Source organism: Pelodiscus sinensis, chromosome 2, assembly GCF_052426305.1.
Source record: "Pelodiscus sinensis isolate ZL-2025 chromosome 2, ASM5242630v1, whole genome shotgun sequence".
NCBI lineage: Eukaryota > Metazoa > Chordata > Testudines > Trionychidae > Pelodiscus > Pelodiscus sinensis.
The window spans coordinates 16,926,614-17,214,971 of record NC_143053.1 but is presented as its reverse complement, the minus strand read 5'-3'; the positions used below and the strand labels follow the sequence as shown (position 1 = coordinate 17,214,971).

Here is a 288,358-nt window from a genome sequence, read left to right as displayed (position 1 = left end):
ATACTTAGTTCTTATAAAGCACTTTTTATCTCTGGGTCTGACAGCACTTTGCAGAAGATGGTGAGTGTTATTAAACACATTTTACTGATGGGGAAGCGAAGGCACCAAACGGTGAAGTGACTTGCTGAGGGTCATGTAGCAGTTTTGTGGCAGAACCAGGAAGCTCAGGCTGTAGAGCAAACTCATTCTCTCTCTTTGTATGTGGTCTAAGTACCACTGCATGGGTAATGAGCCACACCCAATAGGTGTGTGGGTTACAATAGCAGCGTTGCCTTGGGCTGCGTTGTGCAGGCTGGTTAAGCATGATTCCATTCCCCTGGCTGTGTCCATGCATTTTGTGTTTTTTATGTTTTAAGCAGCCTTGACTAACAAAGATATGAAATTTTTTCCCACCACAGAGCAGGTAAATGCTCTAGGGTTGCTCACAGATGAAGGAAGATGGGTATGGATGTCCTACACCAAGGTGGAAGGGCAGGAGACCTTTGGCTGCTTCAATAATTTGAGAACGTTACTTCATTCTCTGCCTATTGTGCCTGTGTTTAATTTTCAGGCATGCAGTAGGGTCTCTTTAATCAGGGGGTGTCTTCTGCAGTAATGTGTGTGTGAACATGTTCATCAAGCAGCATCTCCCATGTTGCAACTGAACTCAGTGATGCACTGGGCTCCAATGGGCTTCCAGTGGGTAGGGAGGGTACATCTACACTGCAACGCTATTTCGCAGAGTATTCCGGAGTATCCCGAAATAGCTATCCCACATCTTCATAGCAAGCCTATTGTTTCAGGCTCACTATTCCAATGTTCCTGTAAACCTCATTCTACAAGGAGTAAGGGACGTATCAGAATAGCGCTTTATTTAAAAAATTGGCGCTGTTTAGACAGTGCCAATGACAAAATAAGCTATTTCGAAATAGCACTGAAATCAGATATGCAATTTGTGTGGCTCAAATTGCCTGTCTTATTTCGAGTGATGGTGAGCTAAGTGAGCTAAGACATTAGTTTGGAGCTATAAAAATCTCAAGAGGTTAAGACCTGGCCCCCAGATTAGCTCTCTCCCTGTGTGAGGATACAGCATTTGTGATCATCAAAGGCACTTTAGCTCCCAGGCCTTTGGTATAGAGAGAGAGGAGCTGTGGCTGTCATCACCAAAGGGCCTTCTGCTCTGGAAATGGCTGCTCCGAAGACCAGACAAAGCTTGGCATTGATGGTGTAACAGGGCATCTCTTCTCTCAAGACCAGGTTCATGGCTCTGCTAGGGTGAGGTTCCAACTGAAATATGCAACTGGGGCAACTCTCTGGGTGCATTGGGACTTCCCAGCAGACAGTGAGTCATTGCCATTGGCTCAATCCCATCCTCCGGGACAGCTTGCAGAACAGGAGGCAAGTCAAGGACATTGCTGGGCCTGGGGGTACGGGACATGACTGGGATGTTCTTTGTACTTTAGCTTTCTCAGATGCCTCAGTGTCCCTTTAGTCATTGACTGCTAAGCTAACGGTGTTCAGAGCTTCTGAAAGTCAGGCCATAAATAAATTATCTCTTCTACCCCTCTGCATGCCAGTGAGATCTGGGGAACAAATTGTGGATGATTTGAATTCTGCATCCCAGTGGTAGGCTTACAGTCCAGGAGCTCAGGGTTCTGTAATGGGCAAAACCTGGCGCATCCAGTCAGTGGTTCATTTGAGATTAGAAGACCAGGCTCCCATTGCCCCAGCACTTTACTAACAACTCTTGGTGGATACAGGATTTAATTTCTCTTTTAAGCCCTATTTATTATTAATTATTATTATTATAGAAACTAAGAATGCCAGCCGGAATCAGACCTGAAAGCCAACTGTAGTCTATTATCCAGTCTCCCAATACTGGCTACATACCCTGCAAAGAAAGGGGGCAAGACTGTCTACAGTAGACATCTGTGGGATAATCTTTTCCCCACATTACATCCCACTAGATATTCTTGATAACCATATCAATTCCTTTATGAATTTTGCTGAATTCCGGAGCATAACAACTTCATACGGTAAGGAGTTCCACAATCTAATTATTATTTGTGTTTTGAATTTACCACCTTCAACTTCATTCAGTGTTCCCATGTTCTTGTGTTATGAGACAGGGAGAACAGAAGTTCTTAGTCCAGCTTTTCCAGACTATTCATTATTTTCTATGCTTTTTATCATGTTTCCTGTATTTTATCTCCCTTCTAATGCAAACAATCCCTGCCTTTTCAATCTCTCTATTCTTATGAGGGTTTCTTCATTTCCTTGATCATTTTTCATCTCTCTGAAGCCAAACAGCGAGTGTGGTATATGGATATATTTTATTTTCAAAAGAACAGAAAGGATTTGTCAAAATACAGCTGCTGGCTAAGAATTGTAGCCGATGATGGGAGAATTCATGGAGGCATATTTTTTCTCCATGTACATCTTTGTGTTGGTCTTTTCATTTTGCTCAACTGCATTGGTTCTGTGCTGAAATTAATGATGCTTTCCAAGGGGCTGCATGTGTACAGCAGCCCTGAGAAAGCAGCAGTGATTTACTTAGAAAAACCCTTTCAAGAAACAGGGGAAAGAAAAAGGTGAACCTCCGGTTCAGAATGTCCTTCTCTTTTCTGAGGGGAAGAGAAAAAAATCTTTTATAACAAGAGATTCTGGTGGCCTGAGCCAATTCTGTATTTAAAAAACAACAAATGTGTTTGTCTCTCTGCAATTCTTGAGAATGCAGGCCAGTTGTCACCAGAGATGTTCTAAAAATATCAGATCAGATCTTCAGGCTACTTTGAGAGCCAGCAAGCTTCTCTGCAGGAGGCAAGAGAATAAAGTCAGATCATAGGAGAGTCCAGCTTAAAGCTACAGAGTGTTACCTTTCTGTATACCTTGCTGAATGTAAGCAGTTTAGACATGGAAACAAATAAAAAACATGAAGCAGTAAGCTGTCTTTTTGGTAGGTGAGTGTAAATGAAAGGAACAAACAAGAGTCACAGACTCCATTTCCTCTCTCATTTATGCAAACTTTGATCTCACAACCCTCTTTCAAAAACTGCCCGAGTGAACAGTAACACACAGTCCCTGTTTTTCTTTCCCTTTTCTTGGCTTTTTCTAGAAGCTTGTTTTAATGCACACCATAGATGTAAAAAATGAGCCGGTACTTAAAGGAACACACTGTCAGCTTGTGTCTCCAGGTTTGGGGTCCACTGATTTTGTATTGACTTACACAGGCTGAAGATCTGGCCTATTGTTGTACCAATTAACATTAGCAATGAAAGCAATTTATTAAAACTCACGTTTTCCTCCATTGTTTTTATATGGTTTGTTTCTTTTGTGCATTTCATGTTGATTTGCATATAGTTGATTTATGCAACTATATGCATGATTTATATAAAAGACCTGGGGATTACAGCAGATGAGAAGCTGGATGTGAGTCAACAGTGTGCTCTTGTAGCCAAGAAGGCAAATAGCATATTAGGGTGCATTAGGAAGAGCATTGCCAGCGGATCTAGAGAAGTGATTATTCCCTTTTATTCAGCACTGGTGAGGCCACATCTGGAGTACTGTGCTCAATTCTGCCCCCCCCCCCCATTATAAAAAGGATGTGGAAGCACTGGAGAAGGTCCAGCAGAGGGCAACAAAAATGATTAGGGGGCTGGAGCACATGCCTAACAAGGAGAGGCTGAGGAAATTATACATATTTAGTCTGCAGAAGAGAAGAGTGAGGGGGGATTTGATAGCAGCCTTTAATTATCTGAAGGGGAGTTCCAAAGAGGATGGAGAGAGGCTGTTCTCAGTGGTGACAGATGACAGAATGAGGAGCAATGGTCTCAAGTTGCAGTGGGGGAGGTCTAGGTTGGATATTAGGAAAAGCTACTTTACTAGGAGGGTGGTGAAGCACTGGAATGGGTTACCTAGGGAGGTGGTGGAATCTCCATCCCTAGAGGTTAAGTCCTGGCTTTACAAAGCCCTGGCTGGGATGATTTAGTTGGAGTTGGTCTTCCTTTGGGCAGGGTGTTGGACTCAGTGGCCTCCTGAGGTCTCTTCCAAACCTATGATTCTATAATTTCACTGTTTTCCCTCTAATCATCACACATAGCTGCCATTTTTATGTATGTTTTTGAACAAAGGATGGAAGAAAAAACATTTGAAATAGCAAGGGAAATGACCAGAGAAACAGGGGACAACGGAAATTACTTAAAAATCACTAAAAATCGATTATTTTTAAGTGGAGACATCTCTTTAATACCTTTTAACCATTTACTTCAGTACCTTCAATGAAAGGTATCAAGTTATAAGTACGAGTGTGACTGTTTTAATACCCATGTTAAACCTCGGAGCGTGTCCAGTGTGAAGTTAGAAGCCTCAGCAGACTGAGACTGACCAAAATCATTGAACAAATTAATGGAGCCTTTGTTCCATCCAATATGACTCCTTGTATAACAACCTCCTGCATGGGTAGGCAGTAGAGTTTGAAACTAGAACCTTCAGAACTGCAGCACAAGCTGCTCCCTGTGGGCTAAAGGACTAACCCTCTGTGGAGTGTGCAGTGATAGGCTGTTCTCCTCTCAGTGACCAGCTACAAGGTGGTGATGTAACACACACTTTGCCTGCAGGTGACAGTAACCAAATGTTATCACCCCCCACATCCAGCAATCATATCAGTGCTCAATTATTCCCGTAGACAGAGTTCAAGGATCAGAAATGGCCTTGGAGAAGCAGTGCATTCTTCATTTGGGCGTATGACTTGCTTTTGTGTCATATAGGTTATGTTCTCTTCTGTGTATGAATGACTACCTTGTCACTGTGCAGCAGCTTAGAAAATGGGAGCTTCCGCTGTAGAAAGAGCAGTACTTGTATATTTAGTGAGGGCAGCATGATATATGGTCCTACCTCAATGCTATTAACATATTCCATTAATGGAAGGGGAGATTTTTGCACCAGCGGTTATCTAAGCCCTGCAGTTCCCAGAGCTGTGCTGACAGCAATGAATGTTGCTGCAGCTGCTGCAGTCAGCAATGTAAACAAAAAGGTGGCATGTTAATTTCACCTCCATTAAAAACAGAGGGCAGGGAACAGAAAGCAATGTTTGGCAAATGTACAGGAATATAATCCGCAGAGAAGAGATGTGCAACTGCCAAGATTCTAGGAGAGGATGACAAACAGCGCAGAGCATTGAAATAAAAGTGACACTGTACCTAGAAAGGGTGCCTTTAATAGAAGGATTTCCAAGCACTTTGTAAATCATAGTGACAGCCCCCACCATGAAACTGGAAATTGTTATCACACTCACTTTATGAACGGGGACAGCAACAAGGGTCTATGCCTCCTTGTGTCCATTAACTGACTACAGATCACTCGATCTGCTTGGAACTTGGTGTGTGGTCAGGTCTCTTGGAATGAGGCATGCCTTTGCGGTGCTTTCTTCCATAGCTCCTTATGATGGAGCCATGCGGCCTGGAGCTTCCCTGAGGGTATGTGTACACCACAGGGTTATTTCGAAATATTTAATTTTGAAATAGTTATTTCGAAATATCTTATTTCAAAATAACGCGTCTACACACAAAATGCATTTAGAAATAACTTGTTGCTATTTTGAAATAGCGCGTCCACACTGACTGGACACTGAATTGCATTTAAGGTCAGCCAGAACTGGTTCTGGCAGGGCATCAGGTCAGAAGTTACCTTGTGGCCAGGGATCCAATATGTTTGGATCAGACCTACATTATGTTATTCTTTGTCACATTATCATATCTGTGGAACTCTCTGCCAGAGGATGTTATGAAGGCCAAGACATTAACAGGGTTCAAAAAAGAACAAGATAAGGTCATGGAGGGCAGATCCATCAATGGCTATTCGCCAGGATGGGCAGGGATGGTGTCTCTAGCCTCAGTTTGTCAGGGCTGGGAATGGGTGAAAGGGGCTGGATCACTTGATGATTACCTGTGGGGAGCCTGGCATTGGTCACTGTCAGAAGACCAACGTTGCTTTGTATATAGTTGATTTGGGCCTCATGGACCTTTGGTCTGACCCAGTATGGCTATTCTTATGTTCTGGTGATGTTCTTATGTAGTGTTTTAGAGAGATCTGGACTCAGATACTATTCCAGGGCCCATCAGCTAGCATGATAAAAAGCCTCACTTATTGGGACCAAGATTCCCTCTAAGCTGTGTGGCAGCACGGCCCTGCAGCTGCTTAATCAGCCCTGCTCAGTCAGGCAGCTCCATGCACAGAGCCCTGAGCCCCTGACTGGGTGGGACTCATTAAGCAGCTGTGGGGCTGTGCTGCTGCTCACCTAAGAGGGAACCTTGATTGGGACTTAATTTCAAAGATGCCAAGCACTTCCTTTAATCCCTGCACTTCATCTGGAGGAGCAAGGGAGGAAGAAGGTAAAGGTCAGAGCTTCCTCCCATCCTCTCCTCACAGGACATTGAGATCACCTCTTCCTCTTTAGTTGGTGCTGTGATAACTCCTCCTCCTGATTCAACCTACCATACCCCCTGAAGGAAATGAAAACTGCAAGGATCTCTGCAAATCAGGCCAGCTATATCTCAAAGTTCTGCAGCAACTAATTCTGTCAAAGAGCTGCCTGGGAGCAAGCACAAATTTTGCAGTAGGAAGAGACTTTTGTGTCACCATGATTTCATCAAGTCAGCTATACCCTGCAGAAACATCACAGGCACACACAATTATGAACATGCTTCCAAACTGCAGGCAGTAGCATTGCCCTCCCCAGCGGCATTCAACAAGGAAACAAGATTAAGAGTCTGGGGATAAGACAGGGTAAAACTCCAGACCTGGAGCCAAAGGTTTATTCAGACAAATCAAAAATTGGTGCAATCAGCTAAGGCAGGAGAAGATGCACAATTCAGTAGGTAATGCTCGTCAGTAAATTTACTGTTGAAATGGGTTTGCTTTGATGTTACAGCACCACAGCTGTCAAGATATGATTTTTTTCACATGCACAAAATTGGAATTCAGCTAAAAAGCTATTTGTCTGGTAGGCAGTATGAAGCCTCGCATCACAATGCAGGCAGAATGCAGAGAGGGAGGGAGGCGAGCAGCTGGGGTTAACATAGGCTCAAATCTCACTTTAGCAGAGTACCTTGCAGCAGCCCGTTGGCTCGATCTGAGTCTGGCTCCTTTTCATGCTCAGCCACCTTAAGCCTCCATTGAGCTCTCTTAGTGAGAGCTATAAGCATCTCTGCTGTGTAGCAAGCTGCCTTCTGAGACTTTTTTAATCAGGATATTACAGTTAGCTGCATTATAGCCAGGGAAAGGCCACGAACTGAGGTCAGCAAAGCAGTGCACAGTTCAGCAATGTGCTGAACAGACTTGAGCAGCTCTCTGGCCCCCCCTAGTGGAGATGAATGGAACTACACTGTGACTATATCCAATTGCTTCATGGGTCCTCTGAAGAAGTGGGCTGTGCCCCACGAAAGCTCATGATACCATCTACATGTTTCATTAGTCTATAAAGTGCTACCAGACTATTTGTTGTTTTTTAAGTATATCGAATTGCACAGAAATGGACACGTGATTGGATTTACGCAGGCAGCCCCTGAATATTTTTTAATAGCTTCAGAGGGGCAATTTTAAGAACAAGTAGTCCTGTGGCACCTTAGAGACTTAAAAAAAATAGAGAGAGAGTGATGAAGTAGGTTTTGCTCATCAAAGGATCAAAGGTCATAATATATATATATATGTGTCTCTAAGGTGCCACAGGACTACTCTCATTATTTTTAACTAGCCAATTAGCCCATCATAAGACGGGATTTTCAGGTCTCTCCTCCATGTCAATCTTTTCTCCTGATCCTCCAGTCTCTTGCTCCATGTCTCTTTCTCTCTCTCTCCTCCTCCTCCTGCTTCCCCTCTCTCTCTTAGCTCTCCTCTGCCTTCTGCCTATCTCTCTGTCTCTCTCTTTCTCTTCTCCCCCTCCTGCCTCTCACTCTCTCTCCGCTCTGCTCTGACTCCGTCGGGAATGCACGCTCATCCAGGCCCCGCCTCCTGGCCGTGTACGTCACCTCCCCGTCCCCCTTTGCCTCCTGCCTTTGCACTCGGCTGACTTCTGCGCCACTCAGCCAGGGTTTTGCAGAGGAGCAAGCGGCCGTTTGGGCTCCCCCACGGTGGCCCGGCTGGGAGGCACAGAAGTCAGCCAAACGCCATGGCAGGAGGCGAAGGAGGATGTGAAGTGGGGTGGGGCGGTGACATACACAGCCATGCCCTGCCCCCTTCCCCTCCTGCCATGGCGCTCGGCTGACTTCTGCACCGCTCAGCCGGGCCGCTGCGAGGGAGCGCCATGGCGCCCAAATGGCCACTTGAACTACTTGCTCCCCTGCGGCTGCCCGTCTGAGCAGCACAGAAATCAGCCAAGCGCAAAGGTGGGAGGCGAAGAACATGACAGCGCCGCCCACAGGGAACAGCCAGCATTTCAGGCAACAGCGCCCCCCCACAGGGAACAGCCAGCATTTCAGGCAACAGCGCCCCCCCCCCCCACAGGGAACAGCCAGCATTTCAGCTTTACAGACTCTCAGACACTGGGCTACTATATTTATTTTAATAACCAGCATTCAACAGGAGTGAAAGATAAATGTCCCACACTATCATCTTTTAGGTAGCCGTATCTTAATTAAAACAAAGTAAGATCCTCTTTCCTACTGAGTAACTTTTCACCCAAATCATCCAAGATCTGATCCAACTTCCATATAGGTCAATGGAAAAAAATCCCATTGACTGAATATCAGCTGGATTGGGCCCCAAGAGAAAAAGAAAAAAAGGAGAGAGTAAGAAAGCTACTTTAAAACAAACAAAAAAAGTTTCCAGTATATTTCTTCATTTCTTCTTCCATCCAAGATCACATGAAATTTGAGTTAGTGTTAAAGTGTGTCAAAGAACCTGGAGATAGAGCACACGAGCCCTGATGCAGCAAAGCACTTAAGCATGCACTTAAGTCCCATTGGGAAAAGCCCTATTGAATAAGGAGACACTTAAGCACATGCTAAAATGTTTTTCTGAACAGGGGCTGTGACTCTCAGCCATACCTCTAAGCTACGTCTACACTGGCAGCTTCTTGAGCAAGAACTCTTGTGGAACAATTCTTGTGCAAAAACTCTTCCACAAGAGAGTGTCTACACTGGCATGTGCTTTTACAAAAGAGATGTGCTTTTGCGCAAGAGCATCCATGGCAGTGTAGACGCTCTCATTCTCAAGAAAGCTCTGATGGCCATTTTAACCATAGGGGCTTCTTGCACAAGAAATTCATGTAGCCTGTCTACACTGGCCTCTTCTGGAAGAGCTCTTGCACCAGAGGGCTTCTTCCTGAGAGGGAGCATCAGAGTTCTTGCACAAGAAGCCCTGATTTTCTACAGTACATCGTCAGTTTACTTGCGCAAGAACGTGTGGCCAGTGTAGACAGGCAGCATGTTTTTGCGCAAAAGCGGCCATTTTCACGCAAGAACATGCCAGTGTAGACACAACCCTAGGGGTGTGTCTAGACTACATGCCTCCTTCGACGGAGGCATGTAGATTAGCCAGATCGGAAGAGGGAAATGAAGCCGCGATTAAAATAATCGCGGCTTCATTTAAATTTAAATGGCTGCCCCGATCTGCCGATCAGCTGTTTGTCGGCAGATCGGGGGAGTCTGGACGCGATGCCCCGACAAAGAAGCCTTTCTTCATCGACACAGGTAAGCCTCGTGAAACCAGGTTTACCTGTGTCGATGAAGAAAGGCTTCTTTGTCGGGGCATCGCGTCCAGACTCCCCCGATCTGCCGAAAAACAGCTGATCGGCAGATCGGGGCAGCCATTTAAATTTAAATGAAGCCGCGATTATTTTAATCGCGGCTTCATTTCCCTCTTCCGATCTGGCTAATCTACATGCCTCCGTCGAAGGAGGCATGTAGTCTAGACACACCCCTAGTTTCCTCAAATGTACCTTGGAACACAAAAAGCCCCACATTCATGCAGTTGTTATTGTACAGGAGACCTTTGACACCTACCTTTCTATTATGTATTCACCACAGTATTCCTGAAATTGGGCCAGTACGTTTCAACACACATGCAGGTTTCTGTCCCAGCTGGAGCTCTTATCTCAGCAGTTTCCCTTCACTGACAAATTGAGACCCAAATGTCCAGTGCCTTGTTTAAATTCATCAGGTGAACTGTTAAGCAGAGGGGGGTTTGTAAATGTGTCCCCGGGCTCAGCACTCATCTAATTTAGCGCTGCATGTCAATCGCGGAATTCTTTGTGAAACCTCAAAGCCAGAACTACCAAACGGTTGGGTGATAGAGCCAGGGTTGTGAAATAATCTCCTCAAGAAAAACCCTTCAGCTTGTTCTCTTAGAATGCATCTAAGTTCCAGCTAAATCATCTCAAAACCCATTTGATACCATCGCTTCAAATTCAGCACCTGTCTCACCCCAGATGAAGTGATGAGAGCTGGCAGTAGGCTGCTAAGGAGGTAGCCTTTGTTGATGGGTTCTTTTTTGACATCTGATGAAGGCAAATTACATGTGTCTGATTCGTATTTTATCATATGCTCGTGTAACTTACTTGGCTTAGAGATATTTATTCTAGTGTAACAGCAGCAACCAGTCCCAGGTTTCTGAAAGAATTTATGTGCAAGTGCTGGTATCTGTTCATCCTAGTTATTTTGAATCTCTCTCTTTCACTTTGATGGCACAAGATTGATGTTTTTAAAATGTAAATTTGCAAGCAATGGGCTAGATTCTGATCTCACATATACCATGTTATGTCATTGGGACTACTCCAAATTTACATGGATGTAACCAAGAGCAGAATTTGGCAAAAGTTGTACTACAGAAATAAGAAGGAGCGGATCATGCTGTCACTGAAATGAAGGGCATATTTCTTATTTAGTAGGACTGGCGTCCAGTATTGATTTTAGGCCAAATATGATGTAGGAAAATATAATTTGCTTTACATTTCTTCTCTATAATCTCTTCAAGAGGGAAAGTGCTGATGTGAAATATAAAGTTATTTAAAACAACCACAGAACATTGTCAGGGAAAACACTGTGTACTGTTTATAAGTTGGTTTGATGCAAGAGGTTTACTGTAAAAGGTTTTAAACCCAAGGCACTGCATAGCTGAGGCACTGTTGTGTAGTGGATAGAGCAAGGTAGGATCCATTCATTTTACTGCTGGCTCTGTCGCTGAACAAGCCACTTAATTTCCTTGGGCCTCAGTTTCCTTATCCGTAGCATGGGCATAATACTTACCTCACATTAATGTTTAAGTTATGATGCCTAATTAATTAATAAAACATGCTTTGAGATCCTCAGCTGAAAGGTGTTGCAGTAACACAAAGTAATGTAACATATCTGTGGCTATTTAGAAAATTGTTGGTTGTCACTATGGTGTTAGCAATTGCCACCTAGAATGCCAAAGTAAAATCAAGGATGGGCCTTAGATTTATCTTGCTCCAAAAACACATGCTCTTGTCATTTGAACTAAAGGAGACAATTCTCATTCCATCTCAGAGAAGGCAGTGGCACACACACACCATCTAGTTCATAACAACAGTTGTCAAGTATCTAAAAGGGTGTCACAAGGAGGAAGGAGAAAAATTGTTCTCCTTGGCCTCTGATGATAGGACAAGAAGCAATGGGCTTCAACTGCAGCAAGGGAAGTTTAGGTTGGACATTAGGAAAAACTTCCTAACTATCAGAGTGGGTTAAACACTGGACTAAATTGTCAAGGGAGGTTGAGGAATCTCCATCTCTGGAGATATTTAAGAGTAGATTGGATATACATCTATCAAGGATGGTTTAGATGGTGCTTGATCCTGCTGTGAGGGCAGGGGACTGGACTTGATGACCTCTCAAGGTCCCGTCTAGTTCTAGTGTTCTATGATTTTATGATTCTATAAAATCCCGCCTCATAGCTCACTAAACTATTCACATTTTAGTCTTGAAGACAAGTCCAGTTTTCTTTACTTGAAGTCCTGAGAAGCATATTATAAGATCATAGTAGGTAGATCGTTTTTGTTGCTCTTCTCTGGACCCTCTCCAATTTCTCCACATCTTTCTTGAAATTGGCCTAATCACCTGGAATTGGCTTAATTCTGCCCTACAGAAGTCAAAGGGAAGTTTTATTTGATTTCAATGGGAGTAAAGTTAGATTAACATTGAATGCTTTTGAAAATCTCACCCAACAGGAGGAAATAGATCCAAATGCCAACGTTCTCATGCATTGGAGTGGCCTCATTTTAGTTCCATTGTACAGGACTGTGACAATGCAATGCTAGACTCAATGTGCATCTTCTAGCTATGGATTTTAAAGCATTTTTCAGGCAATAATTAAGGTTCCCAGCCCCTCTTTGTGGGAGTGGGATGTTACAGCTGGGAAAAACTGAGGCACACTGTGGTTATGCAAGTCCTCAAAGCTACTCACCTAGTCAGTAAAAATGTTGGGAAGAGAATCCAATCCCTTTCTCTAAGTGCTAGAGCCCACAAAGGGACTTAATATTTAAATCCCACATTGAGGTGCCTAAATCCCAGATGTATACATTCCTGAGATCCACAAATCCTGCTCCACTGCTAAGTAGCGCTGTAGGTGCCTAAACTCACTCAGTGCCTAAATGCATGCTGTAAAAGTTCCCTCGGTGCCTACGTTGCTGACTTAAAATCAAGTGTCTAGCACGTTGCTGCTACAGAATGCATCCAAATGCCTACATGCCATTGCATTCCTCAAGCCAGGGGAAATAGGCATTCTCTCTCCTAACTCACCTGGGGTCCGAAGCCAGTGGATATGTTCTGTATATGCCTTGCTCCAAACTGACCTGCCGCATATAGCCCCATGGTTAGGACACTCACCCCATGTGTGGGAAACTCCCATTCAATTTCCTTCTCTAACCACTGAGAAGGAGGAATTTAAGCAGCAGGTTTCCATCTCTCTGGTGAGAGCCCCAAGCACTAGACAAGGGCTATTCTGATGTGAATTCTGCCTATTCCCCTGCTCCCCGACCTGCAATTGTCCCAAAGTCACTGTCTGGATTCGGTGGCATGAAGGGTGTCTTCTCACCCCAAAGTAACATCTGGGGGCTATGTGTAGCACAGCAGCTTCCTCTCCTTTGGGCAGCAACTGCCTCTTCCTGTAGTATGGCCCAGCCTCCTTGGCCAGCTCAGTCGCAGGGCTTTTCCCTGCTGGGGTAGTCTAAACAAAGTAAAGGAGAATTAACAAAATTCAGAGTCCATATGAGAGGGAGAGGGGAATGCTTCCTTTTCAAGCTGTCTCTGTAGCAGGTCCCCACTTCCCTCAGGGAGGGTCCCTTGGGTAGTTGTTGTGGGGAAAGATTCTGCCTTTTCCTGCACTCAGCGCTCCTCAGCTGGAGCTGCAGATGGCAGATCTGCTCTCTTCCCTGGTCTGCCACAAAACAAGCCCCTCTCCTTCCCTTTAACTCTTCCTTCAGTTGGAACATTTCCTGCAGGCGTGGCAGGGTGTGGTGGGCTGAGCCCACAGCAGTTCCTTAACCTATGTTTGCCCAGTGTGGTGTTTGCATGCACTACCACAAAGCCTAACAGCTAACATTTTCAAAAGTGGACACTAATTTTGGGTGCCCTAAAACACACACAGCCCCCAAAGTAAGTGACTACTTTTGGAAAGGAGTCTGTAAGTCTGGAGGCAACAAGTACCGTGTATACTTGAACATAAATCCGTTCGTTTATAAGCCAACCGTCCAAATTTACAGAAAAAAATGGTAAACAGTCACTGACCTATTTAAAAGCCGACTCCAGAGTACAGTCTTTCAGTCCCAGTGCATCAGCTTCTGCATGGGCTGTGGGATATGCAGGCTGCAGGCCCGGAGTCTCTCAGCTCCCATTGGCTGCTTTTTGTTCTTCCCAGCCAATGGGAGCTGAGAGGCTCCATGCCTGCAGGTCCCTCAGTCCTTGCTGCTTCCCACGGCTCCCATTGGCTAATGGGCCCCTGCCCACTGGTCTTCTGCTTTGGCTGCATGTAGCTTAGCCATACCATTTGTTCTGCCTGCCTGCCACTGCAATTCCAGTAGTGGCTGCAGGCACCGAGCCTCTCAGCTCCCTGCCAATGGCTCCCAATGGGTAGCTGGGAGCTGAGAGGATCCGTGCCTGCAGCCACCACTAGGATCACAGTGACAGGTGGGCAGGGCAGAACCCGTTCATAAGCCAACCCCCGCTCTGCACAGCAGGATTTTTTTCCAGAAAAAGTCAGTTTATGAACGAGTATATATGGTATGGGCAGTGAATGTCAGGGCACTTTACAATGCTTGTTACCATAGCAAGGGTACATCTGTATAATGAGGTTCATTGCAGGTTTAAGGTTAAAGAGGCAGGAAACATGAGATAAGGAAAGGAGGGATCTAGGATGTGAGGTTTGGTATCAGGAGAGCTATTGCCATCTTGCTCTGGTTAAAACGCTTTTATTAAATGCTGCACAGAACAGGATGGAAACTGCTCATCTGATACTCAACCGCATTTAGAACCCAGCCAAAGCCCCTGAAGTGTAAATAATGATACAGATAATATTTGGCACTTGCATAGTGGTTTAATGCACTTTCCTAACATCCATTCATTAATCTCATCCATAAGTATTTCACAGATGAGAAAGCTCAAGCAAAGAAGGTGCAGAGGGTTTTGTAGCTAAGCTTGTAAGGAGCCTTCTGGCTCTTTAAATGGAACATTCAAAGTGTGTTGTAGCAAGCACTTGGATTATACCATAGGCTACGTCTACATTGGCAAGATTTTGCGCAAAAGCAAGCGCTTTTGTGCAAAAAACTTGCTGCCTGTCTACACTGGCCGCGAGTTCTTGCGCAAGAACACTGATGTTCTAATGTATGAAATCAGTGCTTCTTGCACAAATACTCTGATGCTCCCGCTCAGGAAGAAGCCGTCTTGCACAACTGTTTTTGTGCAAGAGGCCAGTGTAGACAGGCAGCCAAGACATTTTGCGCAAAAGCAGTCTCAATGGAAAAAAGCTCTTGTGGCCGCTTGGATGATCCATACCTGCAGGCAGCTTAAAGGCAGACGCAGCCTGCAGAGGCCACAAGGCAGAAGCAGCTTTGCCACCCAGCTCTGCCGCGTGGCTCTGCTCCCTGCGTCAGCCACCAGACCACCCAGGATGGCCACTCCAGGGGGGGAACAACTGCACCCCCAGCACAAGAGGCCCCAAGGGGCACAAAGCAGCGCCCCCCTTCCTGGTCCGCAGGGGAGCTCAAGGCCCTCCTGGACCTGTGGGCCAATGTGGAGGCCCTCTATGACATCCACTCCCATCAGCACAACGCGGACATTTTCCACCGTATGGCCCAGGCACTCTCTGACCAGGGTCAGAGTTCCGGAGCCATTGCTGGTCATCCTATTGCCCCAGGACCAGCCAGTCGGTACTGGTGTCCAGTCTCCGCAAGGGGCTCTCCACGATGGGGTGGGGATGCCACAGGGATGCCATGGCCTCCCTGGTGAGGGAGTCCAGAGCGACCTGCGCCTCAAGGTCCTGGAGGAGTGTAGCAGCAGCTGCAAGCACTCCAAAATGTCCAGAAAGGGCCAGAGCAGGCACAAGGCCACCCTGGCTCCATGGCACAAAAAGAGAGCTGAGGTCCAAAAATCAGCTAATGGCACTAAGACACAAGGCAGTGGTGTCCAACAAGGCAGAGGGCAACCACAAGTAGAACTGCTACGGCTGTCAGTCCCTGCAAGAGGTCCTAAAGCTCTCAGCAGGAGAGAAACGGCTGTCTGGGGAGATCCCTTTAAGCACGTGTCTCAAAGGAGCTCCAGCCCCCGCTCTCACTCCAGCTGGTGTCCTTTTGCTCTCTTCAAAATGGTTCTGGGCTTCTGCTTTTGTGCAAAAACATCCCGCCAATGTAGACGCTCTTTTGCGCAAAAGTGCATCGTTCTTACAATGAGTCCTGGACCAATATAGATGCTCTCTTGCACAAATACTCTAACGCAAAAACTCTTGCATTAAAGAGTATTTGCGCAAAATCATGCCAATGAAGACGTAGCCATAGTGTACTTAAATATCTCTGTGTGTGCATGTGGGCTCATACATGCATGTACTGATATAAGCTCTCACACACAGAAAACAGCATAGAATTTAGCACTACTTAACTCTCCCAGCTGCTGTCAAATGTGTGACTTATTTTAAGATATGAACTGCAAATGCACGTGCTGCTTCCATATTGCTCTACACAGACCCCTGTGGCCTCTTATCATACTGTGAAATATAACAATAAAATGGCGATCAGCAGGGGGAAAGCATATACTGGTAAATGCCTATGAGAAGAAACCCAGTAGGTAGTTTAAAATGCACTCACTCATGAATTAACGTACGGGCTGACATAAACAATGTGTGTCTGGGTGGTAATAGTCTCACCTGGTTAATTGCTATTTGATGTAACAGTCTTCATTTTTGTTTGAAGATGTGAAACAGTGAGTCACTTTGTATTTTCTACATGGGCATGAGATAGTTGGTAGTTGTGCAGCTTTCCAGCCTGGGCAGATGACAAAGGGTGTGAGAGAGCATTTGCGGGAGGTGGTGGGTTGTTTCTTTGAGCAGTGGGGCAAGACCATCACCACATACAAGCAGGGTGGGCTGGAAAGGGAGCAGGCAGGAAGGACTCTGCCAAGTCTAAAATTTTGACAAACCCTGGATATACTGAAGGGGTGAGATCGGAGTAGGGGCAGGGTGGTGCACCCTGTCCTCAGGGAACTTTTGTTATTTGTCAAAGATCTGCAACTCTCTAGTGCTGTTAAGACTAAAGTGATTGTGATTAAGACATTCCTGTGCTAAGCCTATGGTTCCTTACTTTCCTGTCCCATGATCCCTGAGGGGATGAGCAAGAAGCCCAGAGTGATTACACTCTGAGGAAGCATGAGCTAGCAATTGCTGGATGTTGTAAGTCCGGTCTGAGGCACCAGCTTCAGGGTCTAGGGGCTGGACTTGGGAGTCCCAAGGGAAGTGCAGCCTAAAAACCCAGAGCTAGAAGCAGTGACTAGGCCCTTCCCAGACCCAGTGGGCTTGGAAGCGCATGGAACCCAGTGCTTGTGTCCACTTGCCGCAGACTGGTGCCCATAGAGTGCAGTACTGGGCCAGGCAGTGGCGACATGCATTAAATTCCTTCTTCTGTCAGAGCCTTAATGCTGACTGCTTTATGAACTGATGGCATCCCTTTCATACGATAATGCAGATCTTCCCTGCAGCCTGCTTAAAATCTAAAGAATCAGGCTACACCCCCAAACAGTAATGAACACCCTTTTGTGGGCAATGACAGCCTCTGTTGAACATTGGCTCAGATTAGCAGACTGCCAGCTATGCTGCAGGTTCTCCTTCCTTGGATGTGCTTAGCATATTGTTTTCAATGACATGTGTTGCAATGTAACAATTAAAGTGCTGTCCCTCTGGGAGCAACATCCTATTGTGCGCTTGCAAAGTAAATTTTCCTCACTTTCAGTTCTGCTGTCACTTAGCAACCAGGAAGAGAACTGGTGAAAATTCCAAGTATTAACTTGTCAGAGAGATCAAAACAGAAAACACACACTGAAAATATTGGGGAAACAACTTCATTCTTTTTTTCCCTCTGATTTCAGCTTCTTTGAGTGGCAGATGTGCAGGAAGCGGCTAACGCTAGTGCAGCGACAGTGCCGTGTGAGGATCCACAGGAGTTCAGCACAGGTAGATCTCTACACCACATGGACTCCATTCCGAGCCAGTGGGGCTCATCATAGACTCTGGAGACTGTCTATGCAAGGCTCATTGCAGGAGTAGGGTCTAATTTGCTCAACGCAGTACCAGCAACAAGGCCAACTAAGGTCCTGAGACTACAGTTTGATCTGCACAAGCAGACCATTTTGCTCACATGTAACCACTCATAAGTCAAAGGGGGCTCCAGCTGGGTGCAGGCATCTGGCCACATAGATCAGATTGCAGAATCAGGGCCTAAAATGGGTCTGTGGTGAGGCAGTAGGGCCCCTGGAGTAGAATGCAGGGATATTGGAATTTCAAGGCCTGAAAGGACCATTATCAGAATTTATTTTGACCACCTATATAACACAGGCCATGGGATTTTCAAGTAGTTTCTGTATCAAGCCTTCTGGTTTAGACAGAACATATATCTTAGAGCAGGGGTGGGGAACCTAAGGCCCAGGGGGTCACATGCAGCCTCTGGGTTGCCTGGATCTGGCACCTGAAGCTTAGGGATTCCCTCAGCATTGGGGAGCCCAAGTTGGCACTCCAGCCCTCCCACCCCCAACTGATTTTTATGTGGGTCAGCAGCCTCCAACCCGAAAAAGATCTTAGAGAGACCGTTAATCCATTTAAAGACTTCTAGTGATTGAGAATCCACCATTTCTGACAGCAAAGTATTCCAATGACTTACTATCCCCACTAAAAATTCATGTCTTATTTCTAGTCTGAATACGTCTAACTTCAAATTAGGTCATAGTACACCTCTGTCTGCATTATTAAAGAATCCTTTCCTCCCAGAAAGCTTTTCCTCATGGGGGGAGGTAGGTATCCACAAGGAGCAAGTCCTTCTTAACCTTTTATTTGTTAAGCCAAATATATTGAGCTTCTTCAAAGTCTCACTGTAACATGTTTTCCAGACTTCACATCATTCATGTAACTCTTTTCTGAACCTTTCCAACTTGGGGAACCCATTATTTGTGTCAACACTCGATATGGAGTTGGTCTTCCAGGAATAGTCTAATTAATGCCATACACAGGGGTAATGCCAGTTCTCTCCTTCAACTTTTGCATTTGCTGTGACCCAGTTGCAAAATGGTCATTTCCTCTGTCAAGCAAATCTTTTCTGTGTGAAATTCCACTGTCCAATCCACAGTCCAGGAGGAAATGTGAATTTGTGACAATGCACCACAATTCAGGACAGGAAATGAAGCAACATAACACGATCACTTGAAACTGCAGGCTGAATTCAAATAGGCGTTTAACTACTCTAGATTTATGCCAGGAACCTAGTGTTAAACATCACGCTCATGTAAGAAATCCCAACTGCAGCAATGGCAAAAGAGGGGGCCTGTGTAAAAGGATATTAGAAGGACACATTATTGCTGCCTGTAGAGCTGACACCATTTCCAATTGCTGTTTGAGACTAGATAGTGTTTGCTGGGCTTGTTCAGGGTACCAGAGTTGAGAAGGAAGGTAGAAAAGTTTGTACGGAACACCAGACTGATAATAAGTGTACCTACCTGAAATTCTGTTTCATTTTCTCAGCATTTGACAACAGTCAAGTGGCCTTGCCTGCTATATGAATTACTAAGTATTATACATACTCTGGGGTCATTTTGGTGTTATTCTAGGTACAACATCTTGTGTGCTTTTCAGTTTGCAGGTTTTACAATCTCAACTTACAAGTGGTCCCCAGTAGATTTGGAGGTATGCCACAGACTCATCAATGCAATATATGTGACCAGTTAAAACTGCAAATGCAAAAGCCTTAATGCACTGATGTGGAATTTCTATCATTGGAATAGGTTTAAGAACACTTGAATCAAACACCAGTAAGGGAAGGTCTAGATCCTGCCTCAACACAAGGGGCTGACCTAGATGACCTCTTAAAAAGCCTTTGAGTCCTACATTTTTATGATTTTATAGGATGATTTAGTTCAAAATTAATCTTTGATTTTCTTGAGATTTCATTGGCAAATAAGGTGACATTTGTGAACACAGGGAACCTTAATTAATACAATAGGGGTATGTCTACACTACCCCGCTAGTTCGAACTAGCGGGGTAATGTAGGCATACTGCACTTGCAAATGAAGCCCAGGATTTGAATTTCCCGGGCTTCATTTGCATAAGTGGAACGAGGTGTACCGGTAGTTCGGAATAAGAAGCCTAGTTCGAACTACCTAGTTCGAGCCCCGTGTAGCCACGCTGCACGGGGTTCGAACCAGTGGGGTTTTAAAAATGGCGGCTCCCCGCTTATGCAAATGAAGCCCGGGAAATTCAAATCCCGGGCTTCATTTGCAAGTGCGGTATGCCTACATTACCCCCCTAGTTCGAACTAGGAGGGTAGTGTAGACATACCCTAGGAAACTATTAATATCAATTAAAAATAAATCATATCAGTTGGTACATAGCTCATTTGAGAGCATGTGGCAATAATCTATTAACTTGAGAGTCTCTTTTCATGCCTTATGCCACAGGGTTGACTTGGAGAGAGGTAACATTTAGGCCAGGCAATAGATACCTTCAAATGGTGGCTGTTGGTTATCAGTAACCCACCTCCTGTCTACACACTAACTCAGGGCTCAGACCCAGAGTCCTACAGCCCCAGAGGGTGGAGGGTCTAAGCATGAATCAAGCTTGGACCTAGGGTTCAAGGCCCATTACTTCGCAGTATAATCATAGCCCCACTGGATTTATGTCCTAGGAGTCCATTAAAAGTATCCCAGAATCCTATGGGCCAACTTTCTTTTATCGTCTGGAAAGTCAGGTTTGGAGGACAATCAAGTTTACTCACGTTGCATCATAGAGCAGCCACATTTTGTGAAGAAGCTAGAAAGTCTGGAGTATGGATGGTTGGACTTAGGCCTCATACAGCAACATAGACAATGGAGCCCAAGTTGAGACCCCGGGGTTCAACAATTCCGAACCTGAGGTTATAAACAAATGTAGCCTTAGGTTAAGCAACCCAGCCTCTCTTAATTTGAGTTGTTCTAATCCTAGGCTTACATGGATGCGTAGACATACTCTTAGGAGGCCAAGGAACATGGCAAGAAAAGTTATAATATTGTCAAGGTGTTCCAGAGGAGCTGCAGCACAGATTCCTGACCTTGGAGCTGGTTGAGAATAGGGATGTTAAATTTGGTTAATCAGTTAATCCAGTAGTCGATGGAAATTCCATCGACTACTCGATATGGGAGGTGCTCGCTATAGCACTGTGCCTCTCCCTTTGAAATGTACAAGAGTCATCCGCAGCTCTTGTATATTTCAAAGGAAGAGATGCAACCCTTCCTTCTGCCTCTCTCCCTCTGAAATGTACACAAAGCAGTCCCCACTGGCATGGGTTCCCCTCCGTGTCTCTTCCTTTGAAATGTACAAGAGCCGGAGGCCCCCTGCCCTCTGAAGAGATGCTGCTAGGTGGGAGGGAGAGGAGGGGAGAAGGGAGACTGGCTTTTAAGCTGGCTCCCCCTAGTGCCAGTTCATGCTCACCTCCTTACTACCTCTCTCTGATAGAGGAAGCAAGGGAGTGTGTGGAAGTGACTCATTAAGTTCATACTTAACTACCTGATAAGCAAATGTTGACTAGTCACTTACATCCCTAGTTGAGAGTTCAAAACCAGAAACGTGGCGATACAGTGATAACAACTGTTTCCCTGGAGACTGACCTGACAGAGGAAAGGCGCCCTCTAGAGGGCAATCTCCACAAGTTCTAGGAAGGGCTGAGGCTGCCCAACTGTTGTGAACATTCACTACTGAAGTCGGTGAATCTTGCACAAGTTGACTACAGAGTCAGGGCAAGATTCCTCAACTTCAAACAGTGGCTAGCTTGTCTTGCTAAAGAATGGGGAGGGGTTCTTGGCTGTGGGGGCCAAAATAGGCCATGTCACCATAAAACAAACAAAAAAGACTAAAAATGACCTACTGCATCCCATGGCCAAATATATATCCAAAGTCAGGGGAGTTGTCAGAGCACCATTAGAATCCCCCACCTACTTCCTTTTGAGGTAAATATTATTACCTCCATTTTGCAGACAGGTAATGGTCATGCAAAGTGCCCGTGGCAAAGTTTGAAATGAAGCTCCGCTCTCCTGATTCCTAATTCTGTGTTCTAATTACTCAATCACATGCAGGAAATATGCTGTCCATGCAAGAAATATGCTGGCTCACTTGCTATCCAGGAACCTGATGAACTTCACCTTTCAAACCATTGCATCAGAGGTGACAAAAAGAATATAGCTCTCCTGTCTATGGCTGATTTTTATTCAATGGACAAAAGGAAAGAGACTACTGAGTACATGAGGGACCACAATGACACGTGAAGTAGTCAAAGAATGATCAATTTACAAAGGAAAATAGGTCCACCATCAATTTGCTTGATTAAGAGACCAGAACGAGCTGCATGTGCTTGAACTGTACTGATTAGATCAAACACTTTTGGCAGGGCAGAGCACCATGTTGATAACTTTCTTGGGGCCCCAACTTGCACATATGTTCTTAGAGGTTTGCATTAAGTTTGGGGTCAATTTGTATTCTCCCCATAATGCAATTTGCATAAAGGAGACATATAGCAATAAAGCACAGCTCACTGCACTGCCTCGGAGCTGAGTCTTGCTTGCTTTTTCCTCTATCATCCTCTTCCTAATTTTCATAATTAAGGTTAAGATTTTGTCATGGTTATTTTTAGTAAATGTCACAGGCAGGTTGATGGCAACAAACAAAAATTCAAGGAAACCATGACCTGTGACTTTTATTAAAAATAATGGGAGGGGGGAGATTGCTGGGGGATGACTGAAGTCCAAGCTGTGGGGGGAGGGGGAAGAGAACCAGAGTCCCAAAGTGAGGGTGAGGGGCGTCCAGCACCCACATCCATTGCGATAGACAGCTCAGGACCATCACCTCTGTCCCAGACTGTGTCTGACTGACCCATAGCATCTGTACAGTCTGAAGAGAGACCAGGCTCCCTTCTCCGCCTATGGCTGCTGACCAGTGCTGTGCTCTGTTTCTGTGCATTCCAGCTGTGCAGGAAAGAGCGGAACCCAAACCTGTTTCCCGGAGATCCGTGACGGTGTCAGGCAAGGTACAAATGACCAACCAGGGTGTAGAGGCTGAGAGGCAGCAGCTGGGGGAGGGGCACTGCACATATTAAAACAGCTGCTGCAGACAACAGTCACCTGTTTATTTGTTTGAAGCAAATGACTACAGGGATCCACATACCAAAAAAACAAAAAAACAAACAGTCCTCCAGTTGTGTATTTGACGTTTTCCAGAGTGTTCCAGATTCTTGACAATTAGTGATCACTGGGCCTGGGAAGAACATAGAGCAGGGGTTCTCAAACTTCACTGGACTATGACCCACTTTCTGTCAACAAAAATTACTGCAATACCCTAGGAGGCGGGAGAGATCCTGATCCCTGCAACCCCAGGAGGGTAGAACAAAGCCAAAGCCTGAGCCATGCTGCCCTGGATGGGGGATGGAAGGCAAAGCGAAAGTTCAACGGCGTCAGCCCTTAGCAAAGGGCATGTAGCATGAGCCAAAGCCATTGGGATCTGGCCCCCAATGGTGAGGGTCTGGCTTCAGCTTTGGATCCAATTAATGAGTCTAGGCTTTGGTTCCTCCCTGGGACCAGGGAAGTCTAATACCAGCCCAGGTGACCCCATTAAAATGGGGTCATGACCCACTTGCGGTCCCAACCCAGTCTGAGAACTGCTGATATAGAAGTTTCCTCCATAAGCTGCTACTTTGATTTGAGCTGCAAGCACAAGGAATTTAGAAGTGTCTTTGTCTTGCTCGCTCTCTGAACACCTGTGATGCTGGAAGCTGGCCAGTTAATTTTAGTATTTCCTGGCTGGGATGATTTAGTTGGGTTGTTCCTGCTTTGAGTAGGGGGCTGGACTTGATGACCTCTGAGGTCTCTTCCAGCCCTAGGATTCTATGATTCTATGGCTGTAAAGTAATTAAACAGGCATTTCTGAGACCTTTGCTGGGGGCTGCCCTTTGGTTGGATAGGGGTTTCATCTGTAACCCCATCAGTCGGAGAACCCAATGTAAGAGCTTGGAAATATGCTCTTTCCTGCTTTCATGCTGCTTTAATTTGAAAGGAAGAATGTCTAATACTCACTAAACTTTCTGTTTAAACATCAAGGGCTAAATTTCTAACATGATCCTCTAAGTTTTAGCTGTATGACTGCCATTAAAGTTAATTGGAGTGGTGGAGCTAAATCCCAGAACACCTTGCTCAACATTTACCCCTCAAGGCCTTCTTCCTCTGCTGAAAAGATCTGAACATGTTGCACTCAGTAAGGCTCTAGTGGGCATTCCAATATCCCAGACCAGATCATTGACTGTGCCTTTTGCAATTTGCATATGAACTTTATGTTGTGCAGTGCATATGAAAAAAGACAATTGTGCTGACCTGCAGGCACTGAGAGGCAGTTGTAGAAATGAAAAGATAGGTTTTTTAGTTAATTAATCCAACATAATTAACAGAATATGCTAATCCAATATAATTAATGAGAAAAATTAAGTGATCTGATATTCTGAAGTGCTAATATTTTCAGATCTTTAGTACAGTGCATGTTTTATATGTATTTTACAGAGTTGTTGACTCAAGTCTCAACACTTGAACTCAAGTCCAACGTAAGTCGCCTAGGTGACTCAACTTGAGACTCAACTCAGGTTCATTGTTTGTGACTTGAGACTCGACTTGAGACTTGAAAATTTTGTTAAATCAACTTGGTGAAAAAATTGTCTGAAAATGCCGATATTGATGGCTTGTACAAAAGTGACTTGCCATTTTTAAAATGAAGACTTGAGACTCAACTTGGGACTTGACTCGAAAGTGATTTTGGGGACGCGAGACTCAACTTGAGACTTGAACTGTAGTGACTTGAGACTCGACTTGGACTTGACAATGATGACTTGAAGACAACACTGGTATTTTATCTAGGATAGAGGACTGGATCTGCTTTTCTTTATAGCTGAATAATTTAAGGGATCAATTGTGACCTTGCCACAAATCCTGAGTAAAAGGCAGTGCATAGTTCTCCCATCCCAGGAACTATATTGCATGACCCAGGATAACAATCTGGTTCTGCTTATTCTTAGTGTGATGCAGTTCTTTGGCTGTTGAACATATTACCACTGGATTCTGTTGCCACAGCCTGAGGCTTTGGGCTGAAAAATCTTTTCTTCAGTCTTCTGCCTGTGGTTTATACTGATTCAAGCACATCCAACCAAACCATTATTAAGGTTCTGAATTTTCTTTATTTCACACACAGGAAATCCCATGAGAGTCAGATATATCATGTGTTCTTGGCCAGTTTAGCAAATTCAATGTTTGGAAAGTTTGGCAGAAATTACTAAGGAAGTAATTTCTCCTTACTTAGCTGAACCCAACCCAAATGTTTAACCTTCAGCAACTTTCCAGCCATTTCTAGTCTCAGGAGTATTGTCCTTGTGCAGTGAATTCTTTCATTTTTAGTGACTTTCTATAGGAGAAAGATTTCCTTCTATAGGAGCTGGATTAGAAGAATGATCGGCTACTGCTTGAGATACGCTATGGATTATTTTCTGACATCTGGTAGCTAATTGAGCCACTGATTTATGATTTAATAGACTGCAGCAGTTGTGATATTATATTACCTGGTTAGGGTTGTCTCATTAGGATTATATTAATATGAACCATACTATGGGGCTGTGCCCCTGGCTCGCTATGCTCACCAGCCTCCTTCGCTCTAGGGGTAGGCAGCCCTGGCTCTTCCCACTTACCCTCACCGTCTGTGCCAGCCTTGGCTCTCCCCCACCCCCTTCCCCGGCCTCCAGGGAGGATCAAGGCCTGGTTCTATCCCCTTCTCCCCTCCCAGCTGTGCCAGTCCCAGCTGTCCTCCCCACCACCCCAGCCACTGGGCAGGGCCGAGGCTACACAACCCTCAGCTCTTCAACCCACCCCAGCTGCTGGGAAGGGTGGAGACTGCACCAGCCCTGGCTCTCTCCCTCCCCCTCCCAGCCGCTGGGGAGGGCCAAGGCTGCACCAGCCCCTGCTCTGCCCACTTTCCTTCCCCAGCGGTACCAGCCTGAGCTCTCTCCCACCCCCTCTGGCCACTGAAGAGGGCAGAGGCTGCGCCAGCCCCAGCTTTCTTCCCCTGGCCACCTGAGGGAGGCTGAGGCCATGGCATGGCAGCCCCAGCTTCCTCCCAAGCACCAGGGAGAAGGGAGGGAGGGAAGGAGGAGGCAGGTGGGATGCAGAGTGATGTGATGACCTCACTTTGTCATCCAGCAGGAATTTTTTTCATACATAGAGAGGGAAAAGGAAATGAATCTGACTGAACCTGAAGCAAATAGATATGTAGCATTGGCTACTAGCCACTTTAATTCCAACTAAAAATGGTTCAGAAATGATGGATGTGCGGAGGTGTGCTATAAAGCGTTTGTCTGACATACCACACCTCTACTCATAGAGGGGGGCACTGAATATACCTATTTGCTTTACTTATGCAACGGGTCCCATTGGCATTGATGGGATACAGTGTCCAATCCTGCCACTGGCAAGATGGGTGACCTTGGGAAAGTCACTTCTCTTCTATGTGAGAGAACCAAAACCACTCGCCTGATCCCCTGTTGCTCTGGGTAGGAAGTAACTTACCTCATCCCCCTACAATGTGCATCTTCTTTCCTTCTATCGGCCCAGTTCTGATGTCTGTGGTGCCTGCCCCTCCTCCCACTTGCCAATGGTTGAATGTGCAGTAGCAACACAAGGGAGCCTGAATTACAATCCAAGTTGTTCTAGAAAGGTTGCATATGAATTCATAGGTGCTAAGAGCAGAGGGAACCATCATGGCCATTTAGCCTGACTCCCTGCTTAACACAGGCTATAGAACTTCCCCCAAATAATTACCTAGAGTGCATCGTTTAGAACCCTCCCCACCCAATCTTGATTTAAAAATTGCCACTGATGGAGATTTCCCCATGACCTTTGGTAAATTGTGTGAAAGGTAACGGAAATTTCCTTGGAAGACCTCACTGAATTAAGTGTAAGTACTTTTGGAATCCAGTGTATTAAATGCACGGTTTATGTATTATTGTGGGCTGGGATTGTATGTAACCTCTTGCGATGGGAGATATGGGGACAGATGTGAGATCAGGAGGTTCAAAGGACTATATTGGAAGTGTGCTGGCAAGGAAGAACTTTTTAGATAATATATGTGCAGCTGTTTGCCTAGGAATACCTGAGGAGCGGTAACTGCAAATCCCCCACCTCTTGTGATGCAAAAACTTAGGTGATTGCTTGTCTGGGGACAGGGTGATTGCTGATCACCTGTTATGTGAGGCCAAGGTCAAAGGAAAGTCTCTACTATTCATGATTATTCTGGTTCTGAATCTGAGGCAGTTATGAACTTGCAACCATGGGGAAAAACCCAACTGTGGGCTTTGCAGGAATGACACCTAGGAGAGTCTGCGATTGGCATGGGGGTGACTTCTGGTAAGCCTTTTGGCACATGCACAAGCTCTTTAATAATTTTGAGTATGTTTTCTTGGCAATGCTTTCACTGTTAGAATAAATGTGCTTGCTTATCAAGAGCTATGGTGATCAATGTAAGTGCTGGCAATTACAGTTGTTCATAGCCTCTGGAGAGAAAGCAAAGCACAGATGCTGGGCAGTTGAGGCAGTCTGACTTGCTGGGAATATCAGACTGTGCAGCCTGAAAACCCCCAACCAGGAGAATGAAAGACACAGAATGTCTGGCCAAGAGCAGCGACAGCTGAGGAGCTCAGAGCATCAATAGGGTGCATTTTGTGCATGAGTGGGAAATACAGGTGTAATTGTCCTGAATTGTGACAAATCCCAGCCATTATTGTATCTTTCTGGGTACACTGACGAGCCCATTATAAAATATTTGCCCTTGCTACTTATTGACTGTAATCAAGTCACCCCCCTTAACCTCCTCTTTGTTACGGCAAATAGAGTGAGCTACATGAGTCTATCAGGATAAGACATGTTTTCTAACCCTTTAAATATTCTTATGGCTTCTCTCTGAACGCTCTCCAATTTATCAACATCCCTCTTTAATTGTGGATACTAAATATGAACACAGTATTCCAACAGTGGGAGGACCAATGCCACATCCAAAGGTAAAATAACCTAGTTCGACTTGAGAGTCCCTCGTTCGTGCATCCAAGGACCACATTAGTCCCTTTGGCCACAGCAACACACTGTGAGTTTATGTTCTGCTCATAAAACCCAAACCTTTTTCAGAGTGATTGCTTCTAGGATACAGGCCCCATCCTGTAAGAGTGGCAACATAAGTTCTTTGTTTGCCTCAGTTTACCAAGTGATCCAGATCACTCTGTAACAGCGACCTTCCTCTTTGTTCTTTACCCTTCCTCCATGTCTTATGTAATCTGCAAACTTTATCAGGGATGATTTTGTGTGTTCTTCCATAGCATCGATAAAATGTTAAATAGCATAGAGCCAAGATCAGATCACTGTAGGACCCTATTAGAAATTCACCTGCTTGATGATGATTCCCTATTTGCAGTTATATTTTGAGACCTATCGCTCAGCAGCTGTTAATCCATTTCATGTATGCCATGTTAATTTTATATGCCATTCTAGTTTTTATAATCTAAATGTTATGTTTCAAGTCAAATGCTTTATAACTGTAAATATATTACATTGACACTATTACCTTTATCAAACTTGTAATCTCATTTAAAAAGAAAGTTAGTTTGAGAGGATCTATTTTCCATAAATCCATGGTGGGCATCTTACTCTTTTCCATTCCTTTGTGCAACTATATAAGGGCTTGTCACATTGAGGCTGTGACTCACATCTATATAGCGATGGTCCCTTATATATACACAAAATAGGTTAGATTAGATGAATACATGGATAAACAGCTAGATTAGAAAAATGCACTATTGTAGCATTGTGGTAGCCTTGTTGGTCCTAGAATACGAGAGACAAGACAGGTGCAGTAATATTTTTAGTGGACCAACATCTGTTGCTGGAAATGCCAGGAACTAGACTAGCTAGGAACTGCTCCTGTACTTGCTGTGCTATTAGGCAGCCAATGAACCAGCTGCATTGCCTTAGAACTCAGAGTGACCTCTGGCATTTTGCTTCTGCCCTTCTTTTACTGTCCCTCAGCTCATTTCCTGGTTCCCACCCATCCTGAACCCAGCTCTCACCCACAGGCTGAACTCTTGTCTTCATCAGACTGCTCATGGCCTGGGTGGCAATAGGAAGGTATAAGTTTCTGAGCTGCATAGCACTCTACTTTAGATTTCATTTCCCACTCCTGAAAAAGAGCTCAGGGTACCTCAAAATCTTATATCTTCCACCAATAGAAGATGGCCCAGTAAAATATACTACCTCAGCCACCTTCACTCCCTCACACTGTGGTCTGTTATTTTTAATATTATAATATTAGACAGCTCCTGTTTGAAGAAACTCAGAAGCTCCATAGCATTGACTAGGCCACTGGTCAGAGCAACTTATCTTGAAAAACAAACTCTTTTCCCATTTTAATTAGAATTTCCCATTCTGTCCTGTTGCTCAGGCTTTGCTAATTGTTTGGCTCAGTGATTGTACTAATTGTACTAGCGCTTTTCTCAAATTACAGACATTATGCATCAGCCCCTCCACAGTGAGTAAAATTGTTTCCAGAATTGGTCCTTCCAATTCTCCACTGTCCTCTGCCTAAAGTTTTATGTTCCATTGGACTTTTAAGGTGCTCATTTCAAACCAACCTTTCTTTTTCAAGGAAATGTATGACACTTTCCTGTCTGTGATGTGTGTGTGTGTGAAGGGGTGCGGGGAGGGGTGCGTGTGTCCTGCAGTGAGGCTGAGTAAGGCATTACATCTTCAGCAATTAACATGAGAGGGAAACTGAATCTGTTCCATCTTACAAAGCAGCAATGTCAATCCAACTTGATTAGCTAGGAAGGAGGATAATTGCCCTTCAAGTGAGAGAGCTCCACTGATTGCAGACTGACTACACAAATGTTGATGGTGGAGGTAACCACCTGGAGTTTAACGCCTTGTGATACTTGTGCACTTTAAGGGAGATACGGATGTTCAGCTGATAAATAATGACATCATTTGCTAATTCTTTTTATACTGTACCTCTAATATCTTGTGTAATGCAATTAAACAGCATTGTTATGCCTGACCTTGTGTTGACCTTCAGGAGAGCCAGAGTTCCCAAACACTGGCTGGCAATAGCCAAATACTCGGTATGTCTACACTGCAGTGCTATTTTGGGACACTGGAGTATCCCAAAATAGCTATCTCGCATCTTCACAGCAAGCCTGTTATTTCGGGCTTGCTATTCCAACATCCCTGTAAACCTCATTCTAGAAGGAGTAGGGAATGTTTTGGAATAGTGCTTTATTTCAAAATTAATGATGAAATAAGCTATTTCAAAATAGCTTCAAAATAAAATAAGCAATTTGCATAGCTCAAATTGTGACTCTTATTTCGAGTTATGGTGCAGTGTAGATGCACCCCTGCTGAGCTAGAAGAGAGTAGAGGACTCCCCAGCTCTCCTGGACCAAGTCTAGACTGTGGTAGTAGGAAATCAGTGGGGGTATGGCTACACTAGCCACCCTAGTTCGAACTGTGGTGGCTAATGTAGTCATTCAAACTTGCAAATGAAGCCCAGGATTTAAATATCCTGGGCTTCATTTGCATGTTCCCGGGCACTGCCGTTTTTAAATGCCCGGTAGCTCGAACTACCTGCCTGCGGCTACACATGGCACGAGCTAGGTTGTTCAAATTAACACTCTTGAACTATCATTACTCCTCCAGCAAGGAGTGTTAATTCGAACTACCTAGCCCGTGCCGCGTGTAGCTGCGGGCAGGTAGTTCGAGCTACCGGGCATTTAAAAATGGCGGCGACCGGGAACATGCAAATTATATTTGCAAGTTCGAATGACTACATTAGCCACCCTAGTTCAAACTTCTCCTCAGGCCTTATTTAAGGAAAACTCCCAGGGTATGGCTACACTAGCCACCCTAGTTCAAACTAGGGTGGCTAGTGTAGCCATACCCTGGGAGTTTTCCTTAAATAAGGCCTGAGGAGAAGAAGAATGGTTTTGTGGTTAAAGCTCTAGCCTAGGATTCAGGAGACTGAGTTTAATCCTTGCTTCTGCCAAAGCCAGCCAGTGTGATCTTGCCTGGGTCACTGAACTTTTCTGTGTCTTAGATCACCAACTGTAACCTGGGGATGTAACTCTCCTTCTTGTCTATTTCAAACATAAGCTCTTTGGGACCATCTCTAAACTCTGACCTTGGGCAAGGGGGATGTGGAGGTGAGGGGGTGGAGGAGTCTGGGATGGACTTAAGATGTGGGAGGGGGTTCTGATCTGGACAAGGTAGGTGCAAGTACTGGGAGGGAGTAAAGGTGCGTGAGGAGGTTCTGACCTTGGGCAGGATTTCAGGGAGGGAGTTCGAACTTTGGTAGAGGGCTCAGGGTTGGAGTTGGGGGTTTGTGTACAGGGGAGAGGAAAGGGGTAAGGGATGCCAGCTCTGGCTAGTGCCACTTACCTCAGGCAACTCGCAGTCGGTGGCGCAGTGGGACTAAAAGCAGGCTCAACCCCTTGTCCTAATCCCTACCACTCCTGGAAGTTGCCACAGTAGCACTGCATACTTGCTGCTCATGCCATCCCCACTCCCTGCAACTCCCATTGGTCTGAAGTTCCAGGCCAATGAGAGCTGAAGGAACAAGGCAGCTTACATGACTTCGGAGCTTCTTTGTCCCCTCCCTGATTATCCATCCACATCCCTGTGCCTAGGTGGTCTCAGGAAGCAAACCTAGCTTCCCCAAAGAGTGGGGAGAACCAACGATCATAGTTCTAGCTCTGCAGGGAATGGGGGAGGTTCATGCTCAGGAATTCTGGCCCACAGCAAGACTCTGCACCACAGGCTGGATCAAATTAAGCAGGGGGCTGGATCCAGCTTGCAGGCGGAGGTTCCCCACCCCTGTAGTATATTCATAAAGGTTCACTCTTTATAGGAGGTTTGTTGGATAAAAAGAAACTCAAATACATCCTCCTCTAGGGAAAACAGCAATTTTAGTCTGCAGAACATTTTTAAACCTGATTTTACACCTCTTCTTATCAAAGGTGGTAAATTATGATGTTAATGTAGGATAATGGGAGATGAACTTTTTGCAAGAGCCAGAATTCAATTTACTGCATAGCATTCTGCTGAAAGGTCCATGTAACTGGCTCTCGTTTGACTCAAAAACAGAGTGTTAATAAGAGAACAAGAGGTGATAATTTTAATAAAGGAAATGCATTAACATTAGCTCTGAAATTAGACAGATATTGCAGGAGGGAAAAGGGAAAGCAGGAAGATACTCTGACTATAACCTATAGACAGTTATAATTTGGGACTCACTAAGGTCAATGCAGAACTGCCCTGGTTCTGGGGAGAAGAATGCCTCCTGGATCCCGTGGGTGAGGATGGACACCGTGCATCCAATGCCACACCCCTTTGGGGTGTGCAATCTGTTCTCCTCTCTGTGTGCACTAGATCTGCTAGCAAGTGTGCAGGGAGAGGGAACCAGGCCTCTGCTGGGCCTTGCAAAAGAAACAGGAAGGCAGCAGCTGGTGCACTCTCCAGAGCCCAGGAGTTTTAATGGTTTGTCTTTTGGGGTATGTCTAAACGACATGGCTCCGTCGACAGAGCCATGTAGATTTGTTTGTTCGGCAAAGGGAAATGAAGCCATGATTTAAATAATCGCGGCTTCATTTAAATTTAAATGGCTGCCACGCTGAGCCGACAAACAGCTGATCAGCTGTTTGTCGGCTCAGCGTGCTAGTCTGGACGCTCCCGCGCCGACATGAGAGCCCTTTATCAACCTCCCCAGTAAACCTCATCCTACGAGGCGGTTGATACCGGGGTGGTTGATAACAGGGTGGTTGATAAAGGGCTTTCAGGTCGGCGCGGGAGCGTCCATACTAGCGCGCTGAGCCGACAAACAGCTGATCAGCTCAGCGCGGCAGCCATTTAAATTTAAATGAAGCCGCGATTATTTAAATTGCGGCTTCATTTCCCTTTGCCGATCAGCCTAATCTACATGGCTCCATCGATGGAGCCATGTAGTTTAGACACACCCTTGCAGGCCATGATTGGGTTTTGGGAAGGCTTCGGGTGCACCTGAGAAGGTACCAGCAAGGTTTTTAGACCATTTGGAAGCAAATTAATTTCTGTTTTCACTTATGCCAGTGGGAACGAGTGTAACTCCATTGAAACAAATGGCACTTCACTAGTGTAAAGCAGAGTAGCACAAAGTACAGAATCAGGTCTATAGAACTGAAAGTAGGATTTGGTATTCTTTTTAACTATGTATGCATGTGGCTTCATATGAGATGTTTAGACATAATAACTACAAATGTTAAGCCTTAATCTCAATTGTTTATAGCTATTCATCTAGCTCAGGACACAATCAGTCTGTGGAAAGAATCAGTTTTGATGATAGTGGGATTGGAATTGGGCACTTACTTAGTCTGTAAGGGTATGTCTACACTACAAAGTTAGTTCGAACTAACGGACGTTAGTTCGAACTAACTTTCATAGGCGCTACACTAGCACTCCGTTAGTTCGAATTTAATTCGAACTAACGGAGCGCTTAGTTCGAACTAGGTAATCCTCATTCCACGAGGATTAAGCCTAGTTTGAATTTACTAGTTCGAATTAAGGGCTATGTAGACCCTTAATTCGAACTAGTGGGAGGCTAGCCCTCCCCAGGTTTCCCTGGTGGCCACTCTGGCCAACACCAGGGAAACTCGTCTGCCCCCCTCCCGGCCCCGGAGCCCTTAAAGGGGCACGGGCTGGCTACGGTGCCTGTGCCAGGTGCAAGCCTGCCAGCACCCAGCCAGCAGACCCTGCACCTGGCACGGCTCGAGCCGCCCACCCGATGCCCCCTAGCCCTCCCCCTCTTCCCGGGACCAGGCTGGCGGCTCCCGGGAGCTTGCCCAGGACCGCAAGAGGCGGGCACCTTCCTGGGCTAGTGCAGACATCGTGGACTTCGTCCACGACCTCCGCACTAGGCACAGGAAAGTGGCCGTCTAGGGCAGGAGAGCTGCCAGCCTGGCCACCCAGGAGCAGGTCTGCATGAAAATCAAGGGGGTCCACTGAGACCCCCGACCCTGAGCCCTGAGCTTACAATGGCTGTCCTGGATCAGACCAACGGTCCATCTAGCCCAGTAGCCTGTCTGCCAACAGCGGCCAACCCTAGGGACCCTGGAGGGGATGGATCGAAGACAGTGACCAAGCCATTTGTCTCGTGCCATCCCTCTCCAGCCTTCCACAAACTGTGGGCAGGGACACCACTCCTACCCCCTGGCTAATAGCACTCCATGGACCCAGCCTCCATGACTTGATCTCACGTCCCTTTAAACTCTGTTCTAGTTCTAGTCTTCACAGCCTCCTGCAGCAAGGAGTTCCACAGGTTGACTCTTTGCTTTGTGAAGAACAACTTTCTCTTACTAGTTTGAAGCCTGCTATCCATTCCTTTCCTTTGGTGTCCTCTAGTCCTTCTTTATGGGAACTAATGAAGAACTTTTCTGTATGCACTGTCTCCACCCAACTCCTGCTTTTAGAGACCTCTATCCTGTCCCCCCTCCATCTCCTCTTTTCTAAGCTGAAAAGTCCCAGTCTCTTTAGCCTCTCTTCATATGGGACCTGTTCCAAACCCCTCATCATTGCAGTTGCTCTCCCCTCTCCCAGCCTCTCTCTTCCCCTCTCCCACCTCCTTTTCCCAGTCTCCCCCAGTTTTGTTCAATAAAGACAGATTCCATTTTTGAACACAATTGTCCTTTATTTTGTACATCAAGAAGAGGGGCTAGGGAAGGTTAAGTGGAAGGAGGTGAGGGAGGAATGGGGTACGCGCCCCTGATGGGGAGGACTGGGCTGGCTCTGCGGACTTTTGGGGTGGAAGCTCTCCTGCAGCCCCCCAATTGCCCCTCTCCCCAGATGGCAGCCTGTGGCAAGTGCAGCCGGGCTGATGGCTGAGTGCTGTGATGTGCCCAGTGTGGGTACTCCGGGCACTCCAAGCCAGGACTGGTTTGCAAGCGGGGCACCCCTGAGAACTGTCTGTCCGGGGTGGGGGTCGGGACCTTTTAAGCACAGCCCTCGGCTAGCCTGACACAGCATCTCCATGCTCTAAGTCCTCCTCTGATGCCCTGCCGGCACTGCTTCCGGCCATCCTTAAGCCTGGTTCAGGGTCCACTTAATGTGGACATGCTAGTTCGAATTAGCAAAACGCTAATTCGAACTAGTTTTTTAGTCTGGATCCATTAGTTCGAATTAGCTTAGTTTGAATTAACTAATTCAAACTAAGTTAGTTCGAATTAACGTTGTAGTGTAGACGTACCTTAAGTGAAAGATTGTTATTTACTGAGTGCTGGCAGTGTATGCAGGGCTGTACAAACTGGGAGCAAATCATGATCCCTACTCTGGAGTGCTTGTGCTTTCTATCTCAATACTGAGAGGTCTTCAGGGATAGGCTCTTGATGCTGCATCTCAGTTATTGCTGCTCTTCCTATCTGTTGGCTTTGTAATACAAAATGCACATCCTTAACAGTGCTGCTCTTGGGTCTGATCCAGCGGGGTGGGTTCACATGGTCAGTTTTGGATGGGAACCGCCATCTTATTCAGTATCGTCATTGCCTTTGGCTCAGGATCACTAACAAAAGACTCTCCTGGTGCACCCTCAGTGCCCACAGCACATGCTGGGGGATGTGATCTGCTGAGCATCTCAGTGATGGCTTCACCCGTGGTTCAAGAGCCCTCTTGCCTGGTACCAACGGACACACGTGTGAACTGGTTGGTGAACAGAGTTCAGCCCGGAGGCATCTCTGGACTCTGTGATACCCCCTTGTACTGTGCTAGCTAGAACCAAGGGGACTATGACTTCAATGCCATTGTCTTCAGTCTCCATTCATTGCTCTCTGGCACTGAGAGGCCCTGCATTTCCCTGGCAGGATGGCTCACATTTGTTATCCAAGTCAGAAGTAGGATATTATGTGTCACAGCCGCCTGATATAAGCCATCACTTTCCTCAGAGGGATTTTCAACTCTGCTATTCAGTGGAGCCTCGGTATTGGTCAGCTAGCAGGGAGCCACTTCTGGGAAGAAATGAGGGCTTCTGTTCCTTATCAATGGCTGAGCTGGAACCTGTGAAGGTTTCCACTTGCCTCTAGATCCCCTCCACACCCTTCCCACTCTCATCCTCCAGTCGATGTTTTGAAGCTGCACAGCAAGAGCTGCAAGAAACTGCCCCCCGCACTGAGTTCAATGAATATCTCATGGCACCCTTTCCAAGTCAAATGTCCACACCAGACATCTTTAAAGCTGTAACTTGGTCTTCAGTTCATATTTTTGCTTCTCCATTATGCAAGGTCTCAGTCTAGATATGCTGCCAGATTTGGATGTACCATCTTTAGATATTATTCAGGTAGGCTCTGATATTACCTGGTGCGTCACCTAATGTAGAATGGGCATGTGCAATCACTCAAAGGAAACAAAATGGCTACTAACCAGTTGTGTTATTCAAGATACGTTGCATATATCCATTCTATGGCCTACCCTCCTTACCAGACAGGCTCTGAAATACATGGAAAGAAGGAATTGAGGGTGGGCTTGGGGCGGCTCTGCTCTTTATTTCATGCCAGTTGTGCAGCCCCATAAAGCTGCAGAGAGTGCACGCACCATCCTGATAGGTAATGCTAAGGGAAACATTTTCAGTGCCAGTGCACTGGGCCCACACACGTCAGAAGTGGAATGAACATGTGCAACTCAAATTGAAGAACAACAGTTACAGAACAGCTTAGTTAATGGTTTTATGTAGCTAAAACCTTATATCTTCACAGCAACTTCTCAGCAGATGGCACTGTCTGGCTGAAATATTTTAAAGGATTTCTTTTGCTAATGTTTTCTGTTCATTACAGCAAGCAACAAAATCAACTATACTAGGTTATGGGGCACAGCAGGGAATTGGGAGCAATTCAGAAACTATTTCCTGGCCTTTTATATACCAGTTTAAGCATGTTTTACTTTTTCCTTTGAAAAGTGGGCAAAGAATCTGATTTCTGGATCATTCTTCCCATAAACCTGTATCCCAGGGCAGTGTTTGTGTTGTTAATTATGCACTCTTCTAATTATAGGAGGTGCTGAATTAGGCATCTTTTCTTCTGGATGGTTATTACACAGATCATTTCCTCTTCTGAAAGTGTTTAATTGTGTAGCGTTTCTTCAGGGTATGGAATGATTTCTCATCAAAGAGCAGGAATATAATTCCATACAACTTTCTGTGTGAGTAGTGATTGTATACAAATGATCTTTCTCTCATTGACAACTAATCCTCCACCCCCACCTTAGTTTCCTAAAGTATGAAATTAGCTACTCCCCAGTAGAAGAGAATCCCAGAGTAATAGCTGTTATATCGGGATTGAACTTTTAAATTAGCATGGTTGAGGCTGGCGATTCACACACCATAAAAAAGGCGCCCACACGGCAGTCACCGGAAAGTATCTCTGAAGATCTTAACTTTATGACCTTGACAGCTCAGATACCAACCAAAGAGGAAACCATCCTGCTTCAGCTTCTCACTGTAAGAAAAGCTTATGCTCCTACACTTCAGTTAGTCTATAAGGTGCCACACGACTCCTCGTCGCTTTTGCAGATTCAGACTAACACGGCTACCCCTCTGATACTTGACACTGTAAGAAAAGAATGGATTGTAAAGGTGGCAATAATACAGAACCTTATATAATCACATCCCTATGTTGTGTTTTTTAGGAGTGCTGTGCTGCACCGAACGCCAGCAGTACACAAGCCGTAGGCAAGTGTTCCAGGGGCTTCATTGGTCATTAAGACTCGATAGTCTGTAACACCTAGTGGATCCCCATCTTTAACTGCCTTCATTGACATTCTCCAGCCTCTGTGATCCAACCAATCTCCCAGATGCTGTGTAATTTTCTCCAGTTGGCCATCCATGACCCTTGCCAACTGGAGGCAGAGAACAACAGATTTAACCCCCCACATCAGATTTACCATACTGCCTTCTAATGGCTACTACTGCTCAGGAGATTTATCGCACTTTAGAGCCAGCACTGCTGAGCCACCATTAATGCACTTGCTTCAGAGAGGGAGCAAACCAAGAGTAACTGCACTCAGCCCCATGTGCCTGGATGCAAGGTCCAAGTACCCATCTATGTATCTTTTATTCCCCTATGCCAGGCATGTCCAAAGTCCGGCCCGCGGGCCAATTGCGGCCCGTGTTCCAGTTTAATACGGCCCCCCAGGTAATTTGGCAATATCTATCTTTTATGGCCCCCAACGAATCCATATGTATTGAGAGGAATACATTGTAAAATCTCAGTTAATGTCAGTTGGTCTAAATCAGTTATAAATATATTTGGACACAATATGTATACTTGGTGTTATGTTCCTGTTCATATTTTTTGAACTTAAAAGTTGACAGACAACCTTTATTACCAATAATATGTAATGTACTTTACAATGTTCCTGACATATATTTCAGCTTCCTGGATTTTTTTTTCATCTGGCCTTCAGATATGAAAGGCAGAGTGATTTAACACCTGTTTAGATTTGTCATCCATGTGACGAAATGAAAAGTATGCCGTTTGCAATAAACTTTGCATAAAATAGTTAATTTGCATTTAATTTTAATGGTTCAAAGAATGTCAGGCAAAATGGTTGGCCCTTACGCATGTTCACTTCATCAAATCTGGCCCTCGTTGAAAAAAGTTTGGACACCCCTGCCCTATGCTGAAACATGCTCTGTGTAGCAGTTCACAACTCACTGCTGTGGTGCCACCTGCTGGTCACTCCGGGAATTAGCTCAGTCCTGCCTCACAGCACCCTCTCCTGGTGGTGTCTTGCCCTTTATCACCGTTTTTGTCTGTTCTCCACCACTCATCCAGACCAGGGATAGGCAAAAGGCCTCCGTGGGCCAGCCCCAGCCTGCCAAGTGGATTAATCTGCCTTGTGGAGGCCCTGACGCTCCCTTGCCCCCAGGCCAATTAGGGCCTGGGGGTGGTGGGAAGCGCAAGAAGTTTCCTATGCCCTGCCAGGAGCACACGGCTCTTTGAAGTGCTGTGTGCTCCTGGCAGGGCAGGAGGAGACTTTGCGCACTCCCCCGCTCCCAAGCCCTGATTGGCCTGGGGGTGGGAGAGCATGGGAAGTCTCCTCCCACCACCAGAGGCATGGGTGCTTAATGGGAAGGAGGGTCAAAGGGGCTCCCTCACCCCAAGACCAATCATGGTCTGTGGGTGGGGAAGCATGGAAGCATCCTGGCCACGCCCCTTCTGTTTGAGGCCACGCCCCTTCCGGAGCAGCCCGGGGCCACTTCAAAAATTTTTGAAGTGGCCCTTGGCAAAAAATTATTGCACACCCCAGATTCAGACCCATGTCCCTCTCAGACCACAGTGCCCTTCTCTTGGGGTACTGCACCACAGTGAAGCCCCCCACCTCTGGTGTCCTCCTCTCCCAGGAAACCCCAGCCATTTATAATCACCTTGTCTCAGTGGCCCACTGCCAGTCGTCATCTAAACCCTGCTGCAGGGGCAAACTGCAGTCTGAAATGGCCACTCATCATTGGGAAGGGGTTGTGGACCTGCTGCCTTCTCCTGCCCTGCCTGTTCCTCTGCAGCCCTCGTATCTCCCTGAGCCCTTGTAGCTGGGCCTCAATCTGGGGTTTATTCAGGCCTGAGTTCTCCTGGCTCATCCTGCCTTCCCCCCACACTGCTCTATCCAAGGCACCCTGCTAACAGGCAACTAGGTGCTGCCCCCTCCCGAGCTGGAGCAAGAATGAGCTCCTCCTGGCCAGCCCTCCTTTTTCATACAGCCCTGGTGGGCTCTGTTTGGCTGCCACAAGCCCTCTCCCAATTGGCTCCTGGGATCAGCCCTCTTCCAGAGCAGCTTTAACCCTTTACACTCCAGTGTGGGGGCATCTGCTCCATCATACTCTGATTTAGAGTCTAGCCCTAAGAGAATCAGCTAAAGGACTAATCAGACCAAAGATAGCTTCTTCTGAAAAAGGGTCGATCTGAAAAGAGAAATGCTGTCAAACAAGGAAAGAAGAATAATCCTGGCAATGAGCATCCCTTCCATTTAACTTCTGTTGCTAATACAATAATGAAACAGGACTACAGGAAAGAGAAAAGAGCATCAGGGTAATCAGTAACCCAGTCCATTTTGTTGACCATTTTTTATTAGAATGACAAAGGTCTACCACCAGCCACTGGTACCCACTGAAGTCTAATATGACTCAGGATGCACGTGGATGAAGGGAACACAGTCACAGTACTGGATTTGGATTTTAGGGAAGTATTTGGTGCTGTCTCCCGAAATCTTACTCAAAAAGTTAATTCAAAATGTCTTAATGGGACCACTGGCATGTGGATTGAGAATTGGCTAGACGTAATAAAACAGTAGTGTTTTGAGGTTGGCTAATGGGGTACCATTACAATCAATCTTGTTTAACACCCTCATTAAGGATCTGGGAGAGTGATTAGGCAGCATATTAATGGAATTTTCAGAGGCTATTAAAGTGGAAGGAAATGTGAATGCTAGCCAAGAGAAAGAACAAACACAATAGGACAAGGAGGCTGGGTGGGCAGAAAATAACATAAGATTCAATTTGGAGAAGAGCAAACTAACTGATCCTGAGGGAAATAATCTGAAGCACACACTGATCTACTCAATGAGCAGAGGACACTTGGGAAGCATTAAAGCTGAGAGAGACCTAGATGAAACTGGACAGCAAATGAAATACAGCTTTGCAATACATACAAGATAATTGGATCACAAAGCAAGGAGGTGCTAGTGTCTGGTGTTACCATCACTGGGATGTTGTGTTCAGTTGAAGGTACCACCTTACTAGAAATAGGTTTCCAAATTGAGGAGGGTCAGAGGAAAGAAGCTAAAATGGGCAGGAGGCTGCAGGAATTGCTGTATGAGAATAGTTTAAAAAAGCTATCCTGGCTAAGTAATGACTGAAGGGATACATAAAATGGCTACTCTAGCACTCTATTTAGTTCCCTAAATAGAAGAACTAGAGGACACCAAATGAAATTAATGGGTAGCAGGTTTAAAACTAATAAAAGAAATTTCTTCTTCACACAGCGCACAGTCAACCTGTGGAACTCCTTGCCAGAGGAGGCTGTGAAGGCTAGGACTATAATAGAGTTTAAAGAGAAGCTAGATAATTTCATGGAGGTTAGGTCCATAAAAGGCTATTAGCCAGGGGATAAAATGGTGTCCTTGGCCTCTGTTTGTCAGAGGCTGGAGAGAGATGGCAGGAGACAAATCGCTTGATCATTGTCTTCAGTCCACCCTCTCTGGGGCACTTGGTGCTGGCCACTGTCGGCAGACAGAATACTGGGCTAGAAGGACCTTCGGTCTGACCCAGAACAGCCGTTCTTATGTTCTTATGTTCTTATGCTACAAAGAGCAGAAAATTGTAAGACCTTTGGACCTACCCTCTTTGTCTTTCTTGTCTATTTAGACTATGAGCTCCTTAGAGCAGAATAAATGGATTTTTGCTGTGTGTCTGTACATTTCTTAAACCCAACTGAAATTTGGGCCTTTAGGTGCTGCCGTGCTAGCAATAATTCATTATAATCGCCACGACCATCACAACCCCAAACGAATACCTACTTTCCCATTGGGCATGCATTACTGACACTTCACTGTAAAATTGTAATGGCCTACTAATACACTGGTAGCCAATTCACAAAGTATGAATAAAAATGGTAGTTGGTACATTTTGGTAACCCAGGACCTATTCACCCATATCTGGATGACTAGAGAACTGAATGCTGTAGCTGCACACATTCTCTTTCAAAATCTTTTTATTTAATTAAACTGCATGCCAGCAGAGGCAGTCATAAAAACAGCCTCCACAGGTTCTGCAGCATTAGGTGGGGGGTAGGAAAACTGGGGTCCAGATGTGGCCAGCCCAGCACCCTAGCACTCAGAAGCATCAGCAGTACCTTCTGTTCCTTTAGGGGCATTAGGACACATGCATTTCCATCTTTTTTCCTAAGTCATATGGGTTTAATGGATCAAAACTCTACAGAGGAGCCAGCCCAGGCAGTGAGAAAGAGACTTTCACCAGCTGACAGCTGGATATCATGAGATCGCTTTCTATAGTTTTCACTCTGGACATTCTCTCCTCTCCTCTGTTTGGCTTCTGTGCTCTCCCCCACTGACAGCTTTGAACCCCAGAGTGCATGAATATTAAAAACAATGACATGGAAAACTCAATCCAGAGGAAGCCAGCTGTCATGCTCCTCACTTGGAAGATAACACTAATGCATGAACACCCTGTGGTAGGAAAGCGCTCACATAAAAGGATACCGCTGGTGCTGAGGAATTGTCCTGTGGTCAATGCATTACTGTAACCTGCAACATCTGGTCAATTCTTATTGGGCTTGCTTCAGCAGAAACTGTAAATCATCCTCAATTGTTCAGTAGTTTTTTGGGCAGAGAAATGGCCACTAGATGACAGGGAAGTACAAGACCACCAATATCATTTTCACTTGGGACCAAAACTTAACATGGTTCTCACAGCTTCATACACCAAACCCTCCCACCACCACCACCACGAAAAAGTCAGCTTTAAAGTGGGTCTGAGGTAGATTATTTAGAGGGGCTGTTATTAATGTATCAGAGCAAGCTCTCTGATCCCTGACCCCACTTTTTTATGAACAAATGAAGTTCCATCATTGGACAAGGGCAGACTTGTCACTTCTTAGTACAGACCCACTGTAAACCTGCCTGCCTGCCTGAATAAACAGCTGGAAACTGGGTTCTTCCCACCCTACATGAACCACTACTGACAGGCTGTGTCTAGATTGGCAAGTTTTTCCGCAAAATCATCTGCTTTTGCGGAAAAACTTGCCAGCTGTCTACACTGGCCGCTTGAATTTCCGCAAAACCACTGACGATCTCATGTAAGATTGTCAGTGCTTTTGTGGAAATACTATGCTGCTCCCGTTCGGGCAAAAGTCTTTTTCCGAAAAAGTTTTGCGCAAAAGGGCCAGTGTAGACAGCAGAGATTTGTTTTCCACAAAAAAGCCCCGATCGCAAAAATAGCGATCGGGGCTTTTTTGCGGAAAAGTGCGTCTAGATTGGCCACAGACGCTTTTCTGCAAAAAGTGCTTTTGCGGAAAAGCGTCCAGCCAATCAAGACGCGCTTTTCTGAAAATGCTTTTAACGGAAAACTTTTCCGTTAAAAGCATTTCTGGAAAATCATGCCAGTCTAGACGTAGCCACAGTGTGTAGTGCTGCCTGGCTTCTGGAAGATTCTTGACTTCTCTTTCTAACTCCGCCTCTTAAAGATTTAGATTTAATAAGAACAAATCAAGGTAACCCTTCTCCCCAAAGTACGTACCACATCACTGAAGTGACCCTGCCCTATAAAGCCCCATAATCCCACAAGCTTTCTTAGCACCCTGTTTTATTGAGACGAAGTAAAGTCATTCAAGCAGCGCAGGCTTATTGCTGGAAATTTCAATACTTTCTCTGACTATGAACCAAGCAGGAACAAGCTGGGTAGCTCAGCTGGTGCCAAGTGCACTACTGTTTTTCTGGCCACTCTGTATTGGCTAATGAACTGATGTTACATCGTAACTTTCCTCAGCTGAGATCAGATTTGTTAATGAACTAGCACAGTGAAGAACCTATTATGCCTACATTATAACCCATAATTGCAATGGCTTCTTCTAATTCACCAATACAAAATTATAGGTTGTGCTTATGGTCCACCAAGGAAAGGCATCTTTAAACTGTACAGAGGGTTGACATAATCTATTGATTAGACTTTTACATAGCATCCAAGGGCTTGACGAAAAGGCTGTAAGTGCTTCACAGGTCAGTTAAATCTGCACAGTGCAGTGCATAGTATATTCCATGGTATTTTCTTCTCCTCTTCTCTCTTAGGGTAGGGAGACTCTGCTTGGGGAATAATATATTATACTTTGTATTATCAACATTATACTCTGGAAATACTTTGCCGAAGGGAAGGATCTTGCAGTGAGCACTGACAGTGGTTAAGTTTTGGGTAAGACATCTCCTCAGGAGTCCCCTTATACAGTTGAATCTTCTCACCCAAGAAGGCTTTGTTCTTTGGCTCTTAGCTTGTCTTGTCAGCTACATTGTCCCAGAGGAATACTGCTGTTTGGAGAGTAATGGGTAAAAACACAGTCACAGATGGTGAAATTCACCTCAGTGTATAAAACCTGAGCACCACTAGAGTGCCACTTGCATTCCCAACCCCCTGACCTCCCCCCCAAACTTTAAACAATTCCTCCAACCTTTCTAGGTCTTAAGGAGACTGTGATTTCAATTTGGTGGCTCTCTCCAAGACAATAAAGTACTGCTATATAATCTCTGTTCTAATTTGCCAATAATCCAGCATATATTGTCTGTATATCATAAAGGAACAGGGCTCTTAGTTTTCAGAATTGGCTTAAATTAATGGAGAACAATTAGCTGCTAATCCTTTGCTTTATTTATTTTTCAAGACCACCTCTAATTCTGTTACAGGTTCATGATAGTCCGTCTCAAGATGTGCTATTTGATACATAAATAATGTAAGGGATCCTATTGTCATGCCTCAGGCTATGTCTAGACTGCAAACTTCTTTTGGAAGAAGCTTTTCCAGAAGAGATCTTCTGGAAAAACCTTTTTTTTGAAAGAGAGCATCTACTCAGCAAAAGCGATCTGCTTTTTTGAAAGATAGCATCCACATTGATTGGACTCTATTCTCATTTCAGTTGTGATTACTGTGGACAGAGTGGTCACCAGGGCATCTGTGTTTTTTTCTGGAGGCTTCTTCTTTCAAAAAAAAAAATACTTTCTTCCATGTCCACACATGCCTTTTTTTTTTTTTTGAAAAAGATTTTTAGGAAAATGGCTTCTTCCTTGGAGAAAGAGGTTTACTGCTACCGGAAAAACCCCTCCATTCTTTCTACTTTCTGTTGAAAGAACGCAATAGCAGAGTGGACATACGTGTAATTTCCCAGAAGAATGTCTGATTTTCCGGAAAAACTCTGCAGTGTAGACATACCCTCAAGGTAGGAATAGTTCCCATGGTTCTTCATGAGAGTCACCGAATTATGTGGGAGTGACAATGGGAACTGACACTGAAAGGGAAAACTAAATGGGTACAAATGATATGAAACAAAACAGAACCTTTCATGTACCTCTATACTCAGTTTTGGCACTTTGGTGGCGATGAAGAGGCAGAATGAAGCATTTTGCTTTGTTTCAATAGGCATTTTGTCAATGGTCCCACAAGATGGCAGCAAAGGAAAATTGTTGCTCAAGTATAGGACAAAGACATGCAAGAACATGCTGCCTTCCAACTGTGATTAAGACACCGAAAATACCATTTTGATAGACCCATGAATGCTTGTGGGAAGCCATGTGGTGAGAGATTTATTTACTGTATATGCTTTCCAAGCTCCTAAGTCTATGGAGAGCTAAATGAAAGTTACTTTTGTATGATATTAAAGATATGCTGACAGTTCATGTGACACAGTGCAACAGCTAAGCTCTGACACCTAGGTTTTGAGGTCCTGATTTCAAGAGTTAATTTTTGGTCCCCTCTCCCCCAAATAAGTTTGACCACAGTAATAGCTTTTGAAGTCTCTACTTTTATTTGTATTGCAGTAACATTTAGATGCACCAACTGAGATTTCGCACCATTGTATAGGCATTGCATATACATTTACAATCACTACTCTGTAGAATTCATACTCTAAAATAGATGACACAGGCAGAAGATGTGAGACGAATGGCGATGCAGAGAGAAAGGTGGCTTGTCCACGGTCATACAACTGGTCAGTGACAGAGCTGAGACTAGCTCCCAAGCAGCCAGGTCAGTGCCCTCTCCACTAGCCCATATTGTCTCCCTCCTGGTTTATTGTACCCAGCACAATGGGACCATAATCCATACCAAGCTTCTGGATGCTAGCAAAATATATATAAGGACCATACACTACTATCTTAATTCACATCTAAGGGTATGTCTACACTACCCTCCTAGTTCGAACTAGGAGGGTAATGTAGGCATACTGCACTTGCAAATGAAGCCCGGGATTTGAATTTCCTGGGCTTCATTTGCATAAGCGGGGAGCCGCCATTTTTAAATCCCCGCTGGTTCGAACCCCGTGCAGCGCGGCTACACGGGGCTCGAACTAGGTAGTTCGGACTAGGATTCCTATTCCGAACTACCGGTACACCTCGTTTCACGAGGAGTAATGGTAGTTCGGAATAGGAACCTAGTCCGAACTACCTAGTTCGAGCCCCGTGTAGCCGCGCTGCACGGGGTTCGAACCAGCGGGGATTTAAAAATGGCGGCTCCCCGTTTATGCAAATGAAGCCCGGGAAATTCAAATCCCGGGCTTCATTTGCAAGTGCGGTATGCCTACATTACTCCGCTAGTTCGAACTAGCGGGGTAGTGTAGACATACCCTAATAGAACTTTATTCAATGTGAAGTTCCATTGAATTTAATGGGACTGTTGGGGTACGTCTACACAGCAGCGTTATTTTGGAATAATGTCAGTTATTCCAACATAATGTAGTGTGCATCTACACAGCAATAAATTTGAAATACTGGGCTTCTTACTCTGACTTCTGTAAACCTCATTGCATGAGGAGTAAGGGAAATCAGAGGAAGAATGCTCTATTTTAAAATAAGTACTGTGTAGATGTGCCCAAATTCAAAATAAGCTATTTCAACTTAAGCTACGCAATTTGCATAGCTCATGTTGTGTAGCTTATTTCGAGTTTAGCCCTGCTGTGTAGACGTATCCTTGGTGGAAAGTGGCAATACCCAAGTTGAGTAAATGTATTGCATTCTGACCCATTAAAAGGTGTCATGGTGAGTTGATAGCTTGGCAGAAAAAAGGAAAAGAAGCCAAGGAACACTGGAAGGCTGAAGCACCTAAAGGAGGAAATGAAGTTATTTGCCACTCTCAAATTCTTGAGATTCTCTATTTATTTCTCTCTCAGACTAAGATCAGCCAACCAATGAAAGAGAGGTTAGATGTTTCCTTATGTAAAAAAGGGAAACCCCTAACAATTCTAAATAGACACAGAAATGTATTGTTTCCCTAATGATAGATATGACTCTCAGGCTATGTCTACACTGCACAGTTATTTTGGAATAAGCTACTCCGGAATAGTCATTCTGAAATAGCTTATTTAAAAATTGCACCTCTGCACTGCAGGAAAGCCTCAAAATTAGTCTGAGGCAGGCTTCTCTAATGTAGATGTGCTATCTCTATTTACAGCCCCAGAAAGAATAATTTAGAATGGCCTCTGGTGAAGGGCTATTTCAAAATAGCAGAAGTGGAACATCTATACTATTTCAGAATGGGCATTATTCTATGTAGAAATGAGGTTTACAGAAGTCAGAATAAGCTGTCCGTTATTTCAAATTATTTCAAAATAATGGAATTGCTGTGTAGACGCTTGCATAGTTATTTTGGAATAATGGCTACTATTCCAAAATAACTTTGCTGTGTAGACACACCCTCAGAGACTAGTAGAATGGACGCCTCTCTAGATCACTATCAGGTAGATGCGATCAGTAAGAATCATTGTGAACCCTCATGCCTCAAGTCCCATTGTGGCTATGAACCCTGAGTTTTATTTGCTGTTGGCTAACTACCATGTAATTGCGTAGAAGTTTTTTTCAGTTCCTTGTTTTGTCTTGTTGTCTTCTGGAATAAATGGAGTGACTTTAAATGGTTGCCAAGAATTCACTTAGGAGCCTCAAGATAGCACTTAGAAAAAAAATCAAACCCATGTTGTAGAGATGAACACATTTTGTAAGATCAAAAGAAAGACACCTAATAAGTAAAGCCAAAAGGCTGGTTTCGAATACACAAAATATTCAAGTGTTAAACTGGGTGTTGAAATAATAACCATGCTCTATTCTGCTCTACAGTCCTTAGACAAGTAGGCTGTGTCTACATTGGCACCCCTTTCCGGAAAAGGGATGCTAATGAGACCAGTCGGAATTGCAAATGCCGCGGGGGATTTAAATATCCCCCGTGGCATTTGCATGAACATGGCTGCCGCTTTTTTCCGGCTTGGGGTTTTGCCGGAGAAAGTGCCAGTCTAGACGGGATCTTGTGGAAAATAAGCCCTTTCAAGTAGGAATAAGGGATCTTCTGGAAAAGGCTTTATTTTCCGCAAGATCCCGTCTAGACTGGTGCTTTCTCCGGCAAAACCCCGAGCCGGAAAAAAGCAGCAGCTGTACTGTTTGAATGGTAGGGTAGGAGTGTTTTATAAGTAAACAACCATAAAGGGCCACTCTCCATTATTCTAAGCTTGTAGAATAATGAAAGAATGAATCAATCAAAACTTTACAACAATGACAGAATATGGATCAAAATTCTTGAGAGTCTTTCCTGACTTACTAAAAGAATTAGGCTCCTCAGGCAGGAAGTCTTTTCTTTGAAGGTTTCTTTAAGAAATAGGTTTGGCAAAAACGTACAGTAGATTCAACAAGCTGAGCAGGGGGCTGGACTTGATGACCTCCTCAGGTCTCTTCCAGCTCTATGATTCTATGAGGTCTTGGTACCCAAGCCACTTCTAAAAGTCACTCATGAGAATTATAGCTCATTCCCAGGTGGGTCTATTAGGTAGGTTCATAGAGGAGGCAACATTGTCTGGTGGGTAGAACATTGAGCTGTGAATCAGGAATCCTGATTTCTTCTCCTAGCTTTGCCTCAGTCTTAGGACACATCTACACAGCAGGGCTAAATCTGAAATAAGCTACGCAACTTGAGCTATGTCAATGGCAGAGCTTAAGTTGAAATAGCTTATTTCAGCTTTTGGAGCTATTTAAACAGCAGGAAGTCCGAGAAAGAGCGCTTTTCCTTTGACTTCCTTAATCCTCATAAAATGAGGGTTACAGGAGTCTGAGTAAGAAGTCCTCCAGCTCAATGTTATTTTGACATTTGACAACATTATTTTGACATCGAAAAAACTGCTTATGTTTATATGTGGACTATGTTATTTTGGAATAACATTAGTTATTACGCTGTGTGTAGACATACCTTTCTCAAGATGTACCCTTACACAGAGCAGATTGCTTCAACTCAGTGTGCTTCTGTTTCCTTTCTCTCTTTGTCTGTTTTGTCTATTTAGTTTGTAAGCTTGTCAGGGACTGTTACACTACAGACAATACAAACAATAACCTCTGTACTCTAGGAGTATGTCTAGACTACATGCCTTTGCTGATGGAGGCAGGTAAATTAGACATATCGACATAGTCAATGAAGCAGAGATTAAAATATCCCCTGCTTCATTAGAATAAAAATGGCTGCCGCGTTGTGCCAGCTCAGCTGTTTGTCGGCATGAAGCAGCAGTCAAGACAGGGATCAGTCGTCAAGGAAAGCCTTTGCTGTCCGATCCTGTAAACCTCGTTTTTACAAAAATGCGAGTGCAATTTGCATATCTTCTTCGAAAAAAAACCAACAACAGTGTAGCCATACCCACTGAGTATAGCTGTGAAAACTTGTCCAGAGTTGTGAGGTTTCAGAACTGATGTAGAAGATGAAAACACACCTATCACACAACTATAGTCCAATGAAATTTGCTTCCTAATGAATCAAAAAACTCATAGTGATACATACTCAGAGGCAGGGCTTGCCAAGCCATGGCAAACCCTGCTTGCCAGCTGCACTGTCCAGCGTTCTGCGCATGCGCAGATCACCCGAACCCGGCTCTTCCGGGGTGTAATCTACTCGCCACGGGCGAGTAGATTACATAGATTGTCGAGCCCTGCTCATAGGGGTACTCAGACAACTGCTCCCCCTGCATTGTTATATATTATTGTCCTTCATTATTTGTTAAGTGTTGGTACCATGACTTGCTGCTATCTAGGGGTATGTCTACACTACCCCGCTAGTTCGAACTAGCGGGGGTAATGTAGTCATCCGCAGTTGCAAATGAAGCCCGGGATTTGAATTTCCCGGGCTTCATTTGCATGAAGCCGGCCGGCGCCATTTTTAAATGCCGGCTAGTTCGGACCCCGTGCTGCGCGGTTACACGCGGCACGGACTAGCTAGTTCGGATTAGAAGCCCTGCCTCTGAGTATGTATCACTATGAGTTTTTTTATTAGAAGCCTAATCCGAATTAGCTAGTCCGTGCCACGTGTAGTTCGAACTAGCGGGGTAGTGTAGACATACCCTTGGGCACATAGACACATAGGGTGTGTCTAGACTACATGGCTCCATCAACAGAGCCATGTAAAGTAGTTTACTCGACATAGTCAATGAAGCAGGGATTTAAATAATCCCCGCTTCATTAAAATAAAAATGGATGCCGCGCTGTGCCAACAATCAGCTGATCCGGCACAGCACAGCAGTCTAGATGCGGCACAGTTGACAAGAGAAGCCTTTGTCGACCACTCTGGTAAGCCTCTTTTCATAGCAGCTCGTTTTCACAATGTGTTTTCACAGCACTTTTCAAGCCTCGTTTTCACAGCACAGTAGTCTAGATGCGGCACGGTCAACAAGGGAAGCCTTTGTCAACCGCTCCGGTATGCCTCATGAAACAAGGCTTACCGGAGCAGTCGACCAAAGGCTTCTCTTGTCGACCACGCCGCGTCTAGACTGCCGCGCTGTGCTGGATCAGCTGATTGTCGGCACAGCGTGGCGGCCGTTTTTATTTTAATGAAGCGGAGATTATTTAAATCCCCACTTCATTGACTATGTCGAGTAAACTACTTTACATGACTCCGTCGACGGAGCCATGTAGTCTAGACGCACCCATAGATACTTACATAGACTCAAGATGATCTCAGTTTCAGGCAGCTTGGAGTCTAGAACCGCAAACTGCAGTCAGGACATACTGGTGAGATCTTCTCCCCTCCTCCTACTGACTTCTGTCACCCTCATTTCCTACCCACCCCCATTTAATGTGATTTCACATCAAAGCCACAAATTTCCCAAGATTTAGGTTTGAAACTATATATCATCCAAGGAGATTGTGATGGGATATTCACCCCACACGAGACTGCAAAGGGTTCAGGTGTGCAGTTAGGCTAATGAACTGCCCAGGCTGCACCCAGAGGAGGAGAAAGGGAGCAGGAAATTGATTAGCTGTGGGGCTCGGGTGGACAAGAACAGGAGAAGCGTTTATAACAGTGGTCCCCAACACGGGGCCCGCGGGGGCATTTGTGGAATTTAAAAATGGCGACAGGACGGGAAAATGCAAATAAAGCCTGGGATATTTAAATCCTGGGCTTCATTTGCAACTTTGAATGCCTACATTAGCCTCCCTAGTTCAAACTAGGGGGCTAGTGTAGACATACCCTTAGATACTTGAAAACTGCTATTATGTCCCCTATCAATTTTCTCTTTTCTAAACTAAACAAATTCAATTCTTTCAGTCTTCCCTCATAGTTAATATTTCTAGGCCTTTAATAATTTTTGTTGGACGTTCTCTAATTTTTCCACATCTTTCTTGAAATGTGGTGCCCAGGACTGGACACAATACTCCAACTGAGGACTAATCAGCGCAGAATAGAGCAGAAGAATGACTTCTTGTGTTTTGCTCACAACATTCACATTAAGGAATCCCAGAATCATGTTTGCTTTTTTTGCCAACAGTGTCACACTGTTGACTCGTATTTAGCTTGTGGTCCACTCTGACCCCTAGATTCCTTTCTGCCGTTCCCCTTCCTGGACAGTTGCTACCCAGTTTGTATGTGCGAAACAGATTGTGCCTTTGTAAGTGGAATACTTTGTATTTGTCCTTATTAAACTTTATCCTGGTTAACTCAGACCATTTCTCTAGTTTGTCCATGTCATTTTGAACTATGACCCTATCCTCTAAAGCAGTTGCAACCCCTCCCTGCTTGGTAACATCTGCACAATGAATAATCGTACTCTCTATGGGTACATCTACACTACAACGTTAATTCGAACTAACTTAGTTCAAATTAGTTAATTTGAACTAAGCTAATTCGAACTAACGGATCCAGACTAAAAAACTAGTTCGAATTAGCGTTTTGCTAATTCGAACTAGCATGTCCACATTAAGTGGACCCTGAACCAGGCTTAAGGATGGCCGGAAGCAGTGCCAGCAGGGCATCAGAGGAGGACTTAGAGCGTGGAGATGCTGCCTCAGGCTAACCGAGGGCTGTGCTTAAAGGGTCCCGACCCCCACCCTGGACAGACAGTTCTCAGGGGTTCCCCACTTGCAAAGCAGTCCTGGCTTGGATTGCCCGGACTACCCACACTGGGCACATCACAGCACTCGGCCATCAGACCGGCTGCTCTTGCCGCAGGCTGCCATCTGGGGAGAGGGGGCAATTGGGGGGCTGCAGGAGAGCTTCCACCCCCAGAAGCCCGCAGAGCCAGCCCAGTCCTCCCCATTGGGGGGGCGTACCCCATTCCTCCCTTACCTCCTTCCACTTACCCTTCCCTAGCCCCTCTTCTTGATGTATAAAATAAAGAACAATTGTGTTCAAAAATGGAATCTGTCTTTATTGAACAAAACTGGGGGAGACTGGGAAAAGGATGTGGGAGAGAGGAGGGCAACTACAATGATCAGAGGTTTGGAAGAGGTCCCATATGAAGAGAGGCTAAAGAGACTGGGACTTTTCAGCTTAGAAAAGAGGAGATGGAGGGGGGACAGGATAGAGGTTTCTAAAAGCAGGAGTTGGGTGGAGAGGGTGCATACAGAAAAGTTCTTCATGAGTTCCCATAAAGAAGGACTAGAGGACACCAAAGGAAAGGAATGGGTAGCAGGCTTCAAACTAGCCTCCCACTAGTTCGAATTAAGGGGCTACACACCCCTTAATTCAAACTAGCTAGTTCGAACTAGGCTTAATCCTCATAAAATGAGGTTTTCCTAGTTCGAACTAAGCGCTCCGCTAGTTCGAATTAAGTTCGAACTAGCGGAGCGCTAGTGTAGCGCCTATGAAAGTTAGTTCGAACTAACTTTGTAGTGTAGACATACCCTATGCTATCATCTAAATCATTGATGAAGATATTGAACAGAACCCGGTCCCAAAACAGCCACCTGTAGAACCCCACTTGTTATGCCCTTCCAGCATGATTGTGAATCATTAATAACTACTCTTTGAGAATGTTATGCACCCGCCTTATTGTAGCCTATTACAAAGAGCCTGACAGATTTAGGACACTGATCTGCTCCTTCCACTTTTAAAATCCCCCCCCTCCAAAAAAATTAGTGCATGAATCTGATTCCAGGTATCAAAGGAACTTGGGATTTGTGTATAAGGACTAGAGTGGAACAAGACCCATAATGGAATATCTCTGTGGACTTGGAATATTTTTAATAGGCTTAAAGTTCTCTACACATCTGGCACTTTTTCTGAGGCAAGAGAAGGAAGAGCAGTGTGATTTGGGTGTACGCTGAGCTGATATACAATTAATAATTCAAAACAACAGAAGCTTTTATTCTGTCTTGATGCTTTGCACTGTCACTTTCATGAATAAAACCTCTAGCCTTTGTTGTTCAGCAGGCACGGCTAAACCAAGTGAAATACTATGCTTTATAAATATTATTTTTGTCTTGAGACAGATTTGGATAATGGTGCAGTTCAGACTTTACCAGGAGAGAAACAATAAAACAAATAAGTCTAATTCCCCTAATTAGCCTTTGTGACAAGTACAGAAAACCCCTTTTGAATTATGGATTGCGGTTACGTAATGTGTTTCTTTTGGAAAGATCCTTTTGAATATCTGAAAACAATCCCTTCCCCCAGCTCCAGAAGATTTTCTCTCCGCTCATCTTTTACTGTTTTCTGTAGTCTCTATTCTGCAGCAGCCATTTTTGGCCTTTCTGACATAGAAGATTGCATAAGCTATGGAAGACTGCATAGCTATTTATAATATACCAGATGTACACATGCTTATACGCAAGTGATTGAGACATTCAATAATGATGAAATACTGCATTTACTTAGTCCTTTTCATCTATTGAACTCAAAGTATGTTAATCATATGGGAATATCTTAATATCCCCATTTGACCAAGGCCATATCTTGGATCATTGTCAGAGATCTGGGAGTAGAATTCAATTCTCCAGGTATCGTCAAGAAAAGATGGATCTTTCCCCGAGGATCTTAAAATCTAATTAAAACCAATTATATCGTGAGTTGTTACAACAAACTTATGGGCTACGTCTACACTGGCCCCTTTTCCGGAAGGGGCATGTTAATTTCACCTATCGTAGTAGGGAAATCCGCGGGGGATTTAAATATCCCCCGCGGCATTTAAATAAAAATGTCCGCCGCTTTTTTCCGGCTTTTAAAAAAGCCGGAAAAGAGCGTCTACACTGGCCCCGATCCTCCGGAAAAAGCGCCCTTTTCTTTGAAGTAGGAATAAGAGCCTCCGGAAAAGGGCGCTTTTTCCGGAGGATCGGGGCCAGTGTAGACGCTCTTTTCCGGCTTTTTTAAAAGCCGGAAAAAAGCGGCGGACATTTTTATTTATATGCCGCGGGGGATATTTAAATCCCCCGCGGATTTCCCTACTACGATAGGTGAAATTAACATGCCCCTTCCGGAAAAGGGGCCAGTGTAGACGTAGCCATGGAGTGGTCAAAGGGAATGATAAACTGAAGGATGCTGGAGAAAATGCAGTTGAATGAAACCATTTAAATTTCTCTTATAATATTTAGTTGTCGAGCTCTTGCTGTGTTTTTAAAATCAGTCAGCCAGAGATACGTGTGACAAGACAGCTCTTGGGTTTTGTACAGTTCTTTCCCTAGCAAGATGCATGAAGTGAGGCCTGTTTGTTGAGGGTTTGGCACACATTAGTAAAATAGAAAATGTCCACCCTTTTTAGACTTCTGTCAGTGATAGTGAATATTCATGACATGAATATTTTGCTTCTATAGGCAACAATCATTGGCCACAGTCATGGACTAATCTTGGTTTAAATACTCCAGAAGATGGAGAATCCACTACTTCGCTTGATGATTTGTTCCAATGGTTAGTCATCCTCACAGTTAAAAATTGGTATCTTATTTCTAATTTGACTTTGTCAGGCTTTAACTTCCAGCCATTGCTTCTTGTTTTGCCTTTCTCTGCTAAATTAAAGTGCTCTTTTGTATATGATATTTTCATCCAGGGAAGCCATTCATCCACTGTAATAAATTAAATGAAATCTAGTGAATCCCTTCATCTCTCATAAATCTTCCATCTGATTCAGTCAGGCTTGACACTGACATCTCAAACCAGCAAAACCTATTTGAGAACCACGCAGAAACTGAGCTGTCAGGCTTGCGGAGCACAGAAATTAAAGCCAGGAAGGTTATATGACAGTCTGACTATGCCCTTTCCCGCTTGGAGTAGCTGACAGCCGGAAGAGGGAAGCATTCTGCTGTAGGCAGGCAAACAGGCAGTTGCCACAGGGCCTGGCATTTCAGAGGGGCTGGGTACTTCTGGTGGTTGCAATGGTTACCAGCAGTGGTGGCCGGAGCCCCGGCCCCTTTAAATCACTGCTGGAGGAATGTGTGTTCTGTGTGGCTCTGAGGGGGAGGTGTGCACTGCATTCTGGGCAGCGTTGAGGGCTGGCAGACTCTGGCCCCACCCTTTCTGTTGGAGGCCTTGCCCCTTGCAGGAGTGCAGAACCGCCCCCCCCCCACAAATTGCCCATAGCCTGAGCAGGCTGCCAGCTGCTCTGGCTGTAGGGTGGCAGTGTGCAGACTAGCAAGTGATACTTATTGAAACCCACTTGGCATCTTCAAACTTGAAATGAAGAGAGGAGGCAGGATCAACGAAAGGGCTTATAGGGGTAAAGTCCACCCAGGCTGGTTGAACTCCAAGGCAAGTGTCTGAGGCATGTTGGGGTCTGATAAGAACTAAGTGGCAGAAGCTTAATGCAGACCAGACTGAGGTAATGCTGGGAGGTTGGGGAAAGAGAGCAGAAGATATGGGAGGCTATTACCTCAGGTATTTGCCTGCCCCTCACTTTCTGTGCGTATTCGTGGGGTGATCTTCGTGATCTCTGGGTCTCCACCTGCGGTTGGAGGTGCACACAGCAGAGTTGTCCTGATTGCTTTTTCCCAGCTTGTGCCTGTTCAGGAGATTGCTTTCTTCCAGATGTGGCCCTTGCTGCCATGCTCTATCCTTACCAAGGCAGAATGGCTTCCCCATGTAGCGCCTCATGATCCAAAGAAACCCAAATGTGTTGACCTTCCAGGCACATGATGTGATGCCTGTCTCTTTGGGCACGGATGACTGAGGCTTGCACTGCAGGGTGGGTATGTCTGGTGGGGAAGTGCAATTAGAGTTATAAGTTGTATTGGTCACATGTCTGCTGATCAGCTGGGCTGTGTCTACATTGGCACCCCTTTCCGGAAAAGGGATGCTAATGAGACACTTCGGAATTGCAAATTCCGCGGGGGATTTAAATATCCCCCGCGGCATTTGCATGAACATGGCTGCCGCTTTTTTCCGGCTCGGGGTTTTGATGGAGAAAAGCGCCAGTCTAGACGGGATCTTGCGGAAAATAAAGAGTTTTCCAGAAGATCCCTTATTCCTACTTGAAAGGGCTTATTTTCCGCAAGATCCCGTCTAGACTGGCGCTTTTCTCTGGCAAAACCCCAAGCCGGAAAAAAGCGGCAGCCATGTTCATGCAAATGCCACGGGGGATATTTAAATCCCTTGCGGAATTTGCAATTCTGAAGTGTCTCATTAGCATCCCTTTTCCAGAAAGGGGTGCCAATGTAGACACAGCCCTGGTGTATAGCAAGGTGGGCGGAAGCAGTGCTCATGCACTGGTTGGGTTTTACTTTGCATTTCCCGTGTTCTTGTCTCTAACTTCAGACTGAAATTTGAATGAATAAATAAAAGGGAAGCTATGACATTACACTTTGCAGCCACAATGCAAAAGATATTAAAAAAAAAGTAGGGCGATGGGCTGGTTTGCTTGGAAATTGAACTCTTGTTCACACAGCAGGCACTGAAAAGCATAGGCGGACACTACCCACACCATCTGCCCATTGTCCCTCTGCCCTCAGGACAGTGACTGCCAACAAATGGGTCTGTTTTGTTGGTTGCTTTCTTACTGCCTTTTCACACAGTGGCCATCAAGTCATTTCACTGAGCAGCCATCAAACTAACGACTTGCAGTCAGTGGGTTAGACTATCATCAGCCACCTAGATGTGCAGTTTGAGCCCATCTGCTTGGGAACCATCCAGGGGATGTATTCCGTCTCCTAAACCTGGATCAGCCTCAATAGCTGGCATCTTGGGCTAGTGTTTCTAACAACATAGGTGAGAACAAATGTCAAAATATAGAAAGTAGGTTTGCTTTTTAGTAGGTAATTAATGAAACTGATCCTTAACTTGCTGCCATGAAAATGTCAGTATCATTGCTACTGTGTGAGAACAGGTATCAAAATGAGAACTTGGTTGCAAAAAGTTGTTAACTGAATCCTTTTACTGGTTTGTATCAGTGGAAAAAAATCCGTCGTTTTCACGTATCCATGTGAGAGTCTTCACATACTTTTTTAACCTATGTCCCAGGGTTTTAAGGCAAAGCTGTGGTGAATTGTGTTCCTCTCCTACTTCTGAAGGCAGCTCTGTTTAAAAGGTGCATTAATTGTGAAGTAGTGAGGCCTTCACAATATCAGTATTAATGTGTTTATTAGGCAACCCAGGGTAACTTGAGCTGAATGAGAGATAGGCCTGGAAAAGTTGATTGAGAAGCATCTTGAAGGAGATGTCCTTAGAGTAGCCCTGTGATTCACAAGCATTTTTGCAAGATCGTGCCTGATTAACCAGCTAACCAACTTGTCTCCATTCCTGCATCCTAGGATGGCATTATAATGATGGGAACATTCATTAAAACAAAAACTTAGGGGAAATAGAAAAAAACTGATGAAGGAAAATGACTATTTTGAGAAATGGGCTTCCCTCCATTAAAGTAACATGTAGCAAGTAAACATGACTCCCAGCCAGGCTAATTAACACAAAGATCCATAAATTCTACAACACAGGGAGCTTCAATGACAAGAAGATACTGACACTGAATTTTAAATCATTCTCTGTGTATGCTATCGCATTACCATCTTTTCTTCCCAATGTAGTGAAGAGCAGAGCTCGAAAGTCTGCAAATGTCCACCCATGTCACTCTACCATTGAATGACAACTGACAGGAATTCAGTCAGGAGTCTAGTTTCAAAGAGTACTGAATGAATGCACACAGGTGACCTTTTAGGATGTGCCAGCAGGATCCACACAGGCCACACAGGGTATGTCTACACAACATGGAAGATTGATGCTGCCGTGGTCAATCTTCTGGGGTTCGATATAGTGGGTCTACTGTAGACTTGCTAGATCAAAATCAACAGGTGCCCTCCATTAGCGTCAGTTCTCCTGCTTCTTGTGAGAAGTAAGGGAAGCTGCCGTGCGGAAATGCAATATAAGATACATCAACTCCACCTATGTAATTTACGTTGCTGGAGTTGCGTATCTTACTTTAACCTTCTGATGTAGTATAGACCAGGCCATAGCATACAATGCTCTAGTGCAACAGTGGAATTTACATCTCTCTAGCATACACTGATGCACTGTGTGAAGAATACCTGAGATGCCACAGTTCATCTGTCTAAGTATAGGGAAATGTAGGATTATCTACATGGGGACACTTGGAAAATTAATCCAAATGAACTAAATGTGTGAATTTACAGCTGATTCATTAAACCATGTTAAACACTTGTGCGAAACCTCTCATTCAGAATTCAAATGGCCCCAAACATAGGCTAAAATTTCGGCAAAAAATATAATGATAATTTGCCTGCATAGCAACATCCTGTATTACTAAGCTTATATGTACACAGAGAGAGACAGTTAAGTTTTACACTGCAATTTACAAGATATGTGCTGTGGATGGATCTCTCCTTCTTTAGCCTGAATAGTGGTACTTTTAACAGCTAAGAAACTCAGAAAATAGAATAACTATTGTTATGGATTGTGTGTAAAATCACAAGCTACAGTGCTCTTCAAAAGTCATAGAGCATATCTATAATCAGTACATAAGTAATAGTGTTACATGTATAGCCTGTAGGCTATCACACTTGCATAAATCACAAGCAGTGTAATCAATGGAATGAGTCAGATCTGTCTAACACAGACAAGTCACCCCTGGCTGGGATTTTGTACCTGTGACAGTCACAGGTGAAATGTCCTCATCAGTGTATTATTCCACGAGACTAAGCAAATTTAACCAGCCCTTTATCTGCGTGACACAAAGCTCAGACTTCATTAGTAAAGAATTCTGCTCGGGAATATACTGTAGCTACAGCGAGCGAGGATTTGAAAGGACGGAACAAAAAAGTGCCCCCCCCAGGCCTGCCAACAGGAGGGGCAAAGGGAGTAGTTACCCAGGGCCCAGAGATTCAAAGGGGCCTAAGACTCCTGAGAGCTGCTGCTGCTACGGAGGCAGTGGGGTGGCTGGAGCCCTTGGCCCTTTAAATCATCACCAGAATGCCACTCTGCATGCTCTGCACAGCTCCGAGGGCTGTGGTGCTGAGGGCTGGTGTCCCAACCCTGTCCCACCTACCTGAGGCCCTGCCCCTTCTGGGAGTGAGAAGCCATCTCCCCCACACCTTGCCTGGGGTTCACAGAAACTGCCACCCCACTGCTCATGCCTGTGCCGAGAAGCACAAGATTAAAAGTTTAGTTATCCTCACAGCTTGAGCCTGGATTCCTATCGTCTAGTTAACACCTCTGTGGCTCTGAAGTTGAAGAGGATCCTAAGATGACTGTTAAAAGAGCAGAAAAGAATCCACTGAACCCTTCAAGGGGGAACAAATGACATTTACAAGATTTTTTCTGGAACCTATGACAGAAGATATGGTGTTATAAGGAGACTTTTGAGTTTTTCGACCACTGAGAGGCATTCACGGACCAAGGACTGTTCTCCTAGGGTGGATTCCATCTGATTAGGGAAGAAAATATGCTTCTTGGATGGAGTTTGGCACAACTAATTAAAAGAGACTTGAATCAGGAACTCAGGGGCAGAGAGAATGGTTGCAAGATGCTCACGTGATCTCCACTCCTGGTTCTAATATTGTGTGGGAAGAAAATCAAGTAAGGGAGGATGCCACAATGGAGAATGCCAGCAATGGATCATTAGCTTCCTCAGATAGTAGGGGAATGGACAAGAGGAAAGATAGTGCTGCTGGTATTGGCACTAATAGTCAATTAGGCAATATGGGTGGCAGTGGAATGACTGTATCTAATTAGGCGAGGAATCAGGGTGAAACTAGGGAGAAACAATAGAAATGTCTGTAGTTCATGCAAGGAGCACCAATAAAAATGGAGGAATTAGAACTACTGGTACAGGAATTGAAACCAGATATTATAAGGAGAATGGAATCCTGTTGCAATAATAGTCACGAAGGGAGTACAGATATTGAGGGCTATGTGCTATTTAGAAAAATCAGAAATCAAAGTCCAAGGTGGGGGAATAATATTGCTTGTCAATGAGAAGGTAGACTGTGAAGAAATTAGAAGTAATAGAAAGTACAAAACAGAATGTGTTTGGGTCAAAATCATGTAGTGGAAGAAAGCTAATAGAGGCTCCATTTGGACAGTGATTGGGATCTGCTATGACCATCAGTATCTAGTCTAGACCAAGATTGCTAATATTTGTAGTGAAATAAATACTTGGAATTGTGTGATTATGGGAGACTTTAATTTCCTAGATATAGATAGTAGGAAAAGTGCTACTAATAATGGTAGATATCCCTTGATGTGATAGCTGACAGATTTCTTCAACAAATAGCCTCTGAACCAATAAGAGACAATGCTATTTTAGATTTAATATTGGTAAGTAGTAAGGACTACACAGAAGAATTGGTTGTGGAGGACAAACAATTTCAGTGATAATGAATTAATTCAGTTTAAACTAAATGGAAGGGTAAATAAAAATAATTCTGCAATGAGGGGGGCCTTGATTTTAAAAGGGCAAACTTTAAAAAAGCCAAGGAGAGTAGTTTGGGAAGTGGACTAGACTCCAGAACTTCAGGATCTGTATGTGGAAGAAGCTTGGAATTACTTTAAATCAAAGTTACAGAAACTAGCTAAACTCTGCCTCTCAAAAAAAGGGAAAAAATTCATAGTGAACAGTTTGAGGATCATGTTGGATGAACAAGCAGACAGAGTTGCACCTTCCAAAGGAAATTGAAACCATTAGTAAAAGATTTTTTAGCTATATGAATAATAAGGAAAGAACAAGCAGAACTGCTAAACATTGAGAATGGTGTGTGTGTGCGGGGGAGGGAGACGGATTACAGATAATCTTGGCATGGGACAACATTGAAACAAATATTTCACCTTAGTTGCTAATAAGAGTAATGAGGCATCAAGGTGGCTAATGGAAATGAGGATATTGAAGTAGAAATTACCACATCTGAGATGGAAGCCTGGAGGGTCGGGATGGATAATCTCCATTAAAGGAACTGGCACATGAAATTGCAAGATCAACAGCTAAGACTTTTAATGAATCCATAAACTCATCCATCATACTATATTACTAGATAACTGCTAATATAGTACCTATTTTTAAGAAAGGAAAAAAAAGTGATCCAGGAAATGACAGGCCTCTTGGTTTGATTTCAGTTGTATGCAAGGTCTTGGAATAAATTTTGAGAACAAGTATGAGAGGACAGAGGTAAAATGCTATGTAGTTTTACAAAATGTAGATTGTGCAGACAAACATGACCTCTTCCTTTGAGAAGATAGCTGATTTTTTAGATAAAGGAAATGCAGTAAATATAATCTACCTGGATTTTAGTAGAGCTTTTGATACAGTTCACATGGGAAATTATTAAATGAATTGGAGAAGATGAGGGATTAATAGGAGAATTGAAAGGTGGATAAGGAACTGGTTAAAGGGGTAATTATGGTGAGTCATACCGAAGAGTGAATTGTCAGGCTAGAAAGAGGAGTTCCTTAGTGATTGGTCTTGCAACCAACCTTATTTAACATTTTCATTAATTATGTTAGCAGAAAAAAATGAGAGTGTGTTAGTAAAATTTGCAGATGGTACAAAGTTGGAAGGTGTTACCAATATTAAGATGGACCAAAATCTCATACAAGAAATTATGGATGACAGTGAAAACTGGAGTAATAGGAATGGGATGAAATGTAATAGTTCAAGGCCATGTACTTAGGGACTAATAACAAGATTTTTTACCACAAACTGGGAATTTATCAGTTGGAATCAACAATGGCGTATACTATTATATAAGGAACTGGTGAGATCTCATCTGGATTTCTGCATGCAAGTCTGGTTTCCTCTGTCAAAAAAAGAAAGATGGGCTCCTAGGATGAATAGAGAAATGGAGAACCCATTGTGTCTTATTTAGCCTAAAAATACATTCTTCTCTATAAATGCATTAGAGGGATAATTATGAGGGAGGGAGAGCAGTTATTTAAGTTAAATGCCAGTGGAGGCACAAGAATAAATGGCTATAAACTGACCATGGAGTTTAGGCTTGAAATTAGATGAAGGTTTCTAACCTTCATATAAGCTATGTTCTGGAAAAGTCTACTAAGGACAGCAGTGGGGGCAGGGGAAATTCTGACCTTGATAAATGTAGGAAGGGGATGTTATGATGAAACTGCCTACAATGGCATATGGCCCATTTGCAACTGCTGGTAGCACATGTTCCCTCTGACTATTGGGGGTACTAGAGGGGAAGGGTTTTGAGTTACTACGCTGAATTCTTTCCCAGGTGTTTAACTGGTGAATGGTTGGGTAAGGTTCTGGGGCCTGTGACATATAGGAGGTCAGACTAAATGATCATCACACTCCAGTGAGCAATATTTTTTGTAGGGGGGGGCTCCTTTACCTATTTTGGTAGTTGTTCCTGGGCTGGCTCGGCCCCCTGGAAGAGACGGGGCATCAGGTTTAAGGGGTGGGGCCTAGGCAGAAGGGGTGGTTCCCTCTAGTCACCTTGTATGTGGGGGAGGAGACTTTTTGTGCTCCACCGTGGGGCGGGAGAACATACAAAATCTTTCGGCCACCACCTCTACTGTGCCAGGGGCATGCAGCGCCCAGGGGGAACCACTAGCCATTTTGAACAGCTGGTAGTTCCCTCTGGTGCTGTGTCCCCCTGGTGGGGAAGAGGAGACTTCATGCACCCCCCCGCTACCAACTGCTGATTGGTCTGGGAGAGGGGGAACGCACAAAGTCTCTTGCCCCTACCCCGCCCTGCCAGGGGTGCGCAGTGCCTAGAGGATACCACCTGCTGTTTTGAACATCTGGCAGTTCCCTTTAAGCACTGTGTGCCCCTGGTAAGGGGAGGAGACTTTGCGCACTCCCCTACCCCCAAGCTCCGATTGGCCTGGGAGCAGGGGTGCAGCAGGGCATACCAGGGGCTAGATCAAATGGCTTGGCCAGCCAGATCAGGTCCACCAACCATATCTTGCCCACCCCTGCCATAGTGCCCTTCTGTTCTTCGAGTCTAAAAGAAGCAGCAGCTCATGTTATGAGTTTTGTGGACTCAGCCGACTCATTCATTTCACACAGGCCCATTACATGGTAATTCTGTAGATGTTGGATACATCTGAATTCACACTCACAGAGATGCAGGACAATCTGGTGGTTAAAGCACTGGACAGGTAATCAGGGAGATCTAAGTGACCTTCTTGCCAGTGCCACATGCTTACTGTGTGATTTTGGGTGAGTCACTTGACCTCTCGGTGCCTTAGTTCCCTCCTCACCAGTTCTATTAGGTCTCTTCAGATTCTAAATTCTTCTGGCCAGGGATTCTCTTTTATCAGATGTTTGTACAATGACTACCCCAATGGGACTCTGGCCTTAGACCAGGCTACTAGCTTACTATGCTAGTAGAATGAATAACTCAGACTAAACAATGCCTAGAGGTGAAATGCGCTCAATCCATTACTAATTTCCTCAGCTGCTGGTGACTTAGTTTCACATGAATGTTGTACCAAAAGGAAAAATCATACTTGCTTTAAAAAAAATTAAACCCTTTTTATTTGTATATTTATTTTATATATAAAAGAAATTAAAAAAAGAACACGAACATGATTATTATGGCAATTCAGTTTTGTCTGAGCCCTCTGCTTGGGCCACTGCCTCTGGTCCACTGGGATTTAGCAAAGTCCGACGGTTATAATGTCCCTTTATGATGCCGGAGTTATTGTTCTCATTAAGGATTTGCTTCTGTTTTTGCCTGTTAAGAGACTGTACAAGTCCTAATACAACAGCCGCTAAGGAATACTGTCCAGTCAGCTTTCGTGGTTGTAAAATTAAAGGATTTGGTTGTACTCTTCCTAGAAGAAAATGTGTTTTGATTTTTCCTTCCTGTTCGCTGATACCTTTGACATAAATCTCTCCTCGATAGTCAAAGGCAAATCCCTTGTCCTTCAGGATCATATACGTTTCTTCAGGCACTTGTATTCTGCCACTTACCCCTGTACTGTCCATTCGACTAGCTAAGTTAACTGTTTTGCCCCAGATATCATATTGGGGTTTCTTAGCACCAATAACTCCTGCCACAACAGAGCCATGGCTAATACCTACAAACAAAATAAAACCAAGAAGAACCATAATTAGACAATCAGAGAAGCACATTTTAAATATCAAATTTTCGCTTATGCTTTAGAAGTTTGCTTTAGACACATTTTTCTCTGAGTTTTAGGGAAAGGGTTGAAATAAAGAGAAATAAGGACAAGAAACATTGGAATTTCTTTGTGGATATTGATTGTATATGGTAGCTATCACTGTACAATGTCAATATCTGTAAACTATGCTTCACTTTGACACCAATAAACTATGATCATCTTGATACTGTAGAAGAGCTCAGGTTTAGCTTTCATTCCAAGTAGGTTTGCTATCTTTTGGGAGTTTGTCTTGCAAGAAAAACTTGTTAGAATTATTATGCCTAGATGTGACATCATCATATTGTTATTTCCTATGAAAAGACATGACATCATGATGCAATTGCTTAAAAATGCCATAATTTTGTAATAACTTAAAATTATTTTGGGAAAGCTAATATTGTCCTGCAATAACTCCTAGTAAATTCAAGCCAAGGGGTAATGCTGTGAGATTAAAAGTGTCTATATGATGACTTGAAAAGTTAATTCATAATGGGTGAACGGTGATAGACACACAGCTCTGGACTTCACTTTCTCTCAGGCTACATCTTCAGGGTTTTTGTGCAAATACGGCCGTTTTTGTGCAAAAACCCACGGAGCGTCCACACCATAAGCACATTTTTGCACAAGAAAATGTACAGTGAATCGACAGAACAAAGGGCTTTTTGCGCTATAGGTATGCCTCTTTCTATGAGGAATAACTCCTTTTTGTGCAAGAGCTCATGCGCAAAAAGGTGTGTGTGGATGGGAAACAGGGTTTTTGTGTGCAGAAACAGCCTAGTGGAAGAAGCACAGGTACCCTGGTGGCCATTCTTTTAATGGCAATCAGAACTTTCTTGTGAGAAAGCATCCATGCAGTCTGGACACACTCTGCACAAAAGCGCATCGCTTTTCCAATGTGCTTTTGCAGTGTCAATGCGCTCTTGTGCAAGAAGATTTTGTGGAAGATCAAGAAGCCTGCAGTCTAGACGTAGCTTCAGATGAGGTATATTATGGATAATGACAATGCAAATCTCCCCATGGTGCCTGATCTATATATCTCAACCTGGATGTGGAAAGGCCACCTCTAACGGATCGCAATTCTGTAGGGTGTTTTTTGGGCTTGCCCAGTAAAGCAGTCTCCTACCCTGATTGTCAGCTACAGGCATGTTATTGCTATATCCAATACATGCAGCCTATCATTTGTGTGTCCCATCCAAAGGCTACGTCTACACTGGCCCCTTTTCTGGAAGGGGCATGTTAATTTCAGCTATCGTAGTAGAGAAATCCGCGGGGGATTTAAATATCCCCCGTGGCATTTAAATAAAAATGTCCGCCGCTTTTTTCCGGCTTTTAGAAAAGCCGGAAAAGAGCGTCTACACTGGCCCCGATCCTCCGGAAAAAGCGCCCTTTTCCGGAGGCTCTTATTCCTTTGAAGTAGGAATAAGAGCCTCTGGAAAAGGGCGCTTTTTCCGGAGGATTGGGGCCAGTGTAGATGCTCTTTTCCGGCTTTTCTAAAAGCCGGAAAAAAGCGGCAGACATTTTTATTTAAATGCCGCGGGGGATATTTAAATCCCCTGCGGATTTCCCTACTACGATAGCTGAAATTAACATGCCCCTCCGGAAAAGGGGCCAGTGTAGACAAGCCCAAAGGGTTTCATCTAGGATGCCAGGTTCCCCATGGCAGCAATTCCAAACCACTGGTGGTCCTACAGGTCTGGTCAAAACTAGCATAGATTTCTGTGCAAAGCCAAAAATAATTTAGCATACTTAGAATAAGCTCTCATTTCCATTTTACAGTAGAAGCAGCTAAGGCAGGAAAATTAAATGGAAAAAAAGACAGATGCAGGATTAGCTATAGGTGCTCTTAGCTCCTAGTCTAGTGCTCAGACATCACACCGTGATGCCCACTGTCCGATTCACATGAGAGCGTACAGGATGTCATCAGCGATTAATATAATAATTTACACGGGTGATTATAAAACATAATAAGAAGAGAACTAGAAGATTCTATTTTAGGCTAAGTAGTAGGGGCCTTATTTGGAAGCTAGAAGGTCTGATTTCTATCCTTGATTAAGACTGTGAAGTCAATGTAACCACAGAAAACAAATAGCTGGTGGCACTGAAGTTCTATACATCCACATGATCAATATACAATGTCCTGCAGATAGCAATAGGCAGCAAGTAGGTAACAGGCAGCAGGTTTAGCTTAATACAAGGAAGCACTTCTTTTTCTGATGGACAAACAACCTGAGGTTCTCAATGCCGAAAGTATAACTGGGTTAAAAAAACCAGCAAGCAAACAGTCTGGTAGCACTTTATAGACTAAGAAAACATGTAGATGGTATCATAAAAAAAACAGCAATCAAATGGTCTGGTAGCACTTTATAGACTAACAAAACATGTAGATGGTATTATGATACCATCTACATGTTTTGTTAGTCTATAAAGTGCTACCAGACTGTTTGCTTGCTGTTTTTTTTCTGTAACAGACTAACTTGGCTACCCCCTGAAGCTCCTGGGTTAAAAAAAGAATTAGATGAGTTCAGAAAGGATAGGTCCATCACTGGATATTAACACATGATGGTTAAGATTAGTGTTCTCTCTAATTTTTTCCATCCATGTATGGAATAAATTTATGCAATTAGTCACGTGCGGATGTGCACCAATAGAAACACATGCGGCCACATGCTACTGGCAGTGGGTGCTCTGCTAATCAGATGGGTGGCATATGAATCTCTCCTGGGTGGCTGCCCAAGCTTTCAGCTTACAGGGAACACTGTTCAGGATGCAACCTCATGCTCTAAAACTTCTGACTGCCAGAAGCTGGGACTGAATGACAAATAATAGACCAGTCGATAATTGCCCTGTTCTGCAAATTTCCCCTTAAGCATCAGGCACTGGCCACTGCCAGAAGAGTGTATACTGGGCAAGATGAATCACTGTCCTGACCCAGTGGGGCCTTCTTATGTTCTTATGTATAAAGGATGTGTGCCTCCAAAACCAACCTGTTTTATTTCAAATGCTTGCACTATACTTACCGATGCGGAGTTCAAAGTTGTTGAATGAATGCTTGTTGATCTCCTGTATACTTTCATTCAAAGCTATGGAGAAGTCAGCCAAAGCACACAAGTGTCCCCATTTGTCCTCACATTGCTAAGAGTGAATTAAAATGGAATATGTTACGTGTGTTTTGCATTTGCTAAAAACCAGCTGTTTCCCCTGAGCAAAGCATGTGATATAATTTGTAAGAGCAGTTTCATGACACCCTATTACATCTCAGTGAAGTGGTTCACTCTTAATGGAGAGGTAATACATTTCATTTATGGTGCACTACTTACACATTTCAATACAGAGATGCCTGGCTATGAAATATTGTAGATGCTTTGCTTGAGATTAGGAATTTGATGGATAATTATAGGACTAAGCATGAGGTGGAATTTCAGGGTAAAAAGCTAAAGCGGAGAGGGGTGAGGAAAGAGGGCAATACAAGGCTTAGGAGGAAAAGCTATAAGAAAGGAGTCAGGGGAATAAAGAGAGAAACAGCATGGAAAGTGAAAGAAGAAAAGAGGAGAGAGAATTCTTTAAGATCGATTGTGATTTTCATGTGTGAGAAGTTCCAAATATCCATTTTCTTCTAGTAAATACCACCCTGTGATCACTTTAAAATGACACCACCCTGTGATCACCTTAAAATGTCTTTGCTTTGCAGGAATGGATGAAGGGCATCACACTGACAACTCAGGTTTTTTTTTTTTTAAATATTAAATTATTGCCTTACCTGTTTTTCAGGTGATAATCCTGATACAGCCATGTATGTGCTGCCAATGGTTTTAATTTTTTCAATATCTTGAAATCTTTCTTCACCTAGTAACTAATGTAAATGAGACAAAAGGCTATTACTTCTGTAGTATGTGCAGCAAAATGTTGTAGAGTTAAATTGTACAAGAACAAAGACCTAAGATAATAATTATTCTCACAGTTCATTGTAAGGAAGATCTAATTTGGTAGAGCATCTTGTGTAACTGACAATGGCACACAGTTCACTTGAACTTCTTTGTACAATGAGCTTAAAGCTTTCAATGTTTCCATGCTAGGTACTCACAAAATACATTCAGCTAATCTGTGCTGTGCCATGGGGCTGCTTGGCACTCATATTATAGATAGTATGCACTCAAGTCCAATTTAAATTCAGGGAATTGATGCAATTCCATCGCACACCAACAGACAGACACACACACAAATTCCGCATCAGCAAACTGAACGCCCCCACATACAACCAGCACTCCAAAATTTTGCAAAAATCTCCTTAAGTCCTAAAGGAGAGTTCTCTCTTATTAGGGGAAATATTAATACTCTTATGCTATACAACACTATTCGAAGTTTTTCCAAGTCATGCATCTGAGGTGCTCATTGATTAAAAGCCAAAGGAATTACTTTACTCAAAGCAAGATGCCTACTCCTGGCTTAGCACAAATGCCCTCCCATCAGACTAACCACAGCGTCTGCCAGTCAAGAATCTGGGGTCTTGGAAACTTACTTTGTTTATAGAAATCATACCACCTGCCTTTAATGGAAAAGGTGCTCTGTATCCCATGTTGGGAATGTAAACCCATATGGCTTTTCCAACTATGGAAAGGCCAAGACCTGACCTACTTTTATTTTCTTCTACCTGCTTGTAAACCCATTTATGTGCCTTTCCCTGCTCAGCAGCTTCGATGCTCTCTTAAAGAGAGGAATCTTTGGTTGTAACCAGCCTTCATGAACCATCTGATGGCAACAGATCAGTGCGTGCAGGCGAGGGGGAAAACAATTTTGGTAAAGAAACAGATTTCATTTTCAGCTTCAAAAGGGTTTTTGTAAACAGCAGCGAGCAACACAGTCATTTCAAAAGCATGTCAAAATATCTGAAGCGTGCTCTTTTCAGAAGCAAAGAAGCCATTGGCTCTTAGATTGTTTACAGACAATATCAGCAGCACTCTTATTTTTTCTTCTATTATTTTAAATACCCTTGTACATCAACTGTATCTTATTTAACAGCTGCTTCCTCCCATGTTTAAAACAATGCTTTCTTTTTCATTTTCTGCTTGATGGCACCTTATAAAGATAGATTTTAAGACTGTGGGAATATATTCAAATAGACTCAGTTTTCCCCCCCCTTCTTAATGTCTTCACTATCTTGTCTAGGCAATTTAGGGGACATTTTCTAACATTAACACCCCCCTTCAGCCTGCAGCTCCATTAAGGGCTTGATCCCACATTCTTTATACATCCAACGTGAGTGGGAAGTTAGTGATCATGTAAAAAATGAAAGATTGGTCCACAAGGGTATACACACAAAGTTACCCAGTAGCATGCACCTGGGCATATTATGCAAGTACAATTTAATCAGTGAAGTGTGAAAATGTGATTCTGCAGTTAAGTCATAATTTATATTTGTGACAGCATAACAACTGCTACGGCAAAAGACTGATGATATAAACACTGCATAAACCATTTCAAGATAAAAGAAAAGAAAAAATTGTCTGTAAAGTAGAAAGTGCTTATTACAATACCAAAACAAGTAATATCACAGTATCAAGATTCCAAGGTGATAAGCATCTTAGATTAAATTGATTAGATAGAAAATGAGATATCAGAAATAAATCGCCTTACAGCAGCAATTTCCAGGGCAGGAACAGTGTCTATGTCTGTGCAGTGTACAAAATAATGGGGGCTTGGGCTTGGTTGTGGCTTTTCAGATACATCAAATAATTATAATAATAATCATGTAGCACTCTGACAAGTGGTGCTATAAAAAAGCAGCACGGTGTCCATATAGTAAGTGTGCCTGACAGTGCCTCTGAGCACATATACAAACTAGAAAATCATGTATAATTGCATTCTCAAATGACACTGTCACACTGAAAGACTCCCCATGCCAATCCAGAAGTCTACATATCCCAGCTCACCCATCAGGGAGAAGCTTAGATAACTAGACAAGCCTTACAGCAGGTTCTGAAGGTCAACAGATTTTGCAGCTTTGGGGAAAGCAACTTCCAAAGCCGCATGTCCCCAAATACATAAATTTGCAGACAGACTGTGGCCTGGCCGTATGTGGCTGAACAAGGATATACAAGGATATAAGGGATAGTTAGACACCTGGCATCTGATTCTACACCCCTGTGAATCCTCTATGGGCTTCTGCTCTTGGCACATAAAGCAAGACTTCACGAGGCCACTGCTTCCCCCACCTATGTGGGAGTGGGGGTGTTGGAGGAGAGGGGTAAGGAGTGAGCAAGTCTTGAATTCATTTGCAGAAATGTAGGTTATTTCTCCCCAGGACAAAGGGGGGGGGGGGGGAATGTGGGGGAGATTATGACTCTCTGATGTATTGTACAGCTTCCCAGAAGGCCAGTAAGCACAAAATAGCTGAGATACAGTCCCGGGAGTCTTGTTTGTTTTTCTTTCCTCAACTCAGATCTACTGCTATGGGGACAGAAGACTGCATCCAGATCCTAGCATTCTTGTTCACCAAGTTATAAAGCAATCAACATTCATCTCCATTTTTGAGCACAGATTCATTTCCTCAGACTGTCTACACGCAGAAGCATTCTCCTGGTGCACATCACTCCTCCCTTATTTTTCAGACTGCTGTGATGGTCATAGAGGCTTATATCACAACCATAGCACATGACTTAAAAGTGCACGTGCAGCAATTGCATGAATCCAGAACAGGATTTTCACCACTAGCTCTCTAGCCTCCCTTCCTTCCTGCATCTTCTGCCACAGAACGCATACCAAAGAGGATGGCACAGAAGGTGAGTTAGACAACACCATATCTGTGTGTCAAGGAAGGTAGGTAATTATATGGTCTCATCAACATATAAACAGAATGGTTCAGCACAGGATGTACCTTTATGTTCCCCTCAAACATGACTGGGTGGGGAAGGAATAGCAACAGAAAAGCTTCTCTGCCTAGCTAAATATGAGTATGAACCCTAATCTCAAATTGAACAAAGAATGAAAAAACAAAAAATAATGAAGTCTTGCAGCACCTTAGAGACTAACATGATTTGCAGACGGTATCATGAGCTTTCATGGGCACAACCCATTTCAGCTACGAGGGAGGTGGGGTTTGTTATCATTCCGTGACTTTGTAATTAGTTTGTTCCTCTCCCCCTGCCAGGCTTGCAAACTCAATCTAGACTCTGAAAGGAACACTGGATTTGTTCTGGCTCACATGCCATCACCCATCACAGCTAGATTCTAGTTTCAGAATTTCTAGCAGTAAACAATCCATCTCACTCTCTCTCAGCTGTGCTGGCACTGACTGGGGCAAACAGGAATAATAAGCAGTCACAATGAAGGTTGGCCACTGAAGTCAGTGGCTCTGCTTCTGAATATATGCAGGGAGCAGAAATATTGCCTATGATGTCACCATTTCATCATAATCACCCTTCTAATTCTGAACTGCTGCTGAGTAAAGCAACTGTTTTCCCACGATCATTCTATCATTCTAATCATTCTAAGTAATTCTGAAAAGCCACATTGTCCCAACACTAACAGGGCTGCTCTTAAGCTGTGCATCTAGACATGGCTCACAGGTCTGCAAAGAAGGAATAAGCGAAAATGCAACCTGCAGACTTTCCGCTAGGGGATGCTGTACAGCTGAAAATGGAAGCTTAATGACTTCCCTTTCTCATTGCAGTACATTTTGCTCACGCTTTTGAGTCTTTCCTTCTTCCCTGTGTATAATCATTGACTCTTTTCACTTATTCTCTCCTCTTTGCTTCCTTTCAAAACTGCTGAGCTGCAGACCAGAGTCTAGCTGGAGTAAGCAAACTGCATCTCCACACTACAAGTAGGTTAGCAGCCAGCAAGGGATCACATTATTTCATTTAATATCCATATCAAACCAAATCTATTATGCAGCTAACGATGTCTGAGACTTAATACATTCCCTTAATAGGCTCTTTATTAATCAGAGTAGGTGTTAGGGATATGAATGTGAAATAACATTAATATTCTTGGTGTGAGATATCTTCAGTTGTCACAGCTACAGCAATGTGATTATTCTGCCAAGATGATGGGACTTCTTACAATTAATTCATAGCATAAACCTTACATTATCTTTGAGGCATCAAGTTTTAAATCAGATATACAAAGAAAAACAAAGCTATTAATAAAGTAATATGGTGACAGCTATGTGTGAGCTTAAGTATAAATATTTATACCTATCAGGACAGAAGCTAGTTGGTAGCAAAGCTTGTTAAGTAACAACGATATTTGAAATGTAACTATGTTATACACCTCTACTTCACTCCAGTAATTTCTCTGCCCCACCCAGTTCTGTGGACATATCCGCAGTCTTCTCCCCTCATCTGTCACTTTATCTTTGATGTTTTATTCAACAACCACCTGAGAGTCGAAATCCAAGAGGTACCTATCACCAGCCTCCCTCTCACACTACGCAGGGAGAAGAAGGTGAGGGTCCTGGCTTTGCATCTTTGTACCTCAGTTCCCCACCTGTAAAATTTGGATAACAACATTTCTGACATGGAGGCAATTTGAGGGCAATTTCAGAGCTCTCTAATTTGCTTTTCCAAGAGCAATGCCCTGGATCAGTGGTGCTCAAGCTTTTCTATACTGAAAACAGGAGCCTCTTGCATCTAGCTGGGATCTAGAACTGCTGCCATTTAGTAACATGTGAAGGGCAAAGCAGTCACAGCCTACTGAAACTTGTTTGCATTCCAGGTTGACTATATCTATCCTTGGTAGTTTCCACTCTGGCTTCCAGCTGCTTTACAGTTCTTATGCTGCCCTTCTGCATGGGCTGAAGTCTAGCTTCTCAAGAATAGCCCTTCTTCCTTTCCTTTCCTTTCCTTTCCTTTCCTTTTTTAATCCTTCCTGACCACAGTGCAGGAATTGACACCATCTAGCTTGACATCCCTATGAAGTGATTGTCAGAATTAGCAATAGCCTTGGACAACTTGCTTCCTGCACACACTCAGTTATCCAACTGCTCCTCTTTTGGCAATGGTTACTTCTCAGCCATTACACTTTTAAAGGTTTGTGCTAAGCTGTCTTCTCTCCTCTTGTTATCTTATCCCCCCTTGGTGCTTATTCTGAAATCAAACTTGATTGTCCTTACTGAGGAAATGGTACCTAAATATAGCCCTTTACTCTAAGTGCTTTCCTCACAGATTATCAACACCCATTTTCTCCTCTCTTGTTATTCACATCTCTACATCACATGCTGTGAATGAGACAGACACATTCACCCTGACTTGATTAGCCTCATTAACACTGGTCCTATCATTGACAAGTAACTTTTTTAGTTGTTCTTATATATACTCCTAACTCTGTAATTTCTACTCCAACTCATCTAAGGAAGTGGATTTTACCCACAAAAGCTTATGCCCTAATACATCTCTTCATTTCTAAGGTGCCACAGGACTCCTTGTTGTTTTTGCAGATATAGACTAATACGGCTACCCTCCGAGACTTTTTGTCATGAAACTTAGTTCAGCTTCATATATCTAAAACTATACCCTCCCTATATGATCAGACCAGCACTCTCAATCAAAAGTCAATATCTTTCCATCTTTCATGTACCATCTTCATTCAGGAATCTGGAGATGTGATTTGACACTGTTCACTGTTTGTCTTTCATACTCCTTGAGTCTATAAATCGGTTGTCTTCAAAACAATGCCTATATTTCCCATATCTGCACCATTCCTTTCCAAAAACTATTGCAGATAACTTCACCCTTTTTAACCATCAAATACCAAGTTAAAGACTATGTCTATATTATCCAGATGTATCGGGACAGATTCTGATTGCAATCACACAGGTGTAAATCCAAGGTCACTAATTTCAGTCTTAACTTCACCTTACTAATGTAATTAATATCAGTAGTTGGCATGTTCAGTAGAAGAAAAGATGCAACTTGGATACCAATTAAAGTAAAGGCAAGGCACAAATATTACAGGGACTCAATAGACACGATTAATCAAATGTCAGACCTGCTCATCTGGGTATTCATTACTTAAAGTTCAAGAAGTCCCCTTCTCTACAAGCAGGTATTACCTCATCGAAGTCTGCAATGATTTCATTTAGCAAACGGAGACATTCCACTCCTTGGTTATTCATTTCAGTTTGAGAATAAAAATCAGCAAATCCAGGGATGGAAGCAAACATCACGCCAACAGCATCATAGGATTGAGAGTATAACTCCTAAAGGAACAAAAGGAAAGAACAACAAGTTGGAATAGAAATGTATCCCATAGGTAATGTCTGGTTGTGTAAATTCATTGTCTGTATCTTTTGAAGAACAACATAACATTTATTTTATGATGGAATCAATAAATAGTTCCAGACATGGCCTTTTGTAGGTACTATTGACAAGCTGAGTTCCCTGGGTGGAGGTTGCCAAAGGTGTTGCCAACCCTTGAAATTTTATCCTGAGTCTCTTGTAATATTTGGTGCTTTTCGTAAAGCCCCATCAGCTTGAGGCATATGATCACATAAGAATTTCGGCTTTCACTGAAAAGAACATTTCAGCCCTCATGCTTGTAGAGAAAAACTGGAAATGAGTACCTGAAAGGTTCAAACACAAGAAAACAAATACACAGAGGCCTACATTTATTGTGAAAATCTCATGATTTTTAAGTCCTTCTCAATTTTTTGAAGGCTTGCGATTAGCAAGAGTGGTATTGTCTAATGGTAAGAATTGGGGAGGGGTCTGGAATCAACAGTCTTCATTTCTGTTCTTGACTCTTCTACTAACTCACTCTGCTGGCACGGGCACATCTCTTCTCTCTGAGCAACAGTTTCCCTAACAGTAAGAAAGAGAATAACAACACCCACCCAAGGGTGCTGTGAGTCTTAATTCATTAACGTTTGTAAAGCACTTCAAGTTCTTTGGAACACAGCTGACTTCTGTACCCGGCCCCTCCCCTGTGCGCAATGGAAATGCTTACACTAGGGCAGGGAAAACGTATTAGAGAGGCCATACTCCACATTTCATAGATGCAAAGCACAGAGTGGCACCTGGGGCCCTAATTATATAAGAGACAATGTATGAATGAATGAGTGTGTGTATATGCACACACACATACACTAGTGCTGCATATACAACCAAGTACTGTCCATAAAACCAACCAGCTGAGCCTTCAGTGGCTGAGTTTTTCTGTTTGGTAGGAAGCACTAGGAGAGAAATAATAAATCCATGAGAAAATGCTTACACGACACATCTGGGGGGTAATTTTTTGAGAGCAGGAGAATTCAGTTAATAGCCAGACATGAATTACAGGATTGATTGTACAGTAATCTGCCAGATGTTAATACCAGCCAGCTCATTCATAAATCCTCCCCAGGTATAATCGCTCCAGGAAATTGCCTTGCAAAAAGCAGAGGTGGCAGCTGAAAATATAACTGTAAGTGTACTGAATGCATCCACATTGACCTATTGGGCATCTGGTTTCAATGCTTCTTTTGAAAATTATTTGAGCACTGAAAATGAGTGTGTGTGAATTTACATATTACAGCTCAATGGTTCAGCAGGATGGAGCATCTACTGTCCCAGCAGCCATAGTATATTCATGACAAAAGGTATATTCATGACAGACGATGGCAGGGCCTGGAGCTAAAGTTTATTTCATATTTTTTAAAAAAGTGTTTTGGTCTTGCTCTCTTTCAGATGCACCTACACACTTCCAATTGTGCAGAATAATATTGTGTTTTCTGAGCAATTTAATTCTTGCAAAGCAGGAAATTCTCCTAGAGGCTAAACTTTTAAACATCTGGACATGTAACTTCTGAAGATGATGCCATCTTTTCCTAGCTGGTGCTTTAAATCACAACTTTTAGGAGGAAAATGGGGGCTTGTCCTGTAACACTTAGTTTGGCTAGTTACATCTATTTTCAAAAAAGCACCGTCTGACCAGTAGGATTCTGAACCCATTTCATTTCTAATGTTGGTCCCTTGATTCTAGAACTATTCTAGAAATAACCTTGGTTCTTGACCCACGGTTCAAATGTCATGTGTATCTCCAACCCCAAGCCTGATTTCCATAATACTTTAGGACACACTCAGCTTGGTCACTACTAAAGTCATTGTGAACATTTGACTTATTTCTGGTCACTATACATCAAGACACGTTTTTCTCCTTTTTCCTTTTTCTTGGGATTTCCTTCATCTGTTGAGTAACTCCACAACTAAGATCACCATCAATGATCTCCAAAGTTTCCACTACCCTCGAATGTTATTATCTGTGTCCTCTGTCTCAGGACCTGCTCAGAATAGCTCTCTGTTCATTCTGATTCTCAGCATATCCTTATTACATTTGTTGAGGCCCATTAAGATACATTCTTTAATTACATGGTCTCGATTTGTTTTTTGGTTTTTTTTAAAACCCTGTTTCATTCAGTACACTAGATGGACAAACAAACACACTAATAAAACTAATGATGTACTCTTGTATTTAAGGGGCAGGGCTGGAGCCCAGGACAGGGTTCTGTTCCTGGCTCTGCCACAAACTTCCTGTGTGATGTTGAACAAGACCTGTTATACATATTCATGAGGGGAGTACATGAAGGTTGCACAGGCATTAATTAATTCTGGTATTTCCTATCTTTTGAGGGTGTGACTTTCCAATGTCAATGGTCTTTTAACATTTTATTCATGTGACAAATAATGTCAGATAGGGGGAAAACAGCTTTACAATTCTAGTAGCATCCTAAAGGGCCCCATTTTTCTTTTGCTTGTTAGGAAAAAAAGTATCGGAAACAAACTGATACGTACTTCGTTATCTCGATCCTTCTCTAGGAAGTGACGGGCAACATGACTTGGTAGAATATTGCGTAGCATATTTTCATTGTGCTCCCTTAATTCCTTCATTTCGTTGATTTCTTCTTTTGCTTGAACACGCCACAAAAAGTCCAGCCTTGCTGTGTATTCAAGCTATAGTTATGAAGAAAGGCAAACATTCAGTCTGATGAGATAAGCACAGACATTGGATTGTAATCATGGAAGCGTGTGGCTGCTATCTAAATTACTTCAGTGCTGTAGACAACAGAACTATGAATCCTAAATAATTTGCTTTCTCTTGTCAACAAATGTCAGCATTTTGTCATGTACAATGAGAAGAAGTGCAAAGGAATTTAGGTCCCTACAACATTAGTCATATTGCTCTATTATATTCAGTGAAACATTTCAATAATTTTTTCCACTAAGTACATCTGCATTCCTCAAAGAATAATGTTATCGAGTTAGACATGAGATAAAGTAACCAATAAATAGCTAGGTTAACAACATACGCTTCCGGCTCCTGAATCAGAAAATATATTCATCTTTTTATGATTGTTTTCAACTAAAATGTACTTCACCGAAAACCAGAGCAAGGCTGAATAAGGATACTCTGCGGAAAGAGGTAATTTACCTCTCAAGGACAAGCACTCTTCTATCTGTGAAAAGAGTCTGAAAAGCTCAACATGCTTCAAGAAGGATTTTCAAGTTTGAGATGCATGAAGTGAGCTGTTTTTGCTGCTAGGGTAAATAGACATTTCCTTTTCGTCTTATATATGACAGTGGCAGCATATATATTGTCTTGTAGCTTCAGGCAGTCCCCGAGTTATGAACAGGGCTTTTCTCACCCCAGAGGACGGAGCGGCGGGACGCCCAGATACGCTACGGTCCCGCCGCCCGCGTCCTCCGGGGCGAGAAAAGCTGCTCCGCATCTCTCTGGTCTGCTGGGGGAGGGGGCCCCCCAGCAGACCAGGGAGACGCGGAGCAAAGCCGCGGAGGATGCGGGCGGGACCGCGGCGCGTCTCGGCGGTCCCACCACCCGCGTCTCCCTGGTCTGCTGGGGGGGGGCGCAGCTAGTGCGTCCCGCCTCCCCGCCAGCAGACCAGGCTTTTCTCACCGACGACGCCTGGGATAGAGCAGCTGGGGCGCTGCCGGGTTGGTCCCACAGCGCCACTCCTCGGTGCTACTGAACCAACCCGGCAGCACCCCAGCTGCTCTGCCCCAGGCGTCCCCAAGTCAGCCACTGCTGAAACTGACCAGTGGCTGACTACAGGAAGCCCGAGGCAGAGTTGCTCTGCCCCGGGCTTCCTGGAATCAGCCGCTGATCAGTTTCAGCAGCAGCTGACTTGGGGACACCTGGGGTAGAACAGCTGGGGTGCTGCTGGGTTGGTCTCCGCAGCGCTGAGGTGCGGCGCTGTGGGACCTACCCGGCAGCGCCCCAGCTGCTCTGTCCCAGGCGTCCAAATTCAGCCGCTGTTGAAACTGATCAGAGGCTGATTCCAGGAAGCCCAGGGCAGAGCAACTCTGCCTCGGGCTTCCTGTAGTCAGCCGCTGGTCAGTTTCAGCAGCGTCTGAATCTGGACGCCAGTTCTGACTTACATACAAATTCAACTTAAGAACAAACCTACAGTCCCTATCTTGTACGTAACCCGGGGACTGCCTGTATATGAATAATCTGTAGTTCTGTTCATATTGCATTCTGGTTCCAAAGGTTGCAAAATGGCTATTTATTATTTGTGTAACAATAGTGCTTGGGAACCCCAGTTATGTGTCTTGATGCCATTGAACAAGGTGCCATAAACACGATTTCTGGAAGAACACGAGGCAATGGGTGAGTACAGACAGACGTGGGGAGCATACGTTAAGAGTGAGACAATACTAGTCAGAATGATAGGCAGTGATCTCAGGATACCAACTGGCTCACCATTGTTAATATATTTGTAGGCACTGCTTCAAATTAGAGTGCTTTAATAAGGGATCTGAAGTAAGACACTGCAGGTTAATCCTTCTAGAGGTGCAAAAGTATTCAGTGATGAAAGACTCTATGGAAAGTTATTGAAAATAGTGGGGTTTCATCTGTGTATGGATGCCATCAAAGATGTCAAACACTGTTTATGCTGCTTGAGATGATACAAGTAGGAGTAACTCACACAACTAGAATGGAAATATTTCAAATGGGAGAAAAGGCACATTTTCTAATTGTGAGGTTCATTAGCCAATCCAATGATCTGCCAATGATGATTGTTGAGATCCTTGTACTTGGGAGTAGACTAGATAAGAGACTTGGTATCTTTGTCCTAGAAGGTATAATCCTGAGTGGGTGGAGAATGCTGAACAAAAAATTTAGGTATTGCCACAATGGGACAGTCTAGTGGTCCATCCACTTCAGTATTTTGTCAACACTGTCCAGTGACAGATGCTTTTGAGAACAGGTGCAAGAAATTCTCTAAGGACAGTTATGGGATAAACTCAGTTCTAGCTATCAGGAGTGAGATTAAGTTTGCAGCATATAGGCTTATATCTCTTTCCAAGTCTGCATTTATTTTGTACTATTTTCTAAAACTCTTGTTATCCATATGAAACCTGCTAAGCTCTTGATCTTTGTTATATCTTGTGGCAATGAGTCCCACAGGCTAACTGTGCATAGTCTGAGAAACTATTTAGGCTCATCGAATGACCCTATGCTCTTGTGTTATGAGACAGGGTGCAGATAGGACACAGATCTACTTTTATATCACCAGGAAAAGGCATAAAATCATCTCAGATTTACTTGTCATGAGATGCACTGGTGAATTTTGAGCACAAGCACCATTTCAGGAGGTCAGGGGTAGGGTTAGGTAGCAGGACACTGCTTGGTCTTGTTTTCCTTCGCTTCACTATTGAGGAAAGCATACAGCTTGCATGCATTCCTCTCACTCCTGGCTGATGAAGGGAGGGGGCAGAGGAGTAAGTGATGCAAGCTATGTACTTCCCCTTGTTCTGTGGTAATGAAGTGAAGGGAAAGAAGAGCAAGCAGCACCCAGGTATGAGAGGTTTAAGCCCTCCCTTCCCTGTCAAAATGGTATCATTGGCTCTGAATTACGTGGGGCTGTCGATCAGGGGGTTTTAAACTTTGGGTTGCTGCTCATAAGAGCAAGCCGTTAGCTGGCCATGAGACATGTTGTTTACCTGCACCCTCTCTCATTGGCTGTGGATCACTGTTCATGGCCAATGGGAGCGATTACTTGTTCTGTTCATTCCCTCCAAGGCACCAGGCGTTGGCCACTGTCCAAAGACAGGATATTGGGATACTTGGACATTTGGTCTGATCCAATATGGCTGTTTTCATGTTCACCTTGACCATTTGTAAAACTGTTCCAGTGATTAAGTACCCAAATCCAGGCTTGATGACAAGGTGGAGTAAAGGGGGCAGTTTCCCCAGAACCCAGTGATTCAAAAGAGGCTTGGGCTCCTGGCTGCTGCCACCATTGCAGGTGTGGTGGCACTCAGAGCCCTGGGCTCTTTAAATTGCTGCCAGAACACCTCGTAGTATACTCCTGGTGGCTTTGAAGGCTGCAGGAAGGGCTGGTGCAGTGTGCTCTGGGTGGTGCTGAAAGCTGGTTACCCCAGCCATGCCCATTGGACCAAGGTCCTGCCCCTTCCAAGAACCCAGGCTATGTCTACACTGGCGGGTTATTGCGCAAGAACGGCCATTCTTCCGCAGAGCATCCATACTGCCCGCCCGCTCTAGCGCAAGAAGATTTACAGTACGGCGTGGAAAGAGAGGGCTTCGTGCGCAAGAGCTACAGTCTTTTTTAACAGGTGCACATTCTCTTGCGCAACAGCTCCCGTGCAAGAGGGCAGTGTGGAGGCATGGCAGGGGTTTCTTGCACAAGAAAAACCTATGGCTAAAATGGCCATCAGAGTTTTCTTGCACAAGAGAGCATCCACACTGCCATGGATGCGCTTGCATACATAAGAACATAAGAACGGCCGTACTGGGTCAGACCATAGGTCCATCTAGCCCAGTATCCTGTCTACCGACAGTGGCCAGCACCAGGTGCCCCAGAGAGGGTGGACCGAAGACAATGATCAAGCGATTTGTCTCCTGCCATCCCTCTCCAGCCTCTGACAAACAGAGGCCGAGGACACCATTTTATCCTCTGGCTAATAGCCTTTTATGGACTTAACCTCCATGAAATTATCTAGCTTCTCTTTAAACTCTATTATAGTCCTAGCCTTCACAGCCTCCTCTGGCAAGGCGTTCCACAGGTTGACTACATGCTGTGTGAAGAAGAACTTTCTTTTATTAGTTTTAAACCTGCTCCCCGTTAATTTCATTTGGTGTCCTCTAGTTCTTCTATTTACGGAACTAATAAATAACTTTTCTTTATCCGCCCTCTCCACGCCACTCATGATTTTATATACCTCTATCATATCCCCCCTCAGTCTCCTCTTTTCTAAACTGAAAAGTCCCAGTCGCTTTAACCTCTCCTCATATGGGACCCATTCCAAACCCCTAATCATTTATTTGACCTTTTCTGAACCCTTTCCAAGGCCAAAATGTCTTTTTTGAGGTGAGGAGACCACATCTGTACACAGTATTCAAGATGTGGGCGTATCATAGTTTTATACAGGGGCAGTAAGATATTCTGGGTATTATTTTCTATCCCTTTCCTAATAATTCCTAGCATCCTATTTGCCTTTTTGACCGCCGATGCACACTGTGTGGAAGTTTTCAGAGAACTGTCCACGATAACTCCAAGATCTCTTTCCTGATTTGTCGTAGCCAAATTAGTCACATGGCAGTGTGGATGTGTTCCTGCGCAAGAGTTCTTGCACAAGAACACTGGCACAAGATGTTCTTGCACAATAACCCACCAGTGTAGACATAGCCATAGAGTCAGCCCTCCCTTATCTTGCCCCGGAGTCTTATACCTCTGCTGGCCCACATCATTGCAAATTTACATCCCTCTTTAGTCTGAATTTGTCTAACTTCAATTTCCATACATTGGCTTGTATTATACCTTTCTCTGCAAGTCTGAAGAGATTATACATTTTTGTTCCCTACATTGTAACCTATACATTGTAATGAAGTTACCCCTTAATCTTCTCTTTAAGATCAATAGATCTTTCCTTTGATCACTGTAAGGCAGGGTTTGTAATCCTTTCATTATTCTTATTGCTCTTCTCTGATCCATCTCCAATTTATCAACATTCTTCTTCAATTTTGGGGTTCAAGTTCCCTGCCCACTGCTATCTGTCACCACCCCAGAAATTGCTGAGATTCTCTTCCTTTAGTATAAAATCAGTATAATTTTTTCAAGTCCCCTCCATGCACACCGGTAGAGTGCAACACAACAGGCTGAATCCCTTTGACCTCTAGTGCCTGTTTATCAAGGCCCTGTAAAGAAAAGAGATCTCTTTCAATCTTGACAGTTGGGTCTGTCCTCGTTCTGACACCTTCTTTCTGCCTTTTATCAAGTTAGGAGAAATTAATCAGTCCATAAGTAGACTATTTCCTCAATCAGCTGACTCTGGGGAAACTCTCTGTGATGAGAGTGCTGAGCCATTGATTGGAGCTCATTACCCCAGCACAGGGCACCAGAAATAGATGCAGTAATCCAGAGGTGCTGGCACTGAGGTAAAATATTTTCTCAACTTTACCTGAGATTCCTCTCTTCATACATACCATTAAGTCTTCTGGCTACAGTATCACATTGGAAGCTCATGTTCAGCTGATTTTCCACCAGCACTTACAAATCTTATTCAGTCACTGCTTCCCAGGACAGGGTCTTCCATCAGGTTATGATGGCCTGTATTTTTTGTTCCTCTACCCTACACTGTGTGTTATTTGCAAACTTAATCCATTATGATTTTATGTTTTTTTCCACATCATTCATAAACACGTTAAATAGCCTAGGAGGACCAAGAATAGGTCATCATGGGACTTCTTCAATGATGATTCCCTGTTTATAATTACATTTGGAGACCTATCTATTAGCCAGCTATTAATCCATTTAATGTGTGTCATGGTAATTTTATAACATTCTAAATTTTTAATCAAAATTTCCTTTGCCATAATGAGGTCTAAATACATCACATCTAGATTGTTACCGTTGTCAGCCAAACTTATAACCTTATCAGAGAAAGATAAAGTTAATTTGACAAGCTCTATTTTCCATAAACCCATGGTGATTGGCATTAATTACATTAACCTCCTTTAATTCTTTCCTAATCATCTGTTTAATCATTGCCTTGCTCATGATCAATGTCAGACTCACAGGCCTGTAATTACCCAGGTCATACTATATAGCCTTTTTAAATATTGGCTCAGCATTAACTTTCTTCCAGTCTTCTGGAATTTCTCTGGTGTTCCAAGATTTACTGGAAATCAACATTAATAAACTAGCAAATTCCTCAGCCAGATCTTTTAAATCTTATAGGAGCAATTAACCAGACATGCTGATTTTAAAAGTCTAAATTTTGTAACTTATGTTTACCATCCTCCTGAGATACTAGTGGAATGGAAAGAGTTGTATTGCATGATATGACGATAACATCTGTCTTTCCCAAGCGCAGAACAAAAATGTTTATTGAACACTTCCGCCTTTGCTGTGTTATTATCGATTGCTGTAATATTTCCATCTAGTAATGAACCAATACCATTATTAGGATTATTTTTCTATCTAATATATTTTAAAAACTTCCTTCCTCTTACGCTTAAAGGAGATGTCCATGCATTTATCTGTGGGTCCCTTTGCTCCCCTTATCAATTTTTGGTAATTCCTACCATCTGACATATTTACTACTATCATCTTTCCTTTTCTTTCATTGGTTTCATATACATATTTATTTTATAGCTCTAAATCAGGGTGTTTTTTAAACCAATACAGCCTTCTTATTGTGGGATTATGGCTTTTGGGGAACCTAACAAAGTATTCTTAAACAATTTCCAATTATCATTCATATTTTTACTAATTAAATCCTTTTTCCCAGATGACTTGGCTCGTAATTGTTTTCAGCTTTGTTTTAATTTACTTTTATAACTGGTCTGGACTTCATGATACTTGCACATCATAAGTATGATCTAGTTCTAAATACTTGTGCCTAAGCTACCAATAATTTTTAGATTTGTGATCTATTTGTCAATATGAAGACTAATAGAATTTCCTGGATTGGATGAAACACTTATTGAGTTAGAAAATGGTCATCTATAACATTTTAAACTGCAGTTATTTGAAGACTATTTCTCATAACATATAATGGAAGGTTTTATCCAATCTTATTTTGTACGGTAGAATGAAAGCTTTGAAATTATTTGTATACTCATACCACCTATGGAAAAATTAACTACAAATACCAGGAGAATTTTAACATAGGACTCCTTCAAACCCACTCCAGCACATCAGTGATTAGCTTTTGTACCCAGGCCAAAATACGTTCTGAAGAATTTAATTTTTGCAATTTAAAATTCCCACTTATTTCAGGTGTAACAATTTCTATGTCTCCCTGGTAAAGAATGGCTACTGTGTTCTACCCCAGAGGTAATTGTAGGTGAGTTTGTGGGTGAAAGTGGTTTTTATATCTAGGAAGATACTCTACTTAGGTAACAAAAGTTTTTAGTCAATATCTAAAATGTAAGGTTATTTTTATCTAAGAACAAATGGAATGGGCCCATCCTTAGAAATGAGTAAAAAAAAAAAAGACTATTGTAGGGGATGATAAACAGCCCCATACTCTAGGGCTATGTCTACACTCGTGGCTTCTTGTGCAAGAAATATGCAAATGAGGCTAAGCATGGAATATCGCCGAGCCTCATTTGCATATCTAATAAGCTGCCATTTTTGCAGAAGAGGCTCTTGCACCAGAAGGAGCTGTCTACACTGCCCCTTCTTGCACAAGAAAAACCCTCTTGCGCAATGCCGTTATTCCTGAAAATAATCAGGATTTTTATTTTTAAAATAATCAGAAAAAAAGAGGGTTTTTCTTGCACAAGCAAGGGCAGTGTAGACAGCTCCTTCTGGCGCAAGAGTCTCTTCTGCAAAAATGGCGGCTCTTTAGGTATGCAAATGAGGCTCGGCGATATTCCACGCTTAGTCTCATTTGCATATTTCTTGCGTAAGAAGCCACGAGTGTAGACATAGCGTAGGAGTGGAGATACCATTCAGCCTGAATGTGCATATAATCACCATGCCTGGTGAAAGCACAGGATGCTAAAGGGCTCAATTCTCAGGTTTCTCAGTGTTTCTAGTTCAGTTCATTTTTGTGATGAAGGAGTGTAGTAAAGACATCTCTTGAAGGTGCTTCCCCGATGAGCAAATAATTACAAGTTGGACCAAACAGAGTCCAAGGAAAGAGTGCTTGCAAATGTGCTTTCTGACCTCACATGGGGTTTTTCAGATCCTGCCACTTCCCATTGAGTTCAGTGGAAAGCCTCAGTGGGAGATGGATGAGTCTCCAGAAGGGTTACCCAGTAGTCCAACAAGAGGGAGTTTTAACATTACATTGAATTTCAAAGCTTCCTTCAATTTTCCTTCTAATCTATTTCTCCTAAGATTCTTTTCTAGTCCCCCAATACTGTCCTGTTTTCACCTCTCCCCACAAAGAGCCCCTTTCCATATTCAAAGTTATTCAGGTGCAGAAAGGTGTGAAGATGGCCTCCCTTTTCATTGACAAAACTCAAGCAGGTGGAGAGGAAAAGTATCTAAAATAAATGTAAATAAATTACAAGATGCTCCTTAGTGCAAATATGTGGACTTAATCTCCCTTGGAATTAATTCAGTGGAAAGGAATCATTCATTTGGAGTAACAAGGTAGAGAGTGTGAGGAAACTCAGATAATCATGTTTATTTTGTGGCTGAGAAACATATCTAGGCACATCAGTACAACCAGCCAGACCATAGAGCTCTGCAGGACTGAGATATTACCCTGTCATCATAGGTCATAAATGTATACCCTAGCTGGTGAAAATCCTCTCTTTTTAGCATACTCTATAGTATCTTAAAATGCCATATATTGTGTTAAAAGATAAACACACTGAGCTCTGATCAGATTTTGAACTCTAACCATATTGCAGTGCATTTTAAGTGGGAATCAATTATTGACTTGGAATTTCCTTTTTCTCCTCTCTTTCCCCCTCTTTATATATGCTAGAAGATTTCTCTGGTGTTGCTCAGTCTTTAATTAAATATTTGTGTTTTGGAAAATAAAATGAAAATGTCCATGCTTCATTTAAATCATTGCTCTGGGGATGACGGGTTCAATATGCAGGCTGCTCCAGGGAGAGAGGACAACCCCAGCCCTCTCTCACCACAGCAGTTTGGGGCTAGATGAGAAGCACCTTTCCAGAGTTGCTGCAGCTCCAGCAGACACAGAGGAGTAGGGGTGCATATTCCCTGATTATGGCAGGTCCAAGTTCCTCTGCCCCCTTCTCTCTCTTGTCAGAGTGAGGAATTCACAAATGTATTTTCCCTTCACTTCCTGATTAAGGGGAACAGCCATATGAACAGTGGGGAGCTTCAATTCCCCCACTCTCCTGAAAGGGCAGGTGAAGGGCTTAGAGCTGGGGCAGTCCCAGAGGTGGAGGAGGTGAGTCTCCAGCCAGCCCCCTTCACCTATCTGGTGATTCTGTCTCTTTTCTGTATTTTTTTTTGAGAAGCAATCCCATTTTAGGCACTCTCCATTTTCCTGTCACAACCAAATCTTTTCCTTGCTTTGAGTTAATGATAAAAGGAAGCCATATACTGAATGTGGTGGTCCTAGCTCTTGCTGTTTAGGAGAAGGTCTTGAACAAACACAGACAAATTCTCTCAAATATATAGGATATACAAAATATGAATGTATGCATGAAAAGCCATCTAGAGAAATAAAGTAAAATTCATCCACTGACAATAAGGAATAAACCTAGCCTAAAGCAACCATCTATGAACTAAAAAAAGTAGAGATAGTAACTGGCTCCAGTTTTATAGGCATTCCCAATAAGCCTGTTTTGGGGAAGAGAAACAGGATGTCTTGATTCAGCTGTGGCTTGTTTGGTCTCACTCTCCCTGCCATTATTAAAGCCTCCCTTCAGCAGCTGGGAAAGAGTTTGAGCATTAAAGTTAGGGCTAATGGCTGTTTTATCTGTTAGACCCTCCCCCAAGCATTTCCTTGGCTGGCTTTTGTCTGAGATGTATTTTTTTCTCTGTTAGAGGGACTTGTCTATGCTGTTTTATTTTTAATTTTTTAAGGTCTATTCAATTTCTATGCAATTTGGGCTATGTGACTTTTTTTTTAAATGGAATAAATGCTTCAACATGGGCTGGTTATAGGAGTGGGGCTGCCTAAAATGCCAGAACACTCCTGTACAGCATGCGATTTCAAAATACTGCGTTAAGTCAGATACTTTTAAAATATAACTTTCAGGCTAAGAATGCTTGTTTTCATACTAAATCAGGTTCCTGGAATGGAAATATGATTTATATAGATATCATATATTGCTAATGGAACTATTTTTAATTAGGGGTTTAGCATGACTGATTTTTCCAGACTTACTGGCTGCACAAGAGATGAGTTGTGTAGGAAATTTGCTCCCTGTGACTAGACAGCCTTGCGCTGTTTAGATTGTATCACCAAAAAGAAATGTAAAAGCCCATGCATGCAGAATGAGGGTTTAGCTTTAAATAAAGTTTGTTAGGCTGCATAAAGAGTAGCAGACAGCTAACAGTTCTGAAATGGAAGACCACTCACTTTTGTTTTAATAGGCATCTCCTGCTTAATAAATCTTCTGAGAACAGCACGCGCCTTAGCCTATTTTGCCACAGCTGAGTGAAGAAAGGGACCAGTGACTGTGTCGCTGGAGAGCCTATGCTAAAAGCACTGCTTTCTTTTGTAGTATAGACTTTTGAACTGCATATGCCTCTCACTCATAGGCTGATACTCTACTGCACTTCCTGTTCAGAGTTTATAGGGAAACTTGCAGAACACTTGTCCTTAAGTGGCCAATTTGTTTGCTTTATCCCTAACTTTAAACCTGGACTACATCTACACTGGCAGCTTCTTGCCCAAGAACTCTTTTGCGGAAGAGTTCTTGTGCAAAAACTCTTCCACAAGAGAGCGTCTACACTGACATGTGCTTTTGCACAAGGGATGTGCTTTTGTGCAAGAGCATCCATGGCAATGTAGATGCTCTCTTCCGCAAGAAAGCTTTGATGGCCATTTTAACCATAGGGGCTTCTTGCGCAAGAAATTCATGTTTCCTGTCTACGCTGACCTCTTCTGGAAGAACTCTTGCACAAGAGGGCTTATTCCTCGTGGGGAGAGGAATAACTCTTCCGGAAGAAGCCCTGTTTTACAATGATGTACTGTAAATTTACTTCTGGAAGAATGTTCATGCAGTGTAGACAACTGGCAAGTTTTTGCGGAAGAACGGCTGTTCTTTCGCAAGAAGCTGCCAGTATAGATGTAGCCCTGGTGTTTACTTCAGATGCTGTTGCAACATAACAGGTTTCATGAACACAGGTCAAATTGGACACGATGGCATTGGCCTAGGCCAAACAGCACAATGGTATGGTTTCTCCTGGAAGCTGGCACTTAGGGTGATCTCCCAGCTGGCTTGGACACTGGGCAAGCCCTTTACTAAGTGCACAAGTGACTGCTTTCATAGGGCCAAGTTATTTTGCTCGGTGTTGCATTTCATAAATCTCCAGAAGCTGGACTCCTGTTGTTATCTGGGCATTTCGGCGTTCATTTAAATTGCAGTAATTTTTAGCCACATGGTTGCAGATAAAAGCTTGAAAACATGACCTGAAAGAGCAGAGGCAAATCAGAAGAACCTACATATTACTGTTTTTAAAATTTCCGAATTTTTAAAGCTGATCTCATGGTTTTTGAACATGTGACTTGGCACCCTGGCTTACTCACATCAAAATCCTACAGAAGAGTTTTGCTTCAGTAAGGAGTGAGTTGAAGCTGGCCATGCTTTGTAGGGTGTGATTGATACTTCTAGCTCATGTAGTTTAAGATTCCTCAGGTTTTGGTTTCAGATTTTGAGGCTGGCTCATACAGGAGGCAGCAAGGATGACATTTGCACACACACATGCCTTAAATTAACTATTTCAAGCCATATTTAAGCACCTGAGTTTGAAAATGTTCCTGGGTGCCTTCTGAAAAGGGCTCCATCCCCAGAGGAGGCAGTGAGGTGGAGGGCATTCAGCCCCTTTCAGGAGCCACTGTGCACAACACTTCCTTTCATTTCCTGAGCTTGTATTTCCCACATTCATCTCCCTTTGGGCATGTTAAATGAATCATTTCACATATTTTTTTCCCCACTAAAATATTCCTTCATCACATCAGTCCAATTTTACACCAATGTATGCTGAAATCAGAGGCTTTGCTACAGCATAATACTGGAGTAGCAGTATGAAGAATCAGACTGTCATGATTTTTATTTAGCACATTTGATGAGGTTTTTTAAAACGTTTTGTTATACTTTAAAGTTTTAATTTTTTTTACATAAATACATGCATCTGCTTTATTCTTTTCTCTGAGGGGCTTTTAATGTTCTGACCATCCACTTTTAAGACTCATTTCTCTCCATACCATTGAATACTATGTAATTTAAAAACAAACAACACAAAAGCATTTACAATTCTTTCAACCCCTTTCTTGCAAACTTCCATTATCTCCATGTTTCCATAGTGATTTCCTTATTTTTATATATTGGAAGAGTTGGGCTCTTTCTTTGATTTATGCACGGTTTCAGTGTATAATTGAAGTGAGGAGAAGCTGAGATTAGGAGACACAACAAGGAACACAAGATGATGCAGTGGTATATTAAAACCAGCCTGTTATTAAGGTTGCCTGATGTTATCCATTATAAGACCCTGTTTTTAGTTGCTTATAACTGTTTTGACTGAAATTTTTCAAGTGTCTGCATCAGGCTGTTTTTTAAGTTTCAGCCAGAATGGTTTAACCATTTGTGATAATGAGGCTAGAGAAAAAAATATATTTTTTCCATTTTAAAAGAGAACATGGGCAACCTTTTTTGAAAGCCCTCGTACCCTCAGGTTCGGAGTAAGGACTTAGAAATGTGGCAAGGGTTGGTCTTTGTGTCACTAGTGTGCCTTTTCCTGTCCCTCTGAAAATCCAGTCAGATTTTCCAAGTATAAATCCTTGGAAAATTATAGTTTACACATGATCAGTAGAAATTTATTAGGCTTAAGCAGCGAAAGTCTCCAATAATTCTGTCTACACTGAACATTTTCCAGCTGGGAATTGAACAGGACTTTCCCTGCAATTGCAGATCTGACCATCTGTAGGCTATCTGAATATATAAACTACGCTGTCCAGGACCTTCCCACGGAGCCTAGGCATTGTGCGTGAGGAAGATGCCTGATCTGAATGCAGAAGGGACTAAAGCTGGATCATAGGGAAGAGCAGATTTGGACAAACATCCTGGCTACGACTAGACTGGCATGATTTTCCACAAATGCTTTTAACGGAAAAGTTTTTCCGTTAAAAGCATTTGTGGAAAACAGCATCTAGATTGGCACGGACGCTTTTCCGCAAAAGCACTTTTTGCAGAAAAGCGTCTGTGACAATCTAGACGCAGTTTTGTGCAAGAAAGCCCCGATCACCATTTTTGCGATCGGGGCTTTTTTGTGCAAAACAATATCACGTTGGCTACACTGGCCCTCTTGCGCAAAAGCGTTTGCGCAAGAGGGCTATTGCCCGAACGGGGCCAGCATAGCATTTCCGCAAGAAGCACTGATTTCAGACAGTAGGAAGTCAGTGTTCTTGCGGAAATTCAAGTGGCCAGTGTAGACAGCTGGCAAGTTTTTCCACAAAAGCAGGTGCTTTTGCGGAAAAACTTGCCAGTCTAGATGCAGCCCCTGGGAGTACAATTGGGACAGGTTGGCCAAGGAGATTGGGACTGAGAGCTGGGGTGGGGAATGTGGGGAAGAGAATAGGAGCTAGTAGTTGTGCAGAAGACTAGGATCAGAGGAAAATGCAGGGAAGAAGACTGGCCGGGAAAGGAGAAGGGGACTGAGAAGCACTGAAATAATGGGAAGATATTGCAGCAGGGAAGGGAGATAGATAAGAAGGAGTCAAGGCATGGGAGGAAAATTGGGATTGACTGGGCAAAGAGACTGAGACTGTAAATTAGTGTGGGGGAAGTGGGCCACTGAAATTGAACAAGAAACTCTGAAATTGGAGAAGCTCAGGGAGGGAGACTAGGACGGGAAACCAGTGGGGATGGAGAATGTGTGTGAGGTGACTGGTGGCCAAGGCGCAGGAGAGAGAAATTGGATGAGAAACCAGGAAAGGGGTAGTGGGAATGGCTGAACAAGGAGGCTGGGATTGGGAATTGGGGGAGACTGGCACAGGGAATCTGGAGTTGTTAGAGTAGGATTTGCTCAAGAAGCCCTAGTCACTAGGGAGTTATTTCAAAATAACCCCCCCCCCCCATTTGAAATAATAAGTGGAGCATCCACACTACCAAACCCGTTTTTTCCTGCAATAACGGGCTGGTTATTTCAAAATCATATTCCTGCTTTCCTTGGGGACTAAGATTATTTTGAAATAGTTATTTCAGGAGTTATTATTTCCAATTTAGTTATTCTGAAATAATTTCCTGGTGTAGACATGCCCTAAGAGAGTCTAAGAGTGGAATGACAAACCTGATGAGTGAAGACTGAGATTAGGTGAGGAGAATCGGACAGGGCTTAGAAACCTGGGGTGGGAAAAAGCCTGAACTGGGCTGCAGTAGGATGAAACATAAGAACAGAAGAGGCCAAAGCTTGGAGGAAATGCACAGAACAGTCTGTGCCTCTTAAAAAACACTCTCCCCTGCCCCCCAACTTGGAATGGAACCCGGAATACTAAATCCTGCTATTCCTCAATTGTATTTATGAAACCCACTTGGAAAGTGTGTGTGTCACCCTCTAGAGCTGGTCCCACAGAGGATGATAACCTACAAATGCTATCGGTTCTTCCATTAGCTCAAGTGGCAGAGTTCTCTCTGGTGAATCTAATGATTCCAGTACCACTGATATTCCACATGGGTGTCAAAATGACACCGCATAGTGGAATTTCTCCTCCCCTCCCCGGTTTGTTTTTAAACTGGGAAATTACATACAAACTATGCTAGGAGAACAGTAAGGCTGCAAAGTCAAGCACTTAAATGTTAGGAAATGTCAACATGATGATTGCCCATGCCATTGTAATTTGGCCCTCTTGTGCATATGCATAATGATGCTGTATTTAATTACATGGTCACATATTATTTTTGCTATGAATAAACTTTAAGCTCTCCAGAAATAAGGTATCAAAAATCTAGAACCATGTTTTGCCCTGACTTACACTGTGTACCCATTCATTTATTGCAGTAAGGTACAAGCCAGTGACAATTTGACACCTCAGTATAGTGAATTAAAGTAAATGCTACATTATTATCCTAATCTTAGTCTAAGTGCTGGTCTGGGTCACAACCCCTGCAACTGTGATAGCACAAGGGCTTCTGTCAAGTTGCTCATCCCTAGAAACAATGTCCTGAAAAGAGATTGGGAACATAGTCATGCCTTCCCCATGCTCTCCTCTCCTTCCAGATGCCAGAGGGTGTATGTTGCACCCCCTAAAGGACTGTAGCAAATTACCCTGACCCATACCAGTCTGCCCTGGGAGTTCCAGGAGGCAATGCATCTTCCCGAAGCAGAATGACTCCAAATACTCCCCCACCAGTGCTGTTCCTTCACATTTCTTGAAGGCAGCACCATGGCTCAATACCACCAGTTAACCTTGCATGACTCGGAGTGTTCTAAGGGCTTGATTCTGCCATGATTCCACAGCAAAAACTTCAGCTGAAGCCAAAAGGGGTTTTCTCCCACTGGTCTAGGACTGCCTAGCATTAGACCCTAACGTTCCTGCTGTATAACTCTATGCAGTTTAGATTTTATTGAAGACTGACACAGGATTAGTTTTGCAACAACTTCAATAAGGGTTTAGGTGTATAAATCCAAGAGCACAGATGGATTCAGATTCTGGTCTCACTTTAACCATAACTCTGAATTTCAGAGTCAATCTAGATAGGAAGGCTGGCTAGGGCTACTCATCTGGGAGTTGAGCACTCACGTCCCAGTTACTTGGCCTTTCTGTGCCTCCCTTTCTGCAGACAGACCTCCTGTTACTTTCTAGGAAAACAAGAATCAAATCACTGCCTTAAAAAAATTGTTTTTTTATTACAAAACAGAAGATATACTTGATAAAGCATACCTGATTGCTAGGTGGTACAGAGCAACTAAGTAAAACAAATTAAAACACAGAGAAAATCTCTGGGAACAACTCTCGGATGGTGAATGTGGGAGGGGAGGCATGCTATGGATTCACACAGAACAGTTCAAACCAAACCACAAAAATAAAGAAAAATACCCTAACTGCGACTACATACATGTTTGCCTTTATTTACTCATAATCCATTCCAGATTCAGTCCACCTCCACACACTGAATTCCTTAGAGGCATGGTAGTCCTGCCTGGGTTTAAATCCATCTGTGTCTCTCAACTGCTGGTTTAACTCTCCCACACAAAGAAAACAGGCAAAGTATCTTATACAATTCAAATTTCAGCACTCTAACCTCATTGGTTCTTCTGGCTCCCTGCCAACAACCTTGCTGGCTACCTGAGTTTAACCCTTTAGTCACTCGGTGCTAGCCAGTACTCCTCCTGTCCATCACAGAAAGCAAGCACTCCACTTTGTGGCCCTGTCCAAACTCCACCCCTGCTCTGCCCAGGGTCTCTGCACTGTCTCCCTCTTTTCTTCTCTTCCCATCCTTGTTCATTCCTTCCAGCCAAATCACTGATCCAAGTGTAGCAAATGACATTTGAAAAAAACTGCACTTTTCCAGAATTTATTTCAAAAGAAAATGGAGCATGTTTTCCACTGCATGCGAGATGGTGAAAACTGGACATGCAGAAGGCACCTAATTAAAAGCACTAGATTTGAGAATAAAAAAACTGTCAGTCACAGGTTTTTTGATATAACCTGAAGTTTGTCAGAGATGGATTTGCAAAAACTTTCTACTAACAGCAACTCAGCTATCCTGCTGAATATCTTAAATATTATGGCATACATGATGCAGCTCTTCTCTGTTTTACATTTTCTTAATCAGTATTTCTAAACTGATTTTAGATTTTAAATGTAGTCTTAAGACTTCATACAATAATCATTCCAGATTATTACCTATCTAATGCACTGAAAAAAGACATTATTTTAAATTAATCAATCAGAGTGGTTTAATGCATTCATAACAAAGCTCATTGATTTTAGAAAAAGGAAATACTAATTTATTTTGTGTGATTTCTATAACAATACACATGAAATTTCACCATATGTTAATGTTAAACTTGTGGTCTGCATCCTGCTCTCTATGCTTGCCAATCCCCCGCTTCCCCCCACCAGCTGCAAATGATGATGTCATTCTGTCACGTGGCAGGAAAAACTTTTATATATATATATATATATATAGAGAGAGAGAGAGAGAGAGAGAGAGAGATATGTTTCAAATATTTTAGGCATAACAAAGCATTGTATATCTGAAAAACGCACCGATCTTGGTGGAGGTTCTCTTAAAATTAATTTTTCAAATAGTCAGAAATAAAGAAAGGAACACCCATTTGTCCAGGTAAATAGAAGAAAAGGGATGTTGTCTCGTTAAGGGCTTTCATCAATAGTGGTGGGGTGGGGTGGGGTGGGGTGGGGTGGGGTGGGGTGGGGTGGGGTGGGGAAGTGAAGAGAGAAAAAATAAAGCCGCTGGAATGAACAGAATGACTTTGGAAGCCAGTTTTTGTACTACAGTAATTAAAATTAAAACGTGTATCTTAGATAAGTGTGCTCTTTCGAAGACTTTATTTAATAAAAGGATTTGTCTGAAGAACAATTTTTAGATTGTGCATCTAAAAATCTATGCAAGGATTTTTTAGAGATGTGATTTTATACTCTTCAGCAACAAACTAGTGAAATATTTAAAGCAAATTTTAAACTGAGGTTCTGAAGACGATGGATGGACAATGGATCATCTATAGCCAAGCCCTTTGATACAACCGCATCTGCTCTAATCCCACTGACAGAGACCAGAAGCTTCAGGATCTCTACCAAGCATTTATAAATCTCAACTACCCACCCAGAGAAATAAAAAAGCAAATTGAAAGAGCCAGACGAATACCTAGAAACCATCTACTTCAAGACAGACCCAAGAAAACCAACAATAGAACACCACTTGTCATCACCTACAACCCCCAACTTAAACCTGTCCAACACATTATCAATAAACTACAGCCTATATTGGAACAGGATACCATACTCAAAGAGGCTCTGGGAGACAGACCCATAGTTTCCTATAGACAACCACCTAACCTCAAGATGATTCTTACCAACCACCACAGGACATACCACACTAATACCAACCCTGGTACCTTCCCTTGCAACAAACCCCGTTGCCAGCTTTGTCCACATATTCATTCTGCTGATACCATTATTGGACCTAACCAAGTGAGTTATAAGATCAAGAACACATATTCCTGCGCATCCAGAAATATAATCTATGCTATCATGTGCCGAAAGTGTCCGTCTGCTATGTACATTGGACAAACATCTCAGACACTTCGCCAAAGGATTAATGCCCACAAAACAGATATCAGACAAGATCACAAAGAGAAAACAGTTTCTTGCCATTTTAACCAGAAAGGACACTCTCTCAATGACTTAACCACCTGCATTCTGCTACAAAGACCTTTTACATCTGCACTTGAAAGGGAATCCTCTGAACTGTCATTCATGTTAAAATTCGACACTTTCCAACAAGGACTTAACAAACATTTGAACTATCTCACCCATTACCAAGATAGTTTCCCCAATTATCACCTCTAATACCATTAACTCACAAACATCCCACTCTCCCTACCTCTAATATCATCAATTCACAGACACTTACCTTCCTTCCTTCCCCCCCCCCTGCATCCCCCTCCTGTTCTGCAATGTGATTTGTCCTTTTCATATTTGTTCATTTTTTTTAATTGTATCCTTTGGTATATATGGTTGTGACTACTTTCTTCCACTATTTGATCTGAGGAAGTGGGTCTGGCCCACGAAAGCTCATCATCTAATAAACCATCTTGTTAGTTTTTAAAGTGTACATTGTCCTGCATTTTGCTTCAACTACCCCAGACTAACACGGCTACATTTCTATCACTAAAACTGCACCATGTTGGATGTGAGCTGCCTTTAATCAGTCTTTGCTTATGGCTTATTTGACATTACATTATTAAAGGTCATATACTCAAGTGGATAAAAATATTTGCTTCAAATGGCAGCTGGCATTTTGAAAGTAATTATTTCTGTATCCTGCAATCCTAGTTTGTAAAGTGAACAGTAGCAGTAAATGTTTGCTTTACCTGTTGACCGTGATAAAATACAGCTAACAGGAACATCGCCATCAACAGCAAGGACGCCTCCTTTGTGCCCAGGAAATCTGTTCTGGAAAAAACAAACAAACAAAGAAAAACATTATTATTGATCAATCAGGTATGTCTACATTGCAGGCTTTTTGTGCAAGAGCGACCTTGCGCAAAAACTTGCGGAGCATCTACACTGCACAAGTGTTCTTGTGCAAGTAAATTTACAGTAAAGCATCAGAAAAGATGGCTTCTTGCACAAGAGTTATTCCTCTCCCCACGAGGAATAAGCCCTCTTGTGCAAGAGCTCTCGTTCCATGATATTTAAATCCCGGGCTTCATTTGCAACTTCGAATGCCTACATTAACCACCCTAGTTCGAACTAGGGTGGTAGTGTAGACATACCCAGAGAGTGTGTTGTGGCTTCATGATCCTCTAGTTTGCCCTGGTCTTGCTGGCATTTACAATAGTCTAGGCACTATTCTGACTCTAGCAACTCAATGACCCCAAAGGATCTGTGACATAAGTTGAGGTGAGCACAACACACTCTTGCTGCACCCCTAGAATGCTTCGTTGGCCTCCAGCCCCCCTTTGCTCTGTACCAGGCCCAGGGGAGAGTACATAGGGTAGGGACTCTTCTATGATGGCTTTAGACCAGTTGAGCTCTCCTCTCCCTGAAGGAATTTTCATCTGGCTATATACAATCAGAATCTGGCAGCCTTTTGCTGGTGGAGCAGTGCAAAAGATCTGGAAGAGTGGGGAGAACCTGGCCCTATATATGGGATTATGAACTACAATTCTAGCTTCAGCCATTACTATTTTTGCATGTGCTTAGCACCTTCAATTCAAGGACATCAAAACATCATACACACATTGGCAAAGCCTCCCAACACCCTTTTGGGGGGAGATCAGTATTTTATCCATTCCACAGCTAGCTACTGAGAGGCACAACTAACGTATGTGACTTGCCTCAGGTGTCAGGAAGTCAGCTGTAAAGCCAGGACCCCGTGACTCTGACTTTGTCTTCTACTCTAATGACTCTCCCTACCTGAGACAGTGGAAACATGGTAATAACATTGCTAGTTCCAGCTGAGAAAGTGATTTGAGTAGAACACCAACTCAGAACTAGAGGATTCTATTCCTGGGATTGCAAACGACTTCCAGACACCTGAGGCAAGTCACATAATTTCATTGTGCCTCTCATTTGAATTCCAAGTGGCTGTTTGATTAGACGATGCTGAGTCCCTGTTTATTCACTGATGATGAATACTCACATAGATAGGTTTTGTTCATACAAATATCTGGGGAATGTCTGATATTCATACACAGTTTCTCACAGTTAAAAAGTGAAGAAGGGGATCTGTATATGAATAAAAGAAGACATGATTCATAATTTCTTCTTCTCCTGCAGTTTTAAATCCTCCTGTGGAGACTCATTTGACTAAGGTGAATAATTAGAAACCTGAATGACAAACAGCAGGCCAATTAAAAGAAAAGGATTGTGAACAACCCATAACTTAAACAAGCACATTTTCATCTATTTGAGCAATGACAAAGAGATTTGCAAAAATCAGCTATATTTGGAAATTATTTGTAAGCAGAAAAGAGGGTGAAATTTGTTGGGTATTTTGTTGATAGCAGATAACTTGAACATATCTATCTGCCTGCCTGTCATTCCATTCTATGGTAATTTTAGCATGGCAATAGAATGAATCCAGGTACCTAGATCATTCTTCATCTTATGTCACAGTGTTATAAATCAATGGTAACATGCTTTAATATGTCTTTTTTTAACCTCAATATACCATTCATTAGTTTGGCTCAAAATTCATATAATGAAGAAACTGAAGTCATCTGTGAAAAGCCGCCCGCTACTATTTCCTGATGGAAAATGAATATATTTTTAGTATGCTTAGAATACAGTGTCTTTTTGTAAGAGTAAGAATGTCCTTAAATATTTCTTTTAGCAGCCACTGCCCTGTAACATCTGGTATCCTTTCATTGTTTTCATGCTGCCTCAAGATCCGCAGAAAACTGGTTTCTAATGTAGTAACATTCACTGCTAAGTCCCAATCAATCTGCCCTCTTTTTTCAGTATCTGATGATTTATGTTAATAATAGCATTTATACACTTTTTTCTACTTGATTTTTTTCCAAGACTGGATATGAAGAAGGACAACTTTCTGATACATAATGATTAACCAACTGGAATAATGTACATGTCACTGTAGCTGAAAGTAATATAAGCTGATATGTATCTTTGCAGTGCAAGTACATCTGTGCTAAATTGGTTTGCATATATTATCATTTTCTCTGAAAATATACGCATATTTGAAAACTTAAAAATTCTCTGGATTTGCCCCAGGAACAGTAAAACAATGTGCATTATCACTGGCAACTCTATTGCTTCCTGAGTGCTCAAATAGCACTTTGGCCAGGTTTACTAAAGACTAATATAACTATGTTGTTTAAGGGCCAAGGGTGTAAAAACCCCACACCCCTGACTATACAGTTATACTGACCTCCACTCTCCCCTGGTGTAGATAGTGCTATGTCGATGGCTTCTCCCGTCAATAGAACTACTGCCTATTGTGGGAGTGGATTTACTATGCTGTTGGCAAAGTAGCATCTTCATTGAATCACTGTAGTGGCCCAGCTGCATTGATGGAATTTTGCCACTGTAGTGGCTTAAGTATACACCTGCCCTCAGATACATGGAAACCTCCAGAAACACTCCTTGCAATGAAGCTTCACTTCTTTTGGGGAGCAGGGCCCAGAAGCCATGGAATAAGCTTTCCACTGAGATATACAGTACCTCTAGTCTTGCAAGATCCCAAGCTATTGGGCTCCATGGAAACCAGGTAGAATTCAACTATTTCATCCATGCATTAATGGTGTGTAAGTTTTAGAGATGGTTCAAATGTAGGGACCTCCTGAGGAAATTCTGTTCCAAAATATTAGAAATTCTGGAAAATTCTGCAATTTTTTACTCCTGTATGGAAGTGATGAACACTGGACACTGGCTGCATAGAGGTGGGAGATCACTTTTCCCTCCCTGGGACATGGACCTCTGATATAGGCCAGGCTTTGTGCTGTGTCAGGGTTGGGTGTAGCCTCATGTCCAAATCCATGTCCTGGGATAGAGAAGCTGCAGGGTGACATTTCACTTCTGTGGAGCCAGTCACCCGTATTCCTCACTGTCCTACTAGGGCAGTGGTCACCAACCAGTAGCTCGGGATTTACCGGTAGCTTCTGACAGGTGATCTTGACTGGTTTGGCTGGGAAGCGATCAAGCGCTGGCACTTGTGTTGCCCCTCCCCTCACCGTCATGCTGCTACTGCCCTCTGCCTTGGAGTTGCCCCTTGGGAGTCTCCTGCTTCCTGTGCAGGATGTGGGAGGGAAGGGGGACACTGATGACAGAGTGTCCCTCCTTCCCCCATTTCTGTACCCTATCTCCACACAAAAGGTACGTCTAGACTACAAGCTTTTGTCGACAGAAGTTTTGTCAACAGATACTGTCAACAAAGCTTCTGTCGACAAAGAGCGTCTAGACTACATCCAGTTCTGTCAACAAAGCAAGCTGCTTTGTCAATGTGACAGTGTAGAAGCAAAGGACAGTGTAGATGCAATAACGCCTTCTGTCGACAGAGCTCTGTCGATAAAAGACGTTATTCCTCGTAGAATGCGGTTTACAGCCGTCGACAAAACTGCTGAGTCGACAGAACAATGTTGACAGAACTCATCGGCAGTGTAGACGCAGGTATAGTTTTGTCGACAAAAGTCCACTTTTGTCGACAAGACCCTGTAGTCTAGACACACCCAGGGAGACGAAGATGGAGGGAGGTTGACAATGCAAATCTCTGTCACTCTCACACACCGTGTGTGTTTCTGTCATTGTCACAAACACACACACTGTCCTTCCCTCTCATTTCCCAACCAAATACACACATGGGGGTTTTTGTGGTTACTACTTTTACTGGTTTTTGACTGGTCTGTGCATTTCATAATTTTCATTTCTCTCTTATGTTACATTTGAGTTGTGAGTTCTAAAATGCCTAACCTGTCATGGATGGAGTAATTCTCCCTCTGGTAATTGCTGCCCTGGAAGTGGCTGGCAAGTCCCTGCAGCCCCAGAGAAAGGCAGAGCAGGGGGGCTCCACAGGCTGTCCTTGCCTGCAGACCCCACTCCTCCAGCTTCCATTGATCAATAATGGGGAACTGTGGCCAGTAGAAGCTGTGAGCTCAGTGCCTGTAGTTGAGGGGCAGCACATGGCGCCATGGCACCATTGCTGAACTTGCCAGCTGCTTTCAGGAGTGGTGCAGGGCCAGGGCTGGAGTAGGGCTGCCTTACCTCACTGTTCCCCCACCCGGAAGCCATCTCAGTTAAATGGTGCCCAGACAGAGCCTGCTTCCTGAATCCCTGTCCCAACCCTGAACCTCCTCCTACCCCCAACCTTCTGCCCCAGACATGAGTCCCCCTGCACCCAAAATCCTTCCCAGAGCTTGTACCCTGGAATCCTCCTGGACCCCAATTTCCCACCCTGGGCTAAGCCTGGAACCCCTCCCACTCACCAAACTCCTCGGTTTAAGACCAGAGCTTGCCCCCCAACACCCTACACCAGCCTGATGAAAGTGAGTGAGGCTGGGAGAGGAAGAGGGATGGAATGAGCAGGGTGAGGCCTCAGGAAGGGATGCAACAGGGGCGGGGCCTCAAAGAAGGGGCAGGAAGGAAGCGCGGTAAGGACATTTGGGTTTGAGGTAGATCTTACATTGCACTTAAATTGAAGAAGTGATCTTGTGCTTAAAAAGTTTGGAGACCACTGTACTAGGACTTTCACATTTATTTATTGATAAACAAAATCTGCAGAATTGTAAAATGTAGGCAGAATTTTTAATTTTTTGGTGCAGAATTCCCTTAGGAGTAGGATGTGCATATCCCCCAGCGCCTGGAGGGCAGGTTGAGGAAGGGCCAGTGAGGAGCCCACAGAGCCACCCATTTTTGTCCCTGTGAGGCACAGACAGAGAAAGAATGGAGGCTTCAGCAGCTTTAAAGTTACCATAACAATTGTGGACCATCTTGATGAGAATTTTTCTTCCCCTAAGGACCAAACCTAGGCCACATGGGCATGGTTCAAAGGAAGTATTTTAGCTGTGGATGCATATGAGCACAGGCACGTACTCCAAGTGGTTCGTCTGTCCAGAAAGTTGCACAGAATATTAGAGAACCACAATACCACTCATTTAAGATTTGAAATGGGAAAACAGCTACAGCTTCATTTTTTCATTTATGAGTCCTATATTAAGCTCACCCTGTTCCATTTCTGCATCTTCTTCTATTGCTAGTTAATGAGATGTTTCCTGCAGCAAGGAAGTACTGGCTTATCTAAAAATGAGGTGACTCAGGGTACATTTTCTGTTTCTAAGGGCCTTTTGTCCCTTAATGTTTAATGACACGGAATTATACCATATACTCAAAGGAGAGGACAGAAAATAGCAACACATGGCATGAAGGAAATGTAAGTGACTGAGTAAATTAACCATCAGCAGCAGGTAGCTTGAAGAAAAAATATCATGTTTAAATATATCACATTGGCATTTGATGCTTGGAGCTTATTATCGGTATTATTTATATGATAGTAACTCCTACGAGCCCCAAAGAAAATAATTACACAGCAAGACAGTCTCACCCCAAAGGGCTTGCATCGAAACTCACAAGTCTGCCCTACATGTGATCTAATGGATGTAGTCCATTTAGCACAAGCAGCAGTGGCTTAAGGCTTTAGCTCTACTAGCTTCCAAGTTCAGACTTGCAGATGATCTGACTTATGGATATTATTGCACATGACCGAAATGCTTGACGCGGGTATAAAGCTGCACTTGTGTTTGGCTGATTAATATATTCCACAAGCCCTTCATGGGCCACCTCACATAATGACTCTCTCGGTCCTCAGGGATTGAACTTAGAATGTAAAATCATCTATGTCTACTGCAGGGGCCTAAAGGACCAGCCCCATTAACTCACTGCCAATAGCATAAACCTCTGTAAGTGGCCTGGCCACTAGAGCACAGCAACCATGCCCATTGTGTTAATGTGGATTCCCATTTGCATATCTGGAAGACCTCTAGTGCCACAATAACAAGTAAGCCTGGCCCAGTGTGTCATCTGAAACCCTCAGTCATTGTGTCATTACAGCGCTTATGCCTCTAACATTGATAATTAGTCTTGTGGATGCTCTAAAGGTTCATCTTTAAAAGTTAACAAGTAGTCACACAAAGCATACTGCAGCTGTTACCTAACAGTCATCTGAAGCACTGAAAGCAAAGGATCGCAGTAGCATCATAGCAGAGACTGCTTTTGTACATTTTAAAAAAGGTTCTGAAGAAAACACGAGTCGCTGCCAAAATGTTTAACATATGGTGTTTTCTGGAATCGTGATAGCAAATATAGTCAGCATTTCAAATAAATCTCTTCTTTCAGAATACCTTTCTGATACAACTTTTCCAGCCCCATTATATTTAGAAGTCTGGCGCAACCTTAATGATAGTGTTGCTATTCCACCGTATTATATGCAGGAAGTGTTACATACAATCTACCTGCACAGACAGATTTTATATAACGAGTGGTCCTGTGGCACCTTAGGGCATGTCTACACTAGGAAATTATTTCGAAATAACTAAATTCGAAATAATAATACCCCAAATAACAAAATTAAAATAACATGTCCCCACTATGGGGAGCCTCGAAATTAGTCCGAGCCACGCGACTTGTGAATGTGCTACCTTGACTTAGAGCCCCAGGAAGCATTAGTGAGTAATTACTTCAAATTACTATGTGGAGTAGTTACTTCAAAATAACAGCAGCGGAGGGTCCACACTACCGCTATTTCAAAATAACTATTTTGAAATAAGTGTTATTCCCCGAGGAAAGCAGGAGTACAGATTTCAAAATAACCAGCCCATTATTTCAAAATAATGGGCTTGGTAGTGTGGACACTCTGTTTATTATTTTGAAATAAGGGGAGGTTATTTCAAAATTACTCCCTAGTATAAACCAGAGCTTAGAGCAGGCTTGGCCTTTCCATGAGGTGAACTGAGGTGGCCACCTCAGATGCCAGACTGTGGGGGGGAAGGGGGGGATGACCGGGGACCAGCAAGGCCCAGAGAATTAAGACCTTTCAAAGTTTTGGCCCAAGCGAGGGGGTATGGGGGTGTCATTTGAACTCCCCACCTCAGGTGCCAAAATGTTGTGGGCCAGCCTTGGCTTAGAGACTAACAAAAATGCATAGTATCATGAGATTTTCTGAGCAAATCTACTTTATCAGATGAGTACATCTGTGAAGTGGGTTTTGCCCATGAAAGTTCATGATACAGTAAAACTCCGATAGTCCGGCATCCAACTGTTCGGCACTCCCAATACTCCAGCATCAAAATGCCAAGTGCTCCTGACCAGCTGATTAAAAAGCCTGCAGCTCAGCACACATGCTGGTTGTAACCAGAGGGAGCATAAAATTGGGGAAGGGGGGAAGGGAGTGGGATCATGTTACAGTACAGAGAAGAGCATTTTGCTTCAGTGATGGGGAAAGGGGAGGGGTGGGGGAGGAGGATCAGGTTACAGCATGGAGGAGATGGGAAGAGGAAAGTGGAGGAGGATTGTGTCCTGGCCAGCTGTTAAACCATGCAGCTGTACCGGACCTCCTGATTATCCGGCAAATCTAATAATCCGGCACCACCTAGGTCCAAAAGGTGCCGGATAATCAGAAGTATACTGTACTATATATTTTTGTTAGTCTCTAAGGGTATGTCTATACTTGCAGCCTAATTCGAACTAGGGCTGCAAATGTAGGCATTCAGAATTGCAAATCAAGCCCGGGATTTAAATATCCTGCGCTTGATTTGCATCTTCCCAGCCGGGCGCCATTTTTGAAATTTACAAGCCCGAAGTAACTGCCCGCGTTTACACGTGGCAGTGAAATTGGTGTTAGAAATAAAGCCCTAGTTCGAACTACCTGTTAAACCTCATTGTAAGTTATGGTTAAGATTTTTGCGTTTTCTCTTAATTGAAACTTATTGCTAATTTTTGTTTATATTCCTGGTGAATGCCTGGAGTTTATGCTTTCTTTGTATTTGAATTGCCATGACATATTGATCACTACTGACAGATGAAACTATTTCAATTAAACTAAAAACTATTACTCCAACTTCAATGTCATGCTGGTTTCTTAGCCAAGAATATATTAATTCTTGCGTTAAAGGCTATGGAAGGCTTTGAAATGGCCTATTGAAGAGCATTGTATCAGAGCTCCATGTGATTATTATTTATTCAGGGTCAGACTGTGATCCTCTTAGCACAATGAGCAGTAGATTACTCCAGAAGTAGTTCCATTGACTCCAATGAGTAAAGAGATCACAGTCCAATCCTTAATTATTGATGACTAGGAGATTTACCTGGTGTTGACTGGGTCCTTAGCTTAATAAATTTTTGCAGCAGCGTGGGGCCAGGTGAGACACACCTCTCCATGGCTGCTAAAGTTCCAGTGGGCACAGCTGGAGGAGGGGTGCATGTCCTTTGACAGAAACAGTTCCTGGTTCATCTTTCCCCCACACTTCCCAGCCAGAGTAAGAAATGCAGCAAACTGTGCACTTTCCCCTCATTCCCTAACTTATGGGAAACAGGTGGCAGGGATTTTCACCCCCCACCTCCACCCTCCATAAAGGGTGCTTGGGAGGGTCTCAGTGATGTGGCATTTCTGGATGGGGGGCAAGGAAGAGCAGGGCACCTCCAGGCAGCCCCTTTCAGCTGCATGGTGATTCTCTTTTTTTTTTTGGATGATGTTATGAGAATCAATCCTATTCCAGGCATGTCCCATTTTCCTGGAACAACAAAATCATTTTCTTGCTTTAAGGTATGATAGGAGGAAGCTGCATACCATATTTGGTGGTCCTAGCTCTTACTGTTTAGGAGGAGTTCTTGAACGAACACACAGACACACAAACAGACTCTCTCAAATATATTGTACGTTACTCAAGAAATCATACCCAGCATACAGTGCACATAGGGTTGTGGCTACTCATGGTGAATAGCCCCTCACTACACGAAGAGTCCCTTTTGGAGCATGGCACTACTGTTTGTGAGGAAAGTGGCCAAACACAGCCCATAAAAAGTGTAACAATAGCCATTTTTTTCCAAATACAATTGCTAACACTTACTCTCCATTGTGATTAAATTTGTCGTATCGTAGGAAGAGGGAGGCATAAATGGTCTCAGTCAGCAGCGAATAGATTGCGATCATAATGAGAAGCACGGCCAGCTTCAGGACAGAGTTGAGCCGAAGAAACACTGCACAGGTCACCATGGCCAGGACACCGGTAAAGACAAAATACTGAAGAGAGAGCATGAGTGGTCAGTTTCAGCACTTAGTGAAACTTTATTAAAGCCCAAATTTTCAAAGTCTTCACTATTTGTGCTCAGAAATTTTGAAAATTCAGATCTGAATCTGGCACCAAAAATTGAAGCATCTATGCACAGTGGACATTTACAATGATTTAGTGTTGCAAATCCAGCAAAATTTCACCATCCTATTACAATGTGATGCCCAGAACCTCATTCACTTCTCATTTTCTAGTGCTTTCAACATCTCATTGCAGTCAGCATGCTACAGAGAGGAAAACGTGAACTTGGCCAAGTGCTTACATTTGAAATGGCCATGTCAACACCTGCAATCTGAACAGCTTAGTGCCAATAGCTATCCAGAATAATTCAGCAGTAACATTATGCAAAGGGTGCAGAACTGGTTATTTTCATGTAATTTCTCTTCTGCCACCTCTTTGTCCTCTCTTCTCCGGTGACATACTGCTACCTAGACATTAGTTGCATAACAAAGGCAACACCATGACACTGTCACGTGCCTCTTTTAGAGCAATGCACTTGTTTTATTTATGGCCAGTTCTGTGGGTTTGCTCCCAAGGGAAGGGAAAGTCCATCTGCTACAAAGACATAGACTGCACAGAAAGCCGTGACAGTTGAGTCATTGTAGTACATTTTGGTGTGTAAGATTTCTTAGCACACTCCATGGACCTCATCTGACTAACATTTGCTTTTGTGTTATTGAACTCAGGAATAATCTCTAGTTATATTTACAATGATTTAAAAATATACAATGAACCGTTGCCAAAAGTCAACACAAACAGGACTCAAGAGTCAACACCTCATTTGCACTCTCTGAGGTCCCGGTGTAGCCAATCACTGAGGCATCTCCTTTTTTTTGAATGCCTTCAGTGGGACAGAAGCATGTGTGTAAGCACTTGGCTTAATGGGGATATGAGTGAGCAAACAGGCCTCACAGGTGCGCTGATTGCAAAGCCAGCTCTTCCTCGGCTTTCTCCACAGCATGAGACTTCAGAATGTCATGTTGTCACAGCCACCCTACTCTTCTAACACTGCTCATGTTTGCCTCTGGAAGTGTAAAGGGAGGGGCACTCAAGAACCACTGCAGCAATAGCAGAGGGCAAAATCTGGTTGTAATATCCAACAAGATCATCCGGTTGGTTCTCTTTGTAACCTCCCATTGCGTTTTCTACCAGTGTGTTGATAAACACTTAAGATCTCAATAAGTTTCAATCTAAACTCAGAAATACCTCAGGATAGGAGCAGATATCTGTAAAAGATTCAGAGGAATTGAACGTCTGATTCTTAAAGGGTACTGGTTTGTCAAAATCACACCATAGCTGTGGATTTAAGAAAAAAACAAGTTAGGGATGTATTTAAACTGAAATCATTTCCCCTCCACCCACAAAACAGTTACTTAGACTTAGACCAGGGAACTCATTGGTTTCGAGGTGCACGTGTAGACTACTCTCAGCTTCCGAAAGAAGATATGCAAATTTGGTGTGAATTTGCATATCTTCATTCAGGAGCTGAGGGTAGTCTAGATGTGCCCCAGGTGTCCACATCGCAGAACCATACCACCACTAGAACTGTTACCCCTGCTAGCAACCTCAGTAGAAAATCCAAGGGCTAAATGGCAAGAAGATGTCTGGGAAGTCTGTGCGCACCTGTCCATTGGTACATAAACACCAGACTCCTTTCTCATGATTAGATGAATTATATTATGAGTAGATTAATGTAACAAACCCAGTTTATATGCACAGATATATTTTGCACACATACAAGTTATGCACCATTTTGGCGCCATACACATTGTACTAAAAATGATACTGTGGGCCTAGCGGATACGGGCCAAATTCCCATGGTGTCACTGGAAGAAGTTTGGCTTGTGCATTCAAAAAACAAAATTTGATCCTAAGAATCCAAAAGTGATTATTGTGATGATGGAGAACTAGACAGTTAAACTGAAAATAGATTTATCTGATACAAACTCAATAGAGAATTTAAAATAGTATTTTAATTAACATATATAAACCAGCTAAAAGCTAAACCAAATGGCAGTTTGATGTGCAATATATTATACTATAAAACCAGGAACATTTGGTAATGATTTCATATTATAAAATTCAGAAGGAGTCACTTGTCACACACATTAATCAAGTCTGAATGTTTATTAGCAGGCCATTTCACCAGCCTAATATTTATATGCTAGATTCCCTGTCACTCCTGGAAACAGAGTTAGATAGTTTAATGAGGTCTGATTTCCTATAATTAAATTCTAATGAAGTCTCAACTTGTAACTCTCCTATTTGTTCTTTTAAAAATAGTCTGAGCAATGCAGAATCATTCTCTAGGATATTTGTGCAATCCTTGGTGACAATTGATGGTTTATGTCTTATGTAAGTTCATATGGCATTAATCAGAGAATGCCTCTGTTTGCAAGATAGAATTCATAAGAACCCTGGGCGCTTTCCTCCTCCTCACCTAGGAGCCTGTCTGTTGCCGGCTTCTTCTGGGGCACAGAACAGTCTACAGTGCCAGGACAGGCAGGTAGCTGCCTTAGCACCCCCACTCATCACCTATTACCTTGCAGCAATGAGACTCAGAACCTGACATTCCGCAGCCCAGTACTGGGTTGTGACCTGTACTTTGAAAATCACTGCACTATGCAACATTTAATGCAGAGCAGCAGGGCCCACATGGACTGTTCGGCTATTTCTACACTGGCACGATCTTGTGCCAGAGCTATGCAAAAGAGGGTTTTTCTTGCACAAGAGCCTCTTCGGCAAAATGGCGGCTCATTAGATATGCAAACGAGGCTCAGCGATATTCCTTGCTTAGCCTCATTTGCATAGCTCTGGCGCAAGATCGTGCCAGTGTAGACATAGCCTTCATGTGCTGCAGGCTAGTGCAGGGTAAATTTATGCCCCATGTTGCTAGACACTAAGGGCTCGTCTACACTGGCCCCTTTTCCGGAAGGGGCATGTTAATTTCAGCTATTGTAGTAGGGAAATCCGCGGGGGATTTAAATATCCCCCGCGGCATTTAAATAAAAATGTCCGCCGCTTTTTTCCGGCTTTTAGAAAAGTAGGAATAAGAGCCTCCGGAAAAGGGCTTTTTTTCCGGAGGATCGGGGCCAGTGTAGACGCTCTTTTCCGGCTTTTCTAAAAGCCGGAAAAAAGCGGCGGACATTTTTATTTAAATGCCGCGGGGGATATTTAAATCCCCCGCTGATTTCCCTACTACGATAGCTGAAATTAACATGCCCCTTCCGGAAAAGGGGCCAGTGTAGACGTAGCCTAACTGTTCATATAGATTAAACTCTTGGCTAACCACAGTGAGAGCTTTGACTTCAGCACACGAGCCTTTGTCATTTCACCTCGTTGTGGCAAACTTTCCGCATCCATCAAAATGGGGGGAAACAATAACATGCACCTATCACATGGTGAATTATATTTTTGGAAAGTACTTTCAGATCTTCATCTGGCAGGAGCTATACAAACAGTAATCGCAAGCAGGTGAAGTGAATAAGTAACCTACTGTAATTCACATATTAGTGAGATTTCAGCTGACCCTGAGAACAGACTTCACTGACTATTGGGCTGGCCGGCCTGACTATCTGACCCATTTATTGGAAGGTTGCTGGTGCCTTTGAAGACACAGGGGCTGTGTCTAGACTGGCCAGTTTTTCCGGAAAATCAGCCGCTTTTCCGGAAAAACTTGCCAGCTGTTTACACTGGCCGCTTGAATTTCCGCAAAAGCACTGACGATCTCATGTAAGATTGTCAGTGTTCCTGCGGAAATACTATGCTGCTCCTGTTCGGGCAAAAGTCCTTTTGCGCAAAACTTTTGCGCAAAAGGGCCAGTGTACACAGCTCAGATTTGTTTTCCGTTAAAAGCATTTCCGGAAAATCATGCCAGTCTAGACGTAGCCAGGGAGTCTGTACACTGTTGCATTTTTAAGTTACACTGGGCCCTTTCTGTCAGGTTCATCATCTAAGCACTAGCACTTACTATCTAAGCACAAATGCTTTGCAAACATTTTACATATGGATTCCCTTACACAGAGATGAACTAAATGACTAGTCAACAGTCACACACTGAATGAATAAGCAAATTAACAATTGAAATTAGGATGCCTGACTTCTTGGCTCTTACTGCAGCCACTGGACTACCTCACATCTGTGTCATCCTTTCACAGGTAATGTGATGTTGTTTTCTTACATTATCAGTCAATAATGTTGCTTAGAAATCTAATTTACAACAGAATTACAACAGATGAGAACCTTGTACCTTTTATTTGTGATCACTATTTGGAATACTACTTCTTAAGAAACACATCATCATAGTAGTAGACCACAAATGGTTTGCAAAGCACTGGACATATTGAGTGGAAAGAAGCAGAAGGGATTTTAAAATAGCCAATCCTCATAAGGGAGAAATAATTATGCATGTTAGAAAACCATATTTTAAGCACATGCTTGAATTTCCTGAAGTGCTTCAGTTTTGCTTTTTATTTTTAAATTATGACTGGTTTGTTACCACATTAGTTAGCAAGAATAACAGGACTAATGATTCAATTTCATAATTCATAAAAAAGATTTTCTGGTATAAATATACCACCCTCCCTTAGTCCTTCTGATGCTTACAATATTTATGATGGCTCCCAGAAAGTTAATCATAATGGATGCAAAAATGATGACATTTCTGGCCAAGTAGGTCTCATTAATCCAGCAGCAAGTTTTCCGTAACACAAGGGGTAAACATTTATAATCCTCTGCAGTGGTGATTAGCACAAGAGTGGAGTGCAGCATAATCAGAATAGAAAACTGAATTACCATTGGCACCATCCTGCAGGGGGAGAAAAGAAAACCCAACAAAATATTAAAACCATACCACTCCATATTAAAAAAATACTAGTAAACTGAGGGTTAGTGTTAAGAAATAAATATTAGTTAGATCACAACACACATTCCCTTCCTTTTCTCTTAGCTTTTCTCTTAAAAACCAGTTGTTCTAATAATTGGTACAGTTAGCCCCAAGAAACATCCCATATGCTGTGGACAACCCAGTGAATACAAAGAATTGCTTATATTCCATATGGCTGACCATTACTTCACCTACTTTATTATCCCCTAGCTTGCTAAGCAACTGCTGTGAAGGCAACATTCCAGTGAAATTACTACCAATATCTCTGTACGCCCTGGATGTTCGAGTGGTAGAAATACCCTTCTTTTCAGGCTTCAGTGCTTCTTTTTCAAGATGCTTTCAAAGTCAATCTACTCGTACTCAAGGATCCCAGATCCATTCATGTATAAGCCAGTAGTTATACAACTAGGCTGGTTTTGCTGCAGTTTTAAACAATGCTATTCTGCATATGGTGCTATTCATAGGTGTCTTAAAAATGTAGCACTTATAGAGTAGTGAACTGTAAAGTGAGAAGGGATGATGGTGATAATCTCGTCTTTCTGCATAACACATGTAACAGCATTTACATAAAAGTAAGACTTACCTTGTTCCCTTGTTTTAATATTGTGCCAAGATCATAACAGTAAAAGCACCTTAAGGAATTTTAACAATTATAATAGTCAATCACATGTTTTCATACAAGCCCTTCAAAATACAGAGTACATAACCTTGCCTCTGCTAAATTAAATGTAAGGATCACAGAGCACACTTTTAACTGAAACATGCTCTCTGGCATGGTCTTCATGAATTGCTCTCTAGTCTGTTCCTTATCAGATACTGCCAGGTACATACACCACCCTAAAGCCTGTGATGTAAGGAATATTGTTATACTTACATGCACAAAGACCCATTGCTCATTTCCAGTTCAATTTTTGTTCCCTTCTTTTGAATTGTTTAGTTTCTGTGGCTTAGACAGGGAACTTGAAAGTAATGGGGCTATTCATATGCTTACAGTTAAGCATGTGCTGAAGAGTTTTGCTGAATCTAGGACACAGTGCACAGCACTTTGCAGGATCAAGTTCTTACTGTCTATATGCCATACAGTATTAATACCGATTTCTTTCTTCCTTTGTCTCTCTTTTTCACCTTATCTCAATGACATTTGTGTAAATCAGGTGAAACTGCATTGCAATCAGTGGAGTTAAATTAGTATTCATGGCCAAAAATCTTCATTAACAGACAGCTAACATTGCCTGTTGCTGCCGTATGCCCTTCCATAAAATCGAGTGGCTAAATACAAACCTCTGACGTGCCAGAAATGCTGCAAGAACTAAGACTTCTGTAGTAGAGAGGGCCAGGAGTACTGGTCCTGGTGCAAGATTTGAGGTCAGAACCAAAGGTAGTGAACCAAAATTGGACCATGTATTAAAGCAGGTTCACTATCTGATACATGAACCTGGCAAAGTTGTTGCTCGTGTACTAGACACTAGATATTTACATAAATATATTCCAGCTAGAACTGACCCGTCCCAATCCAGAACAAAATAATGACTACATAATGAAGAGGGAAGTTTTGTCCAAGAAATCAGCAACAAGGGAAGGTAACAAAAGAATGTCATTAAACCTTCCCCCCCACCCCCACTCTGTTCTAAAATTTGATTTGTCAATTTCACATGCGTTCATTTTTTTGATTGTATCACTTTGGTATATATGGTTGTGACTATTTTCTTCCACAAATTGATCTGAGGAAGTGGGTCTGGCCCACAAAAGCTCATCACCTAATAAACCATCTTGTTAGTCTTTAAAGTGCTACACAGTTCTGTCTGCTGAATGATCAGGCTGCTTTATCTGCTCCAAGGACAGAAGCAATGGGCAGCCTGGACCATGTTACTAAGGCAACAACATTCCAGCCTTATGCTCTTAATGACACCAGGCAGAGGTCTGCTGAACCAGCTATCTGCACGGAGCTGGACAGCACACTAAAAGAACTTACCCCCCCCAAGCCACCTGTCAACCCCTCCCTCCCGTCACACCTGCACCCTGTAATCTTATCTCTATCTCCCTAGAGCTGGTGATAGACAGCTGGGAATAAATGATAATGATACCTCTGCAAAACTAGTTTTCTTGTAAGCAGATGTGCTGAGTAATTAACAAAACGTGCCATTTTTGTGCTGTGTTAGGGTGTTGAGACCCATAGACTTCCATGCTGTTATTTATCTGACTGCACTGTGATTACCCTTCACTGCATTAGGGGTAGCTGCACTAAATAGAGTAAGCTGCATCAGGTTGCCTCAATGGCTGTGTCTAGACTACATGCCTCTGCCGACAGAGGCATGTAGATTAGACACATAGGCAAAGGGAAATGAAGCCGCGATTTAAATGATCGCGGCTTCATTTACATTTACATGGCTGCTGCGCTGAGCCGACAAACAGCTGATCAGCTGTTTGTCGGCTCGCGCGCTAGTCTGGACGTTCCCCCTGTCGACATCAAAGCCCTTTGTCGGCAGCCCCGTTATTCCTCGTGGAATTAGGTTTACCGGAGCTACTGACAAAGGGCTTTGATGTCGACAGGGGGAACGTCCAGACTAGCGCGAGCCGAAAAACAGCTGATCAGCTGTTTGTCGGCTCAGCGCAGCAGCCATGTAAATGAAAATGAAGCTGCGATCATTTAAATCGCGGCTTCATTTCCCTTTTCCAAAACAACAAATCTACATGGCTCCATCAACGGAGCCATGTAGTCTAGACGTACCCAATGTGTGACACAGCTAGAAATGGCAAGGGGTGTCTGTATCGCAGGGGAGTAGCGATCTCTCATTTCTATGCTGAGCTATGGTGTCAAAGCAGACAACCACAATTGCCTATTCTTGCTGTGGGAATCTCTAGAAGCCTAGCCACATATATGCCCGTGCACCACGTGGCTCCCCCAGGGTTAAGTGACATTAACATCCCAGAGAGAAATAAGAGAGAAGTAGCAAAGTCTGGGGCAGCTTGTATGGCGTGGGTGAACTGGCGAAGTGGAGGTGAGGTGTAGTTAGAGCATGGTTGCTAAGCCTGTCCTAAATGTGACTGTTGCCATACTTAAGAGAAGATTGTGACAGTTTCCGGTACAGTTCTCAGGAACCCTTTTCCTCTCTGTGCTTAGTATTATGCAAAAGAGTATCATGGGTGGCATCCTGCCACCAGGAACTGTGTTTGGGAATTGCTCAAAGAGGACAGTGTTAAGGTGGCATAGAAGGGGTGGTGTGGGAGGTAATAGTTTAACTGTACAGTTGCTGGTTGTCAGACATTTAAGTTAAGCCACCCATCACCTTTCCCTCACAGACTCCTTCTCTTGAGGACATTAAATCCAAATCCAAAATGCCCCATATTTTGGGGTGTTCAGATTTGACCTGTACAGAGAAAGTGTTGAATTGCAAGCTCCAATTTGTGGTTTGGGCCCTTTTGCAATTACAAAGCGGCTAAGTGGGGGATGCGCTCTAGAGGGCAGAGGATTCACAGATATGTGGCAGCCCAGATGTGCAGATCTAACACAGTCATGTGACAAGACCTGAACGGGGCCTAGAAACTAACATGGGGCCCTGAAATAGCCTGGGAGTGAAATAGCTGGTCCCTGCTTAAAGGTGCCTCATATAGTTAAAATTATTTTTACTTGGGTGCCTGTAAATAAATGGCAATATCTATGTTAGAAAAATGCATACTCCTTCACTAGGGCCTTGGCATGTTTAGAATGAGAAATGACCTGGAAAACATTAAACTAAAATGTTTGCTGATATTCAAAAGGAAATTTATTTTGTGAAAAAACATAAGGACATAAAACGAGAGTGAACAAAGAGGACAGGCCAAAGAGAAATAATCACTTGCAGAAATAGACAAGTAAAGATCATTACATAAGCATTCTAAATGAAACCAGTCCAAGCAGAGAATCTTAATCATGTATATTATTAATGTTAACTTATATTTACTAGTCATTTACCTTTAATTGAAATATTTTCAGTTTCAATGTAATAATTTAGCTGTGGTTTGCTGAGGAGATATTGTACGTTAGTTAAATTTAGTTGAGTCTGAAATTTGATATTTGTACAATTACTGATGCAGTTTTAATCATTCTGAAAAATGGTATTTATGAGACAATTGCTTTTCTGAGATAGGAAGATGAAATAATGCCCATCTTACATCATTATTCTTCCTTGTCTAACACCTTCTATTAAAATTCATGTAATAATCTCTGAAGTGTAAACATGGTGTAAGACTTTGAATAAGCAGGCAATCATTTCAGGATAATTTATTTTAGTGCAGTTAGCACCTTTTCAGAAAGAATAGGATTAAATATAAAAATATTTCTGATGAAATGTACCTAAACAGCTAACAATACTTTGTTACACTTTAATAACTTTTGGTTAATAATGAAAATTTGCAGTGTCCCTCAACATAAGCAAACAGAATGGTAGCTTTTGATATGGGAAAGTTATTTTTAAAAGTATTTTAGAAAAACATTTGGTTGATTTCTAGAGGAAAAAAAGTTCTGATCTAGTGATCTGAAGTCAGAGCAACAACAGAGTTACTTTGCCTGACAACCTTTCTGATGGCTTTTATTTATGGTATATTATCATGATTATTATTAATAAACACAATTAGAATATTTGTATGGAAGGGTACAGCCTACTCAGGAAGGATAGGCAGGGAAAAAAGGGAGGAGGTGTTGCCTTATATGTTAAAAATGTGCACACTGGGACTGAGGTGGAGATCAACGTAGGAACCAGAAGTGTTGAGAGTCTCTGGTTGGGTTAAAAGGGGTAAAAAACAAGAGTGATGTCATGTTAGGGGGTCTACTACAGACCACCTACCCAGGTAGAAGAGGTGGATAAGGCTTTTTTTAAACAACTAACAAAATCATCCAAAGCGCTGGATTTGGTGATGATGGGGGATTCAGCTATCCAGACATCTGTTGGGAAAGTAACAGAGCGGGGCACAGACTATCCAAAAAGTTCTTGGATGGCATTGGAGACAACTTTTTATTTCAGAAGGTTGAAAAAGCTACTGGGGGGAAGCTAATCTAGATATGATCTTAACAAATAGGGAGGAGCTGGTTGAGAATTTGAAAGTGGAAGGCAGCTTGAGTGAAAGTGATCATGAAATCATAAAGTTCATGATTCTAAGGAATGATAGAAGGAAGAACAGCAATATAGAAACCATAGATTTCAGGAAGGCAGATTTTGGTAAGCTCAGAGAGCTGGTAGGTAAGGTCCCATGGGAAGCAAGACTAAGGGGAAAAACAACTGAAGAGAGCTGGCAGTTTTTCAAAGGGACATTATTAAGGGCCCAAAAGCAAGCTATTCCGCTGAGCAGGAAAGATAGAAAGTATGGTAAAAGACTGCCGTGGCTTAACCAGGAGATCTTGCATGATCTAAAAATCACAAAGGAGACATATAAAAAGTGGAAACTAGGACAAATAATAAAAGATGAATATAAGCGAACAATACAGGTGTGCAGGGGCAAGATTAGAAAGGCAAAGGCACAAAATTAGCTCAAATGAGCTACAGACATAAAAGATAATAAGAAGACTTTCTATAAATATATTAGAAGCAAGAGGAAGACCAAGGACAGGGTAGGCCCATTGCTTAGTAAGGAGGGAGAAATAGTAACCAGAAATTTGGAAATGGCCGAGGTGCTTAATGACTTCTTTGTTTCAGTCTTCATCAAGAAATCTGATGATGAAGGAATGCCTAAGGGTACGTCTACACTACAGCATTTGCATTTCTCTCTTGAAAGAGGAATGCAGTATAGTTATTTCAAATATCTTATTTCGAAATAACACGTCTACACACAAAATGCATTTTGAAATACCATTTTGCTATTTCGAAATAGCACGTCCACACTGAGTGGACGCTGAATCGCATTTAAGGGTATCAGGTCAGGAGTTACTTTGTGTGGCTGCTGCCTGAGGCCTGTGCTTAAAGGGACCCCTCCCTGGACAGCTGGTTCTCAGCTTTCTCTGCTTGCTTGCCTACCTCGATGAGGGACAGCAAAGCATTTTGTCTCTGCATGCTCTGGTTGCCCTCAGTTGGGACATCGAAGCACTCTGTGGTGTCACAAAGAGGAGGGAGAAAAATTATTCTCCTTGGCCTCTGAGGATAGAACAAGAAGCAATGGGCTTAAATACAACAAGGGAGGTTTAGGCTGGACTTTAGGAAAAACTTCCTAACTGTCAGGGTGGTTAAACATTAGAATAAGTTGCCTAGGGAGGTTGTGGAATCTCCATCTCTGGAGATATTTAAGAGCAGGTTAGATAGACATCTATTAGGGATGGTCTAGATGGTACTGGGTCCTGCCGTGGGGGTATGAGACTGGACTCGATGACCTCTCGAGGTCCCTTCCAGTTCTAGTGTTCTATGATTCTTTGATTCTTTTATAATTACTTAGATCTGAAAATAATGGTCACTGCTATTTTGACTCTCACACTCTGTTTCCATTCTAAACACTCAGGCTATGTCTACACTGCAGGCTTCTTGTGCAAGGACTGTCTTGCACAAGAAGGCACTGTGGACAGGCAAGAGGGGTTTCTTGCTCAAGAGCGCATCCACACTGCCATGTGCTTTTGCACAAGAGATATGCTTTTGCGCAGGAGAGTCCATGGCAGTGTGGACACTCTCTTTCGCAAGAAACCTCTGATGGCCATTTTAGCTATAGGGGTTTCTTGCGCAAGAAACCCCTCTTGCCTGTCCACTCTGCCTTCTTGTGCATGCAGTGGGGAGAGGAATAACTTGCTCAAGTAGCCCTCTGTTCCGACGCTTTACTTTAAATTTACTTGCACAAGAACGTGCATGCAGTGTAGATGCTCCACGAGTTTTTGCCCAAGAATGGCCATTCTTGTGCAAAAAGCCTGCAGTGTAGACGTAGCCCCATTTTTTTCTGGCACTAAAATTTTGTATGTAAATTTAGTACAAGAGATAGGTACTAACCTATCTGAAAACTAGGAACAAATAGATGGAGTTCATCAAAGCAACTAAAACCAGGTGAGGTAGGAGCCACAGAGCCCAGAAATCAACAGATCTTGAGGGACAAGAATGGAGAAAACAGGAACAGGGTAGAGACCATAGTTTCAAATTGAGGAATCCAGAGGTGGATACTGAGCAAAGAACCTGGATAATGCCCAGAGCTCTGAGTAGGAGTCCAAAGTATCAGTGGATGCTGCCTAGAGAGACTGTCTGGACCCAACACTGTGAGAGAGATGCTAGACTGAGGGTATATCTGCACTGCTCCCGAAGCTCAAAATAAACTCTGCAAGTTGAGTTATGCAAATTGTGTAGCTTATTTTGAGTCAATTTTGAAATAGCTTATTTCGAAACTTGGCTCTGTCCACACAGCACTTATTTTGAAATAAATTGCTATTCTGAAACGTCCCTCACTCCTCGTGGAATAAAGTTTACAGGGCCGTCGGAATAGCAAGCCTGTTATATTTTGAAATAATGGGCACGCTCAAAAGATGTGGAATAGCAATTTTGGGATAGTCGAAATTGCGCTGGAGTACAAGATGTAGCTTAATAGTCCTGGAGACTAAAGATCTCTATCCATCCAGAGAGCAGATAGTGCACAGGCATCAGTAGTGAAGCTTTTGCTATATTGCCACAGCAAAGTACTCATCCCTATATGGGGGAACGGCCACTCAGGATGGAAAGTAGTTCAGTCTCCATAGTTCATTAAGCCCACTGTTAAGTGCATATCAGGTAAAAAAATAGGCCTTTTACAACTAGGTAAGTGTTTGAATAGGAGTTCATACAACAGAACATATGGGGGTCAGTTGAGTAAGTGACATGCATTTAGGAATCTAGGTAGATATTTTAATGGTTCAGCTTTGTACCTGGGGAATATAGGGCTTACATGTCTGAATCCCAACAGTAAGGTTCAACAGATTTAAAGGAAGATTTGACCACCGTTCTGAATGTTGTAGGTAAAAGGGCACTCAGGGGAAATATTTGTTAATAGGCGAAGAGACAATGAGTATGTATACATTGCGAAACAACAACCAAACCAAAACAAAAAGCCTGTGGCAGTGAGTCTGAAAGCCAGGGGAAAATCTCCTGCAATAAATATTGTTCTCATGTTGTCTAAGACTCACCTCCAGAGGAGTTTACATTAACCCCAGGCTACCCCTATACTCACATGCACTTCAGCACTTTGTCTAAGGGAAGCTGACAGAGATCCTTTTTGGAGCTCCACCATTCCAGTCCTAGATCAGCTTGAAAATGAGCAATATGTCATCTGTAGGGAAACACATGGTGCCCTCAGGGTGTACTCCATCCATCCCCCAGGGATCCAACATGCTCCAACTCCTAAGGAAGTCAATAGGAGTCTTTTCTTTAATTCAGTAGGAGATGGATCAAGCACCAAGATACCAGACTGAACATACGTCTACACCTACAAAGCAAAAACGATCCATGACACCGATTCTCAGAGCCTGGATCTACAGATTAGGGCTTGTGCTGCGTGAGCTGCCAGGCTAAAAGGAAAGCTGTGCAGACAGTTGGGCTTATGCTGAAGCCCAGGCTCTGATACCCACCAAGTGGAAAGGTTTTGGGAACCCAGACTCCCATCCAAACCTAAATTTCTACATTGCTCTGTTTCGCCCTTCAGCACTGACCCCACAAACACAAGTCACTTGACCTGGGCTCTGAGGCTTTCTTCTCTGGGGATTTTTTTTGCTGGGCAAATGTAGCCTGAGTATCTTCTCTGGCCTTGCAAAGCACTAACTGCAGAGTCACATAGCTAGGACTAAATTTATCCTTCTTTGCAGAGCGTCAGCAAATAAAACAGATGCAAGTTGTTTAGAAAAACAACAGACCCTGCAGAAACAGAGAGAACTCTAGTGACCAAATGGAAGAAGACAAAAATAAAAGTTAGTCAGCAGAATGCTCTAATGTGTCTGTGAGCAGACGGAATGGCTATTACACGAGAAAGTGAGTCACGTGCAAGATGCTGCAGAATGAGGAGAATGGCTTCAAAGTCTGTAATGAAGTCCACTGGATTGACAGATGGTAGTTGGAGAAGAACGTATGGCATTATTTTGTGTGGACTAAAGTAATTTCTCATCTTGATATGTCAGAGAAATAAAAGCTGCAGCAAACACTGAAATGCAGTGATGGGCCTGCTGTGTCAAGGAAGAGTATAAATGGATCAATATTTATTCTTTTTTTGGCCCAGTATACAATTTAAATTGACATGAAATTCCATCTTGTTCCCCAAATGATGTTCTGTTAAACCAGGCGTAGGCAAGATATGGGCCGTGGGCCATATATGGTCCACCACGCCATTTGATCCAGCCCACGGCCTGCCCTGCCACACCCCCACTCCCAGGCCAATCGAGACCTAGGGGTCGGGGAGTATGCAAAGTCTTCTCCTCTGCTGTTCAAAATGGCTGGTGGTTCTTAATAGGTGTCACGCACCCTAGCGGGGCGGGGGTGGGGGTGGGAGACTTCTCGTGCTCCCCCTCTTCCCAGCCAATCATGCCTAAAGAGAACTGCTTCTTTTGCCTGAGGCCCTGCTCCTCCTGCCTAAGGCCCTGCCCCTTCTGGGGCTGGCCCATGGCCACTACCAACATTGGTGAAGTGGCCCACCTACAAAAATTATTGCCTACCCCTGTGTCAAACCCTAAGCATGTGGATGAGCCCTACAAGCCAGACATCTGGGAAAGAATTCTCTTTAGAATTCAGATCCCTCCCCATCTGGCACCCCCTTTTCCAGTCACTGAGGATCTTCACTACTCATATCAGAGGGGTAGCCGTGTTAGTCTGAATCTGCAAAAGCGACGAGGAGTCCTGTGGCACCTTATAGACTAACTGAAGCGTAGGAGCATAAGCTTTCGTGGGCAAAGACCCACTTCGTCAAATGCATGCATCTGACGAAGTGGGTCTTTGCCCACGAAAGCTTATGCTCCTACGCTTCAGTTAGTCTATAAGGTGCCACAGGACTCCTCGTCGCTTTTACGACTCATAGTCACAAATGTGCTATGTGGCATTACAAGCAACTTCATCCTACCATCCCCTCCATCAATGTATCAAGCTCAGTTTTCCTCTTGGGAGGCTTTTACAAAACTTAATTCCTCTGATGCTTTGAAACCTTAATTTAATTTCAAGCCTAAACTTGTTTATACCCAGTTTATATCCATTTATTTTGCTTGTGATTTATTCCTTTTGACCGATTTACAGAGAACAGTCATACCTCCCCTCAACTGTCTTTTGGTTAGGCCAAACAAGACAACCTCTTAAAGCCCCCTCTCATACGGTACGTTCTCCCTTCCTTCAGCCATTCTAGTAGCCCTTCTGTGCAATTGTTCCAGTTTGAATTCGTCTTTGTTAAACATGGGAGACGAGAATTGCACACAGTATTGCAGATGAGGTCTCACCAGGGCTTTGTACGACGGTAACACTTCCTGTTTCTACTGGAAATACCTCACCTAATTCATCCAGGGATTTCACTTAGTCTTTTTCATGGCTTATATTGGTGACTCACAGTCATCCTGTAATTAACCAACAGATCCCATTTGTTCTCCTCTGTTGTTGATTTCAATTGATAAATCCCAAATGTATAGCAAGGATTCTCATTGTTAGTCCCTAAGGGTATGTCTACACTACAGCACTAATTCAAACTAACTTAATTCGAATTAGTTAATTCGAACTAAGCTAATTCGAATTAGTGCATCTAGACCTAAAAACTAGTTCGAATTAGCATTTTGCTAATTCGAACTAGCATGTCCACATTGAGTGGACCCTGAACCGAGGTTAAGGATGGCCGGAAGCAGTGCCGGCAGGGCATCAGGTTAGGACTTACAGCGTGAAGCTGCTGTCTCAGGCTAGCCGAGGGCTGTGCTTAAAGGGTCCCGACCCCCACCCCGGGCAGACAGTTCTCAGGGGTTCCCCGCTTGCAAAGCAGTCCTGGCTTGGGGTGCCCTGAGTGCCCACACTTGGCACATCACAGCACTCGGCCATCAGCCCGGCTGCACTTGCCGCAGGCTGCCATCCGGAGGGGGGGTCAATCAAGGGGCTTCAGAAGAGCTTCCACCCCGAGAAGCCCACAGAGCCAGCCCAGTCCTCCCCATCGGGAGCTCGTACCCCATTCCTCCCTCACCTCCTTCCACTTACCCCTCCCTAGCCCCCCTTCCTGATGTACAAAATAAAGGACACGTGTTCAAAAATAGAAACTCTCTTTATTGAACAAAACTCGGGGAGACTGGGAAAAGGAGGTGGGAGAGGGGAAGAGAGAGGGTGGGAGAGGGCAACTAAAATGATCAGGGGTTTGGAACAGGTCCCATATGAAGAGAGGCTAAAGAGACTGTGACTTTTCAGCTTAGAAAAGAGACTGAGAGGGGATATGATAGAGGTCTATAAAAGCATGAGTGGTGTGCAGAGGGTGCATCAAGAAAAGTTCTTCATTAGTTCCCATAATAGAAGGACTAGAGGACACCAAATGAAATGAATGGGTAGCAGGCTTCAAACTAATAACAGTAATTTCTTCTTCACAAAGCAAATAGTCAACCTGTGGAACTCCTTGCTGCAGGAATCTGTGAAGGCTAGAACTATAACAGAGTTTAAAGAGAAGTTAGATAAAGTCATGGAGGTTGGGTCCATGGAGTGGTATTAGCCAGGGGGTAGAAATGGTGTCCCTGGCCTCTGTTTGTGGAAGGCTGGAGATGGATGGCACGAAACAAATGGCTTGGTCATTGTTTCGGTCCATCCCCTCCAGGGTCCCTAGTGTTGGCCACTGTCGGCCCAGTACGTACATTGGTCTGACCCAGTACGTACATTCTAAGCTCAGGGTCGGGGGTCTCAGTGGACCACCTTGATTTTCATGCAAACCTGCTCCCGGGTGGCCAGGCTGGCAGCTATCCTGCCCTAGATGGCCACTTTCCTGTGCCTAGTGCGGAGGTCGTGGACGAGGTCCACGATCTCTGCACTAGACCAGGTGGGCGCCCGCCTCTTGCGGACCCGGGCAGGCTCCCGGGAGCTGCCAGCCTGGTCCCAGAAAGAGGCGGAGGGCTGGGTGGCAGCGGGTGGCTGGCTCGTGCCGTGCCAGGTGCAGGGTCTGCTGGCTGGGTGCTGGCAGGCTTGCACCTGGCACAGGCACCGTAGCCAGCCCGTGTCCCTTTAAGGGCTCCGGGGCCGGGAAGGGGGCAGATGAGTTTCCCTGGTGGTGCCCAGAGTGGCCACCAGGGAAATCTGGGGAAGGCTAGCCTCCCACTAGTTCGAATTAAGTGGCTACACAGCCCTTAATTTGAACTGCTTAATTCGAACTAGGCGTTAGTCCTCGTAGAATGAGGTTTACCTAGTTTGAATTAAGCGCTCTGCTAGTTCGAATTAAGTTCGAACTAGCGGTTTGTATGTGTAGCGCCTATCAAAGTTAATTCGAACTAACGGCTCTTAGTTCGAATTAACTTTTTAGTGTAGACATACCCTAAGAGCATGATCTTCCACTTCACACTATTAAATTTCATCCTTTTGCTATTACTTCTGTTTTCAAGGTTGTCCAGATATTCTTGTATGATATTCTGGCTGACCTATGCATTGGCAATCTTTCCTAACTTTGTGTCATTATTAACCAGCTCTCCCTTTTTGTGCCATGGTCATTAAGGAAAACATTAAATAAGACTGGTCCCAAGATCAGTCTTTGAGGGACTTCGCTAATTGCCTCCCTCCAGCCCAGCAGTTCACCCTTCATTATGACCCACTGTAGTCTCCCTTTTAACCAGTTCCTTACCCACCAATCTTTGTATTAATCCTCATGTTCTCCAGCTGCAAACATGAGGATTATGGGCCAAGGAAACAGTAAAGGTTTGGGGAGATTGGCACCAATACTGTTTCCCTGGCCCATAATTCAGGGAAACATGAATTATGGGCCAGGGAAATAGTAAAGGTTTGGGAGAGATTGACACCAACTCCCTTATACAGAGTTACTGGTTTGGAACCCCGATAATGGACTGGCCAGGGTTCCCCTACTAACCTAACAGGAGGGTGTATTAAGGCCTTGAGCAAGTTGGTCATGTTCAAAGAGGTCAGCGATTATACTCTCTCAGCTAGGACAACTAGGCTCCTCAGATATTGGACTCTTCAGCACCCTGAAAGGGGAAAGGGCTACCAATGACCCTGCTTAGCTGAGGTCATGATGAAGCACCAATAAGAGGGCAAGATGGCAAGGTATCCAGCAGAGGAGAGAAACGGAGGAGGGTCTGCTCTCTCAGGGTATGTCTACACTACAAAGTTAGTTCGAACTAACGGACGTTAGTTCGAACTAACTTTAATAGGTGCTACACTAGCGCTCCGCTAGTTCGAATTTGAATCGAACTAGCGGAGCGCTTAGTTCGAACTAGGTAAACCTCATTTTACGAGGACTAACGCCTAGTTCGAACTAGCTAGTTCGAACTAAGGGCTGTGTAGCCCTTTAGTTCGAACTAGTGGGAGGCTAGCCCTCCCCAGGTTTCCCTGGTGGCCACTCTGGCCAACACCAGGGAAACTCTATGCCCCCCTCCCGGCCCCGGACCCCTTAAAGGGGCACGGGCTGGCTACGGTGCCCGTGCCAGGTGCAAGCCTGCCAGCACCCAGCTAGCAGACCCTGCACCTGGCACGGCACAGAGCCACCCACCCGATGCCCCCCAGCCCACCCCCTCTTGCCGGGACCAGGCTGGCGGCTCCCGGGAGCTTCCCCTGGACTGCAAGAGGCGGGCACCTTCCTGGGCTAGTGCGGACATCGTGGACCTCGTCCACAATCTCCGCACTAGGCACAGGAAAGTGGCCGTCTAGGGCAGGAGAGCTGCCAGCCTGGCCACCCAGGACCAGGTGTGCATGAAAATCAAGGGAGTCCACTGAGACCCCCGACACTGAGCCCTGAGCTTACAATGGCCGTACTGGGTCAGACCAAAGGTCCATCTAGCCCAGTAGCCTGTCTGCCAACAGCGGCCAACCCTAGGGACCCTGGAGGGGATGGACCGAAGACAATGACCAAGCCATTTGTCTCGTGCCATCCCTCTCCAGCCTTCCACAAACTTTGGGCAGGGACACCACTCCTACCCTCTGGCTAATAGGACTCCATGGACCCAACCTCCATCACTTTATCTCACTTCCCTTTAAACTCTGTTCTAGTTGTAGCCTTCACAGCCTCCTGCAGCAAGGAGTTCCACAGGTTAACTATTTGCTTTGTCAAGACGAACAACTTTCTCTTACTAGTTTCAAGCCTGCTACCCATTCCTTTCCTTTGGTGTCCTCTAGTCCTTCTTTATGGGAACTCAGGAAGAACTTTTCTGAATGCACCCTCTCCACCCAACCCCTGCTTTTAGAGACCTCTATCCTGTCCCCCCTCCGTCTCCTCTTTTCTAAGCTGAACAGTCCCAGTCTCTGTAGCCTTTCTTCATCTGGGACCTGTTCCCAACCCCTGATCATGTTAGTTGCCCTCCCCTCTCCCAGCCTTTCTCTTCCCCTCTCCCACCTCCTTTTCCCAGTGTCCCCCAGTTTTGTTCAATAAAGACAGAGTCAATGTTGGAAGAAACGTTATCTTTATTTTGTACATCAATAAGAAGAGGGGCTAGGGAAGGGTAAGTGGAAGGAGGTGAGGGAGGAATGGGGTACGAGCCCCCGATGGGGAGGACTGGGCTGGCTCTGCGGGCTTCTGGGGGTGGAAGCTCTCCTGCAGCCCCCCAATTACTCCCTCTCCCCAGATGGCAGCCTGCGGCAAGTGCAGCCGGGCTGATGGCCGAGTGGTGTGATGTGCCCAGTGTGGGCACTCAGGGCACTCCAAGCCAGAACTTCTTTGGAAGCGGGGCACCCCTTAGAACTGTGTGTCCGGGGTGGGGGTCGGGACCCTTTAAGCGCAGCCCTCGGCTAGCCTGAGACAGCATCTCCATGCTCTAAGTCCTCCTTTTATGCCCTGCCGGCACTGCTTCCGGCCATCCTTAAGCCCTGTTCAGAGTCCACTCAATGTGGACTTACTAGTTCGAACTAGCAAAACGCTAGTTCGAACTAGTTTTTAGTTCTAGACGCGTTAGTTCGAACTATCTTAGTTCGAATTAACTAATTCGAACTAAGTTAGTTCGAACTAGCACTGTAGTGTAGACGTACCCTCAGCCACTTTCCCTATAAAGGGGTGACTGCCAGCAGTTCTTACATTCCAGATAAGAAAATGAACAAAAGAGTTTCCTCCCCTATCATGAGTGTTTATAGCATATCTGAGAATGTTATGTAAAGATGCTGAACAAGGTATTTCTCATGGTCATTTCAATAATGCTTCCCTTCACTTGTGTTTCTAGTAATTCATCAGACTCCAGCTAAGAAGAACAGTTAAGCAGTTTAAGCATGCATCTATTCCCCTTCCCTAGTCAACAAACCACTTAAGCATATGCCTAAATCCCACTGCAGTGAAAAACATTAAGGTTTCGTCTACACTACCAGTTTTGTCAGCAGTGAGTATGCAAATGAGGTGCAGATTAATGCATGCATGCCTTTTTTGTGGTGGGGGTTGGGGGGGTTGTGCAAAAACCCTTTGCACAAAAACAGCATGCATACATTATGCAAATGAGGTGCAACGATATGCTAATCCATGCCTCATTTGCATATTCACTGCTGGCAAAACCTGCAGTGTAGACGTAGCCCAACAGTTTTACTTAACACAGATGGGATACTCACATGCCCAAAACATTGGGTGTGCTCAAATGCTTTGCTGAACTTTAGTCTAGAAATACAAAGCCCAAATTGGGTTTCCCTCTCTTGCTCAAACACACCTATTTGTTACTGCAGGTTATTCATAATTATGAAGCAAACAGCATTGCTATTTGTTTGCTTTGTAAAGAATGAGATTTTGTTTTCAAAACAAAATACATGGACTTTACAAACGAGAAAAAATGGCAGGTATTTGTCTTCATTAACTTTGACAGAGATCTTTCAACTCCTGAAAGCAGAAATCTGACACAGACCACAGTACTGAGTCAGAAGAAAAACGAGAGGGAAAGCAAAAAGGCTGCAGGGAAGATGGATATGTCACATATGACACAGGGTGGGGTTGTGAGTATTAGCAGAAAGGAACCCATCCAACGAGAAAGCACATCCTATTTTGTTGCTGTGGCAGAAGTGATTAAGGAGCAAAAATCTTCAATGAAAAATAGCCTCCATAAACAAGATCTGTCAGTCCTCTTGCACATGAGCAACCAGAAGTCAAGCAATCTAGACATGGTTCATTAATGTATTGGAAGAAGATGGATTTGGATAAAAAATCCTTTAAAAAGGTTGACCGCTGTGTTCTCCTCTAGGATAATTTGGAAACTATAGCACATTATAAATGTGTGCATAGTAAGTTATAATATTAATTTGTGTATAGTAATCCCACAAAATTTAGAATTCCGTTTCTCTGGTTCACATCCTGTTGTCCTCTTTTTCAGAGGGTCTAATTTCTGTTTGGTTTTTCTCTGGTCCAATGTGGGGAAGAAAAAACGCTAGGGTTTTTGTATAGTAGAGCAGTAGATGCGTAACAATGCTGTGGAGTGCAGATAGAGGAATGGGTGCACAATGCTTTGAAAAATGCTGCATTAAATGGCTGGAGATACTAGACAAAAATGAGCATCTGACATGTTTGGTTACGTTACATGCAGTCCAATCATGCAGTATAGAAGGCCTAGTCATTCAAGTTACCGATCATCATCAACGCCTATTGACTTCAGTGGGATTTAAGAGCACTCAGTGATCCATGAAGCCAAGAAAAATCAGAGTGGGAAAAGACCTGCAAGGTCATTTATTCCATCGTTCTTGACAGTGCAAGGCTGTTCCTGACAGGATAATTATACATCACATCACACCATTTATAAAGTATAATTATACAACTTACTAAGACATACTTATGTGCTGTGGTAGAACACAGAAACAAAAGCACTTTTTAACCAGTCAATAACCCACAAATCATTACTTACTAACAAGACATTGTATCCATTAAGAATGAGTGTTTCTTTTTTAGATTATCAGTAGAAACATGAGGCCATATTATGCTATATTTCAAGCAAAGCTCCCCATTCATTTCAATGGTAAGTTCCACTTCAAAACTGACAGTGATACAGAAACATCAGGCATTGTAGATTTCAATTCTCTCTTTCTCTTGCTGTAAAGGCAAGGGTAGTGCTAAGTCCTGAAGACAACATGATGTAAAATTATGTAACAAGAAAAAAATACATGCATTCATCTTTCCAAACTTTTTGTAGGCAATTTAGAATACAGGTTGTTTATGTCATGTAAATGAAGGGAATTCTTGAAATATCCTTTGTAGGGCCAGTGTTTTCCAGAAGTTGCTGCTATTACCATGCTTTTATCTAAAATGATTCTCCATTTCCAGAATTATTCTTAATTTCCAGAACTGCAGAGGGTGGGCAGGTCATGCAAGGTCATCCCCTCCACACAGATTTCTGCCTGGAGATCCCTGACTCATTCTGAGGGTGCAGGGCAGAGGCTGGCTTCTGGCTGCTGTTGTGAGTCACTGATACCTTCTCTTTTCATACAGGCTTTGGCTCAGCAAAGTTGCTGCAGAGTTTCCTCTGGCCAGGCAGAGGACTTGGCAGCAGGGCATCAGGCTCCCTTGCCATGTTGCAGAGTAGAAGACACTTATTTCTCAAAAGACCATGCATGGCTCTCCTCCCCTGCACAGCTGGCTCTAGACGACAATGACCAGCATTTTCATGCTATTAAAAATTGCTTCTTGCAATGCATTTCCAAAATTTCCAAAATTATTCTATTTTCATTGCTGGAAAACACTGGCCCTACATCTCTGCTTTCCCTGTAAAGCCTTTTAGAATTGTAATGAGGTCTGTTTTTATTTACCTTGAAGAAGGAAGTAAACTTTGGATTGTGGTGATAAATACAAGGACAATGAATGCACACACCAAGTTTGATTTGAACACTTCATCCCTCATTTGAGAATACTGGAATAAAAAAAAAAAGATAAATTAATGTTCGGCTCATGTGGCAGTTTTGTAAAGAGTGACATCTGTTGACATTTCTGGGAAATTAAAAAGAGGATCAGGTATGTTAACCAGCATACCATGGTGTTATTTTTAAAATAGAAAGAAAATCATCATATCATAAATGAGCCAATAAACCACTCTCACAATGGCCGTAAACCCCAACCCTTTTGTTTTCTAATAAAAAGTGATTTTACATGGTTGCCTTTATGTCTTAATCCATGCATTAAAAAGCAAAAGATGAGGTAAGGATACAGGTACCATTGGGATGAATATGATGCAAAATACCTAGGTGTCACTAGAGAAAACAGTACTGACAGGGAAGTCTGAACTGTAAATTCAGATCTAGATTTCTAAGGGTATGTCTACACTAGCTCGTTAATTCGAGCTAGGTAGGCAAATGAGGCAACCAGAATTGCAAATGAAGCCTGGGATTTAAATATCCTGGGCTTTATTTGCATGTTCCCGTCAGGTCGCCATTTTGAAATTTCACTAGCCCGAACTCACTGCCGCGTGAGGAGTAACAGTTAATTTGAACTAAGGACTTAGTTTGAATTAACCTTTCACTGCTGTGAGTATCCTCGCGGCAGTGAGTTCGGGCTAGTGAAATTTCAAAATGGCAACTGGATGTGAACATGTAAATAAAGCTCGGGATATTTAAATCCCGGGTTTCATTTGCAACTCCGGTCGCCTCATTTGCCTACCTAGCTCGAATTAACGAGCTAGTGTAGACATACCCTAATATCCCTCTGTTTGGCAGTGTTTAGATGCTGGGGACTCTATTAAAAAGAAATGGAAGATATGGTATGTTCATATCTTAAATACTGCATGCTGATGTGGCTGCCTCATCTCAAAAAAATACCTTGGTATTGAAAAATTTCAGAAAAGGGCAACAAAAATGATTGAGTATGGAAAGGCTGCCATATGAGGAGAGATTAATAAGACGGGCTTTTCATTTTGGAAAGAGATGACTAAAGCGAGATATGATAAGGGTATATAAAATCATGATTGGTGTGGAGAAACAAAATAAGCAAAAGTTATTTACTTGCTGTATGTATGGAACTGATTGTTCCTTCCTAAGTGGAGCACTTTGCATTTCTCTTTATTAAACTTCATCCTGTTTACCTCTGACCATTTCTCTAACTTGCTAAGGTCATTTTGAATTATGAACTACTGGCCACCAAATGAAATTAATAGGTAGCAGGTTTAAAACAAACAAAAGGAAGTACTTCTTCACATAATCATAGAATCATAAGACTGGAAGGGACCTCAAGAGGTCATCGAGTCCAGCCCCCCGCCCTCAAGGCAGGACCAAGCTCTGTCTACACCATCCCTGACAGATGTCTATCTAACCTGTTCTTAAATATCTCCAGAGAGGGAGATTCCACCACCTCCCTTGGCAATTTATTCCAATATTTGACCACCCTGACAGTTAGGAATTTTTTCCTAATGTCCAATCTAAACCTCCCCTGCTGCACTTTAAGCCCATTACTCCTTGTCCTGTCCTCAGAAACCAAGAAGAACAAATTTTCTCCTTCCTCCTTGTGACACCCTTTTAGATATTTGAAAACCGCTATCATGTCCCCCCTTAATCTTCTTTTTTCCAAACTAAACAAACCCAGTTCATGAAGCCTGGCTTCATAGGTCATGTTCTCTAGACCTTTAATCATTCTTGTCGCTCTTCTCTGTACCCTTTCCAATTTCTCCACATCTTTCTTGAAATGTGGCTCCCAGAACTGGACACAGTACTCCAGCTGAGGCCTAACTAGTGCAGAGTAGAGCGGCAGAATGACTTCACGAGTTTTGCTTACAACACACCTGTTGATACAACCTAGAATCATATTTGCTTTTTTTGCAGCAGCATCACCCTGTTGACTCATATTCAACTTGTGGTCCACTATGACCCCTAGATCCCTTTCCGCCATGCTCCTTCCTAGACAGTCGCTTCCCATCTTGTATGTATGGAACTGATTGTTCCTTCCTAAGTGGAGCACTTTGCATTTCTCTTTATTAAACTTCATCCTGTTTACCTCTGACCATTTCTCTAACTTGCTAAGGTCATTTTGAATTATGTCCCTATCCTCCAAAGAAGTTGCAACCCCACCCAGTTTGGTGTCATCTGCAAACTTAATAAGCGTACTCTCTATCCCAATATCTACATCATTGATGAAGATATTGAACAGTACGGGTCCCAAAACAGACCCTTGCGGAACTCCACTTGTTATCCCTTTCCAGCAGGATTTAGCACCATTAACAACAACTCTCTGACTACGGTTATCCAGCCAATTATGCACCCACCTTATCGTGGCCCTATCTAAGTTATATTTGCCTAGTTTATCAATAAGAATATCATGCGAGACCGTATCAAATGCCTTACTAAAGTCTAGGTATATGACATCCACCGCTTCTCCCTTATCCACAAGGCTCGCAGTCAACCTGTGGAGCTCCTCACCGGAGGATGTGGTAAAGGGTAGGACTTTAACAGGGTTCAAAAAGAGCTAGATAGATTCATGGAGGTTAGGTCCATCAATGACTATGAGCAAGGATGGGTAGGAATGGTGTCCCTAGCCTGTGTTTGTCAGAAGCTGGGAATGGGCAACAGTGGATGAAACACTTGATGATTACCTGTTCTGTTCATTCTCTCTGGGGCACCTGTAATTGGCCACTGTCAGAAGACAGAATATTGGATTAGATGGACTTTTGGTCCAACCCTTTATAGCCATTCTTATGCTCTGGAATCAATGGGGATTGCACACATACACAAAGTCACACACATGTTTATGTGCTTGCAGGATCAAGGCCATTATGTTTTGCTTTTCAAATATTCAACTTTCAGCTGAAAGGAGCCCCTCCTTCTCTGAATCCCACTGCTCCTCCTTATGTTGACTTTTGCAAAACATGACAACCCATCACTCTGTGATGGGGTGGGATCACAGAGTATAATGTAAATATCTAATGATCTTTGTATTTGTAATTTCTCATTCACACAACTACCACACGTCCTTAAGCCTATACGTATTCTACCCTTAGAAGAATAAATTGTGAATGAGATTTGTGATTGGGGCTGCATGAGAATATGGACAGCCATTTCATGCTACTTATGTAATGCCCGTGACACTTAGAGTAGCCTTATACCTTTTTCCAGGTCCCTAAAGGTGCATCTACACTGCACTGTAGGTCGAAATAAGAGATGCAATCTGAGCTATGCAAAGTGCGTATTTTATTTCAATCTTATTTCAAAATACCTTATACTGAAATTTGTCCCTGTCTACACAGCACTTATTTCAAAATAAATCACTATTCTGAAACATCCCTTACTCCTCATGGAATGAGGAGTATGGGACATCAGAATAGTGAGCCCATTATATTTCAAAATAGCAGGCAGGCTCAAAAGATGCAGAATAGCTATTTGGGATACTTCCAGTATCCCCAAATAGCGCTCCAGTGTCAATGTAACCTATCCGAGTATGACCTGAGCTCTGTATTACATTGATCCTGTTGTCTTTACAAGTAGTGATATTTGATATTTCAAATAACACACAGGTGATATAGAAACTTATGAACATGAGAATTCACTCTGCCTCTTCAGAAAGTGGGGACATTATTCTGCCACAGCCCTACTTTTATACTGGAGACCCCTTGAGTTGCAAAGTTGCCACCAAAAGCTTTGGCTTTTTTTGTGTGAAAAATGCAACTATGTATTGCAAAGCATTTTGAGTCTAATACTGCAAACCATTTTTTTAAATCCAAAAAGCTACTTCAGATTACCACACATCACCCTTGCTAAGCTGGTTACTTCAGAAACGATGTTTGAGCTCAGTCAACAAAAGCAAATTAGTTAACCCAGAGGAAGAGAAGAGAGGTGCATGGGCCAAGTCCTTACATGGTGTAAATCATCATATCACTATTGATTTCAGTGAAGTAATGTCAATTTAGAGCAGATGAGGAGCTAGCCTGTGTACCTATATTTCAAAAAATCTCTCACTTTTCAATGTATGCTTTAGCTGTGCTACAAACATTACTTTAATTAACAGAAATAAATAGATGCCTGTTCTATGTAACTTTCTCTCCCATCTTTTGTTGTAATGGAATCACACCTCTCTGTTTAATCTAATCTCTCTGCATGATGGTAAAGCCAAGTTAAACATTCAGGACTGTATATAAAATGAAAGGTAATCTAAAATACATACTGGTCTCGCTTATAGACTTTGTGGGAGACACAAACCAGATGCAAACAGTTTTAGATATGCAGTACTGAAATGTGGGCAGGACTGGGGCAAGTGGCAGAAGAGAGAGGGGTTCATCTTATGGATGAGCATCTAGTGCCGGCATGGGAAAAAAGCAGTCTGCAAACTGGACATGGTTTGCCAGGGTTAGGCCCTGGCGGGCCACTGGATGCTTTATTTACCTGTGCGTGTGCAGGTACAGCTGCTTGCAGCTTTCGTTGGATGCAGTTCACTGTTCCAGGCCAATGGGAGCTGCAGGAAGAAGTGCTGGCTGGTCACCGCTTCCTTCAGCTCCCATTGGCTGGAAACAGCAAAATGCAGCCAATGGGAGCTGTGAGCAGCTGTAGCTGTGGTCAAGCAGGTAAAGAAAGCATCCAGTGGGGTAACCCTGGTGAACGGCATCTGGCCCATGGGTTGGTTATTGCCCACCTCTGATTTAGTGAAATTTGAATGCTCTATCTCATCTAGCTTTTGAAAGGGAGAAGGTGTTTCTTTTCTCTTCCCCTTCCAAAGTCTCCTGTTTGCTATAAAGAGGAAAGATGTCAATTTTCTTTCTGCCCGTTTCCATGTTCTGGCTGCTCCTCTCCCATTAATGACTCTCTTGTCTACTCATTGCCACAGCAGTGTGAAATTGACCTGATTCTTGTTGGTTTCACTTCTGCACTCAGGTTTACTAATGTAACTCTGCTGCTGTATGTAGATGTACCAAGTCCTTTTACCTGCATTTGCAAGGTGTTTTTCTTAAAAAAAAAAAAAAAAAAAGGCTTGAACTTTGTGAACATTGATTTCTGGTGCCCCAACACGCTCCCCAGGGGATACTTCCTATTCACTTTTCAAGATGGATGTCACTTTAGTTAGAGATGTCTCCAAATACTACCCATGACACTGAGCTATCAGCAACAATGATATAATGATAGTACAAAGAAGAACTGGCATATTAAATTCAGGTCAGCAGCTCTTTATAACCTCAACACTTGTCTTTTCTCAAATATAAAGCCCCATTTTCTTTTTAGCAACGTGAAATCAGTTCCACACTCCTGATTAAGGTAAAGTTATCAGTGAAGGCTGAAAGGGTTTTGCCTCCCTAAACTGTATAGGACTGGGTCTATGTTGTGCACAAAATTAACAAGGAAAGATAATTTCAATTCTTCACAATGAATTATGAAATGAAAATGATTGGTTAGGGAAATTACAGAGAATTAATTTACTGCAGCACAAATACAGCATTTCCTGCTGTGTTTAAATAGATGTCAAAAGGATAAAGGCGTGCATGGCATAATTGCATCTCAAGAAGGATTTGTTGTTAACTGTTCTATGGCAGCGCTGGGGCTGATGATAAAACATAGCGCTTCAATAGCCATTTCCATTTTCAGAGCTCGTCAAAGTCACTGGGGGTGGCACTGAGTCTCGAAGCTCATGCTTGTGCCAAGGAGGTGTGCCAAGAAGTCATTGGGACACAGAGAATAAGAATTCTTCCTGGAGTTCCATCCTGCTCTGTGCATAGTATGTCATCCCTCCCCCTGAAAGCTCTGGTCCAGCTCTGGTCCACCCCTTTGTGTATCAAGCATCCAATCCCTTTTCTTCTGCATGCTTAGAACTGTGGTCTGGGCAGGGACTGTGCGCCACAAATGGCAGTGGGCACTGCACCATTTGTGCCTGCAGAGACCCCAGGCATGCACTGGCATTAATGAATATTGGTGATGAGGCCACAATGGAGTATCAGGCACCCTTTGCAAGCCACTGTGCGAGCATGTAATGGAAGGACAGTCCTTACCCTAACGAGCTCATAATCTTCTGAGATTTTTTTTTTTGGTAATTAGAAAAATCTACACAATAAATTTTTCCATGGGAAGATTGAAGTGTCACCATGAGGACAATTTCCCCATGGCAACATCTTCATACATTCCCTTCCCAATACCATATAGTTCTGTACAGGAATAACTCCTGTGAGGAGAATAGCCCTGAGGTTAGGAAGTCCTGTAGGGAAACCTACATCTTTAGGGTTAAGACTTTCCTGAGCACAATCTTTCCCCTATTGGAAAAAACATCTCTGCCACACTCCCCTGGTATATTGTGCATGGGATTCATGGTATTGGGAAGTTTTTAAATGATAAACAAGAAATGCAGAGAACCCTTCAATCCCCCATGATAAACCCTTATTTAGGAGGGAATCCTCCCAAGTGATAGCTGAGAGCCTTGGAGAGCCATTAAAAGGTTGTCAGCATCTTCCACAGTCTGATGCTAAAAATGCCAGGGTTCTTTAGCTGTGTCTCTTTTGCTTTTGCCCATTTGCCATGATCCTGTTTGTGAAAATAGCTTCTAGCAAAATAGGGAGTGAATCATAATGAAAGTGCAGTGAGCTATCAAGTGCTAAGTGATGAATGTACTAGCAATGAACCAAGTATGCCATTTGAGATCTTGCATGAATCCCTTCTAACAGCAATGAATCCTGGTGGCATTCACTGTACACTTCAGCTTTCCTTTTATGGTGATACCTTATTTTTTTATATAACGAGGCCTGCCATCTCTGTGCAGTCTAAGTTCAAGCAACAGCAGAGGAGAAGACCAGGAGGAAGGCCTATACTGTTATAAGTAGATTTGAATTGTGCCAGCATGTCGTGCAATATACACAAAGCAGGTCAATTCCTGAAATTGATTCTTTGCATTTTGCATCCTTTTTAACAAACTAAAGCTCCAAATTAATTCCTGCTGTAATTCCACTGACTGCAGTGATTTTATAATAGACAGATGAAATTCCAGCCCCTACCAGAGGGGCAATACAAGTTCAGTGCTCCGTTTAAGTCCTATTCAAACTACTGTACAAAAAATAAGTCTTCAATGGGACATAAGTGGTGCACAGTACAATTGGAGTGTGATTTCTATATTTACTTGACTCTTTGTCTAGAATGTCGTGTCATGACTGGCATGTATGATACTTTATTATTGCCAGTGGGGTTAACACTAGTGAGTCTACTGTGCACATTTAATAGAGGGAGAGAAATGCATGGATAATAAACAAGAGGGTTCATTAGAGAGATGTCTGTGCTCAGTTAAAGCATGAGGCTGTGTGTGAGGACTTAAGGTCTCAGAAAAAGAGAAATTAAAAACATTTTGAACTTTTTATTTCTGAACCACAGCTGCCTTGTGGCAATCCTTCCACTGAACTGAAGACAGTAGGAAGAAAACTAAATCAATTAGGTGAAGTGGGACTGCAAATTGAGAGGGGAAGGCCAATAAACTTGTGGTAGTTCATTTACTCAGAAACACTGCAGAGGGCAACTAGAAGAATTAATGGAGAAGGTCCTGGCAGACAGCAGAGAACTGAAACCAATGAGGAGTCCTATGGAAAAAGTCTGATTCTGGAGTGAATGACAAGGACTGAGCCAATAAGAGCAGAAAGAAATGTTTTTGAAATAACATTTCAAATTTTGTCATACTCAAATTTTAACATGGTAAAACAAGAGGGAAACAATTAGTGTTAGGATATAGACAATCTAGAGAAAATATTTAGATGTGGCCTTTCTAGAAAAGATAGCCATTCTCTCCAGATATTATCATGCAAGCCATCACTAACATCAGCAGTGGTACTAATCCTGCAGTCATTGCACTGGCAACACTGGGAGGAAAAATTATTTCTCACATTTCACTCTAAAAGTGTGTCTATACAGCACCCTAAACTCAAAATAAGATACGCAATTTGCGCTATGCAAATTATGTATCTTATTTTGATTGAATTTTGAAATAGCATATTTTGAAATTTGGAGCGTCTACACAATGCCAAATTTTGAAATAACATGCTATTCCAAGACATCCCTTTACCCTCATGGAACAAGGGTTACAGAGATGCCAAAATAGTGCATCCGCTATTTTGAGACCTTTCTCAAAATAGCGGGCGTGTTCAAAAGACGCGAGGTAGCTATTTCAGGATACTGCAAGGATACTTTCGATATTCTGATATATTACTTCCTATATACTGATATATACTTCCGATAGCCCCGCTGTGTAGACATACCCTAAGAGAGGTCCACTCTATCAGTAATTGAATGTACATGATGATTTGGCTTTCATCAACCTACTGGCCTCATGCATACTTACTAAATTTCTTATTTTGAGTAGCACAATTGGTGTGAAAGGTACTCTACATATATGTACGACAAAGCAGTCCCAGGCCCTGAAGAACTTATTATCTAGCTAGTGATGGCAAGGTTAGACTGCATCTTAGCAAGATGAATAGCTATGAAGTTCATTAGTTATGGATGCATCAAATCACATAAAATAGTATCTCTGAATCTTTACATCTACTCACTCCTGGAAAAAGAGCCGGTTCACAAAGCTGAAACTAGTCCGGTTCACTTTCTCCAGAAGCTCTTCATTTTTTCATATTCTATGTCTGCTGGTTCCACAAGGGACTAGAAATGTTGATATACAATGGTTCTCATTAAAAAGTCATTATTTGCCAACATTATGACACTGGCTCTCTGAGATATCATTCAGAGAACAACAGGTGTCATACCCTTTAACAGATGCTGTATTTTAACAGACACCTTTCTGTCAGTTAGATATAACTTAACACATTGTTAATATTTGAAATCTGACCTATGAAATATGATGGTGGTTTTTTTTCTTGCCCTACTTAAATTGAATGTAAATTAGATGCCAAATTTTCCACCTGGAATTTGACTATTATTGCTAATAGTGGAGTCTGAATTGCCTTTTCCAGGGGGGCCAAAAAACTTGCTGGGCCCCTGTGCAAGGTGGGAAGGAAGGGCTGGTTCTGCACCCCCAGAAGGGATGGGACCTTGGGCCAAAAGGATGTGAGAGGGGCTAGCCCTCCACCCCCAAGTCAGCACTCAGCACTGCCTAGAGCATGCTGCACTTATCTCAGGCAGCCCTCAGTGCTGCCCAGAGTGCACTGCGTGAGGCTCTGGTGGTGATTTAAAGGGCCCAAGCTCCAGCTGCTGTTGCAGTAGCAGCAGAGATGGCTGGGAGCCCTAGGTCCCGGGGCAGTTGTCCCCTTGGCCTCCTCCATCGGTGGGCCTAATATAGGACCTGATTCTGGTAAATTCCCATTTACATTTGGCCAGATGGAGGTTTTGCTCATATTGAGCAATAGTAACTTCTTGAATAGGCCTCTTTTCTTCAGTGGGACCTTCTGCAATGTAATATACTATTGAATATCAGCAGTGGGTTCAAAAGCTCCTACTTAGAGAGCAAGGTCTTTAATCAGAGTATGGCCTGAGGCAGGAATGTGGGATTAGATTCAATTTGCTGTCAGCTGTCTATGGGACAGATCCCTAGTTGGTGTCACTTGTTATAAGTCAATGGAGCTATGCCAGTTTACACCAGTTGCGGGTGTGCCCACATGAGTTGAGTAAATGCACTTTGAGCTGTTGCTCAACCATATGTTAAAGCCTGGATGGACAACAGGTCTCTCCAAGCATGCAATTTCCATGCTATTTCTCTCCTCCTTCTCCAATGATGCGTATCCTGAGGATGAGGCTGTCATAGCTGCCACTGAACACTTTGTTATCCTTTGGGTTGATGAAGTCAGTTGAAATCAGTGAAAAGAACCAACATGACACAAGCTGCAGCACAGCAGCTATGGGGACATGAGAAAACAATATTTATATTTCAGAAGCAGAACATTGAGTTGGGGCCAAAAAACAAAGATTTGTCAGAGTGGTTTTGACTCAAAATAAAAAATGGCAGTTGACCGATTTCATAGACTCATAGAATCATAATAGCTCATCGAGAGGTCAAGTCCAGTCCTCTGCCCTTATGGCAGGACCCAGCATTGTCTAGATCATCCCTGATAGACGTCTGTCTAACCTACTCTTAAATATCTTCAGTGATGAAAATTCCACAACCTCCCTAGGTAATTTATTCAGTGCTTAACCACTCTGACAGTTAGAAGCTTTTTCTAATGTCTAACCTAAAGCTCCCCTGTGGCAATTTAAGCCCATTGCATCTTATCTTATCTTATAATGTTTCCCTCTTCCTTTCGACAACTTTTTAGGTACTTGAAAGCTGTTATCATGTCCCCTCTCAGTCTTCTCTTTTCCAGGCTAAACAAACCTAGTTCCTTCAGTCTTCCCTCATAGCTCATGTTTTCTAGACCTTTAATAATTTTTGTTGTTCTTCTCTAGACCTTCTTCTATTTCTCTGAAATGTGGTGCCCACAACTGGACACAATACTTCAGTTGAGGCCAAATCAGCGCAGAGTAGAGCAGAAGAATTACTTCTCACACCTCCTGTTAATAAATCCCAGAATTATGTCGCTTTTTTTCCACAGTGTCATGGTGTTAACTTATATTTAGCTCGTGGTCCACTATGACCCCTAAAATCCCTTTCTGCAGTTCTCCTTCCTAGACAGTCATTTCCAATTTTGTAGGTGTGAAACTGATGGCTCCTTTAGTGGACTACTTTGCTTTTGTGCTTTTTTAAATTTCATCCTATTTACCTCAGACTACTACTCCAGATTTTCTATATAATTTTGAATTATAATCCTATCTTCCAAAGCACTTGTAGCCACCCCCATCTGCAAACTTTATAACAGTACTTTCTATGCCATGATCTAAATTATTGATGAAACTATTGAACAGAACTGGTTCCCAAACTGATCCCTGTCAGTAAGATTTAGGGTAGGATTGTAACTCCTATAAAGGGGAATATACCTCTATATTGTCTATCTTTTTTTTTTTAAGAAGCATCATTTTAATGACATATTTGCTCCCACTTTGTGTCAAAGCAACTCAATTTTTAAACGCAAGCTCTGCTTTGACTCATCATCAACTGAAAAATCTGGCAAACGACTTTCAGTGTTCTTCCAAAGTAGCACTTGCTGACTAGTAGGAAACTTCCCCACTTTAGAATGACTCATTTAGGAGTATAATGACCACTGTGCCCATTAATGGTCTTCAATACAATCATGTTTTCTAAAAAACCAAACAAAATAAATCTAGAACCTCAAGCTGTTGTCTCTAGTTTAGTGGACATTTAAGACAATTTGAATTGGAAAAAAGCAGCTATCAAGACCCAGCTACCTTATGCTCCAGGCTGGAGTCTTTAAACATCAGTGAGAAAGGCTTGATATGCTCTCTTCTCAATTTATCGCCACTCCGTAAGTCGATGGTGTGCTCTATTCGCTTGTTAATTTCCTCGGGCCCAGACTGGACATGCAAAGCTTGTGCAAGATGGTTTGGAAGCAGATTTATTGAATTTCTTGTTAGGGCAGCCAGAGTCTAGGGGAAAGCACATGCAAACAGAATAAACCTGCTGGTCCCCTTGGGTTAAAAATGCAATGTTTTAGATCATGTTGCATTGCAAACTGTAACAGCATTCCATGCAATTCATTCAATGAAACCTACAGAAATTTAAAATAATAAGTCTGTTCCACTAAACACATACAGTATAGAAGGCGGCTGCTTTTGTGTTGTGTTTTGGAGGGGCTTTTATGTTTTGGGTTATGCTGAACTATCACACTGCCATAATATTTCCGCATTTTGTCACTGAATTATTTGTGAAATTCTTAGAGGATGGTGGGGGGAAACCCACATCAAGATCTCAACACAATGGATTGAAATCAATGGGTTGATTTAGAAAATCAGAACAGAATTCACAGAAAATATATAAAAGAGAAAAAAACTGGAAGTTACTGGATGTGTATAGTCAGGGAACAGATAGTTTGGAGGGGATTGGAAAGAAGAAACTTCCCTGACTGCATCACCATGTGCTGTTCATATGCATTCAAACACACAGTGAGCTCTCTCTGCACTGGCATGTTCCAACCAGTGTATGCAGATCACAGATAGGCCATATTGGTTACTATAACTTTCATGCAACACTTTTTGTGCTAGCAGATTTTTTTTGGCAACTCATTTAATCAATTATATATTTCCATAATTGATGAGGCAAGTGATTTCTGTGAAGTTTCGAAAAGGACAGATGGTGGAGATAGTAAGAATAGTGTATAACCTTGAGAACAGATGTAGAATATAATTCCATGAAGTGAGTAACTCAACCCAGTGTAACAATTCATTATACAAGCCACACAAAAAATAGCCAACTGAATGGGAAAATTTAACACATTATTGTCTGCTATTTTCCTCATGTTTAAAGAAATGCTACTGAGTAGAAGGGATATATAAACGCTCACATGTAAGAGCATAAAGCAAATTCTGATTATTAGGGGCCAGGAAGAAATTTTTGCCTGTTGTCAGGTTAATTCTCAGCTGCTTATTGCAGGTATCCTCTGATTTATCTTGTACTTCCCGCTGAGACAGACAGGGTACCGATCTAGATGAAACAGTGATTTGAATGTGTGAGGCAACATTTATTGATTAGGAGACTCCATACTGCTAATGGAATATAGTCTTTCCTGGTTCAGATTCAGAGCATGGACAGAAACTACCTTCTGATGAATGCTGAGTGGCACATAAGATCATGAGAGTGGTTTTAGCCTAACTACCAGTGGATAAGTATCCACCATCACAATCGGTAAGTGGTAACCTCATTTGCAGTCACAATAGAGAGGCCAAGGATCAAATAATCTTGAATAGTAAATTGCTCTCTGACACTACATAATTAGAAGAGAAACTTTAGAACACAGAAAGCCCAAATGGCTGAAATCCTGCACCATAGAGAAGTTGATGGGGATTTTACTGTTGACTTCAATAGGAATAGATTTCCTTCTCTATGTGTTTTGTCAGCACCTTTATTTGGCCGTATAAAAGGTAGTACCTGTACCACCACATTTTTTTTAAAGGGAAATCAGTTAAATGTTCCTATAAAATGATCACACATCCCCAGATCCCCATTTTATCCCGGGTACACAGGAATTAAAATGTATGCAAAGACCAGTGAAGTCATTAGGCAACTTTCTAGAGCCAGAAGGTATCACTGGAATGTCTAATCTGACCCCCAGGCCAATAAACTCCACCCAGCCACCCCCACACTGAGCCTATCAATCGTAATTAGATCAAAGTATTATAGTGCTCCGGAGACTAAACTATTGCATGCCACAGGCAGAGAACGGGAAGGACTAAGGTGCACAAATCAAATCTCTGAGGCCCCTGGAGTGACAAAGAGTTTTTAGTGTTAACTATCCAGAGGATTCTGGAAAGTGACTCATGTCCCCTGCTGCAGAGGAAGGGGAAAAGAACACACACACACACACACACACACACACACACACACACACACCAGTGCCCCTGTGAATTTGACCTGTAGGATTAACTTCCCATCCCTACATATGTGAGAAAGACCCATCCAGTCAAGCACCTGATAGATAGAAATCTCAGTACCACCTCAGCTCATGGGCTCACTCCTCCTAGTGTTCCATCTGCAGGCAAGGTCACCTCTGGCACGTTAGAGGAAGGATACAAAAACCCATAAAGGTCCTTCCTGAGTCCTACAACTGTCTGGCAGAAGCCCTGAATTATGAGGATTGAGATTTTAGGAACATACAAATGTGATTTCAATGTTTTTGGATGACACCCTAACACCCAAAAATGTCCTCTCCTTCAGTGCATATTAGATGTTACCAGGACTTGAAGGAGTTAATTTAAACTTTGGCTCTGTGGTGAAGCTATTATGGATATTCTGGTATAGGGATGGAGGCTTGAAGCATATGTGGTTCTATATAAGAACAGGATCCCTGTAGAGGTTGAAGTGTTTGGTTGTCTTCAGAATTAAGTCATATTATAGCTCAGCTGGAAGTAGGGGGAGACAAGTGCTTGATGGTTTACCAGGGTAACTCTTGAATACTTGGGGGAAATTATCTCACCTCATCTCAGCAGGTGAGTAAAGTAATTTTGCTCAATTTGAAGTGAAAATCACCTTGTTGCCACATCTTTTAACTAAATGGTTTAGAGTTTTTGGTTTCTAAATATTCCACCTAATTTTGACAAGGGCAAAGGCAATTGTGGTGGGACAAGGAGGGAACTGGACTGTAACAATCCATGTTTCTCCAGGAAAAAGAAGAGCTACTCCTATCTGAATACAATGTAATCTCTCTCTCTCTCTCTCTCTCTCTCTCATACAAAGACACTGAAGCAAATAGTCTCCCTAATGAGCAATACAAATGTGTAAAAGGGATCATATGTGTGTCATCAACCAAAGGGATAAGTTCTAATCCACTTGTGCCCAGCACATCCCATAGTTTGTTCTGTATCTGCTAGGGGAGCCAATATGGAATACTTGCATCCAGCCTATGATGCTGCCTGGAATACAGCTGTCTGGAGCAAACACTGGCGATCCATATGAGTATTGAGGGCCAGATGCTGCCATCCGCAGTAGTACTTTATTCCCTAAGTAATGCCATTGAAAGCAATTGAGCTATTTTCAGAGTCAAGTACTATTTAATATTACTGAGGGTGGCAGAATCAGGGCCTATGTACTTTTTTTTTCTTCAGTATGAGTGAGTTTCATTGAAAGACAACATGTACGGTGCTTTCAGTCACATCCCTGCTTGCATACTGCCAGAGAATGCTTTATATCCAGAGTATATACAGAGGTCAGCACAAAACAGTTCCAGGTTTGTCAACAGATGGCATAGAGTTATCACTCTTGTTCTAAGTCTAGGGAAAAACTGGGGTGTCTATGATATGATTGCGGTTAACAGTTGACAAATGTCATTTTTTAAAAGGCCACTGCTGTGTGTGTGTCTGTCTGCCAACAGCATAAAATATGCAATGGAGTGCTCCAAAGATTTAATTGATCCAATTTTGGGATAACCATTGTACTCAGGAGTTACAGGATAACCATCCAAAACGAACAGCACTGAAACCTTTATATCATGCAAGTATGTGTTCTAGATATCACAATGATAATCTTCACATTTATATTACAGGAGCACCCTAAGACCCCATTTAGAATCAGGGAACCATTGGACAGGGCTCTACTGAAACACAGATGAAGATGTGTTAGAAAAAAACACAACAACTTTAGAAAGATTTCAGGGAGATTTGAAATACTGCATGGGAATGATATTTCACCTCCCTCTCTGTTTAAAACCATGCTCCTTCAATAGTGGAATTCCAAGAGGGAAGTAGTACAGTTTAGAAAACTCTTACTCTAGGGCTGGGGTTCCCAACCTTTTTCGGTCCCTGTACCCCCTTGGCTTTTAGTAAACCTTCCTGTACCCCCATTCAATATGAAAGGAAATAAATTCTAGACTCTAGAATCCACAACTTTTTTCACTAATACTACTACTTTTGGAATATTTCAATTAGGATAATCTAGTTATTTTTACCAAATATTCCCCATGCCCCCTTGACAAGATTCCCGTACCTCCTGGGGGTACACGTACCCCCTGGGGATACGCATACCCCAGGTTGGGAACCCCTACTCTAGGGTGAAATCCTAGTGAGATAAAATCAATGGGGCTGTGTCTACATTGGCATCCCTTTCCGGAAAAGGGATGCTAATGAGACACTTCGGAATTGTGAATCCGCGGGTGATTTAAATATCCCCCTGCGGCATTTGCATTTACATGGCTGCCGCTTTTTTCCGGCGCGGGGTTTTTGCCGGAGAAAAGCGCCAGTCTAGACGCGATTTTCCGGAAAATAAGCCCTTTTCTGGAAGATCCCTTATTCCTACTTGAAAGTAAGGAATTGATTTCAGTGGAACTAGGATTTCATCTCATGGGACAAATCAGCTGGAGTACATTGTTTTGATAATTCAATCAGCCGAGGATTTCTCCCCTAGTGCCAATCCTGCACTTCAAACCAATGTAATATTAAAGAAAAGAAGGAAACATTTCTCCAGTAAGTTGACTGGTTTAAAACGGGGTCTGTTTGATGTTGTCTAGAGATTTGGAATTATAAGTATGTCCTAAGGGAGGCAGTGGATTAGTGAGCAGAGAACTTGTGAGGCAGACAAAAAGGCATGAATAATGCAGTTCAGCACATGGCTTTCAAATTTTTTCACATGCCTATTACCACCAGCCAAGTGAAGTTATTATAATTTGGTTTTGACACAAAACTTTCCAGTCTGGCAGTACAAGGCATTTCCCAGCATTATCTAGTGCTTCAGTGGGAATCCTTATCTAGTCGAAATCAACAGCAAAACTTCTGCTGACTTCATTGTGACTAGGTTTTGGGCCTTAGCATGTTAACACCTTGCAATCACATTACTTCAAATGCTTGGGTGAGCTCATCTCTAAAGGTTTGTATTCTGCTATAAAAGAAATGAATAAGACAGGCTCATTACTTGCCACCTCCCTGTGGCAGTTTTGCATTGAGGGATAATGCAGGTTTAGGCCTAGATAATATTGGAGGAAATAGTAGAATACTTCACATGGCCCTGGGATTCCTTGTTTTTATAATTGAAAAAAACATAAGGAAAAACCCTGAGCGAGTTTCAGGGGCTAGGCTTTGATTTGACATATTCCAGCTGAACCATAATGCAGTAATGCAATAATAAAACTAATTACACTATTATCTATATCCAATTAGCTTTGAAATGGGGCTTGGTTAAAAAGATCCAGAGCCAACTTAGTTATTCAGAACATAACAGCTGGCTAAGTGGAACCTTAGAAGATCGCATAGCATGCAGGCCAACCAATGGGGGAGCGGGGGAGGAGAGGGGGCAAAATGGACAATTGTTCTGGGGCCCAGCAATTCTAAAGACTCCGGGTCCTTTAGAATCATCACGGGTATGTCTACGCTACCACCCTCGTTCGAACTAGGGTGGTAATGTAGTCAACCAGAGTTGCAAATGAAGCCCGGGATTTGAATTTCCTGGACTTCATTTGCATATTGCCGGGCGCCGCCATTTTTAAATGTCCGCTAGTGCGGACTCCGTGCCCCGCGGCTACACGCGGCACGGACTAGGTAGTTTGGATTAGGCTTCCTATTCCAAACTACCATTACTCCTCATGGTAAGAGTAACGGTAGTTCGAAACAGGAAGCCTAATCCGAACTACCTAGTCTGTGCCGCGTGTAGCCGCGGGGCACGAAGTCCGCACTAGCGGACATTTAAAAATGGCGGCACCTGGCAATATGCAAATGAAGCCAGGGAAATTCAAATCCCGGGCTTCATTTGCAACTCCGGTTGCCTACATTACCACCCTAGTTCGAACGAGGGGGGTAGCGTAGACATACCCCACCAGAGTGCTGGATGGCACACTCCAGAGCCCTGCACTATGTGCTAGTGCTGGCTCTGAGGGCCGGCAGGAGGTCACTAGGTGTTGGGGGCTGTCTACCCCAACCCTGCCCCTTCTGCCCAAGGCCCCGCCCCTTCTGGGAGCATGGAGCCGCCCCCTCCCACATTACCCAGGGGCCCAACAATCCTGTCAGCTCCAGTAATACCATATGGTACCAAAAGAGTTTTGTTTTGCTTCCTGATTTGTTAGACTCAAGGAGTGCACACGGGCAGAGCTTAAGGATCATGCTTTCAATATGATGCACTGTAAATATCGACAGACTATTCATGCTACAGTTAGTTTAAAAAAGATGGTGCAGTCAAATTCCCATTAACTGAGCAGAGTGTATACTTCTAGAATTTGACTCTTATAGTATATGACACAGGCACAAGTTGTCAGGTTTAAGTTCTGCCATTAACTGAGCTTACGCTGATGCCAGAGGGCAGAAACTGGACTTTAAAGCAAAAAGATCAAAAGGTGTCAGAGCATAAAAACAGACATAAAATATAATAAACTGAAAGCAGAGGATGCAGAAATATCTTAACATACACAAATCTGAGGTAAAATTTCTAAAAAGTCTTTTTCAAAATTAAACACATTTTTGAAAAAATAGGAAGGAATGATTTTTTCCCCTGGGACATCTAATATCTTATGACCAGGTCATCTTATGTTCCTCGTCCAAGATCAAGATTTACAAAGATACTGAAGCATTGAAAGATGCTCTGTGTCCAAGTTCTAAAGAACTGCATAAGCTTTCAACAGAGTTCTATAAAATTCAATCTAAAAATGATAAAAAATGAGTAGGAGTAGAGACCAATAACTTTTCAGTAAATTTCTTTTTTACAGTAGAGTTCTATAGCAGGGATATGATTTTCTATTAAACACTATAGGATGGTTTTAAATAACAAAAGGCAAGTTTCCATTGTCTGTTCAATCCAGTAAGACTATGGCATAGGGGCTATTGACCTCAAAATAAGATGTTGGCCGTAGGAATTGAATCTAGGTTTCCTGTACTTTATGACCCTGGTCTCTTTATGTTCAACTCCTGATCTTTACACCAGTTGTTCAGACTTCTCTAAAATCAATAGCATCTTCAATACATTGTTTATTAGATGCCTGCATTGATAACAGTCACCACAGCCAACACTAGAATATGTGCATACACTGTATGGCTGTCTTAGACCAGGGTTTTTGTATTTGCATCCCATTTCTGTCAAATTTCTTCTGAGTAACATCAGGGTCCAAATTCTTCCCTTTTTTGCAACTTTTGTAAAGCACAGAGGGAGAATCTAATTCCACCATATACCACAGGGGCTAGAGGCTTGGTCTGTGCTTTACAGAGTGCACAGCCATGCTAATAAGCTCCGTTCCACTACTGGACATGGACTGGATTGCATCATAGCCACACACAACCTCAAAAGGTCTGGATTAACTTTTTGTGGGTTTGGCACCAAACATCTCTGTGGGCCCTTATGGGGGCTCTGGAGCATGGGGTGGTGTTGCGAGGGGCCAGCCAGATGCATGGCGTGATGAGGACGGCTCCCCTTCTGCCCAGCCCAGTGCGAGGGCACTATTTAAAAACCCAATGATCTGCCCAATATTGTGCTGCCAGAATGTCCATGACACATCACACCCTGCCCAAAACTCAGACACCCCTGATTCACTATGGCCAGTGCCCCCTTGGAACCTTTATGCCCAGTGCTGCCCCAGTCCCACCACACAGTCCCACCACAACTGCTTAGCATCCCACAGAGAATCTCCATACCTTAGTGCCCCAACATACAGATCTTCCCCACTCTCTCTCAGCCCAACTCTCCCGCTCGGGCCCTCCACAGACCACTCTCCCATTCCCTTCCTCCTGGCCACCCTCACCAGCCTTGAAGTACCAGTGCAGACAGGGCTGGTCCTGGGGAGGGGAATCATCCTGGCCCCTCAGGACTGGTACCATCAGCCATGCCAGGACCTGCCCTAGCTGGGCTCCCTCAAGACATATTTACCTGGAAGGGCTCAGCCAAGCCCTTTATGCTGTGCCCTCCTCCCACTGGCCAGGCTTCTGCTCCGGTCCCCAGGTGGCTGTGCTCTAGGTTGACAGGTGGGACCCCACAGTTAGTGGGAAAAAGAGACTGCCCGGAGCTAGAGGTGCACTTGGGTCCAGCCAGAGTCAGAGAGAAGCTGGCGGGTGAGATCATGACATAGAGAGGAGCCCTCAGCTGACCTGTGGGCAGGTCAAGAGGATTAAGTTGTGGGGATAGGAGGCAGCACGTTGGTGGGATCTCAGGAGCAGTATAAGCAGAGCAGGAAGGGATCCCTTCTGAGCATGGGCCTGTCTCCATGGCATCCCTAGTGCCATTATTAACCCAGCACTGAACCGCAGTGTAATTCATAATCAAACCTATCTCACAAGCCTGGTAACTTTAACTTTTTTACATGCGTGTGATGTGTAGAATGCTTATTTTGCCTCTAAATGAAATCTCATACTTCCAGGCCACTCTCATAGGCCACTAGTCCAAAATAGGGGAAAACATAAAATGTGATGAATTGTGGGTTGGAGGAGAAACATTGGAAGAGACTGTGTGTCTAATTCTGAAAGACCCAGCAAAGCCTAGAATTAAGCCACGGGTACCAGATGAGTTGAGTTACCCAAATCGTATCATAACTGATCACTTTTTAATGAGGGGATTTGAGAGAACTGGAAAATGCTAAAGAAGATTCAGTGCTTTGCTGTCAAACTGATGCTTCTTAGATCTTCAACCTCCTCTGCTACAAATGATCGTTCTGCGGATAATTAACACTGTTGAATGTTTAATTTGTCCAAGACGGAGTGGCCATTGGAGAAAGACACAAATTAACAGCATAATTTAAAGATGCCATCTGATTTCTGAGCTTATATTAGCTCAACCCACTATTAATGAACAACAATGCACACTGTATGATTTTAAAATTGAAAAATTACATAATTGACTCATTCATACGGCAACTAGTTATTTAGAGTTTCTTGCCTGCTAATGAATTGTTATATAGTAAACATGATTTATGTTTTTAATAGTGGGAAAATTACATTGCATCAAAATAGGGAGAAGTAATCTGTTGATTTTGATTTCTTTTGTTGCTATAAAGTGCAAACCCCTTTGACAATATGTTCATTCAGTAATTTTCATGGACTTTTTACTGGCTTACGGGATGGAAGATCAACAATGTTATAAAATAATACTCCTTTTTATTCATTGTTAGCAACATGCTAAAATACAGCTGAGAATATGGAAATGGGGGGAATAACCTAATTTGTAATGTTTTGGGCCTATGAAAACTGGAAAGGGAAAGAACAAGAAAAGGAAAATGTTCAGAGAAGTTAATCTTAGCATCATGCATGCACTCTTTCATTCCCAATGGAACAAGAATATAGATATAAACAAAATGATGTGAGACCTGAAAGGAATTGCACATGCAGATATGCGAATACACAGATACATATATAAAACAGATGTTTTATATAAGAGCAAAGTGTATCATGCGCCATTTTAGTCTCAAAGACTTCAGAAAGAATTGATCACTTGTGAGGGTTTATCACTGTAGGCAAGAGACAGTTGACGAAGCGAGCTTTTCACGCAACTAAGCTTTAAGTTCTATAGACGTTTCAGACAACTAGGACTAAGTACATGCAGCAAAAGAAAGGAAATATCATGTCATTACAGATCTCTCACATATACATGGAAGGCAACTCAAACTGATCTTGTTTCACTATGACTCATCAATCTTTCAAATGCGGTAGAAAGAGTGGTAGCTCAGGGCATTTTAACCTTTTCATCTTTAATTCCTTTAAGCAGACACACTTCACCACTGATTTTATGACTGAAAAATTATTGGATCCCAGGATGCATGCAACAAACATGAAATGCTTTCCAAAAAGGGGCTGATTGAGAGCAATCTAGAGAGACATTTGGTTTCTGTCATTGCTCCCTGCTTCTGCTTAGCTAGTCATGACTCCAGTAATCTCCTGTTGGGGAACCATAATTGTGTCCTGAAATCTTTTTTTTAAAGCAATAAAGAAAGAATGTGAAGAATAGTGATACTGTTATCACAAGGGGCATGTTAGTCTACATCTCTTTACTTTGGCTCATTCATCAGCTTGTGGCATATTTGCACATCCCACACAACATACATCTGCTTGTCTATTGACTTTGACAAAGAATACAGCAGTGCACTGAAAATGTATTGTGCTAGTTACATATGGTGACTTTCGCATCCAATGTCATTTAATTACATTGATTGGTTTTGCATTTAATCTACTGCTTTGAGGTTTGGTTCAATGAAAACTCAGCTGCATATTATTTAATTTTAGTTGGACCAAAAAAACCCAACTCCTAACCCATCTCCACCATGAAACCCTGGCATTTCCCCGATTCTGATACACGGGTTAATTCTGTCCTGAGGCATTTTGTTTAATCATCTGCAGTTACGGTACATGTTAGAGAAAAGGTTAAAGTTGAATTTGCTTCCTCTGAGGCTTTCATCATTGAGATGCATTCAAGCATGCTTTCATAGTTGATGACATTAAGGAAAGTTTGACTTACGTTCTGTTTTCCCACTATGTTATCAAATGGGAGTTCAGGGCTCCACGATCCTTCGGTAAATGTTGGCACACTGTTTCTCCTGTCTGAGGAGCTGACAGATTCTTTCACAATGTCTTCAGGCAAAGTCAACAGACTCTCCTCAGGTTGTTTGATTAAATAGGTCTCAATGTTATGTTTTCTTAAGAATTCATTTCGTTCTTTACCGTGTCCTTCCTCAACTTTATAATCCCCATTCAGGCAGTCCAGCGTGGCTTTGGAAATATGGATCCTCCTGCATGTATGAAACAAGTGGTGCTAAATCCTGGTTGCATCATTTGACAGGAAGGACTATTTAGGGCTTTACATCATTATGTAACAGTTTACATCAGGGCTCTTTTGGGTACTACCGATGATTTTACAATAAGGAAACATTACAAAGATGCCGTGTAATCACTCAGAATCCCCACATTTCTTTTACAAACACGGGCTCCAGTTCTGTGTGGGAACCCAAGGTCAAACACTGGCACCTGCATGAACCTCTATTCTCTTCAGTAGGGTTGCATGCAGGCGTAGAGAGCTGCCCACAGTATTTAATAAATTAATGTATCTGTTTGTATTGAGGTAGCAATTAAGAGCCCCACACATGCACCAGGATCCCATTGTGCTCAGTGGTAAACAAACAGAAAAGAAAAACAGTCCCTTCCTCAAAGAGCTTACAACCTAAGCATAGGGTAAAGAGCAATAAAAGGGTACAGAAAGGCTGAAGAGACAGCTCAAAAAAACCCAACAGGACACTATTGTTCAGCTCCGATCTGCATAGTGGAGCCAGGTAAGGAGGCATGTGAGGTCACAGACTGGGGTTCAGAAGGGCTAGTCGATGGACAGAGTGGGGCATAGCTTAAGGAACTGGGGCGCTGTGGGACGACATGGGAAGATAGGATGGACACTGCAGGCACACATGGGAACAGGGGCTGAAAGGACACATGAGGACAGAGTTGAGGGAGCACAGTCTCATAGGGATGGAGGAAAGGGCTGCAGGGACATATGGAGCCAGGGGATAGGTAATGCAGGGACACATGGGGATGAGGGAGTGTAGGGACATAATATGGAGACAAGAGCAGATGTTCCTGACTAAATGGGAGAGACAGCCAGGGTCTAGATGGGGGAGGCTCCCCAATTCCTTAACAACCCTCCCTCCTGCTCTAAAATACCTGTGTGGCAGTTCACCCTCCCCTCATGCTTTATGAAATGGACTTATGGACATCAATGTACATAACCCAAAGGTGCTTTGAGCAACTTATTTCATGTAACCTTTCAATCTTCATGTCATAATCCTCTGGATCTGTTTATCTTATTTGGTGTATGTATCATTTTTGTATGTAAAATTAGACATATGGAGTAGGGAATATTTTATGGATTTTAAATGTGAGAATGAAAGTCATCAAGGGAAGCCTTAGTGTCTGGACAATCATATGCAAATAGCCTTTTGTCCTTAGGTCTTAGCAGTAGTTGGTAGGGATGGGCCAGATGACTCCCCATACAATAAGGGAATCTTTAGAAACCATAGGAAAATAGGAGTTTTTGGTCTTTGGCTGGCACACCCAAGGGAAACAACCAAAGACCCCAGGGTGAAGGACAGCCCTAGTTTGGAAGGCTTTGCTGAAAAAGAGAGTTTTAGGACGACTTTGTAATGAGTTTGTGTACCGAAGTTTCATTGTTAGAATTAGCTAAGTGTTTTCTGTTGTTTTGAGTTTGTAAGCTCTTTGCTCTGCCTGTTCTCACTTATAACCACTTAAATCCTACTGCTGGTCTCCCCCAACCAAGGGTCGGTGAGAAGCCCCAGAAAGAAGGAAGGTAAATGGCAGTGGCCGGGTTAGCACCCCGGAATCACCCCCACACAGTTGTCTGTGACCTCACCTCATCACAACCTTTTTCATACTTTTCCCACCCATACTTAACAACCCTCCATGTTCAGTCCTAGGTGCCTTCCTTCTTTCTCTGCTCCTCTGTTACTTTTGAGGGGTGCAGGTTATACATTTCCACATGGTAGTTTAAATGAGTTATTCAAAGTTCTATAATAAAATGCCTAGTAAGTAATCTAGCTGTCAAAAACAATCTCTCTCTTTTGCTCTCTCTTTTTTTTGGTCTGCATTTTTTACAGACATACTTGCTGACAGGATTTTAAAATAAATTGCCAAAATAATTGAAACTGCCATGATAGTATTGTGTTATTTTGACAAATAGAATATTATATGAAGAATTTGTAAGTTTTTGGAGAGGAATTCCCCTGGGAATAATGTGTAGAAGACACACAGAGCTAGATTTTCCAGTGGTATAAATTGGCATTGATTTCAATGGCTCTCTGCTGGTTTACACTAGCTTTTGCTTTAGCTCATATTTCCCATCTTTGCAAATTTTCTTTTGTAGCCTATTTCATGCCATTGCAGATTTATACTATGTAAAATCCTAGTGATAGACCTAGAAATGTGTGTAGTAAAAGTCGTCTGTGCTTAACCCTTTGAGTTAGTGAATATCTCTTACAAGCTACTGATTTCATTTGGCTCTTCTGAACTGCCTGGCAGTGAAGAAATCCAGTAACACTGAGAATCAGGTACAATATATATAATATGAAACATCATTTCATAATAAAAATCCGGAGAAACTGGAAATATTTGTCTTCATCCATTTAAAATCCAGGACCAGAGCATCAGCAAACATAAATCAAGGAAGCTGAAGTGAAGTCAATGCATCTATGCCAATTTATATCAGAAGAAGATCCGACCCATTATTTTTTCCAAAATGTCCACGCAGATTAGAGGTCTCTAATAAAAATGACTGTAAAAACTGTTTCCTGATGGTAAGTAGCATTTGGCCTGGATTTGAAAGCCAGTCTCGGACCTGAGAAAAAGACTTTGTTTTTAAGCTTATAAATCCAAAAAGGCTAAATTAATTTAAGAAAGGGACTAAATAAATAAAGAATAGAAAACAATACATTAGTTGCTAGGGTGACTATCTTTGGGCTGAATTTTAGTCTAATATAATTCTGGAAGACTGAATTATAAACTCCTGAAATATGGGGTTTGTAATGGAAATGATATCAGCACTAAGTAAAGCTGTGAACATGGCTATTGGTTTTAATACACATTCAGGGGCAAAATATTAATAAACCAGCTGGTAGAGTCAAGAACAGTTTCTGCTTCTCCTTTTACATGCATTTGACTTTTCTTCATCCATGTAAAATGTACATTGGAGAGGCTGGTTCTGGACTCACTTAAAATGTGTAAATCAGAAACACTTGCATTGAAGTCAATGAATCATTGTGGAAAAGATGTAAAACCTGAATCAAGCCCAAGCCTTTTGAACCTACTCACAAATAAGGTATCCTGAAAAATCAGTTATCAACTCTGTCTAATGGAAGATTAAACAGGTTAATTTCAAGATACACAATGACACACCTCATGTATTAGAAATAATAGCTCTGCTTTTAATATACAAAAAACTGGCTCTAAAAATTATATTCTGGGATTCCATATGAATTCTCTATCAATGGGTTCTGGATCAAATGTGCTTATTATAGGGCATATCTCCATGATGCATGCTGAGCTGCAATATAAATATACAGGCAGTCCCCGAGTTACGCGGATCCGACTTACGTCGGATCTGCAGTTACGAATGGGGATTTTCTCACCCCGGAGGACTGGAGCGGCAGGACGCCTGGTCCCGCCGCCCGCCTCCTTCGGGGCGAGAAAAGCTGCTCCCCATCTCCCTGGTCTGCTGGGGGAGCCAGCAGACCAGGGAGACGGGGAGCAAAGCGGCGGAGGACCCGGGCCGGACCACGGCGCTGATCTGGAAGCGCCGCGGTCCGGCCCGGGTCCTCCGCCGCTTTGCTCCGCATCTCCCTGGTCTGCTGGGGGGGGGGACGTAGCTAGTGCCCCCCCCAGCAGACCAGGGAGACGTGGAGCAAAGCCCGGGGCCTGTGGTAGAGCAGGTGGGGCGCTGCCGATTGGTCCCACAGCACCGCTCCTTGGCGCTACTAGACCAACCCGGCAGCACCCCAGCTGCTCTGCCCCAGAAGTCCCCAAGTCAGCCGCTGCTGAAACTGACCAGCGGCTGACTACAGGAAGCCCGAGGCAGAGTTGCTCTGCCCCGGGCTTCCTGGAATTAGCTGCTGATCAGTTTCAGCAGCAGCTGACTTGGGGACGCCTGGGGTTCTTAAGTTGAATCTGTATGTAAGTGGGAACTGGTGTCCAGATTCAGCCGCTGTTGAAACTGATCAGTTTCAGCAGCGGCTGAATCTGGATGCCAGTTCCAACTTACATACAGATTCAACTTAAGAACAAACCTACAGTCCCTATCTTGTACGTAACCCGGGGACTGCCTGTATAGCGTTCTGGAGTCCCATGCACTCACTGTTCATGCTCTATGCTTATGCACCCTGAAGGTACATCTACACTGTTGGTTAAAGTTGAATGAAGATACGCAATTCAGCTACGTTAATTGCATAGCTGAAGTCGAAGTACCTTAACTCGGCTTTTAGCGCTATCTACGCTGCAAGAAATCAAAGGAAGACCATACTTCCTTCGACTTCCCTTATGCATTGTGAAATGAGGGTTACAGAAGTCGGAGTAAGAAGCCCATTATTTTGAAATTATTTCAAAATAATGGGCATGCTGTGTAGATGTGCATTCTGTTGTTTCGAAATAATGTGAATCATTTCAAAATAACGCTGCTGTGTAGCCATGTCCTATGAGTTCTCTACTGCATACTGCCACACTCTGGCTTGAAACAGCCATAGGTCAAAGCACACTAGGCAACTTTTAGTGAGGAGCAGCAGAACTCCACATGGACACTTACTGTGTGGGGCACTGGAGTGCTGTACTTCAACACTCCAGCATGCCAAACAGAAAATGCTTGAGTAGACATTCCCTGAGAAACCCAGAATTGATTGATCTTTCACTGTAGCAAACAGCATCTGTGATCTGAACATAAAATTGTGCTCCAAGTCATTGTAATCCTTTGTGCTCCAAGTCACTAAGGGTATGCCTAGACTACATGGCTCCATTGATGGATCCATGTAAATGAGATTACTAGACGTAAGAAAATGAAGCAGTGATTTAAATAATTGCTGCTTCATTTACATCAAAATGGCCACCGTGCTGTGCCAATCAGCTGTTTGGCTGTACAGCGGGGCAGTTTGGACTCACCGTGGTCGACAAGGGAAGCCTTTGTCAACCCTCTGATAAACCTCATTTCACGAGGCATAATGGAGCAGTCAACGAAGGCTTCTCTTGTTGACTGCGGTGCATCCAGACTGCCCTGCTGTGCCGCCAAACAGCTGATCGGCACAGTGTGGTGGCCATTTTGATGTAAATGAAGCAGCGATTATTTAACTCGACACTTCATTTTCCTATGTCTAGTAAACTCATCTACATGGCTCCGTTGATGGAGCCATGTAGTCTAGACATACCCTGGGGGTGCGTCTAGACTGGCATGATTTTGTGCAAAAGCAACTGCTTTTGCACAAAAATCTTGCCGCCTGTCTACACTGGACACGAGTATTTGCGCAAGAACACTGACTTTGTAATGTACAAAATCAGTGGTTCTTGCACAAATATTCCAATGCTCCCGCTCAGGGATAAGCCCTCTTGTGCAAGTATTCTTGCACAAGAGGGCCAGTGTAGACAGCCACGTTAATTTCTTGTGCAAGAAAGCCCGATGGCTAAAATGGCCATCAGAGCTTTCTTGCACAAGAGAGTGTCTACACTGGCACGGATGCTTTTACGCAAAAGCAAATGTTTTGCGCAAACGCACATGCCAGTATAGATGCTCTCTTGCGCAAATACTTTTAATGGAAAAACTTTTTCGTTAAAAGTATTTGCGCAAAATCATGCCAGTCTAGACGCAGCCTAAGTGTGAATTTCACCTCCTTACAAGGTCAGGGCCAGTGTTCAATCTGCACACCACTGAAGTCTTACTAAGCCCTTCTATTCCATGGCTTGGGGGGACTTATATGGTTAGGGCCCTCCCAAATTCATGGTCCATTTTGGTCAATTTCATGATTTCAGCTATTTAAATTGAAATTTCCCAGTGTTGTAGGGTTCCTGACTGAAAAAGGAGTTGGGGGACTTAGCAAGGTTATGGGGAGAGGGGGAGGAATTGCAGAATTACTACCCTTACATCTGCACTGCTGCTGGCAGTGGTCCTACTTTCAGAGCTGGGGTGTAGCAGCTGCTGCTGGGAGCCCAGCTCTGAAAGCAGGGCCCTGTGAGCAGCAGCACAGAAGTAAGGAAGTCATGGTATGATATTGCCACCTTTACTTGTGCACTGCTGCCTTCAGAGGGGGCCCTTGGTAAGAAGATGCCACTCCCCAGCTCCCCAGATCTGCAGGCAGGAGCAGTGCAGAAGATAAAGGTGGCATGGTATGGTATTGTGACCATTACTTTAGCATTGTTGTTGGTGGGGCACTACCTTTAAACTCTCCAGCTATCCAGCTCTGAAGGCAGCAGAGAAATAAGTATGGCAATACAGCAGCTCCCTTAAAATAACCTTGCCACCTCCCTGCAATCCTCTTTTGGATCAGTAAACCTAACCTGAAAGATTCCTCTGTCTGCCATGAAATTTGTACAGTGTGGGGTAAAAGCACACAACAGACCAGATTTCCTGACCTGTGTTGTGTTTTTCATGGCTGTGAATTTGCTAGGCCCTAAATATAGTGTGTAGGCCTTAGACTGTGCGCTTTCAGCGAAGAGGTGGCGTTCAATCCATTACAATACAGATTTGAGAGGCAGAACGTGGCTTGACCATTTTGCTAATGATGACAAAGCCAAAAATGACACAACTCATTCCTCCATATCTGTATTAGTTCTGTGGTGTAAACACTAATGAAAATATTACTCCAGTATGCACATGAGTCTCAGGTCATGTATGTTGGAAGAGGAAGACTCATTTTTTCTGAGCATAACCACTCTTTAAAAAACAATACCTAGAAACCAATCACAAGAAATACCAACAGATTAGTGAATTGACTCAGATGCCACTGACCCTAAAGAAAATTACTTTGCAGTCAGTTTGGATGGGGTACTGTATAAGCAATATTTCTAATGAAAATGTGGCTTTTCTAAAGCAGATCTAGGTAGAAGGGGTGTTCTAAGGCATGCAAAGAATGGACCAGCCTAGCACAACTCCCATTGCATGAACTGGAAATCACATTCAGCGTCTTCTGTTTCAGTACTTCCTCGATGTTACTTCTGTGCTCAACAGTCCTGATCCTGCATCATTAAAGTAAATAAAATGTTGCCAGATACACCAACGGGAACAGGACCAGAGCTTAAACAGATCTCTGAAACGGTAAGAGATCTGACTGCAAAGGGTGATTGACTCATCCCAGCAAAGATAGGAATTGTGCATCTCCAAATGTGTTGAGAGGCAAGTCATATGAGGTAGAAATAACTTTTCAGCCCAGGGGTGAAGCAGCCACTTCAGATGAAGAAACTCTTAGCAGATGACTGGAAAGACATATATCCCTACGTGTACAACTTCTGCCATAAAGGTCACAAAGCACAGATTAGCAGCTCAAAGAATTTGGTAAATTGTGAAAAATCCCTGGAGGGTAAGTTTTCCCAAACTCCATAAAATTTGATTGGCAGGTTATGAAACATGTGACAATGCTCCCCTGTCTTGGGTAAAATCACAGGGAAACTGCATCCATGTTCCTCACGCCAGCATTTGGAACCAATGTACTAAGGAGTGAAGTCTGCATGCTAGTTAGAGGAGAGAACCATGAACCAAAAGTATACGTATACCTCCAGTCTCAGACATGCTGTCACAAGGTGAGCTGGCCCTTTAAGGGGTTTGGGACTCAGCCTCAACTGTGACAGGTTTAATTAATCTATTCAGGTGAAGGGAATTAATATAAAGATCATGTGATGGAGGAGCATGTGACTCAGAACCAGGTCTGCTGGAAAATGTAAGATACAGCTTGTGACCATTTGGAAGAGAGTCTAAAAGAGGCAGGAGAAATACATTCTCCTTTGGATCCCAAATGGAGGCCTAGGAAGGGCAAGGATCAGGAATCAGACTAGGAAGTCTGGAGTGAAGGGAGCAAGCCTAGAAAGTAGGGGACCAAGAGCCCTGTCGTCAAAGCAATGATTTAGCTAGGAAGGCTGGGTGGGAGATTTGTCTGCAGGGTGAAGTCTGACTAATGGGGAACGAAAGGAAACTGAGGGAGGAGCAGGGCCTGAAGCCAGACTGGCTAAGCCCTGCTACATTTAGGAATGGCTATTGGCTGAATATTTTCACTGACTATTTGCAGAGGGCAACGTTCCCTTTCCTACAGCCAGATCCACAACATCTAGGTCTGCATGGCAGGCAAGAGAGCAATGAGAATGAGGTATGTTGCCCTTCCCAAAAGATCTGCCTGCTGTGGCAGGTGGAAGGGAGAGTCATTTGGTATCTAAGAAGAAGAGCTTGAACATTGTGAATTTTGTGACGATCTTCTGACCAGATTTTGCTAAGTGCCAATTTTTCAGTATCACCCCTTTATACATTGCATCAAGCCTACTTAAATTTTGGGAAGACAGTTAATTTGTCGAAGGCAAACAAAAGTTACAGCTGATGGGATCATGCCACGGCTTACCCAGGAATTCCTCCTGACTCAAGTTTGTTTGCAATATCCACGTCCCACGACCAGACATCAAACTGCCATTTCCGTAGGCCCAGCACCCCACACAGCACCGATCCAGAATGGATTCCTATCCGCATGTCAATGTCATGCTTTGTCCTTGACCTGACATACCTGTTTTTTAAAGAGCAAAATACACAAAGAAATACAAAATCAGCTCATGCAATCAACTCCACAGAAGGCTGCAACTATGACCCAGATGGAAAAATCATATCTCCACTGCACTGCAGTGACTGTTGTGCAGGCCTTGCCAGATAATAGTGCAGAACTAACATTATTCAGAGGTTTCACATGCTTAAAAAGTATAGTCTGTAAAATGCAACACCGATTTGGCATGTGGGGATATTTGAGAAGCCTTGTACAATTAATAGTTAACTTCCTGGGAGACAGAGTACATGCAATCATAAAATGGTTCTGAAAAGTGGATTACCACAGAGGAACTTGGATTGCATACATGTTTGATGGCACACATATTCATATATATATATGTGTGAGAGTGTGTTTGTGGGGGGGGACAGAGAGGGGGGTCAAATGGAAGCAACTGTGGGGTCCATTAAGTCCTTTCCCATAAAAGTATATTTGAATATTTAATATTTAAGATATAACTAAAGCTATTTTAATTAAGATACATATTTCCTATTCTAACCCTAACCCTAACCTCCTCCTACTCTGAGTAACTAATCGCTTTCCAAAACCTCCCTTATCCGGCTGACATTTTCTAGGATTGGTCTTCATCCAAAGATGAAATATTCATTAGAGGGTTTGGATAAAAAATATTCTTAAAATATGAAGGGATTGAAAAACTATACACTTTTCCCATTATAACAAAAATCTCTTGATCTTTTTTGAGCAGCTCTGAAGTCAAAATGGCTAGGGTTGCATAACTAAAATCTGGCACAGAAACAAGCCTTATTAAAGAGCACTACCTTGGGCCACGTCTCCACTGCAGGGACTCTAGAAGCACCGCTGTGGTGTCATAGCTGTACCAGCATAAACCATTAGTGTAGATCAAGGGCCAGCAAACCCCGACACACATGTCACAAGTGGCACATGAGCCCGTTTCCCATGGCATGTGGGGTGGGAGCTCAGCCCTGCCCCTCCCCCCCACGCAGCCAGGAACACATGCTGCGGCTCCAGCCTCAGCCGTGCAGCTACAGGATGGAGCATTAGCTCTGGCTTCCTGATGAGGTGGGGGGGGGGGGCGATAAATGTCAGGGAGCCCCTTGCCCAGCATCCTTCTGCACCCTGCCAGGCTGGAGCCAGCCCTGGGCTCTGCCTGTCCCAGGCCCAGAGCTACAGCCTGCAGGAAAAGGGCTGGTCCAAGCAAGGAAGAGACTCTTCCCCCCCACCTCTCCTTGCCACAGCGCTGCCGGTGAGCGCAGTGGGGGGCAGAAGGGGGATGAAGGACAGTGAAGAAGCAGGATGGGAGGGGGCCGGGGTTGCACGGAGGGGGATGGGGCTATGCAGGGGGTCAGGCGGGGGGGGGGGTCATGGGGCTGAGGGAATCGAGGCTGGAGCAGAGGGAAGATGTAAGGGGGGATACAATTTTACTTTGCAGAAGCTGCACTTTCCTTTACTCCCCACTTCTTTGCCTTCTTCCCCAACTAGCTATTTGGCTGCATTCTCACCCTCTCACCTTTTCTGCATTACTCCTCCAACTCCCTCCCACCCAAACTCCCTCTTCTACCCCCACCCCACACCTTCTCCTGCCGCTAAACTCCCTGCCAGACCCTTCCCTCCTCACTCCTTCCTGTATCCCTATCCCACTCATGGCAGCCCTGTCCCATATATTTTTGTTCCCACCCCAGAATCTAAGGGGGGCCACAAAATTCACTAAGTCTGGAACCCCAGAAAAGTAAATCTGGCCTATGGGAAGCCCGGAACCCCAGTCCTCTCTGTCTCTTCCCCTCACCCCATAGGACTGGAGCACCAAAGGAATGAGGTGTCTCAGTTGGGGACTACATCAGTGAGGGTTGGGAGTTTTTGGAGTTGTCTTTATGCTTCTCGCTTGTGTGGTCCCCAACTGATTGTTCTGTGTGTCTGTGACTCCCAACCCCAAAAAGGTTCACTGCCTCTGCAATAAATAAAGAAAACATTGAAAACTTTAGTGTTGGACATAATATTTTACTTTATTTAAAATGAAGTTTGATAAACTAACATGAGAGAGTTAAAATGCTTAATCTGTTTAATTTAAATTAAATTGTTCTCCCCAGCTGCAGCACTAACAAAATGGCTCAGGTCTAATTAACAGTGAGTTTCCATTAGCAACTGGTAATTTGCAGAAAGGTTTACATTGACCCAGGTAGTCCATGGGCCGCACAGTGGAGAGTGTCCCTCCCCCTCTCCTGGGAGAGTGGCATGGCTCTGGGAAGAAGGGTTAAATCTTAGCATGCCACTTTGGAAAGGTTGCTGACCTCTGGTGTAAATGCTGTTGGGACACCACCTACCTGAGCAACAGTGGTTGTGTCGATGGACGTATTCTGCCATTGACCTTCCTGTGTCTAAGTCTTGAGGTGTGCTTGTACAAATTGGTAGGGATTTAGAAAACTGAAAATTGTCCCCTGCATGCTCACACAGTTCATTTTGCACAGGGCTTTTCATGAAGCTCATCAAAATCATAGCTAATGGAAGCTGTATCATGTACGCATGGATGATTATCTTAGTTACTTAGCAAAAGTGCCAATCCCTCAGCAGACCTTGTAAAATGTGAGAGGGCTAGTGAGCACCGCTCTTTTCTTTGGATGGTTTGCAGAAAGAAACACCACTTTGCTATATTTTAAATGTTCCAGACTTGAGGGAAATGTAAAGTGCTTTACCCAACTTCCCAACATGACAGGTTCACAAGGGGAGGTGCTTACTTTGGGAAATCTCTTAAGGAGCACGGGACAGAACACCTCCAGATCACCCATAATACCGACAGTCCCAGATTTAGGAACTTATATGCACCATTGCCATTTTTTGAAGTCCAAAAGATACTCTACAAACAAAGCCAATGCAAAGCAATGCTTGTTAAGGAAATGCTACAGTTGTCTGGAAATCAGGAAATGCGAGTTAAGCTGCCCAAACCCTCAGCTGTGCCCTGTTGTGTGGTAAAGTTCACTTCTCAAAAATCACCCTCAGTGTTGACATTACTAGGCAACTTTGTTAACAGTCCCAAAGGCTCTGTGAAGTGCATGCCTCAGCCCTGAAGCATGGGGAGGGGGAGGGTGCATGTCCCCAGTTCCTCGGCCCCAGAGCTCAGGGAGGGAGGGCACTGGGGGCAGCAACACTCCATGCCCAGAAGAGTGTTCTAGAGGCGGAGTGTGGGAGGGGCCAGGTTGGAGATTTGGGCAGGCAATACCTTCCCCCGACTATTATACAGGATGCCCATTTATGTGCTCCATTTAAATGCAACTACACTAGATGAAGACCTGAGCTAAAGGATGGGTTTACAATGAACTTACACTAAATGAGTAGAGCCTAACTTTGCACTTCAGAGGTGGCCCTTCCCAGAGAGAGATGAGGCACTTTGGTTGGTCAGAGTGGAGTAGCTCACAACTAAGTGACCTGAGCTATACCTACTGTGACAACAGACAGAGTCTTCAGAGCTGTCAATCTAACATTAATGAACTCTAAATTCACCTTAAAAAACCTCTACTACTGCTAATTGACAGCCCTGCTGGCAGTCTCAGAATAAATAAAGTGCACGGTAGGCTGAAATTTGCTATTCCTTTATTCAAGTCCCAGGCCTGCTACCATTGAAGTCAACAGTAATGGTGGATGATTGCACCTCAGCTGCACCCCAGCCTGAAATCTGACTCAAACAGGTCATTTCTAAGGACAGAAGGATAAATTGCTTGTTTCCATTCAGTCCTTGGCCTTTGATTACTGTCAACAAGGACATCACTGCAATGGGTGAAACTGAGTTTCAAAATGGGAAAGAAATGATATCAAATGAGAGGATTCGCAGAAAAAGCAATTCACCTTTGTTGTCCTCTCTTACACTTTTGAAAATCTTAGAAAAATGATGACTGTGCTATGTCCCTATGCAGCTGTTATTTTGCTAGCCTAGCACTTATTCTTCAGATCCAGACACCAAGAGGTCTCAGTGACCTTGACAAGAGGTGTGGACTGAGATTTACACAGTGATGAATTATTTTTTTGGCACTTGTTCTCCAATGTATTGAACCAAAACATGTTTCTCTATAAACAACCAGCGTATATGGGTTTCTTACTGTACCAGCATTGTGTTCAAGTACACCTATTATGGCAAATAATTTCCTACTTGCTCTTGGACTGTTGTCTCTTGGAGTTGATGGCATTCTGAATGTTGTTCTCCAAAATTCTTTTTTTATTTTATTTTTTAGGATTTGCCCTTTTTGAGTCCAGTGTCAAAACTGGCAAATGGAAGTAAAACTTATTCCTCTCTAGCAGTTATTCAAAGGCAATTAAGAGCAAATTTCTACATGGTATGTTCAGCATTGGGGCCTGGCCCTCAATCTTTCAATCTACAGTATCTGTCAAATGCTATGGGACTTCTTTCCATCATGTCTCTGCAGTCAACATCAGAGAGCAGAAGAAAAGAAGCTCTCTGATTTGAGAAGTGCCCACTGGGCACTGAAACTGGGCCCTGACTGAAAGGAGATATTAGGATATGAACGACGCCTATGACAAGGAAAGACAATACCAGCATTTCAGAAGAGACTGTTTTTGTGTGCTTAGAACTTTCTTAGCCAGCCAGATCTAAGCCTTAGAAAAGATAAAGGATAGGCATTAGGCAATGGATAGATCTTGGGAAAATTCCAATGAAACAATTTTTCATGAGAATTTCCCAAGTTGTCAACATTTTTAAAAAAATCAGCAGACAGAGTTTTATTTTGGCTAAACTCCTATTGACTTCAATGGGACCTGGAGGTTTTGTTTGCATTCAACATTCTGTAACTAGTAGTTACGTTTAAAAACAATGAGTAGTCCTGTAGCTCCTTAAAGACTAACAAATATATATACACGCACATACATACACAGTATCGTGAGCTTTTGTGGGCAAAACCCACTTCCTCAGATGAGCAGAGTGGAGAGAAAAGGAGGGACCCTCAGAATTTATAACAGAAAAAGAACGGAGGAGGTTGGAAGCAGTGGTGGCCTGTCCATAGGCGCGAACTAGGCGGTCGCCTATGGTGCCAAATTAAACGGCCATTGAGGGGATTGGAGGCGAGGGCACCGATCGCACTATTTGCCTAGGGCACCAGTTGCCAGCAGCTCATCTAGAGCCACTCCTGGGTGGAAGCACCTGTCAGTTATAGTGCTGGTGTTAATGAGGCTAACTGAGTGGGCTGGCAGTATCCCATGCTTAAATTTTGATGTCAATAGGACGTTAAATGTAAGAAAAACAGGTTTTACAATAGGCCATCCAGTACAGATCTTTGTTCAAGCCAGGAGGCATAGTGTCCAATTTGCATAAGACGGCCAATTCCGCACTCTCTCTCTCTGTAGTTGGCTTTTGAAATTCCTTCATAAGTTACTTTACAATCCATTAATGAGTGCTCATGTAGGTTAAAATGTTCCCCATGATTATGTGTGTTACCATGTCTGATATCTGACTTGTGTCCATTTATCCTTTATCATAGAGACTGTCCAGTTTGGCCAATATACATGGCAGGGGGCATTGCTGGCACTTGATGGTATATATCACATTAGAGGATGTGCAGTTGTATGAGCCTCTGTTGTTGTGGCTTATGTGGTTATGTCCTGTGATGGTGTCACTTGTATAAATGTGTGGATAGAGTTGGAAACAGAGTTTGTTGCAGGGGTAGGTTCCTAGGTGAGTGTGTCTGAGGTGTGAAGTGTGATTGCTGGAAAGAATTTGCTTCAGGTTAGGGGGTTGTCTGTAGGCGAGGATTGGCCTGTCTCCCAAGGCCTATGAAAGGGAGGAATCATTTTTCCAGATAGGTTGTAGAGTGTCAATGGTGCACAGGAGAGATTTAAGCTGGGGGTTGTAGGAGATGAATGTGGTGTTCTACAGAACTATTGTATTTTATTAGTCTCTAAGGGTATGTCTACACTACCCCGCTAGTTCGAACTAGCGGGGTAATGTAGGCATACCGCACTTGCAAATGAAGGCCGGGATTTGAATTTCCTGGGCTTCATTTGCATAAGCCGTCCGGCTCCATTTTTAAATGCCGGCTTGTTCGAACCCCGTGCCGCGCGGCTACACGCGGCACGGGCTAGATAGTTCGAACTAGCAAGCCATTCCGCACTATCTGTACACCTCGTGGGCCCTATATAATTTAGAGCAGCTTCAGGAATGGATTTACTCTGGAATTACACTGTTAGGCTATATCTATACTGCATGCTTTTTTTGAAATAACTCATGTCTATATAGCAAGCCCATTATTTTGAAATAATTTTGAAATAATTTTGAAATAACAGGCTTCTTACTCTGATTTCTGTAACCATAATTTCAAAAGGACTAAGGGAAGTCGAAGGAAGAGTGTTATTCCTTCAACTGCCTGCTGTATAGACAGCGCCAAAAGCCAAATTAAGCTATTTTGACTTCAGCTACGCAATTAATATAGCTGAAGTTGCATAGCTTAATGCGACTTTAGCCTGCAGTGTAGATGTAACTTTAGAGCTGATATAAATAACACCCCTATCTGTAGAAATTCTTGGAAAACAGCAGGAAACTTGGCAGGTCTGGTAATGAGTTCATGCATAGTAGCATGGTTTTTTCCCCTTGAATTAATGTTACTACTATTAGAGACTACACATAGATAGGCTGATTTATAATGAAGGCAAACTGTTTCCAGAGTTGAGTTTCAGTTGTGTAGCAAGACTACTTTTCCTGTCCTAATAAATATTTTTTTCAGCTGTTACTTTTGTGGGTGGTTATCTAAGACTCCTTGACCTTCCACGTAAGTGTATTGGTAAGTTTTGATTGGATTTCCACTAATGTGCGGGGAAACCCCATGTCCGTCTGATGTCACTAGAATTCACATGACCTCCCAACCTCTCTTCTCCTAATGAAGAAGAAAATTCCAGAGAAGAATTAGTGTCAGGACTGGAGAAACTCAAGACACCTGAGCATCACAAAAGTTAGCTCTGCATGAGTGTTGGCCACCTATGGTATCTATGGAGATTAAGGCCAGAAGAGGCCATCTAGGATATACTATCCTGTCTATCACAGGCCATTAAACTTCACTCGCTTAGGTCTGTATTGAGGACAATAGCTTGTGTTTGGCCAAAGCATGTCTTCCAGAAAGTCATCCAGTCATTATTTGAAGGCAACAAGAGATGAAGAATCCACCACTTCCCTTGGAAGTTTGTTCCAATAGTTCATCAACCTCCCTATTAAATATTTGTGCCTTCCTTCTCATTTGAATTTTTCTGGCTTCAGCTTCCTGTCATTGGTTCTTGTTATGTCATTCTCCTTTTTTCACTGCGAGGCATTTTTTCTGAGCCCTCAAATCACTTTCATGGCTCTTCTGTGCATCCTTTTCAGTTTTTCCAACATCCTTTTAAAAATGAGGACTGCAGATGAGGATGCAGTATTCCAGTGTCAGTCTGGCCATCATCACATCGCTTTCTTCATGCTGGACATTCCAGGTCTTGAGCTAATTGGATGTTTTCTCTACTCCCCTTTCACATGCCACTCTTAGGGTTTCCTCAACTCAGCCTCATTCTCTTTGCCTTCTGTACTCCCACTCCAGCTTCCTTCCTCATCTCCCAGACCTATCCCCTGCACCTTCCTGCCTTCATTTTCTGTTATCCAATCCCTCCTATCTTAACCCCACCCACAGAGTTAACCCCTCACTACAAAGCACGCCTACTAACCCTTGCCCAGATAATACAGAACATGGTATTTTCTGGCCATCACACTGCTTACTCTGCTTGGGGGTATTCCATCCATTTCCTCTACCCCCTTCTCTGTTTTGTCTGTTCAGATTGTTGGGACAGGTTCTGAAGTTCTTTCAAAGTGTGTTTGCACAGTTCATGGAACAAGGATTTCCCATTCTTATTGGGCCCTACTATTATTGTTCTAATTTTTTTGTATTATAATAATCTGGAGGATACGACATAAAATTGAAAAAAGGGATGCAGAGAAAGTAGGTTATGTTCTTGATAGGCCCTTAGCAGCTCTGTCCTCCTCCTCTTCTGTTAAACTCAGGTATATTCATAGAGCTTCATGGCATATAGTGGAAGCTAGAACTACACAAACAGCATTGCCAAGCATTCTTATTTTGGTTACTGGAATTTCCCCATAAATATTTCCCATCATTCAAGAAAGCCTTGAATTGAGCTAACTGGCCTAAATGTGTCTCTGATCTAAGTCTCCTGTGAAGTCCTCCAAATATTTAATGCACAAAAGGATATTTCTTTTGTGAAGCACCCAGGAAAAGAAAAGACATCCCAAAATGTAACCACTGGCAGGATTTAGTTCAGACTCATCCTGCCAACAATAAGCTCTGTATGGGTCAGTTCAAAAGCTTTCAGAGCACGCAAGGTTTTTTCCATTCTAGCCATGAGAGCCATTTCAGTTCAAATGACATATTTTTGTAGATAATGCTAGGCTGTCTCTCAAACATGTAAAATATTGTTTGCTTGGATGCTGCTGCCTATAGCTCCCAGAAGGCCCCAGAGATATCAAGATCCTACAGTGCACTGTACAAATACATAGTAAGATAATTTATCATCTAAATACACAAGACAGAAACATGGGTGGAAGAAAGGAAGAATGATCATTTCCCCCATGTACAAGTAAGGAACTGAGAAACAGAGATTCAGGCTGGGATCTTTAAAGGAGCCTTTAAAGGAGTCTGCATCATTTACATTGGCTGGGATGGTCAAAAGTGCCTCAGGAACTTACTCACAACTCCAGTTGAATTTAACTATTATTAAACTTATTAAAACTATGATAAACCGTATATTACGACAATAACTAGAGATCAGCTGTGGGAGTGGTACACAATGAAGAGGATAATTAACTGTTAGAGAGTGATCTGGATCACTTGGTAAACAGGGTGCAAGCAAACACTATGCCTACATCTACACTGGCAGCTTCTTGCGCAAGAACTGTTTTGTGGAAGAGTCCTTGCGCAAAAAGTCTTCCACAAGAGTGCGTCCACACTGGCATGTGCTTTTGCGCAAGAGATGTGCTTTTGTGCAACAGCGTCTATGGGAGTGTGGATGCTCTCTTGTGCAAGAAATCTGTGATGGCCATTTTAACCATAGGGGTTTCTTGCGCAATAAATGTATGTTGCCTGTCTATACTACCCTCTTGCACAAGAGGGCTTATTCCTTGTGGGGAGAGAAATAACTCTTCCGGAAGAAGCCCTGTTTTCCGATGCTAGACTGTAAATTTACTTGTGCAAGAATGTGCGTGCAGTGTAGACACCCGGCAAGCTTTTGCATAAGAACAGCTGTTCTTGCGCAAGAAGCCGCCAGTGTAGACATAGCCATATATGTTTGAATATGGCTATGGGGAAATACATACGTCTCTAGGCACAAAGAAAGCAGGCATTTCAAGCGTCCTTCTATTAATTATTAATATATGTTGGGGGGCTTCCTCAATATACTTCTTTAGGTCCTCCAGAGGGACTGAATTGCTTCTGAACCCAGTTATCTACATACTGGGGGTTCAAGTTTAAAATGAACTTTTTTACCTCCTATGGGATTGAAGCCACCTTAATTTAATAAGCAAAGCCTGTTAGGCTGGCAAATCTTACATCATTTATATGTTTCTCTCTGAGCTATTATTCAGAGAATGCCATTGCCATAGCTGCAGATTTACTGATCTTTGATTGTCAACGAGATTATAGAAAATGAGCCAGACTCATTTTATCCTAAGCAACCTCAATTTAAAAAATACCACAATGAAAGTGAATAACTGCTAAATTCCAATCTTAGGAAATACTGAGGCCGTTGTCTTCTCCCTCCCCCTTCTTCTTCTTATCGCTATAGACATTGCAGTATAGGTTCTAAATCAGAGTATTATTCTAAAAGGTATTCAATGTCTCTGAATGTGGACCTGGTGTTGCTTTACAGATCAAAACATTCTCTTTCATGCTCCAGTAAATCTATAATCCATCTCTGAAGCCAATGCACCATCAAGATATTTGAAGATTTACTCTGTCTAGCAATAAAAATGCTTCAATAACAGATCACAGGACAGTAGCATCAACAAAATAAGACAACAAAGGAAAGAATTACCTGATCGTTTTGATCATGCTAAGTCCCATTTCAACGCAACAGTGTGCGTGGTCTTGGCGAGGTTCCGGGAGTCCAGAAACACAGTAGTAACAGTCCCCCAGGATCTTAATTCTAAGGCAATGATGTTCCTAAATTAAATGTATAAAAACAGAAAGATATGTAGAAAAGGGTTGGTATTTGCAACACAGGCATGAAGGTAGCAGTGAAAAAACACTGGAAGGAAATGTAAATGCAGTTTCTAGCTATACTCTGTGTGTGTGTGTATATATGTGTAACTTATACTTTCGTGATTTGTTCTGATTTTAAAAATTAATGCCTTTATATTTCCAGAATTTTGTGTGTGTGTGTGAAGTTCTTATTGCAGGTGGGTAAAATTCTTAGAAAGATTGGATTAGAAGCTAGGCAAAGGTCTCAGAAGCAGCACAATCGATTAATAAGAGTCTCATATTTAAGGAGCCACAGAAATATCCAGGGATTGACCTACACCATAGTGCAGAGGTAGGCAATAAGACAGAGGCGGTTCGCCAGGGCTAGCCTCTGTTGGGCTGCTGCTGCTTTATTTACCTGTGCCCATGCATGTATGGGCGCTTGCGGCTCCTGTTGGCTGTGGATCACCATTTCAAGCCAATGGGAGCTGTGAGAAGCAGTGCACACAGGAACACAGTTTCCTACAGCTTCCTGCAGCTCCCATTGGCTGGGAATGGTGTTCCACAGCCAATGGGAGCTGCAAGTGCCTGTATCTGCAGAGGCGCAGGTAAATACAGTCATGGCAGCCTTCGAGGCAAACCCTGGCAAATCACATCCAGTCTGTGGGCCAGATATTGCCCATCATTGCCATAGCATGTCTTTCCACTGACTCCAGTGGGCCCACAGAGAGGAATGATACATTCCCTGTCCAGGAAATTATGGAATATTGGGAAACAGGGAATAATCAATGTATAGTAAAACTCCATTGGTCCGGCATCCAACGCCCCGGCACTCCTGATGGTCCGGCACCATCGGGAACCCGGAAGTGCTCCAGGCAGCCGGACAATTGGAGCTGCTCTGCTCCCGGCTTTCCTGATTCAGCTAGTGCTGAAACTGACCAGCAGCTGAATGGGGGAAGTCGGGGACAGAGCAGCTGGGGTGCTGCCGGATTGGTCCCGTAGCTCTGCACCTCGGCACTGCAGGACCAACCCGGCAGCACCCAAGCTGCTCTGTCCCAGGTGTCCCCAAGAGCGGCTGGTGTGCTGCCAGGTTGGTCTCGCAGCGCCGAGGGGCGGCGCTACCGGACCAACCCGGCAGCACCCCAGCTGCTCTGCCGCAGGTGTCCCTGATTCAGCCGTTGCTGAAACTGACCAGTAGGAGCTGAATCGGGGACGCCTGGGGCAGAGCCGGACTATTGGAAGGGGGGGCTATGAGGGGTCTGGGGTGGCATCCTCCCCACCCCACCCCAGACCTCTCATAGCTCCCCCTTCCGATAGTCCGGCATATCTGATAATCCGGCACCCCCTGGGTCCTAAAAGTGCCGGATTGTTGGAAGTTTACTGTAGTAGGAAGAACTTGCATGGTTTTCCTCCTCTGCCTCTGTCCCTTACAAAGAAATCACATTTTGTCCATTACATTTAATTATCTTAAAAAGCAGTTTTTTAGTTTCTCACCAAGCAATTTCAGAATGAACGGCACAGGCAATGTTTCTGAGCACTTCTGCCCCTCCTTACAGGATTTTTGTTAAAGTGAAAAAATAAAAAAGCTTAAATAGTTAGATTTAAAGACCTGTTATTTATTTTTGGTTTGGACTTTTTTCTGTTATCTCTTCATTCATGTCTGCAAGGTAAGAAAATATAGCACAGGAAGACCTTTGAGTCTTAGCCCAAGAAGCATATATATATATATATGAGAGAGAGAGAGATTTTGTTTCCAATACAATTTCTGACATTCCCCAAACCTTATCCAATTAAACACTGAAGTCAAGAGTCTCCCATTGATTTCTATGGGCTTTGGATTAGGCCTATATTCTGACATAAAATGATAAACTAGATGTCATTGCTCACAGATACGTATTTATTTACATACTATCCAACTAGAAATGTTCTTCAACTTCAAGAGAAAATACAGTATTTCATCATATAGAAAGTATAACTGGACTCCATAATAATGAGCTGAAACATCATCCTATCTGTTTTTAGATCATTACTTTGGCATATAAATTTCTAGTGAAACAGCACCCAGAAACAGCCACGTATTCATCAGTTTGGCTCTGCACTTCAGTTGATGAAATAAAACTCATTTTTACACTGACCTCAACACAACAAAGCACTTAAGAACATGTTCAGTTGTAGGAACATGCTTATGTGTCTTGTTGGTTTGTGGCCTGCGGTTGAGAGTCAATGTGCTATAATTGAAATTACAGTGATTCAGCGGCACAAAGGAAGGTGTTCTACATCTGGAAGAGACTTTTGTTGAGCAATAGCTAGTGCCATCCATGCCTCTGGAATTGGTTATTAACATCTGAATGGGCCTCCAGGCTACAATTTACATTAGTATGGAATAAGAGTGAAGGCTTGCAAAACAGGCTCAGAACATCCTTTCCTAATAGTGATCTAAGGGTGGTGTCACTTGGGACTAAAGCTCTCGATGAAGTCAACCCGACCTTTGAGCATGCAGGATAGGTGAAATCCACCCCTATGTTGATGCTAGAATATGCTTATGCACAATGTAAATGTCACTGAAGTCCTCAGTGGGACTTGAATGGTGAACAGGCTGGCCCCTTTCCTCCTATTACATGTCCGTATGTGAGTGCACGTACCCACAGACACACCCACACAACTGAACTGCTGGTGATTAGGGCTGAAGGGATATCTTTTCTGACTGGACTGGAACATCATCCTCCCTAACTCAGAGATACTAAAGGTTAAATGCTGCTCAGATATGGGATTCCACGTCAAACAATTTTATGTCAATGGGAGTTGATTAGCAATACCAGAACTTTTACTTGAAAGAGTTTCTTGATCCTCTGACATAATCCTTTGCATTTTGGTAGCACATTCCTTGTAAGTGGTTCTAGGCACTTTATGTTCACTAAAGGACAGATCCTGAGACCCATTTTCATAATAAGAGACACTGTTTCTCAAATAGTGCTACTGATTTCAGGTGGATACATTATATTTTGTTTTTACACTGACATATTAGAATAAGCATTGTGTAATATTATAGGGTACGTCTAGACGACATGGCTCCGTCGACGGAGCCATGTAGATTTGTTTGTTTGGCAAAGGGAAATGAAGCCGCGATTTAAATAATTGTGGCTTCATTTAAATTTATATGGCTGCCTTGCTCTGCCGATCAGCTGTTTGTCGGCAGATTGGGGCAGTCTGGACGCTCCCGTGCCGACATGAAAGCCCTTTATCGACCTCCCCGGTAAACCTCATCCTACGAGGGATAACGGGGAGGTCGATAAAGGGCCTTCAGGTCGGCGCGGGAGCGTTCAGACTCGCGCACTGAGCCGACAAACAGCTGATCAGCTGTTTGTTGGCTCAGCGCGGCAGCCATTTAAATTTAAATGAAGCCGCGATTATTTAAGTCACGGCTTCATTTCCCTTTGCCAATCAGCCTAATCTACATGGCTCCATTGATAGAGCCATGTAGTTTAGACACACCCATACTGAAAAGGAGGCCTCTAGAATAAGGCAATGCATTCTTGAATAGATTCTTTTCCACCTGTGAGAATTACAAAAATTATCACTTAATAACATGCCATCCTGACAAACAGGGCCGGCCCACAACATTTTGGCACCTGAGGTGGGGAGCTCAAATGACGCCCCAATGCCCTCTTGCTTGGGCCAAAACTATGAAAGGTCTCAATTCTGCCTTCTTCCTGTTCTACTCCTCTCATGGTACTTCATAGGGAATACATATGCACCAGCAGCAGACACAATTTTCTACACTCTGGGTCCTAGTGGCGCCTCCCCCCTCCCCACAGTCTGGCACCTGAGGCAGCCGCCTCAGTTCGCCTCATGGTAAGACCAGACCTGCTGATAAAGAACAAAAAATAGTACATTTCCAGATACCAAAAGCATCTCTGAAAGAGTAACACTTATTATTACATATTGCTTGCTATTCTTTAGGAAAAAAATCCTTCCAGTTATATTCTGGTATGTGACAATAATGTGTCTGGACCGAAGTCTTTTGGAACTCCCCAGCACCTCTCTGTGACAAAGAAAACAGCACCGAGGTCTAATCAGCCCTGCCTTTTAGTATTCAAACCTTAGGGTGCAAATTTGATTGCAATAGATGATTAAAAAACTGCAAGCTTATGTAGAGTGAAATCCAGCATCATGCAGAAAAAAATTATTGAGCTGCAAAATGATCCAAATGCTCTTTAAAAAAAAAAAAAAAAAGGATGAGAGCAATATTTCAAACCAGCAGTTGCTGTTCTGTTCTTTGATGATGTCTCTTGTATTCCTTATTTTCTCTTCCTATTCTATATTTCTCATGGAACCCCAGAAATTCTCCTTTTCAACATGAATGACAGGCAACATTGCTCCAAAATGCACATTAGCATCACTCATCCCCCTGTGATTAGCAATATATTTTGTTGGTTCCAATTAGTGTCAAACTGTCTCACAGACACTGGAAAATTTCCTTTTCTCCAAAGCTCACCTTCTCCTCTGATTTGAATGATAGTGTTAGGGGCCTCATCCTGCCATTCTCACTCAAGAAAAATTGCAACTTAAGTCAAATGTAGTTTTGCCTAAATAAATTGAGCAGGATCATGCCCTAGATGAGACGCAATAACAGTTCTATCAGAGATCATTAGCAGTTAATACGGAATGTTTTCCCCCAGTCCAAAGCACCTTAACTCAGAGCAAAAGAGAATTTGTAGTCCTACCATGAATATATGAGCTACTTATGACAGAGTAGCATGTGAATGATATATGCTTTGGCTTATTAAAAACACCAGCAGTGACTGGAAAGAAAGCAAAGCAAATTGGCATAAAATTCAGCTGAAGAAATGAGTTGCTGAAATATCAAACTGCTGAAACACACAAACAGAAACTTCATTAGCATTTCTTGTCTCCTCAGGCAGAAATTCTCAGAAAAAATAAATAAAAAGACGGATCATATTTATTAAAATAAGCCCAGCTTATCAGAGTTCCAGCCACAGTGAATTAGTCATTCCACCCACTTTTCAAAGGAGCCCAAAATGTTCACTATCAACTAACCAAACATTTAGTTTTCACAATTATTTCAATCTAGACTGTAAGTGAGAAACTGGGTGAACACAGAACACAAAAAGTCCCTGAAAATCTTTTTAAAGCAAAGGTTTCTAAACTCTTACAATTGCATTGATCATATAGCAGACTCATAGATTGTGGGGTCAAAAGGGACTGTTACAATCATTGTGAGTAACAGTTTCAGAAGTACATAAGTGATTTGGGAACTGAAATCTCATTTTTAAAAGTTGCTTTAAGCGTCTGTGTCCCATTGAAAGTCGATGACCTTTAGGTTTCTATGTGACTCTTCAAAATGGAAATTTTGGCTCCAATCAAGTCTGATTTTCTGCACAAGGCTTATGGAACTATTCATGTGCATAAAATGATTCATGTGCATACATGTTTGCTAGACTGGGGCTTTATATGGATAAAATAGGTCCATTGCTGATCTAATAGGGTTTTTATAGTCTCTAATGTTGCACCTATACGAAAAAATGGTTCTAAGGAGCTTTTGTAGTGGGTAATTAAGTATTGGACACTGTCAGAAAATATACTCCGAAATGACCTTTAAGAATGCACAACTTCAAAGAGAAGTTACAAAAACTAAAGGCTTTTTTAAAAATTGTCATTACTTAGCTACAGAAATGTGAATGAAATGCTCAGTTAAATGTCACTCACATGTACATTAGCACAGTCCAATTACTTTTCCCTCTCAATATGATACACCATTAATCCAACATGTTACAGGACATATTTATATGTCTATATGACATTGAAAAAGTTCTTTTTAACCAGAGATTTCAGAAGGCTCAACACCTGTGACATATACAAAAATTAATCAAAGAACAAAATGCAGCCACCACTGGTTGAAACATAGCAGCTGATTAGTAGGGCTAGTATCATGGGACCTTTAATAAACATGAGTACCCAGGATCTCTAGTTTACACTGCATATGAAATATAGACCCTCCAGAAGAATTACACTGGATCAAATGGAAGAATGTCAATTACTAACTCATTAAGGTCAAACCCTTTAGCTGAGGTTTTCTTGGAGAACTCCTATTCTTGTAAAGGAGTAAGTTCTACCCTGATTAGCATAGGAGCACTGATAAGATCTCAAATAGAAGAGACGAAGGCCATGACACTTGCTCTTCCCCTTAGGGGACCTACTCTGACATGATGATGAAACCAATGCTTAGTGATCTCTCATGATAATATTATATTTTTTCTTATTCATAGGAACATAGTTCTTAGGAGGGATGGGTCCAAACTCAAATCCAAGATCCGAACACATGGGAATCTGTGTGTGTGTGTATGTGTGTGTGAGTGTGAGAAAGAGAGAGTGAGGGTATGTCTACACTACAGCGCTATTTTGAATTAACTTAATTTGAAAGAGTTAATTCGAATTAAGCTAATTTGAAATAACACATCTATACACAAAAACTATTTCGAAATAGCATTTTCCTGAGTGGACACTGAGTGGACCCTGAACCGAAGTTAAGGCTGGCTGGAACCAGTGCCAGCAGGGCATCAGGTTAGGACTTCGTGTGTGGGGCTGCTGCCTGAGGCTAACTGAGCTCCGTGTTTAAAGGGACCCTACCCCCATCCCAGACAGACAGTTCTCAGGGTTCCCTGCTTTCTTGTCTACCTTGATGAGGGACAGCAGAACAGTCCTGCCTTGGAGTGCTCTGAGTGCCCGCGCTCAAGACACCACAGCACTTGGCTGTGAGGAGCCAGAGTTGCCCCTGGGCACGCCGGTGCATCTCGTGGGGTCATTGCCATCAGGCTGCACTTGCTGCAGCCTGCCATCCAGGGGGTCTATCGTGGGGGCTATCAGGATCCAGGAGGCACTGCGGGAGAACATCCGCCCCGAGGAGCCCTCAAAGCCTCCCTGGTCCTCCCCACCGGGGGCTCATGCCCCATTCCTCCCTCATGTCCTTCCACTTACCCCTTCCTAGCCCCCCTTCCTGATGTCAAACAAAAGACACATATGTTCAAAAATAGAAACTGGGTTTATTGAACAAAACTGGGGGGGGGGAATGAACTTCTGGAGAGGCTGGGAAAAGGAGGTGGGAGAGGCGAAGAGAGAGGATGAGAGAGGGGAGGGGAAAACCTGGGAGGAGGGAGCTGGAAGGGGGAAGCAAGTGGAAGAAGGGGGTGGGAAAGCTCAGGGCCCAGGGTTGGGGGTCTCGCTGGACCAACTTGATTTTCATGCAAACCTGCTCCCGGGTTCACATGTGGCCTTTGGTGGCCAGGTTGGCAGCTATCCTGCCATAGACAGCCACATTCTTCTGTCTAGTGCAGAAACCAGGGATGTTGGGGGCATCCCCCCCCCAAACCTGAATAAGGTCGATGATCTCCATCCTGGACCAGGAAGGCACCCGCCTTCTCCGGGCCCTGGCAGGCTCCTGGGAGCTGGCAGATTGCTCCTGGGGAGCGGTGGAGGGCTGGCTGCCAGTGGCTTGCTGGCTTATGTTTGGGGCCACTGGGTCAGGGGTCCCGGTGGCCACTGCTGGCTCTGGGCTGTCAGGCTTGGAGCTGGCACAGGCACTGTGGCCAGGATCTACCCCTTCAATGTCTCCGGGGCTGGGGGAGAGGAGAGTAAGTTTTCCTGGTTGTGCCCAGAGTGGTCACCAGGGCTCCCTGGGAAAGGCTGGAGGCCCCCTATTTCGAATTAAGTGTCTACACAGCACTTAATTCGAAATAGCTATTTCGAATTTGTTATTACTCCTCGTAGAATGAGGTTTAGCAAATTCAAATTAAGTGAAATTAATTTGAAATAGCGGTTTTCATGTAGAGAGGCTATTAAAGTTAATTAGAAATAATGGCTGTTATTTCGAATGAACTTTGCAGTGTAGACATACCCAGAGAGAGAGAGGGAGAGAGCTGAATCCATATCTGAATTTTGTGATTTGAACTCATCTTTCATCCTCAATGACTGTGAACTTGAATTCCAGCAGGTGTAATAGAAGCCTTCAGAACTACAACCATTTCCGCCAATTGAGGATCCAGTCATTTTTCTTTCAAATTTTATACCTATAACTGCATCAACACAGACTAGAAAGGGCAGAGACATATGGCAAGCAATTTAATCTGTTGGGCCAGATAATAGCTTTTCTGAGACATGGAGAGAAAAATAAATAGCAAATATAGATATTGCTTTGTCGAAGTTGGAACTTTCTTAGTTGTACACCTCTTACAAAACACAATCAATCATTTTCCCCCTCTTTGGAATTTCTGCCTGAGGAAAACAGAAATATTAATGAAGCTTCTGTACCAGTAGATTGATATTTGAAGAACTCATTTCTTCAGCTCTGTTTTATGTCAATTTGGTTTGCTTTCTTTTCAGTTGCCCCTTCTGTTTTTAATAACTATAAATCTTTTGCAAATGTTGGAGAGTAGGAGAGAAAAAAGTGTGTGTGTGTATAATAGCATGATATATATATATATTTAATATCATGTTAATATATTTTTCTTCTAAACAAATGGTGGGTGGATAGCTGCTCTTAATTCAGTACAGCTTCTAGTGATATCACAGACAATATGGAATTTGTTAATAATAGTCATATAGACCAGAATTCTTGGCATATCAGAGGCCTATGTCTTTCAAAAATGTCAAATAGCAGATGCTGCTTCTGTGTTCTGTACAGTAGAATCAGACTGACTAACAGACAGACAGGAGGTGCAACAGATTTGCTGGGCCCCAGGGCAAGGTTAGGAGGTATTGACTCTACATTGCTGGAAGGGACGGGGCTGATTACAGCCAGGAGCAGCCCTAGACGAGCTGCCAGCAACTGGCGTCCTAGGCAAAATATGCGATCGGCGCACAATCGGCGCCCCCACCTCCAAAACCCTCAATGGCTGTTTATCTTGGTGCCCTAGATGACCGCCTAGTTCGCCTGTATTGACAAGCCACTGGTGACAGCCAGCCGTCAGTGCCACTGGGACTGTGTTGTGCTGCACCCTTCCCCCAGCCAGCCAACTCTCACAGCCTCCCAGAACATGCCACATTCCCACGCCAGACCTCAGTGCTGCCCTGAACACACTGTGTGAGGATCCAGTGGCAATTTAAAGGGACCAGGGCTCCTGCTGCCACTGTTGCAGTAGCAGCAGTGGTGGCTGGGAGCCCCAGGCCCTTTTGAATCTCTGGGCCTCAGAGAAGTGGTCCCCTTCCTCTCCCACCATTGATGGGCCTGCAGACATAGCTACTTAGCCAAGCTAACCAGAAACCTATTAAATTATGAAGTACAGCCGCTCCCCAAGTTATGAACAAGTTACGGACCAACACTTGGTCTGTAACTCAAAGGCTGTGTCTAGACTGGCAAGTTTTTCCACAAAATCAGTTGATTTTGCGGAAAAACTTGCCAGCTGTCTATACTAGCTACTTGAATTTCCACAAGAACACTGACAATCTCATGTAAGATCGTCAGTGTTCTTGTGGAAATACTGTGTTGCTCCCATTCGGGCAAAAGCCCTCTTGTGCAAATCATTTGCGCAAGAGGGCCAGTGTAAACAGCACAGTACTGTTTTCTGCAAAAAAGCCCCGATCGCGAAAATGGCAATCGGGGCTTTTTTGCGGAAAACTGCATCTAGATTGGCCACGGACGCTTTTCCGCAAAAAGTGCTTTTGCAAAAAAGCATCCTGCCAATCTAGACGTGATTTTTCCAAAAATGCTTTTAACAGAAAACTTTTCCGTTAAAAGCATTTTCGGAAAATCATGCCAGTGTAGAGGTAGCCAAAGTGTTCGTAACTTGGATCCCATAGAATTACATGGTGACTGCGCTGTTCATAAGTGCGGATCTCCGTTAGTAACTCGGATCCGCATTTACATCCGCTTTGGTCATAAGTGCGGATGGTCGTACGTGGAGGTGTTCATAACTCGGGGAGCAGCTGTAACTTCCTTTTTTATATGATCAGCTTTATGCCTTTAAGTTCATAAGAGATTCAGCAGATTTGGCTGCTATTTGACACAGCATTATAAGTGTATATTATTGATGTGTAAATATGCACATATAGGGTGTAAAAAATATGAAATTATATCAAAAACCTTAACGTTATCTAAACCTTTCTGTCAAAGACCTTTTCACACGAGGAAAAGTCATTGTTAAGCCAATCTGACCATAGAGTGTATTGCAAGTTGTTTGAACAATGTTGTCTATTTTAAAAATGAGTAGTCCTGTGGCACCTTAGAGATTAACAAATATATGTATATATATATATATATAGTATCATGAGCGTTTGTGAGCAAAACCCACTTTTTCAGATGAGATGATCTAAAATGGAGGAAAAAAAGGGGGACCCTCAGAATAAGAAGGGAGAAGGAGAAAAAAATACCTGTCAATTGCTGTTCCAGTGCTAATGAGGTTGAATGGGATGGATGTGTTCCATACTTAGCTTTTCATGTCAATAGGGTGTTGAATGTAAGGAAAGCTGGTGTTATAAGGTGTTAACCAGTTTAAATCTTTGTTCAGGCCAAGGGAGACAGAGTCAAATTTGCCTATGAAGATCAATTCTGCACTCTTTCTCTGTTGTAGGCTTGTGAAATTCCTTTGTAGAAGAATGGCTACTTTTAAGCACATTAATGAGTGCCCAGGCAGGTTAAAATGTTCCCTTACAGGTTTCTATATGTTACCATTTTGAATATCTGATTTATGTCCATTAATCCTTTGACATACAGACTGTCCAGTTTGCTGAACTAGGTTTTACCCACAAACGTTTATGCCGTAATACCTCTGTTAGTCTCCAAGGAGCCACAGGACTCCTTGTTGTTTTTGCAGATACAGACTAACATGGCTACCCCTCTGAGATGTGGTTGCATCTTATCTACGGCCTACTACAGATTGGGATATTCAAAAGTGCTCCAGTGACTTAGGTGCAGATCTCACTGAAAATCAAAGGGGCTTGTGCTCTTCCTCACTTAGTTGTTTTTGGACAGTCCTATCTCAAAAGACCATGGAAGTCAATGTGAGTTTTTGGTTTACCTTAATCCACACTGAGATCATGACTGACAAATATATAGCTGAGTCTGGACCCCCATTATATGAAGTCAGCTCTCAGACAGATGTGAAGCGAATTTTATGGAATTGGATGGGCAGAACTTCATGCTATAAAGTAGAGAGACAACAACCCTTCTCCTGACAATGCTGATGCAAAAATACAGGCAGTCCCCGGGTTACGTACAAGATAGGGACTGTAGGTTTGTTCTTAAGTTGAATCTGTATGTAAGTCGGAACTGGCGTCCAGATTCAGCCGCTGCTGAAACTGATCAGTTTCAACAGCGGCTGAATCTGGACGCCAGTTCTGACTTACATACAGATTCAACTTAAGAACCCCAGGCATCCCCAAGTCAGCTGCTGCTGAAACTGATCAGAGGCTGATTCCAGGAAGCCCGGGGCAGGGGCTTCCTGTAGTCAGCCACTGGTCAGTTTCAGCAGCGGCTGACTTGGGGACGCCTGGGGCAGAGCAGCTGGGGTGCTGCTGGGTTGCTCCAGTAGCGCCGCCGCTCCTCGGCGCTACTGGACCAACCCAGCAGCACCCAAGCTGCTCTGCCCCAGGCGTCCTGATTCAGCCGCTGCTGAATCTGACCAGCAGTGGCTGAATCAGGACGCCTGGGGCAGAACAGCTGGGGTGCTGCCCGGTTGGTCCAGTAGCGCCCAGAGTGGCGCTACGGGACCAACTGGCAGCGCCCCAGCTGCTGTACCACAGGTGTCCGGAGCAAAGCCATGGAGCACGGGGGCAGCGGGACAGCCCAGATGCGCCGTGGCTGTCCTGCTGCCCGCGTGCTCCGCGGCTTTGCTCTGCTTTGCCCCCCCGTCCCCTGGTCTGCAGATCAGGGGGACGGGGAGCAAAGCAGAGCTAAGACGCGTCTGGGCTGTCAGCTGATCGCGCGCTCTGCGGCTTGGCTCTGCTTTGCCCCCCCCCCCCTCCCCCTGGTCTACAGACCAGGGGGAGGGGGGGGGCAAAGCAGAGCCAAGCAGAGCCAAGCCGCGGAGCGTGTGGTCAGCTGACAGCCCAGACGCGTCTGGGCTAGCAGCTGGCAGCGCGCTCCGCGGCTTGGCTCTGCTTTGCCCTCCCCTCACCCTGGTCTGCAGACCAGGGGGAAGGGGGGGGCAAAGCAGAGCCAAGCCTCGGAGCGCGTGGGCAGCGGACAGCCCTGTCCGCTGCCCACGTGTTCCGCCGCTTTGCTTCCTCTCCCTGGTCTGCTGGATACCAGGGAGAGGAACGGCCCCGTTCGTAACTGCGGATCCGACGTAAGTCGGATCCGCATAACTCGGAGACTGCCTGTACCGAGAATTCAATACTGGCCAACTCACTGTCAAGAAAATTGACAATGTGAGGGAGTTCAGAGAACAAGCAACAAGAATGATATTAGAGTTCTTGATCTAATTTAAACTGAAAGAGCTAATTATCTAGAGGTTGGCTCTGAGGTGACTCTTGCAGAACAGGATAATCTGTGGATATCTGAAGGACATTAAGCCTCATGGAGAGACTGGTCTGAGAAGCTACAACTAGTAGTCGAATCCTGACACTATACAAACTCTCAACTCAAAGAAGACCCCTGCTGCCCAGAGAATCTTTTAGACTCAGCCCTGTGTGAAGTGCAGGCACCCAATGGGGCTGCCTTAGGAAGGAATACTGGCTGTCCCCTGATCTGAAAAATGAACTGTGAGTGCAGCTTATCTTCTCCCTCTTTTCTGTCCTGCTCTTCCTGCCCACTTGGCTATAGAAGGCAGAACAGATTGGGCACACTGCTCATGCTCTTTCCCTCTGGTCCCCTAGCTCAGATCAGAATAGTTCCAAGCACCTGTGCAGGTCACTTTGGCTTTCCCAATAGGTGTGTAGATGTCGACCCAGAAGCTGAAAAACTTAGACTATGACTCTGCACTGTCACAGCTTCATGTGACATTGGGCAAGTTGTTTAACCTTCCAGGGCTTTGTTAACTTCTGACCTACAGCAGTGGCTATTTTTGATATCCCTCAGCAGATATCAGAAGCTTTATTAATGGAAATTGCCTATCTCCTAGAACAGACCTTGAAAGGTCAAGGGTCCAGTCCCCTACCTTCACAGCAGGACCAAGTACCATCCCTGACAAATTTTTGCCCCAAATACCTAAACAGCCTCCACAAGGATTGAACTCACAACCCTGGGTTTAGCAGGCCAATGCTCAAACCACTGAGCTATCCCTCCCCCTATTATGTTCTATACCTCAGCTTCCCTATCTGTAAAATTGGTATTATACTTGACAGCAGTCACGTAAGGATAAATCCATTTGATGCTTGTCAGACACAAAGGCATTGTGAATTATATATGGTTAAAGGAGGAACTAAAAAGGAGAAATCTTATGTACACAAAGCCAGAGACTGTTCCTAGCATAATGGACAAATATGAAATGTAAAACAAATGCATTAAATATATTTGTGGAAAATTCTATGTTTTAAAATATCTTTGTGTAACACACAAAAATTGTTTAAATTTGATCTAATATGTTTTTCCCCAACTGATCATTTACTATCACTGGGAGAGAAAAAAAGCACATGAGTGTTTAATGTGCATCAAAGACAAAACCAATTTAACGCCTTTCCCATAGCTTGCTTTGGCAGTACGAATCAGCACCATGCAGCCACAGAGTGAGCATTATTTGTTTGTTTTCAGAACAAATATTGTAAGTAGATTTTAATGCACCGGCCAATATGCTAGTGCCCTGGTAATGGGCCAAAGCATTCACACACACTTGAGAAAGCACATTTCCTTTCCAGATGGCAAAGGTTGGCTCAGGAATTACATTCAGTAATTGAGGAATAGAGTCTTACTTTTCTTGACCTTGATTTGCAAGGAAAGAACTTATGCTGAGGATTGTATCAGTGTAAACAGATGTAAACCTGTCCACTGAAAAAGCACAATGCACAGGAAACTAATAAGGGACTTTATTTTAAAAGGCTTTGAGATAGACCGTAATGTTAATAATGCTGTACCAGAAGCCGGCAGAAAAGCAGAAAATAGGAGAACCCTCCCAACAGAGTTTATAATGGACCATATTTTACTACTTTGACACTAAGTAGCACTTTTCTCTACAAGCATTCCCTCTGGAGAGTTGGGAAGGCAGTCTCTAGCCAACACATGTTGATTAGCACCTAATTCCACAAGTCACACCACTGTCTCCAATGGGATGGTATGTGGAGTTAGGTATTACATAACAAAAAGAAGGGAATCAGAATGTGACTGTGGCTATGATTGGTAAGCATGAGCACTGAGCAAAGAAAGGCCAGTGAAAATAATAAATCTTTAAACCTTTGCTCAACATTTTGAATCATACTCTAAATAAATCTTTGAGCTTTTTGAAATATTCAAAGCAGTTTATTTCCCTGCCAGTTTTCATCTCAGAACAGAACAAGAAGGATTTCTAAAAATTTTGTAAGAAAGCCTGTTCTCATGAGAGTCTCAGCCTAACTTTTCAAAAGTTAGGTTCAGATGAGCAAGAGAACTGAAACCTAACTGCAGAGCTTTGGTGCTTCACCCATCCCTAGTAGCTATATCCCATCTCAGTGGTGAGGACAGGGAAGGTTTTTAAGTGAGCATCATTGTAACTCTGAATGGCAGACGCAACATCACTCCAACCCTATGGAAAATGAACTGCATTTAACTCACATGTGCTAGTCGATCAAATCTGGCAAAGAGTTCATTCAGCATTCGGACCAGCTCCTGCGCTGACAAGGTTGTGGAGAGGTTGGTGAAACCTTTAACATCTGCAAAAAGAATGCTAAACAAAGAAAGGGAAAGGATATTACTATTACAGTCCATTTCTGCCAGTAATTGTGCAATTATCCTGTGCATTGTGATTATTATGGACATGTTAAAAATTGAGAGGCAAATAGCCAATGTCTGGCCGGGGTGTAATTTAATCATTAGTTTAGAAAAAGGGAGGGAACATTTGAAAATTATTCTGCCTTTGCTGTGGGCCTTGCTCACTGGACCATTTGCAGTACAAAGAACTAATATGAAATGTGCTAAAATATGAGCACAAAGTACGAATAACTGCTTTATAAAAGAATCTTATGGTAGTTTTCATACTTTGTGTTTCTATAGGCAATTTTATCAAAGGGTCTCAAATCACTTATCAAGCACTAACTAAGCCCAGCCCGCCGACATGGGGGGCAAAAAAAGGCAACTGCACCGACGCCCAATGATTCAAAGAGGTCTAGGGCTCCTGGCAGCCATTGTTGGGTGCCCTAGACCCTTAAAATTGCCATCAGAGCACCATGCTGCACACTCTGGGTGGCGTTAAGGGCTGGACGGAGCCAGCATGGCATGCTCCGGACAGCATGGAGGACTGGCTGCCACCAGCCCTGCCCATTCCATTTAAGGCCCCACCCCTTCTAGGAGTGCAGAGCTGACCCCTCCCGCACTCCGCCCAGGGGCCTGTGGAGTCTGTCAGCACCTCTGACTAAGTCTTTATATTTAGCATCATTATCCCATTTTATGACTGAGGAGACTGACGCAGAGCGGGGTTAGGGTCCAGAGCCTCAAAGATATTAAGTGTTTAGTGCCCAGTGATATTGATGGTAATTAGCATCTTTGAGGGGTAGGACCAAAATGACTTATCCAAGGTTATGCCGCAAATCAGTGTGGGAGAGTTGGGAATGAAGGGTGTAATGGATAGAGTGCCACACTGGGACTTGGGAAACTTGAGGCCACGCCTGGTTCAGCAGACTTCCTGTCTGGCCCATAGAAGTGTTGTGAGGATTAAATACATTAATGGCTGTGAGGTGCTCAGGGGCTAGGGTTATGAGAGCCATATAAATTGACAGACAGACACCCAGAAGTCTTGACTCCTAGTCTTCAGTCTCTAATTGGCACTGTTGCTCAATACAGAGATGGAAATTGTCTGTGTGCTGCCTTTCTTGCTGTGGAGGCAGGGATAGCTCGACACACTTTATTCTTTGAGGCTGGTCTTCAGGTGTAGCCAAATTATGCTCATTGTCAGACACAAAGAGGGAAACATTGGCCTTACTCTAATATGTGCTCTGTAGTCTTCAGCCCACAGGACCATGTCTGCCACTAGGAATGGACATAGCACAAAGGGATGGGCCCCTGTTTTCTATTCCTAAAATAAAAACAACCTTAAATGTAAGTGTGTGTGCATGTGTAAAGTCTTTAACAGTGCTGATGCACAAAGAGACAACCTTGCCCAAATGGTTTGTTGTACCTAAGGCTATGTCTACACTACAGCCTATGCTGGCATAATTTATGTAGATTGCGAGTGTAAAAAAGCCACCCCTCTACAGCAACCGACATAAGTGCTCGTGTGCATCATGGAAGTGGTTTTATTATGCCGATGAGAGAGCTTTCAACTGCTGGCATAGAGCATATTTACTAGATGTGCTGCAGCTGCACAGTTGTATCTTTACTGCTATGCAGCAGCAGCACTATACACATAAGACTTATCATCACAGCAAGATGGATCGAAACTTCAGCAATCAATCCACTGGCAGTCAATTTGTCGTGTCTGCTTAGACAAATCAGACTCAGAGTGCTCTCCAGTTGACTCTGGTACTCCACCAGAATGAGTAGAGTGGCTGTAGTTGACCAGAGAGCAGCCTCCACTGACTTGACTGAATAGAAAACACCGTGGCGAGTATGTCGACTTCATCTATACTTCTTGCACAGCTGAAGTTGCGTAGGTTAGGTTGATGGAGGGGTTTAGTGTAGACAGATGCAGAATAAGAATGTGCCTCAAATTTCTGACCTAAGTATGCAAAAGCAAAGTATTCGGAAGATGAAAATAAAAGGGAAGGAAAGCAAAGATTTGTGTGAGGGAGGAAGTAAAATTCAACATGAAGTGTTTCAATTTGGCCTAGTACAACAAATAATAGGGAGTGGACACCATTACAACTTTATAGTAACATGACAATCAATAGTGAATCTTGAGATTTAGCAAACACTGATCCAGCTGAAGACCTTTAGTATATTAATTGAATAATTAAATGCTAAATCGAGACTGATGTGAAAATCAGATTATGATCAGGAAAAAGTTAAAATATGACTAATTCACAGTTCCCTAGATGCAAAAGCTAATAAAGAAATTGGATGAGGGTTACTAAGAGGCTGGAAATCTAAAACAGGACTCTTCCCAGTAGGTTCCACTAGGGCTCATATAAAGAAAGGGGGGGGGGGGGAAATCAAGAAATCAAAGAGGAATGAATATTAGAAATTAACCTAGAAAAAGATATGGAAATAAGAAAAGAGTTTTTTTAAAAAAATTGACATTTTGTTCCTGATTATCATGATATTGCTATGATGTATTTCAAGGGGAAAAAAACTCCTGGGACTTAATTTCAGGGATGTTGAGCACTTGAACATCCTACTGACTTTATTGGTTTTTGGAGCTCTGCATAAGAAGGCACTCAGTTGGATGGACTGCAGGAAAAGGGGATCAAACCTGCGCATGTGGTAGCTATGTCTGGGAACTAAATGGTTTTGGGATAAAATTATTGAAGAGATTCATCTGATGACAGAATGCCAGTGTCCTAGAGATCTCCTGACTTGCTTACTTCATGCTCCACCTCAAGATGGAACAAAACATGAATTTCTTTTTCTAGTTAGCAGTGAGATTTTGTATTGTCCATTATTAAAAAAACATGAGCCCTCCTGCTACGGAATTGTGGTGTAATAAAATATGGGCTGTCCTTGTAATGGAAAAGCTTTCATACCAAGTATGTATGCACAAGAGGTGCCTAAAAGAGGTGCCACCCTGAATTGAGCAGAACAGTCCTGAAATATAAAGTTCAAGTCCCGGTCTGGGTTTGAATGACTATGGGATAGCATTTATCCCAAATTCTCTGTGGTGCTGTTCTATGCCTGCCCGAGGTTCAGGAATGGCACTATCCTCATCCTGGGTGGGGGAGGGGAGATAAGATGGGCTTCAGCCCCTCCTCGGCATGAGGCCTCACCCCCTTACTTTTTCAAAATAACTCCTGAGTTTGAAGCTTATTTCAAAATAGAGATTTCAGGAGTTATTATTTCAAAATAACTTATTTTGAAATAACCTGGTAGTGTAGGCATATCTCCAGTGTTTGCTGAAAAGCCATAACTAGTGCCCTGCAATTCCCTAGAAATCCACTTTATTTTATGTGGTTATCTGCATATGCGCTATTGATGCAGAAATCCACAATTCACTTTTGCAGATATGCATGTGGATGCAAATATAAATTTTACATTTAGAATCCTGAACTTGTGCAGATATCTACTTTATATCTGCAGGTATCTGAATCTGTGGATGTGTGTGGCTCATTTTTGCAGATATCGATGGGGGTTCAGATACAAAATTTTGAATCCACGCAGGACTCTACCAATAATCATTTTTAAGTGGGAGATATGTGAAGTATTTCATATATTTCTCTGAAAACCTAGAACCCTTTACTATCAGTATTTTAAAGATGATGGTAGGATTACTTAAGTAACAACATAGCACTTTAAAGACTAACAAGATGGTTTATTAGATGATGAGCTTTTGTGGGCCAGACCCACTTCCTCAGATCAAGTAGTGGAAGAAAATTGTCACAACCATATATAACAAAGGATACAGTTAAAAAAATGAACACATATGAAAAGGACAAATCAAATTTTGGAACAGAAGGAGGATGCGGGGGGGGGAGATAGATGTCTGTTAGCTAATGGTATTAGAGGTGATAACTGGGGAAGCTATCTTTGTAATGGGTAAGATACCCAGGGTCTTTGTTGAGACTCACGCATAGAGTGTCGAATTTTAGCATGAATGACAGTTCAGAGGATTCCCTTTCAAGTGCAGATTCAAGTACCTTCCCCCCCCCCCCCCGCATTCCCCTTCTGTTCTGAAATTTGATTTGTCCTTTTCATATGTGTTCATTTTTTTAACTGTATCCTTTGTTATATATGGTTGTGACAATTTTCTTCCACTATTTGATCTGAGGAAGTGGGTCTGGCCCAGGAAAGCTCATCATCTAATAAACCATCCTGTTAGTCTTTAAAGTGCTACATAGTCCTGTATTTTGTCTCAGCTACACCAGACTAACACGGCTACATTTCTATCACTTAAGTAACAACAACTTGCTACCCATTTGAATTTTCCTACAAAAAAGTTACTGTGATAGAAGATGAGAAAGGACAATAAACTAAATTTTTAGATAGTGTTGTGTAAACCTATTTTAAAGATTCCTGTATCTTTAGCCACCTCCCATACACTAATATTTGTGGGTTGCTTCTAAGGCCACAGGGGTGGCAGAAAATTAGTTTACATTTTGTAAAAGTTGAACGTCTCGTTTATTGAAATGATCATCCTGATGTTACAGTGGGGTGTTTCTTTGAAATCAAGACAAATGCTTTCCTATTGTATCATATACCTTAAGAAGAAGACACTTATATGATGGCAGTTTTATTACTCTTAGTTTGGGACAGCCTCACAACAAACATTGTGGGGTAAGCTTGATGATTCAAGGGAATCATGTTTGAACCAAAGAGCTTGTCTAAACAGAGAGATAGGTAGTGTGTGTTAAGCTGAAATATAAATCGACTTCACATTAGTGTGCTGCGCACTAACTGGCTGCATTGATTCTGCTCCTGCACACAAAAATTTCCATATTGCACTTTGTTCTACCCTACCTTATAACAGCAGTGCGTCAACAAGCACTACGTATTTTTAATGCATGGTAGCAGGCTCAACACCGACAGTTACTGCAAGACACTCGAGTGTGCTATAGATTTACACTACACCATACTACATGCTAACTGTCCCAATAAGCAAGCCCAAAGAGGGGAAGAGATTCTGTAACACCTTGGATGCGAAAGCTAATGACTGGGGTGCAAATGATTAGAGATTGTTATTTACTAACTCCCCGTGCTGGCTGTTCCCATATCGCACCTGAGTTGCAGCTTTATGTCTACTGGATAGAGAAGTTGGATATGGGAGAACTAGGAAGAGGAGAAAATGGTGATGAAGAAACTTGATTGTATGATCACTGCCAAAAAGGGCAAGTCATATGAATTCAGGGCAACCAGCTGGTAACCCTACACTTTTGATAAGTTTCCCAGCTGATCTGTTAGTTGCCAGGGAACAAGATGTTCTCCTTAAGCAAAGGGAACATAGGGAGGAAAGTTCATGCTGAACTTCCCACCTATTTGTTGGCAAAGCTCACAAACGCTCATATTGTAAGGCTGTTCTTGGTCAGGATCAAATAAAGCTCTGGTGGAGTTTATTAATGAACAAAATAAACATTTCATTTTGTTGCTTCCGCGTGTAAAGAAAAAAGGCAGTGTTCAATTTGAACAGCTGTTGCAAAGGCATCCAACCATTCTGATCAATAAGAGAAGGCTCTGAAATGCTCATCTGCTCAGGAAAAACAAAACTTCGTAGAATTTCAAATAAATGAATAATAATTGATCAAGGGGTTAAAAAAAAGAAAAAGAAAAAGAAAACAATCACCCCCTTTCCACCCAAGCACTCACCTGACGTTTTCATAGCGGTGAATATAGATCTTATGGAACTGATGCTGCAAATGCTCATCTTCCACATTGGTCATGTCATTAATCATCTCTAGTACAACAAATCGAGGTAATACGGAGAGCACCAATCGTTCCTGAACAGAAGCAAAATAAAAAAGGGGGGGGGACGCTTTAGACTAAGTCTGTATTAATCTTTCACAGCAAAAGGTATTTGGTGCTTATATTGCACATTTATAGACCATTTAATCAGCTTTTTCTGGATCAGATCCTCAATATTGACCTCTTTTTAGAAGCTCCAAATGATATGGGTAACACACACGTGCACATAGCGAGTTAATAAGTGCACAGGGAGGCCCTAATCCTGCTCATCTAGAAGTCAATGGGATGGATAACTCACAGGAGTAAGGAGAAGAGGATTTGGCCCCAAACTTCACCTGACAGTACAAGTTAAAGACACAATCATAATATAAATAAAATACCTACTTGTGCCAGACTCTAAGGGGCAGATCCTCTATTGCTGTAAATTAGCATAGCTCCATTGACTTCAACACGGCCATGATGATTTACTGGCACTCAGCACAGACCATGTTATTAGCTGGCACTCACTAGACACCAGTCTAAATTGTGTTACTGATTTGGATGTATGTAAAAGGCTTATGTGTCATCAGCAAATTTCATTCTTCTTTAATGCCCAATAATTTTGCTAGCCTTCCACTCCAGAGTGAGCCTCATTAAACTCAGTAGGAGATGCTGAAGATGATGGATACCAGCTATGAACTGATATGGATTTACAACGAGCAGATTTACCCAGAATTTCTCAGGTCCTTAACACAATTAAAGTGTTTTTATAAATAAACGTAAAATGTTTATGCTTTATTTAAATGACTGTGTATATTTTTTAAAAATACAGTGTTATGAAGTTTATTTTTATTTTGGATTTCTTTAAAAAGGGGATAGTTAATAATTTTCTGTTTATTTTTTAGTACTTTTTTTAAAAATGGCAATTCCATCAGGTATTTTTCCTTCATCCCTATAAAGGCTCATCATTTGCTATGTTTTAACAAAAAAAGGCTATAGTCAATTTTGTTTCCAATAACATTTTCCTCTAGTTTTCAAACTTTAAGCATTGATTTAGCTGTGCCAAAACTGAACACTGCTCCAAATGTCTCCATTTTAGCTCTTTTCTGTAAGATTTATTGAGAGGTAATCCTATTAAGGGTTCATCCTATTTTTCTGGCTCATCTTGGTTCAGTCTTTTTCACCATTTGTTTGGTTATGTCAGTTTTGAGAACTGAACTTGCTTTGTTGACTATCTCTTTTCTGTTTGGTTTTCTGAGAAGCAATCCCATTCCAGACACATCCCATTTTCCTGGCACAACCAAACTCTTACATTGCTTTAAGTTATGATAAGAGGAAGCTATGTACTGAATTCGGTGGGCTTACCTCCTACTATTTAGGAAAAGTCCTCGATCAAACAGAGACAGACAGACAAAATCTCTAAAATATATAGAAGATATTCGTCTTATCCAAAGGGACAGACTATGTACAGGTGCTTTTTTATTTTTGTGAGGGGGAGCGGGAGACATTAGTTGGTTGCTGGACTTTGTGCCACTGTTATGACACTAGTCATGCTAAAGATGGCAGGGATGCATGAGACCACACATAACGGCTGTTGACTTGTGTTCCCATTGGAGCAGAGCTGATTCCCACCACCACCAATGTTGCTCTGTTCCTAATAAGCACAATCTGGATGTAAATGTTTTGTGAGGAGGAGGGGAGAGTCTAAAGCAGATGGAAGAGAGAGTGAGAGAATCAAATAATAACAACAAAGACAGGATAAAATTCTCAAAGGAATCTCAGAGATATAGGACCCAAGTCCCATGGTTCAAAAGCAACTTAGGCCAAGATTTGCAAAATTGACTAGTGATTTTAGATGTGTCAGTTTTGGGGGTTTTAGTTGGAGATCCTTCAAAGAGCCTGATTTTCTGAGTGTGCTAAACACCCAGCCTTTGAAAAGTAGTCTCCATTAAGATTGCTTCAATTTGAGCTCCCATGACTAATCACTTTTGGAAAACTTTAAAATTTGGTCTTAGTGGCCCATGCTCCATTGATCTTCACTGAAAATAGGAATTGGGCTCCAAGTCACTTACGCACTTTTGAATTTTTTACCAATAATCTCTGAAAGTAAAGCCTACACAAGTAATCAGCAATGACTAGTCCAAACAACTTCTCTATCTGCTCTCAATACAAAACAAAAAAACAAACAAAACAAACAATTCAATAGGCATCCCATTCAGCATTTAATATGAATAACTTTTAGACCGAACTAATTGAAGAGAAGTGGATTCAGCTTTACTATTAATTTTTATAAAATAAAGCAGCTCTAACCACCCAGCCTCTTGTCACACATAAAACGATCAACTCAAGGTGTCGACTATTTGGACCCCAGATCCTATCCTCTCATATCTATTGGAAACAAATCTAGCAGCTTCTTACTATATAGAAGATATTTTGGCCTTGGAAAGGGTTCAGAAAAGGGCAAATAAAATGATTAGGGGTTTGGGACAGGTCACATATGAAGAGAGGCTAAAACAACTGGGACTTTTCAGTTTAGAAAAGAGGAGACTGAGGGGGGATATGATAGAGGTATATAAAATCATGAGTGGTGTGGAGAGGGTGAATAAAGAAAATTTATTTACCTGTTCCAATAATAGAAGAACTAGAGGACACCAAATGAAAGTAATGGGAAGCAGGTTTAAAACTAATAAAAGAAAGTTCTTCTTCACACAGCGCATAGTCAACCTGTGGAACTCCTTGCCAGAGGAGGCTGGGAAGGCTAGGACTATATCAGAGATTAAAGAGAAGCTAGATAATTTCATAGAGGTTAGGTCCATAAAAGGCTATTAGCCAGGGGATAGAAATGGTGTCCCTGGCCTCTGTCGGTCAGAAGCTGGAGATGGATGGCACGAGACAAATAGCTTGATCATTGTCTTCGGTCCACCTCCTTTGGGACACCTGGCGCTGGCCACTGTCGGCAGACAGGCTACTGGGCTGTATGGACTTTTGGTCTGACCCAGTACGGCCATTCTTATGTACTATAAAAACTCCATTTTAGTCAGTTTGATTAAAAGACTCACTCACAAACAAATGCCAAGCTGTCTAGAGTGGCTCACAACTGTGAATGCAAACCTCAAGGCAGACTATCAAGAAGTAGGCGCAACCCTCCTTCCCTAAAAAGCACCAAAAATTAGTGATATGTTTTATAATTAGATGTTACCAACCCAGTAACAAATGTGAATTCCTAAAGCATTACCATAGCCTTACCAGGGAGTCACAGATTTGTTAAACTTGGGTGTACCAGTTTAACTTGCAAGCTAGACTTTGTGGTAGATGATCACTTTAAACCAATAATTATATTCATCAGCAATTTCTGCAGCCTCCCAACGTATGGAAGGTTTTTGTCACAGATGACTGCCTTCAACTCCTCGGCAACTACCCATAACAATTACTCCTGGGTCATCAGATCGAATAGTTTTTGATAAACGCCTTTAATCTTGCTTCTATTGTTCATGAAATTATACATTTTGTGTCTGATATTCAACATGTGTGATATTGTCAAACATTTTAAGATTTCTGTACTTCAGTCAATAGGATTTGGGGTAAACTTTAACCTCTTTAATATATTTTCTAAAAATTTCTTACACATCTTACATCAGCTTCCTCCATATCATTAAAACTTGGCACACCCTTAATATGATCATGAAGACAGTCATCCATTTATCCTCTGGGATTTTGTGTATCCCAACACAGTCTTCTTACAAAAGTCTTCTTTCAGTCCAAACATCTTCAGTTCCACAGGTAAACTGCACATTTTGCTTCAGAAACTAGAACGTGTATTACCAGTACTTTACCTGCTGGAAATAATGTGAATAATGTTCTTTTTAAAGATAATTGGTCTCTCCTGTGCATCTCTCCGCATGCAATTCTAATGCACAACATCACTATACAGTGTCTCTTCATTGTTAAACCAAGCTGACCTCTGGAAAGTAGAGGGGCATCTACACTGCACCCTTATCTCGAAACAAGCTACGCAATTTGAGCCATGCAAGTTGCACAGCTTATTTCAAGTTAATTTCAAAATAGCTCATTTTGTAATTTGGTGCTGTTTACACAGTGCCACATTGTGAAATAAACCTGAAAAGTCCCTTAAACATCATGGAGCGAGGGTTACAGCCAGGGGCAGGTATCAGAGGGGTAGCCGTGTTAGTCTGAATCTGCAAAAGCGGCGAGGAGCCCTGTGGCACCTTATAGACTAACTGAAGTGTAGGAGCATAAGCTTGCATGCATCTGACAAAGTGGGTCTTTGTCCATGAAAGCTTATGCTCCTACACTTCAGTTAGTCTATAAGGTGTCACAGGACTCCTCGCCGCTTTAGCCAGGGGCAGATGACCATTTTGCAGGGCCCAGGGCAGCACAATTTCGCGGGGTCCCCCTTTGCCACGGTGCATGCGCGGGACTTCTTGAAGCGCGGGGCCCAGGGCAGCCGCCCCACTCGCCCTGCCCTATATCCACCCCTGGTTACAGCAATGTTGGAATAGCATGCCTATTATTTCGAAAGATATTTTGAAATAACGGGCTCACTCTCAGTCAGGACACTGAATAGCTATTTTGGGATACCAGAAGTATCCTGAAATAGCGCTGTAGTATAGACTTACCCTAGGAGAACCCAGTGATCATTCAGAGGGCTCAAGTGTACACTAGGGAGTTATTTTGAAATAACACCCCCTTATTTTGAAATAATAAGTAGAGCGTCCACATTACCAAGCCTGTTATTTTAAAATAACTGGCTGGTTATTTCAAAATCTGTACTCCTGCTTTCCTTGAGGAATAACACTTATTTCAAAATAATTATTTCAGGAGTTATTATTTAGTTATTTTGAAATAATTTCCTAGTGTAGTCATGCCCGGGGAGAAGGAGACACTCTAATATTTATCATATCTATCAGGCAGGGCTGGCTTTACCATGAAGCGAACAGAGGCAGTTGCCTCAGGTGCCAGAATGTGGGAGTGGGAGGGCGCCACTAGGACCCTGAGTGTAGAAAATTGTGTCTGCTGCTGGTGCATATGTATTCTCTCTGCTCTAGATGCACAGAGATGGTGGAGTTCTGTGATGGAGGAAGGAGGGCACAAGAGACATAACAGGCAGGCAGGAGAAAATCTGAGAGGGAATAACAAGCGAAAGGGCATGGGGGCATCATTTGAGCTCCCCGCCTCAGGTGCCACAATGTTGTGGGCCATTCCTGCTGTCAGGGGCTTGACAGACATCCTTACTGGACACCCCACCTGGTGCCTTAGTGAACAGAGACTAGAAAATACCACTTGTATAGAGGCGGGAGTCCATATTTCCTCAATTCTGCTCTATTTATTTTTCTACCCTTTCCACTTGGAACTCCCAGTATTCCCCCTTCCTATTGCTATAGCTAAACCAGAAAAAAATGCAATCAGCTTGAATGGCAGGTTCATAATACCTGCGTAGTGATAGTTCTAATGCTAATGTCTCAGGATTTCTTTGGACAGCAGATTGGGGTCATTAGCTGATCAAAAGCCAAAATATTCAAGGAAATGAAATACTCTTGGTATTTCACATAGAATTATAGAATCAGAGCTGGAAGAGACCTTAGAAGGTAATCAAGTCCAGCCCCCTGCCCCAAGGCAAGACCAATCCCAAGCTCAGACTTAAAAACCTCTAGGGATGGAGATTCCACCACTTCCCTAGATAACCCATTCCAGTGCTTCACCACCCTCCTAGTGAAATAGTTTTTCCTAATATCCAACCTAGACCTCTCCCGCTGTAACTTCAGACTATTGCTCCTTTTTCTGCCATCCGGCACTACTGAGAACAGCCTCTCTCCATCCTCTTTGGAACTTCCCTTCAGGAAGTTGAAGGCTGCTATCAAATCCCCCCTCACTCTTCTTTTCTGCAGACTAAAAAAAAAAACAAATCCCTCAGTCTCTCCTCATAGGTCATGTGCTCCAGACCCCTAATCATTTTGGTCGTCCTCCACTGGACCCTCTCCAATGCGTTCACATCCTTTCTATAGTGGGGGGCCCAGAACTGGACACAATATTCCAGATGTGGCCTCACCAGAGCCAAATAAAGGGGAATAATCACTTCTCTGGATCTGCTGGCAATGCTCCTCCTAATGCACCCTAATATATCATTAGCTCTCTTGGCTACGGGGCACATTGTTGACTCATATCCAGCTTCTCATCCACTGTAATCCCCAGGTCCTTTTCTGCAGAACTGCTACTTAGCCATTCGGTCCCCAGCCTGTAACAATGCTTGGGATTCTTCCATCCCAAGTTGAGGACTCTACACTTGTCCTTGTTGAACCTCATCCGATTTCTTTTGGGCCAATCCTCTAATCTGTCCAGGTCACTCTGGACCCTCTCCCTGACCTCCAGTGTATCTACCTTGCCCCCTAGCTTGGTGTCAGCTGTGAACTTGCTGAGGGTGCAATCCATCCCCTCATCCAGGTCATGAATAAAGATGCTGAACAAAACCAGTCCAAGTACAGATCCTTGCGGTACTCCACTAGAAACCAACCGCCAACCTGACATCGAGCCATTGATCACTACCTGTTGGGCCCGAAAGTCTAGCCAGTTTTCTATCCATCTTACAGTCCATTTATGCAATCCAAACTCCTTTAAATGGGGGGAAAGAATATTGTGGGAGACCGTATCAAAAGCTTTACTAAAGTCAAGGTATATCACATCCACTGACTTTCCCATATCCACAGAGCCAGTTACCTCATCATAGAAACTAATCAGATTGATCAGGCACAACTTGCCCTTCGTGAATCCATGTTGACGATTCCTGATCACTTTCCCCTTTTCCAAGTGCTTCAAAATGGATTCCTTGAGGATCCCTTCCATGATTTTTCCAGGGACTGAGTAAGGCTGACTGGTCTGTAGTTCCCTGGATTGTCCTTCTTCACTTTTTTAAAGATGGGCACTACATTTGCCTTTTTCCAACCATCCGGGATCTCTCCCGATCTCCATGAGTTTTCAAAGATAATAGCCAAAGGCTCTGCACCCTCAGTACTCTCGGATGCATTAAATCCGGGCCCATGGATTTGTGTATGTCTAGCTTCTCTAAATAGTTCCTAACTTGTTCTTTCCCCACCAAGGGCTGCCCACCTCCTTCCCATACTGCGTTGCCTAGTGCATTTGTCTCGGACCTGACCTTGTCCATGAAGGCAGAGGCAAAGAAAGCATTGAGTACTTCAGCTTTTCCCACATCATCTGGCACTAGGTTACCTCCCTCATCCAGTAGGGGCTCCACACCCTCTCTGATCACCCTCTTATGCTAATATGCCTATAGAAACCTTTCTTGTTACCCTTCACATCCCTTGCTAGCTGCAATTCTAATTGCGCTTTTGCCTTCTTGTAATTCCCCTGCATTCTCGAGCAATATATGTATTCTCCTCCTTAGTCATCTGTCCAAGTTTCCACTTCTGGTAAGCTTCCTTTTTGTGTTTAAGCTCACCAAGGATGTCCCCAGTAAGCCAATCTGGTCATCTATCATATTTGCTTTTCTTGCTGTGCATCGGGATGGTTTCTTCCTATGCCTTTAATAAGGCTTCTTTAAAATACTGCCAGCTCTCCTGGACTCTTTTCCCCTTTATGATAGCATCCCAGGGAATCCTGCTCATCAGTTCTCTGAGGGAGTCAAAGTCTGCTCTTCTGATGTCCAGGGTGTGAATTTTGCTACTCTCCTTTCTTCCTTTGGTCAGGATCCTGAAATCTACCATTTCATGATCACTACTTCCTAGGTTGTCACCTACCTCTACTTCCTCTACTAGTTTCTCCCTGTTTGTGAACAGCAGGTCAAGCTGTGCATGGCCCCATGTCAGTTCCTTCAGTACTTGTACCAAGAAGTTATCCCCAACATTCTCCAAAAACTTCCTGGATTGACTGTGTACTGCTGTATTGGTCTCCAACAGATGTCAGGGTGATTAAAGTCCCCCATGAGAACCAGGGCCTGAGATCTGGAAACTTCTCTCAGTTGTCCAAAGAAAGCCTTGTCTACCTCATCCACCTGATCTGGTGGTCTATAGCAGACACCAACCACAACATCACCCCTGTTGCTTCCATCTCTAAACTTAACTCATAGATTCTCAACAGAGTCTCATAGACTCTCAACAGAGTCTCATAGACTCTCCCTCTAAATTCTAGAACTCCAAGCAATCATAGTGTTCTCTTACATACAGTGCTACTCCTCCTTTTCTCCCCTTTCTATTCTTCCTGAATAGCTTATACCCTTCCATGACAGTGCTCCAGTCATGCAAGTCATCCCACCAATCGCCATTATTCCAATCAAATCATAGTTCTTTGACTGGTCCAGGGCTTCTAATTCTTCCTATTTGTTCCCCAGGCTTCTCATATTTGTGTACAAACACCTTAGATAACCAGTTGATCACCCTACCTTCTCCATCCGAATCAGGGGTCCTCCTTTGTTGCTCGTTCCTCCTTGTGATTCTTCCCAGTGTCCAACTTCCTCATTTACTTCAGGACTTTGGTTACCGTCCCCCAACGAACCTAGTTTAAAGTCCTCCTCACTAGGTTTGCAAGCCTTCCTGCAAAGATGCTCTTTCCTCTCTTGGTTAGGTGGATCCCATCTCTTCCTAACAATCCTTGTGCCCGGAACAGAGTCCAATGGTCAAACATACCAAAGCCCTCTCTCTGACACCACCTGTGCAATCACGCATTTACTTCCTCAATTTGACGATCTCTACCCGGACCTTTTCCTTCAACTGGAAGGATGGACGAGAACACCACTTGCGCTTCAAATTCCTTGATCCTTCTTCCCAGTGCTACATAATCTGCTGTGACCTGCTCAAGGTCATTCTTGGCTGTATCATTAGTTCCTACATGGAGAAGCAGGAAGGGGTAGCGATCCAAAGGTTTAATCACTTTCAGAAGACTCTTGGTCACATCCTGAATGCGAACTCCTGGTAAGCAGCACACTTCTCGAGATTGCAGCTCTGGAATGCAGATGGATGACTCAGTCCCTCTTAGGAGGGAGTCCTGAATCACCACCACCCGTCGTCTTCTTTTGGAGGTGGTGGTCGTGGAACCCCCATCCCTAGGACTATTCATCCCATGCCTTCTGGTAGATGGCATTCCCTTCTGATTTCTTCCCTGAGAGGTTCCTGCCAAAGCATTCTCCACTGCAGTGCCTGTGGAGAGAGCCTGAAAGCAGTTACTTTCCTCAACAGGAATGGGGGAAACCTGAGTTGGCCTTCTCCTTCTAGAGGTTACATGCTGCCAGTTTTCTTCCTTGTCCGGTACTGCCCTGACTGGCTCTTCAGCCTGCTGTGCCTGCAGGATTAAACACTGCCTTCTATTGAGGAAGTCTTCATCCTCTCTGATAGAATGTAGGGGCGATAGTTGGGCCTCAAGTCCTCTAATTTTTTCTTCCAAAATGGTGACCAGCTTGCACTTAGTGCAGATGAAATCCCTTCTTTCTTCCGGGAGGAAGACAAATATGGCATATGCCGTGCAAGAAACAACAGCAGACCTATTTCCATCCATACCTGCCTTGCTTCTGAGAGATTCCACAATTGTTATTAAATGCCTCCTTGAAGGGCAGGAGTGCAGTGAAAAATTTTTAAAGAATTGTGAGTGGATCTCACCCCCTTCCCAACTCTCTCTCTTAACTCTCTAAACCCTCGTCGCTGACTCACTCCTTTATAAAGCCCTGGACTGCCTGATAGCCCCTCCCTCTGACTAAGGCTCAACCAATGAGCTGAGACTTCTAGATTTCAAACCCTGATTAGAAGCTCACACCTTCCACCTGCCAGTAACAGCACACACTCCGTGGGGTAAGAGGGGAGGGAAAGGAGAAAACAAACAACCAGCCAAACACAAGCTCAGCACACACAGCATGAAAACCCCAAACACACGTCCTATATCAGAATATTGTCTCACTATCCCTTATTCTCTGTATATTATAACACATTTCTCAGCATGACTACATGATAAAACTTCTTGTTTACTAAATCATCAGTCATTGATGGAGCCCACCGATTAAAAAGGCAGAGAAGTTCATCGGCAGATACTTGCCTTATTTTCAAAGCTCTCACCACATTATTAAATTGTGTATTTTATTTCTTATCTGCTCCTTGTAGAAAGAAAATAGTACTTTGAATTCAAAGAAATCAAAGCGAACTCTTTATTATTGAACTACTTATTAATGCTGTGATAAGAGCAAATGAGAGAAAGCTATTTCTTTATAGACACAGAGACAAAGAAATGGAACATTCTTTCTTTCATGATGGGAAACATTTGTAAGTCTCATTGGTACTCATTTGGGTACTAAACAATAGTATTAAACAATGGTTCCAGAACATTAAAAAAAAAAGACACACTTTGAGCAAACTGAGAAAAATGTGCCTTGTATCTTTGATATTTTGACCTTTATCCTACTTATGAAACTAAATTCAGTGTTCTGAGCTGCACATCAAATCTGGCGCTGACCCATAAAAAGAAAGATGATTATTAGTATGCCATCACTGTGATTCTTTACTATAAATATCCCAACATGTGCAGGGATATTGTCCAGATGCCAGCATGAATCCCAGGCTGTATTGTATGGCATGCTACAGCCAAATGTTTGAAAATGGTAACAAAATTATTGCCAATATAAATTATGCAAAACAGTCAGCGATTGATTCCGCTGCCTAGAAAACCCACCAGCTAATAATGTTTGTGGGCACCATTCTCAGCTGAGGCAAAGTAGACTCAAAACCACTCTTATGCCACTCATGGATTAGTGGAGGTGCTTAACCAGTCCTATTCTGCAAATCAGAGCAGCCACAGGGTAGTTAAAGTGCATACAAGTTAGGGATCACTCCCTCAGCCAGGGATTGGTGAAATGCACAGCATTCTCTGTCCATCTCTGGAACATGCTCTCTTCTACCACCATCTCACTCTGATTTGCCATGTAGTCTATACAGTTTTGTTCCTTTGTACCAGTGCAGCTGCGCAAAGAAATCTTGGCAGGCCTAAGAATATAATTTTCTGTGCATACTCTCTTTTATTTAAGGATCTTAGCGCTTTGCAAATATCACTGCACACAGCTCTCCTATGAACTAGATATTATTATTCCCATTTTACAAATGGAGAAATTGAGACACAGAATGATTATATGATGAATATCAGTGACGGGTTAAGGAATGAAATCCAGAGTCCTGAGTCTTTCTGTGGTCTCATGCTTCGCTACTGGAATCACTCATTTCCTTAGTGTAAATGTCTCTCTCTCTCTCTCTCTCTCTCTCTCCTGCACTCTGAAATCAAATAAGATATGCAATGTGTGCTACGCAAATTACATATCTTATTTCAATTTTATTTCGAAATAGGCTATTTCAAAATTTGGCGCATCTACACGGTGTCAAATTTCAAAATAAAACACTATTTCTAGACATCGCTTATTCCTCATGGAACAATGTTTACAGGGATGCCGAAATAGCACGCCCATCATTTTGAAAATTATTTTGAAATAGTGGACATGTTCCTTGGATGCAGAGTAGCTATTTTGGGATACCTCTGGTATCCCAAAATAGCTTTGTAGTCTAGATGTACAACCCTCCTCCCCCACATTTCCCTCCTCTATTCACAATTCTAGTACGTTTCATGGTGGAGGCATTATTTTGGGGGAATGATCGATGCATATTTTTTTCAGGCTGCTTATGCTACAGGGAGAAAGAAACCTAATAGAGGAGTGTCCTGAAGCTGAAGAAGAAGGAAAGGGGGCAGTCCACCAGATTGTTTTGTTGCAGCTCCTGCTGCTAGTTGAGCAACTGACCTATTGGAGAATAAGAGCAGTGGTAAGACGTTTGGAAAGATTCAGGGCCTAATCATCCAGGAAAAAAGAAGTAACAGGGATTTTAGAAGGGCAAAAGGCTCTTTTATCTTCATTAGTCAGTGAGGAAGGACAAGCAAGGGGCTTAAACTGGAGCAGGAAAATTTTAAGTTAACTAAAAGAAAAGCATTCACTGGAAAAACAGTTAGACAAGGGAACAATATGCCCAGGTGAGCTGAAATCACAATCAAAGACCAGACTAAATACCCATTTATTACCAGACTATTAGGGACAGGGTAGGAAGAATGAATTAAATCCTATAATAATCATGGGAAATTAACAACATGCACTATTACAGGTCCTCTCTGAGCTATATGATGCTAAGATTATTTTTATCCCAGTGTCCACATGCTGTATTATGCTTCTGCAGTAAACGACACCAATTCTAACATTGTCACTAGGGCTGAGTGGTAACTTTGCTGATGAATGGGCATTTCTCCAGCTGAAAGTCAGGCATGCACATTCCAGCTCATAATTTGGCTCATGCGTGTTCACAACCAAGTTCAACATCTCTGCTGAGTAATCAATACGCCTTTAAAAATGTTTCATAAAGCCCTAATAAGCCAAAAGATCAGAACCTAAACTTATGAGTAAAACTTCATTTGCAGAGATGAATTAAAGAACAAACACATATACTGATGGTTTGAGCCTGGAGGGAGGTTGCCAAGAGGAAGCTAAGCTTCACAAGGCAGGCTTAATTACCTCTAGGTCCATAGAATAAGCAACCCAAACCCTTTCCAAAGTGCATCAGCCCATTTTACATTTTAGAAACAAGAAAAATTAATCATTTTATGCAAGAAAAAGTAATTATTTTCAGAATAGCTTTAATTGTCAAAGCACCTTTATAGAAAAAGGGAGTAATCACCTTTCATTATATTTAGGCTCAAAGAAATGAAATTCTCACACTCTTGCTTCTTTACAATGCACTATGAAGACAATAGTATGTAATTAACAGGAGACAGAAGGAAAAGCGATATCTTATGCGTTTTGGTTGGTGAGGTTACAAGGTTGTTTATTAACTTTTATTACTTGCTGCTTCAATGTGTGATAACGAGACATATCAAGACATATCAACTCGACTTTATTTTACATTCAGCCAGTTCCCAATTCCAGTTATTCTGTGCTTGGCTGCATATGCCAAGAATTTGGTATACTCTAAGAGAAACACAGGCCAGCTTTGGAGCCTCTAGCTATTTTGTTTTCTTTCTGTACTTAAATTTGAAAATCTATAGACATATGTCAATTTATAGCCAGAGCATCTGGAGTTAATAGGAGTGTATGCATAGTAGTCTTTGTGGCTGTGTGTCGTTGTTCATACGAAGATGCTAAAGGAAATGTTATTGATTTAAGATGAGAAAGCATTTTCCCTACCTGGTTCTTTCCCTTACAGGGGAAACATGTTATTCACTAGTTTCCTAGAGAATGGCATGAAGTAGTAAACACAGGACATATTGGAGCACAAGACTGCTTTTAAGAATACTGTTCGACCCCGTCATGTTCTCTTTGTTTGGGGGAGAATAAAGAGGAATAGTTGATAAGTGCAAATAGATACCTTTCTGTTTGGTCACTTGCTTATGCACCAGTGTAGCCTGCAAAAGCTTATTTACCAGAGTGTTCTCTTTGTAACTGTGGCAACTGTTAAGGCAGCAAGCCCCTTTTGGGGATGGGGAAACTTGTGGTTTTATACCTTCAAGTGATGTTTGATCTGTGAACATTCATTTTGTCTTGTAGCATGCTGGTAAGATTTAAATAAAGTAATGTTCATGTGTTCCTACCTGCCTTCATAATATGTTCTGATGTGGTAATTTGTTGGATGATTTTAGAGGATGAAAACAAACTAGTAAGAAAAGTATGTATGTGAAAACACAAGCAATTCCTCAACATAAATGCTATATTTGTCCTCTGACATGCCTGCCACTGGGCTCCATTGCCTTGCCTTAAAAAAATCAGCAGCACTTAAAATTCCTCTTCTTGAGCAGATAATTAGAAGAAACAAATTTTTCCAGTCTTGCTTTTCACTGTATTTGTATGCAATTATAGTTTCCTGTTAGGGTGAGTCTACACTAGGAAATTATTTTGAAATAACTAAATTTGAAATAATAATTCCCAAAATAACAAAATCAAAATAGCAAACTGAAATAACAGAGTTAGTAGAGCGGACGTGCTGATTATTATTTCAAAATAAGGGGGGTTATTTTAAAATAACTCCCTAGTGAAAACCAGGACTTACAGAGTCAATCTATATTTCAAATCGAAAGATCATAATGGTCCCTTCTGGCTTTAACATCTATGAATCAATATCTCACCACACTTTTGGCCTTTCAAGGATTGCTTCAATCCTGATGCTATTGAATACTCAGATAATTATTCTACATTGTTTGTATATTCTCCATTCATTTTGGCTGTGTCTACATTGGCGCCCCTTTCGGAAAAGGGATGCTAATGTAGCACGTTGGAATAGGCAAATCCGCGGGGGATTTAAATATCCCCCGCGGCATTTGCATTAACATGGCTGCTACTTTTTTCCGGCTTGGGGAAAAGCCGGAGAAAAGCGCCAGTCTAGACGTTATTCTCCGGAAAATAAAGCCTTTTCCGGAGGATTTCTTATTCCTACTTGAAAGTATTTAAATCCCCCGCGGATTTGCCTATTCCAAAGTCTACATTAGCATCCCTTTTTGCCTATTCCAAAGTCTACATTAGCATCCCTTTTCCGGAAAGGGGTGCCAATGTAGACACAGCCTTAGAGTTTAGATTTTTTTCCCTTTTTTTGTTGTTTAAAAAAATGAACAAGCATCTTGGATAATAAAAATGTTGATTACCCAGTGTCAGTTACTGCAGCAAATAAAAAGAGGAGTGATAAAAATAAAGATTGGTGTCATTTATTTTGCAGCCTGAGATCACAGAATCATAGAATATAGAAATGGAAGAGACCCTATAAGTTATATCCTCCTATCTCTCTGCAAAAGCAGGAATCCTACACATCATATATTTATATATGTTGCATATAATCTTAAATGTCATGAGCAACCAGGCTTCCAACATTTCCCATGTGACATTTCTCATGTGAGGCTTTTCCAGGGGCTAGCAGATTTTACTGTCAGAAAATGTTCATAGATTTCTTAGGCTTAAATCATCTAGTCTAATCTGTATAACACAGACCATTACATTTCATTCAGTTATCTCTATGTTGCACTTGAGCATGTGATCAAGGCTCACCAGCCACACATCTAGGATTCCCTGTACCATCTCCAAACACTGATCCATCATATCCAGTGTCCCATCTCATAAATTAATAGAACTTGGGCCTCAAGGGAGCATTAGATTTTCTGAGCTCACCTCCTGTATATTTCTACCCATAAACTTGCTTAGACACTGTAATCAAGTCACATCTGAAGCCAAGCTTCTTGCTGATATACTAAACTGATTACACTCTTTAAGTTCCCACCGTTGGCATTTTTTCCATCTCAACTATTTAACTAATTGCACTGACACTGTGCGCATCTTGATAATCAGCCCAGGACATATAATTTCTAGATTGCAAGTCTGATTCCTGAAGGCATGTGGGTGTTACCTCAGCTTTCTCTGTCCTCAACATTCTTAGCTAATGAAGCAGTGATGACGTCTTATAGATATTACCAGCACAATGTGCCAAGATATCCTAAGCAATGAGTATTGTGTACTCTCCGGGATTAGTCTGGAGTTTCCCGGAATTAAAGATTAATCTTTAATTAAAAACTATGTCATGCAAGAAAACTTCCAGGAATACATCCAACCAAAATTGGCAACCCTATAAGCAACACCAATGCTAGTCTTTTGCTCTTTAGCTTTCATTGTTTTATAGTAACTACCATGAGGTCAAACCAACATCCTAAGTAACCCTTGGCCAATATTTTCAAATGTAACAAGTGATTTTGGTTGCCCCAATTTTTAAGCACCCACTTTATACACCTTCTTTTGTGGCTGCAGATGATGTTCAATATCACCTACAGAATAAAGTTGATCCTATCCAACTGACACAAGACATTATTTTATTGCTTTGGAAACATAAAAGTAGTAAATGAGTCTGATGTAGCTATCACAGCATTACTCTTCTATCTGTCCTGAGGAAAGTTTTTGCCTCTGTCTTGTTGGGCAAAGACACTGATATTTAAAGGAGGAAGAGAAAACTTAACGAACTGGCTTCACTCTCACCCATTCCACAATGTGCCACCTTTTTGAGATTTGATAAGACACAACATATTTGGTGAAGATTTCACTGAATTGTTTCAGTTGTTAATAAACCTTTTTTTAAATGCACCATTTAATGTTGACATTTTCAAAGCAAAACATTTTGATTTTTTCAATTCAACAGAACTTTTTGTATAGAAACTCTCTTTATTTAACAAAACTGGGGGCGGGGGATTAACCTCTGGGGAGACTGGAAAAGGAGGTGGGAGAGGGGAAGAGAGACGGTGGAAGAGGGGAGGGGGAAACCTGGGAGGAGGGAGCTGGAAGGAGGAAGCCAGGGGAAGAAGGAGGAGGGGAAGTATAAAACTATGGTAAGCCATATCTTCAATACTGTATACAGATGAGGTCTCCTCACCTCAAAAAAGATATTTTGGTCTTGGAAAGGGTTCAAAAAAAGGTCAACTACAATGATTAGGGGTTTGGTACAGTTCCCATATGAAGAGAGGCTAAAGAGACTGGGACTTTTCTGCTTAGAAAAGAGGAGACTGAGGGGGATATGACAGAGGTCTATAAAAGAATGAGTGGTGTGGAGAGGGTGCATAAAGAAAAGTTCTTCATTAGTTCCCATAATAGAAGGACTAGAGGACACCAAATGAAATGAATGGATAGCAGGTTTCAAACTAATAAGTGAAAGTTCTTCACGCAGCGTGTACTCAACCTGTGGAACTCCTTGCCACAGGAGGCTGTGAAGGCTAGAACTATAACAGAGTTTAAAGAGAAGTTAGATAAATTCATGGAGGTTGGATCCATGAAGTGCTATTAGCCAGGGAATAGGAATGGTGTCCCTGGCCTCTGTTTGTGGAAGGCTGGAGATGGATGGCACAAGACAAATCACTTGGTCATTGTCTTCGGTCCATCCCCTCCGGGGTACAGGGTGCTGGCCACTGTCGGCGGACATGTTACTGGGCTAGATGGACCTTTGGTCTGACCCAGTACGGCCATTCTTATGTTCTAAGCTCAGGGCTCAGAGTCGGGAGTCTCACTAGACCAACTTGATTTTCATGCAAACCTGCTCCTGGGTTCGTATGTGGCCTTTGGCGGCCAGGCTGGCAGCTATTCTGCCCTAGATGGCTGCATTCCTGTGCCTATTGCGGAGGTTGTGGACGTTGGAGGCCTCCCCCCAAACCTCGATGAGGTCCACGATCTCTGCACTAGACCAGGCGGGCGCCCACCTCTTACAGCCCCGGGCAGGCTCCTGGGAGCCGCCAGCCTGGTCCTGGGAAGAGGCAGAGGGCTGGGTGGCAGCGGGTGGCTGGCTCATCTTGTGCCAGGTGCAGGGTCTGCTGGCTGGGTGCTGGCAGGCTTGCAACTGGCTTGAGCACTGTAGCCAGCCCGTGCCCCTTTAAGGGCTCCGGGGCCGGGAGGGGGGCAGAAAAATTTCCCTGGATTGGCCCAGAGTGGCCACCAGGGCAAGCTGGGAAGGGCTAGCCCCCAACTAGTTTGAACTAAGTGGCTACACAGCCCTTAATTGGAACTACTTAATTCGAACTAGGCATTAGTCCTCGTAGAATGAGGTTTACCTAGTTTGAATTAAGCACTCCGCTAGTTCGAATTAAGTTTTAACTAGAGGTTTGCATGTATAGACGCTATGGAAGTTAATTCAAACTAGCGGCTGTTAGTTCGAATTAACTTTGTAGTGTAGACGTACCCGAAGGGATAATTGAAAATGACCAAGTACAGATAGGCTCTGATGAAAAACAGTCACATGAAAAAGAGTCCCATTAAATTACATCACATAATGACAGACAGCTAAAAGTGACAAATGTTATAACTGCTCATATGCAAATGCTTCAAACTAAATACTAAGATGGGTGAAGTTGAGTGCCTGGTATTAAGTAAGGATATTGATATAACAGGCATCACAGAAACTGTACTCTATGGATAGTAATTCCATGCTTGAATAATAAGAAAATATCAGTAGATATACCACCAAAAATTCGGAGAGGACGGTAATGTGACTGAAATTTTCTGGGAGACAAGAGAGGCACGGTAAATAGAAAACTCAGGAATAATGGGGGATTTCAACTATCATAATATTGACTGAGCACATTGCCACCTCAGGATGGGGTGCAGAAATAAAGCTTCTTGACCCCATAAATGACTGCTTCTTAGACCACTTCACCCTGGAACCCACAATAGCAAAGGCAATTCTTGATTTAATAGAAATTAGAGCATAGGCTCTAGTTTCAGAAGTGAATGTAGCTGAACTGCTCAGTAATCACAACCATAATATAATTAAATTTAACATACAGGAGTGGGGGGGGGGGGGGAACACACCAAAGATGTCCACCACAATAGCATTTCACATTAAAAAAAGGATCTACACATAAAAAAAGGAGAGAGCTAAATAAACAGAAGTTAAAAGATACAGTCCCCAGAGTATATAAGCTGCATAGAAACTATTTAAAAACATCATAAGATAGGCTCAAAAGTAATGTATATCCCAAAATCACAATAACAAAAAAGTCCCCAAATGGGAAGATGTCCAAAAAATGCAACCCGGGCTAAACAACAAGGTAAAGGAGGTAGTTAAAGATAAAAAGCTATGCTTTTAAAATTAGAAGTCCTCTCTTACAGTGGAAAATAGAAGAGGAGCATAAACACAAGTCAAATGTAAAGGTATAATTATCCAGGCCAAAACAGAATCTAAAGTGCAACTAGGGAAAAACACAAACACTGATGTTAATTTCTTTTCTAAGTACATCACAATAAGGTAGCCTGCCAAATAATCAGTCGGGCTAATGAATGATCATGGTACCAAAGGACCACTCAAAGAAGATAAGGCCTTTGTGAAGAAGCTAAATAAATTCTGCTGTGGAGGATGTGAGGTAGATTCCCACCCCTGACCCATTCTTTGTAGATGATAAATTTGAGGAACTGTCCCAGACTGAGGTGTCAACGGAGCAGGTTTTTTAACAAACTGATAAGTTAAATGGTAATAAATCACCAGGATTGGATTGTGTTCACCCAAGAGTGCTGAAGGAACTCAAATACGAAATTGCAAAACTACTAACTGTGGGATGTAATGTAATGCTTAAAATAGATATATACCACATGATAGGAGGAGATCTAATGTAACACTGATTTTTTTTTAAAGGCTCCAGAAGTGATTCTGGCAATTACAGGCAGGGAAGCCTAACTTCCTTTGAAAGAACAGAATTATCAGACACAGACGAACACGATTTGTTGGGGGAGCATCAATATGGCTTTTGTAAAGGGAAATCATGTCTCACCAATCTGTTAGAATTCTTTGAGGTGATCAACCAGCATACCGTCAATGGTGATCCTCTAGTGGACATAGTATACTTAGACTTTCAGAAAGCACTTGACAATGTCTCTCACCAAAGGCTCTTAAGCAATGTAAATAGTTATGGGATGTTAGTGAAGTTCCTCCTGGATCAGTAACTGGTTAAATGATAGAAAAGAAAGAGTAGGAATAAATGGCCAGTTTTGAAAATTAAGAGAGGTAAACAGCAATGTCCTCCAAGAATCTGTTCTGGGACCAAAGGAGTTCAACATATTAAAAAAAGGATCTGGGGAAAGGGTTAAACATTAAAGAGGCAACATTTTCAGATAATACAAAATTATTCAAAATAGTGAAGCCCCAAGCAGACTGTGAAGAGTTATAAAGGGATCTCACAAAACTGGGTGACTGTAAAACAAAACAGCAGATGAAATTAATTTTTGTTGATAAATGCAAATTAATACACATTGGAAAATATAATGCTAGCTAAATATATAAAAAGATGAGGTCTAAATTAGCTGTTAGCGCTCATAGGAACAACCTTGGAATCATTTTGGTTAGGTTTTTTTTTTAATTGCTCACTGTGCAGCTAACAGAAAGTTAGGAAACTTTAGGAAAGGGATAGATAATATTGCAAATATCACAATGTCACTATATAAATCCCTGGTATACACACACCTTGAGTGTACTGTGAGCAGTTCTGATTGTCTCGCCTTAACAAAAAGCTATATTAGAATTGGAAAAAGGACAGAGAAGGCAACAAAAATGACTAGGGGTTTGGAACAATGTCCATATCATGAAAGACTAAAAAAGACTGGGACGGTTCAGCTTGGAAAAGAGATGTGTACTGGAGAAATATAATAGAGGTCCCACGAACGGTGAGAAGAAAGTGAATAGGGCAGTGTAAATTACCTCTTCACATGACTAAAGATTCAGTTTGTGCTAGGAAATTAATAGACAGCAGGTTTAAAACAAACAAAAGGAAGTACTTTTTCACATAATGAAAATGTGGGAAGATACAACTTAAGAAATTTCCTGCAATTACTTTATAGAGAAAAAAACAGGAGTTTATTTCTATTTAAAAATAAGCAAACCCAGATCAATGGCTTGCTACAGAGAAACTTTATGGGGGTGGTTAACATCTGCCTTTTAAAACAAATCCCAAAGATATTTTATAGACAGTTTCTGCAACAAAATATGAATACTTTGTCAGCACTCTGAACTATATATATCCTGAGGGTTTTTATAGTCTTAGTATCCATATTAAAAAAGATGACTTTAGACCATATAACCCTCTTAAAATATCCTTTCCAATCCCAACCCCAATCTGCTCTTATTTTAAAAGTTGTAAATACTGACTGTTGATTAAAAACTAGAGCTGTAAGAGCTTGACAAAGCCTGCCTGGCATCTAAGCTTCTTTAAACAAATCAGAACTCATCAGCCTACGGACAGCTTGATTAAAGTAAAATGGAAAAAATGATACTGAGATTGCTGAGGGGAAGCAAGAAAAATCCCCCTGAAACTGGAGATATAAGGGAAATAAATGGAAAGCAGAGAAAAGGAACTTGTTTCTTCATCATGGTATCAGCTTTCTGGTGAATCTGTGAGCCCTTTTCCAGCTCCTATGAAGCAAAACAAGCTAGACATTCCAATCATCTTTGACAGGTAATGCACCACAACTATGTGTAACCAGAACACTGTTTAGTGTCTATATTGGTAAACTGGTAACAACCCAACAGAAGAAGAGAGATTTTGGGAGAGATTACAGATGGTTGCTCCATTAAAAAACAGTGGTTTGAGTAAGTGTAGGGGATAAATTGTCTCCACTAATTTTTTGATATTTCTAACCTTCCTCTCACCCTGGACAAGGCTTCTTTCCTCGCACAGTGTTATCAGGTAGAGAATTGAAGCTGTCTACCAGGAAAAAATGAAGACTGGCATAGCTCTTGTCGATCTGTTGGCTGCATACGACATAGTGTGGTGGAAGGGACTACTATGCAAACTATTAAGGTTGATTCAGTGTCAGCCGACACTTCAGCTATTGATAGCAATGCTTGGCAACTGTTGGTTTCGTGTGCACCTCAATACTAGCATTAGTAGATCCAGAACACTGAATAATGGTCTCCCTCAGTGCTCCGTACTGGCATCATTGTTATTTAACATCTATCTTAGTAACATCCCAAAAACTGGCTCTGCAATGTTAATCTACGCAGATGATATCGCACTGGCTGCACAATCACAATCTTTCAAAACTGTCAGCCAGATGCTGACATCCGACCTATTGACCATATCCAACAACCTACAGAAGTGGTGGCTCAAATCGAATCCAGACAAAACTGTGGTCACAGCTTTTCATCTAGACAACTGTAATGCCACCGCAAAATTTGATGTTGCTTTCTGTGGGAAAAAGATTGCTTCATCCTAAATACCTAGGCGTAACACTGGACCGTAAGCTCTCCTTCTGATGCCATCTGGAACAAACAAAGGAGAAACTAAAGCCGATGTCAAGGAACTATGGTGAGCTGAATGGTAGCAAGTAGATGTCCCAAACAAACATCTTGTGTCGGATCCCATCACTGAGCAGAAAGGCTTCGATCTTCTCTAGATATTGTGGTGTGTCCTAAACCAGCTTAGGATTGGCCAGGGCAAGTGCGGTTATCTAATGCATAAGTGGAATTTGTTGCCATTTCCACTGTGATTATGGCAGTCCTCAAACTATGCATTACACTGTTGCAGAATGCCCAACACAAAAATTCACTGGCTCATTGGAGAATATCCACAATCTAACCAGCAACACTGTTCACTGGCTGGAGAGCTTGGACGTCCAACTTTGACGAAGAAATATAGCATTGAACGTGACATTCAAAAGAAGAAGATCAGGTAGAGAGGACGTACATGTGGACAGCCTGGCAAAACTCCACTCACATTGAGCAAGTAGTGTTTTGGGTTTGTGAATGAAAGAGACTCAGAGGAAATGAAGGGGTGAAGAATAGAATACAATTGCCTCTTCAAATACTTGAAATTATAGACCCAATAGGAATGTGCCCTCTCTTGTCTGAAAAGGGAGCCCCTCTCCACCACCTGGCAGATCCCCAGCGATTTCCTAACTGATTGTACCCCGGTTGCCCCAGCTCCCACTAAAGCCATATGATCAGGGACTCCCATTGATAACAGCTGCCCCTGTGGCCCTGACTGCCTGTGAGAACAGGCAGAAGACCACCAGACTTCAGAGTAATCTGCATGGCATAGTAGCCAGAGCCTAGAGTATCAGACCATTAAAAATTTTTTGGGGGAAGAGTACAACTCTTTGGGGGTATGTCTACACTACAAAGTTAATTTGAACTAACAGACATTAGTTCGAATTAACTTTGATAGGCGCTACACATACAAACCGCTAGTTCAAACTTAATTCGAACAAGCGGAGCGCTTAATTCGAACTAGGTAAACCTCATTCTACGAGGACTAATGCCTAGTTTGAATTAAGTAGTTCGAATTAAGGGGTGTGTAGCCACTTAATTCGAACTAGTGGGAGGCTAGCCCTTCCCAGCTTTCCCTGGTGGCCATTCTGGGCACCACCAGGGAAACTCTTCTGTCCCCCTCCCGGCCCCGGAGCCCACTGCACCAGGCACGGCACGAGCCGGCCACCCGCTGCCACCCAGCCCTCCGCCTCTTCCCGGGACCAGGCTGGCGGTTCCGCAGGTCCGCAAGAGGTGGGCGCCCGCCTGGTCTAGTGTGGAGATCGTGGACCTCATCCATGACCTCCGCACTAGGCACAGGAAAGTGGCTGTCTAGGGCAGGATAGCTGCCAGCCTGGCCACCCAGGAGCAGGTTTGCAAGAAAATCAGGGTGGTCCAGTGAGACCCTCGACCCTGAGCCCTGAGCCCTGAGCTTAGAATGGCCATACTGGGTCAGACCAAAGGTGCATCTAGCCCAGTAGCCTGTCTGCCGACAGCGGCCAGCACTAGGAACCCTAGAGGGGATGGACCGAAGACAATGACCAAGCCATTTATCTCATGCCATCCATCTCTAGTCTTCCACAAACAGAGGCCAGGGACACCATTTCTACCCGCTGGCTAATACCACTCCATGGACCCAACCTCCATGACTTTATCTAACTTCTCTTTAAACTCTGTTCTAGTTCTAGCCTTCACAGCCTCCTGCAGCAAGGAGTTCCACAGGTTGACTATTTGCTTTGTGAAGAAGAACTTTCTGGGTATGTCTACACTACCTCCATAGTTCGAACTAGGGGAGTAATGTAGTCATTCGGAGTTGCAAATGAAGCCCGGGATTTGAATTTCCCGGGCTTCATTTGCATGAAGCCGGACGGAGCCATTTTTAAATGCCGGCTAGGTCGGACCCCATGCTTCATTCAAATCCCGGGCTTCATTTGCAACTCCGAATGACTACATTACCCCCCTAGTTCGAACTAGGGGGGTAGTGTAGACATACCCTCTGTTATTAGTTTGAAGCCTGCTACCCATTCATTTCATTTGGTGTCCTCTAGTCCTTCTATTATGGGAACTAATGAAGAACTTTTCTTTATGCACCCTCTCCACACCACTCATGCTTTTATAGACCTCTATCCTGTCCCCCCTCCGTCTCCTCTTTTCTAAGCTGAAAAGTCCCAGTCTCTTTAGCCTCTCTTCATATGGGACCTGTTCCAAAGCCCTGATCATTTTAGTTGCCCTCCCCTCTCCCAGCCTCTCTCTTCCCCTCTCCCACCTCCTTTTCCCAGTGTCCCCCGGTTTGGTTCAATAAAGACAGATTTCAAGCGGGGCACCCCTTAGAACTGTCTGTCCGGGGTGGGGGTCGGGTCCCTTTAAGCACAGCCCTCGGCTAGCCTGAGACAGCAGCTCCATGCTCTAAGTCCTAATATGATGCCCTGCCGGCACTGCTTCTGGACATCCTTAACCTCGGTTCAGGGTCGACTCAATGTGGACATGCTAGTTCGAATTAGCAAAATGCTAATTCGAACTAGTTTTTAGGTCTAGATGCACTAGTTCGAATTAGCTTAGTTCAAATTAAGTAATTCGAATTAAGTTAGTTCGAATTAGTGCTGTAGTGTAGACATACCCTGGTGTGAAAGGGATGTGTTGAGGCCTACCCAGAATATGTCAAATGAGCACCAGTTTAATTGTAAGTGTAAAGGAAAGGCAGCACTCTCAGATACAGGAGATAAAAATAAAAACAAAATTTGATTGGTTGACCAACAATAACCCTGCTTTTAGGGCAGTAAGTAACTCAGACAGCAGTATGCAACAAAGTGCTGATTACCCCAAATGGAGCAGACAAAAGTTTTTTGTAAGGGCAGAATGAGACAACAAAAATCTAATGTCAGCAATTGTCAGGCGAGTGGAGGAGTACCAAAATACTGAAACAGGGTATATAAGGTTGGCTGAAACAAACCAAGAGCGGACGGGTTGCGAATCCAAAAAGCCAGGTCTGATCAACCAGGGCTCCCTCCCTGGCGCTGAATCTCGCTGCCGCACATAAGCTCCGAAAGGGGAACAAATAAGCTCCAAAAGGGGAACGAATACCAGTCGTAAGTTGCAACAAAAAATCCAAAGAAAGGAAAAACATAAAGAAAAGAATATCTCCTGAATCTAAGCAATGCTTCTATCTTTCTTAACGTGAGTATTATATAATTGTTAACTCCATAAATTGTTTAAAGGTAAATCAGGAGGGTATATCTGTAGGAGAAGTTATTATTTCTTGTTTTTTTTTACTGTACTGTTTTTCTACTTTTTCTTTGTATATTATATTGTCTTAAAAGAATAAAAAATAGTGAATTGATTTAAATGGAAAATCAATTATAAAGTAAATAGAAAAAATAAAAAATCTTTGTTTGACCCTAAAAAGAAGTATTCCTCTATCTGTGGTTTCAAGTCCTTTAAAGAACCAAACCCGGTTACCGAAACCTGGGTGATTTGTTTATTTTTAAATGGAGATACTCGAAGGTTGATTTATTAGACCATTTTCCAGCAGAGATCAATTACTGTATAAAGAGCATGTAAGAAAGTCTAAAGAATATCATTAGTACAATTTATCATATGGACATCACACCAGCATGTGTGTGTGTTTATTATATGGATAATTTGGAAAATAGGAACGATGGATAAATAAAGGATCATTTCATTTGCATATCAGTGAAGCTTTCTACTCTCTACTGGTATCAAGTACACAACACCTTCGCAATAGATTATATTCTTGAAAATTGTGTAAATATACATTCCAGAAAATTAATCTTACCTTTCATTTTCATTGCCTTGCTATAATGAAAGCAGAATTGCCTACTCTGTCTTCAAAATAACAACAAGTAAGAAAGAAAGAATACACTTTGTTTCTCTTTAAAGTAGGGCTGTCAAGAGATTAAAAAATTATTTTGATTAATCAAGATTAATTTTTAATCTTGTGATTAATCATGTGATTAATTGAACTGTTAAACAATAATAGAATGCTGTTATTTAAGTATTTTGGATATTTTCTACATTTTCAAATATATTAATTTTCAATTACAACACATAATACAAATTGTACAGTGCTCACTTTATATTTGATTACAACTACGTGCACTGTAAAAAACAAAATAAATAGTGTTTGTCAATTCCCCTAAAACAATTAGGCTACGTCTACACTGGCCCCTTTTTCGGAAGGGGCATGCTAATTTTGAAAGTGGGAATAGGGAAATCCGCGGGGGATTTAAATATCCCCCGCGGATTTAAATAAACATGTCCGCCGCTTTTTTTCCGGCTTGGGGAAAAGCCAGAAAAAAAGCGTCTAGACTGGCCCGATTCTCCGGAATAAAGCCCTATTCTAGAGGATCTCTTATTCCTACTATTCCCACTTTCAAAATTAGCATGCCCCTTCCGAAAAAGGGGCCAGTGTAGACGTAGCCTTAGTGTAATATTTTTATCATGAAAGTTGAACTTACAAATGTTGAATTATGTACAAAAAACTATATTCAAAAATAAAAGAATGTAAAACTTTAAAGCCTACAAGTCCACTCAGTCCTGCTTCTTGTTCAGCCACTCAGACAAATAAGTTGGTTTACATTTGCAGGAATTAATGCTTCTTGCTTCTTGTTCACAATGTCACTGAAAAGTGAAAACAGCCATGCACCGTTGAAGCTGGTGTAGCAAGATGTTTACATGCCAGATGTGCTAAAGATTTATATGTTCTTTCATGCTTCAACATTCCAGAGGACAAGTATTCATGCTGATGATTGGTCCTCCTCAATAACAATCCAAAGCAGTGTGGAAAACAGATGTACATTTTCATCATCTGAGTCAGATGCCACCAGCAGAAGGTTGATTTTCTTTTTTGGTGGGTTGGGTTCTGTAGCCTCTGCACTGGAATATCGCTCTTCTAAGACTTCTGAAACCAAGTTCCACACCCTGTATCTCTCAAATTTTGGAAACCACTTATAATTCTTAAACATAGTTTAAGTGCTGTAGCTATCTTTAGAAATCTCACACTGGTACCTTCTTTGCATTTTGTGAAATCTGCAGCAAAAGTGTTCTTAAAACTAACAAGATGTGCTCAGTCATAATCCAAGACAACTATAACACAATGAATATGGCATAATGGGAGTAAAACAGAACAGGAGGCATACTATTCTCCTCCAAGGAGTTCAGTCACAGATTTAATTAGCACATTATTTTTTAATGAGCATCATCAGCATGGAAGCATGTCTTCTGAAATGGTGCGGAAGCACGAAGGGACATATGAATGCTTAGCATATCTGGCATGTAAATAACATTGCAATGCTGGCTACAAAACTCCCATGCATACACTAGTCCTTGCTTTCTGGTTGTAATAGGAAGAGAGCCTGAAACATAAAACTGCAGGTCAGAGGCCTGGTATGAAGCTTAAGACTTGGGCTAACATGGTCAAAACTTGTTAACATAAAGCAAAGTCAGATTGTGAGCAAGAATCTAGAAAGAGCAGGACTGATATTGCAGAAACACACACACCTAAGAGGTACTAGACACAAGTAACACAAACACAAAACGCATTCCAGGATAGCATGAGAACACCCTGATACCAGCACACTCCCCATAGATAACTAGAACATACTGACCCATCCCAGAATACGGTCAGAATCACAGCATGAGGGCTAGGGATGTTTTGATCGATCCAATAGATACAAGATGAAGGGTGGCACATCAGAGGGTGGCAGCTAGATGTATTAGAGTGATCCAGGGTGCTGTGGGGCCTGCGATGCAGGCCTTCCATCAGCACACCCTGGGCCTGGCCTGGGGCAGTGTAAGGCCACCACACAGTCCTCCCACCAGAGCTCCATGGCAGGATTCCCCTGCCCCAAGCATTCCACTCGAGCATGGGCCACACAGGCTGATTTGGCCAAGGTGGTGGAGGTGGGGGCCAGGCAGGCCAGCCCTGGCAGTGCTCCTTGGCCCAGCTGAGAGGCGGGAGTGGGAGACCATGCAGGCTGGCTGGGCACAGAGGTTTTGGGCATCCTGGCAGTCCTGGGTGGTGAATTGTCTGTGGCTCCTGGTAGGGGTGGGGGCTGCACTGCCAGCCCCAGTGATGCTCTGGGAGTGGTTGCAGCAGTGGAACCGGTGGGGCTCCCCACCCCCCCAGCCAACACTGGAGCCGAAGGCGGGGGGGAGGGTTATGGTGCAGAGGAGCCATTTGCCTGGGCTGGTGACCAGAAAGATGGTGAGCCCCACCCACAGCTGGCCACTCCCTTCCTGGTGTGGCTGCCCACAGTGGCCACTCTATGGTATCACATTCCTCTGAACAATCCCCTCCCTTTCCATGTTATGAAAAAGAATCAAAATTCCAGGCACATCCCATTTTCCTGGTACAACTAGACCTTGACTTTTTTTTAGTTTGGATAAGAGGAAGCTGCATACCAAATTTGATGGTGGTTCTAGCTGTTACTTTTTAGGAGGAGTTCTTGAATAAACAGCTTTGCAGTCAGACAAATGCACAAATCTATTATATACAGGCAGTCCCCGGGTTACATGGATCCGACTTACATCAGATCCCTACTTACAAACGGGGTGAGGCAACCCCGCACTAGCTGCTTCCCCCCAGCAGACCAGGGAGACGCGAAGCTAGCACCTCACCCCCCAGCAGACCAGGGAAATGTGGAGCGGTTTTCTCAGCAGACACCTCAGCTTGAGAATAAAGGACTGAGGGAAGTGAGGTGTGGGAGAATAAAACTGAGCTCTGGAGAAATGTTTGGCTAGAGTTTCCCCTACAATATGTACCAGTTCCGACTTACATACAAATTCAACTTAAGAACAAACCTACAGTCCCTATCTTGTACGTAACCCGGGGACTGCCTGTAGATACAGTACTTAGAAAAAAAGGGGTAAACAGACAAAGAGTGCAGATAATTTCTCAAGTTAGTTAAGAGCAAAGGAGACTGTGAAGAGTTACAATGGAATTTCACAAAAGTGGACAACTGGGCAACAAAATGCAAGATGCAATGTTAATAAATTTCAAATAATTTACTGTGGAAAACATTTCCAAACATATGTACAAAATGATGGGTCTAAATTAGCTGTTACTACTCAGGAAAGAGATCTTGGAGTCATTTTGGATAGTTCTTTGAAAACATCCACTTAATCTGATGGTCAAAAACCCGCCCAGAAATCTAGGAGCCATTAGGAAAGGAATAGATAAGACAATAAATGTCATGATGCCACCACATAAATCCAGGACACATGTACACCTTGTGCACCATGTGCAGTTCTGGTTGTTCCACCTCAAAAAAGATATATTAGAATTAGAAAAGTGACAGAGAAGAGTAAAAAAATTAAAAAGACAGGGACTGTTCTGCTTAGAAAAGAGATGACTGGGGTAAATATGCTAGTGCTCTATAAAATCATGGCACGGAGCAAGTGCATAAGGAAGCATTATTTAACTCTTCACATAACACAAGACACAGGGTTCACCCAATGGAATTAATAGGTAGCAGGTTTTAAAACAAGCAAAGGGAAGTATTTCTTCACACACAACATGCAGTCAACCTGTGACACTTGTTGCCACAAGATGCTGGGAAGTCCAAAAGTATAACTGGGTTAAAAAAAAGCTAGATAAGGTAATGGAAGATAGATCCATCAGTGTATAGTACCCAAGATGATCAGGGATACTGATCCCATGCTTCGGGTGTTTTTAAACCATTGATTGCCAGATGGTGGGTCTGGCCAATGGGGATACATCACACAATAATTGCCCTTTTTTGTTCAAGCCTTCTGAAGCATCTTGCATTAGCCACTCTCAGAAGACAGTATACTGGGTAGGTGGACAATTGATAAACTCAATATAGCCATTTTTATGTTCTTATTGCAAATTTTACCTGAAGTCTGAGTAAAAGTCAATGGGATTCAGGCTTGAAAATGCTTAAGTACCTTTTGAAAATATGCTTTTAAGTCACTTAGGAACATTTACCCATAATCCTCTATATAAAAGTATAACAGACCATAAAATCCTGCATTTCCATAGTGATTTGATTTCTTTGTAGTAGGTGGAATTTATCACAGACTATCATTTATGCCAGCATATCTAAATATGAACAATGGATCAATGGAGTTACTCAAAATATACACCAGTGAACCTGCCAATAGAATTAGGCCAATTTTACTGCTCCAGAACAATATGATGCCCAAATGAGAAGACCAATGATAACAATAAAAAAGTTAGGGACCCACACTGTACTGACATATACCAATGACAAGTAGAACAAGAGCTTCTCTACAATAACAAGATTTACATAATATGCAGCAGATGCCACCACACTTAACTTTCCAATTTCAGTTCAGAGCAGCATGAAAAAAACTGAATGATCTCCAAAAAAACAGTGGGTGGAAAATAATTATTTTGATGGTTTCACCTTGAATTCGTACCACATTCCACAAAAACAAGCTATGATTATCAAAGGCAAAAGGAATAAGCAAAGCTGTGTTTTTCTGGAGAAAATGACATGATTTTTAGATGGAATTCATCTTGATGTCCATGCTACCAAGACCTGCATTTGTCTATTTAAAACATGAGTACAATATTTGTATTCTAATAGATCTGCAGATAGTTATTAGAGGATCACTGCAAAATCTACCAAAAACCTTTAACGGCTTTATGGAGTGTATACCATGCTGGACAGTGTTGTCTCATCATTTCCTTGTATTCTACCATCTATCTGTCTGTCTGTATCCATCTGTTGTTTCTTGGCTTAAACTGAGATTGCAAAATCCCTGGGGCATGCACTATATTCTTGTTCTGTAATTATACTGCATCTAACATAACGAGGTTCTGATCTATGACTAGGGCTCCAAGGCACTAAAGAAACACAAACAACAAATAATAACAAGTGTTTGTAGGATTAGCCCCTTAATCTCTGTGTGGTGAATATGCACTATTATCCCCATTTTACAGATGGGGAAACAAAGAGGAAGATGATCTGCCCAAGGCCATACAATGAATCAATATCAGTCAAAATCAAGATTAGAACTCAAAATGTATAAGCAGTCAGTCCATTCTTCAGACATCTGGATCATGCTGCTTTTGTTATTGGGGAACAACAGAACATCAGCTTCTCTTTTGAATTTCCAGGTGGTTGGCTTTAGCATCACCCTCTGCATTTGGTCCCTTGGAAAGAGGAGGGAAGAGCCACAGACAGGCTTTGTCTACGCTAAATGTTTTTGCAGCAGAAAATATATTAATGAGGGTTCATTAGCATAAACTGTGACATCGTTAGCATATTTTCTGCCATTTCTTTTTGCGCAAGGGGTTTTGCGCAAAAAGAAGCAGTGTAACTGGGGGTTTTGCCCAAAGCAGAATTGGTTACACTGCTTCTTTTTGCACAAAAACCCCTTTCGCAAAAAGAAATGGCAGAAAATATGCTAATGATGTCGTGACTTATGCTAATAAATCCCTCATTAGCATATTTTCTGCTACAAAAACGTGTAGTGTAGATATACCCCTAAAGTGTATCTCCAGCTGCTTTAAGGGTCCTTGGGAGCCATGATCATCTGGAATAGTTTCCAACTGCTCTAACCTACCAGGGATCAGCATAGATCTACCCAGAGAATAAAAGAGTCACAGTGGGCATGTCTTCACTAGGAAATTATGTTGAAATAACTAAATTTGAACTATAACTCCTGAAATAACTTTAGAAATAAGCTTATTCCCCAAGGTAAGCAGAAGTTATTATTTCAAAATAACCAGTCCCTTATCGTATATATAGTAGTCCAAAGTCTGAGACTCCGTAATGCTGAAATGCTGGCTGTTCCCTCTGGGCGGCACTGTTGCCTCCCAGGCTGTTCCCTCTGGGCGGTGCTGTTGCCTAAGTCACGTTCTTCGCCTCACGCTGTGGCTCTCGGATGACTTCTGCACCGCTCAGCCGGGCCGCCGCGGGGGAGCAACCGGCGCAAGCGGCTGTTTGGGCGCCACGATCCCCATGCAGCACCCTAATGGGCTTAGTTGTGTGGCTACTCCGCTTGCTATTTTGAAATATGGGGAGTTATTTCAAAATAACTCCGTAGTGTAGACCAGGGCAGTGGGATCCCTGTGTGCTCCAGTCCACTGTGTTGCCAGCTGACAGCAGAGAAGAGAATCTGATCAGCAGTGTACTGTATAGCTACTGAACATGAAATCGATGTTTAATGACATTTTCATTCAGAATGATGGTGGCCTTATGTTTCTCAAAGAAGAATTTACATCATGGTGTAGGGAATGGGGGAACAGAGGTTATTTAAATAAGGAAGGAAATCGGTGGCAAAGCATTGATCAGATGGCAGCAGAATTTCAAACAAAAATATGTGCATTTTAATCCTCCCAGTCATTCCGATGAAAGAGAACCCTAGGGTTACATGAAACCAGCAGATTTCAACATTGCTAACATACAACGTAACTTTAATCAATTTATGTGAGTGGAGAGAAATAAAAACAAAGGCAGTATAAGTAGGGCTTACAACCCTAATAGTCAAGAGTATCCTGTGATAACGGCAGAATACTGAGTATATTGATATAGTAAATTACGGCAGTGTTTTTTATATATATATATATATATATATATATATATATATATATATATATATATATATATATATATATATATATATATTGCAATCCTTTGCTTCATCTCTGTACACATTCCTGCCTTAAAATGACCTTAAATTCTCAGAAAATCAAAGAAAACATAAGTATCTCAAGGGAAGGGCTGACCAAACTGTGTAATTCCTATTCCACAAGAAAATCCAAGATTTCAACATTTGTGTTCATCCCAAATTAAGACAAAAAGCTGATATACCTTTTTTTAAAGATGAACAAATACTCCAAAAGATTGCATTCAGAGATACTGAAATATTTCAGCCAGAACACAATATTTTGACATTGCTGGAATGGAAATGTTTCAGTCTGTTTTTTAAACCTACCTGGCAAGTTTTGTTTTGAGACACTTCAACAGTAAATTGCATTTCACAGTTATGGAGCTGTGCTTTCTGAGAGTTGTTGTTCACCACTCTCCTCCCTGGGCCAGGCTCCCTGGACAAACTATATCTCCCACCATGCACCAGCAGTCATGAGACTCTAATGATGCAGCACTTAGCTTGGATAGAAATGAATTTGTGTTGCATTATGAGAGATGTAGTCCTCTAGGAGTAGAAGCTACAGTTCCCGTGAAGTCAGAGCTGTACCATGCATAGGATGCTTTAAGAGGTGGCCACCCCAGGCCTGCACTTTGGGGGAGCCATGTGGCAGCCATCTCAAATGTCCAGTAGACAGGCACATTCCCCCCACATTCACCAGGGCCATGGGAGCCAAAGTGTCCCAGCAGTCTGCTCTGTCCCTCTCCACCGCCCACTTTCAACTGGCTATGCTCAACTTCTCCATGGCAGCAGGAAGCAGAGTGCACCAGTCCCAGAGGAGGGCCTGTGGGGGGATTGCCCATGCCCACGCCCCATGTTTGGAGCACTCAGGAGTGCCCCAGACCCTCCTCCCCCTTGGAATGGCCCTGATTGAGGCAACGTGCAATGATGGGAAATGCAATTTAATATTAACTGATTTGAAAGATTTTGGATCAGGTCAAGTAACAAAATATTCATGAACCAATCAACTGTGTATGCAGAAGGATGGACCTGTCAGGAATCAGACCAATCCAGGCTTCTTCTGAGCTGCAATGTCTGGTCTGCAAAAAATCCCAGACACAAAAAACCCACCCAAGCAGAAGATGGAGCCTCAAAAAAGAGGCAATGTTTGGGAAAGCCCAGACATTTGGTAACTCTAGGCAGGCTAGTGCAGAGAGGAAAGTGTCAAGAACATCACGCTTCCCTCTGGATCTCTTCATGTAAGTTTGGCAAAAAGGGAAGGGAGTATGAAGGAGAAATCTATCTGCATACATAATGAAATCATTAGGCTAATTTTATTAGCAAATTAAATGGCAACATAATTTATATGTTGAAGGCATATTGGTCCTAAAACTAGTTTAAATGGCAGTGCAGAGGATGGCATTGGATTAGTTTTTGGTGGATGCAAAGCGAGTATAACTTATACACTAAGAAGGCAGAGTGAAGGGTGGGGTAGGAGAATAAAATGCCACATATGAAAGGTGTCAGCTAGAGCAGGCTCCTGTGCATGAGTGTGGCAAGGAAGAGATTTTCTGCTGAAAGCCTTTGATATGTCATGTCACAAAAATAGAGCAAACGACAGAGCATTAACCTCACTTAACCAGTATAAATCCATTTACTTCAACGGAGTTTCATGTGTGTAAGCAAGAGGAGATTCATGTCCTAGTGATGCAGTTTATATGACAGAAGCATTCTTTCTCTCTGCATACCTGTCTCTGGTTTTCCGTCTCTAGCCTCAGTCTTGCTTCTACGCATCTTCTGGTCTCTAAGAAGGCTTGGCGCTGAGCTCTGTCTGATAGGTAGCTGATGAAGATTCCTGCTGTATTCATACACATAAATAACACTGTCTGAGCGGCAATCTGAAATAGATAAGAAAACAGGACTTTGGTCTGATGACTGAGACAAAAATATTCATTTTAAGAAGGAAAACGAGCCTGCTTAAAAGTCACAGACGCGGTACAATTCAACAGTTAAGAAAGTTAGTCGAAAAAAGTCTGTTGGATCTTAATTAAAGGTGTCAAACATATGAAATGCATTCTGCCTGAATGAAGAAATATGCAGTATTTGGGAGGGAGGCATTAACTCTAGCTGAACCATGAACAATGTTTCTAGGAGCTGACTCACAAGGGACTAGTCAAGAGCAATAACAAACACCATTAAAAATTTATTTTTCCGTAAGGCCCCTTCCAGCTCTACATTTGTAAAATCAGTTTTGTGATACACTTCATGGTATAAGAAGTGAGCTACATAACCCTCCCCACCCAAAATAAAGGTAGCATATCCATTTAATGATGAATTTCTGTTGTTGTTGTATTAGTTTTATTGACACTCAAAACTACCTCGTTAGTAGATGAAGACAAAGAACTGGCACACAAATTTCTGAATAACAAATAACCCAAAACAGAAACCCAAAGCATAATGGAATATTTGCAACAAGACTGTTGTATAAACAGAGATTTTACTTTGTCCCTGTCAGATAAAAATGCTAAGAAAATTCTCCTCCCTTATAACTGCACACTACACTTTTTCTGCTAGTGGAAGAAGGGGCATTCCACTTCTTCCTCATCCTCTCTAGGCATGCCCTAAGCTACAATAAGATGTGTCTGTAAGGGCACATTTACAAAGCAGGGCAAAAACTGAATTAAGCTACACAACTTCAGCATGGTCATTTGGGTAGCTGAAGTCAAAATAGTTTAATTTGGCTTACGGCACTATCTACACAGCAGGAAATCGAAGGAAGAGCATTCTTCCTTTGACTTCCCTTACTCCTCGTGAAATGAGGGCTACAGGAATTGGAGTAAGAAGTCCTCCATCTCAACATTTTTTCAAAATAATGGCTTGCTGTGCAGATGCGCATTTTTTTGTTTTGAAATAATGTCAGTTATTCCAAAGTAATGCTGCTGTGTAGACATACGCAAACTGAGCTATGCTAGGGGATTTGGCCCTGTAAGCACAGTGTACAAGGTCACCCTAATTCTTCTTGTTGTCTCACTTTCCTCCCAGACCTTTTCAAACCAAAATCCCATTCTCATCCATCCATCCTGGCACACGTGAACTCTTTGGGGTGATTCTCATGAGTAAAGCTAATCAAACATGCATAATTCACTCAACATGTTTGCAAGATGAAATCCATAAAGTTAGTAAGAAACAGAGGGAGCCTTTCAGATAGAAATAAATTGCTGTATAATGTTTTATACACTATACATGAACAAAAATAATTGCAGCCTTAGTTATCTTTTTCTGAGCCATTTCTGCTTTAGGTTGCATGTTCTTGTGATCCTCTCTTATGTTACATCTAGCTGATAAGTATCTGTTTGACCTTATGGGAGAAATAATGCAAAGCAGGTCTGGATTCATTGATATGTCAAAAACACATAGGCTACGTCTACATTGGCCCCTATTACGGAATAGGCATGCAAATGTAGCACTTTGGAAGAGGCAAATCCGCGGGGGATTTAAATATCCCCCGCGGGATTTAAATAAACATGGCCGCCGCTTTTTTCCGGCTTGGAGATAAGCCGGAGAAGAGCGTCCAGACTGGCGCGATCCTCCGGAATAAAGCCCTATTCCGGAGGATCTCTTACAACTAGGAATAAGAGATCCTCCGGAATAGGGCTTTATTCCAGAGGATCGCGCCAGTATGGACGCTTTTCTCTGGCTTATCTCCAAGCCAGAAAAAAACGGCGGCCATGAAAATGCAAATGCCGCGGGGGATATTTAAATCCCCCGCGCATTTGCCTTTTCCAAAGTTCTACATTAGCACGCCTATTTCACAATAGGCGGCCAATGTAGACACAGCCATAAGGTTTTAAGAGAAAATTCTCTCCTGCCAGCTCCCTAACTCTCAAGACAGAGCTGCTGTAAGTTACAGTAATGGCCTAAAGGCAGTTGCCACTTACTGAAGTTGACTATAGTCCCTGTGGCTATATCTACACTACAGTGTTTTTGCGCAAAAACCCGCGGACCGTCCACACCTCAAGTGTGTTTTTGCGCAAGAAAATCTACAGTCAATCGACAGAACAGAGGGCTTTTTGCAGTGTAGGCATACCTCCTTCTATGAGGCATACCTCCTTTTTGCACAACAGTTCTTGAGCAAAAAGATGTGTGTGGATGTTCAACAGGGCTTTTTTGAGCAAAAAGACCCTATCACAAAAAGCACAGGGGCTCTGATGGACATTCTGTGAATGGCAATCAGAACTTTCTTGCACAAGAGTGTCCATGCAATGTGAACTCTCTCTTGCGCAAAAGAACATTGCTTTTGCAATGCGTTTTTGAGGTTTGGATGCACTTTTGCGCAAGAAGGTTTTGCGGAAGATATCTTCCGCAAAAAACTTCTTGAGCAAAAACCCTGCAGTGTAGACAAAGCCTATCAGACCACACTCTGAAAATCAGAAGCTACACTCTACACTGCCCTTGTCAGGGTCAGGATTAACTGCATTTCTGCCCCCTTTCTGATCTCTCATGCTTCATGCTGTTACTTGAATTTTACATGATTTGACCAGGCTGTGGGATTCAGTACATTGTGTACACCCTGTAAAGTATGCAATGCTTATATAGCAGATATATCTGAATTTGGAAACTAGAAACTCTTCCCTTAAGATTTTGTGACCAGTGCTATTCAGTGAAAAAATCAGCCTTGTTAAAATCAAAGTATTGTTTATTTTAAAAAAGGCTTAAAGGCTTACCTTGATTCTGACTAAGAGGGATGAGATCATTTCAAATGAAGGTTGAAGGCAATTTAGGTGAAAGTGATCGGAAAAAATAAGAGTTTATGGCTCTAAGAAAAAGAAGGAGTAGTAGCAGCAGAATAAGGACAATGGGCTTCAGAAACACAAATTTTAACAAACCCAAAAAGTAAGTTCCCATGGGGAAAAAGTCTAAGGGGAAAAGATGTTCAGGAAAGCTGGCAATTTCTCAGAGAATATTAAAGGCACAAAAGCAAACTCAAAGTTAAAAATGGGAAGAACAGTAAAAAGCTAATTTTATTCTATTAAAAGCTCTTGAATGACCTGAAAATCAAAAAGAAATCATCCAAAAGAAGTGGAAATATGGATAAATCACTAAGGAGGATGACAAATAGAATAATACAAGCATATAGGGACAAAGTCAGAAAGGCTGAGGTGTTATACAAGTTCCATTTAGCAAGGGAAATAAAAGGCAATAAGAAGATGTCCTATAAATACATTTGGAACAAAAGAAAGATGAGGGAAAGTATAGATCCTCTGTTTAGTGGGGAAGGAGAACTAATAATGGATGACAGCAAGTCATTTAATGCTTATTTTTCTTCAGTCTTCACTAAAAATTTGAGGATGACATTAATGGGAGACAGTCTGAGTTTTTTCAAGGACAGGATTAGAATTTGAAATGACCTTGAAAAACTGGAGATTTGGTCTGACATCAGTAAGATGAAATCCAATAAAGAAAAGTGCAAAGTATTTCATCTGGGAGGGAAATATCAAATGCTCAACTACAAAATGTGGAGTAATTGGACAGGCAGCAGTACTGTTAAAAACGATCTGGAGAGTACAGTGAATAACAAATTGAATATGAATTAGCAGTGCACTGAAGTTGAGAAAAGGCTATCATCTCTCTGGGGCATATTAACAGGAATGTTGTATGTTAGAACAGCAGGTACTTGTCACATCACAAAGGAAGACTGCCCCACTTAGGTTGGCCACAAGTGAGGTTTTGAAGGACAGAACCAAGCAGATGGAATGCTGGGTGGAATACTATTCACAGCAGTACGCCAGAGAGACCGTAGTTACAGAGAAAGCCCTGAATGCCATCGAACCTCTGCCCACCATGACTAAACTTGATGCTGAACCCACCATGGAAGATCTTAGCGACGCGCTAAAAGCACTCTCTTCTGGAAAAGCCCCAGGGAAAGATGGTATTCCCTTGGAAATCCTTAAATGCGCTAACGGTATTCTAGTCTCAGAGCTGTATGGAATTCTCTGCCAATGCTGGAGAGACGGCAGCGTACCGCAAGATATGAGGGATGCTAACATCGTTACTGTCTACAAGAACAAGGGTGACAAAAGTGATTGCAACAACTATTGCGGCATCTCCCTTCTCAGCACCGTGGGGAAGCTATTTGCACGTGTTGTCCTGAAGAGGCTCCATGTTCTTGCAGAGAGAGTCTACCCTGAGTCTCAGTGTGGGTTCAGAGCTGAATGGTCCACCATAGACATGGTTTTCTCTGTTAGGCAACTACAAGAAAAGTGCAGGGAAGAGAACAAACCTTTGTATATTGCTTTCATTGATCTGACCAAGGCATTCGACCTTGTCAGTAGAAAAGGTCTGTTCGTGATTCTGGCTAAGATCGGCTGTCCTCCAACTCTGCTCAGCATTATTAGGGCCTTCCATGATGGCATGAGGGGGACCATCGTATACGATGGATCCACATCTGAACCCTTCAAGATTCTCAGTGGAGTGAAGCAGGGGTGCGTGCTGGCTCCAACACTGTTTGGCATCTTCTTTGCAGTTTTGCTCAAATATGCTACAGAGGGCATCTTTCTCCGCATGAGACTGGACGACAACCTCTTAAAACTGTCGAGGCTTAGAGCAAAGATCAGGGCGCTTACAAAGCATATAAGGGAGTTCCTTTTTGCTGACGATGCAGCTATTGCTGCTCACACTCAGCAGGAACTGCAGTCACTCATAACTCGCTTTGCAGATGCATGTATGGAATTTGGCCTCACAATCAGCTTAAAGAAGACCCAGGTGATGGGCCAAAGTGTGGGTAACGAGCCATTTACCAGTGTGTTAGATTACAAACTGGAAGTCGTCCATGAGTTCGTGTACCTAGGCTCTACGATCTCCGACAATTTGTCATTTGATAGCGAGATTAACAAGCGCATTGGAAAAGCCACCACAACATTCTCCAGGCTGACAAAGAGAGTATGGGCTAATAATAAGCTCACTGTACACACCAAGGTGCAGGTCTACACGGCCTGTGTTTTGAGCACACTGTTGTAGCCAATGAAACATGAACTTTGTGCTCAAAACAAGAGCAGCGGCTCAACACATTCCATATGCGCTGCCTTAGGTGTATACTCGGTATCTCATGGCAGGACAAGATCCCCAATAGCGCAGTGCTCGAGTGGGCGGGCACCATCTCCATGTTCACCCTTCTCAAACAGAGGCGTATGCACTGGCTTGGCCACGTCTCACGCATGTTGGATGGCCGAATACTGCAGGACCTTCTCTTTGGTGAACTGGTGTCTGGAAAGAGGCTGAAAGGGTGACCTAAATTGCGCTATAAGGACACGTGCAAGCATGACCTCAGCGCTCTCTATCAGCGCGAACACCTAGCACTCGCTCGCCTTAGACAAGTATGCCTGAAAACAAGGAGTGAAGGAAGCTCTTGCTATGTATAAAACTTCCTTGGTGAAGGAAGCGGAAGACAAGAGAGCCGTCAGGAAGATCCGTGCCCATGATACCAGAGCAACATCTGCCTACTGCTGCTCACAGTGCGGAAAGGACTGCCATTCCCAGATTGGATTGTGCAGCCACAGAAGACGTTGCTCGAATCAGTCCAACAGGGGTGCAAACCCATGATCCTTCGGGATCGAAGGATGCCTACGACGGACTTGTCACATTCTCTTCAGTGCTGATGATGCCTGAGCTGGAATACTATGTCCAGTTTGCGAAGCCACACTTTAAGGAAGATAGGAACAAACTGGAGAGAATCCAGAGGAGAGCAACAAAAGCAGTAAACATTTAGGAAAATACGCCCTATGAGGAATTAGTTAAAAAACTGGGCATGTTTAGTCTTAAAAACCAAAACTAAACTGAGGGGAAAGACCTGATACCGGCCTTCAAATATGCTAAGCCATAGGTCTGCTATAAAGATGATAGTAACTAGCTGTTTTCTGTGTCCACTGGATGCAGGACAAGAAGTAATGGGCTTAATCTGCAGCAAGGGAGATGTACGTTAATATTAGAGACGAGCTTTCTAACTATAAGGATAGTTAAACAATGGACTAGGCAGCTAAGGGAGATTGTAGAAGTTTTTAAGAACAAGTTAGACAAGCACTTGTCAGGGATGATCTAGGTTTACTTGGTCCTTCCTCGGTGCAAGAAGCTGGACCTCGTGAGGCCCCTTCCAGCTCTACATTTGTATGATACTATTACCTCCTCATGGTAACGTAAGCAGGTCAAAGTTTTACAGACACTTGTAACAGGTGCCTGTGTTTTCATCTAGTTTACCCAAACAATTTCCCCCCTTTTCTTGAGAGTCCCTCTTTGAACTGCTATGGTCCTTTGGTTACCCACATAAAATACTCACTCTCTATAGGGGCACCCACTCTTCCCCATTCCTAGGGCTCCGGCATAACCCTCTCAATATAAAAAAATATACTTCTGATACTCCTGTCATCTGAAGAAGTGGGTTGCACCCATGAAAGCTCATGATACCATCCACATGTTTTGTTAGTCTTTAGGTACTACTAGTCTATTTGATGTTTTTTTAAGTTTTTTCTGTTAGGCTACGTCTACATTGGCCCCTTCTTCGGAAGAGGCATGTTAATTTCCAACTTCAGAATAGGGAAATCCGCGGGGGATTTAAATAAACATGGCCGCCGCTTTTTTTCCAGCTTTGAAGTAGGAATAAGAGATCCTCCGGAAAAGGGCTTTATTCCAGAGGATCGCGCCAGTCTAGACGCTTTTTTCCGGCTTTTCCCCAAGCTGGAAAAAAAGCGGTGGCCATGTTTATTTAAATCCCGCGGGGGATATTTAAATCCCCCGCGGATTTCCCTATTCTGAAGTTGGAAATTAACATGCCTCTTCCGGAGAAGGGGCCAACGTAGACGTAGCCTTACAGACTAACTCGACTACCCCTCTGAAACCTCTCAGTATAAGCACCCACCCTGACCTGTTTCTAGGGCTTAGGCGCAATCCTTTCAATATAGGCACTCACCCTCACCCACTCCTAGGGCTCAGGTGTAACCTTTCCAGTATAGGCACCCACCCTTACCCTTCTGCAGGCTTAGATGTAACCTTATGCTTTGCAGGTTTGTGGGGTCTTTTACCAGTGAAAGAGCTTCACACAGTAATATCCTACTTAACTTCTATTTATTAACAATCATCAAAAACAGATGCACACACCAGGCATACAGTGCTCACCACTCCCAATGAGATAAATGAATTTGTCTTGATGGCCAGTCAGGATCAGGTCCATCCAGGGGACTCCAGTTTCAGGATGGTGTCATTGGCATAGGGTTGAGGTCTGGCAACTCTGATCTTAGAGCTGTGTCCTGGAACTGGTTCCCATAGAATTTCCTTTTGGGCCCCAGTTTATATAGTGAAACCTAAGTCCTGCTTAACCATGCCCTACCCAATTATTTTAGTTTAATTTTGCTAACCAATAGTGACATACTGTAACAGAATTACCTAACCAATCATACCCCACCACCTTAGTTGATTTACACCTAGCAAATTTAATTATACTGCAGACAGAAACAATTAAAAAACAGAGACCATACAGACAAACAATAGGAAAGTGAGGACCTTACAATAGGAAAATGAGGATTCTACAACCTCTACTATTGATAAATAGTTTCTTGCCAGATGAAATGCTGCTAAGCTAAGTTTTCTTTACCCAGCCTGAGATCTGTTTCTTTATGTGGTGACAATGGCTGCCATTAGGACCGGGTCTTCTTCATAGCCTGGTGTGACACTATTTTAATGCAATTTAGATGGAATGTCAGTATGTGACTCCAAGCTTTACAGCTAACGGCTGCTGCTCTTCAGTCTGGCCATGGAGGAAGGCTTTAGGCCTTCCAATGTGGCTACAGAAAAACCATATTGTTACTCTTTAATCTGGAGGTTCCTACATGTTTTTTCTACCTTGTCATTGCCTCTTAACATCCCTCAATTTGTTGTGGAGAAGAGTTCACCCTGAGACAGTATTTTATCTTCCTCTTTGTTTTCCTTTATAACCGCCTATTAAACTAAACCAATAGGTCCACACTGTAGAGAGATAGAAGGTATGAATTTAGAGAGGCTTCCTTATAAGAACTTATATTATGATCACAGGAATTTGAAGACGTGGAAGCAGGGTTTGGTAACACTGCATGGTTGTGTGCAGCAGCTCACTACTGACGCTCTCCAGTTTGTTTCACTAAAGATATAATGTCAGAAGTGCTGAATGCGAAGGAAAACTGCAGTCATTTTGAAGTTAACTCCTGTGTTTGTAACTGAAAGCAGAAGCGAAGGGAGGCACCAAAGAAACATATGAAGCACCAGGCACTGAGGCTTTTGCCTGAGCCCAGTTTTAGTGTGACTAGCTTAAGAAAGAAGGGAAGAAATGCCAAAAATCTCTGGGTTGCAACCTCCTTCTGTCTGGAATTATCACACAATGTTTCCAAGAACTGGAAAAAAATTCAGAGATTTGAATTTTATTTAACAGGCATGGGGCAGAAGAGAAAAATAATAAGTGAAATCAGGGGTTTTTTGCATGTTGTTGGGAAGAAAGCTTTGGATATTGGTAACAATTTTAAGTTGAAAGCATGAAGTTAAATAAAATACTGACCAAATCTGAGGACCATTAATGCCAAAAGGGAACATAACCTTCGAGAGACAATTTTTAATCTGTGGCTTTAGTGACTTGACAGAATCTCTGGCCAGAGATAGAATTATAGGTTGCACCTCTAAAAATTGGAACTCTCTGGTCTGGAGACAACCATAGTTTGACAAGGATTCTCCTGGACCAGAGAGCCCAAGAACCTAGTTGAAGGAGGGCTAGCAGCCCGGCCAGGGCCCGTGGCAATGGGGCCTGAGCCCTACAGCAGTGCTGGGACTGGGCTGGAGAACTCCAGCATCTTGGGCAGCATGGGGCCGAGGAACCTTGGCCGCCCACAGCAGCACAGGGCTGGGGGGCCAAAGAAGCTGGGCCGCCTGCAGCAGCATGGAGCTGGGGGCTGGGAGAATTTCAGCTGCCCACAGCAGCGTGGAGCCAGGGAAACATGGCTACCTGCGGCCATGCAGGACCAGGAAACTGCAGCAGTGCAAGGCCGGAGAACTCCAGCCACCCATGGCAGGCCGGGGCTGGGGAGGGAATAGAGGAGACCAGAGGCAGGGTCTAGTTGGCTTGGTCTGGTGGCAGGGGACACCTCCCCTGGTCTGGCAAATTCTCTTGTTCAGGACTGGTTAGGTCCTGACGGTGCTGGACCAAGGAGGCCCAACCTATATTTGTGGTATTAAAGACAATGTGTTAAGAGAAAGACTGCTCTGTGAAGGAGATTCCTCTTTAGAAAAAGCTCTCCAGATATGCAGGGCAACAGAAACTGTGAAAGTACACGCCAGAGAAATGAGTTCACCAGAAGGGGTTTTTCATGTACTAACTACAAAGAACCTAGCTAGAACAGGTCAAATCAAAGAGTGCAACTGCTCACTATGAAAACCACTGCTAGGGGGAAGGCAGTACAGACTGTCATGTAGAGGGTGTGCATCGCAGCATGACATCAAACCGTGTGTTACCTTCGGGAAACTCTGTCTTAAATGTGAGAAAAATAATGATTTTGCAAAATGCTGTAGATACTAAATGCAGAAAAATCAAGTGCATCCAGTTCCACAAAGGTCTTAAGAGAAGGTTGGCACTGACATTTTACCTGGCAATCAAAGAATTATTCTTGTTCTCTGTATCCAGAAATGTGCACACTGCAGAGTGCCAATAGTAAGTCAGTGATAGCCGGCATGAAGGGAATCTTCTCCTGATATGGAATTTCAGATGAAATATTTAACAATGTGCCACAATTTTTCAGGGCAGATTTAGGCAATTTGAGCATAGGAATTTGGAGATGTGCCATGGAGGCAGGGGTTGGGAACACTGCATAGCTGTGTGCAGCAGCTCCCTACAGAAGCTCCCGAGTTTGTTTTATTAAAGTTTCATTCATTTTTCATTCACTGGTTTGTTATCTAATGAACCTCGAGATCATTACACATACAGTGAACATCCCAATAACTGGGTTATTATTATTTATTATTAATACAGACCAATTCTATGACAAGTCCTCCCTCTCCCAACTTGGACTCTCCCCTAAGGAGTAGGGAGCCCATTGCTGTAGGAGTTTGCTCTGCCATGGGGTAATTCTCACCTGCAAGATTTGGATCCTCTTGCACCATTCAGTTAACACAAAGGTGCTGGAACCAGCACAAAGAACTTTGCCCTCAGTGCAATGTGTGGGGCGCTCTGCCACTCCCATTATGGATACACAAACAGATTCCTACACGCCACAGCGAATCATGTACTCTTAATGTTACTTCATCTTTGTGTATATTAATGAGGTAATGTGTTGTTCATGATAACTAATGGATAGATTTAAATAGAATAAAGCATCATTGGACAGATTTGGATTTTGCAGATGGCTTTTTCCTGGAGCTGCCACTGCTTTCCCGTTCGCTTTAAACTCTGACTGGATGCTTTATGTAAGCTAAAATGGAATTTAAATCCTCAGCTGCTTGTTTTCTTTCCCAAGTTTGTCTTGCTCCAGAGCAGATACCTCACTCATAACTAGACTCGCTCTCTAACATATCATAGAATCATGGAGTACTAGAACTGGAAGGGACCACAAGAGGTTATTAAGTCTAGTCCTCTGCTCTCATAGCAGGACCAAACACCATCTAGATCATTCCTGAGAGATGTCTATCTAACCTACTCTTTTAATAGCTCCAGCAATGGAAATTCCACAAGTGCCATGGGCAATTTATTCCAGTGTTTAACCACTCTGACAGTTAGGAAGTTTTACCTAATGTCCAACCTAAACCTCCCTTGTTGTAATTTAAGCCCAATGGTTATGTCTACACAGCAGCGTTATTTCAGAATAACTGACATTATTCCGAAATAACAGAATCCGCATCTACACTACAAGCAGTTATTTCGACATAATGTCAAAATAATGTCGAGATGGAGGACTTACTCTGACTCCTGTAACCCTCATTTTATAAGGAGTAAGGGAAGTCAGAGGAAGAGTGCTCTTTCTTGGACTTCCTGCTGTGTAGACAGCGCCAAAAGCCGAAATAAGCTATTTTGACTTAAGCTACGCAATTGACACAGCACACGTTGCATAGCTTATTTCAGTTTTAGCCCTGCTGTGTAGACGTGCTCATTGTTTCTTGCCTTATGCAGGGAAATATGCAGTCAAACTAAACAGATTGTTGGAAACTTTGCAATGAAGTGTACATTCTCTTCCTTTTCTTTTTTGAGATGTGAAAGTATTTTCTCAGAACCAGAAGCTCCTGAAACCTTTGATCACTTAAACTCACTGAAGCCAATTAAACTGCTCAAGAAGGAAGGCTACCAGAATCTTGTTCTAAACTCCCTAACATTGTGACAATGTGGCTGTGTCTAGACTGCAGGCTTCTTTCGAAAGAGCCTCTTTCGAAAGCATCTTTCGAAAGAGCCTCTTTCGAAAGATCGCGTCTAAACAGCAGGCGGATCTTTCGATAGAGGAAATCTGCTTTTTCGAAAGAGAGCACCCAGCGAGTCTGGATGCTCTCTTTCGAAGACGGCCTCTTTACATTGTAGAACGCCTTCTTTCGAAAGAGGAACTTTCGAAAGAAGGCGTTCTTCCTCGTGAAACGAGGTTTACCGCCATCGAAAGAAAAGCCGCGTTCTTTCGAAATAATTTCGAAAGAACGCGGCTTGAGTCTGGACGCAGGGGAAGTTCTTTCGAAAAAAGCGTACTTTTTTCGAAAGAACCCCTGAGTGTGGACACGGCCTGTGATATTACATTTCGCAGCTGCACAGAACAGGGCATGAGGCACACAAACAGTGACCTTTATCAGGCACCACATTCAGCATTTCAGAATGAGAAATATTTTGGTTTTCAACTGAAATATTTGATTTTCAGTGAAAAAAAAAACCCTCAAAATATCATAGACTCATAGACTTTAAGATCAGAAGGGACCATTATGATCATCTAGTCTGACCCCCTGCACAGTGCAGGCCACAGAATCTCACCCACCCCTCCTAGAATAATCCTCTCACCTATATCTCAGATATTGAAGCCTTCAAATACTTTGAAGACCCCAAGATGCAGACTCCTCTAGCTGTGATCTGTACCCCATGCTACAGAGGAAGGTGAAAAACCTCCAGGGCCTCTGCCAATCTACCCTGGAGGAAAATTCCTTCCCAACCCCAAATATGGCGATCAGCTAAACCCTGAGCATGTGGGCAAGACTCATCAGCCAGACACCCAGAAAGTTCTCTATAGTAACTCCTATCTTCCCTCCATTGACCTATTTCCCACTGATAATGAATGGTCAATTAGTTACCAAGATCATGTTATCTCATCAAACCATCCCCTTCATAAACCCATCTAGTTCAATCTTGAAACCAGATAGATCTTTTGCCCCCACTACTTCCCTTGGAAGGCCGTTCCAGAACCTCACTCCTCTAATGGTTAGAAACCTTCGTCTAATCTCAAGTCTAAACTTCCTACTAGCCAGCTTATATCCATTTGTTCTTGTGTCCACATTGGTATTAAACTTAAATAATTCCTCTCCCTCCCTGGTATTTATCCCTCTAATATATTTAAAAAGTGCAATCATGTCCCCCCTCAGCCTTCTTTTGGTTAAAGTAAACAAGCCAAGCTCGAGTCTCCTTTCATAAGACAGGTTTTCCATTCCTCGGATCACCCTAGTGGCCCTTCTTTGTACCTGTTCCAGTTTGAATTCATCCTTCTTAAACATGGGAGACCAGAACTTCACACAGTATTCCAACTGGGGTCTCACCAATGCCTTGTATAATGGCACTAACACCTCCTTATCCCGACTGGAAATACCTCGCCTAATATATCCCAAGATCGTATTAGCCTTTTTCACGGCCATGTCACAATGGCGGCTCATAGTCATTCTATAATCAACCAGGACTCCGAGGTCCTTCTCCTCCTCCGTTACTTCCAACTGATGTGTCCCCAGCTTATAACTAAAATTCTTGTTATTAATCCCTAAATGCATAACCTTACACTTCTCACTATTAAATTTCATCCTATTGCTATCACTCCAATTTACAAGATCATCCAGATCTTCCTGTATGATATCCCGATCCTTTTCTGAATTGGCAATAGCTCCCAACTTTGTGTCATCCACAAATTTTATTAGGACACTTCCACTTTTGGTGCCAAGATCAGCAATAAAAAGATTAAATAAAATTGGCCCCAAAACTGATCCCTGAGGAACTCCGCTAGTAACCTTCCTCCAACCTGACAGTTCACCTTTCAGTATGACCCGCTGTAGTCTTCCCTTTAACCAGTTGCTTATCCACCTCTCAACTTTCATATTAATCCCTATCTTTTCCAATTTAACCAATAATTCCCCATGTGGTACTGTATCGAATGCCTTACTAAAGTCGAGGTAGATCAGATCCACTGCATTTCCTTTATATAAAAAATCTGTTACTTTCTCAAAAAAGGAGATCAGGTTGGTTTGGCACGATCTACCTTTTGTAAAACCATGTTGTAATTTGTCCCAATTGCCATTAGCCTCAATGTCTCTAACTACTTTCTCCTTCAAAAATTTTTCTAGGATCGGAGGGTATGTCTACACTACCCTCCTAGTTCGAACTAGGAGGGTAATGTAGGCATACCGCACTTGCAAATGAAGCCCGGGATTTGAATTTCCCGGGCTTCATTTGAATAAGCGAGGAGCCGCCATTTTTAAATCCCCGCTTGTTCGAACCCTGTGTAGCGCGGCTACACAGGGCTCGAACTAGGTAGTTCGGACTAGGTTCCTATTCCGAACTACCTAGTTTGAGCCCCGTGTAGCCGCGCTACACGGGGTTCGAACAAGCGGGGATTTAAAAATGGCGGCTCCCTGCTTATGCAAATGAAGCCCGGGAAATTCAAATCCCGGGCTTCATTTGCAAGTGCGGTATGCCTACATTACCCCGCTAGTTCGAACTATCGGGGTAGTGTAGACATACCCTTACATACTACAGATGTCAAACTAACAGGCCTATAGTTACCTGGGTCGCTTTTTTTCCCTTTCTTAAAAATCGGAACTATATTAGCAATTCTCCAGTCAAATGGTACAACCCCTGAGTTTAGAGATTTATTAAAAATTTTTGCTAATGGACTTGCAAGTTCATGTGCCAGTTCCTTTAATATTCTTGGATGAAGATTATCTGGGTCCCCCGATTTACTCCCATTAAGCTGTTCAAGTTTGGCTTTTACCTCGGATATGGTAATATCTACCTCCTTATCTTTAGTCCCATTTGTTAATTTACCATTATCCCTAAGCTCTTCATTAGCCTCATTAAAGACTGAAGCAAAGTATTTGTTCAAATATTGGGCCATTCCTAGATTATCCTTAACCTCCACTCCATCCTTAGTAATTAGCGGTCCTACTTCTATATCCACAGAGAACAAACTTAAAAGCAACGAAGAGCAGACATTTTTTACGTTAAATTTCATTTAATCAACCCTTCCCTCCCCAATTTTCCATCAAAACCAGTTTCAATGGAAATTTTGTCACCAGCTCTAATACTGATCTCTCAGCACATCAATAATCAACTGTATTTGGAAATCTGGCATTCAGTCCCATTCCTCCTCAGTATACACATCCCAAAAAGGGTTGACCAATGTAGCTTACACAGACAAGCTTCTTATTGATCTGCAGAGTACAGTTACAATGGTATTTGGTAGATCAACTGTATGTTCTAGTAGGGCCAGTTCTGCCCCTTAATTCACTGATACTTTAGTTCATAATTAGCCCCACCAAATTCAGTAGAACTGCTCAGGCTAGGTCTACACTGCAATGGTAAGTCAGAAAAAGAAATGCAATTTGCGGTCCACAAATTGCGTATCTTTTCCTGCTTTACTGTCGAAAGAGGCTTTTCCGAAATTTGGCATGTCTACATGGTGCCAAATTTCGGAAAAAAAAGTTCTTTCAACACATTCCTTATTCCTTGTAAAACTAGGTTTACAGGGAAGCTGAAAGCACCTGTCCGCTTTTTTGAAAAATTTTCTGAAAAAGTGGACACGTTGCTTGGACACGGCATTGCTTTTCTGGGTTACTGGAAGTATCCTAGAAAAGCAGTGCAGTCTAGACATAGCCTCAAAGAATATGGGCACCAGACTGTGGCCTTGCGGTTCCATGACTGCACATTCTAATTCTGGAGAAAGGGCACTAAAGAAAACATGTTACAGGTGACTGAATGATTTACACTGTTGGAGCCACATTCTGCCATCTTCACAGAGCAGTCTAACTGAAACCAACAGAACTGTTTGCAGAATGAGGTACTTCTCAATGTAGAAGTATCAGAATCTGGGGTCCAGTATGAAGACTTGAGTCTTTTGCTGTTATCCCCTCCAGCACTCACACAACATGGCTGGTACCAAAATACCTGTGAGATTTCCACTGACTATCCTGGCTAGATGACAAAGCCAAATTGTGATTTTATAAACTGTGGACCACTCTATGTCTTTCCTGCTGTATTGGAGCCAACGTGGTAGGAATGGAAGAAAACCTTTTTCAGATCAAGTATGAGTCCCTTAATCTCACTGTCTCTCGCACAGCTTTGGATAAACAGATGGAGCTGGGATATAAAGTGACATAAAAAGCCATGTTTGGTGTTGGTAGACACAAAATGATGCAACCGGGATAGCTACATATTCAATATTATATAACCGCAAACAAGAATGTGTCCATCCACACAACGGTGGTGGAGATATCATTACTGCAAAATCAGAGCTACTTCCACAGCCCGGCTGTATGTGTGGGAGTCTCACAACAGACAGGTGAACAAATAAAGAAGGTTACTCTATGGTGTCCACAGGGCACTAGAAATAGCTGCTAATTTTTACTCCCATATCTCTATTTCCTATAACTCTAACAGCACTCTAGCACTCAGGAGATAATTAAGAGCTTGATTCACAAAGAAATCACTTGTCAAATCAAATTTACATTTATAAAATGTCCTTCATGCAGACACCTCGGGGGCACTTTACAAAGTCAATATAAAAACAAAGGCAATCCCCGGTGAGCAAGCCAAGTCAAACAAACAAGGTAAGCTTAGCTATGAAAGTGGACAATGAGTCAATTCAGTTCACTTTTGACTGGTGCTTGTCATGCAGAGTATCTTTGCTAAAAAAGATGAAACCCGATAACATTTGAAACAGATTTGGGAGCAGCAGATCTCAGAAGAGGAGCAATTCAAACACAGTTGGAGGAAGTGTTAGTCAAAGAAGGAATTACGGTAAGTAAAGAGAATGGAAAAAGAGAATATTCATTAAAAGGCCAATGGGGTATGCCAGTAGGTTTGTGGGTTAAAACTGAATTAATCACAACCACAGGCAAGATACAGAGGAGGATCTTATCTGAAGAGAGAGAATGAATCATTGATTCAAAAAGAAGAAACTTCAAAAGGGCACAGGTGGAATTGTAGTTCCTACCTACTGAATTCCAAGAGTCACCACACTGACTTACGGATATAGCTGCAAATAAAACAGTGAGGGGCAACCTAGACTAGCAAGAGGCTGCATCAGTGGCCCTCCTTCATCTCAGTGGGCCACGAGATTGTCATAACAAAGACGGTCTCACAGGTTAGGGTAGCTTTGCTAACTGCACGAGTGTACCTAGAATTTGCAGGGTATGTTGACTGACCTGTAGCAGTGCTTTGACTGTATACAAAGGGAGCGCACAGCCCTCACAATGTTGTGTGCAATCTGCACGCACCTCACTTCACATGCCCTTGCTTTACATGCCTGTCGCTTTTGTAATATTGGTAGGGAAAAAATGATACGGATGAAAACCAGCGCAATCTGGCAATCCTGTGCATGAGCAACAGCAAACAAGATGTTTTGTGGGCCATACATGGAACTCCCATGGTCAGCATGTGGCTTTCACCCCTTAGGTTGCCCCCCACTGAATTAAAAGCACTTGGTTCAATTTGACTTCATTTGTAATCCATTATTTGGACAACTGGCAAGTCTGAACAGACATGTTTGTGAATCCTGAAAGTTTTAGCAGGAGTGATTTTGCATCCAAAATTTCCAACCAGAAAGTGTGTATTTTTGCTTTGTTTGCATTTCATTATTCTCTTGTTTGAAAAGATTCAATCATCCAATCAAGAAGGATAAGCAATACATGAATAGCCAATAACCAAAGGCAACACTTTCCAAGGAGCTCATCATCTGAAACTTATTGAGCCAAAGTTTCTGATGTATATTAACACATTGGCTGTGTCTACACTGGGCCACTTATTCCGGAAAATCAGCGGCTTTTCCGGAATAAGCTGTGAACTGTCTACACTGGCCCTTGAATTTCCGGAAAAGCAACGACGCTCTACCTTACAAAATCAGCCGCTATTCCGGAAAAGCTACGCTGCTCCCGCTTGGGCATAAGTCCTTATTCCGGAACACTGTTCCGGAAAAGGGCCAGTGTAGACAGCCCAGTAGTCTTTTCCGGAAAAAAGGCCCGATCGCGAAAATGACGATCGGGGCTCTTTTCCGGAAAAGCGCATCTACATTGGCCACAGATGCTTTTCCGGAAAAAGGGCTTTTCCGGAAAAGCAGCCTGCCAATGTAGACACTCTTTTTCCGGAAATACTTATAACAAAAACTATTCTGTTTTAAGCATTTCCGGAAATTCATGCCAGTGTAGACACAGCCATTATGCTTGTTATGAGAATCAATTGGTCAGTGATTAGCTACACAACAAGAGCTAATGTGACAAACATTCTTCATAAGGAATAGTTCTGCCAACTCTAGTTGAGAGTCACTTGCAGGATACAGAGAAAAGAAGGTGGGAGAGAGAACAGATCCAAGATTAGACTGAGAAAGTTGATAAAATCAGTGACAAATTTTGAAAACCAGAGGAGAGGTAAAACTCTCTGTCTTTGCTGTAATGAGATGTGTGAATGCCCCTCAAGCTGGCAAATCCATTTGATTTAATCTATCTAGTACAACTTAAAATAGTAATAACGAGGCACTGGGAAAGGCTACTACTAGTGAAAACTAGCAACATGAGTACATAACCTAAGATCCCAAGCAATGTCCTACAGCCTGCCCTAAAACCTGTGTGACTGTGTAACCACTGGATGTGGTTCACTATCTCCTGTAATGACACCTAAACCACTTACAGAGGCTATGTCTAGACTGCAGGCTTCTTTCGGAAGAAGCTTATCCAGAAGAGATCTTCTGGAAAAGCTTATTTTGAAAGAGAGCATCCAAACAGCAAAAGCACAAGGAAAAAGCGATGTGCTTTTTTGAAAGGTAGCCTCCACTCAATGTGGACTTTATCTCGTATTTAAGTTGTGATTAGTATGGATGGAGTGGCCTTCAGGGCACCGGTGTTATTTCCTGTTGGCTTCTTCTTTTGAAAGAACTCCCTCTTCTGTGTCCACACACACCTTTTTCTGAAAAAGCTTTTTCGGAAAAAAGGCTTCTTCCTTGTAGGAAGAGGAAAACCCCCTCTGTTCTTTCGACTTTCTGTCAAAAGAACGCAATAGCAGTGTGGAGGTAAGTATAGTTTTTCTGGAAAAACGCTACAGTGTAGATATACCCAGAGAGAAAGAATAAGTGTAATCTGCTGCCTTAGATGAAAGCTAGCTGCTTTTTAGTTTAAGCTGCAGAGGCTCATGCACTAAGCTCCAGAGGTTTGGTTCTGCCTGTCGGCATTACAACTTCATCTTCCCTGCAATTTTAAACCGAGCCAGCTAAATTAAAGCTAGTACAGATATGCCTTTCCTGTCTGAAATCACACCTTCTATTGCAATGTAGGTGTACCTTAGCAGAAGTATTTTATCCTATATTGTAGCCAAATACCTTAAAGTATTTGCAAAAGCACAGAATCCTTAGGATCTAGCGTGCATGATGAAACTGATGATAAAAGTGACTTAGAAGCAGAACTGAGACAGAAGACTAGTATTGTGAGACTAAGGAGATGTATGTTAACAGAAGAAAATAGTTGCACATCCAGAGACAGCCAAACGACTTCTGGAAGCCAAAGAAACCAAAATAAAACCAACTGCAAAATAAATTTCACCAGAATGTTCTTCAAGCAGGAGAAAAATGTGAAGAAACAAAAGGTCCAACATGTTCCCCAAAGCAATTCCACTTTATTCCTTTGCTACCTCATGTTTTAATTATGGGTTGGTTCCACCAGCGTATCAGTGAACACTGATAAGCAGTGGAAATGAAAGCTGTTGTGTTTCTTTAAGAATGTTTTCGGTATGTGCCACATAAAGCAGTGGTTGCTATGGTAATTATTATTGGTTAATTAGGTTTGATGAAGCATTTTGAATCATCATTAGTTACTAAACTAAAAATAGATGTTTGCCACAAGGTTGTTTTCTTTAATAAAATGGTCTCAGAAGCCTAATTTTCCTCCTGCCTTCGCAGCTCACCTGGGTTTGTTTATTACTTCAGTATAAGGAGAGATATTATTCAACATCACTTATAATAACTCATACAAATTAATTAGTGGAAGGGGTTGTGATGTGCTGGCCTAATAGCTCGGGAGGCTGATCTCCTCTGCTTTGGATAGAAAAGAAACTGTCGGCTATGCAAGCTTCCTATCCCCAGCTGATCCATAGTCTTTGAAGGGCACACTTCAGTGCTTTAGGGACCAAAATCATTCTCCATGTCCTTTTTGGTTTTGGTTTCTCAATGAAGACTTGCAAATATTCACAGCCTTTTAACTTTCGGTCACATCACCACGGGAACAGAATGGACACCACAGACTTGTATTGCAAAGGCCATTGAGCAGCTAAGGGATGTCAGATACAGTGTAATTGAATAGTCATGTGACCACATCAAAAATGAGTGGTTACAGGACTATTCGATAACTCCCGGGGGCGGGGTCAGCAACCAGGGTGCTCTCGTCCCCACTGCTGGGGAACTCGCTGCCTTCTCATGCTGCTGCCTCTGTATCAGCTTCCCGACTTCTCGCTCAGATTGGCTCCCACCTGCCGCCTCACGCTGCTGCTTCTGATACAGAGGCAACAGCACAGGGTGGCACCAGTTCCTGTCCACAGGGATCCGAGCTCCCTGAGGACAGAGGCTGCTGTGTGTGATGCCAGAACAGCTTCTGTCTTCTGGGATCTCAGACCCCATGCAGACAGGGCCTGCTGCTGTGGAGCAGCCTCTGTCCGTGATGAGCCTGGGCCTGCTGCAGACAAAGGCTGTTTTGTGGCAGCCTCCCCTCCCTTCTCCCCTCTTGCTGCCTCTGATTGGCACAGTGTAGCCAGAGCTGGGGGAAGCCAGCTTTTAAGCTAGCTCCCCTAAACATCTCCTGCCTGCTTCCTCCTCCCCACGCTGCGTGTAGTCAAGATTAACCGATACACCCAGGCTTATTGATTAATTATGTAGTTGTCTACACATTGACATCCCTCGTTAATACAGACGGACTCGGGCTTGATTTACATACTTGACACAGGAGGAAAGCCTCTGTAGACCATTACGAAGCTCCCTCATGAACCAGGCACAACATCCCCCGGTAGTCTCAGATTATTGTGTTCTTCACAACACTGTGGAGAGGAAGGGGAGGCCTTCCTTCCAGGGTGGGGGCAGAGGCTATCCGGGAGGGATGAGCCTTCGAGCAGACGCACACAGCTGCTATACGCCGGGCCCATCAACTGGAGGTGCACATCCGGGAGGCCCTGAGGGAGAGTTTCTCTGAAGAACCCCAGTAACTCTCCCCAGGGCATCCCCACTAGCAGCCTATGCCTTGCCCCTCTCTGCCTTTCCCACAACAACCCTTCACTTCCCCTTCCCTGTAAAGTCAATAAAAACAACAGTTTTCTGTTCAATAAATGAAGTCTGTGTTTTTTTGTGATAAAAGTAACTTGGGAGGAGGGGGCTGAGAACCTGGATATGGAGAGGAGGGGTGAGAACCTTGGAGGGGGGGGAGAGGCTCAGAGCTGGAGCTGAGACTGGTGCATGGTTTGGGTGGTAGTTCCACCTTGTGTCTGGGGACCTCGGTGACCTCAGGGGTGGGATGGGGGGTCCTGGAAGAACAGGGGGATAGGCAGGAGCAGGGGCTAGAGCAGGATCAGGCATGGCAGCGGGAGTGGAGACAGGCTTGGGAGAGGGGGCTAGGACAGAAGCCGGGTAGGCCGTCATCTCCCAGATGGTAGCACACATGTTGCGGCCCTGCAGCTTGGTCCACATTCGAGCCCTCCATTGTGTGTTGTCCCAGACCTTCTGGGACAGTGTCTGCTGCATGTCCCAGAAGACAGACATATGCTCCCGGACTCTCTGAAGTTTAAGCACCACATTTTGAAGATATTGCCTCTTGGAGCTTTAATTTCTGGAAATGACAATGCAGTGCAAATGTTTCAAAAGAGCTCACGGGCAAATTTTCAGGAGCTCAGCTCCCTGCAGTTCCTGCTGTCACATTTATAGTCAGGCTTTCAAATACAGATCTACACCCAGCATACTGGGCTCTTTACACACTCAGCCCTTATTTAGATGCATGTGTGGGGCTTTTTGCAATTCTGACCTCAGTGCTATTAGTCAACGGGTAAGTTACGGGAGTTTGCAGGAATATAAGTGTTATAGTGGGGCTATAAGTACTTCAGTTCCTCTCATACACAGGAATGCAGCAGATCCTTGACTGTCCATTGCAGCCTTAGGTTCTAAAGGGATTGTGACTGCCAGTACACATGCAGAATCTGCACCCTGCCCAGGTTATCTACATTGAGAACTGCTGGTCTCTCACGTTCTTTTCTTTCTTTGTACTCTTCCAAAGGCAAACAAAAGCACGCAAGTTCTTTTAAATATTGTTGATTATTTAGAAAACAATGCATATTGTCCCCCAGAACAATTAGAGTATGTCTACACTACCCTCCTAGTTCGAACTAGGAGGGTAATGTAGGCATACCGCACTTGCAAATGAAGCCCGGGATTTGAATTTCCCGGGCTTCATTTGCATAAGCGGGGAGCCGCCATTTTTAAAACCCCGCTGGTTCGAACCCCGTGCAGCGCGGCTACATGGGGCTCGAACTAGGTAGTTCGGACTAGGCTTCCTATTCCGAACTTCCGGTGTGTACCGAGGTGTTGCACAGGGTTCGAACCAGCGGGGTTTTAAAAATGGCGGCTCCCCGCTTATGCAAATGAAGCCCGGGAAATTAAAATCCCGGGCTTCATTTGCAAGTGCGGTATGCCTACATTACCCTCCTAGTTCGAACTAGCGGGGTAGTGTAGACATACCCTTACTTATTTACATAAAGTCAATTGTCATGTTTTTTGCATCCAAACAAAATTCAGACGTGAGTTTTTAATATTCATAGCAAGAGGGGTAACAGTCTGTTATGAAAACATGGCTATTTCCCTCTCGTGCTCTCCCACTGGATCCATTAGAACTGCAGAAAATTAAACGTTAGAGCAAATTGTTCATAGGTAACTCAAAACATGCAATTTAGCAGATCAGCTATCCACTTAAGGCAGGGCATTTGCACGACACTGCCATACATTAGGTCTGGAAGGCAAATCATGTCCTATCAGCTGCAAAGTGACAGCAACTGACACAACCTGAGTGATGTATTGAGGCAGGCAAGCGAAAATGTAACCCTGATTGTGCCACTGAACATCCCTAAATGTCAAGCCATTTTCAGCAAATCACCACTAACTCATTTTGAGCTAATCTAGTATTGAGGCATAACCCTCGCAAAAGGACATATTTCTGGATTTTTGACAAGTTTTTCTTTTTATAAAAAAGCAAAAAGTAACCAGGCATCAAGGACTGTCTGGAACACCAGAAGGAGCAGGGCTTCTCCCTGCACAGCTACCTAAATAAGGACAGATGTACAAATAATTCCTTGTCACAGGGTTGGCTGCCCTCCCAGCCCCCCGGGTCCCTCTACCCCCGCCCCCCCCCATTACGGCCAGGTGTAACTCTGGAGTGCTCCATCCCATCTTCCTTTTCCTCTGGGGTCCTTCAGCAAACCTCACACAATCTTTCTCATTCAATCACAGCCCTATTCTGGTTTCCTTAGTTGCAAAATTCCAAAGCAAACACAAAACAAAACTTTCACCAACCCTTGGCTGGGCACAGCACATCCTCCTTGAGGAAATTTTTTGATTGGGTCCTAGTTCCCAGTCCCTTTCTCCTCCTTCAGGGACCACTTCAGGGGGATCTTCTCTCCTGAAAGCTATTCTGCTCTCATGAACATTCCTCTGATCCCTTATAGGCCTAGTGCAATTCCACCCCCTTCAGTTGGTTCATCTGGAAGCCCTTGCCCCAGAAGCCCTTGTGTTGTTAATCACAGGTCCCAGCCCCCTTGTAACACTCCTTATTTTCAAAAATTGCTTTCCATGGTTATGTGACATCTTGGTCTATCTAAGCATCGATCTACGTACCCATCCAGCCATATATACAGCACACAACACTACCGAGTGCAATTTGATAGCTATATTATTTGTTCATTGACCCAGATGGCACATGATCACTATCAGTTCACACATTTGACATGGTTACATGCCTACAAAAAATCCTTATTTAAGGTGGACAGTTTATTTTTCAGCTGAATATCAATCCATTTTCTATTCTGTCCCTCCTAAAACTTCTTCTAAACCAGCACATTTTGGCAGAGGTAAAAAGAAAAAAAAATCACATCCCTATTTTATCCCCCAGATATCTTTATTTCTAGCTTGGAGATCCTAGCACACTTAGGCTGTGTCTAGACTACATGGCTCCATCGATGGAGCCATGTAGATTAGGGTTGTAGGCAAAGGCAAATGAAGCCGCGATTTAAATGATCGCGGCTTCATTTAAATTTACATGGCTGCCGCGCTGAGCCGACAAACAACTGATCAGCTGTTTGTCCGCTCAGCGCGCTAGTCTGGACGCTCCCCTGCCAACATCAAAGCCCTTTGTCGACAGCCCCGTTATTCCTCATGGGATGAGGTTTACCGGGGCTGCCGACAAAGGGCTTTGATGTCGGCAGGGGAGCGTCCAGACTAGTGCGCTGAGCGGACAAACAGCTGATCAGCTGTTTGTGGGCTCAGAGTGGCAGCCATGTAAATTTAAATGAAGCCGTGATCATTTAAATCGTGGCTTCATTTGCCTTTGCCAAAAAAACAAATCTACATGGCTCCGTCGACGGAGCCATGTAGTCTAGACATACCCCTAGGGTTTTTTTGGAAAAAAATTGCCTTTTTCTAAAATACTTCCCCTGCATTTAGACTGCTGCCGTGTTCCTTTGAAAGTAAATCGAAAGAATGCAGCAGTTTTTTCGACCGCGGAAAACCTCATTTTACAAGGAAGAATGCCTTTTTTCGAAAGTGCTTTTTTGAAAAAAGGCGCTATGTAATGCAAACTGTGCTTTTTCGGAAGAGAGCATCCAGGCTGCCTGGGTGCTTTCTTTCAAAAAAGTGGCTTGCTTTTTCGAAATTACTGGTTGTCGTCTAAAAGCTCTTTTTCTACGAAAACCTCTTTCAAGAGAGGCTTGCACTCTAGACGTAGCCTTAGTAGCTAGTCTCCTGAATTTAACACATAACTAGTTAAATTTGTCAATACTACTGACATGGGACGTAATCCCAGGGGAACCGACAGCCTCCACCAGCCCCTGTCTAAGGTCAGGGGGCCGGCTCCATCCCCTCAGAAGGGGATGGAGCCTTGGCAGGAAAGGGAGGGGCAGAAGCCTTCAGCACCACATAATGCCCCTCTCCCCAGTCCTCAGAGCTGTGCAAAGCATAAGGTGCTCCAATGGCAATTTAAAGGCCATGGAGCCTGAGATGCCGTTGCTGTTGCTATTGCAACAGCTGGGAGCCTAGGGCCTCTTTCAATCACTAGGCCCCAGTGCAATTGCCCTCTTGCCCTCCTCACGTTGGTGGGCCTGTGTGATCCTGTGTGAGCCTGCACTGAGTGCCAGAAGAAGTCAAGAATTCATTCTATGCATAGTGCAAACTCATGACCATCAGCTGGAGTAACTGTAAATGTGTATCTGAGGCAGCCAAAGGCAAATAGGATAGGGTGGGAGATTGTAACTGCTAAGATATAGGGCTCTTCTCCTTCAACATCCACATTACTGGATATAGGCACCCTAAAGTGCAGCTGTGCAGCTTTTTCTTCTGCATGAAAGCATCCCACCCCCACATTTCTGACTTACAAGGCTTAGGGTGGCCAGATACTATCACAAAAAATACCGAACATGATGGGAAAAAAATTGGTTGAACAAACAAACAAACAAACAAACAAACAAACCAGGAGGCCAAAGTTATTGAATCAAAACAACCTCACACACAAAAAAAAACAGTCACTGCGCCTTTAAATCCCCACGCTCCCCGTTTCCCCCACCCCCGCCAGAAGCACAGGGGAAGAATGTCCCAAGTGGACTTCCATCTGAGAAAAACAAAAAATACCGGGCATTTTATGTCTGGTATTTTCTGGGTTTTTTTACCAGACAGAGGCCGCAAATACCGGACTGTCCGGTCCAATACCGGATACCTGGCAACCCTAAAAGGCTCAGTCTGTCCCACGATGGGATACTTCACTTATCTTTTACTCAGAAGCTGACCTCATCTAGTAACTGCACAATTACCAAGCAAGACAAATGCCAAAGTGATTACATATAATAGAAGCCACTTTCCTCTTAAAGGCGCATGGAATATTAATTACTTTTAATAGAAATTACAGCATTTAACCAAAGACCTATGTGGCAAGCATCACAGAAACAGGGAAGCACATTCATATGAACATAGTTGTTAGAGATCAGAAATGATTCTTAAGATTTGTAGCCCATCCCTAATGAATGTTGGATTATTCTCCCTGAACTGGGCACTCTGGGACAAATGTTCAGAAGCGGTCTCCCATTTTGGGTGAGTCAACATTTGGATTCTCAGCGTTAACTCCTGGGGCTGATTTTACTGAGCACTCGCAACCTTAGCTTAAGAAAATAGAACCAGTCTGTTGTGGGGCACTCTAACATCAAAACAGCCAAAACCAGCGGCCAATTTTGGAAATGTTCCCAAATAGTCTCCACTGTTTTGTCCATTGTGATGTTAAATAAATAAAACAATAGGACTTCCAGCACTTTCTTTAAAACACTATTACACTCTTATCAGGACTCATGGAGAAAAAAATTCCATCAAAACTGGTGGTTATGAAAGAAAAATTGGATTTTTGACTAAACAAAATTCTTCACCAAAACTGCCTGGCTACGTCTAGACTGGCATGATTTTCCGGAAATGCTTTTAATGGAAAAGTTTTTCATTAAAAGCATTTTCAGAAAAGAGCGTCTAGATGGGCACGGACGCTTTTCCGCAAAAGCACTTTTTGCGGAAAAGTGTCCATGCCAATCTTGACGCCCTTTTCCGCAAAAAAGCCCCGATCGCCATTTTCACGATCGGGGCTTTTTTGCGAAAAACAAATCTGAGCTGTCTACACTGGCCCTTTTGCGCAAAAGTTTTGTGCAAAAGGGACTTTTGCCCGAATGGGAGCAGCATAGTATTTCCGCAAAAAGCACTGATTTCTTACAGTAGGAAGTCAGTGCTTTTGCGGAAATTCAAGCGGTTGATTTTCCGGAAAAACTGGCCAGCCTAGACACAGCCACCTGATTTTAACTTTTCGTTCAACCCCCTGCTCCCCAACAAACAAACACACACACAAAACCTGAAACTACTTTTTGTTTGCCTGAAAACTGGAAATTTTCTGTTTAGAAATGCTACTCCCCCCCCTTGGGTATTGCAATTCAGGTGTCTCATGTTCCATCTTTCCTCCTTGGGCCATGTTCCCAGCAGCACTGCCTTTCCTATGTTACACCATGAGTAGGGACTACCATGGTACTCAGGGTAGCTTGGCAGGAGAGACCATAGCTGCAGAACAGTTCTTTGCTCATCAACCCCAAAGTTGTCTGTTAAATTGTGATGTTTCAGAACTGTGGTGTTCTGAAAACTGTGTTAAAGTTACAAGCAACCAGTTTAAAGGGGTTTCTGGTGCTTATTGCAGGCTAGGAGATTCTGCAGGAAACTCCGCAAGCCAGATATTCAGGATAAGAGCCAGACTGGAATAAGATGGATTAAACTGTGCCTCTCTGCCGTAGGTAGCAACCTTCTCTCACTCTCTCTCTTCCCCCTCCCTCCCATTTGATTGTTTTGTGTTAGAATTCTGGATTCTTAGAAATAAGTAAAGTTCCCTTCAGCGTTTCAGGAAGAGTATTCATCTTGTGTTATCACTCTGTGTGTGCATGCCATGAACAGAACAAGAACTTTTGCTAGTGATACTATAAATTGAAAATAGAACACAGCTTGGGTTTCATATCCCAGGAAGAGTATGCCTTGTAAGCAGTTAGATAAGTCATCTTTTGACTTGTAAAGCGAGAAAATGTGATATGGAAATTATTGAAGGTTAAGTAAGAAACTCTGTGATAACATTAGAGTCATTTTGTGTAGTACAACTGTGCTTCAAAGTGTGTTTCTACTCTGAAATGAATCTGTAAAAGTGGCATCTTCTTATTCAACAAATTAGCTCCCGGCATGCATTCAAAGTCCTCTTTGATGGTTTTAATCTAAAAAATAAGTTTGCATTGCTTTTTGCTCCTGTTCATACTACAGAGCCAAAACAGCTGAAAAAACTGAGCTAAATTCTATTCCTTCTTGTGCATCACTGATAGAATGTTTGACCACCTTTCAACTGCAGAAATGATTTTCCCACTTAGTTACACTGCTACTGATGGAAGCATTTGATGACAATCAGGTGTCACAAGTGTCAATAAGGAAACAATTTGGCTTGAAGAATTCATATAATAATTGTTAAAAATCCAAGAGTTTAAACTTTCAGCTCTAAGGTTGAGTTTGCATGGCTGGCAGTCCAGAAATCTAGCTATCTCTTCATCACACTATCTGTAAAATTTTTAGTATGTGCAGCTTATCTGCACATATATGGAAATATATTTACTCACCCTCCTGATCACAAAATGGCACCTCACATGGCCACTACTCCTACCATTTCAAGACATTACATTTTTATTTTTGTAATGGATCCAAAAGTAACAATATAATTAAACAGTTACAAAACACAAAACAAAACAAAACAAAAAAAGAAAAAGATCCCCCTGGCTTTTGACCATGCATTAGGCAGTTTCATTTGGAAATCAATGAAAGATGGTATTCCAATACCGTCATTTTTGTGTCAATTTTCATAGCAGAACTAGATCCCTGGGACATGTCTACATAACAAGTTACTGTGTGACAAACCAGCTTGTTGTCTGGATGCTGCTACTGTGCATTGAACATCCTAGAGTGTGTCTTGGCACACAAGCTTTCAAGTCCATTTGCACTCCAGAATATTCACAGCACCTTAGAAAAGTTCATATGGGACATTACCACATGGCCAACTGATGCTCCAGTAGATTCACACTGTGGCATTATGTACAGTAACGACATAGACAAGCCCTACGTAAAAATATGTACTAACATGCTGGCTACGTCTAGATTGCATCCCTTTTTTGGAAAAGGGATGCAAATTAGACACATCGCAATTGCTAATGAAGCGGGGATTTAAATCTCCCCCGCTTCATTAGCATAAAAATGGCTGCCATTTTTTTTGGCATGGAGCTTTGCTGGAAAAAAGCACCAGTCTAGACGTGGATCTTTTGGAAAATAAAGCCTTTTCTGAAAGATCCCTTATTTTAAGAGGGATAAAGGATCTTTCGGAAAAGGCTTTATTTTCCGAAAGATCCGCGTCTAGACTGGTGCTTTTTTCTGGAAAAGCTCTGTGCCGAAAAAAAGTGGCAGCCATTTTTATGCTAATGAAGCAGGGAAGATTTAAATCCCTGCTTCATTAGCAATTGCGATATGTCTAATTTACATCCCTTTTCCGAAAAAGGGATGCAATCTAGACGTAGCAGCTCAGTTTTGCCATAGCTGCTTTGCACCAAAACAATTGGTAAACATGGAAGGTCTGGGCCCCTAAGTATTGACCCTATCTAGGAGAATTCTTAGATGGCATTAAGTTGATGTAGCTTTTTGTTATACCATCCCCTTTCTTAGCTTCAGTTATGTAACCCACACACCACATCAACAGATAAGAACAAGAGACTTCTACAGCAGGGGCTGAGAGTCAGCTGGCTTTTAATTCAAAGGGCAGAGGCTTCTGTACTAACCTCCAGAGGTTCCAGGTTCAAATCTGCCTGGTGGGAGTTACATATAGATAGTCAGACTATGGAAAAGGGAGTCTGGATGAGCATTTTCTATGTGACATCAACACCCAGTTGCTGGAATGGCCTATAGGTGCTATTGGTAGTTGATATAAATTAGAGAAGGTCTGAGACTGCGGTCCAGTCTTGTTGGAAAACTCCAGAATTGTTGGTGGGATCTAAAGGTGGCTTGAGGCCACATTTGCACTCCCACCCATTCAGAGCTGGGCTGAGCACCACTCAAATGCAGCCCAAGGTCTGGACCACAGCTTGCCAGGGTCACCTCCAGGGTTTTATTTTGTCACGTATTCTCTTTAAAAGCCTATTTGGTTTTTATTCGTTTTCCCCCTTAAGTCACAATTAACCATCCTCCCACACAGAAAGTGGGAAAGGAGCACAGAGGTGAGTGGAAACATACTAGACATGGCCCGCAAGAGCCTGCAGCAAAGCTGCCAATTCAAAACTTTATCTGAGAGAGTTAGAAAAAAGATAAATGTTTCCCTATGTGAAACCTGTGGGTGTAAGTTTGCTATCAGCCACTTGGATGTTTTAATGTGATGAGCCATGAAAAGTCAGTGCAAAAAGTACAGAGTGCTGTGGGAAAAAGTTGACTCAGTTCTTTGCCTGACAGAGTATGTCAGAGACAAATAATGCAGACTTAGATTTTTTTGGCTGCTTTGCTGGAAGAGAAATAACACTCAGCCGGGCCTAGTTCTGATCTCACAGTAGGGTTAGCAAGAAGTAAATCTGCTGAAGTTTATGGAGTTGCTCTGGAAGAAAACAAATATGGGATCACAAGCACACATGGATAGCTACTGCTGAGTAAATCCCGATTGATTTGCTCACTGAAGAAGGTTTATGTTTTTCAGTGGGATTACTCAGGTGAGCAAGGTCAACAAGAATTAGATCCTTCCTAGCAAATTAAAAGAATATGGAGGCTAAATGTGGGAGATGCTGAGCATCTGCAATTCCCACTGACATCAATGAACCTAGGACTGGCCTGGGTCAAATCAATGGTCCACCTAGCTCAGTATCCTGACTTTTACAGTGGCCAGTGCACCAGGTACTGCAGAGGGAATGAACAGAACAGAGCTATTATTGAGTAACACATCCTGCCATAGAATACTAGGACTGGAAGGGACCTCGAGAGGTCATCAAGTCCAGTCCCCTGCCCTCATGGCAGGACCAAATACAGTCTAGAACATCCCTGATAGATATTTATCTAACCTACTCTTAAATATCTCTAAAGATGGGGATTCCACAACCTTCCTGGGCAATTTATTTCAGTGTTTGACTACCCTGACAGTTAGGAACTTTTTTTAATGTCCAACCTAAACCTCCCTTGCTGCAGTTTAAGCCCATTGCTTCTTGTTCTATCCTCAGAGGCCAAGATGAACAAGTTTTCTCCCTCCTCCTTATGACACCCTTTTAGATACCTGAAAACTGCTATCATGTCCCCCCTCAATCTTCTCTTTTCTAAACTAAACAAACCCAATTCTTTCAGCCTTCCTTCATAGGTCATGTTCTCTAGACCGTTAATCATTCTTGTTTCTCTTCTCTGGACCCTCTCCAATTTCTCCACATCCTTTTTCAAATGTGGTGCCCAGAACTGGACACAACACTCCAACTGAGAACTAACTAGCACAGAGTAGAGTGGAAGAATGACTTCTCGTGTCTTGCTCACAACACACCTGTTAACGCATCCCAAAATCATGTTTGCTTTTTTTGCAACAGCATTACACTGCTAGCTCATATTCAGCTTGTGATCCACTATAACCCCTAGATCCCTTTCTGACATACTCCTGTCTAGACAGTCGCTTCCCATTCTGTATGTGTGAAACTGATTGTTCCTTCCTAAGTGGAGTACTTTGTATTTGTCTTTATTAAACTTCATCCTGTTTACCTCAGACCATTTCTCCAATTTGTCCAGATCATTTTGAATTATGACCCTATCCTTCAGATTAGTTGCAACCTCTTCCAGCTTGGTATCATCTGCAAACTTAATAAGCGTACTTTCTATGCCAATATCTAAATCGTTGATGACGATATTAAACAGAGCCGGTCCCAAAACAGACCCCTGCAGAACCTCACTTGTTATACTTTTCCAGCAGGATTGTGAACCATTAATAACTACCCTCTGAGTATGGTTATCCAGCCAGTTATGCACCCACCTCATAGTAGCCCCATCTAAGTTGCATTTGCCTAGTTTATTGATAAGAATATCATGCGAGACTGTATCAATTGCCTTACTAAAGTCTAGGTTTACCACATCCACCTCTTCTCCCTTATCCACAAGACTCGTTATCCTATCAAAGAAAGCTATCAGAATGGTCTGACATGATTTGTTCTTTACAAATCCATGCTGGCTGTTCCCTATCACCTTGCCACCTTCCAAGTGTTTACAGATGATTTCCTTAATTTCTTGCTCCATTATCTTCCCTGGCACAGAACTTTAACTAACTGGTCTGTAGTTTCCTGGGTTGTTCTTATTTCCCTTTTTATAAATGGGCACTATATTTTTCCTTTTCTAGTCTTCTGGAATCTCTCCTGTCTCCCATGATTTTCCAAAGATGATAGCTAGATGCTCAGATACCTCCTCTATCAGCTCTTTGAGTATTCTAGGATACATTTCATCAGGTCCTGGTGACATGCAGGCATCTAACATTTCTATGGGATTTTTAACTTGTTCTTTTTTTATTTTATCTTCTAAACCTACCTCTTTCCCACTAGCATTTACTATGTTAGGCATTCCTTCATCACCAGACTTTTTGGTGAAGACCAAAACAAAGAAGTCATCCAAGCCCAGCTTCTGGTAGTGGAAGTACCAGGAACTCAGTACGTCTCAGAATCAAGCCTGTTGCATTGATCTAAATGTACATAAGCTAAAATATAATGAGCAAGATCCTCAGCTGGTGTAAACCAGCAACACTCTCTTAAAATGAAGCGATGGTGATTTATACCAGGTAAGGATCAGGGCCCACATACACACTTGATAAGAGCGATCTACCCTGCTGCTTTGCCAGTCCAATCAGACATTGGGGATCTTAGGGTATGTCTACACTACCCCTCTTGTTCGAACTAGGGGGGGTAATATAATAATACGGAGTTGCAAATGAAGCCTGGGATTTGAATTTTCCGGGCTTCATTTGCATAAAGCCGGCCGGCACCATTTTTAAATGCCGGCTAGGTCGGACCCCGTGCCGCACGGCTACACGCGGCACGGACTGGCTAGTTCGGATTAGGCTTCCTAATCCAAACTAGCTGTACGCCTCGTTCCACGCAATCCTAATCCGAATTAGCCAGTCCATGCCGCGTGTAGCTGCACGGCACGGGGTCCGACCTAGCCAGCATTTAAAAATGGCGCCGGCCGGCTTTATGCAAATGAAGCCCGGAAAATTCAAATCCCGGGCTTCATTTGCAACTCCGTATGACTACATTACCCCCCCCCCAGTTCGAACTAGGGGGGTAGTGGAGACATACCCTTAGAGAGTCTCTCTGCATGAGCAAATGCAGCTTTTGGTCCTCCAGAGACTATACAAATCAGGGTGCAAGTCATCATGATGCATAATAGCCGTTCTTGTGGGAAAGCCTCACGGATGAGCATTTGAAAAGGAAAGTTATATGCTTTTGGACATACTGCGGAGCTATTATTGAGGGCTGACAGACAACGTTTAAGAGTTTCATGTAATTAAAAAAAATGGAGAATAATCTGGTGCAATGGATTTGTCAAAGGGGTTTCAGTCCCTGGGTGGAAAATTATTTCTTAACCTTTAAAATGAATGAAGCCAATACTATTACAATAAATGGCTTGTGCCAATTGGCTGATGTTTACAAGAAGTCAAGCAGTGCTTATGTATAAATAGCATGAAAGGTGCCAGGTAAAAGGATGCAGTTTAATTAAAATAGGCTGATATATTGTTTAGGACTTGGGCAGCAACCCAAACCTGCTGAAATGGACCCATTGACTTCTGCAGGCTTTAGATCAAGCTCTTGGGCTCTGTTCCGACTATCTCAGTTCATTGTCTATTAGCACACAAGTGAAATATGGGGTTCTTAAAAGCCATGTGACACATCTCTTTAAGGTCTCATCTTTGTTTATACTCAGAATAAGTGCTTCTCTGGAAGCATAAATCCTACGTGAGGTTTCCCAGGAATGCTCAGGGCTATGAGGCACATTGGTACCTCCTGCCTTTAGCATGAGGAAGCCCTGACTATCCCCACTGGGACTTTTCTCCAGCACTGCACTGGCTACAGGTCACACAAGCACGCTGCTCGAGATCTACTCATGCCCTGCTATCTCTTAGGTCTTAGCAATAGCCTTGCCCAAACCTGAGCCCTTAAAGTGGCTCGCTGGGATGTCCAGCCCCTTTTTCACTGGACACTCATGGCATTCACAAGTTCACGGTTTCCAGAGAAGCACTGCATACCCTGTTACTCCTCAGATCGCCACTCCACTCACAACACAGCTCTTAAGTATGTTTGTAGTCAAAACAAATGAAAGTTTATTTAATAACGTTTAAAGATTCCAGTAATAGCAAGTAGAAGTATTGGAAACAAAAGGTTACATATAAAATTAAAACCACAGCAGGCATTCTAGACATAATTAACAAGATGCTTTCATATCTAGTAAAGTACTCTCACCGGTATTTTCCAGACAGACACATTGTGATCCCCATCTTGTCAGCTTGTTCTCCTAGGTGAAGAACCCAGAGTGTACCTCCATACTCCTAGATATACCCCCACAGTCCATTGCCTTTATTGCTAAACAGGACCCTCTGGCTGTTTATTTCTTTCTGCAACATTTTTTTTTTTTAGATTTCACAAAGCTTTCCCTGATCTAAGGCTCAATATTCCAACAGACCTCCATTGTGAGACACACAATGACCCAGACACACATAAGCAGACAAGAGAGAGAATAATTTGTTATCTCCTGCTTGAACCTGTCTAAAGCCATGTCTATTCTACAAACTTTGGTGACTGCATAAAGCCACTGCAGTTTGCATATTGCTTGTGTGTGTGTGTACTTGGCTTGTGTTGGTGTGGCACATACTCAGCAGATGTGCTTGTGTCACTGCACACTGCAGTGCACCATAGGCAGGTGTCCCAACATGCGACTTGCTACCATCCAACTCACTGTCTTTTGAGACATTTTGGCAATGCATGGTGGGCCATAAATGAGTCACACAAGGGTGACTGGGGAGATGGGGTCAATTTCCTGGCATGCAATAGGCTCTATCCCATACAGGAAACTCTGTCCTATCATTTTTGTACTTTTTTTTAAAAAAAGGGCATGAATCTGCACCTCCCTACCCGTTGTCCACCATCTCTGAAAGAAGAATGGAGTCTGCACAGTGCTGTGCCATTGTCATGCACATTGCAACAGAGGAGGCACAATCCTCCAATGTTTGCAGAGCCACAAGAAGGACCAAATCAGTTATGGGACACCATGAAAGCTAGTTCTGGCATTCACAGAGCTGCTGCAGATGGCAGAGAGCTGCTTCTGGGTCCGAGAAATGAGCACAGACTGATGGGATTGCGTCATAATAAGGTTTGGGTTGATGAGAGTGGCTACACTGACGGTGGACAAGCAAGTAGAAATTGGTCTGTGGGAACTTGCAATGCTGGATTGTTACCTGTTAGTGGGAAATCATTTTGAATTTGGAAAATCTACTCCGGCAGCCATTGTCATGCAAGTGTTGCAGAGCCATTAAGCCTCTCTTGTGAGGCAGAACTGTGATTCACAGCAACATGCAGGATATCGTTGATGGATTTGCAGAGCAATAGGGCTTCTGAACGGCAGTGGACAAATAGCTGGTATGCATAGTCCTGTTTTGACACCAGAAAACAGTGCCATAGAATGCATCAACAGACAAGACTACTTTTCAGTGGCTATGAGCATATGGTGGATCACTGGGACTATTTCACCAACATCAGAGATAGCTGGTTAGACGGGGTGCATGACACTCTCATCTTTAAAAAATGGGACAGTTCAGAAATCTACAAGCTGGGACCTTATTTCCCAATGGCTTGATTACCACTGGGGATGTTGAAATGCCAATATTGATTGTGGGGGGCTCGGCCTACTCCCTGCTCTCCAAACTCATGAAGACACATACACCAGCTCCCTCGACAGAGCCAAAGAAAGTTTCAGTTACCAGCCTAATCAAATGCAGAATAACAAGTGAATGAAATTGTGGTAGATTGAAAGGGAACTGTCATTGTTTATTCACAGGACTGGATATCAGTTAACAAAAATCCCTGTGGTTATAGATGTTTGCTGTATCCTGCATAACATGTGTGAAGTCCAGTGCGGAAAATTGTTTTCAGGGTAGAGAGGGCAGAGTTGGAGTGACTGGCTGCTGAGTTTGAACAGTAAGACAGCCCTCAAGAACCCACCTTTACACTTGTTACTCCATCCCCAATACTCCTATATCCAACCCAAAATCCCTGTCTGCGGTGCCCCCTCCCCACAACGTTGTATTGGTCTCCTCCTTGTCAAACTTTCCCCTTTTTTCCTACGTCCTTTAGTTTCCCCATTTTCTTTCTCCAAGGCCCCCTTTTATTTCTCCCCCATTCCTCAGATCTCCACTCTCCTGTTCCCATCTCTCCAAGTTTCCCTGTGCAACTGTTGTCTCTCTCCCTAAGGGTATGTCTAGACTGCATCCCTCTGTCAGCAGAGGGATGCAGATTAGGCAGGTCGACATTGCAAATGAGGCAGGGATTTAAATATCCCGTGCCTCATTTGCATAAAAATGGCCACCACGTTTTGCCGAGTCAGCACTTTGTCAGCAAAAAGCGGCAGTTTAGAGGGGGATCTGTCAAGAAAGAAAGCCTTTTTTGACAGATCCTGAATACCTCCTTGCAGGATATTTAAATCCCTGCCTCATTTGCAATGTCAACCTGCCTAATCTACATCCCTCTGCCGACAGAGGAATGCAGTCTAGACATACCCTAAGGTTCCTCTGTCCAGACTCTCCCCACAGCCCATCTGAGTCCATCTTTCATTACCTCATGTGGGAGGAGGAAACAGAGCAGCAGCTCCTGTTGCTTAACAGGCATGAGGTTGGAGGCAGCAGTGCAGATCCCTTCTCTCAAACCCTCTAAATATCAGGAGGAGGCCTAGATGGGCAGCTAGCTTAGCAGGCTCCAGAGAGAAAACTCTGAAGTAGCCAATCATCTTCCCAGCAGGGCATACAGAGGAGCCCCCCAGAGTAGGGGTTCTCAAACTTCATTGCACCATGACCTCCCCTTTCTGACCAAAAAAACCACACTATCATCCACACATAACCCTGTCTGATTAGATCCTAGAACGATGCTGGCATGTGGTCCTGAGACCCAACCCTCTTCATTTTGCAATGTTGACACAGCTGCAGTCACAGATCTGAATCAGAAGGTCTGCATAGGGCAGTGTGGACATATTAGTACAGCTGTGAGACTGGGTCTAGCAACTGTAAAACCAGGTTTGCAAGGCAGTTTGGCTGCTCAAGCATAGGCTTGGAAACACTGAGTCCACAAAACTGGGCCCCAGAGATCTGGATTCACAATGCAGTTCTTTATTACTGTACAATTCAGTGGGGAAGAAGCTGGCCCTTCAGCTGAATCTGGAGAGATTCTTGCTTTCAGCTCCAGAGGTTCTCTGGTTCTATAACTGTGTTCACAGAATGAGTTTCAATATTTTTCCAAAAGGCCTGGATTCCCAAAATATTCATCATTCCTTCCAGATTCCTGTACTTTAAAAAGCTGATGGATACGTGCCTTCAAAATCCTTTATTAAAGCAGACGAATTTTAGATAGTTGTTCTGAACTGTGCTGATGTGTATTTGTGCTCTGGAAATGAAGATATGTTGTTGAATGAGTGAATTGCCCTTCACAAGATGAAAAAATTATTAAAATACCTCAGCAAGGTCTCCGTTTATTGCTTCTGAAGAGAACATTAGCTATTATGTTGCCTGAATTACAATTCTGTGCTGCTGCTAAGAGTCTTAGCTTATTTGGACAAGGTGGGAAGCATTTTATATTCATTGAGCTACAAGGAAAAGCCGATCCTCAGCTTCTTGGCATCTAATGTAGTCACTTACAGCTTTGTAAAGGTGTGCCAGATGCTCATCCCACAAAGATGCTTCTGCTGCTACAGTGACAGATATCAGTCTTAAACTCAGTGGCTCCAGTCCCAAGAGCTTTTCTCCTAAACAGAGGACTCTGCCAATGGTGTAGGGTCTCCATAGCTGCTCTTAAGGACCCCCACCTATCCTCAAGATTCCCTGCGAAAGAGGGAATGGTTAGCAGCAAGGAATCTTGGCCAGAACATTTCCAAATCTTATTCCCAGCAACCCCAAATCTTATTCAATGCCATTTTTTCTATATTTTAGAATTTCTGTTATTTTTATAAAAGTACCATAGGGCCCCTGCATAATTGTAAGCACATGAATAGGCCAATGTAGAGCTAAGCAATAACGGATGTTTTGTTTGGGGGTCTGCTCTGCAAAATCTGGGAGCAGAGGAAGAAGAGGCTCGTTTCAAACTGAAATTGATTTGTTTTTTGCTTTTCGTGCCAAAACAAATCAAAAAAACAAACAAACAAACAACAATAAAACAGAATTTGTTTCTGTGTTAAACAAAATGCACTGTTTGATTGAAAGCAAAAGTTTTTGATCTTTCATTTTGTTTTCGGCTAGATACCAAAAGTACCCACCACTTTTGAATAAAAAAGTCAAAATAAAGCATTTCAAAATACAGTAAACTTCCGATAATCCAGCACCTTTAGAACCCAGGGGGTGTCAGATTATCAGATATGCCGGACTATCGGAAGGGGGGGCTATGAGGGGTCTAGGATGGTGTGGGGAGGATGCCACCCCAGACCCCTCATAGCCCCCCCTTCCGGTAGTCCGGTTCTGCCCCAGGTGTCCCCGATTCTGTCGCTGCTGGTCAGTTTCAGCAGCAGCTGAATCGGGATGCCTAGGGCAGAGCAGCTGGGGTGTTGCCGGGTTGGTCTGGTAGCACCGCCCCTTGGCGCTGCGAGATCAACCCGTCAGCACCTCAGTTGCTCTTGGGGACGCCTGGGGCAGAGCAGCTGGGATGCTGCCGGGTTGGTCCCACAACGCCAAGGGGCGGCGCTACCAGACCAACCCGGCAGCACCCCAGCTGCTCTGCCTCAGGCATCCCCAAGTCAGCCGCTGCTGAAACTGACCAGCGGCTGACTCCAAGAAGCCCAGGGCAGAGCAGCTCTGCCTCAGGCTTCCTGGAGTCAGGCACTGGTCAGTTTCAGCAGTGGCTGAATCGGGGAAGCCGGGGGCAGAGCAGCTCCAATGGTCCGGCTGCCCGGAGCACTTCCAGGTTCCTGATGGTGCTGGACCATCAGGAGTTCCAACCATCAGATGCCGGACCAATGGAGTTTTACTGTATTGGCATATTTTTGAAGGTGAAACTAATTGCTGAATTCAACCTGCATTTGCAAATACTTTTGATGTCTTGAAAAATTTATATTTCGGTGAATGATTTGCCAAAAATACTTCACCCAGTCCAACTCCCACTGGCTTCAACAAGAGAACGCATGTGCTTAAAGTTATGTATGTCTAAGTATCTTGCTGAATCAAGGTTTTAATTAGAAATAGTAAAAATTCTACCCGATAGTTCTTTACTCAAACTTGTGTATACACCTTTTACTAGTCTACTGCATGGCATCTGCACTAAAAGAACATGATCTGTGGCCATATAAAAGCAATGTACATAAAGTTAGAACATGATTCTAAAATTAGGGGTGGCAGAATTTTACAGCTTTGTGTGGCATTGGAACTGGGTGGATTTTTATTAACTCAGCACAAGAAAGAATTGAAGTTAGTTTGTGATTAAAAAATGTAACTGTATAAAAATGGCCTCTTTATATTTGCCATTCTTAATCCCTGTGGTTTCTTTGCTTTCTGCAGTACATGCTGACTTTACTGAACACAACATGTATCACTGCCTTTAGCATTCTACCATTAGTACCAGCTAGATCCTACCTTCTTCTTGCATCACCAGCAATATGGTGGGCTAATTTCTAATTAATGGTTGATATAGGCTATCTTCAAAAGGCAATACACAAAAACCTGTTGGAGAACACTTTAATCTGCCTGGACACTCATTAATGGATCTCCAAGTCACCTTATTGTTTCACACCAATTCCACAAGACAAATACACAGAGAAGGGTTGGAACTTAACTTCATTTACAAGTTTAATTCTTATGCAAATGAAGTCCTCTTACTAAAGGTGCCTCTGCTTATTCTCTGGGAAGATCCTGTGTGCTGTGTAAGTGTGTTACAGGGCCAGCCAGGTGGAGGCACCACCATTATATGTTCTTTATGAGGAAGGAACAGCAGCAAGGGGGTGGATAGGGTTTCCCCAGCGAAACAACATCACCACTGGGGTACTCAGGATCTCCTTTTATGTTAAAACCATCAGGCACCCAGGCACACCTGTGAGTGTGACCTGCTTCCAAGTAACCCGGGGAGGAAAAAGGGGGTTACAGTATGAACAGGGATATTAGCTGGCTCACACAATACCTTCCACACAGTACCAATCCTAGGCTGTGTCCAGACTCCATGCCTCCGTCGACGGAGGCATGTAGATTAGCCAGATCGGAAGAGGGAAATGAAGCCGCGATTAAAATAATCGCGGCTTCATTTAAATTTAAATGGCTGCCCCGATCTGCCGATCAGCTGTTTGTCGGCAGATCGGGAGAGTCTGGACGCGATGCCCCGACAAAGAAGCCTTTCTTCATCGACACAGGTAAGTCTCGTGAAACCAGGTTTACCTGTGTCGATGAAGAAAGGCTTCTTTGTCGGGGCATCGCGTCCAGACTCTCCCGATCTGCCGACAAACAGCTGATCGACAGATCGGGGCAGCCATTTAAATTGAAATGAAGCCGCGATTATTTTAATCGCGGCTTCATTTCCCTCTTCCGATCTGGCTAATCTACATGCCTCCGTCGACGGAGGCATGGAGTCTGGACACAGCCTTTATGACTTAACCAACCAGCCCACAATGGAGGTGCTAATTGTTCTTATCAGCCTTTTGTAACTATTTGAACCATCTACTCACAGTCTCTCTCTTTTTCTCTTTCCCATAAGAACATAAGAAGGTCCATCTAGCCCAGTAGCCTGTCTACCAACAGTGGCCAGTACCAGGTGCCCCAGAGAGGGTGGACCGAAGACAATGATCAAGCGATTTGTCTCCTGCCATCCTTCTCCAGCCTCTGACAAACAGAGGCCAGGGACACCATTTCTATCCCCTGGCTAATAGCCTTTTATGGACCTAACCTCCATGAAATTATCTAGCTTCTCTTTAAACTCCGTTATAGTCCTAGCCTTCACAGCCTTCTCTCCCCCTTCTTTTTTCTCTTTTTTTCACCCTCTTTTTTTATTCTCCCCTCCCCCTTTGCTTATTTATTTTTGGATCTGGACTTCTAATACTCCAGTCATCTGAAGAAGTGGATTGCGCCCACAAAAGCTCATGATACCATCTACATGTTTTGTTAGTCTTTAAGATGCTACTAGTCTATTTGTTGTTTTTTAAGTTTTTTCAAACATCATGCAAGTTTTTTCAAACAAAGCAAACAGATGTGAAATAAACTGAATACCTTCGCCAAGCAAATTCTGGAGGCACAAACACTGAACCTTCCTTGAGATAAGAGAGTTGAGAACACTTTATGCCACAACAAAAATTCTGGGTCCATAGCCTACAGATGCTGCTTAGGTGATGAAGATCAGCAGTGTCCATTGCAAATGAGTCCACTGCTGATGGAGATTGTCAGTGCTTCCCTTAGTGAAAGCACATTGCTGACTTCTGTAAAAGAAGCTGATGATAGAATTCAAATCAATTTACTCCATAAAGTACCATGAAGTTTATAATTGCAGCATCATTATTACAGGTGGCAGAAAAAATACAGCTTCCTTTCCACATTCCAGCTTGAGTTTGTAGCAATGGTAACTAGAAAAGCAGTGTCTTCATTAATTAATGAGTTTATTCTCAATTTTTATATTGCACCTTCTGTTTTCTCTAGTTAAACAAAAACTTTAGGAAAACAGACCATATTATTTTGATGGGTAAAAATAATTAATCTGACTGGAAAGCATGTTACAGAATAAACATGAAACACCACAATGTCATTTTTGCTAAGCCATTTTCCAAATGTAACTGTATATTTAAGGCCTTAAAGGGCATGTCTGAAAAGTGTCTGCATTCAAAGCCTGCAGAGATATCGTCATTGCTATGGAAAGTAATGCCCACTTACTGCCAACATACCTTTCAAGATCTGTGGGTTTTGCAATATGTAGAGTACTTCACCCAGTGTACTAAATACGCCAATAACAATTATGTGGGTGAAACCAGACAATCACTACCCTCTCATGCAATAAAATGATAAAAGACAAAAGCACCATTTTCTCATAATGAGCACTTCATATCTGACCTCTCTATCTTCAGCCTCAAAGGAAACATGCACACCATGTTCAAAACAATGATCCTGGGAGCTTACATCCACAATGTTGCTTGGTCAGAAAAATCATGTTCTTATTAAAGACCCTTGATTTATGGTTTATTACAACAAGCTGTAACCCACCATCCCCCTCCTTTTTGTGGTATGACTTGTAGTTGTTAATGGGCCACTTCACCTTTGATGGTCCCTTAGAATATGTAACTACTTATGCCATACAATCTGTTCCATCTTGTATTTAATTGTGATGCTCTGGGTATGTCTACATTGCAATTAAACACCATCTGTTGTTGGCCTGTGTCAGCTGACTTAGGCTTAGTGGGTGAGGGACAGGCTGAAGGACTGTAAAATTGTGGTCTAGTTTGTGGTAGAACTTCTAAGACCCCACAAGGAGGCAAGATCTTGGAGACCTCAGCAGGGCTCTAGAGCAAACTCTTGTCTCTCTCACCAACTGAAGCTAATCCAATAAAAGATATTATTTCATCCATGTTGTCAATGGAACACGTTCTTGTTCCACAGATTTTTTTGTTTGCTTGTTTGCTAGCTTGCTTGTTTGCTTTGCTTTCAGGATTGAATTTTTACTTCTGAATTTTACTTCTGTTAGCACTACAGCGCAAAAACCAACCAATCAAAAAACAACAAAACCCAAAGACAGTGAAGTCAGGATTCTGTTCCTCCTTCTGTGTCACCAACAAAACCATTTAACAACTGCTATTTAGTTATACATGTGGAAATCCACTAAAGGCAACAAGGTTACCTAGGCGTTAACCAAGGTGTAATTTGACCTGTGGGCTCTTTATTACTAGAGATGGCTGTGAAGGAGAGGATCCAGCTTCATTTCCAGATCTCAGGATGAATTTATAGAGCTGACAGATACTGTAACGTTCATGAAGGTTTCAATGCAATAAACATGTGTGTAACTTTTAATATATGAGTCAGCCCATTGATCTGGACCATGAGGTGGACATTCATAAACAGTCTATAAGCAGGGACCTGCTATTGCTATTTGGATGAATTTACTTTGGAGAATCCCACTTTAAAATGTCTTAGGTTGTCATCACTGCCAATATACAAGTTGGGAGCTGTTACACTGCTACTTGAGGTATTCTTATAGGGTGCTAGCAAAACAATATGGCTTAAGTTTGAAAATATGCATATTCCTTAATGATGAAGGTATAACCCCTACACCTTCTGGGCATGGTATACTCTCCCATCTAGTGGTACCAAGACCATTTAAATAGAGAATACTGAGTCTGCACTACAGCCTTAGCTAATTGTCAGCTGGCTTGTAGCTCATGCATTAGTGGCTCTTACACTAAGCTCCAGAAGTCCCAGGTTTGATTCCATCCACCAGGGTCTGTCAGCCTTAAAAAAAGAGAGAGGTAGTCTTTCTGCAGAAAAGAAAGTTGTAAGCTGTTGAAGAAAATCAATTCTGAGCATGCTCCATGGGCATACTAAGCTTTTCAGTACATGATTGAAGCCCTATCCACTTTGTGTCATCACACGGGAATGATAACATTGTACATGCTTTTTTCTATCTTGAGATCAGGGGCTGCTGCTCTCTGGAGGCTGCTGGGAAATTTTCTGTGAAGGAGCTTGTAACCATTTCATTTTAACCGTGCCCACATTATCAACCTAAAAGCTGTATTTACTGTGGAATAATATGAAAAAATACCACAGCTTCAGTCAAGGTAGCATTACTCTTCATGTTTTGTTGCATTTAGCTCTTTCTGCAAATTTCAAGATTTCATTTAAAATACAACTATAGTTCCAATCCTGCTCCTTCCAAGTCAATCAGAGTTTTGCCATTGACTTTCAGTGGAAGAAGTCCTTAACATGAAAAAGAAGAGTAGAAAACACTACATATGGGCAAGGTAGCCCAGTTAATATTGCTGTAGGAACTGTTAAGATTTGCATTTTTTTATTTTAACTATGCCACTTTGCTCCAGCTTCACAGTGCAGTTGGAAAGAGAAGGCAAGTAACCGACATAAGCAATGGTGCTTTAAACAAACACAGTTTCTCTCACAAATCTCTGAATTGCATTCTCAAAAATGCCATGCCATCTTTGATGGGAACGATCGCTTTTTTTAAGATCTTATTTTTTGAAGAGAAGGGTTTTTTTCCAGAGAGTTAATCAATAAACAGAAATAAAGAAGGGATGAAAAACATTCAGAATTGAATTTCAGATGAGTCATCCTAGAAAATGTAAACTTTGCACTTCAAGGGATGAACACTCATTTACACGAAAGAGCTTGGCACTGTACAGAGGCCTAAAAGTGACCATACTAGTGGTTTGCTCCCATTTATTGCCTCCTGCAGTGCCATGGGGGTGTAAAGTGGCTGTGATATAAATGAGTACTAGGTCCCTACAACAAAAAATCCATCAGAAAATCATCAGATCTGCTGCATAAAGAACAAAGTCATATTTAAACATTTTTTCCTCAAATCACCCTGACTGCATTCATACCTTAATGACTGTTGACACCAAACAGAGAGTAAGTTCTTCCTGCTCTTTGTTGTGGATTGCATGAAAGCTAACAGTAAGGTGCAGAGCATGAGAATAAGTTTGTGTAGTCAACACAGTAATAATAAGAATCCGCACTTACATGACATATTTGGCAAGGAGTTCTTAAAGCCCTTTGCATAACCATTATTTACCTTACCGGAAGATACATTTATATGTATGTATGTAAATGAAGATAGAGAAATATAAAGGGACTTGTCAAGGTCACCCACCATAGCCATGGCAAATTCAGGAGTCAGACCCAAATTCCTCACTCCCAGTCCCTGGATGGAATTGTACACTAGATAAAAATACCTCCCATACAAGAACACAAATGCCTATCATAATAAATTAGATTTAATGTATATTGGAATGATCTCTATAATGATTAGAAGTCTCTAAGAAGCCAGCAATGTTCCCATACGTCCTCCTTAAAGGGCACCTCAGAGATGGGAGACTTGGGGATTATGCAGTCCTGAATAGGGGGAGTACACCCCTTTAATCTGCCTGGTGATTCTGTCTCTTTTCTTTTTGGTTTTATGAGAAGCAAGCCCATTCCAGACACACCACATTTTTTTCCTGGCACAACCAAACCCTTACCTTGCTCTAAATTATAAGAGGAATCTGCATACCAAATTTGGAGTCCCTAGGTCCTGCTGTTTAAGAGGAATTCTGAACAAGCAGACTCTCAAACAGACAAACTCTCTCAAATATATAGATTTTCCACACTATGTCTCCTACTCTGAAAAAGATTTACCAAATTGTTATTAATTATTTGCATGTGGTTATGTCCCAGTCATGGCTCAGCTGAGAATAAGCACAGAACAAAGAGACAGTGCCTCTCTTGAAGAACTGATCACATAGTAAATCAGCACAAATTGGAGAACAGAAGGAATAGTAACGTGCCTGTAATGCAAATCCTTTCTAAGGCTGCATCTAGACTGCATGATTTTGCGGAAATACTTTTAACGGAAAAGTTTTTCCATTAAAAGTATTTCCGCAAAAGAACGTCTAGATTGGCACAGATGCTTTTGTGCAAAAAGTGCTTTTGCATAAAAGCATCCGTGCCCAGTATAGACGCGCTTTTGTGCAAGAACGCTCCGATGGCCATTTTAGCCATCGGGCTTTCTTGTGCAAAAAATTAATGTGCCTGTCTACACTGGCCCTCTTGCACAAGTATTCTTGTGCGAGAGGGCTTATCCCTGAGCGGGAGCGTCAAAGTATTTGCGCAAGAAGCACTGAATTCTTACATTAGAACGTCAGTGCTCTTGCGCAAATTCAAGCGGCCAGTGTAGACCCACAATCGTGAGGAGTAAGGGAAGTTGTCAGGAGACTTTCTCCTGTCGACCTCCCACTGAAGAGCTGCCCCAGAAAATCGATGCAAGATATGTCAACTCAAGCTATGCAATTCACATAGCTGGAGTTGCATATCTTGCATTGATTTTCTCCACCAGTGTAGACCTGGCCCAGGATACCGGTAAATACTTCAGTCCTCTCTGTCTGTGTGTCTGTCTCTCTCTTGGCCTTTGTTTGGAAAAATCAAAAATATTACTAGTGAAATCTTGGCAGCATTGGAGGCTCCCATTGATTTAGTAAGTAGTGATTGTACCCTCTAACTCCAATAGGATTTGCATTCGGAAACAATGTAGGGCAGGGGGGGGCCAACCTAAGCCTGAGAAGGAGCCAGAATTTACCAATGCACATTGCCGAAGATCCACAGTTCTATGTCACCAGCCTTGCTCATTTCCACACCATCACTCCCAGCACATCCCATCCATGGGCAGCCTCATCAGTCAGTGCCTCCTTCTCCCCTTCCTCCTGCCCACTGGGATCAGCGCTCTCAGTGGGAGACACTGAAGGGGGAAAGCATGGGTGTGACAGGTTCAGTGGAGAGGGTGGGAAGTGGCAGGATCCTGGGGGGGAAAGGGTGGAGGAGGGAAAGGGCCTAGGGTAGGGCTGGAGGTTGAACAGTGAGCACCCTGCAGCCCAGTGGAAAGTTGGCACCGGTAGCTCCAGCCCTGGATTTGGTACCTATGCAAGGAGCCACATATTAACTTCTGAAGAGCTGCATGTGGTTCTGGAGCCACAGGCTGGCCATCCCTGATGTTGGGGGTCTAATGAAAAGAACATACTTTGGCATATGAAGTTGTAAAACAATGGGAAAACTCTATTTCAAAATCAAAAATTCTAGTAGATACAAATGAACAAACCAGAAAACTCATGTTCACATTTCATTCAGTTTCATAATTTTTTAAAAGGCAGACAATAGGAATTAAAATAAGATGAAGAGCACCAGGATGAGAAAACAAACAAACCCCCAAGCCCTTTGGATGATGTGCAAGGAATGCTGTTTTTTGCAGTCGTTGATAAAATGGCTGTTGCTGCACTGAAAAGCTTCAGTGGTTCTTCAGAATGCCTCATTGCAGTAGTGGTTAATTAAACCACACAGCAGCCCTCCTCTAAATTATTAAACAATCAGTCTGTAAGCACCTAGAGAATAATTGTGTTATAAGCAGTAGCCAGCATGGATTTGTCAAGAACAAAAGGACTTCAATAACTCAGCCAGGGGATACGGGCGAGGTGGATGAGTGTCTGTGGTCTGTGATGTGAGGGACATCAGACCAGATGATTATGATGGCCCTTCTGGCCTTAAAGTCTGCGTCTTTCCGGCAGGCTTGAGTGAAACCTGGCAGTAAGAGAAACTGGCCAATGACATTCAAGGACTTCTTAAAATAGTTGCTTATAAACAAAACTTGCCTGATGAAAAGTTATTGTGACAGTATGTTTCTCCAGTTTGCATTGTGCAACACGGTACTGGCTTCCCTTCAATTGCTCTGTGGTAGTTTAGGCCGACGCACATCAGCATCAGCAAATACAGATTTAGACACTTATGAAGAGAAGATGGACATAATTGATTCCAAATGACTGAAATTGGAGCAAACTACTACTGTACATGGCAACGTTTTCTAAGCATGTCTCTGTGCTTTAACCTGGAAAGTATTTGTAAGGTTTTGTAGAATTTCTGAGTAACTGTGTTGGCTTTCTGAAATCAAAGATCAGTCCTACACTCTGATCCAAAACACACTGAAGTCAATGGGAGTCTTTCCATTAACCTCAAAGGGCTTTGATCAGACCCTTCATGCAAACTACTGAGTGTCTTCCATCCATTCAGTGCCTAGTAAGACCCCTCTTGTCATGGCTGCAAGCTAGGCTGAACAACCAGCAAATCAATGGGAGTGTTAGCATCTCTCTGGATCTGGCCCTACACACCAAATGGATCACATTTACTCCTGGCTTACATCAGTATAACTGAGATTGGAATCTGTAAATGTTCAGCTATTCACTGCATAAATAACTGGCAGGTTTTGTGCATGTGCCACTGACACAGGCCTAGATTGTAACATAATCTGCTCTGATTAGGGGGATGAATAGCTATACTGCCACAGGAACAGAATAACACAGACAACCATGCTCTCTTGCTTTGGAAACAAGTTACATCACCTCATTCCAAACCACAGCTTGCCCCAATATGTGCCCTGCCATTTACTCTTGTAGTGATGGGGGTAGACCCGGAACTGCACCAACTTCTCCTCCCAATTGCTTACAGGGGGAAATATCAGTTGAATACTGCAGCTATTCCTCCTTCCAGCTCATGGCCAGATTCACAGACTGGACAGCCGTGAATGAGTGTGGGGAATGTTACCCTCTTTTAATCGCTTGCACATGTGAAGAAGATCCATGCCCACACAATCCATTCATGATCAATGATGTCCAAGGGGTGTAGTACATCAGCAGGCAAGAGGGTTTTTTGTTGTTGGAAGTTGCTATTTTGGCCAAACCAGCACATCCCTACGTTTTGTTCATGGGTAAAGAAAAAAAATCAACATCAGAACAATTTTGACAATATTCTATCAAAATGATCGTAGTAACCTTCACTGAGGGCAATTGCACTAGTTCTGCTGTTGTCTGAAACTCAGTGATAAAAAACAGGCTTCATCCCATGTTCCTGCGTGAATTACTCCATTTCTGATGAACTCTCCAAATGCAATTAATCATCAAATTGTAAATATGACTAATGCATTTGTCCTATGTAGCACATTATTGCAGCTGCTCCAGATAAAAGTATTTCCAGTTCTAATCTAATCATGCTTTGACCCACTGGTACCCGTTGGGATATAAAAAGAAACAAGTTCATAATCCAATCTAAAAAAATACAATCAGTTTATAAGTCACCCCAGGTAAAAAATGGTAGTAAAACTGGACAGTACATTGAGCTATAAAGGAGGATTCAGGGATAAAGAGTGAAACAGATTAATCATTTTTTGACTTTCATATACAAATCGGTCTTTAAAAGAATTTTAGACTAAAATATTTTAAAGGATACAGTACTATATGGCAAAATTCCCACACTGATACAATAAATTATTGGAAATAATGAAGATGAAAGTGTGTTTACAAAATCTTTTAGCCCCATGATGCATGTATACTAGTTTGTTATTGTAGGGTTGCCAATTGTCATTTTTTATAATAATTCTGAAATATATCTGGAAAATACCCCAGCCCACATAAATCTGAAGAACATAATTTCTGCAAAGAGATTTATTAACAGAAGGATCACATTACAGATCAAACTAATTTTGGTAGTGCTCTTTAACTCTTTGTAAAAGCCCTGTTTAATGTACCTATTTAGGACTAGCTCCTCCAAGCCATCAGTTTGAGTAGCTATTTCTCACATGGGTAGGCTCATTGACTTCAGTGGGACTTTTGTGAGCAATGGTTGCAGGAGTGGAGCATAAAAATCCAGTTTATGTACAACATGGCTCACAGCCTGTCAGAAATAATATCTATAGCATCATCAGCCTATATTGTTTATTCCTGTAAAATGCAGTGAATTGTTTATTCATCACTATTTTCCTGAAGCAGATAATTTACTCTTTATATTTTATAATCCAATAGAGGAAAACACATTCGTAAATACAATACAAACAGAAGCTTGGTGGCAATTCATTTATAGGAATATCCACTGTCTGATTATTTTTTAAAAAGATTATAAAATGAGTTATGTTTTAAGCAGGTAAAGACTTTGATCCTGATCCTGCTATCCTTACTCAGGGAAAATTCCTAGGGAAGTCAGCAAAAGCATTGCCTTCACCAGAACTCCAGGATCAGACACTCGTTTGGGGCTTTAACGCTAGCAAGCATTGAATATTGCCTGTAGAATTCACAGCACTCCCAACTGGAAGTCAATGGGAGATAAGAATTTGTGGAATCTCCCAACAGGTGCTAGGCACCTGGTGGAAATGGGCCAGAGCAGATCTAATTTTCTTTTTTTTTAATCTCATTTCTCATTTCACTGCTCTTACTCTCTCTCTCCCTCTCCCCTTTCTCCCTGAAAGGGCTATAAGTAAATCATAGATTAAATAATAGTTTGGAAAAGCAGTGTTGGGAAATTCAGATAACCCCTTGAAAATGATGGCTGGAGAAAATGGTGAACTATGGGCAATATTTATATGCATTAAAATGTGTGTGCCTTCAATCACAAAAATTACAGCCACCCGAAACGGCAAGCTCTGTGTGTCTGATATTCAACATTACTGAAGACTTTCAGCTGCATCTTGGTACATAAAATAATAAATTTTATTATAAAAATTGGATGCATTAGGATGCAGAGAAAACAGAACACATAGTACTTGATTCCACTCTCACCCCACTGTAACGCTATTGATTTTGATGGAGTTATTCCTGATTTACACCAATGTAAGAAAAGAATCAGACCCATTGTCCACATGGATACTACTGGATAAGCTAATGAACTAGCTACATTACAGGCCATGCTATTGTACTCAATACTGTACACAATATTTGCTCTGCATGAAATCCCCATTGAAGTCAATGGAAAAACTCCTATTTCCAGAAAATCTCAGAATTTTGCCCCCTGTCTTTTCCATCTTTCATTGCATTTTTTAATTCATGCAGCTGATTTAATGTAGGTAACTATACAGCTTCCTGACTCTCCAGATGGCTAAATTATTGTAGCTTTCATAACACTATTAGAGAAGCAACACGGGTGAGATAATTTGTTTTTATTTTTATTTTATCTTTTATTATCTCAGTGCTCCCTTGTTAATATATTGGGTTCAACACAGCTACTACACTGTATATAATATTATTAGATAGACATGGATCATTGAATCTTATATTTACAATCTGGTACAATAAACCATAAGATAAAACAGAAGGGTTTTAGCTGGAAGATTAGTATATCTGAATTTTCCTACAGATTTATGTCCTTGGGCAAGTCATTTAAACTATCTGTGCCTATCTGTAAAATAATCTTAACAGTATTATTGGACTTATATCATTAATACTTTTAAAATGCTTTAAAAGTCTCTGGTGGGAATGGCAGTAACAGTGGAAAGTGACCCTTTGGCTTTTATCTTCCCATGTAAGTATACAGAGCCTAGTACATTGTGGCCATGATAAGAATAACAATAAGAGGTATTCTAAACTAAATGGTAGGGCAGCCATCACATCACAGACACTTTATAATGTGCTGCCCCCACACAATGAATGGTGTTTAATGGTTTCCTGTTCCTTCACTTTACCATGCAAAAAATCAATACCGTGTACAAGGCAGATAATGTGGTGTGAATTATAATTCATTGTCTTAGTGCAGTACCTGGTTGCATCTTAGTGCAGGAACAGAAAACTTACCCTAAAAATACCTTTCCATATAGACAATAGGGCCAATTCTGTGGGAAGTCCTGAGCACATTCAACTCCCATTGACTTCACAGGGGCTGAAGGAGTTCAATACCTTGCAGGAGTTTCTAAGCACCTTGCAGGATCATGCCCGCCGTTTGGACTGGCAGAAAGGTAGCTTATGGAATACCAAATGAAGCTGGGTGAGGAGACAAGCTGCGATTGGCCGTAAAAAGAAACCACAAGAGGGAGCCAAATGAAAATGTTCTACAGCCCAAAATAAAAAACAGGCAAAAAGATGTTCAGCACCAACAACCGGAGGAGAGCGCCCAGTGTAAATAGAGGTCACAGGCCTGCCAGCTGCTAGCTTTATTTACCATTCGATGCCTCCTCCACTTTAATACAAGATCAAAAAATAAAGTAGTCTGAGCTGTGAATTCTCTGAAACATTGTTTCACTGAAGTGGAGGGAGAGATATTTATACTCTTACATGTCTCTCTATTCCCTTAAGCAAAGGAATGCAGGGAGGAAGGAAAGAAAAAGAGAAGCAAAATGGGGAGGAGGAGGAAGCGAAATGCCAAATAAATGCTAATGCCCTTTCCACTGGCAGAGAAGGGAAGGACGAGGTCAAATACAATATTTTAGTGGAGAAAAAAGTGCTGAGGTGAGTTTAAATTTGATACTTTAAATAACTGGGTCTGATAATTTAAATAACTGGGTAATTTGATAGTTTAAATAACTGGGTCTGTTAAGGCGCAAAACAACACCAGTGTAGCCTGTTTACTGGTTCTATATCTTTAGTTCATAAATACGATCATATAACAAGTAATTTGTCGTTTTGCATGGTTCAACAGCATTTCATTCATATAACTGACTAGGTATTGTACTGTCAAATAGCAGGGGTAATAGGCATCTCTCCCAGGAAATGTCTATGTTATGAATGAGCCTCCCTCCCCCTCCCAAAAAAGACTAGCTAAATGCATTGAAATGAGTGCAACAAATTATACGGTATTACTCACAATGAAAAAAAATCAAGGAAGTACATTTCTATAACTGAAACTGCATTGGGATGGAATTCTTTTAAAACCTGACATAGAAAATTATTTTGATTGTTATAAGTACACCTTTTATTTATGTTTATGCAGCAGACTTCACATTACAGCACAACTATTTCATTTTCTCCAACAGCTAACACTAAGTCAGAACACCCTGCATCCTCTCTCTGAATCATAACGAGCCTACACATTAACAAGCAAAGGCAGCCAATCATACCAGCTGTTACAGTAAATGAATGCAATCAGAAATAAGGCAAAGCTCCTACATGTGCATGCAATGACCATAAGGCAAATGGAATTGAATAGCTACAATAGTAAAGGACACAAGCAGTATCAACTGGCTGCCATAAGACCAGTTTGTGGCAGTTGATTGCCAGGAGACCAATCTAGTCCAAACTCCTGTAAGAATGTGCACAACTTCTACTTGCATGTCTCTTGCAGTCATGTGTCAACAACAGCAGAAGATACAAACGAGGCTAGATACTGTCTCCAAATAAGAAAAATGACGCTATTTCTGTGTTTCCCTCTACCTGAGATTAACTCTCCCCTTGCCTTCCCTCTTTAGTCAATCAAGTTTCCATGATAATCTGATCTGAAATACTGGGAGCACAGAACCATGACATTCTGGAAGAGAGGGAAAGATTGAGTTCTGCATTGCTGCTTAGTGTGGGGGGGGGGGGAAGGGGGAGAGGGAAGAAATGTCATACTTCCCAGGTACACAGGGATGTTGCAGTTTTTAGTACATTAGTGTGTGTAATATGAGGATGAAAGGGGTTATGGGAGTATAAAGTAATATTAGCCCTAAATGTACTCTTTCTATCCTTCTTTACTGCCCCGACACAGTTAACATTTTCAGAACCAAGCCTCTGTTCAGGCCCCAGCTTGTCCCAAAAGGGCTCTGACATCCAGAAAACTGCGAAGTCTGCACTTGCTCATACAACCTCCACCAGGAAATCAAATCTGTCTTAAGTGAGTCCTGCAAAGTGCCCAGTTTAATTTCGTTTGCCCCAAGAAGATCCATCTCTACCAGCAAACTAGTTTTGGGTGGCCGTTTGGATGGCTGCCTAAGAACTGGCTTCAAAATCCTTTGAATTCACTGGGAGTCTTTCCATTACCCTCAGACGTTTCATTGCACATGAGGAGAGACTAACTTTACAAGTTGGAAAAGTAGCTGCTAAGGAGGGATCTGATGGAGATCTATAAAATCGTGAATGGGGTAGAGAAAGTAAATACCTGTTATTTACTCTTTCAGATAGAACAGAAGCCAGGAGTAACCCAATGAAATTAATAGCAGGTTTAAAAGAAAATAAAACCTTTCTTCACACCACCCACAGTCATCCTGCAGAACTCATTGCCAGGGGATGTTGTGAAGGCCAAATGATAACAGGATACAAAAAAAGAATTGGGTAAATTAATGGAGAATAGGACCATCAATGGCTATTTGCCAAGAGTCTTTGGGCATCCCTAGCTTCTGCCAGAAATTAGGACTGGACAACAAGGGAGGGATCACTCAATATCTGGCCTGTTCTCTTCATTCCCTTGGAAGCACTCTACCCTGACCACTATAGAAGGACCTTTCGTGTGATCAAGTATGGTTATTCTTAAGTTCTTACAGGAAAGAAAACAACGAATAACATTTCACATGTTTCTACAGCACTTTCCATGCCAGCATCTCAAAATGCTCCACATAGCCAACGCCCCTAGGAAGTAGGAGAGAAGTTTAAGAACGAGGAAACCTAGAGGCACCAAATAAATGATTTGCCAGAGATCGGAGAACTCAAACCCATCGCTCCATGCCCCTGGCCCCCAATGCATGCACTTCACCCAGACTATGCTCCTTCTTCCAGGGGGCATCCCTACTGTCATCCATGTCTCTTCTCTGTCCTTTTCCTCCCAGTGACACACATTTCAAGGCATAAAGAAACTATGAGCTATTTAGACACCCCCCTTCCATCATCCTGGAAGTGCCCCGTTAGTAAGAGAGTACCTGATTGATGGAAGTCACTGCCCGCCTAGGGATAACCAACTGCATGACGAGCTGCAGGAGGGAGGTCACCAGGCCGGCCAGGATGGCCCAGGTGAGGGGCAGCGGAAGCATGCTGTAGGTGGCAAAGAGGGTGAAGAGCACGTAGCCGATCCCATCACCCAGGAGGCCAAAGCCCAGGCCAGCAGCCAGGATCTGTGTGGCCATGGCGACCCAAGTCACCACCCCGCTGTACTGCAGGTAAGTGTAGGAGGTCGTGTCCTTCCTGACCACCACTAAGGCACAGATGACCACCTCGATGCCGGTGAAGAAGCCCAGCAGGATGCCCTTGATGGGGTCCATGGGGGCCGAGGCCAGGGTCAGGTGGAGGAGCAGCAAGGTCAGCTTGGTGAGCACGTCCAGGATGTTCATGACCACCTCGGACTTGCGCCTCTGGCCCAGGAAGTAGCGCTGGTAGAGGCGCTCCAGGTCCCGGGACTTGAAGGAGTTGCGCAGCGTGGGGAAGATGACCCCGCGGTAGGTGTAGCCCCAGCTGAGGAAGAAGTCGGAGTTGCTGGGGGCGCAGTCTAGGTGCAGGAAGCCCAGGTCCCCGCTGCTGCTGCTGCGCTCCGGGAAGACTTTGGTGCCCCCGTTGTTGTGGCGCTGGGACGCGCGCCGCGGGGGGTGGTGGTTGGGGCAGCAGGAGTCCTGGGAGCCCAGGGCTTTGCCCCCGCCGCCGCTGCTGCTGCCCCCGCTGCTGCTGCTCTGCTCCTGGATGAAGCGCTGCTCGGTGATGTGGCGCACCGCGGTCTGCCACAGCAGGCGCTGGGGTCTGGCGCGGCCGCTTCCCGGCGGGGTCCGGTTGATGGTGTAGAGCTCCTGGCTGTCGCTCAGGCACCGCACCTCGGACAGCTCCATGGCTGCTGGGGAGCAGCGGGGGGCGGGGGCGGCCGGAGGGGAGTCGGGCTGGGCGAGCGTCACATGGAGAGGCAGACGTCCCGCGGGGTCGGGGGCGCTTAGTGGCGGGGGGCAGGTAGCTCCGTGCCTGGCGCGCCAGCCCCCCCTGGCAGCCCGGGCGCCGGCAGAGCCCGCGTGGTCCCCTGCATGCCGCGTGTCCCGGCTCGCTTCTGGCACGGGCGGGCTGGGGCTGGGCGGGGGAGGGAAGCGGGCTGGACCGGGGGGCTGGCTCTTGCCGCCGGCTTGTTTCTAGCCACGCCGCTGGGCTGTCTCGCTGGGCTCCGCGCGGCGCGGGGCGGAGACGGCGGGAAGGAGCGCGGGCGGGCGGAGGCGCCCCAGCCTGGGTCCCATCCAGGGATCCGCCGCCCTAGCCCCGAGCGGTGGCTCTGCTGAGCCGGGACCGGCCGCTGCTGTTACTCCGCCCGGGCTCGGGGACGCATGGAGCCGCCGGGCAGCAGCAGCCCCCGCGGGCCGCAGCGAGAGGCGCTCACAGCAGGGGGCCGGGCCGGCGCGGGGCGCGGGGCGGGCGTGGCACCGGTGGGCTCGGCATCCCGAGCGGCTCCCCCGCGCACCTCCAGCCACGCGGGGTCTCGCTGGCGAGCGGCCGCTGGCAGCGCCACATGTCCGGCCGGGGCGGCCGCGCTCGCTCACTGCTCTCCCCGACCGGCGCCGCGAGCCATGGCGGGACACCCCGCCCGCCGAGCCGCGCCGGGAGCGCCCGGGACGCGGAGCTGCCGCTGGGTTCCGGGCGGATCAGTTCCAGGACAGACCCGGGACAGGCGCGGGCAGCTGCCTCGGGCGGGAGTCCGCGGGCCCCGCCAAGCAGAGCGGCAGCGTGGGCACCAGGCGGACACTCATGCGCGCTCGGCGGCCCTGGGCTTAATCCAGACCCGGTCCCTTCTTCCCCGCGGCGCTGAGCCCCAGCCGGGCTCCCCGGGGCGCGCGTGGCAGGCGGCGGGGGGAGCGGGGCGTGGGGTGAGCTCCTCCAGCCGGGGCGGCGGGCATGAGCGGCAGCGGCGCGGAGAGCATTAGCGCCCGGGATAGACGGATGAGCGGAGTCAAGACCCGCCGCGGTGTCCGGGGGGCTGCGGCTGCTGCTCCAGCTGCTACTGGGAAGAGGCAGAGCCCGGCACGGTCAGCTGATGCCCGGTGACGTCAAGCTCCAGGCTCTTGCCCTCCCCTGCTGTCCAGTTACAGCGGAATCAGCCCCGGTGCCGAGGCTGCAAGTCAGGACCTGGCTCGGCTCAGAGGCGCGGTGGAAAGCGGCCACTGACTCCTCTTAGCGATGAAGGGACTGAAGCGAAGTGTGGGTTAAGTGCCCACAATGAGCCGGAGGGGAGAGAAAAAAATCAAGAGAACCAGCCCTCCCTTGCTTAAAACGGAGCCTGCCGTGCAAAGGAGAGGCGCGCAGCAATCAGCAGGCACCGGGAGAGCCAGCGGTGGGTAGGACTTCGTGACTTCTGCTCTCCCTCCTCATTATAAAACTCACCTCCGGTGAAAAACTTGAAAAACAACAAATAGTTTAGTAGCACCTTAAAGACTAACAAAACATGTAGCTGGTATTTTGAGCTTTCCTGGGCAAAACCCACTTCTTCAGATGACTTTAGTATTAAAAGTCCAGATCCAAGAATAAATAAGGGGAAGGGGGGAGGGGAGAAAACAGTTCAAATTACAAGAGGCTGATAAGAACAGCTAGCCCCTCTATTGTTTGGTTGGTTGGTTAAGTCATTAAGATGTGGAAGGTAGTGTACCAGCCAGCCTATATCTGTTCATTCCAATCTGATAAGAATTAAACTTGTAAATAAACTTAAGATCCAACCCTTCCCCGTGTATTTGGCTTGTGGAATTGGCCTGAAACAACACAGTGATTTGGAGATCCATTAATGACATCTTGTAAACAGGCTTTAGGAAAGATTCCAATGGCTAGTTAGTATTTGTATTACAGTACCCATCCAGGGTAATGTCCTCTCACACACACTTAGATTTGAGCCCAAACGCCTCTTATCAGTCACACACATATCATGCTGACTCAGGTCAGCAGTGCTCTGGATCAGGGGCCTAAGATCCATCAAGAACAAAGGTCCAAGCCCTGCCATTTTGCAGTGTGGATGCAAGTCAAGCCTCATACCCAGGGCTGGCTCGAGCCATTCCTGCACCCTGGGCAGTGGGTGTGCGACGCATGCGTGGCTCCGCCCCCGGGCACCCGGCGCATACACGGCCCCGCCCCCCGGTGCGCTGCGCACCTTACAGCTGCAATCGGGTGCACGGCGCCTAATTGCAGCTCTAAGGGGCACCCCTGGCCCCAGGCGCACGGCGCCTGATGGCAGCTCTAAGAGGTGCCGCACAGCCCCCGACCCTGGGCGCATGGTGCCCCTTATAGTTGCCATCAGGCGCCCCCCATAGGTTGGCACCCCAGCGAGCTCCCCCCCTTAATCCGGCCCTGCTCATACCCCAGTCACGTGGTCTGCATAATGCAGTATTGACATGTTAGTATGGCTGGAAGACCCGGGCCCAGCAATTGTTAACAATGCAATGTAAACACTCAAACATTGAGTTCATAAGTCTGAGTCTCCCAGACTTGGATTTACAATTCAATGTGAATGTCCCTCCAGGTTGACAAATGCCTTTGATGTCGACCGCAGAGCGTCCAGACTACTGCGCTGAGCTGAAAAACAGCTGATCGGCTCAGCGCGGCAGCCATTTTAATTTAAATGAAGCAGCAATTATTTAAATTGCCACTTCATTTTCCTATGCCGGGTAGCCTAATCTACATGCCTCCGTCGCCAGATGCATGAAGTCTAGACATACCCTATGAGACAGTAGTAGGAAATAACTCAGTGGGGACATGGCCATTCACCCGATAGATAGTTGATACACAGGCATGCAAAAGTGCTTTTGCTAAAAATTTCTGATTTATTTACTCTCCAGCACTATTTGCATCCACAACAGGTTAGCAGAGCACCCCAAATTACTCCCAGATTCATATGTACACAGGGTCTTTGGGTGGTCTTGACTGGATGACTGTGCACATCCAGTGGTCAGATGTCTTTCTGCAGGGGGACATGAGCTGTGTCCAAATGTTAAAGTGTCTACTCTGCTCAGATTTCTTCCTCTTTTTATATCCAATTTGTTATTATTATATATCTTGTCCATCAAAACAAGCAAAATATAACACCTGATGAGGAAAAGCCAAGTGTGGCATTTTCCAGCCTGTACTTTTCCATCAGTTAACCAGCTGGCTTTCACATAGCAATAGCAAACTATTACCAGACTTTCCATCTTGCAAAACTTCATGTTTCAGCAAAAAGCTCCAGTCGGGAAGGCACAGGATCGTGTTTACTACTTATGATCACACCACAATCCCCTCCTGGTTCATTAGTTGTTCCAAGGTTGCTACAAAGGCTTCGCAGCTGCTTTCAGCAATAAGCATAACAATTGGTATTCCAGCTGTGGAAGCGGTAAAGAGCAAACTCATGCATTAAAGTTAGCAGCATTATTTACATGAATAAGAAAAGCATATTTTGGAATAAAACCTTGATCATCCATATGTCAGGGGTAAAACCTCTCCCATTTAGATTGTCATGGTGTATTTTCCAGTTCTAATTGTGTAAGATAGCATAGTTAATAACATTATTAATAGTTTATTGTAACTGCAAATATTTATAGGTCTCTGCTTTACAAGTGATGAGTACCTGCACTTTTTATTGAAGCTCTCAAAAATTGCAAGCACCTCTGTGGAGCATAATTGTTTTGAGCCTGGCCCAAACATGAATTTTTTCACTGGGAGTTTATCCATTGACTTCATTGGGCTTTGGATCTGGCCCTTTATTAGTAACTATGCATTTTTTGTTTTGTTTTGTGACTTGTTTATTTAAAGAGAGTTATGAAATGTATGCCCTTGTCAGCACTGCGTGAACATTATAGATACTATGGCTACATCTAAACTGCCACTTTTTATTGGAAAAAGGTATGCAAATTGCAAAGCTCAATTTGCATACCTTTTCCTGGTTTTTTTTGGAAGAGGCTTTTACGAAATTTGGCCCATCTACACTGGGCCAAATTTCAGAAAAAACACCTCTTTCAGAAAAGCCCTTCTTCCTTATAAAATGAGGAAGAGAGGGCTTCCGAAAGAGTGCATCTGCTCTTCTGCAAAAAATGTTGGAAGAGCAGATGCGTTCTCTCGACACGGCAGAGTTTTTCTGGGATACCTCTGGTATCTCTGGTATCCTGGAAAAACTCCATAGTCTAGACATATCCTATATTTTTTTTATTATAGTAAGGGGTTGATCAAATTAAGTTGGCCAAAAATCCCATTCCTGGCTGCTGTGTTTCTACCACGCCCCAGAAATAACTAAATTCAGATAGGACCTAATGTTACAAAATTCACTTATGCAAAAAGTCTTTACTCATGTAAGTAATCTCATTGACTTCTATGGGTTTCCTTATATAAGGGTTGCAAGAAAGGGTATGTGTTTTATAAAAGTACTTGGGGAGTTTTCATGAAGGGTGACCTATAGATTTTGTAGAATATATGTTGCTGTAAATCTGCTTTACTTCAACCCGAATAGAGTTTTGAAATAATTATTTAAAAAGAGAATATGAATAAATAACAGAAAATCTTCCCATTCATATATGTAGAATTTGAAATCAGTAATGTTAATAGCAGTAGAATCAAAGCAAACTAACTTTTCGTGTTCTCATTACTCACCTTTTCAACAACACCCTTCTTTCTTTTCTTCCAGCACAACAAATTAGTACTGTAATATTGGTAACAAACTGGAACTTTTGGTGCTGCTTGATATTCCCTTAATAAAACCTATCTTTTATTTTCTCAACTGCATAGTATGGTATATTTTCTGTATGAAAATATGAAATAGATTAAAAACCCAATTGATAAAACCACTCCAACTAACTGATGAGAACCACAATGAAAGAAAAAAGTGTATGTGGATTGTGAGATCAGAGATAAAGAGAACAAGGACTCATGATTTAACTGGTGAAGGAAGTAATCAGCATCCAGTGGAGTTAAAAGATTCTTCTTAGTGCAATAAAAATATCAGTAGATGTTTTAAAATGTTCAAGTAACAGAACCAAATTGTTGCATGCACCATTTATACCATATCTTGGATAAAAAAATCTTTTGGAGAAAACCATCTTCTATTTTAGCTGCTTTACATTATTTTCAAGTTTCCATTTTATTTTCTATTGTAGTTTATGTATTCAGTGGAGTACCTTTTTCATAAACTCTTGATGAAATTTTCTCTCTCTCATTCTCTACACGAACACACACAAAGATCAGAACAAAGACTGAATGAGAAAATTTTTGTAGAGGTGCTAAACAAACAAACAAACAAACAAACAAACAAAAACTCTGAAAGACAAGTTTTGCTGTGAAAAGTGTCAGTGTGAACTGCACTTTTTCATCAAGAGAGCTCTCCTACCCACAAAGCGAATGTCACTGGGGGAGAGGGTGCGGGGGCTCGGAGAACTTTTTTTGCTAGCAAAAGTGCCAACAAACAGTGGCTACACTGCCTGACTTTTAGACACAGGTCTTGTCAACACAGCCTTGTTGCTTAAAGCTGCATAGCGTAGACATAGTCTGATATATGGACTTTTGGTGGGGCATTACAAATTCACCTTTTAACATGTGGATGAGGCAGGGAGCAGCTTTGCAGCTCCTCTTCCGCTGTTGTTCCAGCTGTTGATCTGGAATAACTGCGGTGACCCTTGCATGCCTTCTGTTAGTGGATTTGTGGCATTTGAAGTTCTATAATTGCAATCCTGGTGTCCACTAGAGCTGGCTGGAAAAACTCTGAGAGCATGTCTACACTGGGGAGTTATTTTGGAATAACTCCCCTTATTTTGAAATAACAAGGTGAGCATCCACACTACCAAGTCTGTTATTTCAAAATAATGGACTTGTTATTTTGAAATAATAACTCCTGCTTTTGAAGAGGAATAAGCTTATTTCGAAACAGGTATTTCGGGAGTTATTATTTCAAAGTAACTTATTTTGAAATAACCTGTTGGTGTAGACATAGCCTGAGGGAGGCATTTTCCATTGGCCAATGAAGTTATGATAGAATCAAAGCACTTTTGGAAATTATGTTGATTAATTTAAGTTCCATGGAGGAGCAACCTTTCACACTCCTCCCCAAAAAAGTTCCGACTATGCCAATGTCCTGTTTAGAACATTTGTGGAACTAAACCTTTTGAATTTACATTTTAAAATAACATTTCATTGTTTAAAATATTGTATTACATTCTATATTATAATATAGCATTTTTAAAATGTCAAATTCAGAATGAAATTAAAATGGTATAATCAAAGCAAAATGGACCAACAGATATGAAAGGATTTATTTGTTTGTTGAATTTTCCACAGGAGAAAATATCATAGTTCTCAGACTTTGTTCCAATTAGAAAAAATGACAAAATTTGAAATCTCACATAATTTTGTAATATGTAATTTCTGTTTTTTGCACAGCTTTAGTGGCTACTCTCCATCTCTGCCCCCAAGTTGGGCTACACAGAACTTTCACACACTCAGCCCCATCCAGCCCTCACATGGTAAAAGGACTATGATTTCACTGTGTTGTTGGCCTTTTGTGGCTGTTGCACAGATTAGTAATTTTTCCCCTTTGAGAACCGCTGGCCTGTACTTGATATTCTATAGAAATCCTTCAGAGAAGAAACCTTTGTACTCACACAACCTCTGACCTCCAAGTTCATTGCAAATGAAGTCTTAAAAAATGATGTTGATCTTTTAACTTCATCACTCAGTGCACTACAAATGAAGTCTTTGTGACCTACAACATTAGGCAGACAGTTTGTTCACAAGGACTGCAGTTTAAATTTAGCGTGAGATCCTGAAGCAGTGAGTGAAAGTACTGATGTCCTGTTGGGAGAATGTGCAGTTGAAACCAATACTCGAAAAATAGACTACAATTTGTTAGGGAATTCAAAAGACTCTAAAAATATCTAAAGGAACACATAGGGTTTTTGCTCTCCTCTTTTAAAAGGTAGTATCTTCTTTAACTGTTTCTGGTCTGGTTGATAATAAATATTTAGCTCTTGCATATCATTTTTCATCAGTATATTTCAGGTTTTATTGTCCTGGGTTTAGAGATGTTTCCTGTTGACATATACGAGACTTACTAGAATAAAATGAAGAACATAGGGATTTCCTGGACATGATAGCGGCTTTCAAATATCTAAAAGGGTGTCACAAGGAGGAAGGAGAAAATTTGTTCCTCTTGGTTTCTGAGGACAGGACAAGGAGTAATGGGCTTAAAGTGCAGCAGGGGAGGTTTAGATTGGACATTAGGAAAAAATTCCTAACTGTCAGGGTGGTCAAATATTGGAATAAATTGCCAAGGGAGGTGGTGGAATCTTCCTCTCTGGAGATATTTAAGAACAGGTTAGATAGACATCTGTCAGGGATGGTGTAGACGGAGCTTGATCCTGCCTTGAGGGCGGGGGGCTGGACTCGATGACCTCTCGAGGTCCCTTCCAGTCCTATGATTCTATGATTCTATGATTCTATTCCATACTGTATCCAAAGTTCATTTAATCCCGTAGCCTTTCTCTGACTATCAGTACCAGGGGGGGCATGAAAACCTACAGTAGGTGGATGAGGGTCAATGTGCCCTACACAAAGGCCTCATCCTGGTCTCTAAGGGTATGTTTACAGAGCAGTGTTATTTCAGAATAACTGACACTATTCTGAAATAACATAGTCTACGTCTACACTACAAGCAGTTATTTCAACATACTGTCAAAATACTATCGAGCTGGAGGACTTCTTACGCTGATTCCTGTAACCCTCATTTTATGAGGAGAAGGAAAGTCAGAAGAAGAGCGCTCTTTCTCGGACTTCCTGCTGTGTACACCACACCAAAAGCCGAAATAAGTTATTTCGACTTAAGCTACACAATTGATGTAGCTCAAGTTGCATATCTTATTTCAACTTTAGCTCTGCTGTGTAGACATGCCCTAATAGTTAGTGGTTGGCTTGATCCAGTACATTAGGCACTGCAGAAAACCACACTACCTTGCATGAGTCATGTATCCTATTATGACAGTCACACATTTGACAGAGCTTTCATGACTTCTGCATCACAGGTAAAAACAAAACAAAACAAAAAATGTTCTTTCTCTCTCTATAACTCACACATATGTGACAACCTGCTTCTAAACACCCTTTGTCCTAAGAACTGTAAGACCATGAGTTCTGGTCTGCCCTGTGTTAATGATTGTTGTTGATATTTCTATGCAGTTCACAGAAATAATAAGGTTCCAGGATTGTCACACTGTGTTCCAGTCTGAAGCTTAAAATGTTTGTTCAGTCAATGTGAACTGATGGGGAAACCAGCTACAAGCAAGGCTGAGAGTGCTTTGGGGACAGAATGTCAGCAGGTTCAATCATCACTAGCATACGCGATCTATTACCGATCATTTTTTAAATTTTAAGCCATTTTGACTTTACAAATTACACCTTTATGACAGTTAGGCATGCATTGATGGCATGCCAAGAGTCCTACACCATTGTGATATCAGACATAACAAGCAACCAACATCCTTACTAATTTTGATGCAACAGTTCAATGGATCCTATGAAGGAAATTGCACAGATGGTGGATTACTTGGCCCAGATGCAGTGGTTCTTCAAAACCACCCAAACAACAATATAACCAGAGCCAGAAGACACAATACCACCCCAAATACACACGGACCCTTACTGTAGCACACACTCCTCATTTGTCTCCTGAATGGATCAACATAAATCTCTGTCCATGGTGTGAAAGGAAGATATTAAGGCCTACCCAGAATATGTCAAATGAGCACCAATTTAATTGTAAGTGTAAAGGAAAGGCAGCATTGTGAGATACAGGAGATAAA

The 288,358-nt window shown here is 43.0% G+C and overlaps 1 protein-coding gene across 2 annotated transcripts; it reads right to left on the bottom strand.

Annotated features, from left to right (window-relative positions):
• Positions 1-63,524: 63,524 nt before the first annotated feature.
• On the bottom strand, positions 63,525-281,040 carry ADCY8 (adenylate cyclase 8). Of its 2 annotated transcripts, XM_075920134.2 has the most exons (18): positions 278,525-281,040; positions 224,436-224,585; positions 190,238-190,368; positions 184,406-184,517; positions 169,565-169,692; positions 159,335-159,493; positions 150,721-150,991; positions 140,049-140,246; positions 128,640-128,740; positions 110,547-110,748; positions 107,148-107,237; positions 105,720-105,892; positions 96,513-96,594; positions 77,101-77,259; positions 74,385-74,531; positions 68,094-68,186; positions 67,354-67,468; positions 63,525-64,252 (listed from the first exon to the last, which is right to left on the bottom strand). In XM_075920134.2, exons 1-18 carry the CDS (start codon positions 279,416-279,418, stop codon positions 63,765-63,767), a joined length of 3,693 nt encoding a protein of 1,230 aa, XP_075776249.1. In that variant the 5' UTR covers positions 279,419-281,040; the 3' UTR covers positions 63,525-63,764. The 2 variants fall into 2 exon arrangements, with proteins under 2 accessions (XP_075776249.1, XP_075776250.1); XM_075920135.2 differs by lacking the exon at positions 140,049-140,246.
• Positions 281,041-288,358: the final 7,318 nt, after the last annotated feature.

Coding starts and splice junctions, on each gene's coding strand:
- ADCY8 (XM_075920134.2), bottom strand. CDS start 279,418: ATGGAGCTGTCCGAGGTGCGGTGCCTGAGCGACAGCCAGGAGCTCTAC. Junction 184,518..190,237: donor CACCGCTATGAAAACGTCAG/GTGAGTGCTTGG, acceptor TTCTTTGTTTAG/CATTCTTTTTGCAGATGTTA. Junction 110,749..128,639: donor AGTTTACTTCCTTCTTCAAG/GTAAATAAAAAC, acceptor CTCCCCCTGCAG/GATGGTGCCAATGGTAATTC.